Raw genomic sequence first — 234,598 nt, 5'->3', positions numbered from 1 at the left:
ATAGTGTTTTTTTTCTTCTCCCCCCACCCCAGTCTTGTTCCTACTCTTAATTGGCCATATTTGTTCTTGTCCTTGTCCCAAGCACACACACACGTCAGCCTAAGAATATTTCTTACTCAGTGTCTATTACAGATAACTATTCTTTGAATGACTTTAAAAGAGTGTTTTCCTTTTTTCAGAGTGAGAAGTATTCTGTTACTGCACATTTCCTTTTGGTATTTCACAGCCCTAAATGTGTTAGAAGTAAAATAGAAATTAAAAGAAGTTTATCACAGTGTAATGTATTTAGTAGTGAGTGAGAGTTAGCAAATTGCAATACTGAGAAGACAGTTCCTGGCTTTTGCACTCATTTATCTGTCTTTGTTGTGAGGGATTTGTCCTGCAATCCATCTTTTCATGTACCTCATTTAAAAGCTCAAATTCAAGAGGTGTGGTGAAGAATCTGTTGGTGTCCTGTTAGGTTTTGCTTTCCTTTGTCTTTCTTATCTTTCTTTGTATTTAAATACTGGGTATCAACAGTTAAATAGTAATTGGATATTCATAATACAATATTTTGATATTACTTGTACAGTATAGTGAAAACAGAGTAATAGTAGTTCTGTAGTGATAATACTGACCTGTGCTGTGATGATTGGGGTATAAACAGTTCCTTTTGCACATCTGCATTCCTTATTAATTGGAATTGTGCTGTTGTGCCAGCTACAGAAATGTATTACTTGTAAAACTCTGCTTTGCTTAGTGTAATGAGATCTTCGGGTGGGGTATATTTGTATAGAGGCCAAACTTGGAGAGAGGTTGTAATTTTGTTTAGCATTAGATCTGGAAAACCTCTGTAACTTGCCTGGCCTGCATTCCCTGTTGTGCATGACATAAACAGACAGCTATGTCTTGACCACTGTCTTTTTTTATTTTTCTGGGTCATTTTCCTTATATTTTGCCTTATCACCATGGTTGCTTCTCCATCCACTCTTTCCCTGTCCTGCCAACTTGGTTTATCACTGCATTTACCTCTAGGTGGTCTGCAAATTCCAGGTTTGGAACCAGACATTGCATCATCAGCTCTGTGACTGTCTCAACCCATGTTGTCATCACTTCAGTATTTTTCCAGACACAGTGCTTTGGAGGTTTCCCCTGCTGCAGTGGTAGTGTTGAGAAGGGAGAAAGTGCAGTGCAATGACCAGGTCACCTCAAAAGCCTCAAGGGTGTTATCCTTTGGAGAGAGGCTGCCACTGTGTGCTTCTTTCCCTGCACTAACCCCCTTAGTTTCACTGGTGGTGCACAGGCCAGTGAGCAGAGCACAGACTGATAAGCTCAGCCCTACAATTCTTCCTGGATTCTGCACTTCATCCTCTTGGGAAGGATGCACTTCTCACTTGGGGAGATCACTTCATCGGTGATCTCCCCAAATGCACATGGGCATGCTGTGTTTTGTACTTTTCTGTGCTTTGCACATGCCTGGTGCTAAAATTCAGGCAAGCTCCTTGGTCTCCTGAATGTTTGCTGTGATCTGCTTTGGATCTACGACCCCAGCTGATGGAAGGGAGTTGACTAAATAGTACTAAGACTCCAAAATTATGTTAAACACATTAGAAAGAGTTCTGTCAGAGATGGAGTACACCTCCATATTTTTCTCACCATTCTAATAAAAAAGATTTTGATTTTGTGATTTTTATAACCACACTTCTGAAGATTTCTGATGAAGGCAAAAGTCTTCCTTCTAGTTCTGCCCATCTTTTCCTTCCTAGAGAGCATTATAGCAGCTGCCAGAGCTGTCTCTAATATACCTGCTGCTTGTTCCCTACAGCCCCCAAGGTTCAGGAGAAAAAGACAGAAAGGGATGCAGTGAAGTTCTTCCAAGAGAAAAGATTGGGATGCTGCTCTCTAGCATCTCTGATAACCATCCATGTTCAGCAGCTTAGCAATAACAGCCCTTGTCTCTGTAGCAGTATGAAATCATGACAAGAGGAAGCAGGAAGGGAAAGGACAGTATCCCTAAAAGCTGTGATGTCACTAATGGACCATCTCTGTGGGGATGAGGCAGGATGGAGAACTTGGGCTTTTGCAGAAATAAAGAAACAACCTCCACAGTTTTCTGGACCCTTCTTTCCAGCCTTGTGGACTGTGCTGTGTTACTGGGAAGAATATCTGCTTAATCTTCCCTGTAACATCCATCTGCACGGCTTTCTGTTGTCCTATTTGCAAGGTTAGGCTCTGAGGGAAGAAGTACTCTCAAAATCATTTCAAGTGCTCTTTGCAGCCTGAATAATTTTGTGGCTTGGATTGGGGATCTCTCATCTTAGCCCAGTCTTAGTAACAGCTCATGTATTTTGAAAACAGCTGAATTTTTGAGCAGTGAATGGAAATGAAGAATTGCAGCCCAGTTATGAGACTTCACTCTGGAACAAGCAACCCCTGAAATAGGAGAGGAGGCCCAGTAGAGGGAAGGAAAGAAAGTGTTTTCAGTATCTAAATTTCCAGATTTAGTTAGGGGACCAAAGCAACTTTCACTTATAACACCACTGGTTCTGATATTATCAGTTGTCACATGGGGTCTCCCACTTGGGTGGGAGATGTTAAAGGAGTGCAGCCTTGGTGAGATGCAGTCTGGTGGAGTAACAAAATGATAAGAGGGTTCCTAATGATGTTTTCCTCTCTGAAATCTACTTCTATTCCTCCCACTGCTCTACTGAGATACCATTTTGCATTGTGATTTCGTCGGTGGCTTTTTTGCTTTAATTTCCAAGGTCAGCAACTTTTAACTGTTGCATATTTGTTTCCTGCAACAGAATTGAGGTCTTGAGACTGGCCCCTGTTTTTAAGATATCTGTGTGTCTGTTACTTTGCCTGAAAGAATCGGGAAGGAGCAAGAATTACACTTTTCTGCTCAGTTTCATGGGCTGTGGTTAATGTCCCTTTGTGTGAGACTGTTTTTCATCACTGATGTGGAGCCCCTGCTGTTTTTTGCACCATCTGAGTTAGCAGTGTTTCCTTGGAAATTTAGTTACTCGTTAAGATGAAAGTGACATTGAATGCCTGTTACTGTAGGCTGTACCAAAAGATGAGCCTGCTCTGGCAGGTGTATAGCCACAGCAGATGACAAGGAGGCAGGACACAGGAAAAGAGCATTCCAGAAGTTACTAGTTGTAACTCATCTGTGGTGCAATGACAGCTGTCCATTATGCTATAGAGTCCACGGGATGGAAAAACTACCAAGATTTTGTCTGTTGGCTGACCACTATTCTTTGCATGTGTCTTGCTTTTCACCCTCCTCTATGGAATTACTGCCAGTCCACATTTGCAGGTAGAAGTGTTTGTTCTTGAACAACTGTGCACTGACTGGAAGGGCAGCAGGGAGCCACCTGCCCAGGCTTAGGTGCAGTTTTCTTTGTCATGTGGAGGGCCCCCAGTGAGCCACGTGCCACTGAAGATGCCAGCAACAAAAGCAAGGGTGCAGCCACAGGAATTTACCATTTAGGATGCTGTGCAGACCCACTTTTGAACATGTTCTTAAGGCATCCAAATCTTGCAAAATTACCAGTCTTAATCATCAGCTTTTGATTGAATTTCCATCTCTTTCCTTTAGCCCACATGATTAGTGTTTAATGTCACTGCATTCAGTGTCCCTTGGAGCAGAACACACTGTAGTGCATTGTTTTGTTTGTATAGAGTTGGCAAGCAGGTCATAATATGTTGCTTTGGTTGCCTGGAGGAATTCGGCATCTTTTAATTACATGTTTTTGGAAGTGTCCTTTAACAGATGTAACCCTTAGAAGCTGGAACAGTGAGTATGAGAAGCAAGCTGGTTTGGAGGGATTTGGAAGCAGATGTTGTGAGCCCAGAATGGTGAAGTGCTTTCAGAGAGGTGAAATTCATGCTGATACGCAATCCTACTCTTGGGAGCTTTTTCTACAGTTCCTATTTTCCCCACTAGTTTTGGAAACCCTCCCAGTGCTTTGGATACACCTCCTCAGGGCAGCAATGCTCCCTTGGCACTGAACTTCTGGTAAAACCTATCCTAACTCTGCGTTTGTCTTTTGCATAGAAGGGGTGTGGCCCATCAGGGTTTGTTTTTCTCACCAGTGTGTGAAAAGAGCTGCCAATCGTGTCTGTTTCCAGACATGGTTTTGTCACAGGTACCTACCCAATGACTGGTGTTTGAATGACATCTTCCAAGGTGAAAGAGGTGAATTCCAATGTCCCTAAGTCACTTCTAACTGTGCTGGACTTGAATCTCATTGTGCCAAGTGTGCTTTGGGTCCATTAACTTAATGGAGAGTCAGAAACACTTAAAACGTGGAAAAAATTGAGCCCAAGATGTCTGAATCATGTATTATATCTCAAAGCAGACACCACTTTTAATTATTTCTGACGGTGTACATAGTAAATACAGGAACCAAGATGACATATTCTACCACATCACAATAGATCTAATTTATCCCTGGCTAAATCAGTCCATTTCAATGGATGTGATGCGTGAAAAACATCTCCCAAGAGGGTGAGTTAGTTTTCTTAAGGCTGTGTTTCCCTCTGCTGGTATGGAGTTAATACTGCTGATTTTTTCTTTTTTTTACTCAAAACCAAGATTCCAAAGCTACTGCTTCCTCATAACCTCAAGAAACATTTAAACTTGTTGCCATAAAGATTACATTCCTTATATCCAGTCTAAATCTACCCTTATCAGTTTAAAACTTTGACCCTTGTCCTGTTCCAGTGTCTCACCACCCTCACAGTAAATAATTTCTTCCTAATATCTAATCGAATCCTGATCTCTTTCAGTTTAAAGCCATTCCCCCTCGTGCTATCACTGCATGCTATCACTTGTAAAAAGTCCCTGCCCAGCTCTCTTGTAGCACCACTAGGTACTGGAAGGGGCTCTAAGGTCATTCTGGAGCCTTCTCTTCTCCAGGCTGAGCAATCCAAACTCTCTTGACCTGTCTTCATAGCAGAGGATCTCAAGCCCCCTGATCAGCTTTGTGGCCTTCTCTGGACCAACAGGTCTGTGTCCGTCTTATGCCTGGGGTACCAGAGATGGATGCAGCACTCCAGGTGGGTTTTCACAAGAGTGGAGTAGAGGAGGAAAATCTACTCCCTCAACCTGCTGCATGCACTGCTTTTGGTGCAGCCCAGAATACAGTTGGCTTTCTGAAAAAAAAGAGCAAAAAAAAAAGCAAGCACTGTGTGTTAGAGCCTGGACAATCTAACAGCATTAAGCAAGCAAAGGGAATGAAACTATTTCAGTTAGGGAGCTAATGTATTTCGAGATGTGGCTATCATAGATTCAGGAAATTCACTGGCTATGCATCTCTGCATAGAGAGGGTGAGCTGTTGGAAGACCATCTAAGAAAGACAGCCCGTGTATTCCACAGTTGATCTCTGTAGGTGTATTTGGATCATCAGCTTTAGGTGAAGATCATCCTGCTGTTGAAAAGGTTGGTTCTACAAATTAAGCAATAGTACAACCTGAGATTAATTTGAGATGGTTTTCAAAGTGGATCCTAGAGCACCTATAATATCCTGAGTATTACAGAATGAGTATTTCATACCCATCTCCTTCAAGATGGGCCTCCTTGTGGCCAAAGACAATGCAGATTGTCTTCCTTTTGGTCTCCTTAATAGAATAGCTCAATATCAATAGCAAGTAGTTCAGAGATTTCCTTTGCTGCTACACAGTGTCTCTCAGTATGAGTGGGGTTCAGGGAAAGAGTAAAGAAAACAGTGCTCAGTAGTATCAATTTCAGTTTAACCCTGAGAGCTCTGGGTTTTATGTTCTCTGTCCACACAATCCCCAGAAGTCATTACTGCTACTCAAAATGATGGTGTATTGCAGAATTTAGAATTACTGTTCCATCAAGACTGGTATTCTTCAGCTCGTAGTATGGAGTATTTCTGAGTGACATCTATGAAAACAAGATTGTTTTACAGATACCTAGAGAATACAACAGCAAAGCTCTTCTGTGCTGAAACCATTAAATGGAAATATTTTTCAAAGCTGAAAAAGAAAGTGCGTTAGACAATCTTCACATTCATTTGCTCCAGAGTGTTTGTCATTGTTCGAACCTATTTTCCACTAGGAGAGAGTTGCATTCAATAACAATATCTGCCTGCTACTTTCCAGTGCATTATGAATCCTGGGTCTCGGACCAAGCCAGGAAGATTTCATCCCTGTAGCACTTCAGGTCTTTCAAGCCTTCACAAAACCATTGCTCAAACTGCTGTTTCCTTCTTCAGTCTATTATTTATTAACGGAGATGACTTTTTAGTGGCTACTATTTCAGCTTGCAAAGGCAAATGATACGTCAAAATCAAAGTTTCCAGTCAAAGTACTCCATTCAGAACCATGAAACATAATCCCACGTTTATCTAAAAAAATGGTGCCAGACTTTTATGATGATCAAGACTTGGGAATGCCTTTGCTTTTGTTTTGTTTAGTTGAGGTTTTTTTCCAATGAGCCTAATCATCCTGAAATTAAGCAAAACTGTCACACCATTGTAAATTGACATTCTAAGCCCAAAGACTCAAACAAAATGAGATCCCTTAGCAGGTTCTTTGATTATATCTTCTTTTGACAGCACAGAAAATTTGGATCAAAGGCCAGCAAACACATCCAATTGGAATAGCTTATGCTACAAACAAGCTGAATTTTCCACAGCATGGACCCCTAAGCAGTTTCCAGAGGTGCTACAAATATTTACTTATTAGTTGTAGGGAGGGTAGTATTCAGATGAACTCCCAGCTCAGTGTACTGCCAAGACCAGGCTCTTAGCTCATTACTGTAAGTGGAATCCACCAAAAAAAAAAAAAAAAAAAAAAAAAAAAAAAGGGGAAAAAAGGGTTTGTTTTTGAATTCCAAGACTCATTGATCTGTTACTGATTTTTGGCAAGTGAAAATCCCATGACATATCTCCTTGTACTCTGTCTGTGACTTTAATATTCTAGAAAAGTAAGAAATTAAGTGAAGACAGAAAGGGTTATTTTACTCCTTACTGCTTGGGAGTGGGACACAAGTATGTTGGGTATACATTGTCCTTGATGCAGAAATATTTCTGAGCTGCTGTGTGGGCAGCTTCTGTGTATCTGCAGATGCTTGAGAAGTAGTAGCTGAACACAGAGGTGGTTCAGAGTGGTTATTTCCCTGTTCCCACAGGTTTCTAGGCTGAGAGCTCTGCATAATCCACCTTGTCCCCCACCTTTGAATGGTTATCTCTTTCTTGGCTTCTGGTCATGTATATAAACTTCCCAATAATTTATTTCACTTCTTTCCCTTTAGTCTCTGGCTGGTTCTGGTTCCAAGAGAGTTCTGTGGTCAAGTCTGTCCATTCACAGTCACTGCTTGCAGGCTGTCCTGCAGTCATCCATCTCTTTTGTGTGCTTCTGGGTGCTGCTTTTGACACTTCTGCAGTTGAGCATCATTTGCCTTTCACTTACTGAATGGTAATGCAGAGAAGGAAGTGAAGGTTTTGAGCAGACAAGGCCAATACCTGTCTCAGCACAAGCATTTGCTTCTGGCCGTTGAAGCTACATCTATCCTCCCTTTTGGAGCCCTAAAAAGGAATTTGCCAAGTTGCCATGTGTGGATGGTACATGTGGTGGGTTAGTCAGCACTAGCAGAGGGGCTTCAGCAAGCTCTTGAACACCAGCACATTCTGAGTGAGCCTGTGCTTGTTTCCAAGCTGCAGTTCCAACACAAGCCAGGTGGAAGGATCACCAGAAAATTGTGATGTTGAAATTCATCATTGCAGTTCCCTATCTTCATACTTGGGAAAGTGTGCACTTTGTGGCAGAAGCTTTCAAAGTATTTGTGTAAGGAAAATGCAGCCCTGGAGAATGTGATCCAGGACCAGCAACTGCAGCTGAATCCAGCTTGTTACGGTGAAGAGAAGGACCCCTAATGAGGTGCTAGATTTTGCTTAGAGTTAACCTGGATTCCCAAGTCATTTCCTGTGTAAGAAACAGGTTTGGCATGGTCTGCATGTGCGCAAACACACCCTATGGTTATTGCACACGTGAAATGAACCCCAAGTTTGCCCAGAAGCAAAAGCTGCAGCCACAATTATGGAATCTCCTTAGGTAATCCCTTCTGAAACAGTAACTGCTTAGCCCTTGTGTAAAGAGGGCATGTTTGCCTGCAAGGCACAACTATATTAGTGACATTCTTTTACTCTGGAAAGCAGATGTTTCCTAGGGAGCAAACTGCCCAACAGGTCCTGGTTATCCACTTTTCAGAATTTGAGTGGAGCCAGCCCTGGGCAGAAATCCCAAGTGGTAGTATTTTGCTTAGGCCAGAGATGAGGAGAAAGAGGATTCTAAAAGCCCAGTAAAGAGTCCTATAGTGAAATGCTCCCTTGCTTTTTATTATCTGATGTTGTTGTCTGACTTCAAAAACATCTTTTGTTCTTGTTAATTGATTCAACATCTCATTAATTGTCTGCAGCTGATCTCATTTTGCTTTGAGGCAGAAAAGTGCTTTGCCTTGAGAGCTGTCTGTCTTCCAAGTCTGTTGTCTGCAATTTCTGAGCATGCCTTTGTAGTTTCTGAGTCCCAACTGAAATTAAACTGTAAAATTAACAATAGTGAGTTCCAAACAAAGTCTTGAATGAAAAGCAATGAAGATAGATTCTCTGAATTAGGAGAAACTACTCCAAAAATTACCTGTCCTTAGGAATATTCAGCTTTTAGACATCACAAGGCATCCCTGTGATGCCAGTTACAAATACCGTGACAGCAATGAAGCTTTGTCTTTTAGCTATGACTGATGGCAGGTAAGTGTAAATGAATGCTTCTTTAGAAGGGCCTGTATGTGCTTTTTGCCTCCCCATTTTGGGAATCTTACTTTGTGGAGACAAGGTATTAAATGCAAATAGCTAATAGTTTAAACATTTTCTACTCTCTCCTATGGCCATTACAGTGGCTGTGAACAGAGTTGCAGAGCAAAGACCACCTGGAGATGCTGGGCACTGAACCTGTAAGACAAGATGTCTGTCAGTGGGCCACAGTTCCTGGCTGGAAAAGTCCTGGGAAATGAATACCAAGTTCCCAGAGTTTATTTGCAGTCATTCTGGGGCTCTTGCCTTAAAAAATGAGATTAAGTCCTCTGTGGAGTTCCTTGGAATCCCGGTTTGTCAGAAACTTTATGCCACCTTTTGCCTGCCAGATTTGTCTCCTAAAGAGATCTGGAGGCAGAAAAGGCAAAGGGTAAAACATTAGAGAATGAAAAAACACAGGTCAGGGAAAAGGATGTGCAAAGAGCAGAATATCTAGGTTACACTGTAAGCAAAACATCCCCTCTGTTGCTCCTGGTATGTGGTCTTGGGGACTTGTCATAAAACACACGAGGTTCTTTGAGTGGACCACACTTTGACTCAAATGTTTTTAAAAACCTTCAGGGTAGGGTCTACTTCTCAAATAATGAAGGGGCAGTTTTCTTAATGGCTTTTATTTATCTTACTAGTATTGCTAAGAAGTTCTATTGTTAAATAGGATTTCTTGGCATTCAGCCTGAATTTGCCATCATCCTTCAGCTTTACCTACTCTGCCTATTCAGCTTTACTCTAAACATTTTTCTGCTGCCTTAATCTTAACAACTTTCATATAGTTTCTAGGTTGTGATTCTGCTTTCCTTTCTTGAAATTCATGTTCTTTTGATGAAGGTAAAATCATGTCAAGGCAAACAAAAGACAAATGTGTTGTAAATAGGTATAATCTTTATTTTCCTATCTCTGGCCTTTCTTTTATCTGTGTTCCTCACTGTCCTGCCTCACTTTAAACTGGAAATCCTCAGGCAGCTTTCTCAGAGATGGTTGCATGTTACAATAAATTATATTGTGGAATGTGGCTTCGTGGCAACTCTAATGCCCCACGAGTCTGAATGGCATGTCCCTGTACATAAGTTGAAACAAAAGAGATCATTTAGGCTGGACAGACATTCTTGGTATTTTACAAGATGCCTGCATACACTCTGGGATCACAGTGTGGAATTAGAGTGCCAGTGAGGAGAGACTACAGCCATTTTCAGAGCATCCAGTTTTGTTTGGCTGAGAGAATCAGGTAGGAGTAGTTAAAAAGTGAAGAAAAAGTCTCATTAGCAAGCTTTTTTTTCCAAAAAACCCCAACATCCAACAGATGGTGGGGACTGTGTCTGGCAGCCTTACAGTGGGGCTAAGAACTTTCTTGAACTCTTCCCATGGTTCTTGGGGTACTTCCCAGAAATCACCTTACCTATATGCAAGGTCAGGAAAAAGCAGGATATGCTGGTATAGACTTATCAATACATAGAAATATAACTTATTTATAAAACCTGTGTTCCTTGGTTCATTAGCTGTGGCCAAAGTGTGTTGAAAGAGGAGCTTCCCTGTTATTAATTCCAACAACATCTTGATTTCCAAATATTTGTGACTGGAAAATTGCAGTAGTGGTAGTTTAAAGTTACAGTGCGGTGCAAATATGCAAGAAGACTTAAAGCCACAAAGGAAATCATAGGTCTAGGCATAAGTGTACATTCAGCATGCAAAAGGAGGGCCACAGACAACTTATGGTGGAATCCTGGAGCTTCCAGGCCACTGTAACACCTACCATAATGCAGATGAATAGAAAATAACCTGCATGCATCAATAAAACAGAATTTTACTATCTGAATCTCTTCAAGCACTAGTCCCTTCAAAATTTAAATCTGTAGATAATCTTCAGAAAAGGCTCATTCTGAGCAGCAGAAAATTGTTTCCATTGTTCTTTCTCAACTTTTTGCAGCCTCCCCTTCGAAGAGCTTCATTCCAGTAACTGCTTTCCTCTGGCTAAACTGTTCATCCAGCTGCTGAACTACACACTCTTTACTATTTTCTTCCTCTGTTATCTTGCTGTCTTTGTGGGAGAGATTAGCATCTGAAAAGGTTTCACTCTGTCTCACCTGCCCCATGTGGGGCCTAACAGTGACAAAAAGGCAAACTGTGCCCTGCCTTCTCCAGGATGAAACTGGCACACTTGAAAAGTTGGAGCTGTAAGGCCAGATCAGATTGATTCCTGGTGACAATCTGATGTCCCTCAAATCCAGGTATCTGGGAGAGATCCTAGGACATCGTCCTGTGTGTGTCTTGTAACCAGGTTTCCTAGGTGAGGCAATCAGTACCTTTGAGCTACCTGTTAAATCTCACACAAATGAGCAATCAAACCCCACACCTGTGATTTCTGCTGCTTCAGGCTCACTGGGAATAGCAGCCACAACACAGAAGCTCTTTTACTGTGCTGGTGAGCTTTAGACAGAGCTTAGTCTGCTGAGAACATCTACCTGGTAAGATTCAGGAATTTTTCCTACCTGAAGTACTTTACAGCTTTGGATGGATGTTGGATGAAAGGTCTGATGGCAAAAGAGTAGCAAAGGCATAGGGAATACTGCAGGAAGAGGCAGGGAAGGAGACTAGCAGCTTGGTTTGAGTGATTATGTATTCTTCAGTTAGTAAGCTGACGATACAGGAGGTGCCCAGTGGGTGTGGGTAATTGGTTAGAATGTGATATAGGAACAAGAAAGAACAGTTATGAGGCTTTGTCCCCCATGAGTAGTGTAGCCAAAGGGACTAAAGGAGGGAGAAGCTGGATATTTTTGTGATTTGGCATGACTTTTCGGGGGACTGTAGCAGGGGTTTTGAAAAGCCACTAGCAGTCTTGTGCTGAGAACCTTCCAATAGGACTACTCGAGTAGATAAAATTTTCCCTCTCTAGTCTCACTCTCTCTTTCCTGTTCTTGAGGTGGAAATAGAGGAGAAGGGTAGTGAAAACCTCCTTTTCTCATCTCATTTGCCATGGGTTTTTCCCTACAAGAGGTAGCTAATTACTGCCATAGTGTCACAGAAGGCCCAGGACTGGAGCATATGTAGACATTTGGGGATGGTTCTCCCCTCTCACCTTTCTGCCTCAACCCCTTTCCAGGCCTCCCTGCGCAGAGGCACAGTGGTGATGAAGGATGGTGGCCCAGGCAGAAAGGTGACCCACGTGTGGCACCTCAGTGGAGATTTGTTTCCATGGCATTGTTCCTGGGTGGCAGAGAATCAATGTCATGGGGAGCAGCTGAGGGCCTCTTCCGACTGAGGGATGAGGTGATGAGTACCTATTCTTCTTACTCTGTGCAGGGCACATCCCTGAGCACTTGTAGCCTCAATCTGTGCACTTTTCTGGGCCACTTCCTCTGTATTCACAAGTGCTAATGTTGGAGCCCACAAACCTGACTGGATCCCTTTGATACCTGAGAAGGCAAATCCAAGGTTAAGATGAGAAGTCAGCCTGTGGACCTGTACGGTTATCTTCAGAGTTGAGTCATCTCACTCTAGAAATGGATTCTGTGTGTCTCTCCCCACTAATGGAAAAGGAAACATAAAGAATTAGTTCAGATGTACATGCTTTAAGATGGCCAAGATGAATCTCACTCTTAGTAATTCATGCTCTCTCTGCATAGCTGGGTGTCTGTCTTTATTTCCGTTCTTCTGTTTACTTTTCAAGAGGAGTTTGCACTTAAGGATCATATGTATGGGTTGGGGACAATCAGTCCATGCTACCAGAGGAGTTATTTACACCTGCAGCCACAACACAGCATCCCAGGAGATACCTCAAAGCCAGGGATCTGCGTTGGGTGCTGGCCTGTGCCGGAGCAGGGTTTGGATGGATTATGATACTGACCCTGTGGACCTCTTCTTTGTGAGAAGTGGGTGGGGGACTTGTGCATGACACAGTGGTGACCAAAGCCAAGATGCTGTGGGCAATGGCAAAACTAGTCTTGACTGCAGCTTCTGTGCTCTGTGCTGAGCTCAGACAGCCCTGGAGGTGCTGTTGGATATAGGCAACTGTCCTCCTATTCCATGGCATCTCTCTACCCCTTCCTGCTCTTGGTTCTCCTTTTCTTCCAGGCATAGCTACTAGCTGTGGCCTTTGCACTGACTTTTTAAATATCCCCAGGTGCATTTCTCTGCCACTTCATTTCTTGCTGTGTGATGTCATTGTATTTTTCATGGCATTAATAGAGGATGAAGGAAGGGGGAAGATTTTCAGAGAGGGGAGTTTTCAACTGAGCATGTACTGCACTTCTTTTCCAGGTAGTGGGAATGACAGGCTTGTTGTGGATCTTAAGAAACTCGTTGACCTTGAAAGGATGTTGGAAGTATGGGAAGTTGCTTCTGAAGTAAAGGACACTGCATCCTTTTGAATGCAGGAACAACTCCAAAGCAGAGGGCATAACTGAGGAAGGCATGTCTCTGTGGGCTGGAGAAGGACTCTAGGAGGGAATAGTGTTAGATCTGGCTGATTAGACTGACTTCCTCCTCTCTTTATCCTAGCTCTGAAGTTCTGTCTCTCCATCCATTGTTTCAGTTCTTACTCTGTTCCCAGCCCTTCACCAACAGACAGCAGGTCTCAGTGCTGGGAAAAGAGCTGGAGTCACAACTGCAATGTTTCCGAGGTCAGCTGATGCCAATTGAAGTGCTATAAATTATTTGCTTAAATAGATTTCGATGAACAAATAAGAAGCCTTTATTTAATCAATTTCGTCTTCTTTTGAGCTGGTAACCAGTATACACTGAGCAAATATTGTCAATGTTGCCTTTTAAACCTTCTTTTGCTATCCAGAACTGTGTGCTATGGCTGTGCATGTTTGATCAACCCTGCTAGGTTAATGTTTTAGAGTATTCACTTTTTGTAGCTTTTCATGACAAGAATATAATGAGATAAACATAATTTTTTTTTTCATTCCACAATTCATTCCTGTACAGCTTAATGGAATCTAGACTTCAATTACTGCACAAATCCCTCAGCACCTAAAATTGGTCATTAAATAAAGCTACCTTAGATGTTTTGGATTCGCTGAAAGTAAGCTTGTCTAAACATATTTGACATTTACATGGATTCAATTTAAACAAGGCAAGACTTATCTCTCAAAAAATAATTAACTGATTGATTTTTTTCCTCTTTTTTTTCTGGTCAATGTGTTCCTCCGTGTTTCAGAAATCATAGAGCTTAGCTCCTCACAACTAGTTCCTATTTGCAGATACGGAAGGCAAAAGCGATTTCCATGCTTTTGCAGTCCCTAAAGGCTTTTTCAGTTTGAATAAGCTAGTCAGTACTTTGAACCAGGTGAATAAACAGGAAAAAAAAGGAAATACTCTGTGGAGGCATGAACAGACTTCTCTTGTTAAAAGCTGGCTGAAAACTTTTGTAAAGTGTTTTCTGGACATTCACCACTGATTTATACTTGTTCAATAGTCTACCTTTAAGGCATTGTAGTAAACATGAAGGGCTTTATTAACTTTTTTACTGTAATTACTTGACTGTATTCTAAAAGGAAACAGTGTCTCACCACCCTCATTTTAAATAATTTATTCCTTATATCCAAACTAAATCTACCCTCTTTCAGTTTAAAGCTTTGCCCCTTGTGCTGTCACTCCAGGCGCTGCTAAAAAGTCGTTCTCCACTTTTCTTATAAAAGCTCCATTGAGGCACTGGAAGGGGCTCTAAGGGATCCCTAGAGATCTCTCTTTTCCAGGCTGAACAACCCCAACTCTCTCAGCCTGTCTCCCTAGGAGAGGAGCTTCAGCCCTCTGATAGACTTGGTGGCCTCCTCTGGACTCTCTCCAACAGATTAATGTCATTTTTATACCAGTGGTCCCAGAACTGGACACAGCACTCCAGGTGGGGTGTTACTAGAGCAGGGTGGTGAATAATGCAAGTGAAAATGGCAAACTGATCCTAAGGTTTAAATTAGAGCCTGTAAAATTGCATGGGGTTTTTTTGTTTGTTTTGTTCTGGTTTTTTTTTTCCTTTTTTTTTTCCCCTTTTTTTTTTTTTTAGTCCTGCAGACCTTTATCCTGGGGTCTGGTTTCTTCTCTGCAATATAGCAGGTCAGTTTGCTAGAACTATTCCCATAGAAAATTAGTTTTGTTTGGTTCTTGCACCAAGAAGGAGTTCTTTGATTATAATCAAAGTTGCCACTTAATTGAGAAAGTAAGTGGCTTGGTCAAAATTAAGAATCCTAAGACCTGACAAATGTGCCCACAAACACATTATGTGTAGTTAAAGCTTCACCACAGTTATTCAAGGTGGAACTTGCTTTATGTAGGACCCCAGACTTTACCTCTAGGTTCTGGTTTGGGTTTTGATTCTTTGTTAACACTACAGATGATTCCTAAGCCGTTGTGTTCAGATGTAAAAATCTGTGTGGTTTTGGTTGAGCCAGTTTATCAATTTGTAAACAGTTTTCAACTTCTGTGAGTGCTTATCTACTTGATGACCAGATTTGAATCTACAAGTCAGGATGTTGTGGTTAAGAGAAGTCACTATGCCTGGAGTGCTGCTGAGACTTGCTCAGTTTGGTAAGGTGAGTAAGAGAGGTGAAGCAAGAGCCAGGGATTTGATACTGGGCCAAGAAGGTTCAGAACAGAATAGACTCTTTCAATGGCATGTGTGGATTTTCTGAGTGTTAGCTAGTGCACTGGTTATTGAGCCCTTCTGTGAGACATGTGAAGTTGCAGGTCTCAGGGTTCACATTTGACTTTTGAAGAGAGATCCACGGCTTGCCCATGGTTTGAGCACCTTCTTCTGACAGTTTCCAAAGTCCCTTGGGCATCATATCGAAATTTGCCCAATTAAATTTGGAATTCCAACTAAAGAAATTAAAGCCTTCAGTCTAAAAGCTGGGCAAAAGAATGAGTAAGATTTGCAGCTCTTTGAATGATCTTGGTGTAGGAGCCAAGCATTGAGAGAGGCATAGAACACCTTATACTGTGTTACCTTCAAGCTTTCTGACCCAGTCAGTTCCTGCTCCTTCTGCTGTGTTTGTCCAGGTGTGCTCTCAATTCCTTGCTTGGTTTTGGTGCAGTGAACAAATCTGCTGTCAAGGCAGCAAAAAGAGGGTGCAGCAGTCCACTTTGCCATTGTGGAGAGATTCTTTAAAGGGATTCCATTATGTTTTGGATGCTAGTCAACTTGCAGACACTATGGTCAGGCAGATTTTTATGAACCTTACGTGGACTATGAAATATCCTTAATGCAAAGGTTTACTTCACTGTCAGGACACAAGGATAACAAATTTCAGTCTTTGAAAATGCTACACAGCAGCCATAGAATGTGTGTGTGTGTCTCTGTGTGTGTGTGAGTTGGAAATGTCAGTGATTAGGAGCATGAAATTTGTGATTGGAAAGGAAAGAAGGCAACAGCAGAGAAGGCCCAAGGCCTGTATGAAGCTGTTGATAAGTGTGAAGAGGAGAATGAAGAGTGATTCAGTTGCTTTGATGAATTACTCTACACTACAGGCTCTCTAACAGATGTGATTCTTCAAAGAAAGGGAGGACTTCCTCCTCTCTGCACAGTCTCCTGTCAAAGTGCTCTGCAGACATCAGTACTTCTCTGGTACTCTTCCCATGCAGCTCATTGAGACTTCTGCCTTTTTATTTCTTCAAAGATACTAAAACACAGGAGTGATTTCCAAGGTCCTTGTACTCATTCTGAACCATGGACAGTATAATCCATTTATCATATATGTGACTTTTACTAAGACTTCTCCCTTTTCAGTTTTTGATTCAGGTTTTAAGTGTGGAGAAGAGGTATCTATATGGTTTTGCATTGCCAGTATGCCCCATGTTCTTTGCTCTTCAGCTGAAGTGTGTTTTCAGGTGAGATAGATCACCTACTCCCCATGGGTGTCTTGGCTCAACACTTCTATCACAAAGGCCATCTTGGAGCCCATTTAGAGAAAGAAAATGAAGAACTAGAAATGGTGCACTGCCTTGCTTTCCTTTCTCTGTAGCAGAGAATTTGTCTGGGTTTGTGACACCTGTGCAGCTGTCAGTCACTGCCTTCAATGCAGATCCTTCAAATGTATGTTCATGTGACCAAAAGCCAGGTTTGCCAAAGCTAAACAAGGAATAGGGAGCACACCTGGGCAAACACGGTAGGAGGGCATGGTGGGACAGGGTCAGAGAGATCTCCCCAGTGCTGGCCCAGTGGGTGCAGCTCCTGCCAGAAGTCTGCCTGCATCTGGACCTCTCTGGCTGTGATTTCTGATTAGATCTGGCTCATGCTTTTTGTAGGAAAATCTGGTTTTAGACAAAAAACTTGTACATTTGCCTGGCAGAATCTTTTCAGTGGTGCTGAGCAATGGGACAAGAGGCAATGGGCAGAGACTGATGCACAGGAAGTTCCATCTGAACGTGAAGAAATAACTTTGCTGTGCAGGTGATCAAGCACTGGAACAGATTCCCTGGAGAGGCTGTGGATTCTCTCTCACTGGAGAGATTTGAAAACAGGCTGGATGAAATCTTGTGCAATGCACTCTGGGATGAATCAGCTTGAGCAGGGAGGTTGGGCCAGATGTCCCACTGTGGTTCCTTCCAAGCTGACCCATTCTGGGTTCTGTGACTGTCATTCTCAGCAATGTGACCTCTTTCTTTGTGAAGGACACAAAGATACTAGAATGGGGAGAGTGTGTTCATCAAAATGAAAAGTGCTTAGTCTTCTTTGCCTAGGACCCTAACAGTGATTTAGACTAACTCAGAGTTGATTTCTCTCAGCCTTCAGCCTTCAGTTATCTCAATCAACCGAGCAGTGAAATGTTCACTTGAGACAAAGGCCACACTGGCCAGCACTGACAGCTCCTGTGCCTAATGTGCAGCCCCCATGATACATGCCAGTCTTCCCACCCCATCTGGGAAAAGACTCTGAAGAGCCTTGGAAACAGGGATCCCAAATTAGCTGAACATTTCTGTGCATCCTGCTACCTGGTTTTGCCAGATGAAGAGATCCCAGCTGCCTGCTTGAGTAACACCATGTTGGGACCCAGGTACAGAAAGCTTAGGCTGCATCACCATTGTTAAACAGCACTGGGAAGTATTTCCAGGCACAGAACTGTAGCTGTCTGTGTTATTAGGTCAGTCCCTGGTACACTTCAGCCTGGGCTAACAAAGGCTGTCTCACACAAGTCTCAGATGTAGTTTATTGACTGCTCACAGCAGGCAGTTTATGTGGTGACTATGCTTTTCCAAAGGCCAAAATGGTTAAACAGGACAATTGTCTACTCACTGCACATGTTGTCATCAGTGCTTACAAAATGCCCCACATATTTAATTTGTGAATTTTACTGACCCTCAGGTTCAAAAGCAGAACCAAAAGGCTGTATCCCTGTACGCTGGACCTGTTAGACCCAGCCAAGAATAATGAAGAGCTAGAAGCAGTTCCTGAGGCCCCCTCCTTGCAGATGGTGCCATGACTAATGGGTGTTGCAGGGCACTGGTGGAGACCTCTGTGGGCCAGTATTTATTTCCATTTTCCTCACTGAATGCAGGGAAGGAAAAGGCAGAGTCATTAGCTCATTAGTGGTTGCTGGCTGGTGTTAGTGTTCCCACAGCGCTTCCTTGCTTGCATGGAAGGATTCTCTCCATTCCCAAGCCAAACGGCCTAAGGAGATCCACATCCCCCTAATCTGCTCCAGAGCTGCTGAGCTCTGTCCCAAATGACAACACTGCAGTGTGCAGGGGGCAGCCCTTGCTGCAGGCTGCACAGCAGCAATCCATCTCCAGCTGAAACAAAGGGATGCAAGTGACAAGTGATCAGGACCTGGCCTGGGTCACTGATCAGCAAAGTTCTCACTGTTTTTGTGCCATGAGAAGTCCATTTGGTCAGGTGTCTCCATGGCAGCCTTGCAGGAGGGGATGTTCTGAACTGGTGGATGGCAGCCAAAGTGGCTGCTATTGGCTAAGGGGCACTTGGCACAGTGCACTTATCCTTACAGCTGCCTGTGGGGGATCTCAGGAGAGAGGGAGAGGTGGGGAGAGCCTGGCTCCTCCCCACATCCCACCTCTTCATTTAGGCTGTGCTGGAAAGAAATTACCCCTCCCCACACCCCATAAACAACCTCAGAGATTTCAGAGGAAGAGAGCCATTTGAGACTGGGCAGCAAGAGTCCCCAGGATGAGGATAGCCATCCTCCTGAGCCTTCTGTTCCATGCTGCTGCTGCTTCTCACCAACTGTGAGTGATGCTGAACTCCTGTTTCAGTCTCTTTCATTAAGGCATCAGTCTAGCTAGATGGACCACATCCTGTGCCATCAGCTCTCATGCTTCCTGCTCTATCAGGTCACCCCAAGGAGTAGTTGAGTTATATACCTTGCCTCCCATGCCTTAGTTTGACTTCTGCAGCTCAATACAAGCAGGCTTTTTGGGGGATTTTCAGGTCAGACCTTAGGCCCAGAGATGTTTGCTTGGCAGTTGGTATGCCAGATGTGGTTACTGGTGTCTACACTGGAAGGTTATGAAACCATTTTTTCTGAACACAGCATGGGGTGTCTTTGGAGAGTTTAGGAGATTACTGCAGTAAGGGGTTTGAAAAATATTATAGGGTTATACTTAAGCTAATCAAGCAGAAACTGTTTCTCAAGTTTCAGTGAAGCAACCACTTTGCTGGGCTCACTGTTGCTTTTGAATGGAAGCCATGGCACATTGCTGAGGGATCCTGCAGTAGTGGGCTGTGGCAGGGAAGCTTTCTTGCATCTCTTAAGACCTCAAAGTGATACCAACTTTGATGTCTTCCCCTGCCCTAGACATTACCTGGTGGTGATCCCTGCAGCTCTCCGGTACCCATCCACCCAGGTTGCCTGTCTCCATATCACCTGCCATGAAGCAAAGATTCAGGTGAATCTGGCCTTGGAAAGCTCAGCAGGACGGCAGCTCTTAATGCAAGAAACCATCCAGAAGAAGAAGACTTTCCTGTGCACTAAGTTCTGGGTGAGTCACCCTAGGCAAATGCCATCACTGATTTTCCCTTCAGGAATTCACAGCTGTTACTCCCCAACCAGAGGTGACATGGATAGGGTCTACTTTGTCTTGGTGTGAGCCTTTTAGGAAGGGGAATAGGTGATGCCTAGCAATGCATAGCCCAACACAGCTTCTGTTGGTTAGTGCTGAATTTCCTTTCTGAATCTGATTTTTAAATGGAATTTACATTTGTTAAAATCTACCACAGTTCTGGACACCTCCTGTGTCCTTCTCTTCCACTACAGACCAGGTGGAGCAGCTTTAGCTCTCTCTGAAGGGCTTGTGCAGGCTCACAGCTAAAGCTTGGGGAAATGGTGTCTTGCAGGACATACTTCAGGTTCTGTAGTACCTGAAGTCAGGCAGCAACTCAACTCTTGGGAGCTACTGAAGACTAGTTGGATGGAAATGGATGTGCTTGTTGTTTTTATACAGCATCTTAGAGGTTATTTATTGTAGGTGAGAACTTAGCAAAGATCTGGGATAAGGCAGACATTTCTAAATGGTGTGCCTTCTATTATATTGTATATTCTGTGCTGAGGCTGCTGGGGTCTTTGGCTTCCAGAGTCTTTCTGATGGTATTTTCTCCTTTGGATTTCTTGCTTGTAAGTGCTGGGTAGTTGTGCATGTCTAGTATTTGAGGCTGTCTACTACTCCATCTCTCTCTTTTGATTCTCTGCTGCCATCTCCCACCTTTCTGTCATCTGCCCATCATCCAGAACAACTGTGAAGACTCAGAAGTTGTCTGGCACTTGCTTGTCACCAGTGGAAAAAAGAACAGGTTCCATGACATGCAGGGCCTCCTGCTGTTCATGTAGGACTATGTGAGATCAGGATGTGATCTGGTTTCAGAGACTGTTGGGAGCATCCTGGCACAGCAGGAGGAAATTGGTTCATTGTTCCACTTTGCTCTCAGATGATGACCTGTGTGCTCTCCTCTCTCTGTCTGTACAGGTTGCCCCTCCAGCTGATGGCACAGAGGAGGTTGCCACTGTCAAACTGACCATCACAGGAGATGGGGTCAATATTGAGGAGCAGAAAAAGGTCCTGATCTGCAAGGCCAGGAATGGCACCATTATCCAAACAGACAAGCCTATCTATCAACCAGGGCAGACAGGTGAGATGCAAATGGGAGCAGCTGTGGCTCACAGGCTTTCTGCTGGTTGCACCATATGGAAAGACTGTGATGCCCTGAAATGCATGAACAGCCCTAGCAGAAGGCTTTGAGACAATGTCTCTTGTTGAGAGGTGTTTTCAGTGTTTGTAATGTCCGGCTTGTGGTGACTGTGGAGTTGCAGGAGGCAGTAGGTAATGATAACCATGCCCATGGTGCCCTACATGTGGGAATGTTAGTGTCAGATGATACCAAAAGCGTGTCTAGGATGGAGACAGGAGCTGGGGAAGCAGATGGAGGAGGGTTCTGTAGGGAAGAACTGAGATCTGATGAATATATTCCCTGATTTCCTTGCCTTCAGTGAAATTTCGCATTGTGACTCTGGATGAGGAATTCCTTGCACTCAACGATTCGGTGAGTCCTGGGGGGCTGTGGAAGAGTACCTTGTACCATGTGTGGATCCTACCCCCTTTTTACCCTTGTCATCTGCCAAAGCTCCAACTTTTCCACATTCATCCCTGGGACAGAGGGGAACAGTAACTCCAGTAAAAGCTGGTTACTCAGGAAGATGGCAGAGATGTGCATATCTCTTGCTCATCTTGGTAGAATAGTCACACAACTGCAGGTAGGGGACATATTTATTCCTGATGTGATGGTGAATAGTTTCTAAATCCGGTTTTCCTTCTTGTGGGGAAGGGTGCTTTTAATTTGCCCTCCACAAGTTGGAAAGTGGGAAATGATGACATTAGGACAAACTTTTTCATTGCAACGATATGGAAATGTGTCCAGAGAAGGCATCTTCATCTCTGGAGATGTTCAGAACCCAGCTGGAGAAGGTTGTGAGCAATCTGCTCAGGAAGATGTGTTTCAGCAGGATGTTGGATTAGATAGCCTCCAGAGATCCTTTACAAACTTATAACCTGTGTAACCCCCTTAAGACTGCAGCTGAACCAGAACTAAGTCTGTTTGGGTAATGGTTTCTCCTGAGTTCTGCTGTCAGGAAGTCGTTAGCAAGTGCTGTGTAACATCCAGATTGGTTTTTCCCTTTCTTTAGACCTTACTGTAATGAACCCACCTGGTATTTCTCTTTTTTGGTGGCTTTTGTTTTACTTTGTATTGTTGTCAGTGCTCTTAGTTTCCAAATCACCAGTTGCACATCCTTCAGAGAGGGCTTTGCGTCTGAAGTACTTTTTCTGTGGTGCTGTCATGTGTTTCTCTCTTCTAATGTTTTTGCCTTTTTTCCCTCCCCAGATTTCCCTGTTTCTACAGGTGAGTGATGCTGAAATCTCATGTTAGAGTAATGGTGATGTCAGTCATTTCACTGTGCTGTTCATAATCAGTTTCCGGTAGATTTTACAGAGCTCTGAGTGGAATAATAGACCTTTTTTTTTTGTGAGATGTTAGATTCTTAAACTAACATACTACTTTCAGCTTCTTTTTTATGGACTTATTTGAGGTTATGCTCCCAGTTACTTCAGTAGAAATCTGTTTTTCTAGACTTGCAAGAGTATAAATAGATAATTTAGATGCTTATGAAAGAAGGTTCGAACTGCGAAGAATCATTCCTTAAGATCAGAATTTAAATAGGTGTAGAAGGAGGCTCAGATGCTGGGAGCAGAATCTGAGCATTCTCATGTCTACAAAATATCCTGATCAGTCTATATCAAACCTCATTCCTGAGCTATAGCACATGGTAGTCTACAACACTGAAATCCTGAGGCTCAATTTCTATGAGATGTCATATCTTCTATGGGATGTCTTATGTTCTCTGGGATGGGAAATTTCTCAGTGAGGTGCTGGAACAGCTTTTTCTTTCTTGTGGATGTAGGACCCTAAGAACAACCAGATAGAGCAGTGGCAGAATGTGGTCCCTCAGGATGGCATTGCAGACCTGTCTTTCCAGCTGAGTGATGAGCCCCTGCTGGGAACATACATCATCAACGTGACCAGCGCGAGAGCCTACGGCAGCTTCTATGTTAAGGACAATGGTATGAGCATGTGGGGGCTTTGGCTGAGCTGCAGAGAGGATTTTGCTCTCCTGGTCCAGGAAGTGGGGGGTTATTCCTTGATAACCATCCTAGGAGCAAATGGGAAAAGTACTAGCATCTGTCATAGAAGAGAGTCTGAGCTGAGGCTCAGGAGAGGAGAGCACTTTGGGACTTTGGCTCAGGGTGTGGGAGGAATGTTGTGTGTGGCCCCAGACCTTTTACACAGCTGATTCCTATAGATCTTGGAGTCAGATAAATCCAGGCACTTTAGGATGGACTTTTCCAGAGAATATGAAGTCCAGTGCCCTCTCACTTCACTTTTATTCCCTAATCAGCTCTGTTGGGATGCCAGTCTTCTCTCAGTGCAAAAAACTGTCAAGAGTTTGGCATGTTTGGTTTTAGTTTGGGAAAGAGCAAATCATCCAGGGCCTACACACAAATCTGTTAAAGACACATGGAAAATCTTCCCGTTCCCCTTCTCATCACCTTCCTTCTCCATTTCCTGTCCCTTATTCCACCATTGTCTGCCTTCATATTAATTCTCTGTGAAGGCTGTCCCTGGCCTGTGTTTCCTACAGTTCTCTGTTTTTCCCTTCCAGTGCTGCCAAAATTTGAAGTGATCTTTGAGGCGCCAAATCTAATTTATGCATTAGATACAACATTCCCTCTCCGGGTATGTGGCAGGTGAGGATTCTGACAGGAGGGATGGTCCTGTGTTCATTTCTGGCCTGATGTGTATAAGCTGGCTGGGCAACCATGAGGATCTAAGGGCAAGTTTACTACACTTCAGTTACAGGAAGCCGGAATCTTCCACGGTAGCTGTTTGCACCCTAAGGAAGCACAAAACATTCCTATAACTATCATTCTGATACGCTAATGCCACTTTTCTAATAACACTCCACAAATCCCTGCACACAAAACCTAGTGGGACAGCCTACTCTTTGACAAGCAGCCATTTGTGGGACAGAATGTGGCAGATGTTTGGTGTTCATCTCCCTGCAGAACGAACACACAGGAAATGAAGGGAAGCTTTTCCAGATTATGCTCAAGTGGAACCTAGAGGGCAAAAAGGAATTGCCCCAGGTATAGCCCAAGCACAATGCTAGAGTTAGCCCCATGTAGAGGTGATTTCTTAATAAAAGATACTTTCTTAATCACCCGTGTTTTGGCTCATAAGATGATGAATGCCTCCAGCACATCCTGGGGTTATTGCAGGTGATGCTGATATAAAGTGCAGTCAGCACCTACAACACTCTAGTTTCTCAAAATAATTTAGTTTGGTGCTAATTATATCAGATCTCCCATCACCTCCCATCACTGCAGAGCCCTGGCCTGATCCTGCTTACTGGGTTAGGACTCCTGGGCCTGCTGTATGGCTGCCACTCTTGTCCTATATTGTGAATATGCAGCAGTGAGTAATTTCTGGGGCTATGCAAAGTAACCCATGTGTTCTCCCACTGTGTGTGACTGCCTCTTCCTTCCCCTGCTCCCCCAAACAGATACACCCGTGGGAAAAGTGTCCAGGGGATGGTTCATGTGAGCCTTTGTCAGAAGATTGCCCCGTTCCTGCCTAGTGATTCAAAACCTGATCTCTGTCACAAATTCAGCAACCAGGTGAGGTGTTTGGGAAGAGCTGAGGTGTATTTAGAGACATTTGTGCTCAGCCTCAGGGTAAGGCAAGGCTGCTGGCTGCTTTAGCTGAAGTAATAGTGATGTTAACCTGTTGTTTTGGTTGCTTGGCCACTGCTACTGGTGCTGCTTTCAACAGCTTTGCCTGATAATTGTGGTGGGGCCTCATCATTCTGCTCCTTATCCTGGGCTGCGATGCCAAAAGACAAAGCTGCCTGAGAGCAGGGGTTTAGTGCTGCTGCTCCTGCACCACTTCTGTAACTTCTAACCCAAGTGCCTCACTCAGACCTTGTTTCTTCTCCCTGTACTTTCAGACAGATGAGGCAGGCTGCTTCTTCACCAACGTGAGCCTGTCCTCCTTCAGCCGAGACTTTCGGTACTATCGGGACAGCATAGTCGCAGAGGCCTCACTGGTGGAGAATGCCACAGGTAATTCTGGAACTTCTGGTGCCTGGAAAGAGGCATGTGAAGATGTGCTAGTCCTTCCAAAAGCACTGGAGACTTTCAGGCTAGCAAGGGATCTGTGTGTGCTGCTGAACACATCCTTCAGTATTACCAGTGGGTCACTCTGCAGGGAAATTGCTGTGGAGTGCTTGGCTTTCTTGCTCCCTCTCTCATGTTTCTGCCTCGCTGCTTTCATTCAGAGATACAGGTCAATGCTTCCCACAAATTACTCATCTCCAGGATTGGCGGGATGGTCTTGCTTGATGATGTGAATTCTTACTACCACCCGGGACAGATGTACACAGGAAAGGTAATTCCCAGTTTTTGTCCTTTGAAGGGGAGAGTGTGAGCAATACTGTCACAGTGACTGTTACCTGCTGTCTTTTCTGACCTCATCTTTAGACAGGGGCTAAAGCCAGGGGCTTGGGAGGGCACAAATGACTCCCAGAGACAAAACTCTTGAATTGTCAAAGGTGAGAATAACACCCAAGACTGCCATTTGCCAAATAACTCATGATGGGGAGCAGATATAGGCATCAATATGTGGGGTGCAAACCCAAACATTTGGAATTTCAGCAGCCAGGGAGCCTTTTGCTGTGGAGTGGAGAGCATTGGAAGTCAGACCAGATGATCCATGTAATCCTTTCCGACTTCACCCATTCTGTGATTCTGTGAATGAACATGGTAGCACAAATGATAATATGACATGACCAGTAGCAGTGTTAATAAAATTATTAGTGACTGAAAGAGTGATCTAGCTGTTTTTGGAAACACTGCTCCTCACTCGGGGAAGCCAGAGATTCTGACTGCTGATTAGACTCTTCTGCACTTCTCTTGCTCCCCGTGATGTTCTCAGATTAAAGTAATCGATTACCAAGGCAAGGCACTGAAGAACAAAGAAGTCCACCTTGTAGTAAACTGTGGTGAGCAGCAATTTAGGCAGAAGCACATCACTGGGGACTCTGGGACAGCTTCATTTAGCCTGGACACAACTGCCTGGAACAGCACCTTGGCCTCCCTGGAGGTGAGTGAGGAAGTGGCAGGGGTATGTATGCATGTCAAAGCTATTCACTGCCCCACAGACATCTTCCTTGTTCCTTCCTGAGCAACTCAAACCTGAAACGCCTTAGCATATTCTGGATCTTGGCTTGCTCTGAGGGCCTGTATTCTCCAGGTCCCAGCTGCTTTCCTCATGAGCTCTCCACACAGAGATCTGCCCTTTGGTGTTGCTCAGATCGTCTTACCAAGGTGCAGCTATGGTGATTTGCAACTGATTTTCTTAACTAGAGAAATTAACTGGTTTGCTTTTTTGTCTCACCAGGCAAGTGTCCTGCATCAAGATTCAGACAGAAAGCCTGGGACAGTTGATTTGAGTTACCAGCGAGCCTCTTATTTCATACACCCATTCTACAGCACCAGCAGGAGCTTTCTCTCAATTGTCCGTGTGCCAGAAACGATGCCCTGTGACAAAAAGCAGTCTGTCCAGGTGGACTTCAGAATTTATGAGGAAGACCTGGAACATGGGCCCAAGCGTGTCATTTTCTCCTACTTTGTGAGTTTCTGGGGAAGTGCTAGTGGGTGACAGCTGAAGGCACAAGACCAGCATCTCTTAGAGGTTCAAGGCTGATGTTTGACAGCTTTGGCTCAAGCCAGGCCAGGTTATCATGAGGCTGGATCCTGGTTTCAATTCTGGGACTGCAGTACTAGCAAGGGAGGCAGAACCTTTCTGCTAGGCTCTGCACAAGTGCAGAGCAAGTATTAGCCTTACCTGTCCTCCCCCATGTTTCTTCATCCCCTGAGCTCTCCTTACTAGCTGAGAGCAAAGAAATCTAATATCCCTCTCCCCACCTCCATTTAATCTCCCATTTCAGGGATACTTTGATCTTCATAGTGATCTCGAAGGCTATGTGACTACATGACTATCCCTTTCTGTGTTCTTCCCTAGGTCACAGGGAAAAGAGGGATAGTCCATGCAGGTCAGCAGACTGTTTGGGTTGGGCTGCCAAGAAGTAAGTGCACTCCCCATTTTCATGTCTAGCAAGCACTCTGTGGTCTGTGGCATCCACTCTAATTTGGAAATGTGGCATAAGCCTCTCTGAGATGTAGGGGTGGCTCACTGCTTGTGTGCTGCTTCAGAGCACTGTTCCTTTCCAGATTTCATGTTTCCTTTGCCCTCCTGCTTTGTATTAAGAGAATACTACTCAGCACTTCCCACCCCATAGGCTCATCCTCTGCTGTCTTCAAAATCTCCTTTTGCTGCTGCTCCTGCAAGCAGCATGAAACTGTAGCCTCACCCTCCATAGCAACTGTGTCTACAAATAATCTGGCTTGTTAGGATGCCACAATTTATAATTTTGGTGGCTGTTGACCCACTGTTGCCTATTTCTCCAGCTCCTGTTTTTTAAAACCTGGAGTATAGGTGCTTTGGGACAAAGATCACTTCTTTTTTGGTGATGGGCTGGGAGATGTTGGGTGAGAGGAGGCTTTGAAAGATATCTGACACTCTCACTCTTTGTGGAGCCAAGCTTGAACTCCAAAGTACAGTTCCATTTCTTAAGGCAACAACCAGAACCAGGAAAAGTCTTTTGCTGGTCTTGAATACCAGATCCAGAGATGTGCTGATCGTTTCAGTAGTCCTCAGAAATCTCTTTGGTCTTGAAAGACTTCAGTAAAGGAGGAAAGGATTTTAACAGACATATGAAGAATGGCAAAGCTGATCAGAGTCTATTTTCACTATCAAATCTACTTTCTCTTATTCCCTCTCTTCTTCATCTAGTGCTGGAAGGCTCCTTCTCCATCCCTCTTACCTTCAGTTTTACCTACGCCCCAGCTCCAAGGCTTGTTGTTTATGTTATCTTCCCTAATGGAAAAATCATTGCTGATTCTGCCATCTTCAGTGTCTCCACATGTTTCAGAAACAAGGTAGGGTTTGTGTCTGAGGCTATGACTAAATGTGTGAGTGTGGACATGTCCACTGTGATGAAAGGAGAGCTGTGTAGCTGTGTGTGGCTGATACTGGGTGTGATGCTGTCACATGAACTGCAGTTTGTGATTGGTGAGGTGTGCAGAGATGTTTGGAGCAAGGGTGTGACCAGCATTGTGGGGGCTGCTTCAATGTTTGGGAAAGGCAGAGAATTGCTGTCTATCTCCATAGGCAACTGCAGCCCAATAAGATCATAGTCCAGCCCAGCAGAGGACATTAGTGTGGTTCCCAGGAGAGCTCAAGACTGCTCTGCTGCTGCAGCAGACACTTAGAATTGTCAGTATGTGATGTTGGGATGACATCTGAGAGTGGATGATGGAAGAAGTGGATTTTACTGGCCATCCAGAAAGGGCTGAGTTCTTCTGGTCATTGTGACATCCATGGGGATCTGCTTTCTTGGCTTTCTTGGCACTCCAAAGTTGAACTTCTGAGGGGGCATTGCCCCTGCTCCACAGCTCCACAGCTGTTTGTCTGTCATAGACAGTCAGATTCAAGCAAGAACAGGAAGAGTTTCAGGAAACTGAGGCCAATGCCACAAAGAACCTGGAGATAAGGACCAGGCTTATTTTTGGTCTGGGGCTCTGGAAGAGGGGGCTCCATAAGACAGCTGTGTGAGGTGTGTGATCACGGCTGGCTGGTTTGCCAGGTAAAGAAGAGAACTGTGCACTGACATGGGAATATCTCCATGTGCACATTGATGGCTCCCCCTCTGCCATCTTTCCTGTCAGAACTTCAGTGTGATATTTTTAAAATATCTTCTGGAGGCCTTTGGGGTGTTCCTTGGGTTTCTGTCCAAGGCAGGTCCTTGGAAACTCTCTTCATGTAGGTCCTTTCCCTGCTTGGGAAGTGGGACTACCCTTAGAAATGTCACTCAGGAATTGCCTCCTTTCTTCCCATCCAGGTGGAGCTGAGCTTCTCAACACTGGAGACTCTCCCTGGTGCCCAGGTTGGTCTCCACCTGCAGGCAGCTCCTGGGTCCAGGTGTGCTGTCTGGGCTGTGGATCCGAGCACCTTTTGGATGAAGCCAGGAAAAGAACTGAGCAGCCAGTCGGTGAGTGAGCCTGCTCTGCCTTCTCCCCTTCCCCTGCAGTGACATGAGGTGGGAAGGAGGCCATTGCACCTCTGCAGAGCTCATCTCCAGGAAACTCAAAGCACAGCCCAGAGGAATCAGCAGTGCTCCCAGTGTGGATGGGTAGGGATTAGGGATTCAAAGACGCTGAGCATCACTCAGTGATAAAACAGCCTCTGTCTCATGTCCAGTTCAGTGGGCTGTGCTGCCTCTATCAGAGAAGAGCCTGGGAAGAGTGGCAGTGATCCTGGGCTTTCTGGCACATGTTCATACACAGCAGCCAGGTGCAACTCAAACAGGCCTTGGATGTGCTAGAGGAAGGGAATGCCCAGTTTAATTTGCACTGATTTCATTTTTTTCCTTGCTTTTTCAGATCTATGGCTTGTTCCCATCTGTTTATAGCTCCAGATATCCTCACCAAGTGTCTGAAGATGATCGTTCATGCGGGTTCCCAAATTCTGATGAGCCTGATGTGTTTACAGCATTCAGGGTAAAAATTGATTTGTTGGGTTGAGATAATTAATGAACTGAGGGAAGCATAGCCCCCGACTTTATCAATATCCTAGCGATGCCATTGCAGACAGGACAGGGAACAGCTGCAGTTTAGGTAACTCACTTTTTATTTGAGTGACTTGAAATATTTAAGGAAATATAGTTGTGTGGTTACCACACTTGGGTTGTGTGACTCAGCATGCCAAGGATTATTCATTTCTTTAATTGGATTTCACAAATTTGTTTAATCTTCATAGCATGAGCAATTCCACCCTGCAGGCTGAGAAGGCATGGTACCCAAATGACTGTGTGTTTGAAAAGGAATAAATTTGGATGAGTCAGGCCAGATGAATTACCTTAGAAGACCTTGTTTGCCTGTTGCTGGGGATATGAATTATTCCCTCATAAAATGAAGCAAGAGAATTCAGAAGACAGCCAAGTCCCCACTGCATGAGGGGACAGGAAGGCACAAGGGCAGAGGGCAGAGAGGAAAGGACAAACTTCTGGTGATTAATTTTTTCCTACAGGATATGGGGTTGAAAATTATGTCCAACACCAATATCAAGAAACCCAGAGTGTGTCCAACCACTCCATTGACAACGACGCTGCGGAGAACAGGAACGCTTATTTCCAGGCCCATGTTGATGTTTGCCCAGCCCCATAAAGTGTATCATAGTAAGCATTTGCCAGCTGTTTCTTCTTACATGGGATGCTTAGTCTTTCATGTGAAAGCAGTCCTGGGTTTGAGCCAAGAGGCAGCACTTGCTGTAAGTACAAATGGAGGAAAAAGAGGGTTTCCTGTTCCTAAACCTGTTGTGCTAATGTGAGGGCTGTTAGTGAGCTGTCTGGATCCCAGCTTTTATCTCTGAGGTAAAGGAAATGTTGCCTGTTCCTTGGTGCCTCCACATGCAAGTAAAGCCCAAAGCACCTCTGACATTTGAAATGAGGAAAGAGATTTTACAACCTGGGATTTTAAAACCTTCTGTTCTGTTGCCATGCTTCCCAAGAGCTGACTGGATTTGCTGCAGCCTGAGCTGTGCTGGAGCTCCTGTGCTCTTAACCAGGATGTGAAAAACCCATGGTAACTCAGTCTTTGTTGTTTCCAACAGAGCATCTGACCTATCAGCCCAATATGTTTCCACCTTTTTCTTCAGCTGACAAGAAAGTACACAAGCATTTCTCTGAAACCTGGCTATGGGATTTGTATTCTGTGGGGTGAGTAAGCTGAGCAGTGGGGGTTTAGTGTGGGTCATTTTGTGTGTCTGGGAGTGGCAGCAGATACAGAGATCATAGGCAGCTGTGCAAGACACTTCAGGACATACATGATTGGGCTCACAGCTGTCAGGTAGCTCATTACTGGAGCAGATGTATGCACTAAATGCATTTTCCTCCACTAGATATGTTGGCCATCTGTGGGAGGTGGCTGGTGTAGGACGATATAAAAGCATGTAAGGGGCAGCAAAACAGCTTGGTTTACTGCCTCCACTGTGCTAGTGGCAGCCCTGTGGGCTTGCATTTCCCAAAATGTGCTCACAGATGTATCCTGGTATCCAGGGGAAGCTGATGTCCATACAATTTCATGACTGAAAATTGTGTCCTGTGAGAAAGGCTGTGTGCACACAAGGTCTGCTGAGAGAGCTTTTGGAGATGACAAGGACATACTTGTAACCCTGAAGGGCTGCAAGTTCAGTAGGGGTTGGACTGAGGTGAGGGATGGAGTGCTCTGCAGAGAAGGACACAGAGCAGGTCACCTGCTGTGGCATATGGCATCATTCAGCTAAATGCTTCTGTCACTGTCTGCTTCTCCTCAGTCCCAGTGGGAATGAGAGTGTCACTGTCACTGTGCCTGACACCATCACAGAATGGAAAGCAGGAATGTTCTGCACAGGCAGTAATGGCTTTGGATTGGCTCCAGCTTCCCGGCTGCTTGTTTCCAAGCCCTTTTTTGTGGAGCTCCCACTGCCATCTTCTGTGGTCCAGGGTGAGACCTTCAACTTGAAGGCCACAGTCTTCAACAACCTGCAGCAATGCATGAAGGTGGGTGAGCCCTGACAGTCTCTGCAAGAAAAGCAGGACATGGCTGACACCTGTGGTCTGGGATTATAGAATCATAGGGGAAGGGACCATAAAGATCATCCAGTTCCAAATCCCCTTTGAGAAGTTATGGCAATTCAGTGACATTCCCACTGACTGGAGAAGGGAAAATATAACCCCTGTTTTTAATAAGGGAAATAAGGAAGCAACCTTGGCAGGCTTGAGTGCTGGGCCTGTGCAAACCTCATGGAATTCAGCAAGGCCAAGTGCAAGGTCCTGCACCTGGGCTGGGGCCATCCCAACCCAACTTGTTGCCCTTGATATCCCCAGCCAGGATGCCAGGGCTTTAGCTTTCCCAGCCTGATCCCTGGCTGCTCAAACAATCTCTGTGTAATCCTCTCAGGCTCTGTCCCTGCTTCCACACTCTGTAGGTTCCTTTTTGTGTTGTTGATGTTTATTTATTGCCACCTGCCGTCCCTGCTGTCCCTTCAGATCCAAGTGACCCTGGAGGAGTTTGCACACTTCCAGCTGAAGCCATGCAAAGGCTGTGACTACAGCAGCTGCTTATGTGCTGGGGAAGCCAAGACCTTCCAGTGGAGTGTCACAGCTGAGCAACTGGGTGAGAAGCACCGGGAGGTGGGGTGGTGGAACTGGGAAGGGATGGGACCAAGGTGGGGATGTTTTGTAAGAGCTGGCACAGAGTGAGGAGCTGTGTGCTTTGTTACCCAGAGAATATCTGTTTGCACCCATCCTATGGTCATGGTTACTCACAAGCCTGTGTTGGGAGGTACACCAGATAGGGCTCTGATCAAGTTTTTTGTTGTCAACAGGGGATGTCTGCTTTATTAACAGTAAGTGTTTCCTCAGAAGGTGTCTTATGCACCTGAATGTCTGTTACTTTCAGGGCTCACAAACATCACCCTCAGCACAGAGGCTGTGGCCACCAAAGAGCTCTGTGGTGAAGAGATACCATTTGTCCCAAAACAAGGACAGAAAGACACAATCATCAAACCCATTCAAGTCCGGGTCAGTCGAGTTGTTCTGTTGCCTAAACCTTAAAGTGGGCTTTGTGCAATTCCCAAATTTTGTGCATGTTAATTTTGGGAGTTACCCCTTGCTATTGAAAATGTGTAATTATCATCTCAGGGCCTGAGCTGGGCCCAGCTGTGAGGGCTGATGGATGTAGGAGATAGAGGGATGTCCTCCACTTCATGCTATGGAAAACTTTAAACACTCTTTTATGTCCTTGCTTCTGAGCTCTCTGCTGAATCTTACAGCATTTTCACAGACATTCAGAAGTTAGGATATTCTGAAAATGCATGCTGGTTTCTGATCTGAAGTGAACAGATGTTTGCATTTTTGTGTGATAATGATGATACTGACTGTTCACCCTGAACCAGGAGTCTGAACATATCTACTTCTAATCCACTTGTAATTCTGTTTCTCTCCTGGGTGCTCATTAAAATGCTACTTTTATGTGCTCCAACAGCCAGAGGGAGTGTTGGTAGAAAAGGCTCACAGCTCCATCCTGTGTCCCGAAAAAGGTAGAAGGATTGTTTTCTTCTTTCACCCTGTTCATACCCCTCTTCCTGCCTAACCACCTTCTGGGTATTTCCACTTGTTGAAATATTTTCTCTGTCCACATGATGAAGCTACAGAAGCATACTATACCTGTGGTGCCAGCTAGGGCTTTTCCTTAGGCAATACTGTGGGGAGGTCGGGTAATTTACCATCAACATCCCTGGCACTAATGTGACAGCTTGACGGCTTTTCCACCTGCGGAAATAAAACCACACTACTGAACATGGTGAGGCTGGAGGACATGGCTTAGGATTGCTGTTCCTGTCTTCAATTTTATGGTGTATGATGAGGCCATCAGCTGATTTTGAGCGCGTGAGAAGACAAACCTGCAAATGAGATGGAGTAACTTCTGTAGAGAGAAAGAGGTAGCTTTGACCCCTGAGGGTTTCCAGGAGAAAATCCTCTCAACCCCTTCATAAAGAGAGGTGTTAGGACAGCACAGTCACCATGAGGTGTATGGAGGAAGTCAAGGGTGGAATGGCACATGGATTTTTGAAGTTATTTGCAGCATGTGTGACAGGAAAATGGGAAGTTATCACACAACAGCATTGAACAGTTTCTGGGAATTTTGAAGGCTTTTTAAATCAGGATCTCTTTCTTTTTGTCCTGCCTACACCTTACCTAACTGGTGTCAGGAAATCCAGCACAGGAGTCTGTTTCCCTGATGTTGCCTCTAAATGTGATTGAAGGTTCAGTCAGAGCCACCGTCTCAGTCACCGGTAAGGAATTAAGTTATGATACTACCTTTGCAAATCCCATATCTCTGAGTTTAGTGCTAGAAAAGCCCAAATCCAAACTCTTCCACAGCTTTTCTGAGTTTTCCAAGACTCCGCTGCCATGTTCTTCCCATGTGTGTAGCTGTGTCTCCTGATTATTGACAACCTAAAACGCTCAGCAAGGGAGAGAGTGTTGTTAATGAGCTTCCCCTGCCAGGATGGCAATGTGTGAAGTTCATATGAGGGGCACAGCGAAATTGAGAGGGTGGCTTAGGACACAGAGGTGTCCCCACACTGCTGTGCTGGGGCTACCTTGCTTGGTGCACTGCTGGAATGGGTCACAGGTAGGAGGAGGTGAATCCTACTGCCCAGGAGGTGCTCAGGGTGCTCATGTTTTGTGTCAGGGGACCTCATGGGGACAGCACTGCAGAACCTGGACCACCTGGTGCAGATGCCCCACGGCTGTGGGGAGCAGAACATGGTGCTGTTTGCCCCCATTGTCTATGTGCTGCAGTACCTGGAGAAGACAAGGCAGCTGAGCCCTGAGATCAAGGAGAGGGCAACAGGATTCCTGCGCAATGGTGAGTACCACAGACCCACCTTGCCCCTCTGCCTTCCCCTGTGTCCAATAGTCCCAGGTGCCTCCTCCCCTTCTACCTGGAGCACTCAACCACCCTATTCCTTCACAGTGATTTCATTGCAAATACCACTCTGAGCACTCATGTCCTATCCTGCTTCCCAGGGTACCAGATACAGCTGCAGTATCAGCACCCTGATGGCTCCTTCAGTGAATTTGGTACCAAGGATGAATATGGTAATACTTGGTAAGCCCTGGGCTCTCTCCCTGCTGTCTACCTGCTCTCTGAAAGCCAGGAGGTGGACAGCTTTCTGCTTCCAGCATTAAATCCTTGCTGTCCTATTGGATCCAAAGTGTTCTAGAAGCTCTGTGGTTTAGGGCATCCCATGGATAGGTAACTGTCCTTGGGATGAACTGACCTTGGACCAGCACATTAGAAATAACACAATAGTTATTGCACGCTCCCAATTTTTTCTTTTTCCTCAACTTCTGCTTAGATTCTTCCTTTCTTCTCTTTCATGCACTCCATCTCTTTCTGACTCTCTCTTCCTTTCTTAATGACTTTTTTTTAAAAATTTTTTTCCTGTTCTCAATCAGGCTGACTGCATTTGTGGTTAAATGCTTTGTTCAAGCCAAGCCATACATTTACCTGGACAACCGGATTATCCAAGCTGCTCTCACCTGGCTGGAGTTCCACCAGCTTCCCAGTGGTTGCTTCAAAAATGTGGGCCAACTTTTCCACACATTCATGAAGGTAGGAGCCAGTGCACCTTGCAGGACACCACCAAGCAGTTCTTGCCAAGTGTGCTGGTAGTTGTTAAATTCACTTTCCTGTGTTGTTGTGCTTTCTTGCAAGGGAGCAAGGTGAGACCTATCCTGAAAAGCTTCAGTTTGCCTATTTACTTTCCCAGCTTTTTGGATGTCTGTGCTCTTTTTAGGGAGGTGTAGATGGGGAAGTCCCCTTGGCTGCCTACATCACTGCTGCATACTTGGAGGCAGGAGCAACACCAGAGGTAAATGCTGGGATCCTTTGCCGTGCTCTTGACTTAAGATCTGAATCCTAAAGAGCTTAGTGGTATCACTGGAGCAGGCAACAGAGCACCTTGGAGTGACTTGTGGGCAAAGTAATAGGGTGGGTGAGGGAGATTTGACAACTTCTCAGGAAAAACTCTCCCTTGGGGAGGACATTGCTGGCAGGGAAAAGGTGAGGCTAAACTACTGGGGACCACTGGGCTTCATGGCTAAATACTGTGTTGGCCATTTCCTAGGAATTAGCTGCTCATTCCTGCTCCCCCCACCTCCCATCCCCTTGCTGGTCCTACGCAGCTGACGGCTGATGGTGAATTGCTGGGGAGGAGAGGTGGGTGGAGCTGCTCTCACAGCCAAGTAAATAGATATAATGTAAATCCTAATATGATTTAGCTTCACAACAAAAGCAGAAGTCTGGAAAAGGAGTGCTGTAGGGTAGCTGGAACTGCATGCCTAAGTAATAACAATAAGAGGGAGCTCTTACAAGTGCTAAGGATTGTAGCTAGTTAGCTATTGTAGTCAGACTGTGGTACTGGAAAGTAAAAAAACAACTTGATGAAGAAACACAATTCTTGTAGGCATTGAGAAATGAAGTTCTCTGGAAATCAGAAAAGTAAATGGAAAAGCAATGCTTCTCAGTGGAACTGAAAGCAGTGGGATTAGGAAGAAAAAGGAAGACAGATGGAAATTAACCTTCTTCCTGGCAATAGATGTACTCCAGGCCACCTTTTTTTCACCATAAGTACAATTATTCACTGTGAAGATGGATTAAACACAGTTGCTCTGCTCAGCAGGCTGTGTACACATTTGCAGTTGTGTGGTTTTGCTGTTGTTGTGCTTGGGCTGGCAAAGTAAGATGTGGTGGTATTCCAGCAGTAAAGGTGTTCATTTCTTTGAGAGAGCACTGCTGAAGCCCAAAACCAGCTCAGGGGGGAGGTCTGTCCTTGCACCAAGGGCTGGAGACACTGCTACTGGTGCTTCACTGATACAGAGAGTGCAGGTCTGAGCACAGAGTCACCTGAGTGAATGGATGGGGTGCTCTCTGTGCTGGCACATGCCAGTGCATCCTTCTGTTTGTGTCCCATGCCTGCCTGCCAGGGCTGTGTGTGTGCCCAGCACTGTGTCCCTCTCCCCTGCAGAGCACAGTGGTGCACAGAGCTCTGGGCTGCATTGCCCCTGCCCTGCCCAAGGCTGCCAGCACTTACACCCAGGCCCTGCTGGCCTACACCTTCGCCCTGGCTAAGGACTCCCAGCGCACCCAAGAGCTCCTTGATGTGCTCCACCAAAAGGCCATCAGAGCAGGTATGGGGACCTCAGTGCCAGGGGGACATCAGGGAAGGGACAGGTGACCTTTCCGAGCCCTTGGTTTTGTGCAGCCTGGGCTGACCACAGCCTTACTCTCTAGGCTCTTCATCCAAGAAAGTTTTTAGACATGCAGTGTATGAGCTCAAGGTGTGTGCTGCCAATATTGTGGTGTGGGTGCTGATTTCCTTCAAATCTCTTGCCCTTTTCTGGTATCTGAAGTGAAGGTGGGGTTTGGGAGATTTGGGCTTTCTTGTACAGGACTGCAAAATGCCAGAGAGGAAAGCAAGCTGCCCCGTGTCCTATTAGTGGACAGCTGGCTACTATCAGGTAGTTAGTGGACCTGGCAAACAAGGCAATGCAGGATTTGGACAACTGGGAGGTAATGCAAATGCAGATTATTGGCATATTAGTTTTTGTATGTCACTTTCGTGTGGAATATGGAGTGTTGGGTATTGCAAAATACATCAGTTTTCAGCTGACTTGGTGATGAGATGACCCCACTGAAAGCTGTTTATCCAATGGTCTCTGCAGGCACAAGCCACTGTGTCTAGAAGGATAGGCCACTGGATTTCTTTCTTTAAGATTCCCTCTACTACCTTCCTTTCCCAGATGGGCAGATCCACTGGAGTCAGACGTCATCCAAGCCCAGAACCAGCACCAGCCCTTGGTCACAGCCAGTGTCTGTGGATGTGGAGATGACAGCCTACATCCTCCTGGCCCTGCTCTCCAAGCCAAATGTCACAGAGTCTGACCTCACCACAGCCTCTGGCATCGTGGCCTGGCTCACCAGGCAGCAAAATGCCTATGGAGGCTTTGCCTCAACACAGGTAACTCATGGCCAGGGAAGGGGATGTTTCTTGAGAAAGAACCTCTGCAAAACATGCACAACAATGTATGCAAGTGTAAATGCTTTGAGGAGAGGAGCCCTTGGATGTGGAGGTCCTTGGGACGCTGATTTTGAGTGTCTTTGGATGTCAGAGCTGCAAATGTAATTGTTTTTTTCCTTTTCAGGACACAGTAGTGGCCTTGCAGGCATTGGCTAAGTATGCAGCACTGACACACAGCACGCAAGGGGATGCAGAAGTGAGGGTGAGGTCCCATGGAGGCTTTGGGAAGAAGTTTCAAGTCTCCTACCAGAACAGGCTGCTGGTGCAGGAGGCTGCACTGACAGAGGTCCCGGGCAAGTTCTTGGTGCAGGCCCATGGCAGCTGTTGTGTCTTCACTCGGGTAGGTTCCCACAGACCCTGCTTGACCACTCTCCTCTCATCATCCTGTCAAAACTGAAACTCTCTGTTGCACCTCTGTGGAAGGAAATGTGCATTGACTGTGCTTTAATCCCAGCCTGGTGCCAATGTAATAAACCTATGTGGGGGAGGAAAAAAGGACAGAACCTCTCCAAATGTGAGGATAATGATGCTTACACGGCTCTCAAGAGTACCTGAGGATGAAAATATTGAATGATCCCCCACTTCTGTGTTCCTGACTTTCACAGTCTCAATTGAAAGTTTGAGAAGGAAACCATGGAAGGTTTCCAATCTGAGTGACTTTTATTTTGGGTAATGGCATGAGTGTGTGCTTACTGCATATCATGTATACATTCACTACCTGGGGTCCAATCTTGAGGATTAGAGTAGCCAGTGGAAAAAAAAGGTGTGGTAGATGATCTCAAACTAATCATCCATGTCTTTGTCTTTTTGTCTCTCCCTGCAGATGGTGCTGAGGTATAACACACCTTCCCCACAAGACTCAACATCCTTTGCCCTTCAAGTGAAAACTGAGCCAGTCAATTGCACCCAGGACAATACACGCTCTGTTGCTGTCCATGTCAATGTCAGGTGACTCTAAAGATCTCATCCCACTTGGGAAGGAAAGCTGGGCATAGCTGGAGAGCTGAGAGGTGCTTCTTGGCTGTAGTGGTGGCACCAGGCAGTTTCAGCAGGAGGCCCAGATGGAGAGCCTTGGCTCTTGCTGGAGAGAGAAGAGCCACAGTCAGCTCAGGCTGGGGATGATCTGAGCAGCTCAGCCATCCTCTGCCCCCTGTGAGAGGCAGCAGTGACTACCTGCGCTGCCTGGATCAGGGTACTGCATGCAGGGAATGGTGGTAGAGGGAAGGGGAAGCTGGGAGAGACTCTCTTTTTAATCTTCTCCTCCAGGTACAATGGGAAGAAATCCACTTCCAACATGGTGATTTTGGAGGTGTCCCTGCCAACCGGATTTGCCCTGGCTCCAGGGTCTGGGGCATCTGTAAGTAGTGTGGTATCAGGAGGGTGATGTGGTGTCAGTGTCACCACATCATGGTGTCATCCATGCCCAAGGAGAGGGGAAGGTTGCATGGGAAGGTGTTACTTGGCTCTCCCTTGAGCAATCTCACCATCCCTTCCCCTCTGCCACACAACGAACTTGAACACATACTGTTGGCTCATTCTTTGGATCTTGAGGATGGTGATACTTCTGGCCCAATCTGCTCAGCATATCCTTGTCAGCTGTGTAGCCTAGGGTGCTTTCCCTGGTGTTTACAGGAACTGAGTGGCCCTGAAGGGATAAGAGTGCAAAATAAATTTCGAAGTGAATAAATGAGAATCTGCCCACTCAAACTTAGATAAGCCTTGTTTGGATATCTTACACATAATCTTTCAAAAGACAAAACCAAACTGCTTCCTCTGCTCTCCTGTCGTAGCTGCATCATGGGCACTCTGTGAGAAGAACTGAGAAAACACAAGGAGGTGTTGCCATCTACTTGGACAAGGTAATGTCTGTGCTGCTAGAGAAGCTGCAGGAGTGAAGGTCACTGCCAGAACTGTTATGAGAATCCAGAACTGGGGCTAGCAGAGCAGGATACTCAAGATTCATCTTGAAGTCCAGTGTCTTATTCTACAGAGTTGTTATTGTCAGTTAGCAGGATCAAATTCAGGCAAGGAATAAAAAGAACAGCTCATAAGTGAACTGTCATTTGCTTTTCTTCCCCAGCTGACCCATACCTCTGACACATATGTCCTGCATCTGGAGCAGGAGATTGAGGTGACCAACCTGAAGCCAGGCCATGTCAGGGTCTATGACTACTACCACCCAGGTCAGTGTGGAGCCATGGGGTGCCAGGGCTGCCTGTGAGTTTGCACTTGGTTCTGTGCAAGGATAACTTAGATCTCTTCTGTTCTGTTGCAGAGGAGCAGGCCCTGGCTGACTATAATGTCTTCTGTATCTGAGGTAGGTGCAAATCCCTTTCTCAGCCCCCTGTACACACCTAGCAGCCTTGTGATGTTTCCTCTGCACCCCAGCCACCTCTCTCTGTCCCACTGGAGCCCTGTGTATCCTGATTCAGCATGTTCCCTTCATCTAGGAATGTATCTGAAACTCCCTAAGCAGAATTCATGGTATAGTTTCAGCTCATTATGTTTGGGTATGGAGAGTTTCTCTTTCTGGAGAGGGGCTGAGGTAAAACAAGGATACAGGATCAAACCAGAGAATCTTTCCTTTAGAGTCCTTAGCGAGAGCCTGTACTCCCTAGCTGTTAGCGTCCCAAAGCTAATAATTTGGGTAATCTTATTTGCTCTCTGGGTTACTCTCTCTTCTGCTCTTATTTCTCCAGGAACCTGGTCTGCTTCCTTCCTGTCCAGTGCTTCAGCTCACAGGGATCCCACAAGTGCAAGATGCCCTAGGACAGTGGGGCTGCTGCCTTATTGCTCCTGGTGTGATGAGACATGTGTCACCTGGAAAGTCACAGCTCAGTGCTTGGGATATTGGTGCTGGGACACATCTCAGGTTGGATTTCAGGACTAACATCAGCCCAACCTATGCTGCTCCTCCTGACAGCCATTACCTGGTGAATTCTTCGGGGTGCCTGATTAATTCTGATTATTTTAATCCAGCAATTTGCTAGCTTGTAAAAAGAATGAAAATAAAATATGAATCACAGCTTTGGGTACTGTGGTCTGTGTTTGGACTCTGTGACAGCATTTACCTGGGAGGAGTGAGCAGAAGCAAACTCTGTATCTAAACCATGTCACTGGTATTCATTGCTTCCAGCACTGGATTCTCTCCAGCAGTGTTGTGCAGCCACCAGTAGAAGGAAGGTCTGGAAGAAAGGTGAGGGCTGAGGGTCAGGATTTGGTTACAGCTCTCCATACCCCACAACAAGGCTGGGATTTGTGGTGGTTTAAAGGGAGAGATTTGGAAGGCATGTTTAAATTGGAACAGTGAAGCTCCAGAGTAAGCCTGAAGACTCAGCAAGTCCTGTCGATGAGACAAAGACATGAACATTTCAAGTTCTTTTTGTTAGGAGAGAACACACCAAGGAGATCTGCCAGCAAGGCAGGCTGCTGGCAGCCTGCTCTGTGCTTCATGTGCAGTTTAACAGGACCAGAATGAAAGCAGGAGCTCAGCACAGCAGTTGGGTGGTAGCACTACCTTATGCAGCGCCAGAAGTGACTGAGCTGATGGTGCAGGTGTCCCTTTCTCCTCTTGCACCTCTGTTTGAAAAGCTGTTTCCCCCCTTCCCTACTCCATATTCTCAGCAGCCCATAAGCAATGCAGGTGTCAACTCAGCAGGACAGAATTATTATTACTTTTTTGGAAACTTTTAAAAAACACTTTGCAAATATTTCAGCTTTCTAAGCAGGTGTCTTTTTTCTCCCTTGCCTTTACCTCTGCTGACATCTGTCTTTGCTGGTATCAAAAAGCAGAACTGGAGCCAGTTAGGCCTGCAGCTGGTACAGGTGCTTGGGGAGCTCCATTGGTTAGAGCTTGGATTCTTGCAGAGAGGGAGGGACTCCATCTATCACTGCCAATGCCACCATGTTCTTAGAATCTGTTTTGCAGAGCTTAGCAAACCACAGGTCTGACAAAAGTCCCCAGAACAGAGGTTTATTGGGAAAAAAGCAGCTTCTGTGGTGGTTATACGCACACAGGAATCCAAACCATCCCTTACACTGTGAGGGGTAGCTTATGCATGAGCCCATTATTGCAGGAGGAGTTCACACACAACCCCTTGCTACTCCTATGCATATGTGTGCACAGACTCTGTGTTAAAATTACACATAATGTCACTTTTGACTCAATATCCACTGTAATTTCTATATCCACTTTCTTGACATCTCTTGTCTGTCTTTCAAAATATTCTTTCTGAGATTTAAACTGTAGTACCTGTGATGTTTGGCTACTAGAGAGCAGTTGGAAGGAGGCAGCTGTTTTCCAAGAGAGCTTAAAGACAGGGAAAAAATCACTTTTGTACCAAACACATTGATTTCTGTCTGACCTAAACATCCCCTTCTCTGCTTAGAGCAGCAGATGTCAGACATCCCAGTCGTTTTTTATCCTTCATGAAATTGAGGGGTTGTGGTGATTCAGGCTGGAGCTTGATGGAGTGCATCCTTCCATCTAGCCTATGACCAGCTCACTGCTCGAGCGCTGAGGACTGCCAGCCTCCAGGGGCAGAAATCCACTGCTGCTGTGCCTCTTGCCTGTCTCTGGGCCAGGGGATGAATGGGTCTGTGGGCTCGAGAAGGATCTTAGGACAGCAGCCAGGTGCTGTGTGCCCTGTCGAAAGTCCTAGGGGGTGCAGAGCCCTGCCAAGAGGTGCTCCCTTCCCCAGGGCCTCCTGGTCACTGTGCTGGAAATGGGCAATGGAGAATGGACTGAGTCAGATGAATGACAGACACCAAACCTGTGACTGTTTTTATTGCTCCAGCATTTATTTTATTTTATTTTATTATGTTTCACTGCCTGGAAGTTAGACTGGATTGAGTGCTCAGGATATAGCTTTCCAATCAGTGCTAAGCCCAGAACTTCAGAGGTGTTTATATGCCTGCTCTCACAAAACTCAGTAGGAGTCAGGACTCTCAATACCTTTGCCATTGTGAGCCCCTGTGCTGTTAAGAGGGATCTGGCTGTCCCCTGGAACTGCTGTGGATCTACTGTGAGCAAACAAATGTCAGCTGGGATTGTTCAACAGGCACTGCCTGTGCTTTTTGAGACCCATGCAAAGAAATGAAGGACAGCTTAGTGTTGGAGAATGATTCACACTCTTGCTCCGGTTCCTGTTTGCTATTTATCCAGGTGCATTTACACATTTTTCTCAGCTGCTGGCACCAGTAGCTCTGAGCTGAACAAAGCCCAGGGAGGGGGAAAGGAGAGAGAGGATTTGTATCTGTGTTTGTGAGTGGGTAAAAGAAAGCCCCAAAGCCTTGTTTCATTGTTATGGTCAGTCTGTACTAATGCAAAGGAAAATATTGCTTGGCCTTACATGTTTTAGAGCTCAGTTTGGCACTGAAGAATGAATTAGTGGTACATTTTATGAAATTACCTTGATGCCAAAATAGAAGGACTTCCTTATTTTGAGAATAAGTAGTTTAAGGAATCAGATTTCCTTTTCAATTATGGTAAGATAGTCAGGGAAAAGTTCAGTACAATCTGTGGACTAACATGTATAAAGCTAGCACGTGGAAAGAGGATCAAAAACCAGATAGTGTGTGTTCCCATCACCCAGGGCTAGAGCACAGCCTTTTGGTAGGTGGAGAAGACCCCACAGGACTTCAGCCATGCATCTTTTGACCTTCCTGACCAATGTTCAGCCCTGATTTCCACTGGGGAGGGTGTGTGTAAGTTGGCCCTGAACTGGAGCACAGAACAATGTGATACAGCTGGGGTGAACTGTGACTGCTCAATTTCCTCTTCAAACTGAAACACCTGTAGGGCAGAGGAAAGATGAGAACTCCAGCTCTGCCTGCTCCCTGTGCTTTCCTCCTCTGCCAAGGGGCAGAGAACCATGCATAAATACTGAATTTGCACAGAGCCTAGTCTCCAGTTCAGGACAGACCTGCATTGGGTGCTACAGGCTCAGAAAGCCTGGGGACAGGATGACCACAAGAGTTCACAGTGAGCTCCAGCTGAGTGCACATGCCAAGGGGTCATGGCACAATCCTGCCAGAGGCAAAACAATGGGACTTGGGCTGCAACTGGCACAGGGAACAGGGGCAGTGCAGTGAACAGCAAAATAAAAGGCACATTTGTCTGAATGATGCTGGTCCATCCACAGGGGAGTAGGAGAGCAGTGAGGCTGGAGTCCAAAAGGACTTGGATTGGCTGGGGAATATCCTGTATGGTACAACCCTGTGCCTGCAGTGCTATAAATGCAGGAATGAGGTGGAGGGAAGGAAACCTTCGGGCTTCTTGTCTGCTTCCTGGGAGAAACAGCAACAACAGCAGGTGTCCTGGAGACTTTAGAAGAAGAGAAGCAGCACCCTACTTTCTCTCCTGACCAGCCCTCCAGAGGAATCCACCCCCCTGGGGCTCTCCCATGAAAATGTGGACTCCCTTCCTTCTGAGCTGCCTGCTCTACATGCTGGGGATAGTGGCACAACCGTAAGTGCCATTTAAAAATCTAGTGATCACTAGTTGGGATGCTGAGGGAGGGGCTGAGATAGCAGCAGGGAGAGAGAGTGGGACTCTGTGGGTCACCTCCTGGAAGGGCTGGACACGGGGTGGTGTGGAGAGCCTGGCTAAGAACACAGGGCCCTCCTGCAGGTAGGAACCTCTCTCACAAATATCGCTGCAGTACAAGAACCAGGCAAGCACTGGGGGTAGGAACAGAAAGGGTAAGGGACTGCAGTATGAGACAGAATGAAGGGAAAGGTATAGAATAAAGTGAAGGGCAAATGAAAAGAGCTGCAAGGCAGGGTATAGTTGAGCAGGAACTAGTCTGCTGTCAAGGTAGTTGAGGAGCCATGTCAAAGCAAGGGGGGCAAATTCTGTTCTGTCACCTGAAAGCATTCCTCTTGTATTTATGTGAAATGCACCCTCTACCTTCCATCACCCCTGTGCAAGGTTCACACTCTGGTAATCTGTCCTAGTCACTCCAGCAGAGCAGCACCTCCTAGCCCCAGAGAAAAGCCAAACTCTCCTCTTTCCTCAGGCCAGCCTTTTAGTGTCAAGAGTGGTCGAGATGGCTCCCAGGACATGATGATATCTTGTTTCCCCACTGCAGGAGATACTTGATCATCATTCCAGCTGCCCTGCCCTACCCCTCATCCCAGAGGGCCTGCTTAGACCTCCGTGGGGTTGAAAAGCCGATTCGTGTGGCCTTAACTCTTGTGCACCCATCTGGCAACCTCAGCCTCTACCGCAAGGTCGTCCGGAACAACTGGATCTTCGAGTGCACCAGATTTCAGGTCAGAGCCATTCTTGGCAGGGACCTCTAGCTGGCAGCTCCCAGTGTGCTCATTTGCCTCCCAACACAGAAATAGGGAATGAGGAAAACAGAAGACAAGAGGGCATGGAAAGAAGTGAACGCAAATTCAGGGGGAGTGATTAGTGGTGTCTTTGCTCCTTGTCTTTGTCTATCCTCATGGTACCCTTCCTGTGGGATATGCTGGTGGCACACTGAGGAAAGACTGCCTGGCCAGGCACCAAAGGTCTGAGGAGGATGGATAGCTTAGAAGCACCCAAACGGCAGCTGTACATCTCATTCTCTCCCCTGAGGAGGATGCACTGTCACAGTGTGTTGTTTGTGAATCTGTGATGCAATCAGATCTTTCATCTCAGGCAGCTTCCCTCATGTCTGCTTCCTTCCAACCTTTTCTTTAAGGGCTTGAAAATGTGCTGTAGGACTAGGAAAGACATGGGAGGGTGTGCACAGAAGCTTAGCGCAAATCTTTCTGGTTTGCCAAACTGGTGATCCTCATTTTCTTGGTTTGCACTGGTGAATAAGAGGGGATTTCAGTCTCAGACCCACACACTCTAGGAAACAGATTTCTCATCACCATAGACCTTTTCTTCCCTTGAGTTAAGTCTTCTCCATCTTGCTCCATGCAGATTCTAACAGTGGTGCCATGAAGGAGTAAACACAATTTCAGTGTCAGAACAGACTCCGTTTTTCTCTTGTCCAAGATCTATCCAACTGCTAAGCATTGCTCCCTGTGCTTCCATAGGCATAGCCTTCAGCCACTGAGGGGACACACTGTGCTGACCACCAGAGCAAGATGTCACAGAGCCTGGCCTTGTAGGGCAGTTGAAGTGAGGACAGCACTGCTCTGATGCCTGCTAACCCAGTGGTTGTCCTGTTTTGTGTCCCAGGTGCCCCGACCTGCAGGCAGCCAGGAGGTGGCCACTGTGCACCTGCGCATCTCCAATGGCCACTACTTCAGTGCAAGTGAAGAGAAGAAGGTCCTGATCCGCAGGGCTGGAAGTGGCACCTTCATTCAGATGGATAAACCCATCTATAACCCAGGGCAGACAGGTGAGCAGCACATGCATCACCCCAACAGTGGCCCTGCCTTTACCCAACATGAATGCTTTGTGCTGTGTGGCTTCCTAGGGAACAGAGGGCAAGTGCTGCCTTCTGCACTGAGGTGTCCATGGACTATGGATGTTCCTGCTGTTTCAGCAGCAGGAGGGGACTGGCAAGGGAGGTCTCACATGCTCTAGGAGCAGAGCTGGCTTGGAAGAGGGAGCAGACCTGAACATGGTGTTCTAGGCCAGGGCCAGGAAGGACTGGTCTGCCTGCTCTGCAGACAAGGAAACGTAAGGGTAACTCTGGGTGTAGCCCATGGGAAAAACCCTAAATTGTGAAGCAGCTGTGCTGCTGTTTGGGGCAAGCAGAGGTAAGCAGGGCTGAGCAAAGGGTAAGAGGGGCAGGGCAGGCATGGGGCTGCCACTAGGGCTGGATGGGGAGCTGTGATTCTTGGGTGAGAAAAGTTCAGGGCGTCTGTTCCCAAATGCACTCTGTAATGTGCTCTCCTCCATTTTCTCCCTCCAGTGAAATTCAGGATTGTGACACTGACTGAAGATTTTGTTCCTGTTAACAGCAAGGTAAAGCCTGTCTGAGTGGAGGCAAGAAAGTCTCCAGGCTTCAGATGGTTCTGCTTCCTCTACCAGCCCCATGCCAGGGAGGCTGGGACAGTCCCAGCACCCAGGGTGGCCAATGCCAACCCTTGGGTAAACCAAAGTGGAACAAAAATTCCTGCTGGCTGATGGCTCTGCTGTTGCTCTCACAGGATGGCTGCTGGCTGATGGGAGGGTTGGATGGCATTTGGGGAGTGTGCCAGCATTCCCAGTTAGCTGAGTGTACCTGCCCCTGCCAAAAAAGCAGGCAGGGCTTCTGGGGACCAATCTGCAGGTTGCTGGCCATAGGCATAATAATCAGAGAAAATTGTGTACAGACCTCACCAGACTCGAAGACTCCCTCCTGCAGTTCTGGAAAGCTCAGTGATTTGTGCAGTGTGTGGCACGTGAGGGTGGCAGGAGAGTCTGAAGCAAGCTGCAGAATGTTAAGAAAAATTATTTGATATGGGGAAGGATACACAGGAAGTGATCATAGAAAAAAAGAGAGAAAATGGAATAACCAATTATACTGACTTGTTGCTGGCAGCAGCTCCTTGTCCCCATGTCAAGGCAGTGAGAAGTTGCCAGAGACTTGCATATGTGGTAGCCAGGAAATTGCAAGGCTAATGCCATTCTCCAGTAAGCAATTATATCTGCAGCCAGCAGCTATGGCTATTTCACTCCTTGATCCTCAAGCAATTTAAGCAGAGCCAACAGGAATTCATGCCATGACAATTAAATACTCAAGGGCACACATTAGGGGACTTGGATCAAATCCTTTTAGACTAAAATAAAGGGAGAGATCCTTCCAGCTTCTTCATTGCTGACTTAATGTCCTCTTTTCTGGGCTATCAGTGAGGTCCTAGGATCAAACACTCCTTTCTTCTCCCAAAAGGGAAGGCATATATCTTATATGAATTAGATAATAGAGTATAAACCATCCACTTGCCTCCATGCCTACAATTGGTTCATGTACATATTTGGCTGTAAATGCTTGATGTCTGTGTGTGAGTGTAAACTAATTAACATTATGATTGTTCACTATGCTGTGATGAAAATTCAAAGAGATCATGTTTATCCATAGCTATTGTAAGGCTTGAGTGCATTGCAGCATTAAAGCTATAATACCTAGTTTGTAAATTAGATGAGTTGAAGTTAATACGGATGCTGATCACCAGCATGTTAACCTGCAATTTTTTTTTTTTTTTCAATGAAAAGAGAATTGCCTATGATAACTTGTATGAACGTTCAGAATGATGAATAACATGAATTACACGTCAATTACATGTTTACATATTGGTTGCTTACCCAAGCCCTGCTCCTGCCTCCTTATGCTTTGTGCTCCCAAATAAGGTGTTCTTCATCTGTACATCCTCCTGGCTGATAGATGCAGTGATACAAGAACAGAGGATTAATGGTCCTAGAAGGGCTGATGTGTGTCCTTCTTGTCCTTCCCTGTTACTATCAGCTGCAGTCAGCATTAATTCATATCTCCAAACCTTACCTCCCATGCCAGGGATTTTAAAGGAAGATGTGGGGAGTATTCTTCCTATAGGTGATGCCATTTTGCTAATTATTGGGATATATGTTACAAAACTGAAGCTATTTAATATTTGTGAACTTATGATGACGGTGTTTGAGAGTCTTCCTGCTCTTCTCCATTTTATTATAGCACATTCTACCTTTCATGGTTGTAGAATTTGCACCTGTCAGAGTGCATCTTCAAAATTCAGGGATCAAAAAGCAAATCTAAAGAATAACATGGATTTTTATGTTATGTGTTTTCCTTACTGTTTCAAAGCAATTGTCCTGCTTTCAGTAGGATCAAGCTTCTTGTATCATAATGTTTGTCACAGTACAGGGGCTAGGTGGGTAAGAGAAGTTTATATGCAGGTTGCTATGTCATACCAGTTTTTGACACTGCTGTCTGTTTGCTTTGCAGTACTCCGTGGTGGAAATCCAGGTGAGTGTTTCAGACTCCTCATATTATGAGGAAAGATACTTCAGTATGGATAGTACCTAGGCCACTGTCTTATGGATTCAAGTTGCTTTTCTTAGGCTCTATGCATGCACATTCTCTGTCCAAATGCTTCTTGTTAACAAGCCTTGATGATCAAAGTGGTTCAAATTCATCCATTTCTACACTCTGGAATGCCAGCCAGGCTTTAGCTAATTCTTGCAGTTCATCTTTACTAGAGGCTGGAGAGTCTAAATGTCAGGGCCTTCCACACCTTGTTTTTCCATGGCTGTACAGAGCAGAGTAAACCTGGGTGGGTTGGGATCACCTCTGTTGGTGCTCCAGCATCACCATCTAGGCCAAAACCAGCAGGAACCTGTGAAAACCTCTGAAATACCTTTGAATCCAGTGGGTTCTGGGTAGAGAACAGCAGGCATTGCTGATGACTGCCTCTTTCCTTCCTTGCACTGCAGGACCCAAACCAAAACCGCATTGGCCAGTGGCTGGATGTGAGACCAAAACAGGGCATTGCAGATCTCTCTTTCCAGTTGGCAGATGAACTCTCCCTGGGGACTTACACCATCAGTTCCCAGTCCTTTAAGTCCAGTTCAGTCCAGTCCAGTACCTTTAAAGTGGAGGAACGTGGTAAGGAGAATGAAGAAAGGGATGAGAGGAGCTGCTTGTTTGTTGCTTGCCTGTCTGTATAACAATGTAAAGCCACATACTATAGAATAAGATTTACTGTCTGAGAGCTACCACTGAACACAAATCTATGGAATATTGAATGGGCAATTTCAGTAATGAACACAAGGGAGATTATGCTGGAGATTCCTGGAGAAAGTATCTTCTGGCACAGAGTGAGAATACACTACAGACCTCTGCAAGACTATTGGGGGAAAAAAAAAGGGGATTCTTTCTTTGGTTTCCCCTGGTTTTAGTTAATGCTTGCTTTTACCTCATTAACATGCTCCTTCATGGGAATACATTCTTCCCTTTTGTGATCTTGTGTCCAGGTAATCTTTTGCCTTTGAAGGAGTAACTCTGAGATTTTTGTTCCAGTGTTGCAAAAGTTTGATGTTTTCTTTGAGGGACCATCTCAGATTTATGCTTCAGATAAAACCTTCCCACTGCGAGTGTGTGGCAGGTAAGGAGGATTTTCAGGGAAAAGGAAACATCTCATCAAAACTGTGTCTTTCCTTCCGCCTCTCCTATATTTTCAAGCCATCAAATAGAGGTGGCTCAAGAAGGGTCAAACAGAGCCATTCTTTTAGAAGAATCCCAAATAGTGCAAGAGTCAAACTGATGCATTCTTCCTTGGGGAAGAGGTACATGAGAGAGAACTGAGGTAAAGGAGCAGAAGTTAGAATTTCCTTAGGAGTTTATGCTGTTCCTTCTCACATGCCACTAAACTTATTACCTTCTTAGAAGCAGTAGATAGATTTCTCTAGTTATGTGGTCATCAGCAAAAAATGAGTAGATGCGGGTGGGATGGAGGGCAGGACCTCTGACAGAATAAATACAAAGAAGGGTCACTGAGGTCAAAAGCACTCAAAAGCAGGTGAGCTCATTTGTATTTGGGGCTGAATTCTCTGGAGACTTTTGGTGTCTCTTTTGCCACTGATTGGTCTGACATAATTTCTTATAAATTAGGACAGTTGCAATTAGGTCACATGAAGCTGTAGTAGTAAATAGTACACCACTCTGCATCTCCAGGATGGGTCATAGATAACATCTTTTTACTGATACTGTCAGGAGCATTGCTCCAAAGGGCAGATCAGAGAGGAGTCAAAGCAAGGAAAGGCAGCAAAGCAGGCAGAGGAAATACCTAAATGTTTAAATCAGCAGAGCAGGTCTGATGGTGGAAACAGGAGTCCAGATCTGCAGGGACACACATTTCTGCTGCTTTCACACCTGAACCAATACCTTCACTGAGTACTGCTCTGTGCTATGTGGACAAGTTGGGTCAGCTCTCTGTCTGTCTGCAGTTCCAGGACAGCAAGTGCCCAGAAGTGGGAGAGCTCCAGAGGGTGTGGGTCTGCTCCTGTGTGTGCTTTGTTTCTGTATCTGTTGGATGCTGGACCACTCTATTGCTCTCCCGAAGTATTGGAAGTGCATTTTAATTTGCATTTTAATTTGCACCTGCCTGCTTGCCAGCTGCAGTGAGACCTTCACCGTGAAAGGCACCTGTGTGGAGCAATGTGCTGGACAAAGCACACAGTGCCTCTGCCCAGAAGCTGCCCTGGTGTTCTCCCTGCAGGTACAGCCATGGGAGAGCAGTGAGAGGGACCATGCGTGTCACGGTGTGCCAGAAGCCAAGGAGGTGGCCCCAGAATGCCAGCAAGGACACCTGTAGGGAATACAGCGGTCCTGTGAGTAAAATCCTGGAAAGGTGTATGGGCAGTCAGGAGGCACCACCCAGGATGAAGTGGGAAGGGCTGAGTGAACAGAATGAGCTGCTCAGAGCCTCATCCAGTCTGACCTTGAATGTTTCCAGGGATGAAGCATCTACCACCTCCTTGGGGAACATGTTCCAGTATTTTACAAGTCTGCAGTATTATTTGTTGTAGTTGATAGTTATGACAGAATGACTAATCCCTTGCACTTCTGACCCCTTCCCTTCTCCTTAGCCCCAAATAATATCTGCCACTCCCCACTGCAGACGGCGAGCAATGGGTGTTTCACCCCTTCTGTCAGCACATCAGTCTTCAATCTGACTCCCAGCGAGGAAGACAACAAACTTTATGCGGAAGCCTCTCTGCTGGAGATGGGCACAGGTACCCAGGGGCTCAGCAGGGAAGGTACAAGGGCAAGAGGAACTATTCTGGGGGTCTGAGGATCAGAGAGGGCCCATTTCCCCCCTCTCCTCCTCCCTGCTGCTGGGATCACCACAGGACATGGAGAGCTACTCTGCCAGCAGCAGGAGGGTGAGGAGTGGCTGGGAGCTGGGTGAGTGGTGTGGGTCCATGAGGCTACAAAGAGGCTTGCAGGCAGCTTAATTAAAGCAGCAGTTGCCACAGGAGCAGCCTCCAAACCTTGAAGAATGCTGCTGATGGGAATGAAGTTTTGGACACTCTGCTTAGAGGGGCTGGGAATAACAAAGTGAGATTAAACTAGAGTGCAGTAGTCATCTCTGGCATTGATCCTGCTTCCCTTGTGCTCTGCATTCCAACAGGGGTGCAGATCAACACCTCCAGCCAAATCCTCATCTCCAGGACAGCTGCAAGGGCAGTATTTGAGACACCCAATGAATATTACATCCCTGGAGTACCATACAGGGGGAAGGTGATTTTTGTCCCTTGTTTTATTGCTCCCTGTCATTTGTCAAGGAATATAGCATCCAGCAAATTTTGCTGAGCCAAAGCATTTCCTGTTCCTCAGACAGAGTACTTTACCTTGCGTTGTCACATTGCTTGACAGTGTGGCTACAGTTGCTGCATTTCAGATTCCCTGTTGTGTTTACACCTCCAGCATCTGCTGAGAGCAATGAGTGGTGTCTCAGCAGGGATGCTGGGATGCAAGGATGCCTCAGCTGTTGGCTAGGAGAGAAACTCCTCGTGTTTTAGTCACACACACCTTTTGGAGCAGACAGATTTTAATCATGCTCAGCTTCACTTTAGGGATGGGGAAGTTGTACAGTTCTCCTGTCTTCTTGGGGCCTGACTGAGGTCTGTAGGTGACCTACACAGGAAGGTATATGTTTGTCAGAGAGAGGAAGGTTTTGGGTGTGACGTTGGAAGAAATATCTGACTTTGGCTTTCCTGCCTCACCCTGTTGTCACCAGATTAAGGTTCAGGATCACTATGGAACTGGAATGAAAAACAGGAAGGTTTATCTTGTGATAAGGTTCATGAGGCGTCGGTTTATCAAGACATACATCACAGATGACAGCGGAATAGCATCGTTCAACCTGGACACCACTGCCTGGAACAGCTCATCGGTCTCTTTGGAGGTAAACACCATGTCTGCACATGGGAAAGTGAGAGTCCTGGAGCTATACCTGGGCTCCCCACTGCTGCCCTGCAGCCCCACGCCAGCACAGGCCTGGAATCACCACACAGCTCTGCCTGTGCAGAGCCAGCTGCAAGGCACCAAGCCAACAGCCTTTCCCAAAGGAAGCTGATGACAGCCTAACAAAGCACTGCAGCATGAAACTCTTCATTTCTGTGTGTCTCTGGTGCCCTTTCAGGGGAGGTTCACCCTGGAGGAGTTCATGCGCTCTCCTCGAAGGACTGACTTCAGTTACACGAATGCTTACCACCACCTGCAGCCCTTCCATGTCACAACCAAGAGCTTCCTGGACATACAGCCACCCACGGAAACACTGCCTTGTGGGCTGAGGCAGAATGTCCAGGTGACCTTCACACTCAGCAGGGATGACCTGGGAGAAGACACCAGCCGTATAAGTTTTGCATATTATGTGAGTAAAGGTAGTAGATAAGCTTGGGGGAAAAGGCTGTGCTGACAGGACCAGACCCAATGAAAAGCTGAGGGTGTAATTTAAGTCATCCCTGGAGTGATCACAGGTAAAACATATTCTCAGGGAACTGGGTGACTGCTTCAGCCAGTAGGGCTCAGTCTGGCCACACCATGATCCTGGTGCTGGGGTGTAGTCACCTCCATGAATGGGAGGAGGCTTCTGTCTTTGTAGCCCATCATCCCCTGAGACTCTGCCAAGGCTGCAGCTGGAAGTGTCTTCTCCCTTTCAAACTGGATGGAGTATCCTTTTTTTCACTCTGGTCATCAAACAGCTGCTCAGTGGAAATGGGTTTTGGTCTGGTCTGGAGGCCAGCCTACTAGAGGAGAAACACTTTAGTGTTCACTCACTTCTCTGCAGTGAACACACAACCCATCCACTGTCCTCACTGAACAGACTAAACCAGAACCTCCTGTGTTAAAGCTTCTCCTCCCAGCTGTGATGTCTTCAAATCTCCTGGACCTGAAGTCTGGGGTGGATTGAGCCCACAGTTAATTTTGGAGGTTTTATTTTGCTTTTGAGAGCAAGATGCACATAGTCAAGTGTGGATGCACTCTGGTGGCAAAACAGCAGTCTGCTTATCCCATGTCCTTCCTCCTGCAGGTCACTGGCAAGTCTGGAATTGTTGTCAGGGGCCAGAGGAATATCCAGATTGGGAAACTGAACAGTAAGTTGTGGCAGCCAGAGATGGGAAACAGTTGCACCCAGTTGGTTTCTAGGTTGAACACGAGAGCTGCTGGAGTTTCTCCCAATTTCCCTCAATCTATAGGTCCTGAGCAGTCAGCAAACAGGACAGAGAGAGGCTGAGGAAGCAATTGTGTCAGCTAGAAGAGGGCAAAAATACAGAATGAAGCAATGATGGGAAGAGTGGCTGGGATGATGTAGGGGAAGATGGAATACATGGGGTCAGAGAATGGAGGGAGAGGGCGGACAGTGCAGCAGCAGGAATTGGTTTGACATTGTGGGATTATGTAACACCAAAAGAAGGGCAGAAGGAGGTCTCTGTGGGGCTATGAAAACACTTTGCTTTTCTTTCCCCAGTGTTGAAGGGTTCCTTCTCCATCCCTTTGACCTTCACTGCCGACTTGTCCCCGTCACCTTCCTTAGTGGTGTACGCCATCTTCCCCAACGGAGGGGTCACAGCTGACAGCATCCGCTTTGATGTGGCCTTGTGCTTCCAAAACCAGGTGAGACTCACCTCTGTGGCTGGGGGAGAGCTGACAAGCAGGAGTCAGGAGGCCTGAGGGAAGGGGACACTCAGATCTTTCCAAGAGAGAACTGGGCAGAAGAGAGGAAGGGATATCTGCAGCAGTGCCCAGGCACCAGGAAATCTTCAGCAGGGACTCGTGTTCATAGCAGTGGCTGAGCAAGGGAGATTCCAGCTGGTCTCCCTCTTTCTGCCTGTTACCTGTCAGCCTCCTCACACCTCTTTTTTCATATTCCTTTCCTGGTGTGTTGCTCAAGGCCAAGGTAGGATCCCCAGCTAAAGAAGCCCACGCAGGGTCAGCAGTGCAGCTCCAGCTGCAGGCAGCCCCTGGCTCCCTGTGTGCAGTCCAGGCAGTGGATGAAAACACGTTCTTCACCAGACCAGACCATGAGCTGACCAGCCAAATGGTGAGTGTCTGTGCAACCAGGGGAAACCTCGGGAGTGATGGATGAGCTGGGGAAGGCAGGCAGGGGCTGTGGCCAGGGGAGCTGGAGGGCAGTGGATGAGGAGGTCTGTGAGTGAAGGAGAAAGCTGGGCCTGTCTAGGAAGGAACTGATGTGCATGCTGGGGGAGGATGGAGTGGAGCATCTGGAGGTATCTGCTCCTTGCCTAATTCTCACTTGCCTGTGAGTTTCCCTAGGTCTATGGTTTGTTTCCTGCTGCCTACCAACGTGGATACCCTGCCCAAGTAGAAGAGCATTCAGAACGCTGTCTGCAACCCCAGTTCTCATCATCTCTGCCACAAGGGAGGCCACAGAATTCTTTTCAGCCTGACATCTTTAACCTCTTTCGGGTAATCACCTCATGGCTTTTCTCACAGCTCTTGCAATTATGAGTATCTGAGATATTTTCTCCCCAGGCAGTCTGAGAAGGCCTTGCCTCCTCTAGACAGACCCTGCTATCTGCCCCAACTGAGCTGTTTTGTCTCAAGTGATGTACAATCCCATTATGAGTATGAACACCTGTATTTCCCTCCACAGATGGAAGGTGATGAGGTCCTGGACCATCAAGCTCCACTTTTTTGGGTTTAGGAATGAGGTCCAGGGCTGTGCAGTGTTTGTCTACAGTATTAGGGAAAAGAGAGACAGGGAGTGATCCCAGCATTAGACCACGGATCATTGACATGGCTTAGTTGTTAGCCTGCTCTTTGCCACTGTTTTGGGCAGTTGCCAGATCTCTCAGTGCCTATAGGGCTGATGTCTTCCATGTCTCCCTCAGCACTTTTCCTGCTTGTGCCAGTGCTGCTGGGCTGCCTGGGCACTGGGTTGTCCTGACCCCAACAGCTTTCAGAGTAATTTTGAAGAGCAATAATCACTCTTCCCCACTCACAGACACTTTTCTGCCTTCCCTTCCCTTCCCTCCTTCTTTTCCTAACAGAACATGGGACTGAAAGTCTTCTCGAACCTAGTAATCAAGAAGCCCTCTCAGTGCTCTCGTCGGGCAGATAGGAAGCCAGTCACGGGTGAGCTGCTCTTTGAGCCTACCTGGGACATGAGATCACATCAGGTGGCAGAGCCCTTTGATCTTTGGGGTTTGCTGGTGGTGGATATTGTCTGTCTTAGGAGTAACAGCTGCTGCTGCCACAGTCCAGTCACAGAAGACTGACAAGTCCCTATAAAAAAGGGCTCTGAAGAATGTCTCTGCCTGGATGTTCCCTGACATTAAAGGATGGCACCCCCTTCCCTGACAGACAAACTCAATAGGGGGCCAGGATCTGTTTCCTGGTGTCTACCCCCTATGCTGTGCTGAGACCTGGCTTCTGTCCCCACTTGTGGCCACAGGGACAGTCACATTGTTCCTCTGTGTCTCAGTTTGCACTTGATAACCACACTAAGCTGGCTCACATACCTGCCTGTATTTAAACCATTGCTTTCACTGGCTTGTGAGTTTTATGCAGCAAGCAAACAGTACTATAATTCACAGAACTATAGAAATGTTGGCTTAAATGGCTCCCTGAAGGTCCTTACTCTATTAAGCAACAACTCTGGGTCAGGTCAGGAAGGAGCTTTGTCTAACCAAGTCTTGGAAACCTTGCAATCAGCTCACTGCAAGCTGCTTTTCCTGCTACCAGTCTCTTTTCCCTTCATTTTTAATCTCTCCCATGAAATCAGTCCACTCCCTTGTGCTTTCCTCTGCCAGAGTCTTCTCATGTCTCTCTTAACTTCTTGCTTTGCCTCTTGCCCCAGTGCTAGGCTAACCCTAACCCTCTCCCATTCTGGTGGGACTCCTTATTCTTTCTTTCAGGAGTGCCTTCTACAGAAGCCCAAAGAATCACTGAGGAAAAACCCCAATTTACAAGTCATGGAAGGCTTCACCACTATTTCCCTGAAACTTGGATCTGGAATCTGTACTCTGTTGGGTAAGTGATTCCTGATTTTACAAATGGACAGAAGGATGACCCTTTGTTATTGAGTCTTGGCTGACTTGTATTTGTGTAAAATAGGTGTAAAGAGACCCCTGCATGTGAATTTTGTTGCTCTTCCCTGCATTTGTATTGTGTCAAACTGAAGGACTAGTAAACTTTGAAGTGCAGGACCGAGTGTCCAAAGATTTAGGGAACAACAGTACACTTCCAGACCAAACCACCACACACTGGAGTACACACTCTACTAACTTCTCATTTGGGTGGGTGCACCAGCTAAACGTGTAGCCCTTGTTGCCACAGTGCTTGGGTTAAGGCTGATGAATCAGCATGCAGGGGGATGTGGTGCTGTTGCTTTCCCAGAACACTGGATGACTGACAGAGCTGGAATGCTTGGGCAATGAGTTGCTCAGGAGAAGGACATGAAGCCATTACTGCTGGCATTTAAACAGGGTTTATGGCTTTGGGGAAGAAATTGCTGAGAGCTGCCTTGCTGTGAGCCACTGGAGCAAAAGCCATTGGTATTATAGCAGAGGTTGATCCAAGCATGGGACCTGAGTCATCTCCCTCAGCAGGGCCATGAACACTCCTCATTACATCTCCATCCATCTCCACCAGCAGATGAATCGCTTCATGCGAGTTCTTTCTTCCCCTCAGCTCCAATGGCAGCAGGAATGTCTCAGTCACAACATCTGCTGTGGCTGCAGAGTGGAAAGTCAAGATGTTCTGCTTGGCTGGGAGGGGGTTTGGCCTTGCCCCGACCACAAGCCTCAGAACAGTCCAGCCATTCTTTGTGGATGTGACGCTGCCATATTCCGTCATCCGTGGAGAGACCTTCCTGATGAAAGCTACTGTCTTCAGCTCCCTGCAGCAGTGCATCCAGGTGTGTGCCTGGGCCACAGGTAACACTGTGTGGGACAAGCCTACCAATGCCCTTCAGTTCTAGAGATCACTGTGCCAAGCCATCTCACCTGAGTAGCACAGTCAGTCACCTGCGTCTGTCGTTCCCTCAGATCCACGTGGCCCTAGCTAAATCCTCAGACTTCCAGGTGGAGCCATGCCAGACTTGCAGGGACAAGGAGTGTCTGTGTGCAGAGGAGTCCAAGACCTTCATGTGGAATGTGACAGCAGTCCAGCTGGGTATGGAAGCAAAAAGGGACTGGTGATGGGGAGCCCTAAAACTGAAGTGAAAGAGAGTGGAAGGTCCAGAGAAGCTGGCAGAGGCATGTCTCCTATGAATCCTGAAGCTGTCCTTAATGGTTCAAACATGCAATCCATCATGTTGGCTTTCTCTCTTCTTAGACAGACTCAGCAGATAGGGCAGGAACTGAAAGGGTGGCACGGAGAACTCCTGAAGAGAGGGCTGAGGGACCAGCTGGGGAGGAAGAGGCTGCATAGATGTGGGTGGGGGAACTTTGTATTGCTGGTGCTGTGCTTCATATGCAATGGGAAGGGTGTGCTGGGTTCCAGAGGCTGCTGGACCCTCTGCTGTTACAGTCACACTGCAGTACAATGAAGCCACTGTTGGTCAGGCATCACTGAGTTCCCTCATGCTCAGGGTGTCTGAACAAGCTGTCAGCACTGCCTGGCTCACCTTTACTGGCCAAACCACTGAGACCATGCAGAACAACAACCCCAAGCATCTCAGACCACTATTGGTTAAAGCAAGTTCACTGCATTTGGCCACATGTGTAAGAAAAGGGCTCTGTTGAATTTATTTGCTAGGGACTCTGAGTATCACAGTGAGGACAGAGGTACTGGACACCACGTCACGGTGTGGGGGCAGGAAGCCCTTACCAACTGCTGTGAGAGGGAGGCACACACTGACCAAACACTTGCTGGTCCAGGTCAGTATGAGAACAAGCTCACTTCTGCCTATGATATCCCTGCCCCAGTGGGAGGCAGACTGGGGTGGGCTAAATGGTTTTATCACCTCAAATTTTGGCCAGCAATAATCTGCCAAAGCTGTGACTTAGTTCATTTTTGTTTCTCCCAGGACCTAGCCAAGCCTATTCCCTGCTTACAGTACTCTTTCTCGAGCTGTGCTCCCACATCTGTGTTTCTCCCTGTACCCTTCCCTGCTTTTCATGCTGTACCTGAGCTTTTGTATGTGCTCACTGGCCAAAGAGTCCTGTCCCTCACTGCTCTTGATCCTTTGAGCAGTGAAGCAGACAGAACTGACAAAAATGAGGAGGGTGGAGCCCCTGACCTCTGAATTCAGACTTGAACTTGCTCTGAAATGTTGCTGTCATTTGGGAATTTTATGTGTAATATTGTTTCTCCTGTCTAATATTCATGTTTCTGCCCTGGCAGCCAGAGGGTGTGTTAGTGGAGAAGTCTTACAGCTTCCTTCTGTGCCCGAGAGGAGGTATGTGCCCCAGACGAGGTATGTGAACAGCCTGAAATAACTACACCTGAGAGTAGAACTGAACTGTGGGAGGTCTGGTGAAAGAATGTTTTGAAATTATTTTTCACATAGGAAATTTCCCTTCCCATTGGACAGGGAAGAACAATATTACTTCCACATGTGCTGTCTTACTGAATTTGCCACTGAATATCATTGGCAAAATCCTGCTCTGTAGCCTTCTTCCCCTGGGTATTCCCGGGGCTTGATAGTTACCAGCAAGAGCTGCTCCAACCCTCCCACCCCGTCCCTGCAGCATTGCAAGTCTCTCCAGGATGTCCCCCTGTTGAGTGATGTGCAGCTGTGATTCCTGTGAGCATGAATTGAGTTGAAGTGAAGCTAAGTGAGCCCTTGGTCCCACCAGCAGCTCTCATGTATGGCCTGATCTGAAAAGCTTCCAGGCAATGCACCTTGGTCAGAAAAACGACCAGGACAGTTGGGAATGGATATAGGCAGTGTCTCATTTACCTTGGGCCAGTCTTGTCCCTCCAGTTAGAAGCTTTTGACTTTGTTTTTCATGCTACACCTTTTATCCTGTTGTTATCAGGAAACATGGCTGAAGAACCCGTGAACCTTCGCCTCCCTGACAATGTGGTAAAGGGATCTGCCAGGGCTTCCATTTCCATCACAGGTAAGGGACTTCTGCTGTGGGCTCACAGATTGCTATTGCCAATGAACAAGGCTTAACTTGGTGTCACAGGATCCACTTGACATGAAACTGCTCAAAAGAGAGGATGCTGTGTTTCTGCTCCCGCAAACACCAAGATTTCAGATTTTTGGATAAGCACTTAGGTTTTCATGGTAAAAGCAATCTGCAGAGGAGAATAATCCTTCTTTTTCTAGCTTGGACTTTGGAGCAAAGACTCTAGGCTTTTATTTTTCCTGGGACTTTAGGACCTTGGTATTTCTGTGTAGATACAAACAGCAAAGTTAAAAACCTTCTTGCCTCCTTGTTAAGTTTCACTGCTACAGCAGAAGCTCTGGGAGAGAAGAAATCATTCTCAGCATTAAGTTGCAAAAGAACACTTTGGAGAGGCTACTGGGACCAGCCACACCAACCATTAAATACACCTATTTGCACTGGGCTCATTTACCTGCAGGCCAGAACTGGTATGAAGCCAGGCCTGGCATAAGTAGCCATGAATATTTTGTGACAGAACCCCAACAGAGGAAACAATACAAGGCTCTTCTGACTGGCTGGAGGACATATGGACACCTTCACACCATCTGACTAGCACCCCTGCTGGCTCCCTCATATTTTGATGCGTGACATATGGCCAGGTAGAACAGACCTGGCTAAAGACCAGAAGCATTTCAACCTTTCCCTGAGTGTTGTTATATTTGCTTGTCTATATGACACAGACTAAGCAGGTGCAGCTCTGCTCACAGAGCTCTTGTTGTGGTTGGAGCTCTTCAGACTGCAAAAGCTGCTAAGGGGAAGCTCCACAGGGAGTCCAGAGCAGCATCACCCTGCTCCACGGTGCCAGTCTGAGAAGAGGAAAACAGTCACCACTCTCCATCTTGCACTCAGTTGCTTACTCCTCTTTCTTCCTTTCTCCAGTGCTTTCCTCCTGTGCTGAGATGAAGCACTGTTATCCCCTGCCTGGCTGAAAAGGCACCTCAAATCATACTGAGACTTTCTTTGTTTCTTACACCCTTGCATAGGTGACCTCATGGGGACAGCACTGCAGAACCTGGACCACCTGGTGCAGATGCCCCACGGCTGTGGGGAGCAGAACATGGTGCTGTTTGCCCCCATTGTCTATGTGCTGCAGTACCTGGAGAAGACAAGGCAGCTGAGCCCCGAGATCAAGGAGAGGGCAGCAGGATTCCTGCGCAATGGTGAGTACCACAGACCCACCTTGCCCCTCTGCCTTCCCCTGTGTCCAACATACCAGTAACTCTTGCCCTTGCACCCACTCTGTCAGTGTTGTCCCCTCTGTGTTACTGTGCCATACTAATCACTGTTCCCATCTCCCCAGGGTATCAGAGACAGCTTCTTTACAGGCACAGAGATGGCTCCTATAGTTTCTTTGGGCAGAAGGATGGGGAAGGAAACACTTGGTAAGCACTGCAAACATCCCTCACTTCTGATTTTCCCTGTCTGGGTCAGAGCACCCAAAGTGCCTGAGAAAGCTGACAGGATGTATGTTTGATGGCATCAGCTCTCTGACAGGGAGAGTCTGAGGTACTTGAGCCACTTGAAAAAACAGTCAGGCAGGGCAGTGAAATTTCTGGGAAAGTAGAACAAAGATGTGGTCCCAGGTGATTAAGGGGCTTTTTTTGGGTCTCTATGCCCCTGCCGTTGGCCCACAGACAACACCTGGTTTTGCTGCTGGTGATCTGGCAGCCAAGAGGGGTACACATGGCTGCAAAGAGATCAGGTGAGAGCAATAAAAACTCCTCACTTCTGTGAACAGAGAAGAGCTGCCTTGGCACAGCTTGTACCTATGGCACTTGGCTAAGATGAATGGAGAAAGAAAACAAGGAGGAAAACAGGAAATTCCAGATTTTCTCTAGTGATTTGGGGGAGATGAAGTGGAACAGGTAAAAGTAGGAGTAGGAGGTTTTTCACCTGTGAAATGACTGGGTGAAGCAGTAAGTCGTACATAAGTAGTCTATCTGTGGAGCCAGGGATAGGGAGAGAAGCCACTTGGGTGGGTCCTGTGGACCATTTCCACTTTTAGATTGCCTTTTTAATGAAAATTACTCCTGTTTGATACCCCACTATGTCAGTAGTTCAGGGACAAGCACCAGGAGACCTCTGGCTTTCTCTTTGCCTTTTTTATGTTTGCCTCTTTTTCTCACATCTCATCCTCTTCCTAGGTTGACAGCTTTTGTACTCAAGAATTTTGGCCAAGCCAGAAGATACATCTATGTAGATGACAAGAACATCCAGGATGCCCTACGCTGGCTGGAGCAAAACCAGCTCCCCAGTGGCTGCTTTGCCACCAAAGGGAACTTTTTTCACTCCTCACTAAAGGTAAAGAGGTGGGCCAGGGCAGGTAGCACTGCTGGGAAACGATTGGGCAGATTTGTGAAAGCAAAAGATTGTGGGATCCCAAAAGAGCCTAAAAAGTCATGCTGTAACCAGCCTTAAAGAGAGGCAAAACACGAGAGAAATGCTTTTCCTTCTGAGGAGTGTGCCCTTGTGACACCACTTAAGAGTGAAAGGTGGATTCCCTTCACAGGGCAGCGTGGATGATGAAATCTCCCTGGGTGCCTATGTGGCTGCAGCACTGCTGGAGATGGGTCTGCCACTGAAGGTGAGCATGGTCAACTCCCTCTTGCTCTCCTGGGCACCACTACAGGAATATGCCAGCTTGTGATTCTGGCATTCTCCAGGCCAGGAACTGGGAGGGAACTTCTGGGAATGAGGCAATGTTTGGTCAAATGACGAAGTCATTCCTTGAAAGAGTCAGTGCTGTGAAACTGGTGCAATAGTGCTTGGTGACAGTGGCTCCCAGTGCACACCGGGGCTGCTCTGCCTGTTTTCTGAAGAGTGTGGAATTTAATGCGTTTCTCAGGACATACATCAGGAAGACAGTGTGGCTCTCTGGAATGAGTTCCCCAGGCTCCTGTTTCACCCCTGCAGAGTTTGACACGTCTCTTCCCAACACAGGCCAAGCTGGTGCAGGCTACTCTCCGCTGCCTGCAGAAGGTGGTTCACAACATCACCAACATCTACACAGAAGCCTTGCTGGCCTATGCCTTTGCCCTGGCTGGGGACTATGAGACAACCCAGGAGCTGCTGTACAAATTGGAGGAACAGGCCATCAAATCAGGTGCTGCCTGCTGGGTTTCTGGACTAATGTGTGTCCAGCTACAGCAGTCAAAAATTATATATGTATTTATACATACTCATTATATTGGTGCAGTAACTGCATTGTGAGACTGAAAATACAATAAGCTGTGAGGGTGATCTATCAGAAATAATTTCCTCAGGCTGGAGGATTTCATGATCTCTTTGAGGGAGGAGGTAGGAATCTGTGAACTAAAACAAGTTGAAGCCCTGAAGAGTAAATTCAAGAAAGCAATCCTGGCCTGAATACAGGGAATGAACCAAAGGAGCCCTCCAGGCACTGAGGGGTTTGTTTCCTATGAACCCCAAATTATGTCCTCCCCAAAAAGCCTTCCTGCTCCTTTTCCTTCTGCAGGAGGACAAATCCACTGGAGCCCCAAGCCAAGCTCTCCAGCTTCCACAGCCTTCTGGCCTGGTACTCAGTCAGTGGACATAGAGCTGACAGCCTACGTGCTCCTGGCATTGCTGTCCAAGCCACGGGTGCACGCGGGTGACATGACTACTGCAGCTGGCATTGTGGCGTGGCTGATGCGGCAGCAAAATGCCTACGGTGGTTTTGCTTCCACCCAGGTAACAAATAGCTCCCTGTGGATCCTTTTGCACCCTAGGGTGGAGGACAAGTCCTCTTGAGGTCTTCCTGTTCCAAGCCAGTTTCATTACAGCTGATGCTTTCAGAAGGGTGACTGTCTCTCCCTTCTAGGACACAGTTGTTGCCTTGCAAGCCTTAGCGAAATACGCAGCAAGGACGTTCAGCACGTGGGGCCAGGCTGTTGTGAGGGTGAGGTCCCAGAGGGCCTTTGGGAAGGCTTTCCAGGTGAGCCGCCAGAACCGGCTGCTGGTGCAGCAGGCAGCGCTGGTGGAGATCCCGGGGCAGTTCCTGGTGCAGGCCCACGGCAGCAGCTGCGTCTTCATTCAGGTGAGGTGGGATGAGTTTGGAGAGAGGAGGACTCTGCCTCTTTTCTCCTGCATGAGATCAAGCCTGGCCTGTCTTTTCTGCTCCTCCTGCTCTTCTCCTGCAGACGGTGCTGAGGTACCACGAGCCTTCCCCACGGCCTGCTGTGATCTTCACCCTGCGGGTCAGCACTGAGCTGACCAACTGCAGCCAGGCCAGTCCACGGCTCCTCACCGTCCGCATCCTTGCCAGGTGACCCCAAGGGCTGTTTCCTCCTCCAGCAAGATTGGGTGTGCTTGGGGAAACACAGGGAAATCTCAGGGCTCTGGTGGAGGGACCTGGCCCAGGGGGTGAACCGGACAGAGGGTGAATCGGACAGGTGGAAGGCTTGGGCTGGAAGCTGCTGGCTAATTCCTGTGGCTGCCGTGCCCTCAGTCCCAGATGGGACACCTGGCTCAGGGTGGGGTGGTGGAGGGAAGGGGTGCTGGGAGGGCACTGATCTCACAGAGGCAGACCCTCTGTCTGTTTTTCATCTCCAGCTACATCGGGAGCAGAGTCACATCCAACATGGTGGTCATAGAGGTCTCCCTGCTCTCTGGATTCATCATGACTCCCAGATCCAGGACGTTGGTAAGGACTTTGGAATGAAAAAAAAACTCAGCTGTGGTAAATTGATCCTGCCTGCTTACTTGTGTTAGGAACAGTTCATTTCAGGCCAGGAGGTAGCAAAATTTGCAGGGCACCTTTGCTGTTGCTTTTGCACCAAAACCTCTTGTTTTCATACAGCTCCCACAAGGGAGATCAGAGGTGGTTCAGCTTCTCCCACTGACAGTATTTGGACTTGGGTCAGGAACAAAATGTACTGCTGGGTGGGAGAACAGCAGGATTTGTCAAAAATTCTAAGACAAGATTTCTCAGACATACTCTAGCTCTAGCTAAAAGGATTACTTTGTTTTCCAATTAAATCATAACCCAGAGAGATGAATTGTTTGCACAGCCCCCATGCAGGTCTTTAAAAGCAGCTGCATGCTCAGTGAGGTTAGATGAAATAACAAGAATCTCTACTGGTGCCTGCACCCATTTGCTGACTAACATATCAATGATTTGTGCTACCCACACAGTCTTTTGTCTCCAGAGGGGGAGACTCCTCTGCCCTGGGCAAGGACAGCATGGTTCATCCCTGAAATGCTCACAATGGAAGTCCAAGAGGGACTAGCAAAGATATAATCACTAAAGCCCTTAGGCATGAGGAAGGCACAGTTCCACACAGAGTCCAGCTCTACACCTTCCCTTCACTAAAACAGTGGTTCTCTCAGGTCAGAAAGCTGTAAGGAAAATGCTCACAAATTTCCTTCTATTATTGTTTCCTACCCCAGCTGGAGAACAGAACCATTGTCAAGAAAATAGAAGTGAAAGCTAATGTGGTCTACATTTATCTGGAGAAGGTAAGTGAGAACAAAAGCATTTGGTGTGGCACAGTGAGAGCAAGAGGTCAGAGGACAAGGAGTTGTGTGAGAAGCCCAAGGCTGGTCTAGGCAAGGAAAGAGTACTGATGAAGTGTGGGCAGAGGAAGCTTCCCAATTTCATTGTCACTGGATTAGAATAGTGCTATTCCTCACACAATAGTCCATTTTAAACTCCAGAATCTCTAATGGATTAGAGAAATGTAGTGCAGGAAAACATTCAAATCAGGGACGATAGAGATGTTATGACTTCTTTCTCCCCATCCTTGCTAATTTCCTTCCATTTCCCCTAGCTCAATGATGAATCTCAGGCTTTCATTCTGCAACTGGAACAAGTAATTCAGGTGAAGAACCTGAAACCAGCCACCATCAAAATTTATGATTACTACCAGCCAGGTGGGTTGCAGATTTCCTCCTACCCTGGGGTGGGGATGTGGGTTCCTGGTTCTCTGGCTCAGAAAATATGCAGTCTTTTCTATGTGCATCCATATGTAATCCCCTTCCTCATTTCCTTTTGCAGAGGAGCAAGCCATGGCTGAATACAGTGCTGTCTGTAGTTGAGGTAGGCAGCAAATTCCTGCATGACACAAGCAGTGGCATCAGGAAATGGTGGGTCTTGGGTGGGAAACACAGAATATAAGCAAAGACAGGAAGGGGAATGGTAATTAGTGGGGAACATGTACCCAGCTAGAAACAGGAAGTACCTGAGTCTAATTGTATGGATCAGTTATTTTTTTGAAGAAGTGGTGGATGCTCTACCTCCTCCTGTGCACATCTACAGCTTGAGGGGCAGTTTTGCACATGAGCAGAGGTGGAAAAGTTATTTTTCCCAGGTGGTCTTAAATGCAGTTTTACTGGCTGGGGAGAAAAACAGGAAACCTGAATAATCACTCAGACAGTTCTAGTCTCCTACTTTTAATAAGACACCACAAACAGTCTGAGCCTTCCAGAAACTAACTGCTCAGCAGAAAATTCCAAGTATTTTCTCTTTTCTTCATATCGCCATGTGGTGACAGGTGGCAGGGGTGACAAAGGACGGATGGACAGAGACTGCAGAGGATGGATCTATCCCTGCTCCTGTGAAGATAATAAAGGACAAAAAAAAAAAAAAAAAGAAACCTTTGTTCCTGCAGTATTAAGACTGACCACTGGGAACTCAGGAGCCTTTTTTGCACCTTGTGACCAAATGGTACTGTCAGGCCAACAAGGACAGGGCTCTTCTCAGCAACCAGAGGGTTGCTGGGCACTGACCAGGCTCCCCAGGGAAGTGGTCACAGCACCAAACCTGACAGAGTTCAAGATGCATTTGGACAATGCTCTCAGACACATGGTGTGACTCTGGGGTGACCTGTGCAGGGTCAGGAGCTGGACTCTGTGATCCTTGTGGGTCCCTTCCAACTCAGAATATTTTATAATTGCAATATTCTCTCTCACTTTATCTATACAAAGCCTATGTCAGAATCTCCACTAAGGGTGTGGAGCTTGTGGTAGACATCCCAAGACAGGGCTGGGTGCCTCCCTACAGGTGATTCATGGAGCAGGTGCTTTTCTCCATCCTGTGGGCTGTGGGCAGAAAAGCATACAGGTGCAAGAAAAGTTTAGGTCAGGGGCAAGAACTGGTCAAGCTTCAGCTTTGCCTTTGCTCAGCCTGGAAGGAGGATGGCCAGGTGTCCATTCCCTAGTATGGATCAGAAGCCAGGCTTAGATGGAGAAAGGCTTGGCACTGAAATGGAGTCAGGCCCTACAGTAACGGCGAGCATGGCATGTTGTGTGCACAGGGCTGGGGGGGATGAGAAACTGCAGGCAAAGTGCCAGGAAAAAGAACTGTGGTGACGTGAATAAAGTGTATTTGATGCAAAATGCCAGTACTATCTGGTGATAGTATTTGGTACAGACAGCCCTTGTTTTCTGGAACATATCTTTAACTCTGTCATGATCTTGTCACATCAAATCTTCTACTTCAGTTCTCTTTCCCTCAGTTTAACCACTGGGATACAGGAACTCATCCTTACTTGGCATTGCAAATTGATTTCTACCCTCGACCTGCAGTCTGGCAAGTATCTTGACCAAGGGCCTTTGCCTGCATCTCCCTCCCTTTCCATATTCTTCAGGACCATGCCTGTGATAACAAAAGAGGGGTTGGGTCCTCACCTCACTTGCATGGGACACTGTAGCTCATCGCTGCAGTTTCTTCTGGAAGACAAGGAAAAAAAGTGCTGGTGAGATACATTGACAAAAACTCACTAAAGCAGTACAGTGTTGTGTCACTCTTCTTTGGAGAGGTGTTCCCTTGGTTTAGAGGCTACAATTCTCCTCTGCTTGGCACATGAAACCACTGGTCTGTAGCCATGAGTCTGTGCAGCTGGTCAGGATTCATCCAAATCATAAGGCCATAAATCCCAAAGAGCTTCATTACAGTTATCAATTCCTCACTTTCTGATGGACTAGTAATCCCTGAAACAGTTCTAGCTTTTCTTCCCACTTGGAACCCCACAGAGTACAGGGCAAGCTGGTTATGGTGTCACTGGTCTAAGGGGGACCTTATTCATCTGAGTCATCCCCTCACTATGGTCCCTCTGCCTTTGCTGCGTTCCACAAAATGAGTGTTCAAAAGCACAGCTCCTTGCTCCACTCTTGCTGGGAGAGACAGACCCTGTGTGGTTCTACATGCCAGCTTCAGGCTTGCAAGTTCTGGGGCCAGAGAGAGGAGGACCAACAATTTTGAAAACCAACAGGGTAAGTTCATGCCTAAGGGGCAGTCAGATAACCATCGCAGGGATAGTATTGTCTGACTTGACAAAACTCGGAACATTTCTTTCCAGTATTAAATTTGGAGGTTTTTGCAGTACAGCATCTGAGCTCACCTGGCATGTAGTAATCATAGATCTTGACATTAGCTGGTTTATGGTCCTTCACTTGCATGTCCTGCTCCACCAGGAAAGTGTAGGTTTGAGGCTGTCTAGTCAGCTAAAACCAAGAAATGCAAGGATTAAAGCTGGAAAAAAAGTCCTATAAGACAATCCCTTTCACCTGCTTGCACTCAGGCTCTGTAGAAACCTCATCACTGTAAGAGATCTGTTCTGCTTTCTAGTCAGTCTCATAATTATCCCTTACTTCCCATCCTGTGACTATCTCTATTGTCATGAGGAACATCAAACCTACAGAGTCAGTGTGCATTAGGTACCTAAATCTAGCTCTAGTGTTCCCAACCTATCCCACCTTTCCATCCAGCTCTGTTCTCAGCTCCTTCATGCATATCAGCTCTTATTCTCCAGTCTCACATAACACTCATCATTAATCAGACAAATACAAGCTCTGGATGAACATCTGCTGGATGGCAGTAGTTACATGACTTGCTGTTGACTGGGGTGCACCTTGTGCTACCTGGCAGCCTGACCTGAAATATTTCTTTGTGTTGCCTTTCTGCTCTGTGCTGTAGATCTAATGAAAGCAGCATCTCTGCAAGCCTAATGCATCCCCATGACACAAACCCACTTTCTATGGGGTCAGCTTAGCTCGGCTTGCTGACAGAAACTGAGGATGAAGAATCACAGAAATGCTCCTTAGAAATGCTGAAGTTCTAAATACGATCCAGGTCTCATTTCTGGTGCTGTTTAGGTATTCGTGGAGCTAGAGAAAGGTTTGAGTGGTTGTTAATCTCTTGATTCCCGAGGCTATGAAGTGAGCACTTCTGTTCACACAATCATCTGCTTTAATTTCAAACAATCTTGGCAAAATCTGTGAGTGATCTTGCATGCTCCCTCCTGCATGCAGGTTACTTAAGAGCTTTCTAAGATTTCAGGCTTGCTTGGATTTACTAGAAGGATCCTATTACTACTCCCCTAGCCTGATCAGGCACCATCTATATGGACGTTCAACTCTGAACAGTGCCAACAGATGTAGCCTTAATATCAGAGTTTTTCTTGTTTCACTCAAGTTAAGTGGCCCTGTAAGTGGCTCTACAGATGAATGAGTGCAGACTGACAAAACACACTTCTCCAGATCAGCAACTGTGTCTGGTATGCAGGAACAATAGCTCTGGGTAGTTAAAATAGTAATGAAACCAGTAAACGAGAGTAAAAGCTATCTATCTGTCAGTCTATAGCCCCTTTAATGATGATGTTAGCCCAAATTACACTCACCTCCTCCAGGTAGAGAATGACTTGGTCAGCTTTGCTTTCAACTTTCTTCACTAAAGGCATTTTCTTTAGCTGAAAATAGGGGGAAAATATCAGAAAGGTTTTAATACAAAGCAGAAATATTCAGGGGTATTTATCCTTGTGAGAGTATGGGCAAAATATTTACATGGCCAGGGAAGCTGTTGATGTAGGGAAAGGCAAGGTGCAGCTTGGAAGATACTTGGGGCATAAGGATTTCTTAGGAAGAAAATAACCCTGTTTCTCTGCCCACAGGAATGATCACATTTCAGCATACAATCCTGCATGACGGACATCCATCACTGTTCCCATCCCAGCTGGACACAATTTCACAGTCTCACCTCTTCCAGTGAACCTGCCACGGGGCTGTATCCAGACAGCAGCTCCACTTGGATCAGGACCATGTTGGTGGACACACGGTTCCCTGTGTAGCTGCAGCAGGAACCCAGGGGACAGCACTAATGTTACTTTCTGAGCCATCATCTCCAGATACTCCAGCCCAGCTTTGGTACTCAGGTGGAGGAATGTGCCTTTCTTCCCAGTGTTTCTCCTGCAAGCATACCTGTTTCTGTACTGTAATAAATCTCTGTGCTTCCCTTGATCTCTCTTTTAATTGTGCTGAGCCAAGGAGAATATGTTCCTTGGAAGCCTCCTGGTGTTACCTTCTTTAGATATGGCAGGGAATATCACATCCTACGCCTGTTCTCTTGGCAGCTCTGTCCCAAGCCAGGCAGGAGTACAGAAGAGGAAAGTGGTGTGACAGTCAACCAGGAGCAGAGGAGGGAACACTTAGCAATATGTGTCAGTCCCACAGGACCTTCACATCACTAGTGTTTTGAGACCTAATCCTGGAAGGGGGTGAGACCCACACACCTTGGGAGAACTTGTGGTGAGTGGCATGGTACAAGACAGGACTACAGCCTGAGCAATCCCTCTGGGGCCCTGTGCCTCTCACCCAGTTAAAAGAGAGGGGTCACATCAGCACCTGCACCTCACCAGTGAAGGGGAACCCTGCCAGCAAGAGCCTGCTGTGGTGCCAGAAGCCTCTCAGCACAGTGGGGAAAAGGGGCAATCGAGAGTCTCCTACCGAGCTCGAATGGTGACAGGGAACTGCGTGGCATTGGGCACAGTGCACTCCGTCTGCACGGACATGGCAAAGGTGGCCTCGCTCCTCACTGGAGGGATGTGGTACCTCAGGATGGCCTGCCAGGACAGAAAGAAGCTGAATGGCAGACAATAGCAGGTTTTGTTTTGCTGGAGAGTATCCCTGTCCAGACTTGGCTGCTGTTTGCTGTCTTGTGTTGGTGTAAGAGAAAGCTATGTAGCAGAAGCAGAGGTTCTGCTGGTAGTGTACTGCTCAGGATGGATTTCTTGGAGGAGAGGAGCTGCTCTGGCTGGGTGGAGGTGATCCAGGTTTCACTTGGGGAGGAGTTGTTCCCTTCCTGTTGGATCACAGCTACTCCCACCAGCCTTGAAGCCCAGATTCATGCACATTACTGCAGCAGTTTGTTTTCACTGTTGGCTAAGTGGCAAGGTAAGATGTCCTCTGGCTTTCAAGGCTTTTCACTGGACAGATTTTTTATTCCTGGCTGGGCTTACCTGCAGGAAAAGACATCCACGGCCCTGCACACGTAGGGTATAATCCTGGGAAATGTCTCGCAGCTCCACTGTCTGTAGCAGGAGGCGATTGCTCTTGTCTACTCGGAAGTTTTGGCTGAACCTCTCAGAAGTGAGAGAAACCTGAAGGTCAGGGCTATCCTTGCTGAAGATGTTGGTTGCATATAGGGCTAGGGCTTCCAGAGCAACAACCGTGTCCTGAGGAAAGAGAAAAACACTAAGAAATGTAGGATTCCTGCTTCCTGTGCATCCCCAGCCCCCAGGGAAAGGTTAATTTCCCTTCCTCATCCTGCAACTATAGCACAGTAAGGGTTGAGCTTTTCCCTTTGGCTTTTAGCATGGGATTATCCATAACTCCCAGGACCTATAAATCCATACATCGTTTTTTAATTTATTCTTTTTTTTCACTGTGGGCTGTTAGAACCCATTGCTCTCAAAAAACCCAGCATCAAATCTGATGATGATGATGATGATGGCTTGAGGGGATTACCTGGGTTGAAGCAAAGCCTCCATATGGGTTTTGCTGCTTGGTGAGCCAAGACACAATCTGGGATGCCTTTCTGATTTCATCTGATGACAAACTTGACTTTGTAAGGTGAGCCATGAGGATGCTAGATGTCAATTCCACATCAACAGATGGAGCCCGGTACCGAGATAGGGAATCTTCTTCCTGTTTGGACTGCTGACTCCAGAATATATGGTCATCTAGAGGTGGAGTGGGAACATTCATGGAGATGTAGCTGTATCTAGTGACCCTGGAGTTCTACTTAGCCCCTGCATATAGGTAGTATATAAATGTACACTGGGCATAATGCAGTTGGACAAGATAGGGGTGCATAGTTCCTTATTTTCTCCTCACACCCTGTTTTTCCCAGTAAAGCCTTAGGCTGCAGGCTGGGGAGGAGCTCAACAATATACGTGAAGCTCTCCTGGTTTGGATGACTGGGAAGCCAGGGCTGAGATCTCGTCCATAGAAACAATCTGTCTCACAGTGTGGATATAACCTAGGACAGCCTGGCAAACTGAGGCTTGGATAGCCAAGCTCTGGACCCCCACAAAGCTCTGGCAGTACCCCCAATTCCTGCCCTCCATTCCCATGGTTGTTCAAGCCAGGGAGTTCCACACAATTCTGCCAGTGGCCCTCCCTCCTGCCCCACAGTCTTTGGTACCTGATATTATGGCAGCCTTATCCAATCTTTTGAGGATTTTCTGCCTGAGGGCCTTGTCACCTGCCACTGCAAAGGCATTTGCAGCCAGTGCCAGGCTGTAGAGGTTGGGGCTGCTGCTGTCAGCATTGACCAGGTCCCTTATGCATTTCAGAGCTTTTCCCACAACTGGGTCCTAGGATACAATTGAAAGCACACTTTTACAGGCAGGGTGTTTGGGAAGGGAATGCAGAGGAGGGGAGAAACAGGGACAGGACACATGGGGAGATAACTGGGCACACCCTCTGTGTGCAGCAAGGCAGAGGCTGCACACAGCCCATCCCAGCTGCCGATACTCACGGAGCGAGGCATCCCCGAGTGTATGAGAGCTGTCACAATCACAGAGCTCAGCCCCAGGCCTTCCTCCACTGCACCCTGGAGCCACCACAAAACACAGAAGAGGGCTAGTGTGAGAAGGGAGAGGGGAAAGTTCTCCAGTGCCTTCTGCTCCCCTGGAAAAAACCAGCACAGGTAACAGTGCTAGTCCTATTCTTTCTCCTAAGGAAGTGACAGGACTGGTATCCACTTTCACAGGTCCTGCTAACCAGAGATCTTCTCTGCCAGGGCTCCCCCATCTCCTCCTCTCCCTCCTATACATGAGATGTTCAGTAGCAGATTTCTGTGCCAGGGGGAAGTGGTGTTCTCACAACCCCACTGCCAGGTGGCAAGTATTAGCTTTTGAGATGGAGCTAGGGCAGGGCAGTGGTTCAGTTCCCATGTGCACATCATCAAATCCAAATCTTCATCATTCATAACTCTAAAAAGTGCCACTGTGACTAGGCAACCCTAAGTGTCACCCAAGGGTGACCCTGTGGACTTCAGAGCTTTCCTCCTGCAACTGAGTTCATTTGTTCTTGGCACCCAAACTGGACCAGAAAGTGAAGGAGCTCTGAGGTACCTAATGAACCACTAGGACATGTCATACCATCAGACCATTGTTGAAGAGCTTCCCCACACTCTTGAAGCAGCCAGATTGAGTTTGACTTTTAATCAGGGCATTCGCAGCATCCTTTATATTTTGTTCATCTATGTGGATGAAGTCCCGGGCTTGGCTGAACGTCTTCAGGACAAGAGCAGTAAGCCTAGAGCCAAGGAAGGAAGAAGAAAATAGAACTGAAGTGTCACTTGATGCCCACCTCTGAAAAATCTGTAAAGAAGGTGCCTTTGCTGCCAAGTTTTCAGAAGCAGTCTCGTTTGGGGTGCCCAAGCATGAACAAATCAACAGGGGTACTTCAATTTAGTCCATTGTCACATTTGACAGAGGTGTTCCATAGACTAAGAGGAAGATTTTTTGTATATATATCAAAACAGATAAATAGGGAAAGCGATGACATATTAGGGAGTGTGAAACCTGGCATGACATAAATGGTGTGGAATAAGAGGTGGATATTGCTCTGGTATCAGCTAGGGTGGAGTTATTTTCTTCTCAGTAGCTGTTACAGTGCTGTTTTGGATTTGGAATGAGAATGGTGTTGAGTGAGCAGCCGTGTGGCGCTCAATTTCCATGTGGGCTTAAACCATGACACCTTCCAAAAGGTCTCAGGAGCAATTTCTGTTCAAAACTCCACACCTTCAGACTGCCTCAGTTTCCCCAGACCAAAATCCAAGCCAGCTCAAGCCTGACCAGGTCAAACTGTTGTTCCTCAGTCATGTCTGGAGATCACTGCTTACCAAGTGTTTCCTGACTCACTTCCTTCCCCGAAGGCACTGTATGAGCCGTCTGTGTGCTTGTACAGGAGTTGCCGCTGATATCCTGCGGGAAGAGGCTGGGGGTAGAGAAGATGCTGTGTGCCTGTCATGTTCTCCAGGTGCCAACCTGCCCCACCAATCCTGCTGGTCATTATAGAGAGAATTATCTCTAAGGAATTTAGCGGAGGGATGCCGTGCCCCACTTGTTCTGCTGACATGCAGTAGCCTGATTTACACTGCTGCAGTTACCACGGTGCTGGGCAAGCAATGCTGCACAAATCCTGCTCAGCACCGAGCCTCTGCTGAGACTCCTACCACACAGGTACTGTAGAGGACATCACCACCTTAACAAGCAGAAATCCACTCACCGCTTTCCAGATAGCCAACTGCCTTCTGTTTGATTTCTGGAGTCAGCTGTCCTGTTTCTTCAAGGTATCGTGTGATAAAGACATTTGGGGCAAAATGAACCATGTTCTGCTCACCACAGCCACTGGACATCTGGAGAAGCTCATCTATGTTGTCCAGTGCTGTTCCCATAATGTCACCTGGAGGACAGAGCCACAGCTTTGGGAGCCAAACATATTTTTGTATGTAAAAGAATTCTAGTCTCACCAATTCTCCAGATAACCTGCTAAGACTTATCCCAGTTCACCTCTTCTCATGTGATATCTATAGACTGTAGGAACAGTGACAGACTGTAGAAACAGTGATTGATAGACTGTAGGAACAGTGATATGGTACTTGTCTATCTTTCCCTTGGCTTGGTGAAATTATACATCCATCCAGTGCCACTTGTATAGGAGAGATGGATACTTCTCTGGAAGATGGTATCACACCTTGCTGTGACATACTCCCTCTTATTACTCTGTTTACTAAAGAAGACATAGTGGCACCAGAAGAGATGTGTCCTGCAGGGAAAAATATTACTACCTGGGACTCTTCTAAAAACTCACCTAAGAAAGAGACGTGGGCTCTCTCTGACCCAAGGACAATGTTCTCTGGCATGGTGAAAGAGATGGTCTCTGAAGCTGAAGTTCCTGCAAATGGCAAAAACATCAGAGCAACAGGTACAAGGGAGATGGCGGGGTCACAACCATCTCCCAGGAGATGGCATAAACAGGGCTGGCATCACCTCATCAGTTGGTGAAATCAGCATTTGCAAGAGAGGATGACACAGAGATCCAGCCACCCACTGATGAGGGACTGTGATGTGGTCAGACTGTGGCTTGGAGCTTTTAGTACTGGGCAGGGCTGAATGGCTTTGCCTACTCATGAAAGCTCCAAAATTCCTGACTTTCTGCTCCCTATACACCTCCAGATAGTCCTAGAGTTGTTCAGACATCACACTGCTTCTCTCTGATCTCCCTGTTCCACGCACAAGCACAGCTCCAGTGGCAACACAGTATTTGGGGTCTCTACACCTACCTTCAGGGCACAGGAGTGAGGTGTGGGTCTTTTCCTCCAGCTGCCCCTCTGCCTGGTGGGGAAAATGCTGGTCAGCTCAGAAGGGAGAGCAGTGAAATCAGAGAGCAGCCGTGCAGCACCCCACCTTCCTGCAAGCACCTTTTCCATCCTTGTGGGCCATGGCAAAGGGCTTCACACATATAGCAGAAATATCCATGCCAACAGTGCAGTTGTACTGGGAAGCAGGTTTCTAAGCAGGTTTTTAAGCTGCTCCATGGCCTTTGACCCCATTGCCCTGCCAGCAAGCAGTTCTGACATTTCTGTCCCATCCAGTGGAGGAGCTCATGCTCCAACCCAACCTACCCTTGGAATCACTCCTTGACCAGTCTCCCTGAGAAATGTGCCCACTTCCCCAGCTGAGTCTTCCTTCCCAGGGACACCCACCAGACTGTCTTGAGCCTGGCCCAGTCCCAATCTCGCCAGACCCCTGCAGTAGAGCCTGACCTTCACCAGCAGGTGTTTAACCACGGTGTCCTTCCCTCCAGACTCTGGCACAACAGCTGTACGCCCTGTGCAAACATCTTCCCGCTCCATCACCTCAGCAGTGACAGTGAAATTCACCTTCCCTAAAAACCAAAACATCAAGAGGCTGGTTGGCACATCGTTTGCTCAGCCTAAGGCTTTGCACAGTAGGCCAGTCTCCCTCCCTTCGAGCTCAGCTCTAGTTTCCTCAAGCAGCTCTGCCAGTGCCTCCCACTCCAGCCCCTCCCTTGATCCCTTACCTAATTTTGTAGCCTTCACATCCCAGGAAAATGTTTTTGCTGAATCAGGACACAGACAAAGAGTGAACTTGAAATTTGTATGCACAAATTCAAAATCCCCGGAGTCCATTAGGCTAAGCTGGAGCTAGAGGTGAAACAAAAGGGAGTTCAGGTTACAAAGATACTGCTGCTGTGTTTTCCCTTTCAAGTCCTTGATTCAAATAACAATCAGCCCCAGAAGCCAAAGATGAGTGTGATAATGGCCTGTTGCAGTATCTGTGGGACACCAGCAGTGTCCCATGGACATGCAGTCAAGTAGGGTTTGGCTTCTGGGAAGGGATAAACTGGTCAGTGATGGCTCAGCATGGAATTAAATTGAACAACTTCTTTGGTGTCTTTAGCCCAATGCCTGAGGATGCAGCCCCTTGGTTTGGGTCTCTATTAGCAAAGTAGTTACCACACATTCCCCTGCTCAAAAACCATCCTGGAGGGGGCCACTCACCGCCATGCACTGCTTCAAGTAGCTGAAGACTTTGACTTTCAGGGGAAATGACTCTCCACGGAAAACAGAATAGGGCAAAGTGGGTTCCACGAAGAAAGGCTTGAAGCTCCGCAGGCTGGTGGTCTCTGAGATTCCCAACCCATGGCTCTCTGAGGTGCAGAAGGTCATGGCTCTCCAGTCTGTGATGCTGTCAGGTACTGTGACAGCCAGCTCTGCAGCCCCTGAATCACTGAGGAGAAAACAGAGTGGAAGAGGCTGTCCCCACCCTAGAAAGATTTCTTTTGGGAAGACAAATGCAGAAATAAAGACTATGAAAGGGAAGTGCATGCGAAGATGTGTGGATTCCTGGCAAGTAGGACAGAGGTATGGAAGGGGTAGAAAATAGGTGGGCAAGGAATGACTGAAGAAAATGCAACCCAAAATTTGCTTCTGAGCATTGTTGCACCTGAAATTCTTTTGTGTAGGCACACAGGGCTCAGTGTTATACACTCAGTCTGTGCCATAGAGTACTGTTTGACATGTCCATCACTTCCTATTGGGAAGGTGGGGAGAAAATGGAACATTCCTCTTCTGAGGTGTATATTGATAGGATAAAAGGTTACACCCAGAAGGAACCTGGGAGATTCCAACCTGACACAAGAAAATACCATGAGAATGGTCAAACACTGAAACACAGTTTGAGGAATGTCTATCCTTGGCCATACAGAGTACTTGACTTCAACTTGCTCTAATTGGACCTGCCTTGTGTAGAATGTTGAGCTATGGACCTGTGGAGGCCTCTTACATCCTGCAAGAGTCTGTGATGTTAAATTTCTAGAAGCATTTGGAAAATCTCAAGCAGAGACAGTAACTGAGCCAAAACTTCACTGTCCTTATTCACTTCCTCATACCTCCCTTTTTTTCCTTTTGTCCACAGAAGGCAATAATGCCCTGGGGCTCTACTCCTGCCCATTCCATCTACTCTGGCTGACAGAAAATCTGTATCCCTGTGGAGCCACAGCCCATAATTACTCACCTGATGGGAAGTAGAGTCCAGATGAATGTCTCTGGGAACCAGGCACGTACTGGCACTGACTCGCTGCGCAGCTCGGTGTGCTCTGCCTCAGCAGCTTCAGCTGCAGCATCTGCTTCTGGGTACAGGCTCTCCAAGTCTTCCAGCTCACCATAAGCTATTGGGAACACAAGCATTCATTAAAGGCAGAGCAACTGTGAAACCAGGAAAGAATTCAGCCAGGAAAAGCTCAGTTCTCCATCCCTCCTACTCCCACCTCAAACCACCTTATACTCTCCAAGATACCCTCAGTCTACTTCACTATTGTCTTCCATGAGACAACCCAGGAGACCAGGTGGATTCCAGTATGTGTGTGCTTCCCCATGAGACATTTTACCTGCTCAGAGTTTGCTCTCATTCCCTGCAGAAAAGCCTGGATACTGTCCAGTGCCAATATTGGCTCATTCTCTGGTTTCCAGAAAGACTTTTCCTAGTCTTACAAACAGATTTTCTTTTCTGGGACAGATGCCTCATTTCCCCCTTGACCATATTATCTTCCTGCTCATCAGTAGAAGCTTCCAAGCAGGTTCTTCCTCTGCAGCTACCCCTCTGCCCTTCCAGTGCACTGGACACACACACATGCCAGGGCCCTTCCCCTCTCCCTGTGGAGCACATCTATCTCCTGTGCAACCTCCCACTCATCTCTGTAAGCCATCCCCAGCTCCTAAGCTGCCCATGTGCAGCCTATATGTTACCCGTGATTCCAAAGAAACAGGAAAAATCAAGATGTACACATGTAGTCGTAGTCAAAAGTGGTCTGGGTGCGGCACTCAATTGGAGACTTGATTTTAAGGCTGGTTAAGAACGTTAGACCTGCATTCTGGAGTGAAGAAGAGGAAGAAAAGAAGGTATATTTTGTGGAGGGAGTGGTGTGCCTGTCTCTTCCCAGTCCTCCCAGCAAATCAACCACCTGAGTTGTTGCACCTCAGCACAACCTGCAAATTTATATAGGGAGAGAATGCAGGACTGTCATGCTCCCTAAGCCTGGTCCTCATGCCAAAGGATTGTGGGGGTGACCACTCACATGTGCAAGCCTGCACACAAAGTCATTATTTTGGAAACACATTTTGCTTCTCACCCTAACCCAGACTTTTCTCATCCTTCACTGCCATTCCTTTCTACTATTCTTTCCCTCCTTTCCCTGGGTTCCCCTTTTCTCTCAGGTGCTTTGCTTTCCAACCTCCAATTTTCTCTGACACAGGCTGACACTCCACTCTGCTTTCAATCCCTAGAAAGTTCTCAACCTTAGGGCTAATGGTGAGCAGGGTTCTAGGAATCTGCCTGATCAATGGGAATTTGTCATGCTGGGAGCACAGAGTGTCATTGACCTCTTAGTTCAGAAGCTTGGCAAATACAGAATGTGAAGTTGCCAGTATTTACAGGAAAGACAATCTGTGAATCTACCCAGTGCTGACCTGGGATACAAAAGGGCTCAGCTCTGATATTTCAGGCCTCGTGGAAATTAGATTTACCTTCACAAGTTCATAAACATCTGGCTGGGACACTGCATAGGAGTATCTGTTGTACTTGAATGGTGACATTGTTCCAGATGAAAAGGTGGTCTGAGAGGCATCACTGATTCCTGGGCTCTTGGGGATAGTGCAGTAGTCACTGTAGATATCTGTAAGGGTGCTGAGCTGCTCCTGAGCATAGCTGAACATATTATACACCTGTAGACAGAGAATGAAAACAGTACAGGTCAGTGGGAGACCTGTGGCAAGATTTTAATTTCTATCCAGAGATTTCCTGTGACCTCAGAGGCTGAGCTCTGATCCTGCCCATCACAAAAACCCAGCCCCAAAGGGTTTTGAGTTTTATGGAGAGCCTCCACAAATTTTAGACACATAGCACCAGAGAAGAACATGAGCCCCTCTGGGGTGTGGCTGCATAGCTGTGGCCACTTCTAGTTTAATAACTGTACTGTGAACTCAATGCAAACACTAAGAACACCTTCCTTGCATGAGCCATTGGACAGCTTGTTGTCTGACTGAAGGCACAACCTGGATCCACCAAGACAGTGTCAAGAGGCAATTCAGGCATCCTTAGACCAAGGCCTAGAGGAGAAATGGGAGACTCCCACTTCTAATACACCATTTAGAGTCCACTCTGTAAGTGGAAGGGCTAGCTGGTTCACGTGAGCTAGAACAAAGACATGGATCCTATTCCATGTTCACCATTTTATTTAACATGGCTTTTTTCTTCAGAACACTGTCATGAATTGGTTCAGGAGATGGATGTGTCTTGCCTTCTGCTTGCCACTGTGGTAAAGCACTGCAAGTTTATCAAGGCTATGACTTTGGGCTGTGGATGGAGATTACAGTGGGTTATCCTCTTAGATCCCTCTGTAGACACTGAACATTTGGGCTTGGTGTGTGATGCTGGCCTTTGTTTTTTCATGTTAATCTGTGCCCTGTCCCCATTCAAGTACATCTTGGTATATCCATCATGCCTTATCAACCAGCAATGCTCTGAACTGAAGTGACTCACACTATCCCTGGATAGCTCAGCCTCTGGCCTCAGGAGAAGGACACTTTGGTCCACTGCACGGATGCTGCACAGAGAGCCTGGTGCAGCCTGCAGATGGAGATGGACAGTTGATCCTGGGAGAGCTACTGAATCTGAGAAGCCAAGCTTCACCTGAAATAGCAGAAGAAAGAGGGACTGCAGACACTGACACATGAAGGGGAAACTGTGATTATTGAAATCTGCTGGATATCTATTGTCAATTTTGTAGATAATTAGCTACCCTCCAGCCCACCTGCCCCTTTATGTTTTGTGCACTGCTTACATGGTTCCTGAAGCAGCTGGAGACTTTCAGACGGTAGGTGTCAGCTGCCACTTGTCCCCCAGGGAAGGCAATGTAAACAAAGAGGGTAGCCAGGGGTGAAATGAGGTCAATGGGCAGAGTGATGGTGAAATCACCACTGTACTGACCTGAAGGAAGAAGGAAAAATTGAAAAAGTATAGGACGACACAAGGAAGTCTACAATCCAAGGATTACAGCAGCAATGTGCTCTTCCTCTGTAATACTTCTGTATTAGTTTCTTGGATTAAAACTATTCTGCCTTGCTTGTGGGGAGGCACAGCTAGACCAGGATGGAGGTTTGTATAGCAGTGATCTTATATCATGACACACGTTGGCATCAGTGAGCACTTGGAAGAGAAATGACTTTTCAGTTGAGCCCAGAAAAAAGGATTCAATAAGTTACCTGGGATGTCTCTGACAATTTCCTGCTTGGCAGATAAACTCTGACAATTTCATCATTTGATCAGGAAAAAAAAAAAAGGGAAATTAAAAGACAAAAAACCAGAAAAAAGATAGCATATTTCATCTAGGATTTTTTGTGCCATATCTGTGGTTTCCTGTTCTCCTCAAGATCTCTTTTCTGTCCTTCTCCATTTAGGCTGGAAAGACTTTCCTGTTGTGTCCTCAATCTGTTCCGGGTAGTTAGATGCTCTCACCTGCTGGTGGATCAAGAAGCACTTCTGTTTGGCCATGAAGCACAAGGGATCCTCTGGCCATAGCCTAAAGGGAGATGAACAGAACAAAGCTTTGAGAGTTCCTCTGCTCCACATTTCTGGGCCAGCAAAGGCCCTATGCTGACACAGACTCAGCACAAAGCTGACCTCATGGGTGCTGCCCCACACTCACCAGGTGGTAGAAGTGTGCCCTGGCAGCCCCATGGCCCAGCTCTGTGGCAAGGATGTGGTAGTGCACGGTGAGCTGCTGCTCATCCCCACAGGCTGGCACTGCCTGCACTGGCTGGATCCTCAGGGAGCTGCGGCTGGAGGAGTAGAAGGCTCTCAGTGGGAGCGATGCAGTGCCGTGAGACACCTTCACGTTTCGACTGCTGGAGTCCTCCGGCTGGGACTTTGCCTGTGGCACAGAAGAAAGTGTCTGAGGATTTCTTGCAGCTCTTCCTACACCAAAACCAAGACTGACTGAACAGTGGGCTCTGAACTATCCCAGGGTAAGGTGTCTATTTCTACCTACACCAAGTTCAATCAGTCTCCTTCTGTGGAGTTTGGCATTGCCTGCTCTACCACACTCTGGGATAACTAGTGCCTAAACAGGAGCAGGGAGCTGCATGCTACTAGGGTTTTGCCTGAAGTCTGAACGTCTGCAGTGCTGCTGCTGCTCTGGGAGCAAGCCAGATCATTTGACAGTGTAGAGTGGCTTATTAGCCCCTAGATCAAACCACTGAACCCTTTGCTTCCATCTGGTATATGTGGATAAAGTATGAGCATGGATCTGCCCTGATAATGTATTTCACTGATCAATTCTGATCTGTCTTTCTTTCAGCACTTTCCCTGATCCATGGGGTAGAGATGGCAGGGGACAACTGAAGATCAACAGCCTTACTCAGCTTTGACTTATGACCTCTCTGTACCTAAAGTACAGAATTAATAACTTTTAAACTGAAAGCAAGGTCAAAATCCATCATCCAAGATACCTATGGTAATACCAGAGACAGGGCTTGCCTCAAAATGCTTTGACCCCAAAGGTAGACAGGACAGGTATTAGAAACCTAGCACTTTAACCAGACAAGAGAGTCTTCCTTGTTCATGGGAAAGCAGAGGCAAACTTTTCTCTATCAATTCCCTGTCGGTGACATTCCTATTTAGCTCCTTGCATTTCAGTTACCTGCTTAGCTCCAGATTGGTTTGCAGCAACTTGTTCCTCACCTGTAGTATAACTTTACTGCTGTTGTCCCATGCTGATGTCTCTAAGACGAAAGAGGCCATCCCAGTGTCATCCGTGAGGTAGGTCTTGGTCTGCTTCCTGCTCCCATAGGACACTGTAAGAATCACCTTCTTGTTCTTCAGGTGTGTCCCATTGGCACTTTTGAGCTCAAGCTGTAATGATAAAGAAAACAGTCAGAGAACTGCAAGTCTCAGGATTGCAGATCTACCTCCCAGTAGAAGTTCCAGTTCCCCTTTCTGTAAAGAGACTTTCAGTGTGAATTTTAACTTCTCCAACCCTTCCCCATTTATACAGCAGCTATCTCATCTGGCAAAGTCACAGATCCTGTCACAGATCACACATCCTTTGGATAACCTCCTGGTAGATATGTCAAAGGAGGGACGAGGACAGAAGATTGTGCTGGCAGCTTTGAGCAGCTCAGAACAAGGGGACCCTTGGACGCTTCTGTGCCTGCCACCTGCTCAGGCCCAGCTGCTGGGCTTTCTGTGTTTCTTCCCTTTTCACTCACATTTCCATAGTAGGGAGCTCCTTGCTGATAGTAGTAGCTTGTGCCCCAGAACTGGAGAGTTGTGATGTCAAAAGTGACCTTGCAGTTTTCAGTGGTGTTGAACTCCACCCCTGGGAAGGACAGGAGGCACATGCAGGTGAGTATCATGTGCCTGAGCAGGCATGGAGATGGGATGGACTCAGTTAAGGGGAGGACTATCACTCATAGGGGATTGTAGCTTCTCCATGCAACTTCAGGGGTCCTTTAACACACACACACATACACTCAGCTATAGTGCATCCTACATTCTAGTGTGCCAGAATGACAGCACTCTATCAGGAGGTCTCTGCCAGACAGCTCTCAAATGCTCTTTCCCACTTTAAGATGGTCCTACTCATAATTGCTCTCTTCCCTTCCTCTTTCACAGCAGTCACTAGAAGGCAACATTTTCCCTTGCCTTCTGATGTCAGTTCGCAGTCTGCTGTTTTGTCATGTGCGCCTATCTGAAATCACTGCAGTTGTTTGTTAAGTGAATGTGCCATTGTTTCCGGCAAGGGGCTGCATAAGGAAGGCTTTGCAAAATTTTGTGAGAGGGGGAACTTTATAGGAAACCTTATCTCCCTATCTGGGATGTGGGTATAAATCTAAAGAGGAGCTAATAACAGTACACAGTCAGCGCCTTGGTTATCCCTAGTTGCTCCGAGTAACTCCTCATTCCAATGGACTGTCCTAAAATATGGTTTAAGAACAAGAGAACCTGGCCTGGCCCACCTCCATACATATTTTTACGATGATGAGAAGACAAGAAAAAGCAGCTCTTGCCCATCAAAGAGTCACTATGTCAAAACGTAGTGGCTGCCAGAGCTGGACTGTCCACAGCAGCTTGTGGAGTAGCAAGCCCATTGGTAAAGCTCATCCTGCAACTGGGAGAAGTCACACATCCTATGTGAGTCAGATCTGGGTGTTACAATACATGGAAACATTCATGTTGTCATGGTGCTCCCAGGGAAGACACAGCCCTCCAGACATTTGACCTCACGGGAGCCTGAGCTGAAAGCTCCAGTGATTTGATGGGAAGACACAAGGATCCATAAGGGATCTTATAGATAAAAACCCAAAGACAAGTACATTTTATGAGTGTAAAGTAAAAGATTTTCCACAAAGCATTGAATCAGTTTTCTAATACCTGTTCCACTCTCTTTCAGGAAAGCTGCAGCCTCCAGGTTGAAATCATAATTATCACCATGCTTCCGGTGGAAAATCTTGGTATTCACTTCAGTGGAAAAGCAGCCATCCTCATTCGTCTGGGAATATGAAATTGTGTTTGTTAACCAAACATGAAGGCAAAAGAGTACTCTGTCTCTCTGCCCTTGTTCCTCCCCTTTACAAGAGGAGTGGGTACCTCACGTGCTCACCTCGCCAGTGTAATCCTTACAGATACTGCGCTTGGCTTTGGAAGACTTCCGATTATAGCGGATGTGTTTACGGCACACCACAGCCCTCACACTTCCCTGGACTGCTTTCCCATAGGTGTACCTGGCAGAGAGCACAGAGGCCTTACACACAGAAACACTGGCTCAAGAGTGAGTAATAGCAGCTTCAGCCTGTGGTTTGCAGCAATACAGCCCAGTAGCCTGCAGTGTATTCAGGGTTCATCAGCAGAGGCCAAGAAGTAAAAATGACCTCATCAGACTGAGACAGAAGGCAGTGGTGGGTGCATTGTCTCCAAGTCAACACTATTCTCACCAAGCAGTGCTCAGGGACACTGTGTTGGTCACAAGCTGAGCCATTATTCCTACAACACTGCCACTAATAAATATAGCAGAGGTGCCGTATTGCAGGGCACAAGGTACACTGAGGGAATGTAGTGCCACACTTTCAGACTCACAGAGAAAAGCAGGGATAGGCAATATGGAGAAAGGTGAGAGTCCAGGAGAATTACTTAGCGAAGGATGCCAGGGTACCAACTCTTGGAGTGGGGGTAGGGTTGGGAGACCATTTTGAACTCAGTGATTGATAGCTGTGCATTTTCCAAACCAGTAAGAATGCACCTTCTGCCACAGTAAGTCAGCTCACATGCCACAGACGTGGAGATGGAAGCTTTCCTCTAGGATGGAGACCACCTGAGGCATCTGGATGGAGACACTGAACTTGGGCAGCACTGTGTGAAAGCAACAGGAATAGAACTCAGTGAGCATAGAAAGAGTTTGTTTGTTGCAATCCTCCCTAAGCTGTTTACAGAAATCTCTCCTTTCATTCCCTGCCTACCAGCAGAGGACCTGGTAGGAATGCACCAACATCCCAGCCAGGAGAATGGGATAAGGGTAGGCAGTTTTAACCTCCTTCCCAGAGCACGGGTGTGGGACACTCTCTCAGTTCTTCCTTAGGACATGGGGGAGGAGAAAGTGGTGGGCCTGGATGAAGGTCAGTGATTTACCCTGGCAGGCAGTTGCACTTGCCAGGCGATAGCACAACCAGCACAGCTGTTCACAGCTGATGGCCCATTCAGCTCTGTGAGAGGGGGGCCTGGAGGCTGGCAATACACCTTTCTCTGCTGCCACCAGCCTCCTGAGACTCTTACCATACTCCTCTACCCTGAAGGTGCGTGTGAGGTCAGGGATTTTGATGGTGTACTCTCCAACCGGTGCTTCAGCAGCCAGCGGGAAGGACAGATCCACAATGCCTCCCACAGGTGTAACATCCAGCCACTGTGCAATTCGGTTCCCTTTGGGGTCCTGCACAGGTGGAGTAGAGAGCAGTTATTTTCCAGTGCAAAAAGACTCTTTTGCAGGATGTGCAAGCTACCAGAGCATGGTCTGACCATGTATTCTCTTGTCCTGAGAATGCAGGTCTATGTATGTGCTACAGTGCTCATGTGAGTCCAAGCTCAAAGAGGAAATTATTTTTCTCCCTACCTCATTGACAAAGTAAATCTATCATATTACTTGGGGATTTTCACAGCTCTTCAATTCATAGGCTAGAGGGATTAAGCACTGACCACTCTAGAAAGGTCTGCTGGTTTTCAGTGGCACCCATCATTTCCTGCAGGGATCCCTGTGTGATCAGTGCAGGGCATTGCTCTGCTAAACTTTTGTGGACATGGAAGGAAAGAAGGGCAAGAAGTCAAGGACTGTTCCCATTAATTCTGAGGTAACTGACTTTCTGCAGCCATATTTCCCCACCATCATCTCCAAACCTGTGTCTTCCCCAAGGTGAGAAGAGTTCACCACTGTCAATAAAGCAGGTGCTTTACCTTCAGTTCCACCAGGTGCTGCTGTGGGGAGGAAACAACAGTTATTGGTGGGATGCTTTTGGGTAAGTTACCATCCACCTCCCTAGTGTTTTTATTTCCCCCAACCATCCATCAGTTTTCTCTAAGCAATTCTTAGGGACTGCCCATAACACATCATGAGCAGCTCCTGTGTTGCAGGTGGTGCCCAACACTGCTTGTAAGCACAAAAAGCAATGCTGAGACCAGCTGTACACACATCAACTGGCTGAGCCAAGCACCAATCTAGAAGGCATGCAGGCAGCCCACAAAATTTCCAGATTTCAGGTATCTTCCCTCTAGACTTACTGTTTCGCTGCTGGCAATAAAGTTCTGATCCAAGCTCACAATCCGCAATTTGACTGTAAAGCAAAAGAAGAACAGGACTGGCTGAAATGAAAACAAGTCTCTCAATAACAGACAACAAGAAAGGATGGCTAAGACATGTACATATGCTTCACTGAGAGGATGTGGGCAGCAGATAGAGCTATCCACTCCTAGGCCTGTGCCCAAAGCCCTGCTAGGAGCTGCCAGCCCGCTAGAGAAAAGGAGGCTCTCCTGTTAGGAGAGGCAGTGTGGGGTTTTCTGGGAAGGCTGGCTGTGCTGGTGAGAAACAGCATTTTTCTGGACAGTGAACCTGTAGTGGCCACTCAGTCTCAGCTCCAGTGGGGCTCATCCTAGTGGAAAGTGTAGAGAGGCAGGGGGCAAACAGCTGTACCCTGTGGTGAGCTGTGCTAGGGCAGTGCTGGGACCTGTAGGGCTGCAATCCTCCCCTGAAGAAGTCTGTGGGGAAAAGAGGGATTTAGGGCCCTGATAGACAGATAGTCATGGCTTTGACTGGAGCAATCATGAATATAACATGGTGACATCTAAACCTTTTCTCACACATCAAGGAAAACACACCAGCCCTATGACATGTGCCAGGCTGAGATAGGAGAGAGGTACTCCTAAACCCCTCAAAGCCTAGAAGGAAGACGAAGTCTATGCATCATCTCCTTTACTGAGCAGGTCCTGCTCAAAGGAGCAGTGAGTATCCCACATTTTGTGGCCTGAGGACCATTCTCTCTCTCACAAGACATGGCATTCTGTCCATACCAATCTGTCCAGGTTTGTACACAGGTTTGTCTGTCTGGATAAAAGTCTTCTTGTCTGCGTGCTTGATTAGGACTTTCTGTTTCTTCTGAAACTCTGAGTTGGCTTCCACGACTGTGATAGCAACAAAAGCCACTTCATCAGGGTTTCCAACTGGAGGAGGGACCTGCAGGTATAGTTTTAACCATCATTCAGGGTGGATCCCATTCACTGACCCTGAGGTTTTTGGAACAATGATTATGATACTACTTTTGTATTGCTCCACTTCTTGCCCTGAAAGACCTCACAGAACATTTCAAAAAGTTTTTTAGAAGAGTAAAATATTACTGGGGCTACACAGCAGAAAGGACACTGGCAGACCTATGCAGGCTGAAGCAGAAAATTCACTGGCCAATTAAGATGTCCTCATGGGAAGACACAGTTCTTTGCATTCCTGCCCAGAAAGAGAACTCATGCAATCCACCCTACTGGCAACCTCTGAGAAGATCTTCCTCACCTGGAAGCTTGTGCAGTGAAAGAAGGGCAGCTGAGAGATGGACTGAGTGATCAGAGTCTCATTCCCAGCTCTGCTTTGCAAGGTGACCAACACATGGACCGGAACTGCTTGCTCCCCACTGAGCTGGAGACACACTGTCTCTGAAAAGGGGTAGTAGAGCTGAGATGGTATTGCCACTGCATAGTTTCTATTGAAAAGGAAAAAAAAAAGGTCAAGTTAAACTGACTTTTTAAGAGGACAGGTTTTGACTTGTATTTAGATATTCCCTAAGAGACTTCTGGCTCTTCATTCCATTGTCACAACACCAGGGGAACACAACCACACTGTTCTCATCTGTGGGTACTGCAGACATTAACACTGAGGCTGCACTATATGCTGTGTGCACATATAAAACAATAAAGTCTCTGCTTTACAATTTAAAAGTGAAAATAAGTTGAAGGGACCTCCCCACGTCACCCAAGTGTTCAACAGCAGCTTGCCTCTCTTGCAGGTTTCCCAAGTGTTCAATGTTTTCACTGAACCATACTATGTATCACCATTCAGTTTTCCTACTGGCTGGTTTTCCTGCTCCTCTTGGGCTCAAAACCAATGTCGTGTGTGCGGGACCCAGTGTCCCAGCTTTGTGTCCCAGGCACAGAGCCTCATGAACACCTTCTCTTCAGCTCCTGACACTCTTGTCCTCTTTGCTCGCTACTGGCTCTGCCATCTCTGTGTCTGCTCTGAGACCTGTGTTTATGGTAACACCAAAAGGCTGCTCACAGTTTGTTTGTTTTCATCTTTTACTGCACTGCATCATCTAGGACCAACAAAAAGTCAACATTCAAGCAGATTTCCCAACTGTTATCACTGACTCCTCCCACTCACTGCCTCTGGACAGGCTCAGCCAGCAGCACATGCCAGCAGTTTTGCAGCAATAGGAGAGCAGGGCCTGGCAAGACCAAAACAGCAGGAGGCAGGGAGGAAGGAAGGGAGGTGACCTGCTGGCAGTTCTCAGCTTGAGCTCAGCACCCTGGCGAGACAGAGTCAAGGTCCTGCTGGCCAGGAGCCTTTGAGTGCTTTCACATTTGAGTGCTGCCAAGCTGCTTTGAGGATCTCAAAACACATACCAACAACATTTTGTTTTTCCTACTTGAGCTGACTCATGGCACCTCCCTCCTGCCACTTGTGCCAAAGGATGGGAAGAGCACTAAAAACTGACTGCTTGAAACCTCCCATGCCTCTTGCTCCTAATGATTCTTTACTCTGGAATGTTTTCTTACACCCCTTTGACAATTCATCCCTTGCCCTTGCCTTCTGAGCCATAAAAGTAAGAAAGAGCATCTCTGAGGCTGTCATCCAAGGGTTCCCAGATCCAAGCTGAATAATGAATCTATGCAAAAACTGGACTACAGGCAGGACAGCAGACAACCTATTGAAGCAAGCAGTATTTCCATAAAGCAAAACTTCATGCCAAAGGTAACAGCAGCAAGCAAGTAGCAGTAAACCACATCCTTTGTGTGGGAGCTGTATCAGCCTATGGAACATGTCCTATAGGAAGTACTCCCACTGGAGAAGTTTTTTAAAACTAGGCTTGTGCACACCACACCACACAGAGCAGGAAGGAGCACAGCTACAACCCACTGACATATTTTTTACTGTAACATCTACTGTTCAAGAACAGTCATGCTTCTGTTTGCACTTTTGCCATGGCTGCAAAAGCAAACGCCTTCAAAAAAGCAAGAGCAAGTTCACAAGCCAGGATATCACGGCAGTGCCTGCTGGAGCAGGAGTTGCATTCCAGATGAAGTATATGAAGAGAAGCAATGCTGGGAATTGTCCTTGACAGAGGTCTGGGAAAAGGCACGGTGGGAGCCAAGCCTGAATGAACACACTGCTTTACCAAGAGCATCCCTATCAGATACTTGAGCTCATTGTTTCCTCAGTTTGTAAAGGCACTCAGCTTTGCTGGCTAAACTATTAAATGGTGACCTACGACTCTGAGAAGAAAAGATTAGCCCAAAGGAAACATATTCTGGAGTACAGCAGGAGAAATGAGATATTGGCAGGTCAGAATTAAGCAGATGCAGAACGCTGGCAGAGTTGTTCTGCCTGAGTCCTTGCTGAAATACATTGTCTACATCAAAGGCACTAAGGGAAAAGCCAATTAGCAGCAGGAATGTGGGGAAAGGGCACATGGAAACCAAGTGAAACCTTGGCAACATGAGAAATCATGTCTCTCTGGAAAAAGCCCTGCTCACCTTAAGACCTCTATCCTGTCATATTGCGACCCCCCCAGAGCAGAGCAGAGCACATATGCAAAGCAGTGAGGTTCTTACAGCATTGCAGGCGTTCCAGCCACGGCAGGCAGGAGATGGATGCTGCCCCACAGGAAAGCGATGCTCCACATGGCTGCTTACAGTTCGAATTCCTCCAAGGAAAGCTTAGCCACTCCTCAGTACCCCCTTCACCCCTGCTTTTGCTGTCTTCCTTCTCCCCCTCATCCAGAGCTGAAGGAATGCTCAGGTCCTGCCCTGACTGGGTGCCTGCTCCTCTCTTGGCTTCAAAACCAAGGTGGAAATCACGCTGCTCATGGCTGGGATGTGGGCGGGAGAAAGGGGTGGGGACAGTGTTTACTGCCTACAAACCAGAGGCAGCTGCTTTGAGACTTTGGAAGGCCTGTTGGTGTTTTTCTGCTTGGGAGAGGTTTTGTCTGCCTTAGGCAGCACAGCTGGGGCAGCAGGAGTACTCTGTTACTGTATTTGGTACAGGGGTCCAATTTTGGGAAAAATGTGTTTACTGGGAAATCACCGGAAATATCTGGAGGCAAATTAATTCTTTGTGGTGTCAGGGGATTTAGCTTCATGGTTCTTCTTCTGTAGAACTTCTTCTTAAGTATTATTTGCTTCTTACTGAAATCGAACTCCTGACTTGCAGCCTCTAGCCAGACCAGCCCAGGGCTTCACATGCAGCTCTGCCAGTGTCCCCATTCCTCCCTGGAGGAAGGGACGAATTTTAGTATTTTATTATATTTTGGTTGTCTATCTGTTTTTTGTCTCGCTAGTTTAGACTTGAACTCAAACCCCTGTTTAATTTTGGAGAATCAAATATGCTCCCAGATCAGTGACATCCAGTGCTTTAAACCTGAGGTTTATCTGCAATGCCAGGTTAAAGGCTCGTGTTCCCCTGTTCCATCGGACTGTGCTCTAAGCAGGTGGGTGCCAAGCACACATATGGAGATTGTGCCAAAGTAAATCCAGGGGATTGCTTCAGCTGGGAGCAAGGCATGGGTGGATGGCAAATTCTCTCAGTGCTGTATACCTTTTTTTGTGCTCTGCTAAAACACAGCAAGGGCCAGACAGAATGAGGATGTCCACCTTCAGGTGAAGTTGTAACTAGAGGGTAAATTATCCAAGCTGCATACTCTGCACTGCTGCCTCTCAGGAAATGGAAACACAGGGGTGCAGTGCCCAGGAAGAGTCTGGAGGACATGGTGGTGGTGTCAGTGTGGAATCACCTTATGGCTGGGGGAATCTGTCAGAAGACTGGACATCCAGCTTGGGCACATGTAAAGTAGAGATTTGCTAAAATATGTGGGAACTTAAAATGTCATGCTTTATTTGGAAAGGCCTTACAGTGGAACAATAAGGGGAGTTGGTGTTGGTAGCAGGAACTGCCCTGGAAAAAATTCTGTACCCAGGAGGATCAGACATGGCTGGGTGGATGGATGGGTGGACAGAGGTGATGCATGGAATGGAGGTGATTTGAAAGGTTTTTATTCCAAGCACTGAGTAATGACTGGATGAGTGGAAGATCACTAATGTTGCTTTTTAAAAGCTGAGGATGCTTTTTACAAGCTGAGGATAGTAGCTGATATGCAGATTTGGCTCTCATCAGATACTACAGACAGGATCCAGACCAACCAACCACAGGTGAGATGAGATGAGATGAGATGAGTTTTTCTACTAAGTCCCCTTCAGTCTGAGTTGGAGCTATATAGTCCCATATATCCCTTCTCAGTGTCCTGGCACCCACAGCCTTGAATACCACCTGAATATAAATGCAGGTGGAGAACTGTGATACATGACCTTTACTCTGCTGTCGGTGGGAGCAAGTAAATATTAGCTAATGTCATTAGCCTGGAAAAGATATTATCTCCATATATTAACTCCCCTACTCTTTGAACCTAGAAGCATCTGAGGGGGGTATTTAGGATTGCTCCAACCCCTCAGTACATGCAGTTCTCTCCTCCAGTGTGGATCCTGTCAGCTGTCTGTCCCAACCCAAGCTATGGGAGCACCACTGCTCCTCTTAGCCCTGACCCTATTCCCAGTGGCAGCGGCAAGCCTCGAACCGTGAGACTCTCTTCTTTTGGTTTCGGGGGGCTTGGTGGAAGGGCCTGTGGTTGAAGGGTGGTACTGAGGTGCTGCACTCTTGGGCATCACAGAGCTGGATGGTGGGGGCCTCGTTCCCTGGGAGGCTGAGCAGAAGCAGCTCCTGCAGAGTCCCTGGCATTGAGCACTGCTGCAGGGGCAGCCCCTGGTGCTGGCTTGTGCAGGCACTGCACTGCTCACACCACTGAGCCCCAGAAGCCACAGGAGTCTTGTCTGTTTATGCTGTGCTGGTGGGGAGGGGAAATCTGGCATGAGGACTGAAGCTTTGTGCCTCAGCCACTGAGTGTTTGGCTTCATTCCTCACACAGCCTCACTCTGTGTGCTTGCAACTGGAGCATCGTGCCCTGGGCAGCTGTGTCCTGGCTGGTGGCAAGGTGGTGACAGAGATATTGGGAGTTCTCAAGCTCCACACTGGGCATATTCCTCCTTTCTGGTTTGGAAAGGAGCTGTGCTAAACTTCCTTCACTGCAGTCCTCCAGATATTTCTCACCCTTGGTCTACCTCCTCATGAAAGCAAGAGAGATGGATTCTTGCCTCTTCACCTCAGCCTCTGGATTGTTTTTGAACATGTATTGCTCTCTTCTAGTCACTACATGGTGGTGTTCCCTGCTGTCATTCAGCAGTCCCATGAGGAGAAGCTCTACATTCACTTCAGCTCCCTAACTGAGGCCGTCCATCTGGCTGTCACCTTGCAGACAAAAACCCAGAATCACACCCTGGTGGAGCAGGATGTGGAGAAGCCAGGCACTTTTCAGTGCATCACCTTCCAGGTGAGTGTAGATGTGGCTACTCATTTGACAGCGGGTGTTTTCACCTTCACACGAGAGCACAGCACTTCTCTGGGTACACTCTTCTTTTCCTTGCCATAGGTTCCAGGCAGGTTAAGTACATTTCTCTACCAGTGCCAGGCAAAATGCAACAGTGTCCTGGAGTCTAAGAAAGTAGGAAATCTTTCCTGTGTAGAAAAAAAATCTGTTCTCTTGATCTGTATCAGCACATTTCACCCTGCATAAAACCTGGTGTTAAATACTTACTTTCAGTTTACTCAGTGTTTGTAATATGCTTGTATATCACAGAAAAAGTCACTGCATTGGGAATACATTCTTTACATCCTTGTTTCCTCAGGAGCCTGCCCCTTCAGCTCCAAGAGGAGCATTCTGCTCTAAAGCTGCATCTGCATTGCCAGGTGTAGCTGCAGTCTGCATAGACACTGAGCTTGCTTTAATTTAGCTGATTAGTGATAGTGCTGAACCCACAATGAACTGAATTTCTGGATATTTCTGGGGTGGCTTGAGTTCCTGTCATTGCTAACTGCTCTAGTTAGCTTATCTAGACACACTGACTGCAGAACCTTCAGTTACATTTCTGGAGAGCTATGGAGTTGTGTCTGGTGCTGAGGCTCCACAAACTGCCCCTGTCTCCCTCAGCTCTGCACAAAGTCACTGTGTCTGTGCTCTGATTGTCCTGCAGATTCAGCAGAATTCAAGGAGGGGCTGTAGTCACTTTTGGTTTTCACATCAACACGACAATGATTAACTAAGAGTTTGGTGCCAGCCCTTAGGAGAGAGAAGTCCTGGTTCTGGAAAGCTAAGGAAGTCTGCTGTTAGCAAAAAAAAAAGCCACCAAAAAGTCCTTCTCCTGCTGAGCTCAGTTTTTCTGATGCTGAGATGTCCTCTGTTTGCCTGATCAGTATCTCATCTCCTGTTACTCCAGACCTGACCTTACTATGGTTTTACTTGGTTCCATAAAACTCTCACATTTATGTTAAGTGGGAGAATGACATGTTGGTCAGTTCACTCTTAAGTTCATGAACAAGAGAAAAGCTGTGACTGCTTCTCCCTAGAATCAGAAATGCATTACAGAGTCCTACAGAAGAATTTGGACTCTGAAGTCTGAGGATTTTTAACAGTGAGATGATCTGGGATATATTTTTAACAGTGAGGATTTTTAACAGTGAGATGATCTGGGTCTTATATCTGGGATAAGATGCAAAGTCTCTGATGAATTTTTTCCATTTCCTTGTGTCAATCAACCTAGGTGCCAGACCTCATGTTAATTCCCAATGATTCCACGTCACAGGTAAGATATGTCTCTTGTCTGCCTCTCCTCTTACAAATTAGAAGGTTTCAGCCTCTTTTGTGCTAGAGCCATGTTAATGTTGGAGATGCAGGGTGGGAAGGATAGTAAAGAGCAAAAAGAAATGTGGAAAGAGGCAAACATGGCAAGCAGAAAGGCAGAGAAAAGGGAATGAAGAAGCTGGACAACAGAAAGAAGAATATGACTAGGGAAAGGAGAGACTTTAATTACAGAAGATGCAAGGAGGAGGGGGACATTGGAGATTTTGGAAGGACAAGTGCCTCTGGTTCTCTTTCAATCTCTTTGTAGTCTGAGGTAATTTCTTTTTTTTAACCTGACAGGCAGAAGAGGTGGTTTTTCTGCATGTCCTGATCCACAGTGGAGACAATGTTCTCCATGAGGGTCACAAGAAAGTTCTGGTCAAGCCCCAGAAGAATATAATTCTGATAGAGACAGACAAAGGCTTATACAAACCTGGAGAAACAGGTAAGGCAAGAAGGCAGCATATGGAAATGGGGAGGGAAGGGTCAACATAGCAGCCACATCTGGAGGGTTGTAGGAGCTGGAAGAAAGGTTGTAGGAGATCCTAAGGTTGTAGGAGCTGGAAGAAAGCAGATCTCTATTATCTGATGTTTCTAGGAACAGTCTGAGTCAGGATGTTCCCCTCCAACTTGTGCTATGCTGAATTCCCAGCCTGCTGCTCCTGGGTGTATTTTGGTGTCATATCTCTAGTGAGACCTAAAAGGAAAGCCAGGACTCTTTGGGACACTGGACAGCCTTGAAGACCGTTGTTCATATTTGAGTAAAGCCTAGACTGACAGTTCCAAGCTGTAGAATTACGGAGAGTCCCCACAGTCTTCCTAATATGAATGGAATACAGACAGATCCCACTACAGACAACCTCACTGTTTACCCAAACTTTGTAATCTTCCCAGGTAAAGGCAGTGGGTTCCTACAGCCCACAGCTGCACATAAGCCTCCCAGACAAAGTCCTCTGGGGTGGGAGATGCTGGTGTGGGGCTGTTTGGGAAAAGACCTGAAAACCTCTTAGGTAAACAGACAGACATGAATACTGAAACACAGAAAAGGAGAAGCAGGTTTGTGCAAGAATATGTTGCAGGCAGAATGCTTTACTATGGTTTTCTTTATATCTACAGTGAAATTTCGAATTGTGAACCTTGATGAGAACCTTAAGGTCATTAAAAATGAGGTGAGTATCACTTTGTGTGTTTCTAGAGGTAGGAGCTTCAGCATGAGATACATTAAAAGGCTCATCAAAGAAACATCTCCCTTCATGCCTGTTGAACTGTAAGAATAAATTATCTTTGGAGGAAACCAGCCATCCACTGGTCCCTTGGAGAAAGACCAGTGTAAGCTGGCACAGAGGGAGGAGGAGATATACTGTGGGGTCTGGATGGGGCAGAGCTTTCCAATCAGGGGCCCATGACAGGCAGAGTTCTTTATTCTGGTTCACATGGATGCTGTTTTGCTCTGTACAAAACTGACATTGTGTTTCTCTTGTTTTTACAGTATTCCCAGATATGGCTGCAGGTATGTGACAAAGAATTGACCAAAGGGATATGTCTGACTCTTCTACTGTGATCTTTCACTCCCAGAGTTGTGCCACAAACTCATAAGGTTATGGTAATAGGTCAGGTTCAGCTGAAGGTTTTTCTGTGTGGTCAGCCTGGGCTCTTCATTCAGACCAGTATCTCTGTGGTGCACAGAGCTCAGCTAGAGGCAGGGCAGTACTGAGCCTTTGCCCAGCATCCTGCACAGAGCACAGAGCACAGAGCACAGGGACAAGGACCCAATAGATGCAGCACAGCTGCTTCTCCTGCCCATGGTGTTATGATGTGACCACTTCCCAGTAGCTATACTGTACTTGGCAGCCTTTGTAATTCCAAAGTTTAATAAAATAATACTGGAGGGAAGTGAAGGTATTTGGAATCCTCTCTACTGGGGTTAGGCATTGTAGTGCCTTCTTGTGGCTGAGTGTGGCTGGACCTGCCAGGTCCATGTGCTCCCAACGTGGCTTGGTGGCTCTGCATGTCCTTTCCCAAACAGGATCCTGAATACAACCGTATTGCTGAGTGGCAGAATGTAAAGTCAAATCATGGAATTGTGGATCTATCCTTCCCCCTGGCATCTGAAGCATCTCTTGGGAAGTACACCATTTCAGTGCAGCAGGACATGGCTCAAAAAACCTTCAGTGTGGAGGAATATGGTGAGAGTTGAACATCAGAGGGGAGGGAAAAAGCAGTGTGGATAGCTGGAGTGGTGAGCAGGAGGATGTTCAGATTGGGGACAAGGATGGATGGGTCTGTGTGCACACCTCACATTGGGCTGGAGGTTCTGCAGCTGCCTAGGGTACAAAAGAGAGGCTGTGGGCTGACATCCCATTCTATTTGCGTCTGGGCCTGGTGATGAGCACTTTTTGCTGCTCATTGTCACCCTTTTCTAGGCTAAGTTTGCCATCCACTCCAGTCAGCTGCTGTTATAGGAAGTGGGATCATGTCTTGGTCCCACTCATTTGCATTGAAAGACAAAACCCTGTGCCATTTAAGTGTTTATGCTTGACTGAGCTGGAGCAAAAAGCAGTCCCATGTGCAACTGTAGCAGCAAATACAGGGTGGTGTGGCTGGAGGGAGTAAACCTATTGCAGCATGGTGATGAATAACTGAGGACATTACTGTCTCTCTCTCATTTGGACTGCAGCTGTAACAGAACTTGCTGTCAGTGTCCATACCCATCCATACTGTACATTGTTTTTTTCCTCCATCCTTATCTTCCTCTCTTCCATACAGTGCTGAAAAAATTTGAAGTGAAGATTCAGCACCCTCCATACATCACTACTTCAGATGAGGAATTTCAGCTGGAGGTCTGTGGCAAGTGAGTAGATGATATTGTTGTGATCTCTTTGCCATTTGACTCCAGATTGCTCATAAACAAGAAGTGCTCTTCCAGTTGTCAGTGTGATCTCCTTGCATTACCCTGTGTCTTGGGGAGACAGATCACTGTCTGGAACAGGCTCCTTCTCACACCTGGTCACTTACTGTGAGGCTGAAGCATACTAAGGATGCTGGGTATAGTGGGTGGAGAGGGATGGAAAATGATTTTGAATGATGAGCTAAAGCTCCTGAGCAAACAAGGACCAAAGCAAAGCTCTCCAGGCTCTGCTTCCCCTGATGAGGATGGGAGGTGTCCTAGATAAGTATTTCTGCTGACAGTCAGCAGACAATCTTTTGGTGAATGTTTCTCTCCTTTGACATAGGTATACCTATGGGAAGCCTGTGCAAGGTGAAATAGAAATTACTATTATGACATTCTCCACGGCCATGGAAGACGATTTTACAAGTTCCACAATGAAGAAGCAAAAGAGCTCAGTAGGTGAACAAATAGAGTGAAAAGTATCATGTGCTGGAAATGTGTTACTTCCCCCTTAACCTGCCTCAGTGCACCTCAGGTGGGCACCAACCTGTTCAGTCTGGTGTCTTCCCAGTTGCTGGACATGATCAGACCATTGATTCCTTTTCCTGTAACCCTGCTGCTTGAATAAGTGCTCTAGCTGCCCATATCTGACTCCATGCTCCAGGAGAAGGTGTAAGCTATGGGAAGCAGTGGGACCTTTCCAAGGGTCTGTATCATATTGTATGCAATCAGATCACCCCATCAGATGTGCCTATCCAGATCACCAGCCTGTTCAGCCCTGTGACCACTCTCACCAATAAGCAGGCTATCAGAGCATCAGATGGGCTCTGGATCCATGCCCTCTTTCTTGCTGTATCCCTGCACAATGGGTCATTTTAAGCTTGCTAGTGTCTGGTCTGAAATTATGTCCATTGCTGGTTCCACTATCTTCTCATCTGTGTCCATTATATTTTTGTGGTTAAGCTTCGCATTTGTTTTTTCCCACGGGTTTCAGATGCAGCTCTTTTGGCCTGAGAGCCACAGGAAAATATTTCTAAATGTCAGACCAGCCAGCAACGAGCCAGAATATAAAAATCTAGCTGGATCTCTGCAACTTTTAAAATGCACTCCAGCTGGAATGTTGTACAGTCTTAGCTGTGCAAAACACCAGCTGAATGCCAGCTCCACATGGCATGTAAGAGGCCCTGGAAGGTTCTGAGGAGCACTTCACAGGCATGGCTAGAAACACTGGCTGTACCCAGGCTCTGCCTCAATGCTTGGCAAAGCTCTTGCCATCTGTAGCTGGCAGGATGCCTGTGTTTAATATGGCCATGTCACAGGAATGGTCATGTCTGGAAAGCCACACTGTCAGGCTTTATTCATCAGGGCCACAGCGTTTCAGGGAGACCTTTAGCTCACATAATGAAACTCATGCTCTCTCAGCTATGGGATTTGGGCTGAATCCAGTCTCCTGAGTTTGTCTGGGACATAATTAACCCTTATGTGATTTGCCTGAAGTACTTTTTTTTTGCCACTTTTTTAGTAACTGTTTAATCCAAGCATATTGATTTTATTTTCTGCCTAAGGTATTCATGATGCATTTCTGCAGTCAAGATTTGTGAGCTTTCCTCTGTTCCAAAAATATTTGGAAATACTTCTTTAGGATTGCCTGACATCTATGGAACAGTTTGTCTTCCTCCACACCATGCTCTTTCTCTCTGTTCTCCTCTCTCTCTGTAGACAAATAAGGATGGCTGCGCTACTTTCACAGTGACGACAGAAAGTCTGGAAATAAATGAAACTGACACCCATGTAATTGCAGTAGGAAAAATGGTAGAAAATGGAACAGGTACTGGTGGAGCATTCTCTTCTTTGTGGGTAACTTTTTTGGGTTTGGTCTTTCTGTGGCAGTGGAATTCCTTTTGAAAAAGTAACTTGAGGGTTCCCAAATCTTCTGTTGTGGTAATGTCTCTATACTAGTACCTCTTCCACCTCTTTTCCTAATCAGATTTCCTAATCCTCTCCACCATTCACCTCCCTTAGCATGTGTGTAACTTTTTAGTGTTTACCTGGAAACCAGGGTGTTCCTCAGCCAGTTGCAAAGATTGTTTGTGACTAAACAGTCATCTAGTTTCCCTTTATCTTCAATAAACATAAACACCTACGGGGTGCAAGCCATCATATCATGAAGCAGGAAGCCCAGAAAGCTTGAGGGAATCATATCCTAGAAGAATGTATTTTCGCTCCTATATTTAGACCTTGTAGATGTTGTAAGTAGTGGTGAAGTGCTTTTTTGTCTTCTGCTTCATAAGAGCATTGCTTAGGATTCAACAGATTTTTCATCTCCCCACCCAGGAAAATTTTCTGTGGAAACAGCTCTAATTCCTTTTGCAACGATAACGAAAGTGGTGGAGTTTATCAACCTCCATCCATTCTACAAACGTGGGATGCCATACACAGGGAAGGTAACATGCACAGATCCCTCTTCTGCTGGGAATGCATGACAGTTTTAACCTTTTGTAGGCAGAAAGCAACAGTCTTTGGGAGAGTAAATGCTGCTCTGCTGGCACCCAGAAACTAGGAGTGTACTCTCCTGTAGAAGAAACTTTTTCTCCCCATTCTAACATAGTATATTTCCTGGATTGGAATTTTGGGGCCAGCTGCAGTTTCTGGAGGCTTCCCCAGGAGAAGCTCCTGAAACTAGTCTATGCATATGGGATGGGGGTGGCATCAGCTGGCACATAACATTCCCTTTGGACAAAAGCTCATGGTAACTTGGCAGAAATCTCTAAAACCTTGTGTATCAGTTCACTGGCAGTCATTTCTGACTTGGGTCCCGTGGGTGATGTATGACTGCTGTCCTGGGGCTAGAAACACTTCCACTAACCCCAGAAGTGAGGGCAAGGAACAGCAAGAGTTAAGTAGTTGAAGACAAATCTCTTTCTGATCATCAAAGATCCTGCAGCATTGTCCAAGAAGCAGCTCAGGATCTGAGGAATTCTGCTTTGCCCCCAATAGAGGTGTCTCATTTGCCTCTATTACCATTTTTTTCTAGTCCTGAGCAGCTTCAAGTCGTTGGGCTTGTGTATTTATTGGACTTTTATTTGGATCCTTCCAACCTTCTGAAAGCTACAAGGGCTGAGGGAACCCAGTGGTAGAAGCAATTAAGCACAAGCAGTGCCTTAGAGTCAGGCACAACAGGGTATTAACTTCCTCCCCTTCCCTACAGATATTCTGCCACAGTGCAAAGTCTCCCCTCCGAAACGAAACAGTCCATCTCATAGTTGATGTCAATGAGGAGAAGACACAGCTGTCACTCCTCACAGATGACAAGGGGGAAGCTCACTTCACACTGGATACCACCAGCTGGAACAGCACATTGGTTTCCCTGAGGGTGAGTATCAGCCACTGAAAATCTTTTGTCTGGGGTGGGATGTGTCCCATGAAAAGATAAAAGAGGGAAAATGAGATTGTGGGCAAAGTTACTAGGCTTAGATTTTTGTTAAAACTTTGTGAAAAAAAGCCTCTTAAGAGACTTTAAAATATTTTAAAAAATTAGGTTTTTAAGCATACAGATGTTCAGTCTGCCATCAGCTCAGGTAATAACAGTGTTTCAGCAGGTGTACAAGTTCCCTTGCATCACTTGATACTAATTGTGTTGCCACCTTGTGTTTCTGTGCTCGGAAGGGAACCTACAGCCCTCCAAGTGATGACAGTCCAAGTTCTGCTGAAAGTGAAACAGAGGACAGCTTCCACTGGCTGAAACCTTTCTACTCTGAGAGCAACAGCTTCCTTGAGATCAAGGCCAAGGATGATGTGATGTCTTGTGATCAAGAGCAGGAAGTACAGGTGGATTATATCCTTTCCCAGAATAAACTCAGCCCTGAAGAAGACCACATTGATTTCTACTACTTGGTGAGCACAGAAGACAGCTGATTCTCGGGGCAAGGTTATGCTTACTGACATTTTACCCTTTTCTCAGAGCACAGAAATACTCAAAGGGAAAGTTTAGCTATGCCTAGACAATCAGTTTGTGTGTTCTGTTCTGCCCAAACCTTCACCTGCTTTCCAGTTTCTGGATCTGCTCCTAGCCCCCAGATTCATTGCTTTGTTATCCATGTCTTGACCTAAGCTTGGCCAATAGATGCCTGCTGTTTGCTCTACTTATTCTTTATGTTCACATGGATGGCAGTGGAAGGGTAGCATGAAGTCTCATCAGTGTCTGAGACAGCCTGTCTGAGAGCTAAGAGGCAATCCCCCTGCCTGTATCTTCGCAGGGAAAAGCCTGAAGGCCCTTGCACAGGGCCTTGATGCACACCAGAGGTATGTAATAGTGTTTTGATTAAGTCCACTTTCAGGAAAGTAAGTCAGAGCAAGGGTGACTGCAGCCTAGCTGAGAGGTTGTGAGTATCTTGGTTACTGAACTGGGCTCATTCATACAATCAAAAAGTACTGAATCCTAGTAATGCAAAGATCTGTGTTCTCTGGGTCTTAAGAGCAGCAGCCTGCAGCTTCAGAACTACCTCTGGCTTTGCAAGTAGCCACACCTTCTCACTGCCTAACCAACACCTCTCCAGTCCTATCAGGCTATACTATCACCATCTCTGCAGAGCTCTGGAAATCGTGTCCTGCCAGAGGAACTTCTGCGGCAACAACTGTTAGGTGTCTTTCTCTCTTCTTGTGTTCCTTTCACATTCTCTTCATGCTCTCAGAATTCAGACCCTTGAACGGCACTTCTCTTTACTCTTCAGGTGATAGCAAAAGGCAAGATCCTTTTCAGCAGAGAGAAGAAGGTGCCAATTACCCAGCATGAGAGTGAGTAAAAACATGAGAAGTGTCTCATAACACACCCCAGAAAACTGACCACTCTCCAGTAACTCTGTCTGCAGGTGTTATTCTTACCTACAAGTGGGAAATACTAAACTGAGTTCTTAGTGGTCCTAAGACCAGCACAATCTCCTCTCAATTCAGTGTCCTTCTAGGCAGCTGTCCTCCTTCTGTCTTGTCTGAAGATCTAATAGCCAATCTTATAATTTTGCTGCTAATTTGTACCTTTTGAGAAGACAACAGTCAAAGAAATTGCTGGTATGCTTGGTTTATTGTAAATTTGTGACATTGTCTGTGTGGGATGTTCTTATCTGCAGGTAGAAATTACTAAGTCTCCTCTTTTGATTGTTAATGTGTGTCCCATCACTCCAATGATCTGATTCTACTGGATGTTGTCCCTCTCTTCCTTGCTGCTCTCTTGTGCAGATCTGCAGGGCTCCTTCTCATTGACTCTGCCTGTTGGCAATGACTTCCTGCCTGACATCAAGCTTCTGGTGTATGCTGTCTTCTCGGATGGAGAGGTGGTGGCTGACGTGGAGCAGTTTGAAGTAGAAAAGTGCTTTAGACATAAGGTGAGCAGAAACCACACAAGGAGTGTCACAGCATCGGTGATGTGCTCTGATCTGCTGGGGTTCCTGGTGCTGTTATATCCTCATCCAAATGGTGTAAGCTGGATATACCCAAAACCTGATGCCCTGTATTTTTGGCTGGGAAACAAGACAGGTAACCTCCTTCTTGCTGAATTCCTACTCCTGCTCTCCACAACACCAACTGGCAATCTGTGCTCAAGGAGTAAATCAGGTTCCCTTGAACTCTGTTTTCTCCCTCCCTGCCATTACTGACTTGGGAACACACTGTCCCTCACACCGTCCCTAACACCTAAGAGAAGCCTGTCTGCTTAGCTCCCTGGATCAGAGGGTGGTGGATGTGTGGTGGTAGAGGAATTCTGGCTAGGGCTGTGTGCACTGCAGCCTCTTTAACCTTGGATTTACAAGGATTTCTGTAACCAGTGGATTTCCAGGATGGCCTGATTCAGCACCTCATCCCTCTTCCCTACCTTATTCGAAGCCTTTCCCTCTGCTGCCCAGATATATAAGAATCAGAGGGTCCCACTCTCCAACACTAAGCCTCCAGACATCCTGTCTTCTCTTGCAGGTGGCACTGGAATTCTCACACCAGGAGGAAGTCCCGGGATCAAAAGTCAGACTGAACATCAAGGCTGCTCCAGGGTCCTTGTGCTCTGTGCGAGCTGTTGACAAGAGTGTCCTCCTGAAGAAGAACCAAACCCTAACAGCAGACAGGGTGAGTGCAGCCTGTTGTGTTCCACTCGCGAATGTCTGCCTCCCTTCTGTCTCCATGTATGGATGGGAGGAAGCCCATAGTAGATCCCATCCCAATGTGAGGTGGCTGCCCTGCCATTCCCCTTCTTCAGCCTCTTCTGAGCAGTTATTGGGTGATCACTTTCCTCACCATCAGCTCTGTGCTGTGAGCCTCTGCCTGAAGGTGGTGGATGCTACATGGCACTGCAGGGGTAGGCAGGGAGAGCTGCTTCAAGGAGATGCTGGTGTTTTCTGCTTGGAGGGAGAGTGCATAGCAGCTTTCCTCACATCCACTGTCTCTCTGCTCTTCCATCTTCCACCAGTCAGTGAGGTTAAGCCTTTGAAATGGAATTTTGCCCCAGCAGAGTCCTCCTATCCCTCTGCCCCACCACTGCTGAATTATAACCATGTGACAAATCAGTGGTTCTGAGCAGTTCTTTAGAGAAGAGTAGCTAGAGGAGAGCACTCAGAGCCCCCAGTGGCTGGTCAGAAGTGGTCAGTATTTTGTCAGTACCCAGGCGGATTCTGAGAATCAGAAGGGTTGGAGGCACTTACCTTAAAGCAGCTGTGTGTTTTAGAGGAATGAATTAAAATCTTGGAGCAAAAATACTGCAAAAATTGAAAATCCTAACATAAATCTACAATGTGTAACAGAGATAATAAAACAGGTATATGCCTTGTGTGAAGTTGTAAGTTAAATTATATCAGTCCAGAGTGTTACAAAGAAGCCTCACCAAATCCAGGGGTCACACTATACCTGTTGATAGGGCCCACAGTGCGATCTGGTTTTTCCATTTCATGGGGGTACTGTCCTGGTGCAGAGCACTTGCATCATCCACTAACAGGTATTTAAAATAGTAATCTTTAAATATGTAGGTCAGATGTGCCAATGCCTTGCATTTAAACTGAATCATGCATTTTTATCCTAATTTTGCACCCTAGTGTTGAAAGGCTTGAACTGTCTTGCAGACTAAAAGCTTGGCTACATCCACTCCTTGAATTTATGTCCTTTAGTACATATTATTCTATATATGTCCTTTAGTATAAGCTGGGCCAGTGCCACCTTCCCCAACTGCAAATCTCTACAACATGCAATAGAGAGCTACACCCAAAAGTTTGACCCACACACATGCTTGTTGGCCAGCTCCTTTTGAAGGCCTCTGTTTTTCCATTGCAGTTGTACGAGGAATTCTTTCAGGACAGCTTCACGGTTGGAGGACGAGGCTTGCCTTACCGCTTGGAGGACTTTGAGGCGTACCCTTGCCTGCCCCAGCAGCCCAGCCTCCACAAGAAGGCTCATATGGGTGCACCATGGTACCAAAGTGAGGCTGATGTCTATAATCTGCTTAAGGTGAGTGCCTACACCTCCTCCAAACTTCTCCTGACCTAGTGGGTTCCACTATGCCATCCTGAATGCTTACAAGAGTTTACTCTTAGGAAACTTCATTGCTACAAGTGGCTTGTTCAGTGCAGCTACACTCATTTAGGGACCGTGGGGAAAGCTGAGTAAGCATAGTACAAACCACCTGATTAGAGAAAGACAGTGCAGAAAAGAACAAATTTACTTAAGGCTACCATAACTACGAAGGGGGAGTGGCAAGAATACAGCAGTAGTACCTGAGCACCTCACCATATTCTGACCAATCCCTAGCTGACTGTTATTTCATTGACAAACTACTTCACTCTGTGTTTCATTGAGTGCCTTCTTACTTGTCCTCAAAGCAGTCTTAATAAAAGGAAGTCTTTCACAGTTTGGCTTTATAGCTAACTGTCGAGACAAACAACAAAATAAACTAACGAGCTAACAAGCATGATAGGCAGAAAAGTGTTAACGTGTCTGCTAACTGAAGTGCAAGAAGTGCTGCTTCTGGCAGAATGCTCTTAAAAAAATATATGCAAGTAGAGGCACCTCAAAATAGGAGAAGAGGGTAACAACATACTGAAAATAACCCAACATGTAGTCTGAATTGCATGGCTTTCTTAAGCTGACAGAACTCTCCCAAACAAGTACAGACCCTGATTCCCTTCAAAAGGCATGTTACTGTGCTGTCTCCTAGATGCTTATTCCTTGGACTATGTCTCATTCCTAGGGTCAAGCCTATGAAATGCAGATCTAGTTGAAATCTGCTTGAATGAGAAGCAATAATTTGTCACATATTCCTCAGATGCTGGTTTGCATTCCTCATGCACTGGTCAGAGTCTGAGCCTGTAAATTTATGCACATAGATATAAACAAGCAGCATTTAAAAGTGTTTCACCACTGGCCACCAGCCCCCATTTGATGCCCAAGATCATGAGATAGTTTCAACATTCCTTGTTCCCTTTTATTTATCATTGATTTACTGTCTTTACTACTTTCCCAGAAATTGCGCATGAAAATATTTACCAACACTAGAATCAAGAAACCTGTTTCCTGTGCACGTCCAGACTTTGTGACAAGGATGTATCTAAGGAAAGACAATATGGTTGGTAAGGAACAGATATCTTCTTGAGTGAAGGGGCTGCCCTGTCCCAGTTTTGGCCAGCCTGCAGCTGAGACAACTGACCCCATCCTGCTGCATTTCTTGTTTGTGTATGAGAGCAACAAAGCTTGTGTCCATTTCAATGGACCCAATTTACAAATAACAGATAGAAGTTCAAATCTCCATTTTTTCTCGGTGTCCCTGTGTTCAGTGTTTTTCATATGAAATGTAGTGTCCTCCTTGCCAGCACTTTCATGGATTATTTAAAGGAGTGTGATTCCATTTTAGCATGCCGTCTCCCCCTGGATCCAGACCAAATTTGGATTAGTCAGACGAAGCCTTGGGCTAAACTCTATCCAGCTGTTTCACCCTAAAGCGGTGTTCCCCAAAGATACCCACACTGTGTCAGAGTCTTTTTGAAACACCAGCTCTGTCCACTCGTCTTCTGTGTCACAAAACATTTGTGGTTTGTGTTTGATTGCTTGTGAAAGAAGAACTAATTTCACCTGTAGCTATATATGCTGTTTTCTGAGGTATCACCTGCTTTCTATTAGGCAGCCCTGCTGTCCATGCTGATTCTGAACCTCACTCTGAGAAAAAGGAGAAGCCAAAACCACGGACGCTTTTCCCAGAGACCTGGATTTGGGATTTGGTTTCTGTCGGGTTGGTAACAGCCTCTGCCCTCCTTCCCCAGGGATACCCCTGGAGTTTTCTGACTGCTTCTAAGAAGTCCTTCTCTTCTGCTTCCTGCTGTAGGGGCAATGGACAAGCATCTCTCCAAGTTGCTGTACCTGACACCATCACGGAATGGAATGCCAATACCTTCTGTGTTGCCGATAGTGGCTTTGGTTTCTCGCCTCTGACCTCTCTTACGGTCTTCCAGCCTTTCTTTGTGGATGTATCACTGCCATATTCTGTGATCCAAGGAGAGACTTTCGCCCTAAAAGCCACTGTCTTCAACTACCTCAAGGACTGTATGCAGGTGAGTTCCTCCAGGCAGGTTCCCCCAATTACACAGCCTCTATCAGAACAAAAATTTGAGTCCAAAAGCAAGCTCTGAGCTCCTCAGAAGCCCTAGATATTGGCAACTCTGCCATAAAGCAAAACCTTGCACTTTGTGACCCAAGGTATTTGCTGCTTGGTGCCGTGCCTGTTGCTAACACTATCCCAACCTGTGCTTGTCCATCCAACCCTGCTCAGATCCACACCACTCTCATGGAGACCCCAGAGCTAAAGGTGGATGCCTGTCCAAGCTGCCAGTTCACCAGCTGCCTCTGTGCCAACGAAGCAAAAACCTTTGTGTGGAATGTGACAGCAACCAGGCTGGGTGAGGCTGGGCAGAGGGATGCTTGGCAGCTCGTGGGAGGAGGGGTGGAATTTGCACATGTCTGCATGTCTGGAACTAATGCTTGTACACCCAGCTGTCTGCTGCAAGTGCTCAGCACTGTGTCCCTGTGCTCCCTGCAGGCAGGGTGAACGTCACTGTGAGCAGTGTGGCAGAAGAGTCACACAGCCTGTGTGGTAACAGGATTGCTCTGACACCTTCGCAAGGAGGAACAGACACAGTGATAAAATCTCTGCTTGTGAAGGTTGGTCACATCTCAGGATGGAGAACCCCTGGGGACAGGGGTTTGTCCTCTGGGGCAGTGAGCAAGAGGCTAAGAGGAGGCTTTGCCCCTTCTTGGACATCAGACAAACTTGCTAAGGCAGGGTGACTTCCTTTCCTATGTTCCCTATCTGAACTACTGTTTCTTCATCTGCAGCCAGGAGGTGTCCTACAAGAGAAGACCCAAAATGCCTTTCTCTGTCCTTCAGGTAGGGGACAAAAATTCCTGACTGCCATTGATCATGAGACCAGGATGGAAGGGACAGGGTTACTGCAAATACCCAGAGGTGGGGGAGAACTAATCTGAGAGCAAGCACTGGTGGCACCTTCCCTACCTGGGAGAACAACCACTATAATTTGTCCATGGCAATCTTTTACCTGGCAAAATGTCCTGTATTGAGGCATTTGTTTGCAAGTCTTGGCTCCTGTGACATGTCGTCACATTAAGCTTCACCTGGCTCTCCTCGGATGTTACACTTGTGTGAGAGGCTTCTTCCATAGGATAAATTTCTGGATTCTGCCTTCCTCAGATAACACCATCTCTGAAGAGTTCTCCCTGACTCTGCCTGCAGAAGTGCTTGAGGGATCTGCCCGAGTCACGTTCTCTGTGATTGGTGAGAAATGCTTTCCCTGCTTTTGGGTCCCTAGTGAAAAAAACTTGCACAAAACTTTGGCCTTACTGATGCCCTGACCCAGCTCTTCATGAGATCATCTGTAAGGGGTGTGATGTTGGCCTCAGAAATGTGGATGAAGTAATATTTTCCAATATTTATTCCTCTCATAAGGAATGATTCTAGATTATCTTCAAGTGTCTGGAGGAAAAGGCACAAAACAGGAAATCCTCTCTCACTTCTGTCACTGCCATCTGCCTAAGTGAACCAAAATCATTCATTTTTCTTGTCTCTCCTCTCAAATGCAAGGTGACATCATGGGTTCAGCTCTTCAAAATTTAGACCAGCTGCTAAGCATGCCCTTTGGCTGTGGTGAACAGAATATGGTCCAGTTTGCACCAAACATCTTCATACTCCAGTACCTGAATAAGACTAAACAACTGAACACAGAAATTAAGGACAAAGCACTGAAATTCCTGACAACAGGTAAGCATTGTCCTCCTTCCTTCTGCTGCAAAGTGAAGTTGCTGTAAATCAAGAGTGTGGGACATGGGTCTGGAGGGGAGGTGAAGGGCAGGAGTGGGAGAGACTGCCAGAGCTGTGAAAAAGGAAGGTATCAAAGACAAAAAAGGGAAATGTCTCATGGAAAGAAAAGTGTGTTTCTGAAGAAAGCAGGACTTCTGTCTCTGCCTGTAATCGAGGTACTAAGTCTGCTTTTTTGAGAAGGGTGTGCATAATTAGTGATTTTCATCATTATGTGATGTCTGTTTGTTCCCTTATCAGTCCAAGGCTGACAGAGCACCTTGTGAAAATAGAGCATCAGCTGCTATTACATGGAATAAAGAGTGGCCTTTGGAAATGTATAGGAGTTCAGTAGCTTAGTGTTTCCCCATATTTTAGAAAACATATTTTGGGGGCATGTCAAATCTCTTCAGTATAATCTGAATTTAATATAGTGCCAGTGTCTGTGTCTGATGTTGTAATGTGCCTCCTATTTCAGCCTGCCAGTCTCCTTGTCCTGCTGTGCTGCAAGCTCAGTAGCTTCCCTTGGACAGGATCTGACTGCTTTTCTTTCTCCCGTTTTCTCTTGTGCTGCAAGCATGTACTGAGAACATTTACCTGGGAGAGGGGAGCCTGCCCAAGAGAATGGTGGTGGCAGAGAGGCAAGACAAAGGGTAAACAGTAAGGCTGTGAGGAAGGTGGAGGGAGAGCAAACAGATGCAGACAGCATTCTGCCCTCAAGGCTCAAAGGCATGGCCTTGTTGCTTCCTGTACCTCCCATAAAAAGTGCTTTCTCAAGTCCCAGCAGGGCTAGGAAAAGTGCTGAAAAGCAAACAGGGTTTCATTTGTGTCTCCTCTAGGAAAAGCCTTCCTCTTAACTCCTACTCCTCTTTTTATTCACAGCGAGGCCCTTGAGGGCTCCCTGGCACATGGGGAGCCATGGGGTGGCTGAGCATGTCACCCTTCTGCAAAACAGCAGGGCAGGTACCCACAGCACTTGCTCCAAACAGCTCCAGGAATTCAGAGCAGCCATATGGCCACTCCAGCGATGCTGTGCAACTGCTTCTTGTCACACTGATGCTGTGGGGTGCAGGGGGAACTGGGAGTGCTGTGCCTGTCTCAGTGGCTCCAACTGAAGCCTTTTGCTGGGAAGGCATCTGCCCAGAGCAAGGACACAGTTTGAGATGCTGCAGGCCCTCACAGTCAGAGTCTTGTCCTGCTGTCACAGGTTACCAGCGTCAGCTGCTCTACAAACACGACGATGGCTCCTACAGCGCCTTTGGGAAAGGTGATGAGCAGGGCAACACATGGTGAGTGACCAGAACTGCTGTTGGCATCCTAAACCTGTTGTCCTTGCTAGTTCATCTCCTGGGTGTGACATGGGATCCCTCTGCTCTGCTCACAGGCTGACAGCTTTTGTGGCCAGGTCCTTTGGCCAAGCCAGCTCTCACATTTACATCGACAAGGAGCATGTGCACAGCGCTCTGCTCTGGCTGCAGAAGCACCAGCTGCCCACTGGCTGCTTCCAGAGTGTGGGGAAGCTCTTCAACAATGCCTTGAAGGTATGGCTGCCAGGCATGGGGGTGGGAGCAGCAGGAACACAGAGTGAGGCACAGGGTTGCTTCCCCAGGCTTTTCCACCATGAACAGTAGCAAAAGCAATGTCCCCATGGCCTAGCACAGCTAAGGCATCTTCTCAGAGCAGAATGAAAAACATGGCTTAAACCAGCTGTCATCTCCTCTGTGTGAGGGTTTAGACTCTGCTAGGCTTTCTTAAGTTTTACTCTAGCCAAAAGATAGCTCAGCTAATAGGGCCAAGACACTACAAGGGCACAGGGAAATGAGAAATATTTTTATATTTTAGTGCTTGTCTGGAATACCCTGGCTGGATTCTCCCTCTTCTCATACCTTACAGTGCACAATACTCTGTGTGCTCTAATACAGGATTATCTGAAGACATAGTTGTCCCTCCACTGCCCCAAAAATATGACTTCTCCTGGAGCTTGGCATCCCTCCAATGATCCCTGATGCCAAACTCTTGGTGAGCATGCCTTAGAGCTTAGGTACTGAACAGTGTGTGTGCAGTGTGGCAATACTTGGGTTCATCGCCTCTGTAAAAGTATGAATAATCCACACTGGTCAGATTGCAAAATTGCCCACATTAAATATAAGGCAGATTTATGAAAGAAAACAGGCTGCTACATTAGTAAAGCAAAGAGTTACACATTTTCTTCCTAAAATTTTGATGCAGTGCAAAATAAAACCAGAGTGTATGTGTAATTTCCCAGCTTGAGTTTTCAGTCTGAACAGAGCTTTTTGGAATAGCTTTTGCACTCCCACCTGCCTCACACTTAAAAAACTTCTTCTATTCAGTGTGAATGATGCTGCTTAGCATCTTAGCCCAATTCTCCCCTCTCATTTTAGTTGTATTCTTGTCTCATACCTGAGCACATAAGCAGAACCTCCCCAAGAATGTAGGTCCTGTGAGGTGAAAAGCAGCTCCTGAAAGCCTCTTTAACACATAATAATCTGTAGCTTCTGACAGTCAGATGAACTATGTGTAAACTTGCATAACTTCTTGTGTGCAAATCCTGCATCACAAAATCTTTGTTCAAGTGTACAGCTGTAACATATTTAGTAAAAGTAATTAATTAACAGTTTGCTTAATGACTTTCTATGAGAATGGAAATCTATGCTGTGTAAATAACATGGCTGAGACTGCCCTCAACACCTAACTTTCATGATATTCATCAAGAGAGCCTGGAGTGCTTTCCTGTCCAAGAATGCCTAGAAGCATGTTGCTGTACTCCCTCAGATGCAGTTTTATGGCTGTACAATGACAGACAGGCAAGCAGGGGTTGGGTTTGTCCCTTTCTGATAACTGTCTGTGTGCTTGCAGGGCGGTGTGGATGACACGATCTCATTAACAGCATATATCGCTGCTGCACTGGTGGAACTCCCTCTGGAGAGGAATGTAAGTCATGCCTGAACTCTTGCAGGGCTTGGGAACATGCTCCACCATTCATTCCTCCCCTGGTCAGGGGCTTCAGGGAGTACCCAGCTGGAGCTGGTGAAAGGCTCTGTCATTCCCACCTTGGTACACAATAAGCTAAATAGGAAAATTTTAACTCGATGAGGAGTTCTTAATATAAATGGCCTGATTTGCAGGCAAGCAGAGCACTTGCTTTTCCCAGCTGATCTCAGGGGAAACAATTGTATCTGAAAATAACAAAGGGCTTGCAGGGAGAGGCAGTAGTTTTCAGTAAACTGATCAACAGAGCTAATGGAGAAAAACAAGACCACTATTCAGGCATGAACTGCCCCCCCCCCCCCCATCCCCAAATAAAAGCAATGATCTTCAAGACAAGTGTAGACTGTTCTAGGAAAAAAGAACTGATATTCCAGGCTTAATGGTACAGTTCTAAAAACAACGTCATACCTCTCATGATATGAGACCCACAGCATGTGGGTCTGACAGTCCTGAGCCAGTGTGTTACCAGACACTTCCTACAGCTGGATTTTCCAGGGTATTAGCAATCCCCTATTCCATTGATATGTCCAGCATGCCTTTGCTTTCAACCCATAGTGAGTGATGCTTTGACCACTCCATGCTCCACAGCCCTGGGAGAGATGCTAGCACTGAAATACATCATGGATGTGTCTGGAATAGATGCTCACAACAACATGTTGTTAGGTCAGAGGAAATTCACTTGGTTTGGTTTCCTTTTCCAGGACACCGTGTTGGATAATGCCTTACATTGCCTTAAGAATGTAAAACTTGATGAGACAAGCCTTTATGTCAAGGCTTTGATGGCTTATGTCTTCACTCTGAGTAAGGACATGGAGATGAGAAAGCAGCTCCTGGATTTGGTAGAGGAGGAAACTGGTAGGTTGTTGCTGTTTGGTCCCAGAGATTATGACTGTGTTTAAGGTCTGATATCTGTAGCATTTAACTGCAGTAATTTGGGAAATTTAGCTAATTTCAAATAGGCTTTTGTCTCAGAAAATCATAATTTATTGAAGCTATGAGAACCTCTAGTTTTCTCAGACCCAGTAAACAATTTTTAATCAAAAGGAACACAGGTGATCCATGTTAAACTTGTGCAGTCAAAATGCTTTTTTGTGTTGTGGTGCTCCTGTCATTCTTCAGCAATTAATGCATAGTACAACAGATCTTGCAGAGGAAATTTGTTTCACCATGTCTATTCAGCTGCTGGTCAGGACATTTAACTGAAAAATTCAAACCTTTTGACTGCTTTCCCATTGCTGCCCCCTACTACCACTGCAGCAAAGATTCAACTGGACTCAGATCTATTCAGTGTTTGTGAGCTTGGACCTGAGGTGGCAGCTCAGCCCAGCTCTTCCTTAAATTGCCCTTCACTGTGCACTGCCCAGTGAGTATGACAGCAAAATAAGTTGGGTAGTCTTCCTCCTCCAGTAGCCTGACAGCAATTCTCCCTCAAAGAGTGAGAAGTTCCTGTGCAATAGGTACAACTGACTGGAAATGAGTCCTAGAGCTTTTCAGCCCAGGGGGTCCTGTTACTCTATGCTAGGCAAATGCAGAAACAGCAAAAAGGCTGAAGCTTGGAGACATAACTTTGAATATACACAAGGATCTACAGTTCTTCTCTTCCACTTATTTCTTCCCCCATCAGCACAGCTACTGACATCGCAATCTGATGATGAAAGTTCTTCTCCTGTAATTGAGACAATAGCCTACATCATCCTGGCTCATGTCTCCAAACCAGACTCGTCACACAATGAAGCCTCGGTGAGCAAGCTTGTGCGCTTGCTCACTGGACAAAGAAATTCCTTTGGAGGATTTGCTTCCACACAGGTAACAAACCAGGGAAAATTACAGGGGGAAAGAGGAGGATGTTGTGCCTGGAGTGATGTGCACGTCTCTCATGCGCATGTCATTCTAGACCCATCCTTTTCAGACAAAGCTATGACCCCTGCTTGGGAAGGGGAGTGCCATGGGGAAACTCTTCTCCATGTAGTGTAATCAGGATTACTCAGGGTAATCCTGGGACTGCCAAGCCCAGAGCTCACAAACTGCCCTTTTGAAGTAATAGAAATCACCCTGCTGCCTGTGGCATAGACCCTACCTATGCACTTGGTGGAAGAGAGCCTGCCTGTGTCAGAGTGTGAATCAGGGCCATGAGGAGTGTGGTTCTCCCTGCAGTCCCTGGACTAGTGTGCTGAGTCTTGTCCTGCATGGCCCCACAGCAGAGCGACTCTCTCTCTCCCTTCAGGACACAGTTGTCAGCCTGCAGGCCCTGGCTCAGTATGCAGCCCTGATTCCTCAGGAGATGAGAGATGTCAGGGTGACAGTGAAAGGCAAGGAGGCTTCTCCACTGGAGTTCCATGTGCACAGGAACAACAAGTTGGTCCTGCATCAGGCATTTCTCCCTGCAGACACAGGAACCTACACCGTGCAAGCGACGGGCAGCGGCTGCGTTTATGTCCAGGTGCGTATGGGTAAGGAACAGAGCTCTTGAGTTTTGCCCCTGATTATAGGAGTCATGTTTGGCTTCAAGAAGGCACTATAACCTCAAGTCCTGAGCAGGATTTTGCTTTCTAGGCAGAATTGTGTCAAACTTGAAGGTACTCAGGTGTACTTTGTTGACATGGTTTCATGCAACCATCTCTGGTATCTTCTGGAATTGTCTCAGCTTTGCTGTCTCATGCTACAGAGTCATGTCATTGTTAAGAGACCACTAGATCTGAAGTCAGGAGTAATAAGAAACAGAAGAGTACCTGCTTCCCTTTTGAATGTATGTTGCTGATGTCACTGCTTCAGGAGCTGGATACTGTGTATCTTCTGACATGATATTTTTTGGGTTGTTACCATGCACAGAGATGAGGAGTGATGTAGTACCAAGGTCTTCTTATTCTAGTACACCAACACAACTGGTCCTCCTGGAGAATACCTCTTATTTTTCTGAAAGTTTTTGTAGTGGTCCACTTATGAAGCCATCCATGCAGCAAAGAACTCAAATCACTCCCTGTGAAAATCTCCATTGCTGGGTCACTTTTATTTAGATGATGCCCACAAGAGAATCTTATGATGCTCACAGAGAATCATCCCTCCTGCTGAGTTGTCTTCCAATTTTTTGTTTTCTTTCTTCTTTCTTAAGGGGTTTGTAATTGTTTTACCAGTATTTTCCCCTTGAGATCCACAACAGCTGAGTAGTAGCATGTCATGAGTGAACACTCTTACACTTCTTTATCCTTGTAGGGCAGTGTTTTATCTCATGTGCTTCCTTGAACCTTAACAGTACTTTTTTTTCTATGAGAGTGAATGAGGACTTGAATCACAGCTAGCTGAGTCTCCAAGTTTTGGGTTGCATTTGTGTTTGCATTTGTGTTTGCATTTGGGATGCAAACAGCACATCTCTGAACAGAAAGTGCATCTGGGTCCAGCTGTGTTAGCCACTGGCTACCAATCCATTAAAAGCTGGAGGCACAGGTAATCCTTTAGCTCATTCAGGGAAATTCTGGGGCACTTCACAGGGATGTTTTCTTCCCCACCAGAACACTTTGTATTATAACATCCCACCACCAAAAACAGAAGAGGTCTTTGTCCTGGATGTGGAAACAGTACCAAGAGAATGTGATGGTGTCAGGAAGGAGTTTGACATCCATGTGTCTGTCAGGTATGAGGTCCCTTGAGACTCTTTCTTCAGTGGAAAAAAGTGTGAAACTAGTTGTATGACTAGAACCCCATGAATGCCTCCTGTCTGTGGAATCAAAGTCGCAGGGATGACTCTCTTCTTCTGCATAGATACCAAGGAGATTGTTAACTGAGAATTAAGGCCTGGAGAAGCATGGCAATGCACTGGCAGTGTCTTGCAGAATGCCAGCAACTATCTCAGGCAGCACGGAGCAGCTCAGCAGCTTCCAGAGCAGCAGCAGCTGAGCTCCCATGTTGGGGGACACTTGGCATCCTGGGCTGAACCAGCCCTGAGGTGCATCTTCCTGTAGTGTGACCCTCTGCTGGAACTAGACAGCAAAACCCCCAGTTTCTACCCATATTTCACTTGCCTGCATCTGTCTAGGATGAGAGTCTTGATCCATATTCTCCATGCCTTACTGTCCATACTGAAAGAGAACGACACCAACATTGCCATTCTCAGCCTGTAACAGCAGAGGTCATTTCTGCCTGTTGGAGAGGGCAGTGTGAAGCCATATTATTTCCACATTAATCATTACACATTTGCTTGTACAATCTGTCTCCATACTGAGTGAATAGATGGGGACCATTTTTTGATGCTGGTTAGCTTTCATATCACTGTGGGGCAGGGCAAAGTTTGGAAGGGTTCATTAGTATCTCCTAGAAATGCTGTGGTACCTTCCATATCTAATGTGCTTCTCTCCTGACTCTCTTCAGTTATGTAGGGGACCGTGGGACGAGTAACATGGCCCTGGTGGAGGTGGAGATGCTGTCAGGGTTCATTCCTGTGCAGAGCTCTGTGAAAGAGGTGAGACTTTTCCTTTGGCCTTTCTTGAAGGTGTCAAAAGCTATTTTCCAGATGGAGCTCAGTCAGAAATATCCAAACATTTAAGAACTGTCAGAGAATGGTATAATAGGCATCGCAGGGCAACTTTCCACTCGCACAACTGGTTGTGCTGTTTTTAATGTTCATAGTGAGGATTGCAGACACAGTAAGAGGTTAGAGAGAAGATGAAAAAGCACCTAGTTAAAATCACTTGGGGTGCACTCGGACCTTTTGCAGTTACCAGTGCCATTTTTAGGGATATTCCATAAAGTGGTGTTGAATCCCATAGAGTTTTCAATTACATGTTCCAGTGCTCCAGGCAATAGGTAGGAAGATCCATCATAGCCTCCTACTAACCAGCTTTCCCTTTGCTACAAGTGCTGAAAGTAGGAACACAGCCCAAAGACACATGTCCTAAATATGATAAAATATTTTTCTAAGGCTTGGTTTGCTCCCAACAATCTCAGTGCTGAGGAAGGCAGACCTGACTAACCCCCTGACTAGGCTAAGGGCTTTTGTCAACAGTGGTTCACTGACAAATACCAAATCTGGTGTGAAACAGGGAAGGCCAACAAGCTGATGTTAACCAAGCTCATCTCTTGCTCATCTCATTCCTATACAGCTGGAGAAGGTACCCCTTGTGAAAAAGACAGAAATAAAACCAGACAAAATCACAATCTACTTGGAGAAGGTAAGAGGAAGACCACAGGGAATTGCCTATTCAAGTAGTAGCAAGTGAAGTACTTTGCACTGTGACTTTCACAGATCAGAAATACAAATCTCTAGGCTGGTCAAGCAGCCTAAACTTTTCACAGAAGAGGAGGAGGGTGGATGAACCTGGAAAGAGAAAAAAAGCTCTGATGCAGAAAGATTAAAGTTAGTATGTAGGCAATTTTGAGATGATCAGTGTATTTCTGCTCACTTCCATTCTTCTCTCCAGCTGAGTGAGAGTTCTCTGAAGCTTAACATCTCAGTGGAACAAGATGTTGAAGTGCAGAATCTGAAAGCTGCAACAGTGCACATCTACGACTACTACAAGCCAGGTGAGATTTCACTGACTTTGGCAAAGAGTAACTATTGTACCCCCACTCAGACGTAATTCTGTCTGTGACCCTTATTCCCTTGACTCCCTTATTCCAGTGCACTTCCTCCTGCAACTTCAAGCTTGGGTTTCCTCTGTACAAAACTTCAACATTCAAGTAGCCACTTGTTTAGAAAAGTTCTTGAGACAAGACTGCCTGGCACTATGATTGTGTTGGGCTTGTTATGTTTTCCAAACGACTGTGTTTGTTTACATCCTCTAGCTTCAAGCTAAAAAACTTCCTGACTATCTGCCATGCCTTCTCTAGCTCATTATCTCTCTTGAGAATACTCAGGCATTTATGTAAAATCAGTATTACATAATGCTACCCTGATCCACTAGAAGGTGGAATTTAGTTGCATGCATTTCATGTATAGTGTAATAATCCTACCATCCATTGTGTCCTGCCATCTCAGAGGATAATAGGAAAATAATTTGTTACCTTTTAAAGATCTAAATTAACTATCCGCACACTGAATAGAGGTCTTGTTGACATTTTGAATCTCTCTGATTATTTTGTGCTCAGTATGAGACAAAACAGCAGATGGAACATTAAGAATTATTTTTTTAGAAGAATTTGAGAACAAAATGGAAAATCTGCTGCTGGAGATTTAGAAAGCAGCACTACATATTGTATGCTAAATTCCATTCTTGTTCCCAATTCCACAACATGGCAAGAAGAGGAGGACACTTTTTAATCCAGCCATTACCGAGCTAAATATTATCACCTAATATGCTCTCTCTTTGCTATTTCACCATGTACAATCATTTTTGTGCTTAGTACATACAAGTTAAAAAGAGTTATCTGACATGAAAATGCTAATTATCACGAAACAAACAAGGCTACCAGGACACATTACTGAAAGGTTTTTTATTTACAAAAAATGTCTTTGCATTAGAAGGTATCACAGTGCATAACGTGGTTTTTGCAGCTGTATGGGATATGTGTTGTGGAGACAGACTGCTGGCCTGACCTGCCGTAGTCATTTCTTTGTTCACAGTCTGAGGAGTGAAAAATTAAGGTAGTGGGATAGTTGTGCTATAGAGAAAGAAGCTTGGCACTACCCCACCATACAGTCCTGCAGCTCACCACCCTTTCTCTTTTGTTTCTACAGATGAGCGCACGGCAAGAGAATATGCTTTCCCTTGCAGTTCAGGTTAGTGCTAACAGGCTGCCAAGGTGGGAACAGCTGAAACAGAGCAGAGGACTGCTGCTAAGCAGGCAAAGCATCCCACCTCTGCTCAGCATTTAATCCTGTCCCGGCATGTAGATCCTTCTTGGACTGCAGGTTGAATTGGGATCTACTCACTAGTTGAGGGCACAGTTTCTAGCCCAGGTATTAATCTCAATGTAGACTAAGGCTTGAGCATACCATGGAAGGTTACAATTATCTGTTTTTATTTCATTTCCATACAGTCCTCACATATGCAGTCTTCATGGTATCCCCAATCTAAGTACAACTGATATTGCAAAAAAAAAGTACAAAAAAAAAAGTACAAAAGATATTGCAACTCATCCCATAAGATCTCTTAGTCCATAGATACCTTCCTAAAAATTCATCAGTCACTTTACCTTTTCTTTCCTCTTTCTTTCCACAGATGCTTCAAAGAAGGTTTCCCCCTAATATGCTCAGACACTGCATCCTGAGTTTTCTGCCTCCATAAGGAAAACTTCATTGCTCTGGCTCTCCTTCCCTGCTGTGTTAGAAACATCATCTTTCCTTTGCCCTAAGTTTGCATGTGAAAACTGGCTTAATACACATTAGTTTGGGAGCAAGTAAAATAAAGTATGTGGAACCTGGAAAGAAGGCAGTGGCTTGACAGCTGATGAAGATTTCAGTGCATGAAAAAGAGGGAAATATTGTGCACATCATGGTTACATACTTGGCATTTGGTCACCATAGTGGTTTGTTTAAGTCTCCTCCCCAAGTCATATCTCTGAGCTCCTTTTTCTATTTAGTTAACACTACAGATGGTCTGCAACCAAACTCCATGCAAAAAACCCCCACATTTCTAACTCTGATCTGGTTTACTACCTGGCCCTGTGAATAGTATTTCTGTCACAACTGAAGAATAGGAACAGGCAAGGGAAGGCTAAGGAAGAAGTACTTTACCCGTTCATTCAGACAGAAAAGGACTGTACTGCAATGTCTTATGAAGGGAGGGCATGAAACCAAAGTAACTCTCACTCCAGATTCACTACATGTTTAGACTCTGACAACACCCAGTCCCATCCTGTCAATACATTAACCCAAATGACTAATCCTTACCTGTGGCACTACTTAGAAAAGACAACTATTTGAGGAATTTCAGGATGCAGCACATGCAGCAAGACAATAGAGTGTATGCAGATGGCTCAGCAGGATATGCAGTGCCATTAGCAAGGTAGCACTCATAAAAGATGGGATACTAGATTAGAAATAAATGGCTGCTGGTTTTACAGAGCTGATTGCTAAAAGAGACATTACCAGGACAATCATGCCAAAAATATAAAGTAAGGTATGAAGTCAACAAGCCCGGGGGTAATGGAGAAGAAGTGAAAAAGGCTTCTAAAGAGGAAATGCTTTGAGAGAAGAAAAAGGGGAAAAGGAACATAAAGTGAAGCAGGTCAAGTGACAAGGATTGCTTGGGTTATCCCTGTGTAGCAGCCCTTTGCCTGATCAACAGAGCTTGCAAAAGGACAGTAAATCTATTTTTTCTCTGACCATTCAGAACAATTGGTCCATAAAGTGGGCAGAACCATCCCTTCCACACAGGGACAAAAGCAAAATAAAAGTCTCACAGCAGTGCTTAGCAAGCATTTAGGGGAGGTAGAAAACCTGAGGAACCAAGCAGTTTATTCTGTGGACAACTGATACAAAAATAGGACAGGGTCGAGTTCAAGGAAGCAAAAATATGAAGGAACTGAGCAGGCCTCCAAGGATTGTTCCCCTAGAATTGCCCCTTCCCAAGACATTGTAGGAGTCAATAGAGACTGTTTGCTGGTGCTCTGCAAAGGGAGCAAATTGGGACCTGTTGTCTGTCCTGGTTGCCTTCTTGGCAAGTCTCTCCTGGCTATGTGGGATGGACTGAAAGAGCTTTGGGGTCAAAGCCCTTTGATCTGGTTGAACTTCAGATAGGGAGGTTCTAAATAAAACCTGAAGCCTGTAACCCAGTGTGCTCATTGTGCCCATAAGCCAGGCTCTCCCATCTCTAAATGGACGTGTGCCAAGGATCTGCTTTATGGCTTATATTATCAGATTGCCATGAAATTAGAGCTTGTAGAAGCAGGCCTATTAAGATTCCTCTGCTTCTGATAGGAAGTCTTGGCACCTTGTACCTGCATGGGGTAGATAAGTGAGAAAAACAAGTGTGTGAAATATGAATACAAACAGGTATTTCCAGGCTGTGGTTTCAAATCAGATCAATGTTATTCAACTGCAGATGAGAAGGGCTGAGGCAGCTGGCAAAGCAGAGAGCTGAAAAAAAAAGCTGCTGTGTGGCAAGTTCCCATAAGATAGGAATGTACCGTAGAAGTCAGTGAGGTCTTTGCCTCCTGAAGCAAATATTAGGAAATGCAACAAATGGCTAGTCTGTGCTGGATGGGCAATCTGATGCTTGCTCTGTTCTGCTCACTGTTAAAAAATGCTGCCTGTCCTTGGTGACATCCATAGGAAATATCTTCCAGTGCAAGAAAGGAACCTTTGCAATGTGTAAGCAAAGGTAGGGCTGATGGCCAGGAGACTTCCTTCCACCACCTCACCACAGCTGCTGTGGGGTCTTGGTTGCCCAGATGGTCCAGAGGCAACTGGGAAATTTCCTGCAAAGTTTTTCTGCTTTAACCTGTAAAAAAGGATGGTCCAGAAGAGCATAGCACAGAAGGCAGCTAAGAGGCAATCTGGTAACCAGCATCTCAGACAGCAAGGGATTTTTCTGCAAACAGAAGCTCTTAAAAGGAGTGGGAAGTAGGCCCCTTAAAAGGAGGAGAACTTCCAGACTGAAATGAGTAAATGAGTGTGGGAACGGGAAAGAAGACAAATGCAGTTATATAGGCTAGATGCCAGTTTATATGCGGGTACTATATGAATCTGCACGGCACAGTATGCAGGCTCATGCTCATGCTGAATGCTGTTTATTCACCTGTGTATAAGGCTCATTTACCACCGCTGTCTTCCTGATAAATTGGAAAAAAACGTGAACTCAAAAGGTGCACTTTTCCTGCAGGGCCACTGAGTGTCACCATCGCTCCGTGGCTTGTTCTGCAAGATGCTGTTTCTCCAGGGAATAAACCTCCTTTCTTAAAACAGGCTGCAGTGGGGAGGAAAAAATCATTGGAATGAAAATGGGCTACTTCTTGCTGAAGCGCCCGGAGCTGAGAAGATCTGCACCTAAAATGTGAGCTATCTATGAAATGAATTCTGCCTGATATGTAGACAAAGCATTTAACAGGTTTCCAGTAAGACCCTCTAAGCCAGTCTTACAATTCATAGCATGATCCTCAGTGACAATTTTGGGATGGAACAAGTGCTTTCTCAGAAGACAGTAAAAAGGCTGGGATCTCATAATTTGGTGAGTAGAATGAGCAGAATTCGTTGAGAAGGTGAAGTATTGATATTTACAAAAATAATGAAGGCAGTGGATTAAGTGAATGGAGGACTGCAAATCTTTCCATGGCAGACTGGGCACATGTGATAAAACTAGTTGTTAATCAATTTAAAGCAAACAAAAAAGGTGTACCTTGCACTATAAGAACCTCCTGCTACAGGAGTTACGGATGTCAAAAATATCATCAGGTTCAAAAAGCTCATAGACAAATTAATAGAAAGCCAGTCTATATCAAAGGGAACAGGTTGTGGTGTATTCTCCACCATTCCTACTATCATGCTTGGCTGTGGGAGCAGATCAAGGGGAATGGTCTGTAGATATTGGCCAGGTGCACTTTCTTTCCCTGAAAAGTATTAAGGGCAGCAGAATCTGGTGAACTGAAAGGTCCAGTGGCTTTCTTTTTTTCCTGGATCAGTGGAGATGAGTGACAGCTTACTTGTTTCACATGCCAGCAGTAGCAGAGTGGTGTGCAAGTTCACAACAGACATGCACACAGGTTAAAGCTGGCAGGGGACAGCACTTCACCCATAAAAGCCCAGGGTCAGAGGCCTCATCCTGTTCCTAAGGATCAGCACTCAGAGAAATGTGCTTTCATAGGTCTCAGGTTTTTGGTCCTATAAACCTTTCATCCTGCTTGCTGACTAGACAGACCACATGCACTCAACAGAGAACACAGTAACACAGTGTGTTATAAATGTAATACAGGCTGTGGTGATCAGATGTAAAACTTGTGCGGACAAACATACTGATTGCATTTGACTGACTTCGTTTATCCCTACCTTCTCTCCACTTGATCTGCCTTGATCCCTCCATTGTCCTGCCTGTGATTTTTACCTCAAGCACACCAGTCCTGTTTTGAAAACCCTAAAATTCTCTATAGCGATTTCAACATCCCCCCACAGCTGCTAAGTACTCCCGTAAGTCCTAAAGCCTCTTTATTGCAGTATTTCACCCTAGTCCTATTGCACTAACTCCCCTTCATTTGCATACATTCCAGAGAGTTTCCTCCTTTGAATCCACTTCAGTGGGTTTTGCGACAGGGACAAATGGCTTAGTCGTTCATCCAGTTGTTGTGGCTTTTAGGCGTGGTTGATTCACAGGGATTACTGTTTGCTGGGTTTCCTGCCTTGTCATTGTTTCTTTGTTCACTGTCTGACCTTTTGTTTTGAATAACCTTAAATATCTCCTTGAAAATCAGCCAGACAGTTTTCCATCTGAATTGAAAAAAAACTCCTCGGCATTTAGAGCAAATATGTTTGGTAACAGCCCAATTGCCCTCCAGTACGGTGTCCTTTTGCTGCTTTTCAGGCAGCAGCAAATATTATTCTGTGATTCTGAATAATCGGGAATTGACCGCATTTGATAACGGGAATTTTCTCCTGCGAACTGATAGCCCAGCAGTGTCATTACAGGGCCAGATGCAATGTTCTTGCAACACGAAGCTCAAGCCTGTCATTTGCAGGAGTATTTATGCTGCTCAGAGCCTCAGTGGTGCTTGAGCACCTTGTATGTGTAGATGGAACGTGACTCATTCCTGTTTGTCTTTTGCTTCATCCCACTTGTCCTTGATGCACGTGATGCCATTCTGAAAGGAAACTCACCAGCTCTCATCAGGATAAGCTACTGGTCTGACCCGATGGGCATTTCTTATTTTCTTAGAAACAAATATGTTGATCATAAAAATCACAGAATGGTTTGGATTAGAATGGACATTAAAGATCATCTCGTTCCAACCGCATTTCCATGAGCAGGGACACCTTCCACTAGACCAGGTTGATCAAAGCCCCATCCAACCTGGCCTTGAGCACTTCCAGGGATGGGGCAGCCAGAGATTCTCTGGGCAACCTGTGCCAGTGTCTCATTACCCTCACAGTAGAGAATTTCCTCCTAATAGCTAATTAAATCTGCTCTTTTTCATTTTGGAGCCATTGCCCCATGTCCTGTCACTACATGCATACACAGTTCCTCTCTACTTAACATCTAAAGATGACAACATTACGGTTAAAAATTCTTAAGTTTACCATAATCAACCTTTCTTACTCTAAGCCAGGCAACTGACAGGCAACAAGCTGATGCTCTTTGCACGTAATCAAGAGAAGCAAGGTCCAAGTGCCTGCACAGCGCAGCTTCTCTTCTAAAAGCTGCCCGCAAGCTCTGGCACTGTGGTTTCTTTACCCTGTTCATGCAGCTCTCCATCGTGCACCTCTATGAGTGCTCTACACGATGAAGGCAGAAAACCTCCTGCTGTGTCCCGTTGGTTCATCAAAGCTTGTTCCAGGTACCAACATAAACAGTTTACAACCTCCATTGTTCTCCCAGGCAACTAGCAACAGGACGAGGACAGTCTATAGCTGCGCCAGGGGAGGTTTAGGCTGGACAACAGGAGGAATTTCTTCACAGAAAGGGTGATTAGACATTGGAATGTGTTGCCCAGGGAGGTGGTGGAGTCACCATCCCTGGAGGTGTGTAAGGAAAGACTGGATGTAGCGCTCAGTGACACCGTTTAGTTGACAGGGTGGTGTTCGGTCATAGGTTGGACTCGATGATCTTAGAGGTCTTTTCCAGCCTAATTGATTCTGCGATACATGAAACGGCTGACGTTTAACAAGGTTAATCGCTGTCCGGAAGGATGGACGGTAAAGCGAGCCCCGGCACCAGGGACACCCGCTCGAGCTGCCGAAGAGCGCTCTGCTCTGCCGAATAACTGGGCTGTGACTCTCATCAGCACCGGGATGCCTCGGTGCAGCCCCCGCAGGTGCGGCAAGAAGCCCTCCCGAGGAGCCGGGCTGCGGGAGGGCAGGGCAGGGCAGGGCCGGGCCGGGCCGGGCGGCCGCTCCCGCCGTTCCCGCCGCCGCCGGCCCGTGTCCCGCCAGGCGCCCGCTCCCGTCACCAGGGCAACGGCAAGCGGCGCCCAGGGAAGGCACCACGTGCCCGGAAGCGCCTCGAGGGAGGAAGTGACGGAGCGCCGGGGGAGCCCCAGAGGCCGAGATTAAAAAAAAAACCAAAAAAAACCACAACAAAAAAAGCACAACCAAAAAAAAGGGATTAAAAAAAGGGATACGGGGAGGGCGGGCGGGTGGAGCGGGCGCGGGTCCCGCCTCCCCGGGGCCGCCCCGCCAGCCCGCGGCCCCGCCGCCAGGTCCCGCCCCCGGCCCCGCCCGCCCGACACCGGAGCTGCCGCCCCGCCCCGCCCCGCCCCGCCCCGCCCCGCCCGCTCGGCCGGGCCCGGCTGCCCGCGCGCGGGGGGCGTGTCGGGCGCGGCGGCGGCTCCGGCGGGGCTCCGGTGCGGTGCGGCGCGGCGGCGCGGGTCCCGCGGGCGGGCGGGGGGCTGCGGAGCGGAGAGAAGAGGAGAGCAGCGGGGCAGAGCCGCGGCGGCTGCAGGTGAGGCGGGGTCCGGGGCGCGGGCGGCCGCGGCGGGGAGAGTTCCCCGGGGCCGGCGCGGGATGGAAGTTGACAGCGGCGGCGGAGCAGCCATTGTCTGCCCGGCCCGGCCCCGGGCAGCTCCCCCGCGCAGCCCCGCTCCCGGGCAGCCGCCGCCCGGCTTCGGGCATCCTGCGGCGCATCCCGCCTCCCGCCGCGGCGGGGCTGCGGGCACGGCACGGCACGGCACGGCACGGCACGGCACGGCACGGCACGGGCGGGCAGGGCGCCCGAACGCCGTGTCGGATCAACTTTGCTGCCGGAGTTGCCGGCGGCCTGGGTGGCTGCCGCCGCGCTGTCCCCTTCCATCCTTCCCTCCGTCCATCCTTCCATCCTTCCCTCCGTCTCTCCCGCCGCCGGCCGGGCGAGGCGCTCGGCGGGGAAAGGCGGGCTGGGCACCGAGGGTTGGGAACCAGGTGGTGCGAGGGTCCTGCAGTGCTGGAGCATCGCACCCACTGCTGCTCCCAGAGCATCCCGGGGCAGAGTCAGCGTGTCCCGCCAGTTCCACACCTCTGCTCGTGTGGCTTGGAAACTGTTATAGAGCCATACAGTAAGAACAGCGAGCATGCTCTAGTCCTGGGTGCTAATTTTTCTCCCTCAAACCTGTGGCGTAAACCTCTGCAAATCGCACTTGTTTCCTAACTTAGTTTCTCAAGGATGAAGTGACAAAACCACTTAGAAAGTTAGAAATCTTTCTGCAGGCAGCAATCATGTCCCGTGGGGAATGGTTGGGGTGAGCAAGTAAAACTTTTCTACCTCCTGCCTAGTGCTTAATGATAAGAGTAATGTTTGGCTTCACTCTTGTGTGCCCTTGTGCTTGAGAAAGGTCAGGAGCTCGTAGATGGGCCACCTGTGGTGCTCTCGGTGTGTGCTGAGATCAGCAGTGTGTTAGTCTCTGGACTGGCCCATGTTCTCATGCTTGCACTGCTGCCTGGGCCAGCTTTCTCCCTTCTCCTTCCTGTCCTTTCTGCTAGGTGGTCATTCCTGCCGTGGTGCTAATCAGCTTTTGTGTCCTTCTGTGTCTGCCTTTTAGGGGTTCAGTTCTAGCTGTTGTTCAAAGGTTAATTTCCAGCAATGCCCACATTGTAACTCTGGGTGTTTCGTTTTGTTTTGTTTGGAAAATACATGGCTTAATAATTTTTAGTCGGTTATCCATTTCATGAGGCAGCTGAGTCAAGTGATGTGATAGCTCAGTGATCACTAGATTTTTGTTAGAGGAAGGTGCTTGGACATGCAGTTGGAGGAGGGGAGAGGGTGTAATTCTGCTATTTTGTGTGGGAAATGGCCTGCGTTTGGATCGGATTACACTAGCATGGAGCTGCATCCTTAGATGAACTTGCTAGGGGAAAGGCTGTGCCTTTTCAATTTTGTGTTTGAAAAGGGTTTTATTGGATAACTCTGCTTGCTGTGAGTGACTTAAAATTCTTACTGCCCTTCTGCAAAGGGGACGTATGCCTCTCTGTCCACGTCTTCAAAAAGCCTTCTGCCTACCCAAAGACCAAAACTTTTGATGGCTTATGCCAGAGGTGTTTCAGTAAGATTCTGTTTGCGCTAGGACCTGATTTAAACAAGATCTAGATCAATCTCTCTCAAAAATGCCAGAAATCTTAAGAATTGGCCTGCTGCTTACTGAGGGAACACAGATTGATTGGTGGAGCAGAGCCCCAAGGCAGAAGCCTGGTTTCTCCCAGTGAAGCTGTTGAGGGTAAGGGTATTTGCCGTAGCTAAGGTGAACATTAGTTACATCCTTTCCTCTTTTACTGACACTTGTAGCATCACAAGTAAGGTAATTCAATTCACTGATCTGGCAGAAAATGGGGTTTTAGGGTACCTTTCTGCAGTTAGCAAGTTGATATAATGAGTACCAGAAGCGAGGTGAATGAGAAGGGTCTGCATGGAGAAGTTGAGGGTGGGCAAGAGAACATGAATTGTCTCCTAATGGCATTTGAGCTACTAGTGAACGTGGTGTAATGTGTGTAGCTTCAAGTGCATTTTAATCCCACTCAAAATACATTATTTATCCAACACAGTTTCCTTCTTTCAAAAAGTCTGTATTCTCTCCCTTCTCAGTTTATTTTCAGGCTTCATTTAATTTTTCCCCTCTGGGGAAGATCTTTAAGGCAATTGCTTCTCCAAGAGCTTTTATATTCTAGGTAGGTTTATTGACCAGCTATTTCTAGCTGAAATAGAGTAGTGCCTGAAGACAGTAGTGGCCAGTTAGGAGAAAGTGTGCCTCAGTTGAAGAGAAGGAGGCCACTGCTGAAGCAGTGCAGGAAGCCAGTGTTGGATCAGCAAGGAGATGGCTGGGCAGGACTTGAGGGCAGAGGTAAAGATGTATGTGGAAGACCAGACTGGAGCAGTAGCACTTTGCTTGCCAGTTAAAGAATTCTCCAGAGTTTGAGGAGCAGGTTGGAAGCAGCAGTTCCCTGATTTAGCCACCCATCCTCTGCAGTGTTAATGCTGTTGCCCTACTTTAAAGTCATCTGCTGCCCTTAACACCATTTCAGAATTAAAAAAGTTATCTGGCTGAAACTATTGTTGCACCTCCTTTTCTGCTGCTGGTCTGTTTGCTTATTCACCAGGAAAATGTTTGGTGAGGTCTGTGAAGCTCAGAATCTCTGGATTAAAAAAGGCTAGATGAAGGGGTTGTGCTGGTACTCTGGCTCCTGGAAGCTCATTTAGAGGTTTCTCATACGCTACAGAGGAACCAGCTGGTATTTTGGATACAAATAGGCTGTCAGTGATAATAAGACTATCAGAAATACATTTTTTTAAATATTTCATGGAGTTTTAACCTTCTAAAAAGTCAGGGTGTTGGTTTTTTTTTCACGGTGGAATTCTGTTGAATAATCACTTTTGCTCCCTTTTCTGACTCTAGCCCCTCCTGCTGCTACTCCCTGTGTAGCTCATGTTTCTTGCTGCAGGAAGCTCCCTGATCATCTCAATGTTTTACTCTTCTGCTAAGCACTCTCTTCAGTCTCACTTCTCTCCCTCTTGCCTGATGAAAGCCTTCTCCAGTCCTTTCTCAGACCTTAAATTCACTGCAACTCATCTTTCTGCTGCTGGAAGATCTCTGGTTCTTCATGACCTTTCCAGTAGCTTTTGCCTCACAAGTGCTGCTAGTGAACCCTTCATCCACTCTTTTTCAGACTGTTCCTCCTGAAAGGAACTTGCTACCACAGATACCAACTTCTAGTCTAATATTCAAGTTAAGATCTGTTGGGAGCAACAAGTAGCTGGAAAGTTTGTGTGATCAGAAAGGGTTGAGGGCTGGGGGCTAAACTTAGGGGAAGGAGGGCCCAGGTTGGTATCAGAAGGGCATTGAAGCTGAGGGACTGGAGGAAGAAAGGATCAGAAATTGCAAAAGTGCTTTGGAGAACTGGAAGCACAGTGCAATTTGCCTCAGTTTCCTTGTCTCTCTTGAAATGAGAGGCAGTCAGGTCTGTAACCAGAATTTTCTGAATGAGCTGCAGCTGCTCCTTCACTGCCATTTTAAGAGTTCAGGATGCTGTAGCTTCCAACTATAGCATAGCAATAAAAATATGAAAATGTGTGCGTTGCATTTCCGATGGTGGTAATAAAAGATTTCAACTGTGAGTATGATTTCTGTGTGATTTCAGAATCCCAGCTTCCCTGGTCCCTGTGATGTAGCAAAGTTGTGCAGGGAGTCTGCTATTGAGATAGTCTAGTAGCAAAGCTGTGTAATGTAGTGAAATACAGTTTGGTTCTTTCTGTAGGCTGACTTAGTTTCCAATTCTTTCAGTGTCGATCTGGAGTCCATCTCTGCCTGAGCTCCTGGGATCCTGTCGCCATGGAGACCGAAAGTGAGCAGAACTCCAACTCCACCAGCGGGAGCTCCAGTTCTGGAGGAAGCACCCGTCCTCAGATCTCGCAGATGTCTCTCTATGAGCGGCAGGCAGTACAGGTGAGGCACGGGTATGCCTGAGGCTTGATGTTTTATAGGTTACTCCTTCAGTGTACAGCCTTCTAGATTTAATCTGTACTGTGATCCAATAGGTTGGATCCTAGCCTGCTGTTCTAGAGCAAATCAGTTTGCCATCCCAGTTCCTCTATGCCTTCCATACACAAACTACATGGCAACACTTGTCTGCCTGTGTGAGCATGCACATGCCCAGATTCTTTATTAAAGTCTTCCAAATGTGCTTCCCACTGTCCTGGAATACAATACACCTGTGATTCAGTCTGTTGCCAAATTTGTAACTGTACTATGCATTTGGATGTGCTAATCTGGTGCCTGCTTTTTCATGTGGTCCAGGGATGCTCTCCTGGCTGTTACTTATTTCTTCATTGCTCTCTTCAATCACATTTCAGCAGCATGCAATTTTTGACAATTGGGTTTTCTTCTTTATCTAGGCTCTGCAGGCACTCCAGAGACAGCCCAATGCAGCCCAGTACTTCCATCAGTTTATGCTCCAGCAGCAGTTTAACAGTGCCCAACTTCACAGCCTGGCTGCTGTCCAGCAGGTAAGTTGCCAAGAGTCAGAAGGAGAGGAGTTGGATCATTCTCTGGGGAAGATCCAGAGGTTCTCTTTTGATACAGTGCCTTGTGCACTGAGGTCATCCTGATCCCTGGTGAGACAATGAGTCCCTAAACACATTGTTTAGAGTTAATACAAACAGCTAGTAAACTGGAAGCCTGAAGCAAAGATCAATTTGTTTTACAGGTACAGAGCAGGGCAAGATAAAATTTGGCGTCCCCATCAAGGAACTTGCACTTCAGAGGCCTATGACTACTCTCTGCACCTTCTCTAAATAAAAGATGGGTGGTTAGATCAGCAGTGGAAGCAATAGTGTTTTAAAACTATATTAAAGGGAACACTGGGTTGTTACTTCTCTGAGAATAAACGTTTGTGTTTGCATGAAGTTTCAGGCAGCATCTTCTGAATTTTTGGTCTTGGAACTTAGTAGCTCATGTTTTCTTTACCAGCAAGAGGGTAAACCTATCCAACCAGGAGGCTGTCTCTAATTGAGACGTATACAGATCAATATAAATCAAGATATTTTATGATGTATAATTGTTAAATGATTTTTTTTTCCTTTAATCAACTTTGCTGACCTACTAGACTTAATCATCAGTTCAAAATGGATCATGTATGACATGAATGCATTCTGTTAGTGTAACAATATCTCAGTAACTGTACTCCTTGGCAGTTAGTCCAGGATATGATTTTTCTCAAAATCCCTAACTGCACTCTTAAAGTGTAGAAGGAATAGAATCCTCTCATCAGTTTTGCACAAATCTTAGTTATAAAACTAACTAAGCTCATACAGGGTAATTCCCATGGCATCAGAATGGAAGAAATGCTGAAATCTATCAATATTTATATTCTTCCACAAACCATATGCTCTGTAATCTGAAATTTGTTACTGGGAGTGCTATCATTGCATTGTTATTAAACTGCCTAAATAGCCTAACAAATTGCTAATATTGCAGGGAATGTTTGGGTGTTAACAGCAGATTTCAGCTTCAGGGTGATGCTGAAGGTTGCAGTGTGTAGCACTGTAGGTGCAAGAGGGTGGGCAAGAGCAGGGCATGTACCCATGGGTGGAAGGACTGTGAGGGTAAGGGACTAGGTGTTCTGACAAAGCCAAATAATTGGGCTAGATTGAAAAGTTTGTTCAGGCACTCATTTCTCTGTCAATCTCTCTTGCAGGCTACAATTGCAGCCAGTAGACAGGCCGGCTCCCCCAACACCAGCACCTCGCAACAGACCACCACCACCCAGGCTTCTGTAAGTAAAACTGCTCCCTCACACACATATCAAAGCCTTCCTTCCATTCCCTGCCTTGTTCTGTCTCTTCCTTGTCTTTTAGGATGTACACAGCTTCTAAGAATACTGGGACTCAACAAGATGCAGACAACTTTGAGGATTTGGGGTGCTGGCATTATTTGTGTGGGTTGAGGAGACCAGATAAGGTTTCTGGGTGGGAGAGGCCCCTTAGCTGGAAAGGTAGACATGGATCTCTGTTGGCTGAGGCATTGGGGATACATTGTCATGGATTAGAAAAGGATCAGGACCTCTAAGAAGGAGAAGAAGTTGTGAGCAGCTTGAAAAGGAATGTTCTTTTCGTCTTAGGCAGAGCAGTAGTTTGTTGAATGAGAGGATGTAGTGAGTGTTGAGGAGCTTGGATTTGCTCAGAGTAGATGAGTTGGTAGAGAAGGTTTTGTGGGTTTTTTACCTTTCCTTGGGAGGTTGGAGAAAATGATGTATTTTTTTGGATCTCTTATTGCAGTTGCATGCTAACAGTGATTCTCAAGCTCAGCATACAAATGAGGTCAGTATCCAGGGCTTTGGCTAATTTAGATTGTGTAGCCTTTAAGACAAGCCCTCTAAGACAAGAACTTTCTTCTTCTTGGTCCCCTGTGGGATACAGGAAAAAACTGTAAAATGTCTTTTCTGACTGTACCCCACTAATTGTATTTGTACGTATTTCTTGGCCTCCATCTCTTCGTATGTAATTCAAAACTTTTTTTCTCTTCTAAGATCAACCTTGCCACCACCTCAGCTGCTCAGCTGATCAGTCGATCCCAGAGCGTGAGTTCCCCCAGCGCCACAACGCTGACCCAGTCTGTGCTCCTCGGGAACACCACCTCACCGCCTCTCAACCAGTCACAGGCACAGATGTACCTTCGGGTAAGAGATGTACATGCAAAGTGTGTCCTTCCTGACCATGAGCCACACTCACCAGCCACTTCCCAGTTTCACTGCTTGGGATTACCAACACCTATGGACTAACCTAGCTTGAAGGATGTTGTAGTACGTCTTAAAATTGGATGGGGAAGTTCTCATCTCTGAAACCACAAGTTTGACTCTGGGCTCAGCTCTGCTCAGAGGTAGAGGAGCTTTGTAGCGTGTGGCTCAGGTGAGAATGTTAACAGCTGTGTGTGTCTCTGCTCTTTATAGATGTTAAAGCTCCCACAGCACTTCTCACTAGAGTGGTGAGAAGTGCTGTGTTAGAGTGTAAATGTGAAGTATGTGTCCTAGACTTGAGTTTAGCTCATGGAAGTAAAGCTACTCTTGTTTCAATGCTGGAACAGATACATGGTGAATTACTCTTCTGCTTGCTGAACTCAGGGATGTAAGTCAGAATTTGAGTAAGTCTAGACACATTAATCAATATGAACAAATGTGTCATCCTTTTAATTGCTTTGAAGTGCAGCTAGGTCGAAAGCATTAGGCTTAGTCTTGGGTTTGTCTACCTACTTGCAAAATATTTTCTGTTTTCCAGTTGACTTCAGATACAAATTTTAATCCCCTTCTTTTCAAGCAGCACTGATCTTGGATGTATACTTTTTATCACTGTTTTTCAACAGCAGTTCTAGATATACAGCGTTGGGCAGTCTGTGGGAGTTAGCCCAGGCCTGTGACAGAAGAGTGCTTGTTTCCATAAGGAAACTGTTCCCAGCTTCCTGCTTCTGAGGGATATGTTCAGTGTTATAGTGCAGGGAGGGTTGGTGGTTTTGCAGTGTGTGACATTGCAGCCCAGTGTTGCTTTGTAATCTGTTTGCTTGTGGTATTTTTTTGTCTTGCTTTCTCTCTTCCATCTCCATTCCTCTCATTCCACATCACCTGATCCTCCACAGCCACAGCTGGGGAACCTGTTGCAGGTGAACCGGACCTTGGGCCGCAATGTGCCCCTTGCCTCCCAACTCATCCTCATGCCCAATGGGGCTGTGGCTGCTGTCCAGCAGGAGGTACCACCCACTCAGTCTCCGGGGGTCCATGCAGACACAGACCAGGTCAGTGACATCCCTCCCCTTCTTTTTGCCACACCACACTCTGATCTTTGTCTCAAGCTGTCCCTGTATGGCAGATTAGTGCTATTTTTCCCCAGCCGTGTCCCTGTGCAGGCAGGAGATTCTGCCACCATGTTTTCATGTTTGCTTTTTGCCTCCAGAGATGAGATTAATTTCTGCTTAAAATTTCTGAGGTAAGCACAGGCTGGATCAATCCCATCTTCACGGTTTCTTGCTTGTGCTTGTGTGAAAAGAACTGTTGAGTTCTGTGTACAGTTTTCAGTCACTCTGCAATTAAGAGTCTTTGCCAGAGGTGGTATTCCTTCATCCAGTTGATTCATTATTGTAAAGATGCCAAAAACTTGTCTGAAGCACTTTCTTTGGAGAAAAGTCAGCCGTGATCAAACTTTGGAGATAGCGTGGCATTTGGAGGAGGAGTAAATACAGAGGGTGACATCACCAATATGCAGAGGAACTGGTAATATCAGAAGGAGTGTGGGCCATGAGTAGATCTTTGGGCCTGGGGAAGGCAGGTAGCACAAAAATTGAGAAGGAATGTCTGGTCTTTAAAGGGGTATCTCAGTCCTTTGAGAGCCATTCTAAACCGAGTCCACCCAAGGCCACTGTGTGGCAGGCAGGTCTGAAGGCTCTCCCATGCCTTGGAGACAAATGGTGTCCCCAAGTCCTGTTCACAAAGTGCCATGAGGTCTTTAATTTCCATCAGAGATGGGGCAGGAGGGAGTTCAGGATAATGTGCTTCCTGGGAAGGGCCATGCCTGAGCTTTGCCCTGCAGTGTTAGCGGCTCCTCACACGAGACTTGAGGCATCAGCTCAGCCTGCATCCCAGCAGAGTGTGTTGCTCATTTGTACTCTGTCAAACTCCCAGCAAGTAACGTGTATAAAGCCAATGGATTCTGTTTGGTGTGTGTGTCTCTAGGTGCAGAACTTGGCTGTGAGGAGCCAGCAGACCTCTGCCGCTAACGCCCAACTCCAAGGCTCTGCTCCGAAGACAGCCCTGCCAGGAAGCTCCCAAGCTTCAGGCTTGCCACAGGCCACCAGCACGGGCCAGAGCATGGCGGTGGCTCAGGCCTCCTCCAGCGGGGCAGGCCAGTCCCTCAACCTGAGCCAGGCAGCAGCAGGCAGCAATGGTGTCTCTGGAGGTGTGGTGGCTGGAGGTGGGAGCCAGCCCTCCATGGCACTCAGCCAGAGCTCCTCGGCAGGTGCCGCTGGCAGCTGCCAGAGGAAAGGCACAGGGGTGGTTCAGCCATTGCCGGTGGCAGCTGCCCAGGCCGCCACTGTCAGCCAGGGGAGCCAGACGGACACGGAGAATGCAGCTGCAAAGAAGGGCGACACGGACGGTGGTGGACAGCAAACGGTGGGCATGAACCTCACCAGGACTGCTACACCAGCACCCAGCCAGACGCTGATCAGCTCTGGTAAGCACTCACGTGTTTTTTCTCTCTGAAACCACTGGGCTTTTGCAAGAATAACATTTGAAAGCCTGGTGGTGAGAGGTTTTCCAACATGCCTTCCAGCTTTGTGGTTCTTAGGGATTTGTCTGAAGGGGTTATCCCTCTCTATTAGCACAAGAAGTTGGTTTAATCCCTCGTGTCCTCTGCCAGTAAGCTGTCAGTCATTTTGGAATTTAATGTCTTAAACTAGTGCAGTGGCTGCCATGTTTTTTTGGTTTTGTTGTTCCCAGCTGCACTGTTGCTAACTTTTGTGCTCTGTTTTTTCTCGCTCTGTGTTTGTATAGCAACATATACACAGATCCAGCCACACTCACTGATCCAACAGCAGCAGCAGATCCATCTGCAGAAGCAGGTGGTGATCCAGCAGCAGATAGCCATTCATCACCAGCAGCAGTTCCAGCACCGCCAGTCCCAGCTCCTCCACACAGCCACCCACCTTCAACTGGCTCAACAGCAGCAACAGCAGCAAGCAGCATCTCTGACCCAGCAGCAGCAGCAAGCTCAGCCTCCACAGCAGCAGGCTCCACCCCAAAATCAGCAGCAGGCACAGACCCTTGTGGTGCAACCAATGTTGCAGTCCCAGCCACAGCATTTACAGCTCCAGCAGGACAGTCCGTGCCAGCCAGCCACCAAGTCACCTGTTCCTATTCAGTCAAAATCTCTGGTCACCCCCATCAAACCCCCTCAGCTTGGGCCTGCCAAAATGTCAGCAACACAGCAGCCTCTGCCCCACATCCCAGTGCAGGTAGTGGGCACTCGGCAGCAGGGCTCAGGCCAAGCCCAAGCGCTGGGCTTGGCTCAGATTGCTGCAGCAGTGCCGACATCCCGGGGAATGCCGGCTGTAGTCCAGCCTGTTTCCCAAACGCACGCTGCTTCCCCATCATCATCTTCAGCTCCAGCATCCTCACAGGAAGCTCCCCCTCTCACCACAGGGGTGAATTTGGCACAAGTTCAAGGCACAGCCCACATGGTGAAGAGCCCAGCTTCCTCTCCAGTTGTGGCTCAGATGCCAGCAGCATTCTACATGCAGTCTGTCCAGTTGCCAGTAAGTGATACCATTGAGAAGGAGAATAGCATATGGATTCTCTTTGTTCATTCCTAGGACACCAATCGCAGTCCAGGCCCAGGTCAGTGGGATGGGATGGGTAAGGGGTTTGGGGAAAGGGATGTGGAGACTTTTTTACCCTCAAAACCACTAATTCCAGTCCAACCCCTGGGGTTACTGACTACAGGCATTTCTCTTCCACATTATTAATCAAAGATTTGCATGAAGTTACTAGGTGAGACTCAGAGCCTGCCCCAAATTGGGTAGGTGTCCACATCACATACTAAGCATCACATTTAACAGTGGGGTTGGGTTGACCTTGGCTGGCTGCTGGGTGACCACCAAGTTGCTGCTCTATCACTCCCCCTTCACAACATGACAGGAGGAGAAAAATACAATGAAAAGCTTGTGGGTTGAGATAAGTATGTGGAGATCACTGACCAATTACCATCACGGGCAAAGCAAACTCACTTAATGGAAATTAATTCAATTTACTGCCAATTTAGTGTAGGATAATTGGAAATAAAAACAAATCCAAAAAACACCTCCCCCTACTTTGCAGGCTTAACTTCACTCACAACTCTTCTACCTCCTCTCCCTGAATGGTGCAGGAGGACAGGAGATGGGATTTGTGGTCAGCTTGTAATGTTTTGTCTCTCCCTTATGCTTTTCCCATGCTTTAGCTTGGGGGCATCCCTCCCATGGGATACATCCTTCACAAACTTCTCCAATGTGGGTCTTTTCGTGGAGGCTGCAGTTTTTCATTAACTGCTCCAGTGTGGATACTTCTGGGAATCCCTTGATATGTGGTACCAGCCACTGACTCTAGACCTCAGAAGATCCCCTAGCAACAGGCTGTGCAGAGGAAAACTCATATTCCATAGGCCTTGTCCATGCTGTTGTGAATTGTCCAGCTAGGGCCTACCTGAATCCCTGGGACAACAGCACCTCGCCAGCTCAGGTCATAGAATCATAAATGGAGTTGGAAAGAACCTTAAAGATCATAATTCTAGTACCCCTGCCATGGACAGGGACACCTTGAGCACCTCCTTAGCCAGTTCCCGAGACTCTTTCTAAACACTCTGTTTCTTCAGGAGGGTGTCACGGGATTTGTCTGGTTTTTAGAGTGGGGGGACAATTCTGCTGTTGGTGAACGTGTGTCCCCATCTCTTTCGACTCTCCATTGAAATTCATTTAATCTATCCAAAAACCTGTTTGGAAGCTGCAGGGTGAAATCTATTCCATTTCTTCCTGAAATAATGCTTTGAGGTTCACACAGTGTCTTGGTATTATACCAATGTATCAACATGACTTGGGGCACCAGATCCTAGTCTGTGGCATGGCAGTGAGTCTTTTCAAGTTCGCTGCTAGGCAAGTGCTCCCAAGTAGAGGTATGTACTGAGGGAGTTAGAGGCATCTCCAGAAGAAACCAGGCTGGAAATCAAGTATGATGGGGCAGGGTGCACCTTTTTTTTTTTGTTTTTGATCTGGTTCTTTGGACTTTTTCTGTCTGCTTATGTGTGTTCTTTATTCATGCAGGCCAAATCTCAGACCTTGGCAGTCAAGCGCAAGGCGGAGTCAGAGGAGGAGAAGGAGGAGTCACCTAGTGTCACTGCTCTCCTGCCTGCCAGATCCTCTCCTGTAACAGACAGCCCCAAAAACATGGAGGAGAAGAGTGGCCTTGGAGGTGAGGTACAAAGGAGAGCTCTGCTTGTGTGTGCTAATGAGCTGATCTCTAATTCCATTTGAAGTAGGTGGAGCAAAGGTAACTGACTCCTGTGCTGTTAACTTTCCAGATAATTCTGATACTGCTGCCATTGCAACCCCAAATGCCACGTCAAGTGAAGGAGCCTCAGTCACCCCCACCTCTGCTTCCACCCCAAACCTGGCAATGGTGTCACGTCAAATGGGAGACTCCAAGCCCCCACAAGCCATCGTCAAGCCCCAGATCCTCACACACATCATTGAAGGCTTTGTCATCCAGGAAGGAGCAGAGCCCTTTCCAGTAGGGATTTTTTTGTTGTGGAGGAAGGAGGTGTAGCACCTTCTTGGGAGGGTGGTGGGCTTCCATCTTTGCATAGGAGTATCTTTCCCCATATTCCAATTCAGCATTTTTAGACAGTGAAGAGGGAAGGAGGGAGGTGTCATGAATGAAGCAAGGCATTAAAAGGTGTCATTAAAGAGAATGGGTTTGAAGGAGTAAAACAAGTGTTGCAGCAACTGTTTACTGCAGTAGTCACCAAAGCAATAATTAATACAGGAATTGCAAGGAGGCTCTCCTCTCTGTGAGGGAAAGATGCATTTTGAACAGGCAGTGAAGTAAATCAGGGGAAATGGAGTTACATGGAATTGGAGGTTATTCAAGGCAGATAGTGCATGGGGGTCTTTAAATAAACCACCAAGCCTGTAAGTCAGGAAGGAGAAATGCCTTCTTTCAGCATCTCTCCTTCCTTATTAGGCAGAGAGATTATTCTGAGCTGAATTTCGAACTGCATATACCTTGGCAGAGGGTGGTGAACACAAAGAATCCTTTACTGATGTGTCCAACTCGTTCTTTCCCTATCCAGGTGGGTTGTTCTCAGCTGCTGAAAGAATCTGAGAAACCAGTGCAGGGAGAGGCTCCTTCTGGTCAGAATGAAAACAGCAATTCTGTGGGAGAGGATAGTGCTTCCATGGGTGAGTTTCAGCACCAGGAGACCTAGCTAGTGTTACTGAAACTTTCTGCTCTGTATTAATAACTTTATACATTATGGACTTGCATCTCTTCCTGCTAATTCCTTAGAGACTTAAGCTATGGAACTAGGGTCTCACTTTTCTTGAGTGCCAGAAGACAGACAATACTTCTTTGTTGTTATAAATATGATCTAACACATCCTGTGTCAGGAGTAAGCAGGAGATTCTGGACTGTACCTGTCTTTAATGACTGAAGGCTGTGTGGACAGAGCAGACAGTGCAGTGATGGAGATTTCTCCCACTGCACTGTAGTATGTGAGAGATACATTTTTTGCTTGTTCCATGAAGTGGTACTGACCTGGAGAAAAAACTGCTCTGTTCAATATCCTGGGGTCTTAATTAGTAGAGCCTGTGCTTCTCTTTTCCCAGTTTCTTCCCCAAGCTAGCGACTTATTAGATTCAGTAGAAAATAGTGCTTGGAATTTTTCTGCTCAGAAGAAGAGCAGTGGAATGGGGAATCACTGGGTGTATGAACTGCTTCAGTTCAGATCACCAACTGCTGTGTGTCTCTATCTCACTAGAGCTCGATAAGAAGGCAAACTTGTTGAAGTGTGAATATTGTGGGAAGTATGCCCCAGCAAGCCAGTTCCGTGGCTCCAAGAGGTTTTGTTCCATGACCTGTGCTAAAAGGTAATAAGAGCAAGATGTAATTTTCCTTATCTCTGACTACAACTTGGCTGGAACAGGGCATGTGCCTCTTCTCCAAGTAGTGTACTATTATTTCAGTACATCTGATCATCCCTCTGTGGTGTGTACTTGACACAGAGATCCTTTAGCACTCTAACACTTCTAGGTCTGGAGAGGTGGATGTGGTGTTGAGTATAAACAGGATTTCTGGCTTGTTCAGAAAATGAAGTGGGAAGGGGGAAATTCTGGGGCTGCAAAGAACCTCTCTTCAGTGAAATGTACACTTGACTGACTAAATAAATGCGTATTAGTTGCTGTCTGATGCATTGGTACTAGACAAAAACACAAGGGAGCATTGGGGAAAAAACTGGGGAGAAGTTAGACTAGTCATTGCTGCCTCCTGTTGATAGCAGAGTGCTTGTTATGGGTCTTTTTTCCCTCAGGGGAATGACTTAATTGACCCTTCAGATGTTAGATCAAGACTCTGGTGTCCAAATATTGCTTGTGTCAGAAGTCTGGACTGGTTCCTTCCAAGGGGAAGTCTTAGAAGGAGGAGGAGCAGAACTTCATGGTAAAGAGGAGTTTTATCCCCATCTAGAGCAAGGAGACGCAGTAAGTTTAGATAGTTGCTGTTTCCTAACTGCTGCTCTGCTTCTGCTTACTTGAGGTACAATGTCAGCTGCAGCCATCAGTTTCGGATGCAGAGAAAGAAGATGAAAGAATTGCAGGAAGCCAACTATGCCCGTGTGCGGCGACGGGGACCGCGGCGCAGCAGCTCCGAAATCGCTCGAACCAAGATCCAGGGCAAGCGCCACAGGGTAAGGACACAGACCTGTCAAGGCAGCTCTGAGTAGAATTTGTCCCTGCTGGCTGTACCACTCTGTCACATTGGATGCAGTTGCACAGGATGTGCTGAGTGCATGCTGACACACTTGTTACACAAGGCACAGGGAGCTGTTTCAATCACTCGTGGACTGCAGGAAGTGCATTCACGTTTGTACTTGTTCCGTGAACTCTGTGTTCGCTCATGTGTGCCTCTTGAAGGTCTCAGTGAGTGAGATCAACTGACAGCCTTGGCAGAAAACAATCCACTTTTCCCATGTGATTAGCAGTCTTCCACATTAATGACTTGAATTGGATTATAGAAGAATCGAATAAGCTTCAGTGCAGATGTAAGGAAAAGAAGGAGCTCTTGTGTCAGCTGCCCCTGAGATAGTTGTTCCATACTATTGGGACAACTTCTGCTGTTCCCAGTGCCTTGTTTTGCAGCTTGTAATTGTGAATTTGTTACTAAACACCTTTTGTTTCTTTCCTATGGATTTGTAGGGCCAGGAAGACTCAAGTCGAGGCTCTGATAACTCCAGCTATGATGAAGCTTTGTCCCCTACATCTCCAGGACCCCTCTCAGTAAGGGCCAATCATGGAGAGAGAGACCTGGCAAACTCTAGTATGGCCCCACCTACCCCAGATCTACATGGCATCAACCCAGTCTTCCTGTCCAGCAATCCTAGTCGTTGGAGTGTGGAGGAAGTGTATGAGTTCATTGCATCATTGCAAGGTGACGTTAAGATCCTTTCCTGCACTCCTGTGATTGATCCAGTAGCATGGAGAGATTGGGCTCTCTTTCTGCCAAGAAAATGGTGTCAGTGGTGCCTAGTGCTTTTGTTCATGTTTTTGAGTTGGATTTGGTCATACAGATGGATTCTCTAGATTATTTATTTCTCAAGTAGCCTAGACAAGTAGTTTCAGTGCAGCGGTGGACTAGAGTGAGGAAAGGGGTTGGTTAGATTCCTAGCTTGCTTTTCTGTACCTGGCAGAGGTGCAAAGAGTAAGAGTGAGGGGGGTGTCCAGTGCACGTTTTTCTCACTGCTGCTCTTTTTTTGTTTTTTTGTTTGCTTCACAGGGTGCCAGGAAATTGCTGAGGAATTTCGGTCACAGGAAATTGATGGTCAGGCCCTGTTGCTTCTGAAGGAGGAACATCTCATGAGTGCCATGAACATCAAGCTGGGACCAGCTCTCAAGATTTGTGCCAAGATCAATGTCCTTAAGGAGACCTAAGAACTCTGAAGCCAGAAGTCTCACTTTTGCTCTGACCCCAGGGCAGCTGCCAGTTTTGGAGCATGCTGCTGGGGTGGGGAAGAATGGGACAGTCCCCTGTGGTCTTGTATTCAAGAATGAGAAGGAATTTAACTGATTGAAACTGCCATGCACAAACCCTTTTCTTGGTCTCTTAATGGTGCTACAAGGTTGAGGAAAACTGCCACCTGGGGCCTTTAAAAAACTTTCCTTCTTCCTGATTTTGAATATGCCTCCCCTGTATACCACATAAACTGTGAAGAGGATCTCTTTCTGTCTTAAAAGAATTCTGAAAGGGAACTGCCCTCTCACCCCTTTTTGCCACAGCAGGTCTGCTAGATCTTAGCTTTGAATATCATTGCCAGAATTCAAGGCATGGGAAGAGCTTGTCCCACATGGACATTGGGAGCACCTGTACTTGGGCTTTTATGAAGGGGAACTAGCAAATTGAAAATGACAGAGGTGACAAAGAACTTGAGCAAAAGGGGCTGCTGCTTTTCCACTTTTAAAAATACCTAGGCTGCTCATGAACTGGGTTTAATAGCCATTCCAGCATGCATACCAAACTTGAAGGCCTGTGGCAATAGGAGCTGTCTTGTCTTCACTCTGCATGTCTACAGGAGACAGTAAAGCTAAAGTGTTGTGGCAGCTATTCACTCCAGGTGCTCCTCTCAGAGCCACTCAGAGGATTTTTCCTGAGTACTTGTGACAAAGTGATGGGAAACTCAAAGGGGAGGGGGATTGTCTTACATTAGGGAACCTTGCAGCACTAGGTTTGTCTTCCCGTTGTGCTAGGGCATAATTTACAGATCCAAAGCAGTCTCCAGAAGCACCAAGGCTCTTTGTGAAATGGGCTGAGGTTTTCTTTTGTGTGTTTTCTTACCAGTTTGTATTCTTTTTGTGTCTGTCTTCATTATCCTCAGGAGAGCTTATGGGACAAAATTTAGGCTGGCAGAATTGTACTGTCTGCCTCAGGCTATTTTTTTTTTTTTGGTGTGTTGTAAAACAAGTGTTTCTTTCCCTCAGTTATAAAAAACCAAACACACACCCTACAACAACTGAATACTAATCTGTTAATGCTACTTCTCATTTCTAAAGGGTAGAATTTGTTACAGGCTGAGTTTCTCCTACTCAGCTCCTCCAGGTTTGATTGGGGTTTTTTTGGTTTGTTTTTTCTTTTTTTCCTCCTTTTTTTTAAAGGACCAAATGTATTCTGAAGTTTCGTAGCCAAATTGCCAAAGGTGAAAACCTGGGCAGAGTTATTCTCTTCCAGAAGCACCTCTGCTTCAAACAAACAGGCATAAAACCTGAAGGAATTACACAAACTGTGAAGAGGTAAGTGCCCTCTAGAGCCAAATACCTGAAAGCAAGATGGTGTTATAAACCATGCATCTCAGCTTTTCTGTTTTCAGAAGTTTCACATGAATATTTGAGTGAAACAAGGCTGTTCTCTGTGTTAAGCACCTACTGTTGCAGGAAAGCTGTAGTAGCATGGGAGCCTAATAGCATAGGTAGGAAAACATTAGAGATCTTTCGAATGGGCTCTTTCCTGACCCATGTTAGAAAAAGAGAGGAAGGAAAGTGCTTAGTAGATGGATAAAATATGGCAGCAGCTTCCTACTCTTAACTGTACTGTTGAATCTCAGTTCTGTGACATCCTTGTTCATGTGAGAGAAGACTTCTGAGGCTTTGTGAATGCAAATAAGCCCAAAGGAAGCTGCCCATGCTTGCTTGCACCCTGGTACCAGTGTTTGGTCTGATGTAATCTGGGGGCAGGGAAGGGGGAGGTTAGAATCAGCAATGAGCAGAGGAAGCCTGCCCTTAAACCATTTTATCCTTAGTGGGCTGGGTGGGATAAAACTCCTGTTTAGTTTGACCCTTGGCAGGGTAGGCAGGCAGGTAGCCTGTCGCTGTTACCAGCTACTCCTGAGGACTGGATTTTATTTCAGTCAAATGGGAAGGCCTCACTTCTTCATTTCATGTTCAATGTTCTTAATAAAAAAATGCTTGATCAGGCTTTGCAGGTCTGGCTGGTTCTTAATCCCTGTTCTGAACCTTAACCAAGTGCTTGGAAAGTACAAACTTCACCACAAAGTTACTTCTGATTGTCGTTGCTGCACAAAAATACAGACCATAATCCATTCATCCTTAACTACCTGAGCTTCTAAAGTTTCAGTTTTGAAAGATGTGGATAGCCTTCCGTCATAAGCCCTAGAGGACTTGGAGTGAAACAAGGTGGCAGCAAAAACCATGAGTTCGCAAGAAATGTTCATTATTGGCAAGAGTTCAGGTACAAGGCACCACACACTAAAGACCCACACACCAAAGACTTGGGCCAGAAAGATGCTTTGGCACAAAAGCAAGTTCTTGTTATCTCAGCACAACACTTCATCAGGTTTTTTTGTCACTTTATTTTTGAAAGTTGTGTTTTGTACAAAAAAAATTACCTTAGACACCACCATGAAAAACAGTAACAGACTTACTGACTTCCTATTTTTCCCATGTTATGAGAAAGATTGAGACTGTAACAAAAGTCAAAGAAAGCAGGAATTGTTTGCCCACTCCAAACCCAGAAAGAAAGCAGGGCCACCCATTTTCTCCCAGTGTCTTAAAAATACATGAACCTTGTCTGTACTCTGCTGTTAACATAGTAGTGGCTTGCTTATTCACAGTCTCTGCCCTCCAGACTGAGGGCAGTTCTCTGCCAGTCTACAGTAGGGTAGAATGGGATTGCTCAGAGTCTAGCCTCTCAAATAAAAAGCAATTAAGAATCAAGGTGCCAAGTTCCTGAAGGTTCCCATTAAGTCTACAACTCAACTGTACCTGCTTTTCACCAGGGCCCAAAGAGAAGGTCTTTCTTGCTCCCAGCCAGTGGCAGTATGTTAAGTACCATCTGCACAGGGCAAGTGTCCTAAGACTTGCCTGCACCATGCTCAGGGGGACAATGATTTATGAAAGCTGACCATGTAAGTGCAAGAGTCCCTTACGCAGTTCTTGATGTTAGCATGCTTAGCCTGGGCTTCCACGGTTCCTTTTATATAAAAATAAATTCTGACGGCTTCGTAAGAAAACCCTCTGCAAAACAAGGAACTTCTGGAGAGCATGAAATCACAATGCTGACAGTGACTGAGTTGTGTGGGCAGTCACCTCGGGAAGCTTGTGTCAGAACTCAAGTGGCAGCTACCTGTCTCATTTTGTCTTGATGTCAGTTTCAGTTTCAGCAAATGTTCCTTTTCCTTAGCAGCACATCACTTCCTTTTGCTTCTCACTGATTGAGAAGACTGAGTCAATATTTTGACTGAAGTCATGAGACTATTTAACTCCTGTAGTTTTTTAGCATTGCCCCTCTCCAGTCTGAGAGGATGGCATGCATCCCTTTACAGCTGTTGAAGGAAACTGTAGAGAAGTACTCGCCACTCTGCCATTAAGAAAACAAAAGACTGCAGAGGTGCTAATGCCTCCCTCTTCACCCCCAGAGCCTGGCATAGAGCACTTTGTGCCAGTTATGCTGGCAGAAATTGTATAACAGTGCAGAAGCTAGAAAAGCTGAAAATGCATTCAAAGAAATATAATTCCAGTGTCTTATGGATCCTGTAAACCAAACCCTAGGGGAAAAAAAAGACACAAAATATCCCTTTTACAGTGTCAGCTGTTTTAACCCATAGCCTTTTTCCCTTTCTGCAGCCATCCATGCCCCTTTTTTCCTCTTAGTGATTCATCTCCCATTCCTGCTCAGTGCTGAACACTCACATTGCTGTTTTATGCTCAACTGTCAACACTTCTCCCCTCAGCTCTGCTGCATTTTTAAAACCTAAGCCAGCATTATATTTATAAAGACATGCCATTATTAGGAACCACATCCAGAGGCATCCATGGGACTGTGAGTGCTGTTCACATCCAGAGGCATCCATGGGACTTGACACACCGGAGACAGCGGAAGCAAACAGTGTAAAGAAAATCAGAAGTGAGAGAAGGAGAACTGGCTGGGAGTCACCCGGCTAAACAAGCACTGGGGAGATGGGGAGAAAAGATCTTGGTGTGGAAAGCCTATCACATGGGCAGCAAGTGGTCATCCCGTTCTTCTGACTCTTCTCCCAGCTGGTCATCCCCCACGCCGCGGTACGCGGCTGGCGCGTTGCGAGGCTTTGATCGGCACACAAAGTCACAGCCATCCTACGAGCACAGCACCAGCATCACACTGTTTGCAGTTGACTCAGCATCCAAAGCAAAGCAGCTCCTGTGATTTCTCTTTTGCTAAGGGATTATGCCTAGCCCTGTGCTACCTGAAACATCCCCAAATCTTGCCTTGACATAAAAATGTCCTACTTGGTCTTGAAAGCTCTGGGCATACTAGTTAACAGTATGCAGCAACATCAGGCCAAGGCAAGGATGAAGGATAAATAGCACTGCCTACAATGACTAAGGAAGGATTTCCCAGGTGAACATCTCCACCTGGAAAGTGTTAACCCCTAAGGAGCACATGTTCTACTTTGTTATGTAGCAGTTGCAGGATAGTGACAGAGAATCGGTCTCAGCAAGGATTCAAAAATGGAGTATTAAAGAAAAAAGAAACATATACCCTCTTCTTCTGCTTCAAGGTACACCACCGTAATGGTAGGTCTACCCAAGTGGCACAGTCAATGCCATTTGCTCCTAACATGGGCCAGGCTGAGAATATATACGGATTTTCACTCACCGCCACCAAATTGCCCAGATCTTGCCAAAAGGCAAAGTGAGGAATCTGCTCCATGCCCTTTGCTCCCACAACAAGGCGCTGGTAGAGGAACCCACCAATTATGTAGACTGCAATCAGTGACACAAACCTGGAAGGCAGAATTAAAAGAAATAAAAGAAAATCAAAGCTGAGGTAATACTACAGACAATCTCTTCTGAGCCAGCTACCTGCCTTATATTACCATTGGAACAAATAGCTGAGCACCACTCAAGAACAGAGCTATACACAGAAAGCAGACCATAAAAGGTCCCCAAGTTATCAATCTGTTATTATAAATCTTTTAGGAGCATTATGTGAAGTAGTGCCTCTAAGCACAAACAGAGAAAATGAATCAAGACTCCCAGTCTGAGTTCCCAGCTCTGGCAAAGAGCCATTGTACAATTTTAGGGAGTCAAATCTCCCGTTTTTCAGTGCACTTGTCTGTAAGCTATGAAGAAAAACCTTTACTGGGAAAAGTAACAGTTTTGATGCAGCCTTGCATCAAAAAAGTCCAGAGGCACAGTAACAGTAATGATGGCTGTGGGTAAGTATACTGCAGTTATTTAGTCTTACTATAGCATTTGCAATGTTTCTAAATAGCACTGGGGATTATGACTCAGGGACAAACAGCTCTCCCAATGACTCACGTGATCAGTAGAATGGAGCCAACGCTGAGGTGGGAATTCTCAGCTGGACAAGCCACACTGCTGTCCATTTCAAAGAGGTAGAAACATTCCTGCTCCTTTTCCCGCTCTTCAGAAATAATGCTGAATGAACTCTGCAATTTGGGAAAAGTGAAGTCACGTGAAAACATCCCCAGGACTTCACCAGGAGAGAGTTTTATCACTGCTGGTGCAGCTGGGCACCAGACACTGGAGGAAGGCTTGCTGCCCTTCCTCCAGTGGCAGCCTCCTGCTGCTCTCTCACCCCCAGTGTCACTCACCGCTGTAACTCCCCGCTTGCAAGAAATCATTATCACAGCTCGCCTCTTCTCACCACTGCAGTGCCTACCATATGAATCACCTCCTTTATAAATCAGCATGATCCAGTCACCTGCCAGGAGAAAAACAATGTAGGCTACACATCCATTACAGGAGGCACCTAGTGAGTAAGCAAAGTATTGAGTAGAATCGTACTTCCATTGAAGACTTGGGTTTCATTGATTCTTCCTATCACTGTGGTCTTTCCACTCTGTCTATCTGTTTGCACCAGGCCACCAAAATCGTGCGTGGTGCTGTTGACCTCCCTGCACACCCTAAATTGGTAGATGTAGTTTTCCGTTTTGCCTTTCTCCACGGTCACGTTAAACCTGCAGCAGGGAGAGGACAGAAGAGACAGCCCATCAGACTACAAGGAACACTACTAACAAGGAGACTGTTCTGCAGTCTGACCCAAATCCTCCCCTCCCCTGGGCCCACTGGGTGTTGTGCTGTACCTCATGTGGCTCAGGGGCTCCAGTTTCTTCAGCAGGGCTCTCTCCATCTGTGACTCGCTGCTTTCATCACCAATCACATCACAGCTCCTCTCTTCTGACTGCTCAGCCCCCACTACAGCCAGGGCCATAAACACCAGCAGCAAGGCAGAGGTATGGCAAGGTGGTGACATCCTGGACATGCCACAGAGAACACAGAGGATTAACTGTTTCAGCCCCCTGCAAACTATCTTCAGGGTCATGCAGTTAATGATCAGCCACTTCCTCAGTCCTGACTGCAAAAAGGAGAAGTCAAAAATCTAGAAACTCACAGCTCATGAGAGACACTAAATCTGAATCTCTTGCATAGCCAAAGACAGTTCATTATGCCTATTTGGGGCTGTTTTCTGAATTTGCCTTGGGATCACAAAAAAGTTGTGCTGCTGAGCATATTAATTAGCTGCCAGAGCAGAGTCCAGCAGGCTGAATGCTGGAGTAAGTTTCAGGCATAAGCCACTGTTACTGCATTGCACTGAGAAGCCACTCAGCAGAAAATTATTTATCAGGCCTCTAATCAATCATCTTTGTAGCTCTTGTGTAAAGAGCTCGCAGGGAAGAGCCACTGTGGTTAGTCAGGCTCTCTTTGTTTGAATGCCTTATCTTAATAATGATCTCTCCAGTACTCCTTTAGCTGAAAATCTGAAAGATATTAATAATGCTAAAGTGCAACTTCACAGAACAGTTTCTTTCTTTCCTTCCCAGTTAATATCAGGGAAGGAGAAAAGCAAGGATCCTATGTAAGATCCAGCCAACGAGACAGTAATGAAGATAAAAATATAATCTGTAAAATTTGGCTCTCAGGTTCATCCTAAAATCACATATGAAACATTGAGGGATTTCAGCAGCCAAACAGAGCAGTACAACAGATTCCCCTCTGCTTCTTGTACTGCAGATTTTGGTGAAGCTCCAGATGCTAGTGGAAGGCAGACCCTCAATTAAATAAACACCTGGCTGCAGGGGGACACAGAGCCCGTTTGACTGAACCGAATGATTTCCCTACAGCCCTGCAGAGCCCACCGCGACAGCTCAGAGCTGCTCAGCGGGGCACCTACAGAAACGCAGAAATCACATAATGGGTCAGGCTGGAAGGGACCGCAGTGGGTCACCTGGTGCAACTTCCCTGCTCCAGCAGGGCCATCCTAGAGCACATGGCACAGGACTGTGTTCAGAAGGTTCTGGAATATCTCCAGCGAGGGAGACTGCACAGCCTCCCCGGGCAGTGTGTTCCAGTGCGCGGTCACCGAAATGAGGAAGCCCGTGACACGAGGGCTCGTGACTGCTCTGCCGAGGCCCAAAGCAGCAGCTGCCCTCAGCCCCACGCACGGCCTCTCCCAGGGACCTGCTGCGAGGCGCTGCCAGCTGCCCGGCCGGGCCTCTCCCGCCGGCGGCCGCTGCCCCAGACCCTCCCGGGAGGGAGCGCGGCTTCACCCCGCGGCCTCGCTGCGCCCCGCTGCCCACCTGCCGGCGCCGCGCACCCACCTGCGGCCGCCCCGGGCACAGGCACCGCCGCCCCTAGGGAACAGAGACCCGCGGCTCACGCGCTTCCCATGCTGGACGAGCCAGGGACCACAGGCACGGGCGGCACCGGCCTCCTCCGCCTCCCGACCGGCTCCGGCGCCCGCCCCGCGAGCCGGAAGCCGGGCAGAGCGTGGCGGAACTGGCGCCGGGCGCCAATGGGAGCCCGGGAGTGGCCGCGATCGCCCGCCCAGCAGCGCTTCGGCAGCGAATGATGCGCGGCGGCGGAGAGGCGGGCTGGGACGGAAGAGCCTCGGGCCACGCCCACTTCCTCTCTGTCAGCCAATAGGCGATGAGCCTCTGAGCGGAGACCCCGCCCTTTCTGGCCTTCTGCCAATGAGCGGCGAGGGCGGGCAGAGGGGAGGAGCCCTCACAGCGCCGAGTCCATGAGGCGCTGCAGGGGGAGCGCCACCGCCAATGGCGGGCAGCGGTGGGAAACAGCGGGAGGCGGACCTTGGATCGCCGGGCTCCCGGCTGGAAATCAACTCACCCAGGTGCTCTGGGACTGTCGCTCGCTGAAGGGGCGCTCTCCTATTCCTGTGCCCCGCACACGTTCGGAGCAGCCGCAGGAACGAAAGGCTTCCCGGCGTCACCGTCTCTCGCTCCCGCTGCCGGAGGCGGTAGCACTCCCTCATCACGGGGCTTTGCCATCCCCGCCAGGTGCCTCCAGAGTGACTTGTGTTGAACGGGCGAGGAGGGATCTCGACCACTGAACAAAACTGCCTTGCGTCCTTGATCCTTCTGATTTTGTCCCCACGTGGTGTCTCTCTGGTAGATTCTCCCCGTGTTTTGTTATACTTCGGAATAAAGGTGTCTCCGCCCAGCTCCTGCGAGTTTTGCCACTGCAGAGAAATTCAGTCCAGCACACAAGGCTGGTGTGCTTGAGCATCTTGGATGTGATTAATAAAGCTATAAATGATACGAGACTGGCCTGTTTAAAGAGCATTTCTCTCCTTATGATGTGCTCCCAGAGAGTCCACTTTCCAGGGGTCTGTTACCGGAAGGGACAGATGTTCTTTGCCCAAGTTCTAAGGCTTTTGTATCCTCTAGTTAAGAAAGAAATGCTGCATTTAGTGAGCTTACCAACATGCTGGAGAAAGCACTTGTTTGAGAGAAATGTATGAGGTTTCCCCACTGTATGCTGCTTCAGTAGTGAAGAAGTGGGGAAGAAGCGCTGCTGGCTCCTGGAAAACGGATTGATTTAGTCCTGCTGTGATCCCTTACTGGCAGTAGGGCACAGAAGTCAGACTTATTTATTCACACTTAGTTAATAAGCGGGTGTTGCCTTTCACACTTTCTACAGTGTGATCCCTCCCTCTCTACTTCCTGTCCAAACAAAGAACTCAACTTATTGCTGGTATTAAAATAAAAAAGGTAAACCACATGAAATCAGAGCTCTTAATTCTTTCCCACCAGCTTTCACTTCTCCAGTTCTTCACAATCTGTCTTTGTGGTCATTCCTGGGCACTTAAAAAGTGGCAAAATTGGCAGGAGCTGGGGGAGACACCTTTATTCCAAAGTATGACAAAATATGAACATACTGGAGAGAATCTTACCAAAGACACACAAAGTGGGGACAAAATCAGATCTGTTCACTTAAGCTGTGTCTGAATCCTGTTGGTTACTTTTCAGATACACAGATTATATTCCCAGCTAAGCTTTCCTTATAAGTATAGAAATTGTCCCTCTCTGAGCTTGAGAGCTCTCTTCAGACATCTCTTATCCATTTAAATAATTTAGGAGAGATTATTCCTCTTGTCTTGCTCGACGGTCTTTTGCCTTCCCCTTCCTTTCAAGAACACATTCCCTATGTTGCTGCCCACAGGCCCTACCCAGGATTGAAAGGCATCTTGTAGGTGCAGTAAGCCACCCTTACAGGCAAGTGGAGAAATTTGCAGAAATACCCAATATCCTTCCAGATGTGTGCATTGTAACAAATTGACCACAACACTCTGTGTTAGATAAGCATCCTCCCGTGCAATCATTTCTCAAATTTAGAACAGGTCACCAGAAGGGGGAACAATCATCCCTGTTGGAGGTAGCAATCATCCCAATGCCTTTGTTGAGAATGCCCTAACAATTCGTGCAAATTAACTGTACTGTGTTGTGCTGAAGAAGTGCAGCCTGAGCCTGACAAATATCCCCAGCCTGAGCATGAAATGGAAGGGATCAGAATGTGGATTAAAAGAAAAACCAACCAACCAACCATGCAGCTAAGAAGTTTCTCAGGGTGCTGGAGGCATCACTACTCCCGACCACAGAGTCATGGAATCTTTCAGGTTGGAAAAGACCCTTCAGATCATTGAGTACAACCATTAACCTGACACTGCCAATCCCAGCAGTAAATCATATCTGTAAACTCTATCATATCTGCATCTTTTTAAAATACCTTCAGGGATGGTGACACAACCACTTCCTTGTGCAGCCTGTCCTAGTGACTGATAACCCTTTTGGTGAAGAAGTTTTGGCCAATATCTAATCTAAACCTCCCCTGGCACAATTTGAACTATTCTCATAATTTCAAAAGAAAAGTAGCTTTTCCTCTGGTTGCTGACCACAGAATCACTAAATAATTGAGTTGGGAAGGGACCTTTCAAGGTCATCTGGTCCAATCCTGTGCTCAAGCCAGGCCACCCTACAGCCTGGTCCACCTACAGCCCAGGACTCTGTCCAGGAAATTCTCCACTGAAAGAGACACCACAACCTCTCTGGCCAGCCTCTGTCAGTGTTCAGTCACCCTCACAGTAAAGAAGTGTTTCCTGATGTTCAGAGGCAAGACCTTCTGTCTTTCAGCTTGTGCCCATGGCCTCTTGACCTGTCACTGGGCACCACTGGAAAGCATTTGACTCTTCTTGTAACCTCCAGATATTTATATACATTAATTGGATCCTAATCAAGAAGACTTTTCTTCAAGCTAAACAGTCTCAGATCTCTCAGCCTTTCCTCTCAGGCCGGAAGGTCTGGTCCCTTTATCCTCTTTGTGTCCCTTTGGTAGATTCTCTTCAATATGTCTATGTCTCCCTTGTACTGCTGCTGTTGAGATGTTAACTCAGAGGGCCTTGAGGGATGTCAGCTCTGAGTGCCTGCCTTGTGTCTCAAGCACATTCACTCTGATGTAGACAGAGTTCCCAGTCCAAAGTGGAAGTGTCCAAAACTCACAAGGCTTTATTCTCAAACCCCTGCTGTCCACTTCGAACTCCTTTTTGACAGCAGTTGGGCTGCCAGTTGCCATAGCCATTGCTTATCCCACTTTTCACCTTGTACTCTCACTAGTCACCTTTTTTACCTTGTGCTGTCCCCATCCCGCTGCTTCTGTCCTTAAGGGTGCTCCTCAGAGCAGCACTCATCCTCCCAACTGGTGCATCAGTGCAACCACACCCTCCTGCCATAGCAACAATTAGAGAACCCCTAAACTTTGTGATTAATCACCTTTTCCATTAGCAGCTGTTCTTAAGATATCCTCCATCAAGGTAGAAAGTGAAAGCTGCTGCAGTTCCACTGTTCTCCATTCCGTTGTAAATTTGGTTATCTTGAGCAGCTGGAGATAGAGGTTGCAGCTTCACATTTCTTGTCTTCTGAATATAGCGTCAGGTTTCCTGTTTCACAGGCGTTGAGCCCTGTTGTTCAACAGCCTGATCGAAACATCTTGTTGTGCACACTCCTTGCTTTGGCATGGAGGGAAGCAGATCAGAAATTTCTGCAGCTGATGAGAGCGAGGAAGTAACGTATACTTCTCTCAGATTCTCTCAGACTCCTCCACCAAGGGCCAAAGCTGCAAAGAAAAAAAGAGGTGAGGAAAGATGGATGAGGTAGGTCAACCAAAAATTTTACTTTGAGTGAAAGCAAGATCTAACAGAAACACTGAACTGGCCACTGATTCTGAGTGCCAGCGTAGAGAGCTGTTGCTTTGGTACCAAAATTACCGTGACTATTTTAATGTGATAAAAGCTGATGAGTTAGGGACCCAGCATTGTTCCCCTCTCTCTCACCGTCAGATCTCTTTCAGTGTCTACTCCTGGGCATTCAACCCAGGCATCCTTTTCTTCAAAACAGATTGAAAGTTGTCTGCTTGTAAGTTGTCAGCAGTAAGAGATTGTGAGCAATAGTTCTTTGAAGGGCAGGCAAGATGCGAATACAGATAAATTGGAGGCGTATGCTAATCAGAGATCAGAGACAGACAAAGCATGAGATCATCCAGCCTCTTTCCCGTGAGGCTACGCAGGATTCTTTTGTGATACATTTTTTCCTGTTTTCTGTGTTCTAGTCTTACATACCTCCCAGAGAGCAAATTTTCAGCTTTTGCCATGAAAGTTCTCAGGCCACTTTACTATCAGGAAGATTTTCTTAGTGCTTTCCTCAATTTTTTCTTTCCTTATTTCCTCCCCATTACTCCAGTCAGGCCTGCAAATGTCACAATGAACAAATTCTCTGGCTGCTTAGTTGAGAAATACCATCTTCAAGGAGTGAAGCTTTGCATTGGTGATCATTCTTTGTAAATATTTCCTTCATGCAAAATGGTGGAGGGGTTGGAACTAGATTATGTTAGGGTCCTTTCCAACACAAATCATTCTATGATTCTATGAAATGTCTGTGTATTTTAGATGAGTTGTGTTGCATTGCTTGCAACGCTAATGGTTGACCGTAAATTTTCAGAGCTGTTACAGCAAAGAGGACTCTCACTGTGGGATACAAGATTTCTATGCTCTGATCAGAATTATTTCATATACCTGTGGTATTTACTGCTGCCTGGTCACTTGCTTCACTGTGGAAACAAAGCCAGCACAAAAACCCCCAGGTTCCTATCTGGTACTCACACTCCATCTGTTTGGAAGGCAGTCTTGCTTTTGCATATGTTTTCATCAGAAATGATGTTTTCTGTCACATCAGAAAACACAGTGACATCCTTTCATTCCCTGCCATTCCTGTTTGCTCCCATCCTCTTGAAAGGGGATTACCCAATGCCCTCCTGAGATGTTTGCATTTTTTTTTTAACATCTCTCCACATTCCTGTATGGATCTTCATCTTTTTAAGCTAAGGTCAGAGAGCCTAAAATAAAGAAGCTGATCTTTGAACACACTTCTTGTGCACATTACTTGATTCTTTCTCATCTCTCTTCAGCATGCAAGGGATCCTTAAGGAGCTCACTTTAAGTTCCTTTCTACTGAAGCTTTTAGTGTTCAACTCTGTCCCTGCCTCCATCACTTTTGAGAGATGTGCTCTCAGGTATTTCTTCTCTGTTTAAATGCACACCCTTGCTGACTTTTTAGGCACAATATCACTGGTGTGTAAATCAGTCCTCTGGTTAAACCAACAGGTTTTGTCACTTACGGATGCCTCAAAAATGAAGAGTTGCCCTGGTTGTGTCTTCTGTTTGGCTTACAGAGAGCCTTAGATATGCTGCACTACCAGAATGTCAGTCTAGCAGTCACTTCAGATAGTGTTAGCCTGTGTGTATTGCTTGTAGTAAGAGCAACAACCAGGTCTGTGCCATAGCCAGGAACAGAAGCCTTGTTTCTCAAATTCTCCTCTTCAGCTCTAGGTAGCCATGCTGCTCCCATAATGAGGCAGGAGCTGAGGGGAGCTGTTTGGGACAGTGCCATGACATTCTTCAGATTGTCCTAGATGAGTTGAATTGTAAAATGCTAACAGCTTTCAGTTTTTGAACTGAATCTGGACTCACAAACTTAAAAATATTGGATTATGTTCCTTGCAAATGATGCAGAGTATCAGAGTAATTTTTTCAGAGCATTGAGAGACCTAACGGGGTATTTTGTTTTCACACAGAAAGTGATAACATTGGATATTTACATTAAATGTCCACCAGTCCACTTTTCCCTTCCCTTGGGTAGACTATTCCACAGTTCCTCAGACAACTACATGGAAATATCTCTCCATTCAGATTTTCCTCCTGTTTCAAACTCAGGCACTTCTCCCATCCACTCCTACAAGAGCTTCACATGTAGTGTGGGGGCTGAGGATCAAACACAAACCCTTCAACCTGTTTTCAAAACTGTGAACTGCAGGGACTCCGTTTTGCAGAAGTTAAAAACCCCAAATTATGAAACACTTTATTTCACTTCTCTGGATTATCTCTGCCGATCAAGTGCAGCTTAAATTCACCTCAAACATTTCTTGTTTTCCCACTTCACTTTGTTTTTTTTGCCCTTCCAAAATGATCTAATGCCAATTTTTCATATTTAAGAACTTCAGTGACTCTCCCACTGCTGGGGTTGTGGAGGTGCCCTGGGATTTTGTTTTGATGATGAATCATTCCCTTTTTTCTGCAGTTGGTTTGAAACAATAGAGAGTGAACTGCTCTGTTCATTGCCAGGACTCACCAGCTCCATGCCCAGGGCTGACATTTAAGGATTAACCATTTCACAAACTGCAATCCTGGTTGCCTCGTGTTGGCAGTAGTTTTCCCTAAAATCAGTAACAGTGATCTGAAGGATGCAGGAGACAGCTGCTTTGGAGAGGCAAGAGAGGAAGGAAAACAAAATCACAGATGTGATCTCAGAACCTGGAGTTATGTTTCATCGGATGTTTATCCCCTTTTGCCAAGTTTTCAGTTGTAATCTGCAGAGAAAAATCTCCACCCTTAACCTCGGGCTGACTTCGTTCTCTTGAGGCCTAATCTGATGACAAAACCCAAGATGCCAGGGATACAAACAAGAGGAATAGAGAGCAGAATCAAATTCAAGTTCCAGACCCAGTTTGTGTCCTTCAGTTCTCCCATTGTCCCATTGTGACGCTGAGAAGTAGGTTGTAACTGAAAAGTCTTCCTCTATTTTGTCTCTGAAAAGAGATGATTTTCTTTTTTAATAATAATTTTGAAAATAAGAAATGTTGCTATTTTTAAACTATGTTTGGGACAGCTAGAAGATCCTACAAGCTTCATGAAATGTGAGAAAACCTCTATCTTAGAAAAGATCTTTCTACCAGAAGAATGATGCTTACATCAAAGTTTCCTCATGATCTCCCTTGTTACCTTAGAAACTTCTTTTAGCCAAAACCGCAGGCCTAAATGTGCTTTAGGTGAGAAACTGGCCTTAACAGCAGCAAGCCTGCAAGCTGCTCAAGGTCAAAATAAATTATTTTTTATTAATTTACTGATCTGGTCTACTTTCTGTATTTGGACAAAGCTTCCAATGTTTGAAGGATGCATTCTGGTTTTCAAGTGATGTCCCTTCCCCTTCTGTTTTAGTGCTGGCTTTCTTTGTCTTTCTCACAATATTCTCGGTGTGGGACATGCGTTTGTTTTCAACCTCCACCAAGAGATCAGATGTGTTTCTTTGGATCTCATGACATGATGGAGAGTGAAGCACCTTGAATTTCATGAGATTCGTGGGGACTTGACTGCTGAATTTGGGCAGAAGGCTCTGGAAGATCACAAGAGCAGGATGTGGTACATAAGTTAGTTGCACATTTACTGCTTCTTAGAAAGTGTTGTTGTCTGTGCAGCTATCGTACTGAGATTAATATAACAAGCGAACCAAATTCCCCTGCCAGTAAGTGTCATCCTCTCCTCAGCCTGGGAGAGAGGAGATTTAAGTGCTGAGATTTCCAATGTTTTATGGAAAGTGAATACCTCTCAGATCAAACACAGCTCCAGGAGATAACAATGGAAAAACAACATGTAGCCTGGAGGTTAACATGTCATGCTGCTCATGAGTAGATTCCTACAGACCAGTGCTGACCAACCCTTTGAAAGGAAGCTGTGCTGGACTCACCCTCTGCCTCTGATAGCCAGTGAACAGGAGAGAGTGGAGCTGAAACTGTGAAGGGACAGACATCCTAAGGTCTTCAAGGCTGCCTCTCCCATCCTGCCATCCCACATGGAAGATGAAAATGTAGGACCAACTTGGGAGTATCCTGGGAAGATGTAGCATGACTATGTGTCTAAGCCTATGAACAGGAAGATGCTAGTAAACCTGTTGTTGGGAGAGCTGGGGGAAAAGCTTTGGGTTTCTTTTTGCACTTAAGCTGGAACATGGGGGCTGTAGCAGTGCAGCTCTGTGTTTCCACCCCAAGCTTCAGTGCTGAGCAGGAGTGGATTTATCATTAGGCTCCTGCCAGCACAAGGTGCTGGGTGGCTCCAGCTGACTTGTGGCTTGTGCTTCCTGTCCTGGGGTCAACCACCACAGGGGCTGGACCAGCAGGCCCTGTGTTCAGGCAGGGACAGAGCTGTGGCTGATGTGGACACAGGTACCTCCTGGGAAGCTCAGGCAGGGACTGATGGCCCCAAAGCCAGATGCAGTGGAGCCCTGGGTTGATGGGCCAGGACAGTGATGTCAGCCATGTGCAGAGTGTAGACAGACACGATGCTCTAAATGGTGCAGTTCCTTGTGGAAATGCCTAGGACACAAGCAAACTACATAAAGCCATGGTCAGTTTTCCTGTGGCTCCTGCTCACTATAGTTTCTATTCTCTTTTACAGCTCCCCATCTGTGGTCAGCAGTTGTGAAGGGCTTAGCCATAGCCTTTGGAACACTGAGCATCTGCCTAGCAGTTACTTTGATTTTGAAGATGAGTAAGTGCACAAAGGGCTGCTGAGAATGAGCAACCAACAGCAAAGGACCAGAGACACATCTAACCACAGAAACTCCATTATATGGAGTTAAAACCAGAAGTTGTTCTAGGTTTCTACCAGCCTTATGTACCCACCGCATATCCAGAATGTTTTGAAGAATATATTCCTCATGCAGAATCCAGGCAACCCATTTCAGATCCTGTGGGAAAGAACAGTTAAACATATTGGAAAGTCTTTGTAGACTTGCCTGCTATATTTAGTGGTAAACTGTGTAACAAATAGGTCTGTAAAATATTTGCAGGCATCAGAAGGTGCTAGACCACGTGGAGGAGCTTACTGTTAGCTGCTTAAAATTCATTTGCCTAGGGTGAGACGTGATCACACCATACCCACAGAGTGTGATCTGTTTTCAGTTAGCCAGTTTTAGTTATTGGGTGTCTGAGTAGTTCAGTGGAAACCTGGGGGTGGAGTGGGTGTATGCATGCTTGCACCAGCATCAGAGTGCTTGTGACTATTGTAGGATTTTGAAATTGAACTGTTATTTTCAAAATCTTATCCTGACTTGAGTTTTCTACATTTCGACTATCCAAAAAAGTTGTTTCTCAGTAGGTCCTTTCTGACAAGTGTTTCTGTTGGTTAATGGTAGAGTATGAGTATTTTGACTTCTTTACAGGTGACTGCCACCCACACTGCCCACCCACGTGGCTGGCCTACAGAGGGAGCTGCTACTCCTTCTCCACGGAGAAGAAGGACTGGAATTCCAGCCAGGAATCCTGCAGGGCACAGGGAGCTCACCTCCTGGTGATCAGTGATACCTGGGAAATGGTAATGGTTTGCTTAGTCTTTGAGGATCTCCCATTTCCTTGCAGATACCTAAGTGACTGACATACAAGCAGTGCTGTCACTTCAGTAATATTTTGGTTTTGAAGGAGAGGAAGGATTTACAACTGTGATGTTACACATCACAAAGTTTGCAGGAAGAAGAGAAGCAAAGGGAAGAAGGGAGAGATGAGGGTCACTGTCAGGTACTCAGAATCATCCTCTGAAGGATGGTAGGAGACAGCCTTCTCCACTGCTCCTCTCCACCTCCCCACCTATCCCCAATAAGGCTGATATGAATGATTACAGGAAATGACCGTGACACTGAGCAATCATTGTATTGATTGCCTACAAACCGATACATCCCCACTTTCAGGGAATGCTTCCTTTGCAAAACCAATGCTTCTCCTCCCTGTGACCTCTCCAGCTCCTCCTGCTCAGTGACCCATGCCATTCCCTGTGTTCATACTTGGATATTTCTTTCTCAGTCTCTTTTCAATGCTTACTTCCTCTTTGCCAAGTATCTCAGTTGAGCTGGTGAAATAAGGAACTGTCTGTTCCTCTGCAGGTGCTCTCTGGGGGCAGGGGCATGTATGGGCACTAGAGAAAAGGGTAGTGCTGATTACTGGGGCGCTGAGGCACATCTGCTTAAGTAGAGCAGAAACCTTGATCTGGTTTTGCTCAAGCCAGGGCTTATTAGCTCAGGTCCAATGAACGTGGACAGCTTCCAGTCCCTTGACAGAAGTTACATTGTATGATGTTCTCTGGAGGATTACAAAGCCAGGTCTCTGCTCGATTGGGAGTGTGTACCAGGCACTCACATTTACTTAGACAAGTCCTGACTCCTTGAGAAACAGGCATCTTCCCCAGATTACCCATTTCTCTGCATGAAGAAGGCCTCCCTGCTCAGCTGCTTTCTTACTACCATCTCTGCTACTAGAGTGTTACCCATTATCCCTGCTCAGACTCACCCATCTAAGCAAGACTTTCCTAGCTATCCATGCCTTGTACTGCAAAGGCTGTGATTGCTTGACCTCAAAGTGCCAGGCTAGCACAGTCACCTGCAAACCACCAGCAACACTCAAGTCATTCCTCAGGCTGCTCCTATTCCCATGACTTTATCAAACCAGCTTTGTTAATGCTTCTCTGTGAAGAAGTCTTCTCTGAAGCTTTGTTTATGGCATCAGGAGACAAGGATGGAGGCCAGCCATACCCCTGAAAAGTTGCTGTTCTTTGGTTGCAAAGGTGGACAAGACGAACTCACCTCTCCTGGTTTTTTTCTTTTTTTGCGGGGGTGGCAAGGATTGGGGATGGGGAATGTAATTCAGGGCCGAATTTCTGTTGCAGGCTTCACCTTTTAACAATAATCAGAAGTTAAAAGTTGGCTAAAAGGAAATGAACATTGAAAACATGTATGAGGAAAGTGTGTGTAAAATTTAAAGAGCTTTCGTCCTGGGTTTGTTACACATATCTGTCAGTGCCTTCACTTCCTGCCCTGCCCTGCCCTTCCCTACCCTGATTTTACCTTTAATTGTTAGTACTTCATATTAGCTTGCTAGCTAGTTGTATAGTAGAGTGTTAATACTAGTAGCATGCCTTCCTACATAAAGCTCTGTGCAGGAAACTCCAGGAAACTGGGCTGAAGTTCATAGAATCATAGAATCTGCTGAGTGTGAAGTGGCCCATTGGGATCATTGAGTCCAAATCTTGGCCCTGTGATTAGAAGGTGTGGGGAATAAATACTGTCAGCCACTTAAGGAACAGTGAGGCCAGGCGATGTATCTTGCTCTCTATTCTCTTTACTTATCCTGGCCTCCATTTTCATGGCTTTCATTAGTCATTTTGTAATTCATCACCATTTCTAGGATCTGTTCAAGCGTTTTCAAGCAGAATGTTTCTGGATTGGACTGAGGAACAGTACAAGATCTGGATGGATTTGGGAAGATGGCTCTGTATTAAATGATTCCAAGTGAGTTTCATTCTGTTTTAAAAACAATAGTGCTTATTCAGATTGCCTGGTGTTCCGGAACATCCAGAGTTCCTCCTCCAGATGTCAGGAGCTTTCTTCCTGGGCAGATTTTCTTCTTCCTGTCACCTGGATTGCACTAAGCTCAACAGGTTTACTTTTCACTGCCCTGCATCTTGTAAGGGCATGTAGCTGTGAAAAGCAGGTCAGGTGTTAGTATCTCATTCTCTACTCTCCTCCAGCTGCTCAGACGAAGGATTTTATTTACCTGCACCAGCACACAGATGCTTGGTTGGAAAGGCAAATGGCTTTACTGGGTTTAGCCACCTATTCTGTTGAGTGCTGGTGTCACTGGGTTCAAAGACCCAGCCCTTTGCTGCTCCACTGGTGCCAGCTCAAGTCAGAATCTTAATTACAGCTCAGTCTTTACTTGGACAAAACTCAGTGTTTTGCATGAGGGAAAACATGTTTTTATCCAGGGACTTTCCTGGGCCTTTCCTTTTTATGGCAGTTAAGGCAATGAGTTAGTTTCTAAAGCCTCTCCAGCAAGGAAAACTTGCCCAAGATCTCACTGTCAATAGGTCAGTACTCTGAGGACTTGGCTTAGTTCCCTGAATAAATCCAGCTTTCTGTTCTTACAAACTCCTTGAAGGCAATGATCATTCCATGAAATTTCACTGCTGCCCCTCACATGCTGGTGGATATCACTGCCACTGCAGGGTGTTGTGTCTGTGTTTGGTTCTGATTTGGGTTCTGTGATAGCAAAATTACTTAGTTGTGGCAGGTAGATAGGTTTTGTGGTATACATTTTATTTTCTAACAGCTGCCTTTGGGAGGTCAGGTTGTTTCTCTTCCTCTGGGCTACACCCTTCAAAATCAGATGTTTTTAATTTCTCATCTCCAGGAGACAATCTCAGTACTTTCTTTCATTTTCACTACTGTTCCATGTATCTTGCAGGGTCCACTCTAACAGTCCAGTGCAAAACTGTGCTGTCCTGATGAAAGATCAGTTTCATGCCTCCAGCTGTGAAGTTCTTACTCCATGGATCTGTGAGAAATCGGTTAGATAAATCCCATGTGGTTTTTTATCTCACGACAACCTGATCAGTGCTATGAGTTGATCATTGTCCTGCAAACCAAAGCTTCACACAAGAACAAGGACTTGCCTTTTCCACACCCACACTACAGTGTTTTACAAGGACAGATTTGTTGGCCATAAGGGTGAGTTACTCTCAGCAATAGGTCTATTCTCAGTCCACAAATGTTGGATTACTGCTGTTTGTGACCAGATGGGATCTGGGACAAATTCCCTGGCCTAGTGTTTCTCTTATTTGTCCTAGAAGGGCAAACAAAAGCTTTGTCACAACAGGTGATCTCTGAGGGGTACCTAGCCATTTTCCTTCACTTTTGAACATCAGATTTCATTTCCATTTCCCTGCATTTCCATTGTCTGGTATCAGAGGGAGCAGGAAAATGAAGCCTGCTGTTCGCTGACAGAAACATATAAACAGCCTTTTCCCAGGCACCCTTTTGTTTTGCATCCCAGTACTATGAGTGGGGGAGAAGAGGGTGAAATGAAATGACAACTTCTGTAAATCCAGCAGTAAAAATAAATCTCCAGTATTGCACTGGACCAAAAGTGTGTGCCTGTGCCATTTCTTCTCCCTGTTGGAAGGAATTAGCTGCAGGCCATGTTTTATAGGCCAGTTTTAACCAAACCAGTCAAGAGACTCGACTTCTGGAGTCAAAGGAATACAGGAATTACAATTTTGTGTAATTACTGAATCAACCAAGAACCTGTTTTCCTCCCCACCTCTGCATTTTCATACTGCAGATAGAGGAAGCAGTTGACAAGCCCTTAATACTGTGATCTTTCCATTCAAATAGAGCAGAGACAGGCTCAGAGTTTGAACACCATAAAAACACAGTGAGTATTTGGGAGCACTGTGTTCAGTTCTGGGCTTCTTAGTACAAGAACCATGGACATAATGGAGAGGCCAACAGAGGGCCACCAATATGCTGAAAGGACTGGAATATCTCTCCTGTGAGGAGATGCTAAGAGAGCTGGTTTATTCTAAAGGAGAGAAGGCTGAGGGGAGATCTTATTCACAGAATCACAGAGACACACAATAACTAACTTCAGTATTTCAATTCAGACTACATACAATATACATTTGCTTCATATATTTGTCATAATTGCAGGAAATCCTTACCAGCTACCAGGGGCATTATCTTCCATCTGCTTAAGAGGATGCTACACATGAAGATGTCAAGGCAGATAAAGACAAAATTACAGATCTTAGCATACTTAGCTAAGTGGGTGTCTGCTGAGCATCATCTAGAGTTCACTGAGATGAGGGTCTCAGGTGGGAATGTTTTACATCAAGGGTGGGTCTGCTTTTCAATAGCCATGACTGCATCAGGCAGACCTGGGGAAACTGCAGTGTAGTAGGAGGTTAAAACTCCGAGTTTTCATCGTGGGTTGTCTGGGTTACTTTGGGTGAGTAATTTTATCTGTGCCAGAGTCCACTCAACTATCATAACACAGTTGTTCCTGACTCCTAGAAAGTTGCCAGACACTATGAAGTAATGCTGGACACTTTACTTCCTTTGTCAAAATGGTGGTAGCATCTGTAGAAGGGAACATACCAATTACCTTACCATCTCACCTCTCAGCTCATCTCACCTACATATCTGGGTTTATGTTCCATCAGTCCAGCTCCTGACCTGTTCAAACCAATATAAATCGTCATCCTCAAAAGGGCTTTGACCAACCCATGTACAAATCCTCTTCTCTGTGGGTAAGGCAGACTTTCTTGGATTACATTTCTTTTGGGTGAGCAAAGTAGCCTTCAGGTATCAGATGCAGAAGGAAGAGCTCTAATCTGGGCTGTCTTTTGTGCAGTCCCCAAGGAAATTGCACATGCACTGCTACCCTCATTTTTCCTATGCATGTCACTGCAGGGCAGAATGAGCTCTGTAATGAAGGTTTGTTATTGCACTGCACTTGGATTTCTTAGCTCCAGAGTTCCTGAGCTTACCAAAGTTTTGATGATTATAGCAGGAGAAGGGTAGGACAAACAGAAAATCATTTTTTCTTGCACACTTTTTAATTTGAAAGTGATGCTTTACATCCTCTGACATAGACCTCCATTCTTTGGAGTTTGCATTAGAACTATAAGTAAGACAAATATTCTACTGCCACTTGCAAGGGTAATAATTACCAGAGCTATTGATCCTCCTCCTGCAGACCAGGTAAAGACAGTGGTCTAAAACCCCCATTTCCCTTTGTGGTACAACATTGCCCATCACAGTACATTACATGGATTTTCACTTAATGAAAGCAGGATGACTCCATCAAACAGCATGAATTTGGTCTAGATGTACCAACAACTTGACCTGGAACAAGAACCAGTAGAAGGAAAGTACGACCCAGGCCACATATATTCTGCTATGTGAGGGTAGCTGCTGCTCTGGGCAACTGGTTAATGTGTTACATGCTGTTAATGGGTTGAACTTTTGGCAGCTTCCCATCATGTCACTGTCCCTGTTTCTGTCAGGGTGAAGGCCAGGTTATTGTAGATGACTTGGTTGTCCAAGCACTTGCTGGCCTCTTTTCCTGGCAAAGGTTTGATGGGACCAGGAATGGGAACAGCGTGGGTGGAGAGGGAAGGTTTTTACAGTTTGCATTCCCTGTTTTCACTGCCTATTAATGGGAATTCGATACACCCACGCTTGTTTCCCAAATCCTATGCTCCTAGTTTAAAGGAAATCAGCTCCTGCTCCTCCAGCAGCCTCCATGACTTGTGCCATGTCCAGCTCCATGTAGAGAGCCCTACCAGAAATGAAGGCCTTCCCCTCATGCTCTTAGGGCTGTTAGCCCTTCTTTCCTTTAGCTACAACCTTTCTTCTTCCATTGCTTCTGTCCTGCCCCCAAAAGAAACACAGCTCTGGCCTGCCAGGAACCCTCCCCTCCCTCTCTCCCCCAGCACTGGCCTTCTGCCCGGACTTGGAGCTGCTAGTTCCAGCTCCTCCTTACTGCCTCTCCCTGTTTCCGGATGGGCCCTGGCCCCCAGCCCTTATCTCCTCCAGCTCCTGGGCTGTTTGCAGAGGAGACTATAAAGGGGTTGACTGGGAGAGCAGAGGGGGAGTAAAAGCAGCACTGGACCACACTGAGTGTCTGCTTGACTCTCCACATCCTGCTCTGTACCATGGGGAAGAACGGGCTGCTTATCAAATCCAGCATCTTCCTCCTTCTCTTCTTCCTTCCAGGAGACACCTCACCCATCACAGAGCCGTAAGCTATGCTGGGGGGTCTCTGGGCAGGCAGGAGACCTCGGTTGTATTCCTGTGCCTGTTGCTTTGTCCCTTGTTTTCTGTCTAATTTCTTTTATCCAGGAATACAGACACCAGGGCTGGGTAAAGTGCCTTCTACAAACAGGATCCATGGTTTTTGAGAGAGACCCAAAACAAGCTGTGAAACTGAGATATCAGTAAAACTTAAGGGGAAGGAAAAAAGGAAGAGGGAAAGGTCTATGAGAATACCTTTTGCTGTTTCATTGAATTGACAGGATTTCAACAAAATTTTATGCACAAAATTCGTTCTTTTGAAAGACAACTTTTCCTAATTGTTTGTGTAATGAGTTCTTCTTAAGAGACAAACTGTTTTGAAAAAACAATGAAAATTTTAATTTTGGGTTGACTGTCCTACTCCCAGGTTGAAATGCCCAGAAGTTGGGAGTGGCTTTTTTAGATGATAAAGAGAAGAAAAGGAGCAAATAGCACATCTGGCATGCTCAGGAATGGCTTTATTTTTGCAATTCCCATTTTTCAGCTCAGCCAGTGGAATGAAAATTCCCTTCTCACCTAGGGTTATGTGACACTGTAAGACTGTGACTGTTCAAGTCTGTGAGGGTGTATTGTCCTGCCTCCCTTCTTCAACCCCTTTTGCCTGTTTGTGTGTGAACAGCATTTGTGTTGTGTGCATGTGTGTACATGTATGGCAGGAGCAGCCCATGAAGGGTCCTGACATCCCAAAGACTTTCTCCTTTGGCTTTTTGGCAATTTCTCTTCCTCCCCTGCAAAGCATGGGGCACCTCACCCATCACAGAGCTGCAAAGGGTGAGAAGAATTTTCTGAGCAAGGCTGTGCTGCAGTTCTTTCATCAAGTGCAGGGGAAACAGTGGTATCTGAGGGGCCAGAGTTTGGTCCCTGCAGACCAACTGATGAACAAAAAGGTGCCAGAGCCTCTGCTACTGCTAAAGGGAGTGCTGTGCCTTACTGCTGAGGTATTGAGGGCTCTTCTCCCAGCTGCTCAGTGCTCTGGGTATGCCCATCAGAGGCCAGTCCTCCTCCACCAAAATGGGAGCATGGTTAGGATTAGATAGATTGGGCTTGATTCCCAATTTCTGTGCTGGGCACTGGGACACCACCAGCAAGTTGCCACATTGGGAGGGAAGGAGGCTATGCAGGGCTGAGCAGGGATCCCCTGTTGAGCTCAGACAGAGGGGCTTGCTTCCCTGAAAACCTGAAACTTGTTTGTGTTGTTGCTTAAGATCTGGCACCACGCTGTGGCAGTTTTGGATCTCTGCGAGGAGTGAGAGTAGTGCTGCAGATGCTTCGCAGCGTGTAGTCCATGGCATTTATTCACTGGGTACTGGCACCTGTGTGGCTCCTGAATGCTTTTAACAGTGCCTAGCAAATGTGACAGTTGACTTCCCCCTGCCTTTAATTCAGGATCCCAGGAAGAAGTGTTGCTGTTGTGCCATAAGCTAGAAAAAGATATCCTTTCCAGATGTCTGTGTGGAGGATTTCCTCTGTTATTTTGCATTTGAGATCAGCCTCTCTGCTTTCCCCTGCTGCCACAGATGTGCTGGAAAGCTTGTTACACTCTTAGAAAATGCACCTCACCTCTGTATGGTGAAGGCTGTAGTCATCAGATTGGTTTATTTGTTCTTTATATATATCTCCTGTTACCTGTTCCTGCTCCTCTGACCAATCCTTCTCCCCTGTGTCTAGGCAGTACATGGTGCTAGTGCCCTTCATGATACACACGAATTCTCATGAGAAAGTCTGCGTTCAGCTGACCCACCTGAACGAGTCTGTGACGCTGAGTGTTGCACTCGAGTATCATGGGGAGAACAGGAGCCTGATAGATGATGTGGTGTCAGAGAAAGATGTGTTCACCTGCATCCCTTTCTCTGTGAGTATCTTATCCTTGTGGGACGATCCTTAGTGCCAGGGATAAATCACCAGAGTAACACTGTGCAGATATTCACTTACCTCTTAGCTAAAGGTGTGATCATGTCCATCCTCAACACCCTCTCACTGCTGAGGTCTCCTTAGTATGATAAATGACTGTGAGATGCTGAATCCTGGAAAGCCCTTTCTAGGACTGGAGAAGAAAGTGGGTTTAGTATATTGACACTCCTGATGGCTGTTTGGTGAAATGGCTTTCCACATTGTCCTTCAACATGCACAGTTTGTCACTTGAATGCCTTCAAATTGTGGTAGAGCTTTTGGACCTCAGATACTTTTTGCCTGGTGTATACTGAATTAATGTAAGTACACAGAGCTGTGGTTGCCTGAATCTGAAAAAAACTGCAAAGCAGGAAATTTATAATTTAATGTAATTTATAGCCCCAGGGATTATAACAAATTGCATGCAACTAGGAAAGTTGATCATTTAGCTAAGAACTTAGATTATGTCTTTGGCCTGAAGACTGAAGAATTGTCTTCAGGACACCTAAAAGGTTGGCATTTTTGTCTTGGTTTGTGAAATGTAGGCTGAAGACTAACTTTGTCACTTGTGAGAGAGAGGTAAAAATGTCTGGCATGTCTGGTTTGGAAAAGGAAATGTTCTGCAAAGTCTAAGAACATTAATGGAAAGAGGGACTATTCCATTCCCCTTGGAAATGTCAAAAGAAAAAGGATGGAAAGGTTTGGTCAGGGCAGTAAGAATTTTTAAAAATTGGGTGGTAGAGCTGGGAGTTCCTTTATTGCTCAATACTTGTGCAATCACTGCTCAGCAGGAGAATGGGTAGGAATGTGGGACAAATAAAGATCAATCTTGTGTTCCGCATTGTAGTCGCTCTCACCTCTGTGTTGGGTCCATCAGGATTATATTAGCTCTCTATTTGATGAAGGCTAGTTCCCTTCAGGAAGCCTTTAAAGGTGGTATATTACATAATTGCTTTCTTACTCAGCTTCCAACATCAAGAGACCCATTACCAGTCACGTTTCTCACTGTGATGGTGAAGGGAGCCACACTGCAGTACAGCAGCCGCAAATTACTGGCGGTCCTGAACACTGACAGCTTGGTCTTCATCCAGACAGACAAACCCATCTACAAGCCCGGACAGACAGGTACCAGGAAAGGGTGGAGGTTTGCCTTTGAAGCAAACATTTGTACTAAAACCCTTGGATCATGCTGACCTGATGTCAGTTGCTTTCAGTGGGGGTCAGAACTGCAACCTCATGGCTGAGGCTTATGTTTTATTGCTCCATATGGGGAAAATTTGGGGAATCTTAAGGTGCATGCACACTCTGGGGAGCCTGCACACTCTCCCTCTCTCACTGGGGGCTCTGTTGTTGTGGTCCATGCAGTTCAGGTCTGCATTAAAATCAGAGAAAGACTGGGTATTTATCCTATAGAGAATAGGGCCTAAATTCAGACTAAGTAATGAAATAGCTTTCAAAGCAGCAGCTGATTTTGCTCAAGGGAGACAGAAAGAATTATGTAAGTAATTTATTTCTTCTGGGCCATTGATCTCCTAAATTTGGCCTGGATAAAAACAAATGTCCTAAAAGAGGTACTGAATTCTCTCTCCATCCAGTGCCAACACAAACTTGCAGCCAAGTGCTGAAGTAATTTGCTTACATTCATCCGTCTTAGGAAGTCAGTCTAGTTATAACAACATTAGAAGACCCATGTGAATTCTGGCATAAAAATGCCTCATTGCAAAGTAGACAAAAGCAACTTACATTTAACTTTGGTCCTGGTTAATGAGATCCTGCTGCCCATGATCAGTAAAATGTATCACACTGCCATGGATTTGCTCTTAACATCCTCTTATTCATATACCCATTTTAGATGGGTAACCTTTTAGCATGGCCTAGCATTCTAGTCGATGGAATTTCCTTAGAAGAGAACAGCCCTGTTGTCTGTTATACCCTTTGTTTTTGCAATTGATTTTTCTGGTTGCTGATTGCACTGTGGAACCTCACTGTCTGTCTTCCTCCATCAGTCCTGTTCAGAATTGTTTCTCTGGATGAAGAGTTCCAACCAGTGAATGAAATGGTAAGCATGATACTTGTTTTTCTACTTATTTGGCCTTAAGTCAAAGGGAAAAGGGAGAAAAAATTAGTCTCTTTTGGGGAGAGCTCTCAGTACACTGAGATAACTGTGAAAGTTCTGGGTCACCTCAGATCTTTTTAACAGGATCTGCTGTCAGATTTCTGCACTAGGCTGCCTTCTGCATTCTTGGAAAGGTTTGACAAACTACAAATGGACAGTGCTGGTGTAAACAGTGAGCAATCTGCCATTACCACAATATACACCTGTTCTTATTAGTACTGCAGATCATCCAGGGTTAGTAATTAGTAATTTTGGTTCTCTTTTGTGCCTGAGACAAAGGATTGTCCCCCTGCTCTCACACCCAAAATGCTCTGTTGATCCATTCCAGGAACTTTCTTCCTTACCCCATTGGATCATTAGCTTTCACCCTGAAATGTGGTCATAGCTCTAGTCACTTGCCTGTGCTGCTTGTGTCTAAACATGTTGCTTTCTTTCTTCTTTTTCTAGATTCCACTGGTGTTTCTTGTGGTATGTATAAACATTTAATTCACATTTACATCTATTGCACCTCAGCCTGGGCAGAATAAATTTGCCTCATGATGATCCTTGTTTATTTTTTGTATTAAGCTGGTCCATTACATTAATTCAGCTACACAGAATTTTAACTCTTATGGTGACTACCATGTACCTGGGCCCAGGCTGCAGCCCCTCTGTCATCCAGCAGTGGACTCCCCTCCAAAACTCTGTTAAATGCCTTCCGCTCCTGGCCTGCAGCCTCCTGAAACCCAGGGACTGACCCTTTCCTCACTGCTTTTGCTAGACCTCATTGCAGACTCCCATTGTTCTCACAATCTCCTTGTGTTCTCTTTATCTGGAGGACCCAAAGAGAAATCGTCTGTACCAGTGGACAAACGTGGAGTTAGAGATGGGATTTACACAGCTCTTCTTCAACCTTAGCTCTGAACCTATGCAAGGGACCTACTCAGTGGTGGTACAGAAGGCCTCTGGGAAGACAATTCAGCATTCTTTCTCTGTGGAGGAGTATGGTAACTGTCACTGCAGTTTCAAGTTTGTAACAGCTTGTCCCATGGGGCATGAAAGCTTAATTGAACAGCATAGCAGTTCTGACCAGGATGTCCAGCATGGTTGGAGATTTGTTTCTGTATCCTTCCTTCCCAAGAATCATCCCTTTATGAGAAGACTTTAGGGCTTGAGTGCCCTATCTCCACTGCTCCCTAAGCCCCAGAACATGCAGTGGAGCTCTTCTGAATGCCCACCTCAGCAAGGCTCCTATCAGGAGGAGCAAAGTACTTGGCTCAATCTGTGCTGGCAGCCACAAGCCTCACCTCCTTTCAGAGGTGCTTTTAGGCCACAGCCTCATCTCCAGGTGGCTACATACCTATCAAATGTCATGCCATAAATCTGGGTCTAGGCTGGGGCTGTCTAGGCTGTGAATTAAGATCTTGCCTTTTCTCCCCCACAAGCTAAGCCAGTAGCTTGTGTGACACCTTAGTGCCTGTTTTGAACATTGATAAGATCTACATGCTTTGGAAATGCAGAGACCAGGCTGCAGTCACAGCTCTGCATATTCATGGGAAACTTCTATTGATTTATCTCTCTATTTTACTGTGTCCTACTGCTGTAGGACTGATAACCCACTGTAACCCATACGAAGCTGCTGTATTTTAATAGCTGGTGTAATAATCTTCTTACCTGGCACAATCCTTGGCTGAGGGCTTTTCAGTGACTTCTGTGGGATATGCAGGTGACAGAGGCCTCTAAAAGGTGACCATTTAGATGTAAAATAGTTTTAGGTAATTTGTAAGAAGAGCCTCTGTGCAGTCTTCATGTGTTATTCTGATGTTGTTCCCTGTTACATAGACTGTTTTCTTTTGGTTCTGCTGCAGTGCTGCCAAAATTTGAAGTGACAGTGAAAATGCCCAAGCTGATCAGCATTCTTGATGAGGAGCTGAAGGTGACAGTTTGTGGACTGTGAGTGTCATTTCTTTCAAGTTCTTCTTCATTTCAGTGTTTTCTTCAGTTGCTGCTGAAAGTTCAGTTGGGAGACTGAGAAATGAGACTTTATTATATTTCTAAGTCTATTTTGGGTCCCAGGACCAAACAGACTCTATCTACTAGTAGACAAAAGACAACTGTTTCTGTTTGATGCACTTTGTATGTAACATATAGAAACACATTTTTGATCTGTTTTTTTGGGAGTTTTTTTGCATTTTTTTTGGGTAGTTTTGGATTTCACACCAGCTACAGTGCTAGGGAAGAGGTTTTTAGTTCAGTTTACCCAGGAATGGTGTTTTAACTGTGTCTTCTGCTTGTTTTTGTGGAGAGGAAAGCATAAGGGGTGCAGCTGCCCTCTTTCCTTTGGGCCACCTCATTGGATCTCACCTTGCAATGTGCCATACTGCAAAGGGAGAGCCATGGCTTGGGCTGAAGAGTGAGAGTAAAGACTCAGTACTCACAAACAGTTCCATCAGAACAGACCAGTTCCATCAGAATTGGGTGGTGGGGTAGATGCTTGCAACATGTTCTCCAGGATGAGAGAGTCTCTCAACAAAATCAGTGTTATCATATGGTACCAGATTCCTTTCTGCTTTTTAATTCCTATGATGATTCGGTGTGTCCTGGAGGGAGCTCTTGGGAAGAGTCCTGGCATCAGTGGGGATGAGCCTGTAATATTTCTACATCCCTTTTACATTCCTAATGTCTCTGTTTTCCTTTCAATCCTGCCTGCTGGTAGATACACGTTTGGGAAGCCTGTTCCTGGCCTCGTGAGCTTCCGTGTGTGCCGGAATTACGAACATGCAGGCACGGGCTGCTACGGTGAAGAGTCCAGAGCAGTGTGTGAGGAGTTCTCTGGACAGGTGAGTCATGATTGCTCTGGTGGGTAGAGTGATAGGGGAAAGTGTGGTTTATTGAGCATGCCTTGTAGGCACAGGCTTGCTCTGAGTGTGTGCAATCATTGTGAAAAAGTGTGATGAAGCACTGGCACAGGTTGCCCAGGGAAGCTGTGGATGCCCCATCCCTGGAAGTGTTCAAGGCCAGGCTGGATGGGGCTTGGAGCAATTGGTCTGGTGGGAATTTGCCTTTCCTATAGCAGGAGAATTGGAACTTAGGTGGCCTTGAAGGCCCATTCCAACCGAAACCATTCTGTGATTCTATGATTCTGTGAAAATCCATGTATTTTAAGGAAGGTGGGAGAATGAGAGAATATTGGTTGCAAGATGAAATGTGATTGGTAAAAATAGGGCGAGGTCTGTGCAGTAAGAGCAATGTGTGTGAAGGCAAAAATCTGAAGGAGAATAAAGAGATGGAAGAAATAACAGAAATAACAGGCCAGATGGAGTATAGAGAGTATAAGAGTGAAGTGGGATGATGAGAACAGAATTGGGGTTGGCTTACAATAGAGACAAGGTGTAAGATCAGAAGCTGATGTTAGAGGAAAGAAACGAGCAGAAACCAGGGGAGAGATTGATGTATTTTGAGCAAGAAGGAAAGGAGTATGCATTTAGAAGCACTGGTTAAGAGAGACAGAAAAAAACCCCAACTTTTTTCACCTTTTAGACTGGCAAGAGCAAAACTGAAAGGTGATGGGAGCACAGACAGGTGCAACAGTACTGGCTTGATTGACAGAAGTTGGAGCAATAGCAATTGTGGAAATATGCCAGGAGAAGAAAGCAAACAGAAAATGTTCTTATGGTCCCTGGGCTCTGCGACAGCATGATGTACAAAATTGCCTCCGCCACTGCTGTTGTTATCCATGTCAAAAGAAAATGTGAACACTGTGGTGTTAACCTCTGTTCCAGGCATCTCTTCTATGGAGACTTGCCTTGTACGTGAATTTGCTGAAGAGAGGTGGCAAGCTTTGGAAATACTTTTCCAGCTGTCATCTGCTTTCTACAAATACAAAGGCTTTGGTTTATGTCCCACTCAAATGGCTTACACATTTTAAGTAAGCAGCTTTATTTTCTAACGTGCCTGATGCCTGACAAACATTTCTTGTGTGGAATACAATTCCCTATGCACTTGTACAAGTGTTGGCAGCTTCAAACTTCACAAATATACACAAAAATCTTCTCGTTTGCAAGCTCTTTGCTCTGATGTTGCTCTAAGTACCTCAATATGTTTTTTGCTAAGTTATTTATGTGTTTTTCCAGTTTTGATAGAAACAACAAAGGTAGATTGCCTGTGAGGTTATGGGCTTCTCTTTCAGTTCAGAGCAACACACAGTGATGGATTCATTAAGTTGAATAAGCATTGTATAAATGAGAGTATAATGGTCTTATTTGTTTTCCTCCAACAGACAGACATCTATGGCTGCTTTTCTGAAGTGGTAAAGACCAAATTATTCCAGCTCAAGAGAAGTGGATATGAGAATAAGCTCCATGTGGAGGCTAAGATTAAAGAAGAGGATACAGGTATGAACCATCTAGATGAAAGAGCCATGTATTGAGCCCAGGAGAGACCAACAGAGGGGTCTGCCAAGTAGGAATGAGGGATAAAAGCAGACTCTTGCTTTTCTGGAATCTTAGAGCTTTCCTGCCTCTAGTCCAGGACCATCAACAAAATAGGTTATCCAGCAAAGGAGGCTGGCCTAGAGTAAAAGGAATTCTGGTCAGGCAGAGGCCAATTAGTTCTTTGTGGTTCCTTCTGCAGGAGTGGAGTTGACTGGAACAAGCTTCTCTGATATCACAACCACCGTTAGCAGAATCATGTTTGCGGTTTCAGATACCTACTACAAGCCTGGAGTCCCCTTTTTTGGGCAGGTAGGGAAGCCATGAGAATGCAATGCCATGACTGCCAAGCAATAGTGCTACTGAACCTTCTGGTCAGAGATATGCCCCAGCTCTGCAAGGATGCTGGACCTCAGTGCTGCTAATCCCTGTAGGTCTCCTTTCCTCTGAAGGCACTCAAACTGGGGACTGGCAGCTGAGAGCACAGCCCTCATTCTGTCCTTGTGCTTCTGTCTCTCCAGGGCACTAAAATTCTGCTTCTACAGTCACCTGCTTAATTGGAGGCCTCAGGGGTGTGTGCATGTGATACTCCACATCCACTCCTCTGACCCAGAGGCAGAGATAAGAAAGAGGCAAAGAAAAAGCATTCAGAAAGTTTACAGCTCTCTCTGAAAGAGATGAGTGTAAAATGCTGTAGGGGCTTCCTTGTCTGACATGGACGCAATATCTTTACCTTAGTGTTCTACCATCTGTTTGGGTGGCAACCTTTCCTCTCCTTCTAAACTGTACTTGTTCTGCTCCTCCAGGTGAAACTAGTGGATGGGTCTAATGCTCCAATCGCCAATGAAACTGTGAGAATTTCTTTTCAAGGAGGACCGGAAGAAAACTACACAACAAATGAAGAGGGCATGGCAGAGTTTGCCCTAAACACTTCCACACTGGCATTTAATAATGTTGGAATTAGGGTAAGTCCTTTGGGCAGAGGAGGTAATGAAGTGACCCACAAGGCTGGAAGGGTCTAAAATTTCTACTGTATATGCAAAAGCAGATAGATTATTTTTCCTTGTTGCTTGTGTGAACCTTGACACCAGTTTGGTGGAAACAGTCATACAGCAAACTGAGTTGCCACGCCAAAATTGCACTTATCTTGTAAATATTTTATTTCTGCTTGGCAATTGCAATACAGGGTTAAAAGGATCATCAAGAGATCATAATAGTCCATTTTGATTTTGGTTTTTTTTTTTCCTTTTTCCTGCTGTAAAAAACATATGAACCATTCACATAAACTCTCTCCCAGTTGGGGAATTTGTTTGTCTGGGACAAACAGGTGCTGCTGAGCATCTTTTTGTTAGTGGGAAATGCAATATGTTGTGTAATATGTATATTTCATAATATCACATATTGGAGTAGGGGAGAATATTTGTGTATAGAATTATATTTTCTCCCTACAATTCCCTTGTCACAGGCTAAAACCAATAAAAATTTTCCAGAGGTTACTACTAGACACTTGACATTTTCACTTTTTTGCAGGATAAAGAAAAGGCAAGAATTCCTAAGTATAATGAGAAAAATAAAATGGCATGTGAGACACATCAGATGCTGAAGTAGTGCCCTTGAAATGTGAAATATCTTCCCCTTGCTCTTATTTTTAAGAGGATCTGGACTCCCTCAGCTCCTAAACTTCTGTTCAATTAGGTTTTGAATTATTAGGTGGAGGTTGTACTCCTTTTCTATAGTGATCCTGGCACTGGTAATACCTGAACTGAACAGCACTATCCCTTCTTCAGTGCCAATGATAAGGAAGAAATGAAAATTAGCTTATTTTCTCTTTAGACTAACAGAATATTAGAGAGGGCAAGGCATTAGTGTAAAGGGTCCTTAAGGTGACAGTGGTAGGAAAAAAACCTCTGATATGATTCAGCTTGTTTGACACAAACTCCAGCTTCCCTGGGAATGAGATCATTCCCAATGGTTTGCTACCATCCTGTCTTGCGCTTTCCAAATTCATGTGTTGGGGCTTTTTTTTTTTATTTTGTAGACTTCCTTGTTGCTTCAGTAACAAAAAAATACTAAAACTGTAATACTAGGCCGTGAATTTTTGTCTCCTGTTTGGCTACCTGTGTTTGAGGGTCTGTGTATGTATTTTCTCCTTTTCCAGGCAGTACATAAAACAAACTACTTCTGCTTTGAACGTTCCTGGGTTATTCCGCATTATGGAGAAAGTTTTCTCCAACTAAAGCGCTTTTACTCTCCCAGTAATAGCTTCCTCAAAATTGAGCCCAAGTCCAAGCCACTAAGCTGTGGCTCCTCCACAGAGATCCAGGTGCATTATATACTTACTCCAGAGGCCACAGGAGAGCAGAAGAAAATCACCTTTTACTACTTGGTAAGTTCACGCCTGCTGTACACTGAGATTGTCACTGGCCATTACTGGGGGATTGGAAAAGGAAACTGTGGTTTGTGGCAGCAGACTTTAAAGACATTCTCATCATCCTTCTTTAGAAACAAAAAGGAGAGTCTGAATTGGGGGTTAAAAAATAAGGATGTCCCTGTGCCCTGTGGGACAGCACTGGGATTCTGCTACCGGGAGGCAGAGAGCAGGGTGTGAGCAGCAGATATACAGCTGAGTTGCTCTCCTCTCAGGGCTCCCCACTTTAGGGTTTGGCTCATGCAAAACCTCAATCACAACGAAGTTTCTCCTTCCATTCAGGTGGTGGCCAAGGGAAACATTAAGCAAGGAGGCACCCACATTCTGGATCTGGACCGGGAAAGTAGTAAGTTCCTCTCCCCTACCAAATTGTCACTGTTATGGGGGGGCTAGCCAACTGTGGCAGGCATACACTCTGCTTCCATGTAAATTCAGGGATCGACATCTGCATGTCCTCTAAGATCTGGGAAGAGTTTGACCTTTATTTTCTCTGCCTTTGGGCTTGTCACAGATTTGCTCTAATCCCCTATGCCACTATCTTTCTCCCAACACTGCATTTTCTGAGGCTCCAATACTCTTTGGAGATACATCTGATGGTTTGTTTTTGGAAGCTGAAGGAAAGTTCAGCATACTTATGCACTGGGAAACAGGCCTCTTCAGTCAGGAAGACTTAAACATCTCTGTGAGCACCAATTCATCCCACTTGGATGCCTGGAGCTTCATAATGGCTAGGATGAAGTTCAGCATAAAGTCAAACCTAGAATTTTGGCTGCTCCAAGAGAAGGTTTTCTGCACCTTAACTTTTTGCCATTGTTTTGTTTGCTAGGCAATGGTGTCTTTTCACTACAGCTGTCTGTAGAAGCTGATATTGCTCCAGTGGCCCAAGTGCTTGTCTACACCACTGTCCCCAGCAGGGAAGTGATTGCTGATTCAGCCAAGTTCTACACAGAATTATGTTTCAAGAATAAGGTAAGTGTCCACTGCCTGAGGGAGCAGCCACCAGAATGCAGTGTGGTCAAGACCACTTATTTATATTTTACCTGGTTAAGCTTATTTCTTTAGATACACTAACACTGGGCAAGAAACATATCAGTTTTGGTAGGTAGCTTCACTGCTTACTGGTTTGTGCTAGTCTGGAGGAGATCAACTGCTGGAAAAGAAGTGCTAGCAGGGCCTACACTGATAAAACCCCCTTTAGCAACGAGTCAAAGTTGCTGATCCCACAGATGGTCCTGGCTAAGAAAAAGAGAACAACCTGAAAAATTCTTGTCAGGACTTAAGAATACTAGACAGGACTGTGCTGAAGACAGTCCCTTGTCCTGCTAAAATCAAAGCTGAATGAGTTCTCGAGACCTATGTCATTGTAGGAGCTTGGTCACCTGAATTCTGTTGATGTATTAAAAGTCATATTATGCAGTGCACGAAGGTCTGTGTGCAAGCCAAGTGTCAAATGATTTACATTAATAGATACTGCTTTTGTCTCTGAAAGCATCTTGAATCCAAAGCTGTTGTCAGACCGGATAGGACAGACTTAGGGCTATCTCTATGCTAGGCAGTTTTCCTAGTAATGAGCTTGCTACAGTCCTTTTTATGCCTGAAGAATATTGTTTTTGCAGTCTCAGGAGCCCATCGTGGGAGAGGTGGAAGGTGTCAGCAGAAGGCATGCTGTGTTCTGCTTGGGACTTGAGGGAGACTGGCAGCTGATGCTGCTTTGTCAGGCAACACATTGAGGATGCTTTGATCACAGCATGCTCAGGGAGGATTTGTAGTGCTGAGGAGAGAGAAAATTTATGCAGGTCAGCCATCTTACTATAAAATCATATGAGATGGTGGTGAAAACTTTTGCTAGCAAGAACTTCCAGGACAGAGGTAGGTAGGGGGCTATTAGAGTTGTGAGTTTGGTTTTGGGAAAGGCACAGAAGTCTGGAAGGCCTCAGCCAGCCAGTGGGCTCTTCAGGATCATTACCACCCCACAGATATTGCAATATTTCTCCAGGGCATCACTGCTTCTCATGTTAGCAAAGAATCTGCTAGGTGAGGTCTTTGCAAGCTGGTTTTCTCTCCACATACAGTTTCTGGGTGCAGTATAGAGACTGGTCTTGGCCCAAGGACATGCTCCACAGCCTGAACACATCCAGCCCCTGTGTGAGATTACCTCATCACACTCACAATGACCATAAAACCCAAAACCATCTTAGAAGTTTTATGAGCAATTGTGATGCTTGAAGTTGCCAAGAACTCAGGAACTCTTATTGTTGATTCCTCTGGTGCTGCAGGAAGGGAACAGTAGCACAGAGGAAGGGCAGAGGGAGGTGTGCATGCATATGGGGTCCTTGTAAGGTTAGAACTGAATGCACTCAACTGGAAGGAAAACTCCTGTGAGAGTAGGGCATCTGTGACTTAGCTTCTCCTGTGGTTACAGGTGGACTTAAGCTTCTCCCCTTCAGAAGGCCTCCCTTCCTCAGATGCTCACTTGCTGTTCAGAGCCTCCCCGAATTCCCTCTGTGCTGTGCGTGCTGTGGACAAGAGCGTTCTCCTCATGAAGCCAGAAGCTGATCTGTCACCCAACTCTGTAAGTTCTTTGTGGAACAAGTTGGAGCATGGTCAGAGCAAGTGCAGCCCAGTGCTGGAGTGGAAACAGGGAACAGGCCCTCTGGTCAGAGCTGACACAGGGAAGTTCCCTTGTGCTCTTTCTCATCTTCCTCCAGTGGAAAAACAGATGAGAACTGGGCAGCAGTTGTTTGTTAGGGATTTTGTGTGATTTTAGGGATGGCAATTGGAAAGCTCTTTTAAGGGGCCTGCTTGTCTTGGCCAGAGCCAAACACTGTTGTGTGTCTGATGATAATTTTTCAGTTATTCTCCTCATCCACGGATTAATTTTCTTGGGGTAGCATCTGGAAGTGTCAATGAGTTTGACAAGAGTTTGTCAAGAGTTGCCTTTTGTCAAGCAGAAAATGACAATCCCTGAGCAGGGACAAAGTATTACAGATGGTTTGGCCGGTGTAATTTTTTTTACATATTTGAGCCATAATAACCAGAGTAACATGCAGTCCATAAAAAAGGAGGCAGTATCTCCAGATTTGGATCCCTTTTTTGATTCCCAGATGAATTGCTTCCACCACAGGAAGGACCATGGCAATGTGGATTTACATGCTGGTGATGTGACTGCTAATGGTGCTTGCACCCAACTCCCTCAGTTGTGTTTCCTAACAATGGACAAAAAAATGCCAAATACTCTGTCTCTTTCTGCCAAGGTGTATGATTTGCTGCCAGTGAAGGAATTCCATGGCTATGACTATGGTCCAGGCATACTCATGGAGGAGCCCGTGTGGGATTGTTTAACTGTGGAGCCAATAGTTCGGGATGGGATCACCTATGTTCCAGTAGTGGAGGTGAACGAAGAGGACACTTACAGCATCCTAAAGGTATAGCCCCCTGCCTGTATGGTTAGGGAGTGGAGTGGGAGAATGACTGAGAATGCTTAAGCCTTCTGTGGCATCGTGCAATTTAACAAGGTTAAAGGTTTGTGCATCTGAATGATGTGGCACTTGTTTTCATCCAGAGGCACAGTCAGTGAGGGTCATCAGCTTTACTTGTCTTGCCAGATTTGCTCCGCACTTGGTGGAAAAGGGATCAGTCTCAAAGTTTTCTTACAGGAAAAGCTTTGAGGCTGACTTGAAGTGAGGTTCTAGTTGGAGGTAAATGATCCCAAGCCATTACAGTTAGCTCGAATAAATCAGTATGTCCTTGAGCTACATTGTAGCCACAGACATTTTATTCCAGACAGAAAACTGTATATCTGCTTCCTGGCAAATCCTGACCCCTGGGCTGAAATTGGACTGGAACCAGTGTCCTAGAAACAGAGGGAATATATCCTTTGGTCTCTCTGAGCCACCCAGGCACTCAGACCCAAGGATCAGGGGATGAACTGAAGGTCCAATCCACACACAGTAACAACTTTTCCACTTTGAGGCAGTAAAATGCCGATGTCAAGTCTGCTGTATAAACCTCAACAGGATTCAGTAATAAGAAAATGTTTGGTTTCTCTCCCACAGAAAATTGGTTTAAAGGTTTTCACAAATACCAAAGTGAGGAAGCCTCAGCTTTGTGGCTCTGCTAATCCCAGGTATCCTCTCTATCCTGCAGCTGGCATAGGAGCACCTGCAGCCCTGGCTGCACCACCCATGTATGCAATGAGGTCAAGCGGTAAAGAAATGCGATTTTGTTATCACTTCTGTTCTGAACAGAGATCCTGTTTGTATTTTGGGGTGAATACTCAAACATGAGCTGGGGTTGTGAACTGAAACCTTGGAAGGAGAACTGAGCTGATGGGTTTGCAAATTTCAGCTTCTGAATGGATTTTGCATGGTTGTGTAGGTCTACAGACAAGCTTTGGTAACCCCACATTAGAAATCAGCAGAATCGGACAGTGTTCAAAGACTGGCAAAGCAGAGGATATTATTCTGCTGATAAATTCCCTGTTCTTTAGACTTTTACAGTAGACTTCTATTCCTAGATTATTACTTACAGAGTCTCCAATACCATTTTCAGGCTGCTCTCATCAACTCAGCCAGTTTTGTGTATGGTCAAAACCATGAAGTGACAGATTTTTCAGTGATGAGTTGGTAGCATGGTAAGACATGTATGGCAAAAGTCCAGTCTGAAATGGACCCATCCTATTATCCTATTTTTATAGGCTAACTCAAGTCTTACACTGTAACTTTGGGCAACAGAATCGGCCTTTTCATCCTTCAGTCTCATATTAAGGCAAATATCTTAGAAATTGTAAGTCATTGTAGCTGGATAGCTGGTTCAGAAAATTTTCCCTTGGCACAGGAACCTGTGCTTTTGTAAGTGTCCAGTTTAAAAACAATTTCAACTTTTGACAGAACTTGCTAAGATGCAGGATAGATGCTTTTAAATAATTTTAAACTGAAACAAGCAACAGTAAGAAGACTGAAATACCACAATAGACAAACATAAGCAAGCCACCTGTCAATTTTGCTAGGAGCAATGTGATATAGTTCTAAAAGCATCTTTCACCTGTGCTCTGAGACCTTCTCAGGCTCTGGAGATGCCTATATCACAGTTAGCATGAATACTTATTAGCTACTCAATTGTTATCCAAATGCAGAAATTCAATTAGACAAAGTAAAGATGACCCAAACTAGAATTTCCTTAAAAACTTTCTTTCTGTTTGGAAGCATTTCTCTTTCTGTTTGTGAAAGCCAAGCAAACCAAGTCCCACCCACCCCATCCTAGTTTTCCAGTTATTGAAAAGTAAAGTAGAACAAAATGTTTAACAAATTTAGTCCCAAACACAGAATATTTTATAGGCAATAATTTTTGTATGTGAAAACATGTTTTAGTCATAATGTCTCTTTTTACCCTTCCCATATTCCAGCTCCATGTTTTCACTTTGAACATTTTCAGCCAAGTTCTTGAGGAGGCCATAGCTTTTGCAGAAAGTTGGTACTCTGAGTCACAGTGGCCCTACAAAAAACACTTTGACAGAGGGATGTTCCATTGCTAGCTGGCCTGATTAGGATGGAGAAGAAAATCACATAAAGGCTGTACCTGAAAGGGAAAAGGCAGCTTGCATAAAAGGTCCTAAATAAGTTTTTGCTCTAAATCCTTTATTTAAGCTTGTAAAGTGCTGCCCTGCGAACTTTGAGGTCTGCTGGATCCTCAGCAGAAAATAATGGAAGGCTGAAACCCCACTGATGTTGGTACCTGTGCTCACTTCAACCACAGGCATCTGCTTCTGATTGACACTTTCTCAGACTGAAGTATGATGCTGATACAGGTCTTGGTTGTTTGGAATTATCAATAGCTGATTTATTTTTCATCTCCGCACATTCAGGCATTATGGCAGAAAGTGTTTCTGCACCATTAAGCACTCCTGAAGAGGTGAGTGAGACAGTCCGAAAGTATTTCCCAGAAACCTGGATTTGGAGTTTAGTACCTGTGAGGTGAGTAGCTTGGTCTAGTTAATTTATTTTTCATAAAACTGGGTTTATAAAGTGAAAACATGAATCCCAAAGTGTTTATCCTTTATTGTTTGCAGAGATCACTTGGCAATCCTCTGAGATGAAATTGCTTTCAGCCATAGTTAGGTTTGTCCAAAGAGTGGACTGGGAGATGTAGAGTTGTCCTACAGTAGCAAACACACAGTGCCCCATAATTCACACAGCAAATACTGTTCAGTAGGCCAGAAGGGGTAGAGCTAGTCACCAAAATGCTGTAAAGTTCATCACTCTGTCCTTGCTGTCTGTGCTTCACCAGCCCTGAGGGAAAAGCTGATCTAGAAGTGACCATCCCTGACACCATCACCGAGTGGAAAGCCAATGCATTCTGCACTTCAGCAGACACAGGCTTTGGCCTGTCCCCAACAGTGTCCCTGAGAGCCTTCCAGCCCTTCTTTGTGGAGCTCACCATGCCCTACTCTGTAGTGCGTGGGGAGTCCTTCACACTGAAAGCCACTGTTTTCAACTACCTGCCTGCCTGCATCAGGGTAAGGGAGGTTTAAATTCTGTACCTTCTTATGCCTCTCTTGTCTTCACTGAGCCTTCTTATTTTATATGTCTGTAGCCCTAAACCCTTCACCCCTGAAATTATATGTTACTTCTCCTATATATTCCAAATGCAGAATCCACAACTCCAGTTCCCTGTTCCTTTCCTACTGAAAAAATAGCTATTGCTATGGCTTACTATGATCACCCTTTCATAACTGCACCTCTCTCTACAACTGGCAGGTCAGTGTGACTCTGTCTCAGTCTACTCATTTCCTGGCTGCTCTGGTGGAAAAGGATGAAGAATCTTATTGTCTCTGTGAGAATCAGAGGAAAACCTTGGCTTGGCTGGTGACTCCAAAATCTCTAGGTAAAGGTCTCAGGGTGCTGAAAACTGCAGGAAGGGTTTCTTGGTGCTGCTCTGCCTGTTCAGTATTGGGTGTTATAGAAACACATTTTCCTGGGAAGCACTTCAGTTGAGTGTGTCTGATCTGGGATTATTTGGGAGACTGGGGGATTCATAGTGTCCAGTGCTGTGTCTGGGACTACCTGCAGTACCGTCAAGCCTTACAGCCCTTGGACAGCATCTCCTGAAGAAGCCAGAGATGTGGCTGGTCAGCAGAGATGCTCTGTTAGCTCTGTACCTCCCAGAGATTAGATGTCTCCCCCATGGGATCTTCACACTTCTGAACAGCAGTAGGGCTGGTCATGCTCAGCACTGTGGTGTCCTAGGTTCTGGGAAAGAGTCACCAAAACAGAATCACCTTTCAGTGACAGCACAGCTCATGTAGATTCTGGTATAGAGAGCTTGGTTTTTGTGGGAAAGAACCAGGGCCCAACCATAACAGAAATCCCCATCCACGAGCCTGCAAGTTGAAACTCCTGAAAGTGGCAGTGCCTCCTGTTGCCTGGCTCTGCCTGGCAGGGCTGACTGACCCCTGTTTCCTCCAGGGCAGGTGGAGTTCTCAGTGACCACTGAGGCCCTACAGAGCCAGCAGCCCTGTGGGAACTACATTGTGGAGACCCCTGAGAAAGGGAGGAAGGACACAGTCATCAGACAGCTGCTGGTGGAGGTACGTGGGCTGTGGGAAGGGAGGACTGAGCTTTCCTATGGGCTACAGCTTATACTGTGATACAACTGGATGGGATGCTAGATAATCTCATCTAGCTCCCTTTCTTGTTAAAGGTTGGACCAGATGATGTTTTGAGATCCCTTCTAACCTGGTCTGGTCTATGATTTCATGGGCTCACTATGCAGCATGGCAGTATGATGGTGTTACATCATCTTTGTACTTTGGCAGGGCTGCATAAAGACTTCAGCTTAGTAATGTTGTGTCTCCTGGTACAATAAACTTTACCTATCCTCTGCTGCCACAGGACTCCTACTCCAGTCCATCCCTCCCTTTAGCTCCCACCTGTCACCTGCTACTTCAAAACACTGTCTTTACAGCTCTCTCCTTCTTTTGAAATGTCCCCAGTAAATGTGCCAGTCAGCACATGCTGCCTCTCAGCTAATTGAGGGGCCAAACAAACTGCCTCTTTAGATGAGTGTTTTGCAGTTATGGTTTGGTAACATAGACTGGCACCAGGATGAAGGTGAGGGGCTCACAAACATCTATGGGAATCTGACGACTGTAGAGAAATCCCCTTACAACTCCACATGAAAACATGTTGAAATTTTACAGCTGACCCATTTCCTGTGGCAGAAAGAGTTGCTGATGAGATGTGGTACACAAGGAAATATTACGTGGCAGTTATTGGATATCCTTTATAGGAAATTGTTAGTTTAATTTATACTGAGAATGGTAATCTGACAGTTAGATTCTGTGTTCTGAGCTTTCCTCTGTGTCATAAAAACCCCCAATGTTTGCTCACTGTGTCACATGCTATCAGTAGTGTCATCAGGTACTACAGTGTACAACATCTTCCCTTTCTATTGTTAACATACACAATTTTTTCCCCTAAAGCATCTGCAGCATTACAATAAATAGCACTGCAGACATCTCTTCAGCACAGCTCTCTGTAATGCTGCAGTCTCTTTGTCACAAGGATGTCAAGTATCTCTCACTGCATGCAATAGTTGCAGGTCATCCATTTGATAGTCCTGCAGTGTTCTCCTCTCCTTTTCCTGTACTTCCTCCACATACACCACGAGTCACTCAGGATCACATTTCTTTAAGTGCTTAAATTATTTCAGAGTTCTGTATTTCAGGGAATGTTTGAGACTGCTTCTCCTTGTTCAGTTCCCTTCACTTTTCTTTTTACATATCCCTCTATCCTTCTGAAGATTCCTATCTGTCTGTATTTCCTGTCTCACTAATTTCTCACCTCTCTTGTTTTCCTTCATCCCATTCAAGCCTGAAGGAGTTGAGAAGGAAACAACCCAGAATTCTGTCATCTGTGTAAAAGGTAAAGCCCACTCTTCCCACACTATTTGTTCCCATGTGGTTTGATGGGTGGGATATTGGAGGCCTGCTTCTATTACATTCCATGTAGTCTGACATTTTGGGGTAATCAATACCTGCCCCATCAGCTGGGAGTTTGAGACATAAGACAGAAGAAAGTCCTAAAGAATGGACCTTCCTGCTTAAGCATGAGGGTATGAGCTAGGACAGATTAAGCATGAATGTTTGCATCCCTGTTCTCTTGAGTGCTGGCACTGGACTTACATGGCTGTGTCTTGTTTTCTTGCACACTCAGGAGAAAGTTGTAGACACACGATCTGCAGTGCCTGAAAGTGCCTGGGAGTGTTTTCATGCAGAGATTGTGTTACAGCCAGGGAAATAGGAAGTAACTGAAGTCAGAGTATTTCTAATAGGCAGCATTCCTGTTGTTTCACTGAGCCCCCCTCCCCTTCCATTAACCATTCCTTGAAGATGCACTGAAGCTCTTTGGGTCTTGTTTCTTTCTCAGGAGTGCCTGTGAAAGAGGAGTTTTCCCTGTTGCTACCTGAAAATGTGGTACAAGGCTCAGGCAGAGCATATTTCTCAGTGCTGGGTGAGTGAACAGCCTGACAGAAGAATCATGTGCTGTTTCTGACTCTTCGTGTTGCCCTCCTACCTCACAGTTGGCCTCCTGCTTCTCCTGGTTTCTAGCACAGCTCATTCTTGTATTTAATCTCTTCTGCCTTGAGCTCTTTCCCTTCCATTTGGGCTATTCTTTTTCCCTTTCTGCATGCCTTTTTTCTCAGTCTTTTCACTATGCCCTAACCTTTTTCTCATTTCCCTCTTTTCCTTTTCTCTGCTGTTCTGTATTTTGTTCCAGGATCTTTATCAATCCAGACTGTCTTTTGTTCTTCTCTGATATTTCCTGCTTCTGCAATTCAGTAGCTTCCTCTAATTCTGATAGCCAGCCCTAACTATTGTTAACATCCCTCTGGTATCTCCTGCTCCCCAGGTGACATCATGGGCACTGCCATGCAGAACCTGCACCAGCTCCTCCAGATGCCCTTCGGCTGTGGGGAGCAGAACATGGTCCTGTTTGCACCCAACATCTATGTCCTGGACTATCTGAACAAGACAGGGCAGCTGAGTGAGGAGATCAAATCCAAGGCCATTGGATACTTAGTGAGCGGTAAGTTGGGACACAGATTTTGTTTCTGCTTTGGCTTTCTTCTAGATCCTGCCTGGGGTGGTTCTGTCAAATGCTGGCCAGATCTTGAAAGATGTCTTCTCTTATGCACAGATGGTCTCTGCTATATGCCTGAGGGGACCATTTGCTGCTTTTTCCTTTATTATTTTCTGTTGATTAAGCATTACTGTCCTGATCATTGCACCCACTTTTCTCATGGGGTGGCAATGCAGTGCAGAGTTGTCACTGCTGCAGTGACTCATTCATTATAGGTCCTGCCATCTGTCTGAAAAAAGGCAGGTGTTGCTTTTCCTCATGCACTACAAGCAATGCATGGGATGTACCAGAACTTCATATTGGTTAGGATAGGACTGACCTATGCCTCTCTCATTTGCCTTTGCTGATGAGCTATTTTTCTATTTCCCCATCCCTCAGTAGACTCTTTCTGACATCTGAATCATGCCTTATCTTTCCATTGCAGGTTATCAGAGGCAGCTGAACTACAAGCATGGAGATGGCTCTTACAGTACCTTTGGACCACGTTATGGCCAACCAGGGAATACCTGGTGAGATTTCAATGCCACCTATGCCCCTTCTAAATGCTCCTCTTTCTCACCCACACATTTATTATAAATACCGCCTGACAGTAAACAAGAAATGCTGTTGTACACCAGCAGGTTTTCCAGAGCTGGTGTGGTCCCGGTGCTGCCTTCTTCTTAATAAATAGGCTATATCAGCCAGCTATATGGCTGAAGTACTTCCTCCCACCAGCAGCTCCCAGGACCATGATAGATAAGGAGGAAATGGAGATAAACTGGGGAGGAAGGGAGCAGGGATTTAACTGCCTGGAAGAGTTGCAGTGGCAGCTCTCCTAGACTGGCATCTGCTGAGAGGTCTGCTGGAAAAAATGGTTCCATATGGAAACATATGGTGAAACATAAGTGGAAAGGTTGACAATCCAAGGGCAGTGCTGAATGGTTTTTTTCCAAATGTTTGCATGCTACTAAGCAAAGACAGACTGGAGGAGCACATGTGGCCATTTTGACTTATTGAAAAGTTTTCACTTGCTCCTGTGTATCATTGTCATACGTTTTCAATTTTAAGTAAGGATAAGAATGGAAGAACTCATCACCCTCAGATTGCTTTTAGTTTCTGAAATGGTAATTGGCTTTTGACAGCATGTTGGCTTCTTACCACATGCCTGCTTCTTCTCCATAACTGCTTGCAACAACTCTTAACAAAAACTCTTTTAAAACGTTCTGCTTTACTTTAAAATTCTACGGGAGTTCTGGGAAACCCATGAAGCATGGATTTATAGTTTAAGAGTTCTACCAGCAGACCATGAGCTAGCAGGAATTTAATTATTCTTCCCTGTAATTTTGAGTACTACTGTTATGCATATTTAGCAAATTGGCATGCAGTTGCCTACATTTTTCAAAGAGATTTTTTTTTAGAGATAGATCAACAATCATGGTCCTTCAAACTGTAGCCTCAACACAAAGGGATCACAGTGTTTTTTAAGCCAAGTGAGAGACAAAAATGAGAGACAAAAATCAGGGTGGAAAGCAGTTTTTGGACAGAATTTTTTGAAGTGAGGATATAATACACATAAGGTCTGACTAATTGGCTGACAGTTCCCCAAGCCTTCTTGCCTATGTCCAGTCAGATGATGTGCACATGGGCCCTGTCACTTGAGATAGGCAACAGGCCTGCTCAGGCCCTTTCTTTTTCTCCCTTTCAGGCTCACAGCCTTTGTCCTTAAGTCCTTTGCTCAGGCCCGGCATCACATCTTCATAGAGGAGACGCACATCCAGGATGCTTTGAACTGGCTGTCCTACAAACAGAAGGAGAATGGCTGTTTCCAGAGTTCTGGGACACTCCTGAACAATGCTATGAAGGTAACAAGTCTCCCTGGTTGGTTCTTTGTGAGGCTAGAACTTGGCCACAAGTCAGATGGGGCCAGTTGAGCTTCTTGAGCACACAGGCAGATGGGATATTCCCATGCCAATGGCAAACACTGGGGAGGGAGCCATACACCATTCTGCACTGATCACTGACACCTTCACATCAGCTGCAAGAGGGAGGAGGCAAGCTAAAGGGCTGAGATGCAGAATAGTGTATGCCCAGTGAAGTGGGAGAAAAGACTGAAGATAAGGAGCTAGGTGGGGTCAGCATCTATCTTTGTGTTTCCCTGCAGGGTGGAGTGGACAACGAGGTCACACTGACAGCCTACATCACTATCGCCTTGCTGGAGATTCCTCTGCCTGTGACTGTAGGTGTCTGCATCCCAACCTGAGCCAGCTGGGCTGTGTCACTCTATGGCAACATGGTAGTGACCAGAATATGCTCCAGATTGGAATGACTTGGTTGTTGAGCCCTTTGATATAAGAATTATGCACTGTCAATTTGGTTATATCTGGGACACATTGTACCCTACTTGTTTCTAGACTTCCATCTGGCAGGCCCTTCCTGAAAGTTCAGTAGGATGATGTGCATTCAGTAAGGCAAAAACTTAATTTCTGCCCAGCCTTCTAATCACTGGCTTTCTCTCCCCAGTTCTCGGTGGTGCGGAATGCTCTGTTCTGCCTGGAAACAGCAGCAAATCAGCAGGAAAACCATGTGTACACCAAGGCACTGCTGGCATATGCCTTTGCCCTGGCAGGGAACAGGGAGAAGCGGAAGGCATTGCTTGACTCACTTGAAAAGGAAGCTGTGAGAAAGGGTGAGTGTTCCTGGTGAGACATGGCTTTCAGCAGCCTTACATCTTCCCTTGGCAGAATGGCTTTTGTTGGTGGGGCAATGGCTGCAGGACCTGCCCTCTGTGGGTAGGGAAAGGTGGAGGGAAAGATTTGTGCCAGGGATTTACATTTCTGAGAAGTCCCTCTCAGTGCCCAGTCCTTCTTTTCTGCTCCGAAGGAGCTCAGCAGGAAGCACCAGGCAGCATTCCCTTGGGATGGCTCTGCCACTGCCTCTCCTCAGCCCACTCCTCTTGCCACGCCAGGCACTGCTCAGCAAAGGCTTACCAATGCCCAGGGACACTCCTGCCTTCCTGCCTTCCTGCCTGCCTGCCTGCCTGCCTTCCTTCCTGCCTTCCTGCCTTCCTGCCTTCCTGCCTTCCTGCCTTCCTGCCTGCCTGCCTTCCTGCCTGCCTGCCTCCCTCTCTCCCTCCCTTCCTTCCTTCCTGGGTATGGGCTCAACATAGAACAAAAGTGACCTTGCACAGCACAAGCCATGTCAGTCAGAGAAGAGATGGGTGTGCTGGGGGAAAAAATGAACAGACAGGGCATTTTGGAGGCCACAGAACAAATTCAGAGTCTGTGGGGAAAATCCTGTAATCCCTTGGAACTAATTTGTTTAAGCCAGGCTGCACAGTGGCTTTGCTCATGCAGTGGGTAGTGGAACTGTGAAGGGAGTATCCCCCACACCTTTTGCCTTCTCCACCTGCAGGTGCCCGTTAAGAAGTCCTGGTCACATTTTTAGGCCGTTTTCCCTCACAGATCTTGTCGCTGCCCCACCCCAGCATCTCTACTCACAAAGGGAGGGAGTGGCAAATGACCTCCTCCTGAGGTCTCTGATTCCCTGGGGGGCCCAAGCCCATAAATGTCCATGTGAAGTGGAGATATGGACATGGATATGTGGTGGATATGGACATGGAGTCTAGGACAAAGTGGGGTCTAGGCTTGAGGCTCAGCACACTCATTGTAAACCTGCAAAATGTGTAAACCTGACCCTTCCCACTTCACCCTGCATGACGGACACATCCTGGAGGCTCTGTCCTCCCAGCTGGAGCGGCAGCAGATGAAGAAGTGCCTTGCAATAATTAATAGTAACAATTGCTTGTTGTCTCCCTGCCTCCTGTGCAGATGGGTCTGTGCACTGGCAGCGGCCTGGGAAGGAGCCAGAGGCTGATCTCCCCTACTATCGCCCCCGAGCTCCCTCTGCAGAAGTGGAGATGACAGCCTATGTGCTCCTGGCTCACCTCACCTCACAGCCAGCCCCTGCCCAGGAGGAGCTGACATTTGCAGCCCTCATTGCAAAGTGGATCAGCAGTCAGCAGAATCCCAATGGAGGCTTCTCCTCCACCCAGGTGAGCTGCTTCCCTCTGGCCACCTCACACATCCACATCAGAAGATGGGACATGTCAGAGAGCCAGGTGGGAGCACAGGATGGTTTGTCAGGAAGGTGGGAATTGTAGCTCTGCCATAGATCCATGTGGCACCTTTCCTGGTGGCCAGGTTCCTGAGAGGCTACAGGCATGTCAGGTGATGCCTCTGGGGAGGGAAATAGGCTGAAGCTGCTCTTTCCCTCTGTCTTTTCTTCTTAACACTGGAGAAAGTGAAGGATGGAGGGGAGGGACTGCTGACAGAGAGGGCAGGCTGTAGGAGGGCAGGCTATGGAAAGGCTAATTGCATCCCCCTGGGTGCTGGGGCTCCTCTCTTTCAGGACACAGTGGTGGCTCTCCAGGCCTTGTCCCTGTATGGAGCTGTCACCTATGCCAAGAGTGGAGCAGCTTCCAAGGTGGCCCTGCGATCTGCAGGGGGATTCCAGCAAGACTTCCAAGTGGATCCCACCAACCGGCTGCTGCTCCAGCGCATGGCCCTTCCCCAGGTGCCAGGGGACTACAGCGTGCAGGTGTCTGGTGAAGGATGTGTCTACCTGCAGGTGAGGCTGATGGGGACAGGTGGCTTCCTGGGAGGGGAGCCCCTTGCCAGGCAGGGCCAGGGAGAGGACAGTCATAGAATCATCCAGGTGGGAAAAGAGCCTAAAGACCATCAAGTCTTTCCATTGAGGAACAGGAGAAGAATAACAGGAGAGAAGGGAGAAGTGGGAGGGAAGGGTCTGGGTGAAGGGAAGAGGGTAAGAAGAGCAGAGATATGTGGAAGAGAAAGAGTGTGAGGGAAGGCTCTGTATTGAAGAGGAACTGTGAGAATGGGAGCAGAGGGGAGGATGGGTGGGAGAGGATCCCCTCTGTCCCTGCTGAGCAGGCACACACACTGACACAGAGCTGCTGGCTGTTCCCTAGACCAGCCTGAGGTACAACGTGCAGCCCAAGCAGGAGAAGGCTCCCTTCATGCTTCATGTCTACACAATCCCAGAGACATGTTTGGACTCCAAGGCTCACAAGGTCTTTGACATTGGCATAAATGTCAGGTGAGTCTGCATTTTGGTCTGAGCTTTCCTGTTGTACCATGGGAACTGGGGGAGGTCTGGCTGTGCCCAGGATGGACCAGCCCTGGGGGTGCAGCACATTCCTGGCAAGGTGGTCAGGAGGCAGCTGTTCTGTGAGGAGAGGCTGTGGAGGAAGGACTTGTCCTGCTGTGTGGGCAGCCCAAGGCTGGGCTAGTGAGAGGCTGCACAGATGACTAGAGGAAGCTGGCATAGCTGGAGAAGAAGGTGCTGGACTGCCAGGGCTCTGTGGGGTTCCCAGTGCTATGGAAGAGCTGGAAGTGTGCCCAGCTTTGAGTTGATGTGCACTGAATCTTTGTTGCTTGGTTCCTTAGTTACACTGGGGAGCGCAATGGGTCCAACATGGTGATTGTTGATGTGAAGATGCTGTCAGGATTCATCCCCCAGAAGTCCTCAGTGAGGAAGGTAGGAAGCTGCTTGTTATACAGGCAATGCAGAATCATAGAATCATTAAGGTTTGAACAACCTTTGACCAAATGCCACCATTCCCACTTATTGCCATATCGCAAATTGCCCAGTCTACTCTTTTTTGGGATGTTTGCAGAGATAGTGACTTCACCACTTTCCTGAGAGGCCTGTTCCAATGCTTAACCACACTTTCAGTGAAGCAATTTTCCTAATATCTTACCTGAATCTCCTCTGCCACAGCTTGAGGACATTTCCTCTTGTTCTATTCCTAGTTGCCTGGGAAGAGAGACTGACCCCTGCCCTCGTTACAACCTTCTTTCAGGGAGTTGTAGAGAGTAAGAAGGTTCCCTTGAGCCTCCTCTTCTTCAGACTAAACAATCTCAGTACCCTCAGCTGCTTCTCATAAGAATTACATTCCATTCCCTTTCCCAGGATTATTGCTTTTCTTTGGAGTTGCTCCAGTACCTCAAGGTCTGAAGTGAGGGATCCAAAGCTGAAGAATTCAATGTGCAGGCTCACCAGTGCCGAATACAGACAGAAACATCCACTTTCTTATTTTCAAAACACCTTTCAAATGTCTGTAGCAAATGACAAAGCTCCAGCTTGATTTTGTCACTATCATTTGCACATTTGATTTGTACAGTGTTTCTTTTCCTATGTGGCTTAAGGCTAGCACAAGGGGAGAGATGTGATCAGCCTAGGAAAAACAGACTAAGTAATTTTTTCTTTGGACTGGTGATGGGCACTTTTATTTTCACTGTGTCTCAACAGCTCCCCATAAACACTGTTTGTCTATAGTACATTCAGAAATGGTGCTGTTTCCTTTTTCCCTCTGCTGATCTCAAAGCATCTTATAGCACTGTAACTCTTTGGGTGCTGGGTAATTGTGATGCTGAGAGGTGCATGAACTAGAAAATAAAGGCTATAATAATGTGGTGCAGAACTAGCAAGCCAAAAGGAATATATTTTCATTTAATTGTTCCATCACTGTGTTGAACCAATTCGAAGTGTCTTCTGGAGCCAGGTTGTACTTCTTCAGGCTGGTGAAGGGGAGGGCTGGAGACCATAATACTTGCGTGGCACACCAAGGAGGCAGTTCTGTGTTGCTTAGTTCCCTGAGTATTGTAGTATTTCATCCAGAGTTCATCCCACCCATGAGGCTGTGCAAGGAGCACAGGGAGACCACCATCAGCTCAGTAACATCTTGGTCTTCTTTCTTCAGCTGGAAGGCCCTGTTATTGAGCGCACAGAGCTGAATACCAACCATGTTCTACTATACCTGGAAAAGGTGAGCATGGGGCAGAAACACAGGCATTGGGACTTTTGGCTACATAGGGCAAAAAATCTGGGACTCAAAACTACCATGGCTCTGATAAGAATGAGACTAAATATTTTGCTCTCTTTTTCTGACTACAAACTCTTAAGATTTTAGACTTACTGCTATTTCCCTCCCAGCCCTGAGCAGGCATTCCCTCCACCCCATGAACAGATCAGGCCTTGACCTCTCCACCAGCAGAGCCTTCCCCAGGGTGGGGAAAGGTCCCAGGGTTTCCCCTGCCCCTCAGCCAGTCTTTCAGCCCCGTGTCTGCCCAGGGCATGGGTGGCCAGAGAGAGTGTGGGAGCTTTGGGTCAGTGAGGAGGCAAAGGGGAGCCTCACAGAACACAGCCCCCCTGAGCCTGTCCTGCTTCCCTTCCCCAGCTGGGCAGGGAGACCCTCAGCTTCTCCTTCACGGTGGAGAGGGACATCCTCGTGCGGGACTTGAAGCCAGCCCAGGTGAAGGTCTATGACTACTACGAGACAGGTGAGTGCAGGGCTGGCAGTGCCATGGAGCGAGGGTGGGCAGTGGGACACGCCAAGGGCACAGGAGCTCTGGGGACCCACAGCTGCCCCTGGCCTGGCATCACAACCCCAGCCCTGCCTGAGCTCTGGGGCTGCACAGGGGCTTGGGGCAGAGCCATGGGTGCTGGGTTGCTGTGTCCATTCCTGGCCCTGCAGTGTGGCTGTGCCTGTGCTTCCAGGCAGGCCTGCTGCTCCTTGTGCCCCTGCTGTCCTGGCTGCTGTGCCAGGGGGGCAGTGACAGAGCTGTTTGTCCCCAGCTCAGCCCAGTGTGCTGGGAGGAGATGTCAGAGCAGCCCTGGGCTACACTGGGCTGGAGACCTGCTGGAGCTGCCTGTGCAGGGTGGCTCTGCCTTGCTGCCACTGTCCTGGACATGGCTGGGACTGGGGCTGCCTCACCCCAACTGGGATGGCTGGGGGAAACTGGGGATGGTGGCACCAGCCTGCTCTGGGGGCCTGGGAAAAGCATCTCTCTGGCACTCGTCCCTCTGCCAGCAGAGCCAAGGGTCATGACAGCTCACTCTCTCCCTTCCCTTCTGTGTTCCAGATGAGTTTGCCACAGAGGAATACAGTGCTCCCTGCACCACAGGTAGGTGCACACAAACAACCGAGATGCTCCAGCAGGGACTACTGCAGGTTGTCTTGAATTAGTGTCTTTGTAGACCTTGTGTTTCCTTGATCTGTGTTTACTCTCAGCATTTATCTTCACTGTGCCTACTGCAGTCCCCATCCCAGTACAGAGACCAAAAGCAATGCTGCCACCCAACTTCCTGTGTGAGAGTTAATTTCTGTTCACTGAAAATAGCAATCTCAGTGTTACTGCCTTCATTTGTACAGGGGCAATTGTCTTTTCCTCTGTGTTTGTGTCACTTTATGCAAATAAGTTTTAAGTCTCCTTTGGGATGTAACACCACACTCAAGCCTTTTGTGTCTCTGCCCTTTTTAGGGCCACATCTGCTATGCTGCAGACACTAAAAGGTACTCAGGAATTGTCTCCCAAATATCTTGATGCAATGTTGATTTTATTCACTTACGTTATCTCTTTAATGAGGACCTTTCAATATCCTTTTCGGATAGCTCGCCTATCTCCAGGATATCTGCCTTCCCTCTCTGTAGCATAGATATTTTGAATATGTCCAGCCATTCCCGTTCTGTTATGTGTCTGCAACTGGGCATTTTTAGGTGAAGCAGTTTCTCATAGTTTAACAGGGCTTGAACTCACATAGCCACCAGAACACAGAGATATCCAGGGTTCTTGACACCACTCACCAGAATATTTGTCTCACTCTGTCCTTTTCCCACCTCCAGCTGAGGCTGAACAAGGAAATTCCTGAAGAATGCATCTTGTTGGAGCCTTGCCTAATCAGCTGGTGTGTCTCTGCCCTTAGAAGATCTTATTAAGGGGAGGGTATTGAAATGTTGGAGGACACCTCAAAAGCAAAAAGGAAGCAACACTATAAATAAATTAAGTCTTGATTCTCATCAGATGTCTCTGGCCTTGTTTTCTGTTACTGCTACTCTTGTCTCTCCTCCTATTCATGGTTCAGACTGTGTCATGGCCTGAGATTTCAGTCCAGAGCCATCCATGGCAAGGTGGTACACCCGTCCACACACTGGACAGACAGTTTTTCCAGGAGGATGCTGTGGGAAACTGTGTGAAAGGCTTTACTGAAGTCTGTGAGATTACATCCACAGCCCTTCTCAGACCCCACTGATTGGATCACCTTTTCACAGAAGGAGGTCAGGCTGGTCAAGCAGGACCTGCCTTTTCTAAACCTGTGCTAGCTGGGACTGATTGCCTGGTTCTCCTCCATGTGACACATGATGGCACTCAAGATAATCTTAGTCAGAATTTCAACCACGAACCACTTGATGAGAAAAACCCCTTTCATTTTTCATGAGAACTTTATCCTCTTACCCTCAGTGGAGGCCCATAGATGTCCTCTGGGTTTTTTGAATAATTTTTAATACTTTTTTCTACTCCCTCACAACTGGGCTTACAATGCTTCAGCAGATTTCAGTGGGGAGGACCTGGATTCCCATCTTGCAGTTTGGGTTAAACATTTTTCATGTAAATTTTCCAAATGGTCATATTTTCTCTGGTATAGATCTCTCACAGGGATGCAGAGGCAGTCAGCCTTAGTTCAAAAGGTCCTGTGGCACCGTGTGTGTTTTATTTCCATGTTTCTATGTGCAGAGGTGCCTTTCACCCTGCCAACATAAGCTTAAGCAAACACACCTAAAGGAGTCCCTCATGTAGCTTCTTTCATAAATACAGACCCTCCCCTTTTCTCTGGAAAAGCACTTGCCTCATGGAAGGAAAAATAGATGGCTGTATTATTTCTAAATCAAAACAAAATGTAATGTAGCTGTGTTAGAAATTTTGCTCAGCTGTCACTGGAGCTGGTTCATTTCACAGACTCCTCTGAATATGAGGTGTCAAAAGGCCTTGAGTGTGTAAACCCCAAACACCACAGAAGACAAAGTGACATAATATTAATATCTAGCAAAATAGATGACGAATTTTATTTGTTCTCAGTAACACTGTTTGTACAGGCACACTAAACCAAAAATTGGAGGGAACAGCTAGCTGTGCACACGTTGGATGCACAATATGCCATGATACTTAACAATAAGCATTTCATGAGAATAAACAGTTACATAAGATCTTTTTGCATTCAAGAGTTAAAACCACAAATTCATGAGACAAAACCCAGAAAGGGGGATCATTCCTGGAGACATCTAAGAGGCCTACAGACAGTTTCACCAAAGCAACTGTGTGATTTAAATGAATGCACCATTTAAACTGGATTTAGGCAGGTATGCTAATGGCAAATGCCATTAGTTTCTCCTTGGGAATCTCCCAGAGGCAGCAGGCAGAAGATAATGGAAGCTTCCACAAGAAGGCCCAAGCTTCAACTGGAGAACAAATCATTGTAAGTTAGCACCAAAGGCAGAATGCATGCACACACCCCTCCTGCCCTCCAGACACTCTAATCTCAGAAGAGGGCAGATTGTGTCTCCTCCCACTCTTCTACAAACAAGGAGCAATCCCAGGAGGGTTGTCTACAGGGAAGATCACAGAGGCTGAATTTCATGTAACATTAATTGATCTTCCAGGTTGCCTACTGGTGAGAGACATGGATTGGCCTCTGCAGAGACCAAAACTCAATCAAGGTTGTGGTTTGTAAGCTAGGGGGGAAAAATTGTTCCCAAGAAGTACCTGTCCTTCTCCATTGATTAGACTGCACCTCAGATGGTAAGTTCAGAGAACATAACACAGAGAGAGATACATTAGAAAGGCTGACCCCCACTTAAATAATTCTGTCCTCTTTTTTTTTTTCGCCACTTGTTAGCCTTATTTTCCTGCACACAAGAATTGTTAGACGGGTTACTCTTTAACTTGTGAAACCAAAGAGATTAAAGCTGTGACTGAAAGATGAGCAGGAAAATCCAAAATTGGGAACAAACTGTTCAAAAATCATTGGTGAGTACAGTTAATTTATTTGTAAAGTTCATATTCCATTCCTTGCAGGCATTATTCATCTGTCATACTGTGGTGATGGTGGTAAGGCAGGCAGGTTCCAGCATCTGGGAGTGTTCATCACTCCTTTCCCTGGTCTATTTCCTCTGCAAGGATGAAAGAAGATGGGAGGGAACAGGAGTCAGAGAAATATGTCCATCTCCCTTCTCAGGCTGAGAGACAGAGAGAGAGAGCAAGATATGGATGTGGAAGCCACATTGTGTGTGAAGCACAGCACAGTGAGTGAATTGCTGTTTTACCAGGGTGGAGGACCTGAATCCACAGCATTCAATACTCATCACCTTCAAGGCTCTGTGAGGTTGAGAGAGGGCTAAAATTCTCTCTGACCCACTGGGAGAGATCAGCAAAGTGGGATTTGTCACAACTGAGATGTACACAGGAGCACAGTGCAAACAGGCAAGGCTGGTCAGTGTAGCAGTGAGACGTACTCTATCAATTTCTCTGCAAAGAGTGGAAGAAATCTGTACTCTATTGTTCTACTATGCAGGGCAGGGAAGGGAGTTTGGTAACTGAGATCTGCCTTTTAGTCAGTGCACGCCACCTTTGTACATCTAGACCAGTGGATGAGCCTCTTAAGTAGCAATTTCCCATCACCCTTTCCAAGGAAGATAAAATCTCTGCCTTCTAATAGAAGTGAGGAAAAGTAGCCTAAAATCTAAGGCCTCCCCATGAGTCTCACACTGTACAACCAAACCACAGCAAAATACCCTTTGGAAATGTTTTACTATCCACCCAATATCTCTTAGGACTTGTGCACATTTTTCCATGAAGGGAGGCTGTAGGTCCAGAATCAGCAGAAAAGAGCTATACTTATGGACATAGATACAGGTTAACAAGCAGTAGGGAATAGAAGTGTGGGAGCTCAGGCTCTTTTCCAGACATCAGATAAAAACATGAAAGGAGAAAAATGTCACCATTTATCACCAGCAAGAGGCAAAGATTTTGCCTTCCCCAAGTCCAAATTACTTTGTTTGCAGGTGCCACAGCCAGGCCCTGTGAAAAACCACTTCCCAGGAACTCTGCTTTCCAGAGCCTCCATATTCCAAACACCTGAAACTGGGTAACTGATGGAAAGCAAGACCTGCCAATCTTCACATTTGATGACTTCATAGAGGATGGAGGCAATAACCTTGGTCAGAGGTTTTTCAGAAGCTCCTAAATTAGCTGTGCTCCAAAGCCAAACACATGTGGCCTTCTGTCCTGCCAGCTCAGACTCCAAACCAAGACTGAGGGCTGGCTGCCCGGGGTCCTGAGGCACAGCTGCCTCCTGAGAGACCCATATCCTGCTGGGGCAGCGGGAACCTGAGCAGGAAGGAGTTTTTCCTCCAGACAGTAGCTACCAAAGGCAAACTTGCAGTCTCTGTGGCTCCCATGCTCCCAGTTTTATATGCAAGTTCTGTGTCTGTATGTTGGGCTGATGTTATCCAAATTCAAAAAGCATGAGACAAGTGCTGGCTGGAAGATAAAAATATATTGAAGAAGATGTAGAGAACAGTGAAGGGAGTAGTACCCTACCTGTGGTGCAGGGAGCACTGTATTCCTCTGTGGCAAACTCATCTGGAACACAGAAGGGAAGGGAGAGAGTGAGCTGTCATGACCCTTGGCACTGCTGGCAGAGGGACGAGTGCCAGAGAGATGCTTTTCCCAGGCCCCCAGAGCAGGCTGGTGCCACCATCCCCAGTTTCCCCCAGCCATCCCAGTTGGGGTGAGGCAGCCCCAGTCCCAGCCATGTCCAGGGGCAGTGGCAGCAAGGCAGAGCCACCCTGCACAGGCCGCTCCAGCAGGTCTCCAGCCCAATGTAGCCCAGGGCTGCTCAGACACCTCCTACCAGCACACTGGGCTGAGCTGGGGACAAACAGCTCTGTCACTGACCCCCTGGCACAGCAGCCAGGACAGCAGGGGCACAAGGAGCAGCAGGCCTGCCTGGAAGCACAGGCACAGCCACACTGCAGGGCCAGGAATGGACACAGCAACCCAGCACCCATGGCTCTGCCCCAGGCCCCTGTGCAGCCCCAGAGCTCAGGCAGGGCTGGGGTGCTGATGCCAGGCCAGGGGCAGCTGTGGGTCCCCAGAGCTCCTGTGCCACTCAGTGTGTCCCACTGCCCACCCTCGCTCCATGGCACTGCCAGCCCTGCACTCACCTGTCTCGTAGTAGTCATAGACCTTCACCTGGGCTGGCTTCAAGTCCCGCACGAGGATGTCCCTCTCCACCGTGAAGGAGAAGCTGAGGGTCTCCCTGCCCAGCTGGGGAAGGGAAGCAGGACAGGCTCAGGGGGGCTGTGCTCTGTGAGGCTCCCCTTTGCCTCCTCACTGACCCCAGACTCCCATGCTCTCTCTGGCTACCCATGCCCTGGGCAGACATGAGGCTGCAGGACTGGCTGAGGGGCAGGGGAAACCCTGGGACCTTTCCCTCCCTTGGGCAGGCTCTGCTGGTGGAGAGGTCAGAGCCTGATCTGTGCACAGGGTGGAGGGAATGCCTGCTCAGGGCTGGGACAGTTGTCTCCTATGAGACAGACAAGGTCAGTGACTTGTTTATGTTGTGTGTTTACAAGCCTGGAGATGGTTAGCAATGCACTCCATCTCCATCTCTATCTCCTGCTCTTGCCCTTGTGCTGCAGAGCTCACTGTGTGCCCCTCAGCAGCCCTGGGTTAGTGCTCACCTGCTCGATGTACAGCAAAACATGGTTTGTGTTCACTTCTGTTCGCTGGATCTGGTGATACCTTGTGTTTGAGAGCTGGAAAAAGGAGACATGGAAGAGCTTGATGATCTGAAGGGATTTGTCAAACACTCTTGTATGAAGCCCTGCAAAATAAGATTTCCCCCAGCTCCCACAATCTCAGGCTCTTTCACCTTGACACAAAATGCAATGAAGGACTGGCATTGTCATGGCTGTCATGTATCTCCCAAGGCTCCTTAGTCCCAGAAATTAGACCTGATGGTCTACTTCCAGTTTTTGATCTGGGGCTAAACTGCACATGTATTTGAATAACTGTAAACTACCACAAGAGCAAGAGGAGTGGGAAGGGAATGCTGATGCTGGCATCCCTCATTTACCCCTCCTCCACAGATGAGGAGTGAAAGACCTGGACGAAAAGATGGACAGGTGTAAGAGTGGAGAAGACACCAGGAAAATAATAAAATGCTCCTTTGAATAAAGAAATTGATGCCTCAAATTAAGGACAAATGTACTCAAAGAAATGCTTCACAGAGCACCCTACCTTCCTCACTGAGGATTTCAAGGCGACAAATCCCGACAGCATCTTCACATCAACAATCACCATGTTGGACCCATTGCGCTCCCCAGTGTAACTAAGGAACCAAGCAACAAAGATTCAGTGCACATCAACTCAAAGCTGGGCACACTTCCAGCTCTTCCATAGCACTGGGAACCCCACAGAGCCCTGGCAGTCCAGCACCTTCTTCTCCAGCTATGCCAGCTTCCTCTAGTCATCTGTGCAGCCTCTCACTAGCCCAGCCCTGGGCTGCCCACACAGCAGGACAAGTCCTTCCTCCACAGCCTCTCCTCACAGAACAGCTGCCTCCTGACCACCTTGCCAGGAATGTGCTGCACCCCCAGGGCTGGTCCATCCTGGGCACAGCCAGACCTCCCCCAGTTCCCATGGTACAACAGGAAAGCTCAGACCAAAATGCAGACTCACCTGACATTTATGCCAATGTCAAAGACCTTGTGAGCCTTGGAGTCCACACATGTCTCTGGGATTGTGTAGACATGAAGCATGAAGGGAGCCTCCTCCTGCATGGGCTGCACGTTGTACCTCAGGCTGGTCTAGGGGACAGCCATCAGCTCTGTGTCAGTGTGTGTGCCTGCTCAGCAGGGACAGAGGGGATCCTCTCCCACCCATCCTCCCCTCTTCTCCCATTCTCACAGCTCCTCCTCAATACAGAGCCTTCCCTCACACTCTTTCTCTTCCACATATCTCTGCTCTTCTTACCCTCTTCCCTTCACCCAGAGCCTTCCCTCCCACTTCTCCCCTCTCTCCTGTTATTTTTCTCCTGCCCCTCAATGGAAAGACTCGATGGTCTGTAGGCTCTTTTCCCACCTGGATGATTCTATGACTGTCCTCTCCCTGGCCCTGCCTGGCAAGGGGCTCCCCTCCCAGGAAGCCACCTGTCCCCATCAGCCTCACCTGCAGGTAGACACATCCTTCACCAGACACCTGCACGCTGTAGTCCCCTGGCACCTGGGGAAGGGCCATGCGCTGGAGCAGCAGCCGGTTGGTGGGATCCACTTGGAAGTCTTGCTGGAATTCCCCTGCAGATCGCAGGGCCACCTTGGAAGCTGCTCCACTCTTGGCATAGGTGACAGCTCCATACAGGGACAAGGCCTGGAGAGCCACCACTGTGTCCTGAAAGAGAGGAGTCCCAGCACCCAGGGGGATGCAATTAGCCTTTCCATAGCCTGTCCTCCTACAGCCTGCCCTCTCTGTCAGCAGTCCCTCCCCTCCATCCTTCACTTTCTCCAGTGTTAAGAAGAAAAGACAGAGGGAAAGAGCATCTTCAGCCTATTTCCCTCCCCAGAGGCATCACCTGACATGCCTGCAGCCTCTCAGGAACCTGGCCACCAGGAAAGGTGCTGCATGGATCTGTGGCAGAGCTACAATTCCCACCTTCCTGACAAACCATCCTGTGCTCCCACCTGGCTCTCTGACATGTCCCATCTTCTGATGTGGATGTGTGAGGAGGCCAGAGGGAAGCAGCTCACCTGGGTGGAGGAGAAGCCTCCATTGGGATTCTGCTGACTGCTGATCCACTTTGCAATGAGGGCTGCAAATGCCAGCTCCTCCTGGGCCGGGGCTGGCTGCGAGGTGAGGTGAGCCAGGAGCACATAGGCTGTCATCTCCACTTCTGCAGAGGGAGCTCGGGGGCGATAGTAGGGGAGATCAGCCTCTGGCTCCTTCCCAGGCCGCTGCCAGTGCACAGACCCATCTGCACAGGAGGCAGGGAGACAAGAAGCAATTGTTACTATTAATTATTGCAAGGCACTTCTTCATCTGCTGCTGCTCCAGCTGGGAGGACAGAGCCTCCAGGATGTGTCTGTCATGCAGGGTGAAGTGGGAAGGGTCAGGTTTACACATTTTGCAGGTTTACAAATGAGTATGAGTCTGCTGAGCCTCAAGCCTAGACCCCACTTTGTCCTAGACTCCATGTCCATATCCACCACATATCCATGTCCATATCTCCCCTTCACATGGACATTTATGGGCTTGGGAATCAGAGACCTCAGGAGGAGGTCATTTGCCACTCCCTCCCTTTGTGAGTAGAGATGTTGGGGTCGGGCAGTGACAAGATCTGTGAGGGAAAACAGCCTAAAAATGTGACCAGGACTTCTTAACAGGCACCTGCAGGTGGAGAAGGCAAAAGGTGTGGGGGATACTCCCTTCACAGTTCCACTACCCACTGCATGAGCAAAGCCACTGTGCAGCCTGACTTAAACAAATTAGTTCCAAGGGATTACAGGATTTTCCCCACAGACTCTGAATTTCTTCTGTTCCCTCCAAAATACCCTGTTCATTTTTTCCCCCAGCACACCCATCTCTTCTCTGATTGACATGGCTTGTGCTGTGCAAGGTCACCTTTGTTCTATGTTGAGGCCATACCCTGGAAGGCAGGAAGGCAGGAAGGCAGGCAGGCAGGCAGGGAGGGAGGAAGGAAGGAAGGAAGGAAGGAGGGAAGGAAGGAAGGAAGGAGGGAAGGAAGGAAGGTCCCTGAGCATTGCTAAGCCTTTGTTGAGCAGTGCCTGGCGTGGCGAGAGGAGTGGGCTGAGGAGAGGCAGTGGCAGAGCCATCCCAAGGGAATGCTGCCTGGTGCTTCCTGCTGAGCTCCTTCGGAGCAGAGAAGAAGGACTGGGCACTGAGAGGGACTTCTCAGAAATGTAAATCCGTGGCACAAATCTTTCCTCTCTCTCCACCTTTCCCTACCCACAGAGGGCAAGTCCTGCAGCCATTGCCCCACCAACAAAAGCCATTCTGCCAAGGGAAGATGTAAGGCTGCTGAAAGCCATGTCCCACCAGGAACACTCACCCTTTCTCACAGCTTCCTTTTCAAGTGAGTCAAGCAATGCCTTCCGCTTCTCCCTGTTTCCTGCCAGGGCAAAGGCATATGCCAGCAGTGCCTTGGTGTACACATGGTTTTCCTGCTGATTTGCTGCTGTTTCCAGGCAGAACAGAGCATTCCGCACCACTGAATGCTGGAAGAGAGGGAGACTGAGCAGGAGGCAATTATGTTGGAAGTCTATCTTAGAACAACAGGTTTATGGATGGTACCTGTAAAGCCTTAGCATCCCCACTCTGGCCTGAGAAAGATTTTACCATTGTGTATCTCTTCCCTCCAGGTCTAGTAATCTCTAGAACAAACGGGCAGCCAATGCTCTTCCTTATCTTGAATCTACTTTTCTTTAATATATCTTGTTGTAATGGCTTTTCTCAGTTTGATTTAAAGACTGTGAAGCAGGGCTCCATTCCTTCTTCCTTCAGAAGAATTACTGGTGGGATTTTTTTTCCAGGTAAGAGGAGTTCTCTGAAATACTTCTTTGCTTTATGTGTTCTGAATACTGGCTTGACTTCTCCAGCTATCACCCTGAGACTGTTCTGTGTTCACCCTCTGCTCTGTCCATTCCTATTTGTTTGATTCCCCTTTTCCAGAGTGTTTTGAAAAAAAAATTCACTTTGTTGGAAGTAACGTAGATTCTGCTTTGGTGGTAAACTCTATCTCTGCACAAGAAAAAATCTGAGGATTTTTGTATTTTCTGGAATATTTTTTGTGATGTTGTCATTAAAAATGCATGTTTTTGCCTAAGAGTGAAATCACTACAGCAAAATAAAAAGTAGGTACTTAGCATGGTGTTATGACTAACAGACACTTTGACCCCATAACCTTCCAGGAAGAGACATGACTACTTCTCATTTCTGGTGGAAAAGCTGCTACAAAATTGAAAGAGCATTCCATGACCTGCAAGCTAAAAGCACATTTACAGCTTAGTAAAGGGTCTAGAAGGAAAAGATACATTTTTCTGTTGCTTTGTACTTTGACTTTCACTGTGTGTCTACTGGGAGATGAAATATTTTGTGACTCGTTTTGGAGAAGCAATTCAGCTGTTTTTAAGAAAGCCAAGAATAAAACCAAGATTGGGTGTCTATGCCTCACCTAAGGTTTCCCATGCCTACTACTGTTTGTAAGGTAAGTATTGGGGAGGAGACCAGACTAATGACAGTATGTGGCAGTAAACACACATGCTCAGGACAGTGCCAGTAGGATTTTTAATGAGGGTTTAATATGGCTTATTTTACTTATATAAATACTCTGTATGATTGCCAATTGCCTTAATTTTTTAAGGACTGTGCTAATCTTAGGAGTTCATGCAGCTCAGCTTGAAATGCACCCATGCCCCACTCAGATTTTGACAAACCCCTTCCTTCACATTCTGTGGTAGTTTTAGACTCAGACAGGGAGCTGGAAAACATCCTTGTTACCTAGTACAGTGCTGCCTGAGAGCTTGACTTCTAAATACAATACATAACAGAGAAAGAATATTCTTCCAATTAAGTTATTGCCATGTCACCCTACTGACAAAATAATTCTTTCTGATGGTTGTTGCTACACAGGGAAAAACTTTAGACACAAAAGAGTCCCTATGACATTTGGAGCAGAGGGATTGCAGCAGCCTGGCAACCACACTGGCTCAGCAGTCCTTCTGCTGTGATTCATACCCCAGTTTTACCTGCACTGCCATCTTGTCTCAAAGTCAGGGGGTCAGAATGACCAAACCCACACTGCTCTTAAGAAGGCTTCAGGCTTTGCACAGACTGCCATGATGGTATTCTCTGTAGGTATACTTTATTACCTAAAGGTATACCTTAATTCTCCAAGCACTAAGGAGGGGATTTCCCATAAAACCATCTAGAAGAAGCAAAGGAAATGAGAATGAATGCCTGAGTGTGCTAGCCTTTTTCAGAGACCTGTGGTGTTGTGTCTGCACATTGGGCCCAAGAGTGGTTCAACAGGAATGTACAAAGAAACAAAGTGAGATTTCTGTAGGTGTAGAAAACCTATTTGGCTCACTTCTGAGACTTAAATACTATTTAACTCACTGTCATTCCAAGCTGTAAGAAGCAAATCCATTGTTGTCCATGAAAGAACTCAGAAAAATATTAAGTGAAATGTATATAGGAGACAGGATTGGACAGGGGAGGAAAATGGAAGAAAATGTTAGTTCAGTTTAGGCTTGAATGGGAAGACTTTTCAGACAGGATTTCTTCTTTCCAAAGGTCAAGGGACTGATAATCTGGGTGCTGGGGCATTAGTAGGGCAGGTTAGTACCATCTGTGGCTCAGGTTGGGATGCAGACACATACCGTCACAGGCAGAGGGATCTCCAGAAGTGCAATAGTGATGTAGGCTGCTAGTGTGACCTCGTCATTCACTCCACCCTGCAGGAAAACACAAAAATATTTGTTGATTCAACACAGCACCACTGGCTTCTTCCTTGTTACATATCTACATCCTTCAGGGGACAAATTCTTCCTGGCCTTCTTTACATGCTAAGTCCTTCAGAAGATGCTGTTGACTTTGTGCTGAAATAACTCTGTTGATCCCAGAGTGACTTGTGGTCAAGTTCCAGCCTGACAAAGCCCATGTGGAGCCAAGCAGGTGACATGTTACCTTCATAGCATTGTTCAGGAGTGTCCCAGAGCTGCGGAAACAGCCGTTTTCCTTCTGCTTCTGAGTAAGCCAGCTCAAAGCATCCTGGATGTGCTTCTCCTCTATGAAGATGTGAGGCCGAGCCTGGGCAAAGGACTTGAGGACAAAGGCTGTGAGCCTGAAAGAAAGTGATAGAGGGAACCAAGACATCCTGAGCAGGCCCTGTATCCATCAGAGGCCATAAGGCCCACATAACTTCATTTCCACCTCCATTCCAAACTCCTCAATGACCAAGCACAAGAGAACACTGAGGAATGAGAGGGCATGAAAAGCAGGAATGAAAAGCCAGTGGTACTGAAATCTTACCAGGTATTTCCCACTTGCCCATAACGTGGCCCAAAGGTGCTATAAGAACCATCCCGATGTTTGTACTTCAGTTGCCTTTGATACCCTGAAATGGACAGTGAAAAAATATTTCAGCTGTCACAGTGCTTTTCAAAGAGCCATGCAAAGGAATTGTAGCAGACATGGGACACAGTGTCCTCCTTAAAGAAGGGCACAAGTGTGAGCTATGCTGGTCAGTATTACAGAAGAAGGTCAGGCAAACTCCCAGCTCTGAATATCTCTATTCTTGTGCTCTTCCTCTCACAAAACCACCTGGAAACTGGGTATCTGTGGTCATTACTGCTCTCTGCCCAAGACTTTATGAGGAGAGGGAAATGCATTCTAGACTTGAGAGAAATGGAAGAATAGTTCCCAAAGGAAAACTGATTAAAAATATGAGTCCTACACATGATAGGAATGCAGAAAACAGGATAATTATCTTTGGAGGGCAATTTTCCTGCAAAAATAACTGAGCCAAAACAGCCCCTTGCTAGTCATGCATATGTACTGGTGTTGTGTCTGTCAATGTGACCTAGGTAATGTAAAATTCTGCCCTGGTCAAAGATGAGAAATACTTTCTACACCTCAATCCTAAGGAGAATTCAAGATCTACATAAGCAGCTGCCAGGATTATAGTCTGATTTATGTATTTCATATAGTCCTTTTCTTTTGGAGGGAAATCCTGAGTTATTGCCAGCCCTGGACTTTTTCTGTGTCCCAGTTTGGATGCTGTTGTCTGTCACCCTGTACCTCCAACTGAGTGTGGGATTCCTTCTTATAGATACTGTATTGTCTACCCCTAACCTGCCAGCATCCTGCTCCTTTCTAGACACAGCCTCAAGCAGATCATCCAGGCCACTGGCCAAAGGTGTCCTTATCCAGTAGCCAAGGGAAGGGATGAATACAAAGGCAAAATCCGTGTCCCATCTCACCACTTATTAAGTATCCAATGGCCTTGGATTTGACCTCCTCACTCAGCTGCCCTGTCTTGTTCAGATAGTCCAGGACGTAGATGTTGGGTGCAAACAGGACCATGTTCTGCTCCCCACAGCCGAAGGGCATCTGGAGGAGCTGGTGCAGGTTCTGCATGGCAGTGCCCATGATGTCACCTGGGGAAAGGGACAATTTTCGGCATAAATTGGCCATTAGACTGAGCGCAGCCTGAACTGGCAATAGCATGTGACACTTTAAGGAGGTTTCACTTACCTAGTACTGAGAAATATGCTCTGGCTGAGCCATCCACTACTGTCTCTGGGAGAACCAAGGAGACTGTATCTGACGCTGACTCTTCTGGGATAAAAAGCAGATTAACTTGGTTACAAGTCCAGATATATCTACATGCATGGGTAGCATCTATCAGTGGGTGAGACACCATCCCCTGAAGAAGGGTTTCCTGACTTCAACAAATCCATTCATCTGTAATTTTGTTGTCAAAGTTTCCCCATCCTGCAAATTTTGTGTTGGGAGTGCAACACCCTCACACACAGATTGTCATGGACTTCTACATGGCACCATCAACCAGCCTTGACTGACATACACTTTTCCCAGCCTATTTTCATGGCTCTTCTGCTTTGGTGGGCAGACATTGCTTACTGCAGAGTCTGGTTTGCTGTTAAATGAAAGGCATTAGAGACAACCTTATCAAATCCCAAATGTTCTCTCCCTGCATTGGCCTGGCCAGCCTCATTTCCTAAAAGATATGCTTCCCCCTCTCTAATTGTAGACACTATTATATCCTCAGCTCTTGTTTTCCAGGAAGAATTGTTTTCACTAACAGTTGGACTTACATCTAGTTTGTTCAATTTAATCAGATCCCTATTCCTTTCTTCTCAGAGTGGAGCATTCCCAAACCTTTTCTTCTCCCTTTGTCTTTAGTTTCTGCCTCAGCAAAGAAAGTCTTAGAAAATAAATGACTCTTACCAGATGCACAGAGCACAGAGTTGTATGTGGTTTCCACCTCAGTCCCTTCCGGCTTGGGGAGAAGGGCAAGAAAGAAAAAAGCAAAAAATGAGAAACAGCAGCAACAGAGAAAAGGAACAAATATCAAAAGAGAAACTAAAAGGGACTCTTTGAAAATTGCCTAGAAAGTTTTCTCCTCCATGTGCTAAACTGAGGCTAATTGAGGACTGTAACATACTGGCTAATTACAAGTATGAAATGTAGTACATGTTCTTTCTTATTACTGAGAGAAGCCCTGCAGCTGCCCAGGGTGTGATGGAGATAACATGCAAGGTGATGTTACCAAGAGTGCTAACAGAGCCATGGGACCCTGTCATCCAAGGTGCCACCCCCTGTGGCCCAGTGTGGCAGAGCTCTCCAGGCTGTGGTGGTGGCTGAGTGCCTGGCACACTGGGAGGATATGTATGCAGGAACTTTGACTGGTGGCAACTGGAGCACTCCAATGCACCCACAAGTGACATCTTACAACAACAAAAATTTAAATATCTGCCACTGTCAACTGGTTAATAACTTGTAGTCCAGTCTGTTGAGATGGGTGAAAATATTTTGAAGAAAACTCAGGAATCAAATGTTTACTAGAAAATTTTTTGGTCAGAGTTTATTTTAGTGAGCTCCTTGCATCAATTTTTTAACCTCTAAATAGGAGAGTTCCCATTGTTTTGCTCCTGGTTCCAGCTTTTGACAGCTGATATTTTTCCCAGCATGTAAAAATGGTGTTATTGTCTTCACTTTCTCACACAGTGAGAATACATTGTCTCTCATTCTTCAGCATGAAAAGACAGAAAAGTATTAAAAGAGCAGGAAAAAAGAAAAATAAGAAAGAAAAAGCTTTTTGGATAAACTGTGACAGAGCTAAATGCTTCTGTTTGAAAAGGCACCTTCTTGTTTGTTTCAGTATGTAATTCTGATATGCAACTAAATTAGAAATCCATTGTTCTGTTTGATTTTAAACATTTCAACAGGAAATGAAAACATACAAACTGTAATTTTTTGAAAGATTTTCCTTTCCAGATGAGAAATTCCTGGGTGAAAAAAAAAATCCCTTTTCCCAAAGAACTCTCAGTGAAGCCTGGTTTCTGGAGGGGCAAGAAGATGCCCTGGGGCCTCTGGCACACTTACTTCTCTGTCTCTGGGATGTGCTGCCTGCTGCAGAGAATATTGTCATCCATGTATTCATGACAATGCAGCTTCACCCCATGCATGTTACACTGTATCCATCCCTGCTAATTAATTGTTCAGCCTTGGATGCTAATCTCCAATTCCATCCTGTCAGGGCTTGCTGTAGATTAATTACCACATTGCAATAAAAGCATAGGATGAGCAATCTCTCAGACACCCTGACGGAAGTAACTCTAACACTTGTTCAGTAATTTACATTCCCCTGCCATCTGGGAGAAAAGGCTTTACAGTGCTCTATCTTCCTGTATCTTCAAGGAACAAAACAAACAGTCTTTTTCCTGAAGGCGTATATGAAAAAGGAAAATTTCCTGAAATGTTAAACAGTTGTTCATGTATTATACATTCAAAACCATTTGTAAATAATTAAAAAAAAGAAAGCCTAGCAGAGAGGGTTGTTGTCCCAGCATTACATTCAGGTTAGCAAAACATTTCCTGAAGCTATATGAATCCTAGCTCTTCCTTACTGAAAACTGGAATGTCTGCAATGTAAGGAGGATTTATTATATAGATTTCCCTATAAAACAAGCTGGTACTGTTTGTTTGCTAATACCATCTCAGGGAATCTTATACTGCAGATTAATTTTATGACTGGCAACTTATAATTTGAAAAGCTATGTTTTTATCATTGAAAAACACTGCTTAAAAAAAGAAGTGTACAAAGGAATGTAAAAATAAAGGGTTAGTTACACTGTTTTGAACATTCCTTGAAGTATAATAAAACCAATTCAAAACAGTGATGGTAGTTTTGTTTAGAAATATTTGTAGTTTGTGGTGACTGTTCCATATTCCAGAGTACTGCCCATGAGCTGGAGGAAAAGCATAAGCTTTCCAGCCAGTATTCCATTCACAGCCTATCCCCATGATTTATTACAGACAAACCCAAGGATTTCTCATTTATCTCTGATATGAGGTGTCTCGGAAAAACCTGTAATTATTGCCTGCCTTATTATTCGTGTCCCACTATGTAATGTAAGACCCTGCTTTGACTGTGAGATGGCAGCATTATGAGTTATGGGCTCTGTGGGCCTCTGTTAGATTTATCAGTGCTTCTTTTGTAAAAGCTTGCAGAATAAGAGTCCCATGAGCCACTATTGCTGCTCTCCCTGTTAAACCAGAAAACCTTTATCACACAGAACCTCTTGCTGTTCCTATTGCTACTTTTCTGTGCCACCAAAATTAGCAGCCCACGTACCTCCACCAGCAGCTGTCTGATGACTGTGTCCTTCCTCCCTTTCTTAGGAGTCTCCACAATGGAGTTTCCACAGGGCTGCTGGCTCTGTAGGGCTTCAGTGGTCACTGAGAACTCCACCTGCCCTGGAGGAAACAGGGGTCAGTCAGCCCTGCCAGGCACAGCCAGTGAAATATGGGTTTGTGTTTGTGCTGGACACTCTGTGATGCATTACAGAGAAGCTTTTCCAAGAGGAGAACTAAATCTGAGACAGGGTTTTATCTCGGTCCAGATGCAGCCTTCCAGACCACCTCCTCTGTGATGGCTACCCAAGCAAGCGTTAGTCCATCAGCATGAAGAGTAGTGATGGGGAAGGTCTCATAAATCAAATGGTCTTTTTCTGGGAAGCTTCAGAGAAAGGAAGCTTTGATTAAAATATTTCAGACCCAGACACATTAAGACAAGATATCTGTAGCTTTTCAACTGGAATGTCTGGGTGTTTTGCATGCATGAAGGGAATTCATGATTTCTGTTAAAATGTTGGGAAACCCATGGCCTGTAACACATGGTTTGTTTAGGACCTGGAAACACTACACCCAGTGTAGTGTCTCAACCTCTGGGTTGGACTTCTCATTTCTGCCATAGAGAAGATCCTTCCAATCAGGTTTGGAGTCACCTGGCTCCTCACACCAAAAATCTGATACCATACACAGATATCTCATCCCAGTATCTTCTCTTACCTAGAGATCTTGGTGTTACTGCCCAGGCAACAGTTTTTCTTTCATTCACACAGATGCAGTAGGATTCTTCCTCTTTCCCTGCTGGTACAGCCAGGAAATGAGTAGATTCAGCCAGAGTCACACTGACCTGCCAGTTGTACAGAGAGAAGTCATGAGGTTTGGACTTGCAGAGAAGCTGGAGTTATTGCAGACAATGCAGTACAGGGAAATAGGTAGTGGAGATGGTTATACTGTGGGACTGAGGACCTCATGGGTATTGCAGAGCAAGAACTGCCTGATACAGGGGGAAAAGACTGAAATCTGTACAATTGTAAGGGATCAGGGAGGTAAGGGCAGAGAACAGGATCATTGGAAAGGAAATCTATTCTGGGAAAATGAATAGCATGGGACCAGTTGTGCCATGAATTCAAGACCCCCCTCACCCCATGATTAGTTAGGTGAAGAGATAAAACATCAGCAGTGGGGAAGCTAGTGAGGGAAGAAGAAAAAGTAGAATAAGGGAACAAGGAAAAGTGGAATATGTCGTCTGAAAATTGCAAACAAAATAGGAAAGACATCAATGAGTGTGCATTGGAATGATTGGATAAGTGCCCCTCCTTGTTTCAGCTTCACTTATTTTAGAATAAAAATCTGTATTTATAGAGAACTGAGCAAAGGTGATTGAGATTCTGTAGACATCACTTCCCAAATTTTCCCTTGTCTTTTTTGTTGGAAAAAACCACAAATAAGAATGGTGAAGCTACATAGCTCTGCTCAGTGTCTTAGGGACAGATGCAGCAAATTGCAGGAAGTCTGCACATTCCAGCAAATCTTCTGTGAAGTTTTGTGAGATGAGACCAAAGGCTGAACACAGGTATCCATCCTGGTGAACCTCGAAATTCCACATGGGGATGCAATGATTCTGTGATCTGTGAAGAACCTGAGGTCTGTATTTCTATAGAACAATGACAGAAATTTGTGATGACAAGGCTGGGGGTCTCAATAGCAGAGCTTTAGGCTCCGAACCAAATGCAGCTTTCAAAACTTTGGCAGGAAAACCCTCTTCATTGAATACAAGGATTCCTACATATGTACACCTATCTGAAATTATATTTGCAGATCAGTCATCTGGCTTGGAAAACCTTGTTAAAAGCAACCCACTGCAGTTTTCCCTAAGCTGTTAGACTGAGCAAAGCTGAGAGCATCTCTTACCCTGATGCAGGCAGGCAGGTAGTTGAAAACAGTGGCTTTCAGTGTGAAGGACTCGCCACGCACTACAGAGTAGGGCATGGTGAGCTCCACAAAGAAGGGCTGGAAGGCTCTCAGGGACACTGTTGGGGACAGGCCAAAGCCTGTGTCTGCTGAAGTGCAGAATGCATTGGCTTTCCACTCGGTGATGGTGTCAGGGATGGTCACTTCTAGATCAGCTTTTCCCTCAGGGCTGGTGAAGGAAAGAGAACAAGATTTCTGTTATATTCTGGTGTTCTTCTCTTCTCCTCTCAACCTACTGAGCAACATCTTCTGACAGCAAACTCTTGACCAGACACTGGCTTTTGCATGCTTCTCTATAGCATCACATACTTAATGACCTTAAAAAATCCCCTTGTCCCTAGAAATACCCCTCTCACTGAAATACTGTACTTCCATTGAGGCTTTAACCTATTCCAAGGTTTTGGGCTAGTGACCACACTCTGCATTCCCTTAAACACTTACCTCACTGAAACTATGTCCCAGATCCATGTCTCAGGGAAGTACTTCCGCACAGTCTCCATAGGATTGCCATCAACCGTATCTTCTACCATGTCATCATAACTTAATTCTCCACGCAGACTCATTGTAGAGACTAGCAAATTTATTCAAGGACAGGAAGAAAAGATGTGTCAAACTCCATCCTAAACCAGACGCATACTTTCCCTCCGTGTAGTGGCTATTTCTAGGTAAAATTTTTAAACTGAAAGAACAGCTTTGACATCTTGGCCACTGGAAAGATTAATTTCTCTGCTGCAATCTCAGTATTTAATTTTTCTTAATGTTGCTGCTCTTCTTACAGAGATTAGCTCAAGTTGAGCACTCTTCCCCCACTGCCAGCAAGCCCAGCAGTGCCAAAAGAGCCATGTATGGTGATGTTATTGAGGGTATATTTCTATAGCAATACAGAATCAAATGTGAAACTTACTGTCCCCAGATATTACCATGGCATATAGTTTAATAATCCGGTTGAAGAATTGATTGCATTTATACATGACCAGAAACAGAAGCCACAATTAGCCCTCCATCTAGGAATTTTTAAAAAATGAATATGAATCTTTACATCTCTGGCCATTAGCAAATATACAGGAAGATGCTTTCTCACAGTGTTGCATACTGTTGTGCCTTATGAAAGGCTTTCCCATCAGCCTTAAAAGACTTCACATCTTCTCAAAGCAGGCAGCTGTCTTGGGGCCGTACTCTGATGCCAAATCCTCCATCTCAAAACCAAAGATCTGATTTCTTATGAATAGAAGGCCAGAAGCTGTCTCTGGGCCAAAAACTACAGTTGTTTCATTGGAGCTGGGATACTGCACCATAAAAGTCAGTAACTGGAAGTGATAGAAGTGAGTCTTTTATATAGCTTTTCTAATCTCAGATCTGTTTAAGAAAACAGACAAACAAAAGTAATATTCTCCTATCTTCACAGTCACTGAACCTGCAGAGAAGTGACATGACATACCTAGCCACTTATAGTTGTAAAAGAGGGGAAACTGGGAACAGAACCAAATTTCTCAGCCCCCACTGGTAAAATATCTACCCACATGATTGAAACTCCTTCTCATTTGTCTTGGCCCACTTTTGCCCTAGTTGTTCTTCCAGCTATTGCTAGAATGTGGCTGGCTAGGAGCACATGCTCCTTTTTTAGGTTTTCATAGCTGGACTCAGACCTGATGGGAAAAAAAAGCCACTACTTTGTGCTGAAAGGCTCTTTTAGTGCCTACAAAACTTCCCCTGCTGTAGGGGCTGGTGTGGGAGTCACCAAGTTCTAGCCAGACACATCTGCCTGCCTGGGAAGATGCAGGCAGAGGTGGATCAGTTTCATATTTCAGGACTAGGTCCAGAAGGGAGAGATCCTGAATTAGGTCAGCATATCTGAACAGAATCAGATCTGTCTGTATAATTAATATGTAGAGATTCAAAGAGGGAAGGAAAGAAGCAGGGTGAGAAATTTCAGGAGGCTGTGTGAGAGGAAAAACCAAGAAGGTACTAGAACCACTGTAACTCCTTTCCATCATGTGTTCTGGGTAATGCTCGCAGAGTTCAGGCTTATGGATCTTGCTGCTAGTGAAGACTTTTAAGCCCAATTCCTAGTAAACAAAGAGAAAGAAGAACAAAAAATATGCAAAAACCAGTTTGAAAATAAACTTCATTTAGTATGTCAAGAATGGATATACTTAAGTCTGGTACTGATCAGAATAACAAGGACTTGTATGTAAATTCCAGATAGGCTGGTTTGACACAGGTGTGGAGTCTCTGTCATGTTATTCTCATACTAAAGTTAAATCCTGGCATGATCAGATGGAAAGGGAAGGCCATAGCCCTACCCTGGGGACAGCTCCATGGCTAAAAATGGCATGTATGAAATGCACTGGACTGAGGGTACCCAAAAACCTTGTGCAGGACACTTTGGATGGGTATGCATGGGTTTGTGGGTTACCAAATTAACTGATACTTTAATAAAGACCTATTTAAACCAGAGAAAGAAAACATGAATGAATGAGGAGTTTCTATTATTATGGCACTAGAGGTAATTTCTCAGGACTGTTTCCTTACCCGAGCCCATTTGCAGGTATCCCTGCTATGAGAAGATCTTTTAAAATTTTTATATTTTAGAGTAGCACTCAGTTACTATTTATAGGCTAAGTAGATGTAGGAACTGGGCTTGTTTTGGGTTTTTTTTTTGTTGTTGGTTTTTTTTACATACGAACATGGGTAAGTTTACAGCAAATAAGCTTTTTTTTTCATTAAAAAGCCCTTCAGGACAGGTCAGAAGAAAAGAGGAGACTGAATTCCAAAAGGGAACAAAAAAGAAAAATGAAAGGCTGGTACTTACTTTGAAGATGCTATAGGCATCACCTTCACCATCAGAAGAAATGGGTATGTAGAGAAATCCATTTAATGCTAGATTGTCAAGTGACACACATGGATTTACATTGTCTTCTTCCAGGTAGTAGTCCATGAAGCTATAACCCTGGCTTTCCCTCACTGGGAGAAGATGATACAACTGGGAAATGCAAAATAAACAGGAAAAAATGCAGCAGGTCAGCACTTACAGGGACAGACTCAACCCAACACTCCACTGGTAAATGTCAGCTTCTAAAAAGCAAGTGTAGTGAATGCAACAATAAAAATACATTTCCCCATGTCTATGGTGGTTCTAGCAAGTACTTGGTTGGTTCTTGCACTTGTTCATTCCCAAAAGTAGCCAAGACTCACAGAGCTGGGAGAAAGCTCATTTTCAGGCTTCATCAGGAGCACACTCTTGTCCACTGCACGGAGGGCACACAGGGATCTTGGAGATGTATGGAGCTGCAGGTGTGTGTTGGAAGCAGGAAGACCTTCCTTGGGTGCAAAACTCAATTTGACCTGAAAATCCAAAAAGAAGTTCAAGCAACCACTTTTCCAGACAGTGTTACATCTATTATCCTGACACTTCTAGTCTTATGAACTGAGCTCTGCTAGTGTGTTACAACACTAAAAATATTCTCCTGATATATATTCATCTTTGACCAATGTAATTAATAAGGATGAGTGATTCTCTTTTTTATTCTGTCTTGCCCACTTTTTATTTTTATGGCTTTGTATCTTATTCTGGTCACCAATCCTCAGTCAACACCTGGTCAGAACATTTCATGAACCCATTGTGAATTCTGCCTTCATTCTGGAAATCCAAACTGAAACACTGGCCACAAGACAAACATGGGTTGCACAAACCATGACTTATACTCACTTTATTGGGGAGGCACATTTCAACCTGGAAATCTTCTGAACTGGCGATGACTTCCCCGCTGGGTGAAGTGGTGTACACAAGCATCTGTGCCACAGGAGCAATTGCTGCCTCCACAGAGAAGCTCAACCGAAATGTCCCAGAAGCTAACAGTGAGGAAAAAGGCTATTCAATATGCAAGAGGTTCCAGTATATACACATTTGCTTTCCCCAGATAAAAAAGTCAAGTTCATTTTCCTGATTAAAAAAAAACCAAGTTCACTCATGCTGAACATTTTTAGTTATCAGGGGCTGGAAAACTCATCCATGACTGAAATCTGTAGCTGTTGTTAGAGACACCTGCATTCAAAGATTGATTGTGAATTGACAAATGAGATGAGTTTGGAGGGCCTCTAGATTCTCCCTAATTAACATCTGACATAATTTCTTGATGTCCCCAACCCACTTTTTCCCCTCAAGGTCCAAGATCTGCAAAAAATAGTTAAGGCAAAAAAAGGTAACATGACTGTTGCAAAGCATGACAGCAGTCAAGATTGTGGAGTGGCTGAAAGAGTAACTTGGCAATGTTATTGCTAAGCAAGAACTTATCTGGAACACCAAACTATTGCTCCAAGCAGGGTAGAAAATGCCCCTCTGTGCTGGAAAACTTTCTATCTGGGCCTGAGCTTTATGTCACAACCTAGATGAGGTGACTGAACATCCCTTGGCACTAGCCTAGGTGTTGGTTAAGTCACTGCTACTAGTGAGGATATGGAACTTTGCATAGCACACAAGATATTTTACTGCCATAATCTGTTTATATCCACTGCTGTGCAGTTCCTTCTCACAGACTTACAAAATGTCTCCCTCTTCTCATTTTTAAAAGACATTTAAAGTTGCATCACAGCCCGTCTCAGTGACTGAAATGTGTAATATTGGATATTTATATGAATAAATTTAAATATGTTGATTAGAATATAGGTATGTGTGTGTTTGCATGCTTACAAGGCAAGAACAATGCAAAAAAAATTAAGCAAAGTGAGAGAGACAAAGAAAAGGACACACACTCTTCTTCCTGCTCGTTCTACATGAGTCTCACAACATTGGTAAGCATCCACAATCAGAATAAGATAGAGTGGTCATCAGAAAGTGCTGGTTTTAGGAAACGGCCAAAACATTATACTTATTTTTGGTTGAATTTTCTAACATTTTCTCATTAAAAAAATAGCACCTGCTGGAACTCAGAGAAAACAAAACTAACCAAAGCCACTTCATCTAAAAAGGTTTAACTTTGGAAATTCAGACATTAAGTTCAAAGTTTGAAAGAAATGTTAAAATTCAGGGTTTGAATTGATTTATCTACATCCCCCCTACCCCAAATTATCATCAGAAATGCTAAAAAGGCATAGATCTACTCACCATCTCCAGGATTCACAATCAGATCATGGGTGTCAGCTAATATGATTTGTCCTTTGGCCATCACCTGTGTAACAGAGGAATCTTCCTGTAATTGTTGCTACCAGTGTTGAAAGGCAGGAGGGGAAATGTTCACTGGGTTAACTGCAGAGTGTGAGCAACACCAGGAAGATGCTAAGCAAGTGCCAGGCTGGAATTTACTGGGTCTTTGGAGACAGAAATATTTTCTCCTAGAAGAACCAGTGTTTCCACATTGATCATACTTATCTTTGCTTTTGTACATATTGCATATATAGATCCGGTTTGAATGCATTTTGCCTTTAACCACACATAACTCTGAGAGTCATGTGCTCATTTTTAACAATTGGAGGAGACTGGAGGTCAAAAAGCCTCCTCATTCCTCTCTCAGTTGCATCTATAGTGTGTAGAAAAATTTCACCAGGATTATTTTTCTAATTGCATGGAGCTGGGACAGGAGACCATGGGCTGCAACTAATAAGAGTTTGAATAAAACACCTGAACTCAGGCAGTAAGCAACAGCCCAAATGCTTCCTATAATTTCCTCATTTCTAGAAAAAGATTCCTTTTTCACAGTCAAAAATGACTGCTATTCAATTATTTTCAATATGGAATATTTATATCACAGCACCATATTTGAGTCTCAAGGTGTTTTACAGGTGTGGGGTCCACACCTGTATAAAATGAAAGTTCTCTCGCTGTTTGTTTACCTGCTGCATGTGCATATTTAAAACCAGTTTTCCTAGGCTACTGGGACAAACAGGTATCTTGTCCTTCCATTAATTGTTGGTAATTTTGAAAATAATCACATAGATATTTCTAGCACAGGTTTCTCCTTTTTGAGTATCAGCCTAAATGGCCCTGATATTCTGCACAGTCCACCAGAACCAATGTGTCTGTTCCACTGATATTTTCCTTGTTCTTCAAAGCTACTCTCATCCCCTCTGCTAGTGTCATTAAATGGGATAACCAGAACAAATTTAGGGAGACAGACATTCTATTTGAATTTTCATTTGATTTTTCTTGTTCATCCAAGAGTAACTGACATGTCATTGTTTGGTCACAGTTCAATCTCTCTTCCCTAATCCCCAAAATGAACAAATTCATAGTTCTTACTGCCAGCATGTTATAGTCTGTTCCAATTACTGTGGTCTCCCAAAATTCTGCATCCAGCAGACAGAGGAACGAGAAGCATGAGGGAAGTGTATTTAGATTGCACTGTTGCAGGCCACACTTTCCATTTCAAACCCTCTCCATCATTGCTGCCCATCTAGCAGTGCTGTGGCTGCTCATCATGGAACACAGCCAGAGATGACACAGTACTTTCTGTGCCAGAGATCAAAGTAACCTCAAATATGTCTTACCAAATAATAAATTACAATTTTCTTCTGCTCCCCCATGGCCTCTGGTGTGAAGATATAGTGCACCTGGACCTCTGCTGAGGAGCCACAACTCAATGTCTCAGACTTTGGCTCAATTTTGAGGAAGCTCTTACTGCTGGAGTAAGACCGAGTTACTCTGCGCACGGCATGCTCGTAGGATGGTGTCATCCAGTCACTGTCATAACAGTTCAGTTCAGGTTTATGATCTGCCTGAGGAAGAAGAATAAAAGGTCGATAGCCAAACAAAATCAGGTAAAAAGTCACATAAAAGTCCACAGAAGAACTCTGGATATGTTCTGTATTTCCGATTCTTAGGAGATTGTGGATAACATGCACAGAAGACACAGAAGTGAGGTGACCTGCCAAGAAACTTGTTTTATTTTCCAATTGGCAGAAAAGACTGATAACCCATGGATAGATATTTCCCCTGTTGAAGAGAAAGACAGAGGCTTACCCCTGTCTCTGCCACTCACTCGGATTTCCAGGGAGAGTTCTGTGAAGCTGGTAGTATCTATGGAAAACCAGGATTGTCCCTGCTCATCTGTAGTGTAATTCTCTTTGTATCTGTTTCCACCCACAGTAATTGTGATGGTTTCATTGGCAATTGGAGCATCAGTGCCATCGACCAGCTTCACCTAACAAAGCAATAACAAACTTCAACTTTTAGACTAGCAACGAAAAACAATTCCCAAACAGTACATCCTCTTCCCTCTTTTTCTCCTTGCCAGGCAGGATATTTCTTGATGAAGAAGAACAAAAGAAGAGAATGTGGAAATGTGTGAGGCATGCCCTGAGTTGTCTGAGGGAACAACTGAGAACGTTCTGAGTAAAAAACACCTGGTCAGCCCATGGAAATTATCTATCAGGATCCTGAGCTCCTCAGTAGTTTTCACTCCCCCAGCCAGCTTCATTTGGGACCTCCACCACATATTATCTGCCTCCTGAACTACATAATCTGCACACCCTAGTACCCCACCTGATGGGATTGTGCACTTTTGTGTTTGCTATGCCATTCATTGCCCACGGTCTCAGAAGTTCCCTACCCTCCCGAAGAGTGGGATCCCTGGTTTGTACAAATAGTCCAGCAGCTCAAAGCGGATTTTGCTCATGGTGGATGTGATACCACAGGAGCCTGTTCCAGTCATCTCTATTCCTGAGACAGAGCACAGTAAAGAGGATTATTAATGAATGTCTAGTCATGTTATTCAACCTTTCTCGTGTTTGCCAGCTCCTCCTGTTATGGCTTGCCATCACTTTTTCTTCTCCATGTGCTACATACCTGTGCCATCTTCTGTGATTTTGCCTTGTACCTCAATGCTCATCTCATATCCCTTGCGTAGGAGCTGGAACACCTTGGTCCTCACCACACCAGAAACACACCCACGAGCATCTGCCTAAGCAAGGGATTGGAGAGAAGATTGAAATTCTGTGAACAAAGTTTGTGCTTTGAGGAATGAGAATAGATACCCCAAACCCAACATGCTTAACTTTTTTTCATGAAATTCCAGACTTATGTTCAAGGGCTGTTTCCAAGACCAGAACTTGTGTTCAGCCTGTTTCCTAGTGTTTCATCCGCACATATCCTGTGTTCTTTGATACCTGACACACAGAAATCCAAGGCCCACACTTGTTTCCTTGTTAACTCCCTTGTTCCTCAGTTCTGTTTTTCTTCCTGTTTCTTCCATTATCTTTTCCTTGTTGCCCTTTCTCCTGTATTTGACCCATGTGCAATACCACCTCATCTTCTTTGTTCCTCATTCTCTATACTTCTTGTTTTCCCCTCATCTTTGCTCCTTGCTCCCAGTCAATCCTTTTCACAGTTACAAAATTCTTTCAAAGATTCTCTTCTCAGTTTGTGGAACAATAGCAAGGACCTCATGGCTGGCAACTGGATGTTTGTCACTAGTTTCACTGGGGTCAGGTTTTAATCATCAGTTCTGTTTCCAGTTTCATGATCCCTCTCTTAAGAACACCTTCCTCTGAGACTCTGCTTTTCCTTGGAGAGAATGCTATCTCTGATGTCCTACTATCTCCCAACAGTTACAGATTTATCTCCCTTGAGACAACATTGCCCATTAACCTTAAGAAAAAACCACTACATTTTCATCTTGGGACTCACCTGCCTAGTGAATTCTTCACACACAGATTCTGCTTCTTTTCCGTAACAACTTGAAGCAGACTGGGAAAATTTCCTGCATACTTGGACATTCACCAAGCCAGGAACAGGCTTCCCATAGGTGTACCTGTAATCACAACGTGTTAAACAATGTATCAGGTGAGACACTCATAGTCACACTCAGACACATCTCCTTAAAGGCCTCTGTGGATGATTTCCCAGTACTTCTGAAAGGCTGGCTAATCTGACATTTTGATGATTTCCAGCATTTCCATGGTGAGATTCTTCCATTATCCATGGAAGAAATATTCATCCTATTCTAGGTGGGAGGTATCTGCAGAAAATGATTGACTTTAGAAAGTTATTTCAGCCAGGAGCATCCTTGTATTACAAACTGCTCAGGGTTCAATGAAGAAATTGAAAGGCAACCAGGGACTCAGGAGGAGCCATTTATGAGTCAAAAATGAGAACACTGGGTTTGCATCACCAATTTAAATGATGTCTGATCTGAGATCTCAGGGTATTTGAAGGTTCAGTATTGGCAGAGAAGCTCTAATTGAAGAAATATAAAGACAGAAAGATAAAATGTAAAATAAACCAGGAAGAGAGAGCTGCAGATTTGTTTGACATAATCTTTTAAGGAACAGAGGGAAGACCCTTCACTTTGACTGTTCCGGCCAAACAGCAGGCTCAGGATTGACAGAATGAAATAAGCCTTCACTAGATGCCTGGGAAAAGTTTAAAAAGCCTCTCTGAGCTCTTCTTTTGTTCCTCAGCAGAAAGGCAGAGTGAAGGACAAGCAAGAGAGATTTACTGGAGCTCTGTGACTCACAGACCACAGACAGACACTGGAAGCTCGTTGTCCTTAATAGTGATCATCTTTGGCACCTTCACCAGGACCTCGAACCTGGGCAGCACTAGACAGGAAAGAGAAAGTCTGGTATGAGAAGAATGAATCAGAGCTGTGTACTGCACAGCAACCCAAGCATAGGGCCAGGATCATCTAAATGTGAATGACTCTGTGATCTTCAGTACAGATCTCTACCCCTTCTCATGGTTGCTCATAGGTTTTCCTCACCACTGTTTGGGTTCAAAGGCAATTAAGGAGTTTTGTAATCCTTACCTTCCCTTATTTGCAGCACAGGCTTATGTGATCCCAATTGGCATCTGAGCAGATTCCTCACCTTTGTCCAGTCAGAAGGACACACTGGTCCTGTGTGTTGTGTTCACAATGCATAATTTGCAGCTAGGACTTGGAGCATCACATTCACCACCTCTGTAATGCCCCGAATTGCTAATTCTCTTGGCTGATTCTTACCCTTCTGGAGATCCAGAGTTGCTCACAGGCTCTCTAAGATGCACCAGGGGATATTGTCCTACATTCCCAGAGTGTTCTAGTGAATCTAGCCACAGACTCTCAGGTCTATATTTTCAAGTGGAAGAGGCAGCTATAAAGCCCAATATAAAGGGGCACAGGTTAAATACATATTTTGCTCCTGAGTAATAAGTTACATCCCTCTTCCCATATTGCATCCTGCAGCCCTGTGCCCCCAACTCCTCATGCCCAGTACTAGACTGAACCATGGTGGTGCACCTGAGGTTTTTTTCACAGTGCAAGGAAATAACAGCAGGGTGGGTGCACATCCAAGATCCAGGAACTGGAAAGTAACCCCGGATTATACAATGTAGACATAAATTTCCTCTAAGATGGGAGGCAAAGTTCAATGTTTCAACCCCAGGGCACATTTCCTCAAAAGACTGTAAGAGAAGTAGCAATAGGAGAGATTGATAGGAAAAAGACTAAAGAACAAAGAAAAGAAAAATCAGTCTTGTAGGAGGCTAACAAAGGGACATAGATTTCTGATTTTGTGGGGCATTCAGAATGGTCTTTGTGGGAGGAGAAATGGGCCATCTGTCACCATGGCAGATCGAAGCTTATAACCTGGTTTGTGGTCAAATTATTCACCATGCCTGACTCAAAGGCAAATAAGCCATCTCCCATGGATTTCAGTGACAATCTCCTTCAGGTGACACCCTGCATATTCCAGAAAAAGCAGGTCCTGATCAGCATTTGGGCTTCATGTCAATGTCCATGGAGAGCCTGGGAGTGTGAAGCACAGGCCTTCTCAAATGCACACAGCCTACCCAGAATACACATCCACGAACACCCGAGAAGTTTTATTACAGAACTGAGGGTTAAAAGGCTCCCTGCAGCAGCATATTTCTCCTTACTCAGTCTCTGCTACCAGTCTGTTTGTAACCATTCACAGATTGTTCTTCAATCACAAGTTTTCTACCAGACATGTTTCCTAAGCTTTTGCAGAAACAGGGAAGAGCAAAAATAGAGAGGATTATGAATGGAGAAAGAGACCTTATGCAGATGATGAGAGAGGAAAAATAGGGTCACCAAAATATTGTCATCTCTTACTTCACATCTAGTGCTACTTGCAACAAGCTGCTGGACTGAAAAGCAACTAAAATAAAGTCAGCTGAAATTGATGCCACAAGCCATGCACAAGAATTCCGTCATGTCCCATGCTCCCAAGAGCACTATGAGCAAATACAAGCTCAGGCAGGTTGCAGAGATGCCATAAAGACAGCAACAGCTTCTGATACTCAGCACTTTCTGCCTCACCCCATTGTGAACCCCATTGTGTATTCATTCCCTGCCTTCTCCATGTTGTTCCCTGGAAATCCCAAATTGAGCGGTCACAGTAAAAGGCATTGCTGTCAACTTCCTCTCCTTACCAAATTCCTCCACACTGAAGGAGTGCTCCACATGGGATGAGAAGCTCTTCTGCACAACGATTTTGTAGGAGCCTTGGATGGGGTCCGAGGTGAGGGGAAAGGAGAGCTGTGTAAAGCCTGTTTCTAGTTCCACCCCTTGCCACTGGTACACACGGTTCCTCTGGGGATCCTGCAGGTGAAGGGAACAGTGTCACAAGAGAATACAGGAGAATGCCAGGCACAGGGCAGTGCAGTGCCCAGTGTATACAAATCCCAGCTGGGAAATGCCTTTCTGTAATTATTCAACAATCTGTGAGGTTCTGAAAGCACTTACCTGCCAGTTCTGCATAGCTAGCATGCAAGACAGCTTTTAAATGCTTTTAATGCCCAGGGGTGTTGTTTCCCCCTCAGCTCTGCCTGCAAAGGATGGGGCCAGGAAGCTGGGCAAGACAGTCTGGCAAGGTAACAAGGCAGAGAGATTGATACCAGATATAAGTGGAGCACACGGAGAAAGGAGGGAAGTGTCAGCTTCCTTGACTGGCTATACAGCCTGCAAAAGTTTGGGTTTTTTCCCCTGCCTGGAATGAAGAGTGCTGAAGTAGCAGCACACAATCAGCTGAGGAATCGGATGCCTGACTTATCTATGGGACAGAGAAATGGGCATGTGTAAGGGTCCTAAGCCAGTGGTGGGGTGGGGGAATGGTGACAAGGACAGAGGAAAGTATACCCCACATATAGGCATCCAGCTGAGAGCCCTCCCTTGTGTCTCCATGCTTCTAATGCTTGAGCTGGTCTCACCACTGCTACATCTGTGTTCTGCTCATTATTAACTGACTATCAATAATTAATCCCCTCAGCCTCAAATTTCTTGTCAAAGTTACTGAAACAGCACAGTGGTGCTGTGTAGTTTGATGCACTCTTTTCAGGCTCCTCAGCAGAATGGTTAATGTTTACAATTTTTCATTTTCTGCCTGCTCTTTGCATTGTACCTTGGCTGTCACCAAAAGTTTATTTACTCTAGATAGGTGTGTGACTCAAGGTATGTGACTATGTGCATTTACTCCACTGAGATTTTATCTCAGGGCTTAGGGAAAATGGGGATGTGAATGACATCTCCCAGCTGGAGGTCATCAGTCAGGGGGCAGAAGAGGGGACTGTGTTCCCAAGAAGCCACAGGGGAGGGTGGCACAGTCAGTAAAATGCATCCCCACGGCTCTGACCAAATCCTCTTCATCATCACGTTTCAACCTTGCTGAAAAGATCACCACTGGGCTTCCCCAGAAGAGAAATTCAAGAAAATGTTTACAGCTGGGCTTGTGAACTTGTTGCCATTCCTGTGACATATGTATAGGGAAGGCCTGAAAGCCTGTTTGTTTTTCCTCAGAAAGGTGTTCTATTTTTTAAAAATTACATAAGCAATAGGTCAGAATAATAGTTCAGAAATAGCAGACTCATATTAACTTCTGTGTTTGCACTTTCTTAAGATAAATTAGTGATATTAAGGGTGTGGATTGATGGACATTTATTTCCTTAGAAGTGCTGACTTTTAGGCTGTCACCTTTCTTCACTCCTGCCACTCTTTCCTTTGGTGCAGTCCAAATTTCATGCAATCATGTGGTAAACTGCACTGATAGGTCTGATCTGGCCAAAAAAAAGGACTCTAGAATAAACTCTAGAGTGAATTTTCTGCCATAGGAGTTTCCCACTCTACAAGACTGCCTTGTGAAACCCAAACAAAGGGCAGTGCTAGACTGAGAAGGAGCACTGAGGAAGGGAGAGGTGATGGTGGGGATGAAGGACAAGGCTTACATAAGCTGTTTTAAACAGCATGGACAAACACCATGCCTTTTCAGCGAGAGCTGAAAACACAGATGGCCTTCCTAGGGACTTAAAATTGAAGGCTTTCATGGTTTTGACACACACACAAAAAGGCTATGAAATTATTCAGCTTGTTAGGCAAAGACGTATTTTTGGAGGCAGTGGAGAGGATGTATTTGTTCTTGCTCCTTTCATGAAATTCCTTTACTCAGTAAAGTATCATCTCATTGAAAGGGAAAGGACCCCATGAGACAGCCCTGGCAAAAGGTAGTTCTGAGATGCTCCCCTTGGCCTGCTAATCCACACCACACACTCTCTTACTCTTCTTTCTCCAATGTTCACAGACCATCAGCAGCCTGCCAGCTCTGCAGCTCTTTTCTGCAGCACTCTGAAGGCTTTGGTCTACCTTCTGCTTCCTCTGCTGTGAAGACTCCCCAGTTGTAGACAGAGATGGAGCAGAATGGAGACAGCAACCCCATGCAGCAAGGGACAATGAAAGGACACAGGAGTCATTAATCACCTAAACCAACCAAAAATTTGGGCACACTTATTTCAGGGTCCACCCCTGGGCCCTTATCATTAGTTTTTTCAAAATAAGACATCCCAAATAATAATTGTAAATTTTGGGTTCTCATCTGACAAAGGGAGTGCATGAATCATTGACGGAAACATCCTTCCTATTAATTTTTGCCTGCCACTGAAGTTCAACCCAACAGACAAAAAGGATGTGCTTGGGAAGACAGGGGATGACTGCTTACCTAATTTTGTTTCCTTGGTTTTGATAGCTTATTTAACACAGGTCTCTAATTTCAGCCACACTTGGCAGACAGAAACTCTCAGCTCTGATTGGGAAGAGGAATAAGCCATTTTGATGACCTCTAGGCAAGTGCAGTTCTGTTCACAGCATGGCTTGTAATGGTTAATTAATTTGTTCCTACAGCACATTCTGTGATCAAAGAACCATTGTTGGAACTTATTTGGATGCCTACCTACCAAGCTTTCTTTAAACAAAGGGAAAAGGACACACCCGTTATTTTTCCCTTGAACCTCAGCCTGAAAATACCAGTGCTGGGGACTGGTACCTCTGTGCCTGCACATTCTTCAAAATACAAAATAATGTAGTTATCCACTCACCTGAACGTAGACAAATGGAAACTGTGGGGAAAGAGCAAAAGAAAATCAGTGTTAGAAATATTAATCACATGGAAGCAATTTCCAGATTTGGACTGAAGGGCAGAAGAACAAACTTCTAGGAAGTCCTTTGGGTTCTTCCCTTTCTGTACTTGCTCTGTTTCCTTGATACTTGAAGGCTAAGGGAATCTTTTTAAAAATATTTTAGGGCTCTGACTTTTTGTCTTAACCACAGTATAAAAATGTGATGAAGTAAGAGTTTTCAAAGAACTTGTCTGCATGAGGAACTGACTGTCAAATAAAATAAAGGTGGGCTTGCACCCCTGACCAGTTCCATAAAACCAAGTTCTTGCCATGCTGCTCTGTCTCAAAGTGTGGGATTGCACCCCCTGCCAGAGAGAGCTGCACACCTGTCACTCCCAATGTAACCTTGTCCACAAATTTTTTCAGTAATGAGATCCCTGCCCACATACTTAGCCACATACATTCCTTTACAAGTCTGGTTTTAAATGTCTATATGCTTTTGTAAAGGGGGATGTGTTTTTCAGCCAATAGAAACATGTCCTAGGATAGAATATGGAATGGGTGAAGGATGGTATGAGAGAACATCATATGCTTTAAAGTCTGTCTTCAGTGCTTCTGGATGATGACAATAATGGGGTTAATTAGGAATTAAATCTCCTGGCAAGCAACAAGGAATTAATGCTCTACCTTCTCATTCAGTGGGTAGAAGTCTTTGTCCAGAGAGACAATCCGAAACTGAACTGAAGAGTGAAAAGGAAAAAAAAAAGGAAATTCCAGTGTTAGATTTGTAGCCATCACCAGGAAATGTCAGTTTCAATAATTTATAACTCAGATTCATTCCATGGATCAACAGGCTCTGAATTTAGATCTCTAAGTAACAGAAACAATTACTTCAGGCTCTTTCTCTTGCAGATAGTGAGGGGCAGATAAATTTAGAAGGATAATCAGGTCTTGGCTGAATTGAATTATCTCTTGGGAGTGCCTGTCCTGTTTTGTTGATTCTGGTGCAGCCCAGGGAGACTATGCTTTGCAGTCATCCCAGTTTTGTGCCTCTAGTTGACTAGAATAAATTGGAGCCTGTGCCTACATCTGGCTGTGATGCTGTGCCTGGAGAATGAAGATTAGGAATGATGAAAGTACCATGAACTAGATCTCAGCTGACAGAAATAAGATTTACTGAGTGTATTAGATCCCCCCATGAAGAAATCTGAAAACTTGAATACAAGTATGGCAGCTCTGAAGAATGAAGTCCTTAAGATTTTATGCTGTCAGAGTCAACACCAGCCCCATTCCTGGTACCTGTCTGTCCAGGCTTGTAGATGGGTTTGTCTGTCTGCACGAAGACCAAGCTTTCAGAATTCCTGACCAGCACTGACTTGCGGCTCTTGAAGTGCAGCGTGTCCCCTGTCACTGTCACAGTGAGATATGCCACTGATGTGCTATTGGATTTTGGAAGCTAAGGAAAATCAAGAAGATAACTGCTTTACTGATTCACTCTGTTGCACTAAGCTTTGAAGGAAGGAGTGCTAGCTGGGTCAGAAGGTTCCCTAAAGGGACAAAAAAGACGCAGTGCAGGGAGATGAAAACATGCTTGCCTTCCTTCATTTATACTCTTTTCTTAGTAAAATATTGAACCTGATCTTATTCATCACATGATTTATCAAAATGAAAATTAACCCAGATTCATTAATTAGGATACAGAACTTGTTGCTTACATTACTCACCTACCACACTTCTGCAGTTAAAAATGATGAATAAGCTCTAGAAGCAGGCAAATGACCTCACAGACCTCCCTGTCTTTAATAATTTCCCAGTTTCTACAGTTTTCACTGCATGTTGATATTCTTCATCTCAGGCTTACACAGATCAAATAAACATGGGAAACATTCTGTCAATCAAAGTTCCAAAAGACTTCTCTAAGTTGTGCATGCACAGAAATATGTGGGACACAGAATTTGATGATGGGAGAAAATTAGTGCTCATAAGACTACCACAGTCAGTGATCCACTTTGAATTAATTCCTTTGCTTGTCTTAGCTTAGGGGTCTCTGCAGTGTGTCCTCTTTCTCAGTTCTGGACTGTTTGGATTTACTATGCCACATCAATAAACACAGGAGATCATCCCACAAGGATGAGATACTCACAGAGAAAGGGATGCAGGTGAACAAATCTTTTTCTGACACCACATCATCAATCAGGCTCCTGTTCTCCCCTAGGTTCTCGAGTGTGGCACTCAGTGTCACAGACTCGTTCAGGTGGGTCAGCTGAACGCAGACTTTCTCATGAGAATTCGTGTGTATCATGAAGGGCACTAGCACCATGTACTGCCTAGGAAGAGAGGGAAGCCAGAAAGATCAGAAATGTGAAACAATTTGAAGGCAACAGTATTAAGAGAAGGGAAATTAACAAATCAGCATGCCTAATCCATTGCTATCCCTGTGAGTTGCAGTGCATATAACATGAGCATTCATTTTATTTTGGGTTTATACATATTAAATGGTCTAACTAATTAGACTAAAAGCAGGAAAATGCTTGCAGTAGAAGGAACAATTTCCATGCTAATAGAGAGTGCTTTACAAAGGATGTTTTGTTTGGCTTCACAGCAGGGAGTAGGGATGGTTTGAAAGGTTTCAGGCTGTTAATTGAATTTTGTATATCCCACAATCTCCTATTGAGACTCAAAGGCATTAGCTAAAAACAGCTGAGGAAAAAACCCACCCACTTGTCTGGCTGCTCCAGTCTTTGCCTATCCAGGTTTCCAAATGCTTCACATGCTGAGCAAAGATGTGAGTACTTGCAGTTTGGGACCTTATTAAGATGAGCACACAAAGGATTTCAGAGTGTAGTGTTTTATTGCAGCTCAAGTGTACTTGCATCTTCAAAGAGCTTTTGACAAAGATCCCTCACAAAGGACCCTTAAACTAAGCTGCCATTCAATAAAAGGGATCATTTTACCAATAAATCAAATTATTAATTCTATCCTGGCTTAATTGGTTAAAAGATAGGACAGAAAGGGTAGGAACCAGTGAAAATCTCCAGAGTTTGTGTTGATACCCCTGTTCTTCAGTACATTCCTTAATGATCTGGGAAGTACAGTTTTCTCATATTTTTGCAGGGTAAGAAAATTCTACAAATGGATTTACATATTTGTGGAAAGCTTTTTTATATGATAGAACTGAGTAGCAAAAGTAGCAAATGAGCTGTTCATAAAGGGAAAATAATAAGTGAGCTACTACCACTCAGACTTGAGCACTTGTGGTCAGTCTTGGAAAATTCTCAATTGGTAATAAGTAACAAACGGACTGTCAGGAAGTGTTCAGAAAGGAATGGAGGACAAATACAGCTGGGTCGATCCAGAGCTACATCTTTGCCTGGGCTGAGATTTTTGGGAAGCCCTAAAGCTGCTGTGGAGGCAGTGGGAACCAGGCAGTACCTGCATTTCCTTCACCACGAGGCACTGGGATGAGGTGCAGTGAGGAGCCTGCTGGCAACTCTGCTCAGCCTGTGCTGCTGGAGAAGCTGTGAAAGGAGGGAACTCCAGCCTCCCAGAGGGTGAGTTATAACTTGTGACTCTCCACTTTTCCCAGTGTTTCCTTTCTTCCACAACCTTCTTACCATGGCTTCAGCCCATGCTGCATCCCCTAATGTCATTCCCTCTGCCCCCTGTCAGTGGCACTGGCAATATGACAATAACATCCAGTCTACAGAAAGGACAGCATGACCTAGTTTGTGGGGAATTTGGCCTCATTTCTCTTCCTGTTCACTGTTCTGCTGAAATTTTGGCCAACTTGCAGAACTTCCCCTTAGGCTGGCTTCCCTGCCTTTGAAACAATGATACAAACCATGCTGTTTATAGACCTCTCTTTAGGTGTTTCGGGATATGTTGTTGAAAAGAGACAGATAAATTAAATTACTATGAGGGTTTTAAGTAACTTGGGTCATAAAATCCATGTATATACATTCTGGGACAAAAAGCATTTGGGCTAACAAAAGAGACGTCAGCATGCAACGAGCTGCTCTGACAAGAGAGGCAGTGACTCTGACAGAGGCATGCATCAAGGAGGAATAGGAGACCCTAGAGATAGTGGCTGAGGCAAAAATTATGAGTTTGAGCCTATATAGAGTAGGTAATACTGTAGCTTAAGATGGAATAATGTCTGTCTGTCTATTGACTCTCAGCTACTTACTAGAACAAGCACCCAGCCAAAGAAGACAGTGAATTTCATCAGCCCAAACCAATACCTGCAAATTCAAGTGTCATTATGACCTCACACTTCTGACCATATGCAGAGTACTCCAAAGCATGTCCTCTGCATTGTAAAACAGCTTACATGCACAACCGGAGTAGGAGAACAATACCTGTGGCTGCATTCTTCCAAAATCATAGAAGTTTTGGTTACAAAGGACCTCTGGATGTCTCAAGCCCACCTTAAACAAGCCCTCAAGACCTCCTGGAACAGAACTTTTGCAAAGGACACCATAGGTGGAGTTTTTACCATCTCTCTGGGTCATGTGTTCCAGTGCTGCACTAACTTGATTCTTTTCTAATATGTAATCTGAGCCTTAATTGTGTCTCCTGTCCAGCTGGCCACCTCTGAAATAGAAATAGCAGCAGCAAGTGCTGCTGCCCAAATAGGTGATACCCCTACTTGCACAGGACACAGTAAGCAAGTCTTGGCTGGAAGTTTAATTTTTGTCTTCAGTTCAAGGGTTATTTCCTTTCTGTGTTGTATATAGCAACTGATCTATCCTGCACTTACAAAACCACTACCCTTGTGCTACCTAGCAGTTCACTTCTCAGAACTGCCTCCCTACTGGGCTCCTGTCTTCCTTCTGTGGACCCCAAAAACACCCCTCTGTCTCTCCCCACCTCTCTCAGCCTTCCTTTGTTCTTCCCTCCCAGAATGGGGCTCAAGTAAGGGACAAAGAGCAGTCTGCAGGAAAGATGAAGAAAGACTGATTCCAAGGGAAACAACAAGGGAGAATGCATTCAAACTGAAAGAGAGTAGGTTTAGGTTAGATATTAGGGAGAAAACTTCTTCACTGTGAGGTTGGTGAGGCATTGGCACAGATTGCCCAGAGAAGCTGTGGCTGCCCAATCCTGAAGTGTTTAAAGTCAGATTGAATGGAGCTCTGAGCAGCCTGGTCTAGGGAAAGGTGTCCCTGTCCATAGCAGGGGATTTGGAACTGGATGATCTTTAAGGTCCCTTCCAGCCCAGGCCATTCTGTGGTTCTATGATTCTATGTTGCCCATAGGTCTGAACAGTATGGTTTCATTCCCTTTCCCCCTGATGTTGGGCAAGGATGAATTAAAATTTCTTAATCTTTCTTACATCAGACTCCTTTAGGGAGACCAGAGAGCTCTGCCTGACCCCAAAGCAGACTTGGTTGGCTGATCTACCCCTGAAGCACCCAAACAGGGCAAATGGATGAGGGATTGATGGTACAGTGTGAGTCAAAGGTCCTTCAGGCTGAGCCAGGTACCACTTCACCTCTGAGCACACAGTAAGCGGCAGCAGCAATGCTACACCTTCTGCCAGCACTATGGCAGTGCTCGTGGGCAGAAAAATCTCTGCAGCAAGCATTACAAGACTCGTGCCGGTGACAACTGCACCCCTGTCAGCACAGCAAGAGGAACAGCAGCCAAGGGCTGAAGAGCAAGGCTGCTCCCACCCAGGCCAGAGGCTTCAGAGCAACCCTCTCTGGTGGGCAAGGCTGGGGTGGGCATGCCACACTGCAGCCCCACCGTGCCATCCCAGGCTGCCCCTCTCCCTGGGACCATCAGCAGAGCTCAAGCAGCCATGCTCTGCTCTGCACAGCCCTGCTGTGGGTGTCCAGGGAGGCTGCTGGCACTGGACTCCGTGCTGGAGGAACGGAATCTAGGTCACAGATCCTCTCTGAGAACAAGTACATCTGATGCTGCCAAGGGAAACAAACTGGCAGGGGAAAGGGGAACAAACTGGCTTGGAAGCAACAGGGGAATGGGAAGAAGTAACTCTGTGATTGAAACAAGGATACTCTGGGAAAGGTAAGCATCTGGATTCTGGCATCATGCCCACAAAATCCCAGGCCCTGAGAGCTTTCCAGGTAGAAACATACTTAGGCAATGAGGATCCAGGTCTGGACTATGAGGCAGCTGCAGGACAGGACTGTGGGCACTGTGGGCAGAGATTGGGGGGAGGGCAGAAGAATGCCACTGGCAGAGATGGTGGTGGGGAGGGGTACCAGGGCTGGACAGCCAGGGGGTTACAGGATGGGAGCAGGGAGCACTGGCAGAGCTGGGCAGGAAACTCGGGGCTTGGCTATTAGTGGGAAGAAAACTGAAGGAAAAAGGGAGCACCTAGACCTCCCTCCCCCCTCCGCATGTGTAGCTTACGGTTCTGTGTTGAGAGGAGTATTTCCAGGAAGGAAGAAGAGAAGAAGGAGGAAGATGTTTGGTTTGCTGGGCAGCTTGTCCTTCCCCATGGTGCAGAGCAGGTCGTGGTGAGTCAAGCAGTGCTGCTGTTTTCCTGCACCTTGTAATTCTCCTGCACTGTGTGCTCTGTCAGCCTCTTTATAAGTGCTCTCTGCAAACAGCCCAGGGGCTGGAGGAGATAAGGGCTGGGGGCCAGGGCCCATCCGGAAACAGGGAGAGGCAGTAAGGAGGAGCTGGAACAGAGGGACAGCATTTGGCCAGAGACTCTGCAAGTGGGGGAAGGGTATTTATTTGGATAATGCTTATATTAGAAATCCTTGAATGATTCATACCCTGTTTTCCCTAACCCATCAGAAATCTGCAGTGTTGGGGATATGAACTGTGTTCGGCACATGGTAATATTCCCTGTGGGCAGCATCCAATCACAGCAATCTGATTTAAATTTCCACAATATGTCCTTCACAGTTCCTTTTCATCAGCACTTTAGAAGATATTATTTTGAATTGGAATGACTGACACGAAAGATGAAATTAATAAGTTAATACAGGCGATCATGAATACTGATAAATTCCAGTCACAGCATGCCTTATTCTGCAAAGTTTTTTCTGAGCTGTAAAGCCCTCACTGCTTTGCCTGGCAAAGATTACACAGAAATGGGATGTGTCCTACACCTCCAAGTTTATGAGCACTATAAAAAACACATATTCCCCTGAAAATAAAGTAAGATATTGAGCTGCTTAATTTTAATCACCTTAATGCAATTCTGGTATAATTTCCTCAGATTTCTTTTCAGTTTCTATTCTTTAGCTTTGTAGGTGACTGCCAATTGTCCAATAACAGAGTGGCTTGCTGGTGACTGCAATTGCAGGAAGAAAAGGTATCGGTGGCAGGGTATAAATACTCTCAGTACTATCACAGCAGTGTTATATGTGGGAATCCATGTCTGCTCCAGAAGTCTTAAGCAATTTTGGAACCTCTGTCACTAAAGGTAAATAATCCCAAGAAAGGCACTTGTTTCTTTAATATGTTCCTGTTCAGTCTCCTCAAGGACTGTAGCACAGCACTCAACCCTCAAAGCCAAAGCCAAGCAATAAATTGAACTTCAGCCTTTGGCTTTGAAGAACAGATGTGTGAAAAGAAAAAGCTAAGGAAATGTGTCTTGAAAACACTGGTATCATGCCTGAGGTGGTCCATGCACTTTCACCTAAAAACTCCTGTTGGAAACCAGCAGCTCTAGCAAAGGAACATCTCTCCTCAGTACCTACATCAGCTTTCTACAGTGACAGGTGAGGAAAAACCACTGTAAAGCCCAAGACTTATATTAACAGCACCAATTAACAAATTGTATTAGCTGTTGAGCTAAAGACAGAAAACATATTACAGGAGAAAGAAAATCAGTATTGTTATTTTAAAGGAAATCCAAATAATGGTATTATTTTTCCCAGCCCGTGAGTCTAAAGCAAAACAAACCCAGGGCAATTTATTTCATATGACAAGAAAGTATGACAGGAAAAAGTACTGGGATAAATCAACAGGAGTAACAGCAATACCCAAAGACATAAAAAAAGGTTTGTCATTGTATAGGAGACAAAATACTTCACAGACCATAGTGAAGGGAAGGTCGTCTGTCAAAAAATCTCAGACAATATGAACATTTTACAAGTTTCAACAAGCAGGAAAAGGAAGATACACAATGAAATACTGTAAAATGACTTCATTAGCTAAACTTCAAATGCAACTAAAAATGTCAGAATGAATAAAGATGATCCACTTAAGTTGCTTGTTGAATAATTTAACCTGAGAGAAGGGCTTGGCAGCAGATGAACTGCTTTTCCCAGACGTGGACAGCTGGGCTGTCAAATGTAACTCATATTTCTGTGGTGTCATATGAAAAAATGAGTAAATTCAGGCATGGCGAAGACATCAGTGAATTATTCTTATTTTAATGCACTTTGTAGATTAAATTGCAAACCAGACCGGTAGCTGAATTTTATAAATGGTCCTGTGACCACATTTTGTGTGATGTGAGGTGGCCATCTGTAGGGTAAGCCCTATACAAAGTAGATGTTTTCTGTCTTTCTCAGCTATATTATAACAAACATCCACTCTTTGTATAACCTCAGTCTTGCCTTTGAAGAAATTTATACATTATGTTGCAAAAAAGGCTATAAACAAGATTGTTTACCCTCAGACATGAGAAATCTACAGTGTGTCTGTTTGATACTGTACACAGCACACACAGAGTAGGATAAATTGCTGAAATCCCATTATTAAATCCATCTAAGGTAAGTACTGAATGACATCTAATAATTTTAAAATGTGTAAACAGGAAACTGTTTGCATGTTAGCAGATGTTTTTGGATATTACAGGGAATTGAAGATAATCCCTGTATTAGTAACGAATGATAAGCTATTTTAATTTATGCTTTTGTACAACTCGGAATATTACCAAGGAAGGGGGAAAAAAGCCAAAACATTTACAAATATGTCTGAGAACAGCACTCAGGACAATCAACCATACTCTTATTGAGTCATATCACTCTTCAGATAAAACTTTACCATCTAAAAAGACGTATTAAATGCATATAGACTTTCTGTTTAGCTCTGGCTGTTAAGTTATTGTCTGGGCTCCCTCTCTCCTCAGAGGAGGTACAGGCATCTTGTGAAGGTCCTTTTGCTGGCCCTGAGGTTATGTTCAAGTCAGGTTGAATGGTGGTAGAGGCAGCCTTTCTTTAGAGG

The 234,598-nt window shown here is 45.9% G+C and overlaps 10 protein-coding genes across 18 annotated transcripts; 7 read left to right on the top strand and 3 right to left on the bottom strand.

Annotated features, from left to right (window-relative positions):
* The first annotated feature begins 18,934 nt into the window (after positions 1-18,934).
* On the top strand, positions 18,935-69,650 carry LOC146445078 (alpha-2-macroglobulin-like protein 1). The gene is made up of 36 exons (XM_085049699.1): positions 18,935-18,993; positions 19,563-19,746; positions 20,728-20,890; positions 21,249-21,301; positions 22,139-22,156; positions 22,716-22,875; positions 23,475-23,559; positions 24,375-24,489; positions 24,819-24,933; positions 25,149-25,258; positions 25,805-25,972; positions 26,270-26,500; positions 26,894-26,957; positions 27,725-27,870; positions 28,833-28,982; positions 29,374-29,490; positions 30,020-30,167; positions 30,602-30,707; positions 31,304-31,529; positions 32,019-32,145; positions 32,431-32,552; positions 33,016-33,070; positions 33,743-33,826; positions 34,228-34,404; positions 60,934-61,015; positions 61,778-61,934; positions 62,143-62,217; positions 62,574-62,736; positions 63,109-63,323; positions 63,454-63,669; positions 63,773-63,897; positions 64,185-64,275; positions 65,022-65,090; positions 65,402-65,504; positions 65,629-65,670; positions 69,521-69,650. The coding sequence occupies exons 1-35, from the start codon at positions 18,935-18,937 to the stop codon at positions 65,667-65,669; spliced, it is 4,320 nt and encodes a 1,439-aa protein (XP_084905825.1). The 3' UTR covers position 65,670; positions 69,521-69,650.
* LOC146445080 (alpha-2-macroglobulin-like protein 1) lies at positions 43,411-48,570 on the top strand. The gene is made up of 5 exons (XM_085082123.1): positions 43,411-44,090; positions 44,713-44,896; positions 45,801-45,963; positions 46,483-46,535; positions 48,490-48,570. The coding sequence occupies exons 1-5, from the start codon at positions 44,026-44,028 to the stop codon at positions 48,568-48,570; spliced, it is 546 nt and encodes a 181-aa protein (XP_084938249.1). The 5' UTR covers positions 43,411-44,025.
* LOC146445079 (alpha-2-macroglobulin-like protein 1) lies at positions 48,966-59,068 on the top strand. Its single transcript, XM_085067126.1, has 17 exons — positions 48,966-49,149; positions 49,564-49,648; positions 50,762-50,873; positions 51,164-51,278; positions 51,677-51,786; positions 52,286-52,453; positions 52,691-52,921; positions 53,582-53,645; positions 54,020-54,165; positions 54,443-54,592; positions 54,826-54,978; positions 55,563-55,647; positions 56,430-56,544; positions 57,205-57,430; positions 57,561-57,687; positions 58,273-58,394; positions 58,861-59,068. Exons 3-17 carry the CDS (start codon positions 50,793-50,795, stop codon positions 58,939-58,941), a joined length of 1,974 nt encoding a protein of 657 aa, XP_084923252.1. The 5' UTR covers positions 48,966-49,149; positions 49,564-49,648; positions 50,762-50,792; the 3' UTR covers positions 58,942-59,068.
* LOC146445077 (alpha-2-macroglobulin-like protein 1) lies at positions 66,008-90,102 on the bottom strand. 3 transcript variants are annotated; one of them, XM_085067050.1, is made up of 36 exons: positions 89,858-90,101; positions 87,543-87,729; positions 87,050-87,212; positions 86,264-86,316; positions 85,940-85,960; positions 85,268-85,421; positions 84,763-84,847; positions 84,102-84,222; positions 83,873-83,990; positions 82,708-82,817; positions 82,181-82,351; positions 81,147-81,371; positions 80,957-81,020; positions 80,283-80,428; positions 79,982-80,131; positions 78,967-79,164; positions 78,227-78,314; positions 77,459-77,612; positions 76,444-76,672; positions 75,963-76,086; positions 75,685-75,806; positions 75,202-75,253; positions 74,730-74,813; positions 74,145-74,321; positions 73,759-73,840; positions 73,013-73,169; positions 72,388-72,462; positions 72,052-72,223; positions 71,373-71,587; positions 70,865-71,080; positions 70,353-70,468; positions 69,607-69,697; positions 69,251-69,319; positions 67,973-68,075; positions 67,260-67,301; positions 66,008-66,185 (listed from the first exon to the last, which is right to left on the bottom strand). In XM_085067050.1, exons 1-35 carry the CDS (start codon positions 89,926-89,928, stop codon positions 67,261-67,263), a joined length of 4,404 nt encoding a protein of 1,467 aa, XP_084923176.1. In that variant the 5' UTR covers positions 89,929-90,101; the 3' UTR covers positions 66,008-66,185; position 67,260. The 3 variants fall into 3 exon arrangements, 2 of the variants coding, with proteins under 2 accessions (XP_084923176.1, XP_084923185.1); XR_014853532.1 differs by lacking the exons at positions 66,008-66,185; positions 67,260-67,301; positions 69,607-69,697 and having other exon boundaries at positions 89,858-90,102; XM_085067059.1 differs by lacking the exons at positions 66,008-66,185; positions 67,260-67,301; positions 67,973-68,075; positions 69,251-69,319 and adding an exon at positions 69,928-69,981 and having other exon boundaries at positions 69,688-69,815; positions 89,858-90,102.
* Positions 90,103-90,880: 778 nt separating this feature from the next.
* LOC146445076 (alpha-2-macroglobulin-like protein 1) lies at positions 90,881-118,614 on the top strand. 2 transcript variants are annotated; one of them, XM_085067076.1, is made up of 38 exons: positions 90,881-91,086; positions 91,416-91,450; positions 92,499-92,682; positions 93,950-93,991; positions 94,330-94,474; positions 95,146-95,198; positions 95,519-95,539; positions 96,056-96,215; positions 96,796-96,880; positions 97,263-97,374; positions 98,639-98,747; positions 99,254-99,363; positions 100,128-100,292; positions 100,586-100,813; positions 101,650-101,713; positions 102,152-102,297; positions 102,881-103,027; positions 104,222-104,395; positions 105,408-105,513; positions 106,061-106,169; positions 106,263-106,488; positions 106,707-106,833; positions 106,974-107,095; positions 107,270-107,321; positions 107,643-107,726; positions 108,033-108,209; positions 109,453-109,534; positions 109,630-109,786; positions 111,123-111,197; positions 111,956-112,109; positions 112,879-113,060; positions 113,479-113,694; positions 114,761-114,882; positions 115,617-115,707; positions 116,348-116,416; positions 116,666-116,768; positions 117,922-117,963; positions 118,406-118,614. In XM_085067076.1, exons 1-38 carry the CDS (start codon positions 91,009-91,011, stop codon positions 118,429-118,431), a joined length of 4,380 nt encoding a protein of 1,459 aa, XP_084923202.1. In that variant the 5' UTR covers positions 90,881-91,008; the 3' UTR covers positions 118,432-118,614. The 2 variants fall into 2 exon arrangements, with proteins under 2 accessions (XP_084923202.1, XP_084923211.1); XM_085067085.1 differs by lacking the exons at positions 90,881-91,086; positions 91,416-91,450 and adding an exon at positions 91,708-91,873.
* A 6,058-nt stretch (positions 118,615-124,672) lies between these two features.
* PHC1 (polyhomeotic homolog 1) lies at positions 124,673-143,271 on the top strand. Of its 3 annotated transcripts, XM_085067099.1 has the most exons (16): positions 124,676-124,771; positions 128,574-128,735; positions 129,185-129,295; positions 130,486-130,563; positions 131,066-131,107; positions 131,317-131,466; positions 132,417-132,572; positions 133,507-134,005; positions 134,326-135,086; positions 136,626-136,773; positions 136,883-137,091; positions 137,654-137,762; positions 138,341-138,449; positions 139,114-139,264; positions 139,773-140,004; positions 140,350-143,271. In XM_085067099.1, the coding sequence occupies exons 2-16, from the start codon at positions 128,622-128,624 to the stop codon at positions 140,502-140,504; spliced, it is 3,024 nt and encodes a 1,007-aa protein (XP_084923225.1). In that variant the 5' UTR covers positions 124,676-124,771; positions 128,574-128,621; the 3' UTR covers positions 140,505-143,271. The 3 variants fall into 3 exon arrangements, 2 of the variants coding, with proteins under 2 accessions (XP_084923225.1, XP_084923236.1); XR_014853535.1 differs by lacking the exons at positions 139,773-140,004; positions 140,350-143,271 and adding an exon at positions 138,890-139,017 and having other exon boundaries at positions 124,673-124,771; positions 139,114-139,253; XM_085067110.1 differs by lacking the exon at positions 131,066-131,107.
* Positions 142,914-148,363, bottom strand: M6PR (mannose-6-phosphate receptor, cation dependent). The gene is made up of 7 exons (XM_085067136.1): positions 148,187-148,363; positions 146,672-146,842; positions 146,373-146,545; positions 146,180-146,289; positions 145,884-146,014; positions 145,219-145,345; positions 142,914-144,695 (listed from the first exon to the last, which is right to left on the bottom strand). Exons 2-7 carry the CDS (start codon positions 146,839-146,841, stop codon positions 144,573-144,575), a joined length of 834 nt encoding a protein of 277 aa, XP_084923262.1. The 5' UTR covers position 146,842; positions 148,187-148,363; the 3' UTR covers positions 142,914-144,572.
* A 3,384-nt stretch (positions 148,364-151,747) lies between these two features.
* Positions 151,748-161,177, top strand: LOC146445073 (killer cell lectin-like receptor subfamily G member 1). Its single transcript, XM_085067146.1, has 5 exons — positions 151,748-152,012; positions 156,661-156,753; positions 157,427-157,578; positions 159,438-159,541; positions 160,497-161,177. The coding sequence occupies exons 1-5, from the start codon at positions 151,895-151,897 to the stop codon at positions 160,606-160,608; spliced, it is 579 nt and encodes a 192-aa protein (XP_084923272.1). The 5' UTR covers positions 151,748-151,894; the 3' UTR covers positions 160,609-161,177.
* A 2,429-nt stretch (positions 161,178-163,606) lies between these two features.
* Positions 163,607-193,727, top strand: A2M (alpha-2-macroglobulin). Its single transcript, XM_085067022.1, has 36 exons — positions 163,607-163,835; positions 165,557-165,740; positions 166,744-166,903; positions 167,785-167,837; positions 168,342-168,362; positions 168,712-168,880; positions 169,742-169,826; positions 170,590-170,713; positions 172,153-172,267; positions 172,506-172,615; positions 173,110-173,268; positions 174,462-174,689; positions 175,014-175,077; positions 175,558-175,700; positions 177,154-177,303; positions 177,986-178,156; positions 178,787-178,937; positions 180,595-180,703; positions 181,017-181,245; positions 181,487-181,613; positions 182,195-182,316; positions 183,601-183,652; positions 184,157-184,240; positions 184,640-184,816; positions 185,295-185,379; positions 186,555-186,711; positions 187,011-187,085; positions 187,370-187,535; positions 188,677-188,900; positions 189,257-189,475; positions 189,837-189,964; positions 190,315-190,405; positions 191,631-191,696; positions 192,108-192,210; positions 192,793-192,834; positions 193,554-193,727. The coding sequence occupies exons 1-36, from the start codon at positions 163,750-163,752 to the stop codon at positions 193,577-193,579; spliced, it is 4,455 nt and encodes a 1,484-aa protein (XP_084923148.1). The 5' UTR covers positions 163,607-163,749; the 3' UTR covers positions 193,580-193,727.
* Positions 193,728-194,741: 1,014 nt separating this feature from the next.
* On the bottom strand, positions 194,742-232,077 carry LOC146445071 (alpha-2-macroglobulin-like). 4 transcript variants are annotated; one of them, XM_085066983.1, is made up of 36 exons: positions 231,821-232,077; positions 227,589-227,772; positions 226,745-226,901; positions 226,133-226,185; positions 225,425-225,445; positions 222,494-222,662; positions 220,578-220,662; positions 219,749-219,872; positions 218,909-219,023; positions 218,673-218,782; positions 218,103-218,264; positions 217,612-217,839; positions 216,233-216,296; positions 214,838-214,980; positions 214,324-214,473; positions 213,941-214,111; positions 213,095-213,194; positions 211,570-211,699; positions 211,069-211,297; positions 209,878-210,004; positions 209,162-209,283; positions 206,752-206,803; positions 206,038-206,121; positions 205,764-205,940; positions 204,814-204,898; positions 204,469-204,625; positions 204,162-204,236; positions 201,833-201,998; positions 200,514-200,737; positions 199,939-200,157; positions 199,450-199,577; positions 199,009-199,099; positions 198,450-198,524; positions 197,931-198,033; positions 197,305-197,346; positions 194,742-195,875 (listed from the first exon to the last, which is right to left on the bottom strand). In XM_085066983.1, exons 1-36 carry the CDS (start codon positions 232,060-232,062, stop codon positions 195,850-195,852), a joined length of 4,590 nt encoding a protein of 1,529 aa, XP_084923109.1. In that variant the 5' UTR covers positions 232,063-232,077; the 3' UTR covers positions 194,742-195,849. The 4 variants fall into 4 exon arrangements, with proteins under 4 accessions (XP_084923109.1, XP_084923118.1, XP_084923127.1 ...); XM_085066992.1 differs by having other exon boundaries at positions 206,038-206,118; XM_085067001.1 differs by having other exon boundaries at positions 213,101-213,194.
* Positions 232,078-234,598: the final 2,521 nt, after the last annotated feature.

This window comes from Lichenostomus cassidix, chromosome 1 (genome assembly GCF_008360975.1).
Source record: "Lichenostomus cassidix isolate B80296 chromosome 1, HeHo_3.0, whole genome shotgun sequence".
Lineage (NCBI taxonomy): Eukaryota > Metazoa > Chordata > Aves > Passeriformes > Meliphagidae > Lichenostomus > Lichenostomus cassidix.
Note: the sequence above shows the minus strand (reverse complement) of the source record. Positions and strands in the feature narration are given on the sequence as shown.

Coding starts and splice junctions, on each gene's coding strand:
- LOC146445071 (XM_085066983.1), bottom strand. CDS start 232,062: ATGGGCCCTGGCCCCCAGCCCTTATCTCCTCCAGCCCCTGGGCTGTTT. Junction 217,840..218,102: donor AACTCTCCCTGGAAATCCGA/GTGAGTGGCAGA, acceptor CTTCTTCCTCAG/GCAGATCATAAACCTGAACT. Junction 198,525..199,008: donor TGAAATCCTCAGTGAGGAAG/GTAGGGTGCTCT, acceptor TCCTTTTTCCAG/CTCTCAAACACAAGGTATCA.
- LOC146445073 (XM_085067146.1), top strand. CDS start 151,895: ATGGAGGGAAGCAGATCAGAAATTTCTGCAGCTGATGAGAGCGAGGAA. Junction 152,013..156,660: donor AGCTGCAAAGAAAAAAAGAG/GTGAGGAAAGAT, acceptor TCTCTTTTACAG/CTCCCCATCTGTGGTCAGCA. Junction 156,754..157,426: donor TACTTTGATTTTGAAGATGA/GTAAGTGCACAA, acceptor ACTTCTTTACAG/GTGACTGCCACCCACACTGC.
- M6PR (XM_085067136.1), bottom strand. CDS start 146,841: ATGTCACCACCTTGCCATACCTCTGCCTTGCTGCTGGTGTTTATGGCC. Junction 146,290..146,372: donor AACCCAAGTCTTCAATGGAA/GTACGATTCTAC, acceptor TTCTCCTGGCAG/GTGACTGGATCATGCTGATT. Junction 145,346..145,883: donor GGCTCCATTCTACTGATCAC/GTGAGTCATTGG, acceptor TCTGCCTTCCAG/GTTTGTGTCACTGATTGCAG.
- A2M (XM_085067022.1), top strand. CDS start 163,750: ATGGGGAAGAACGGGCTGCTTATCAAATCCAGCATCTTCCTCCTTCTC. Junction 166,904..167,784: donor CTACAAGCCCGGACAGACAG/GTACCAGGAAAG, acceptor TTCCTCCATCAG/TCCTGTTCAGAATTGTTTCT. Junction 191,697..192,107: donor TTCTACTATACCTGGAAAAG/GTGAGCATGGGG, acceptor TCCCTTCCCCAG/CTGGGCAGGGAGACCCTCAG.
- PHC1 (XM_085067099.1), top strand. CDS start 128,622: ATGGAGACCGAAAGTGAGCAGAACTCCAACTCCACCAGCGGGAGCTCC. Junction 129,296..130,485: donor GCCTGGCTGCTGTCCAGCAG/GTAAGTTGCCAA, acceptor TCTCTCTTGCAG/GCTACAATTGCAGCCAGTAG. Junction 131,108..131,316: donor AAGCTCAGCATACAAATGAG/GTCAGTATCCAG, acceptor TTCTCTTCTAAG/ATCAACCTTGCCACCACCTC.
- LOC146445079 (XM_085067126.1), top strand. CDS start 50,793: ATGCGTGTCACGGTGTGCCAGAAGCCAAGGAGGTGGCCCCAGAATGCC. Junction 51,787..52,285: donor GAGTACCATACAGGGGGAAG/GTGATTTTTGTC, acceptor TGTTGTCACCAG/ATTAAGGTTCAGGATCACTA. Junction 52,454..52,690: donor GCTCATCGGTCTCTTTGGAG/GTAAACACCATG, acceptor GTGCCCTTTCAG/GGGAGGTTCACCCTGGAGGA.
- LOC146445078 (XM_085049699.1), top strand. CDS start 18,935: ATGAGGATAGCCATCCTCCTGAGCCTTCTGTTCCATGCTGCTGCTGCT. Junction 62,218..62,573: donor AGATGGGTCTGCCACTGAAG/GTGAGCATGGTC, acceptor TTCCCAACACAG/GCCAAGCTGGTGCAGGCTAC. Junction 63,324..63,453: donor GTGGTTTTGCTTCCACCCAG/GTAACAAATAGC, acceptor TCTCCCTTCTAG/GACACAGTTGTTGCCTTGCA.
- LOC146445080 (XM_085082123.1), top strand. CDS start 44,026: ATGAAAATGTGGACTCCCTTCCTTCTGAGCTGCCTGCTCTACATGCTG. Junction 44,091..44,712: donor CTGGGGATAGTGGCACAACC/GTAAGTGCCATT, acceptor TCCCCACTGCAG/GAGATACTTGATCATCATTC. Junction 46,536..48,489: donor TTGTTCCTGTTAACAGCAAG/GTAAAGCCTGTC, acceptor TTTGCTTTGCAG/TACTCCGTGGTGGAAATCCA.
- LOC146445076 (XM_085067076.1), top strand. CDS start 91,009: ATGGTGGTGGTGTCAGTGTGGAATCACCTTATGGCTGGGGGAATCTGT. Junction 102,298..102,880: donor AAAAGTGCTTTAGACATAAG/GTGAGCAGAAAC, acceptor CTTCTCTTGCAG/GTGGCACTGGAATTCTCACA. Junction 117,964..118,405: donor TGCTTTCCCTTGCAGTTCAG/GTTAGTGCTAAC, acceptor TTCTTTCCACAG/ATGCTTCAAAGAAGGTTTCC.
- LOC146445077 (XM_085067050.1), bottom strand. CDS start 89,928: ATGTGGAGCATCGCTTTCCTGTGGGGCAGCATCCATCTCCTGCCTGCC. Junction 86,317..87,049: donor GTACAAACCTGGACAGATTG/GTATGGACAGAA, acceptor TTTGCTTTACAG/TCAAATTGCGGATTGTGAGC. Junction 78,315..78,966: donor ATGTTTATGAACTTGTGAAG/GTAAATCTAATT, acceptor TCTTCACTCCAG/AATGCAGGTCTAACGTTCTT.